This window comes from Podarcis pityusensis, assembly GCF_964106645.2.
Source record: "Podarcis pityusensis genome assembly, chromosome: 7".
NCBI lineage: Eukaryota > Metazoa > Chordata > Lepidosauria > Squamata > Lacertidae > Podarcis > Podarcis pityusensis.
In genome coordinates, this window is record NC_138031.1 from 38,260,785 (window position 1) to 38,549,142 (window position 288,358).

The 288,358-nt window shown below is 41.7% G+C and overlaps 11 protein-coding genes and 2 long non-coding RNA genes across 62 annotated transcripts in view; 7 read left to right on the forward strand and 6 right to left on the reverse strand.

Moving 5' to 3' along the window:
* Window positions 1-5,252: 5,252 nt before the first annotated feature.
* On the reverse strand, window positions 5,253-29,489 carry CHCHD7 (coiled-coil-helix-coiled-coil-helix domain containing 7). 2 transcript variants are annotated; one of them, XM_081013711.1, is made up of 6 exons: window positions 29,313-29,489; window positions 28,708-28,829; window positions 14,897-14,950; window positions 8,087-8,178; window positions 6,683-6,781; window positions 5,253-5,625 (listed from the first exon to the last, which is right to left on the reverse strand). In XM_081013711.1, exons 4-6 carry the CDS (start codon window positions 8,138-8,140, stop codon window positions 5,521-5,523), a joined length of 258 nt encoding a protein of 85 aa, XP_080869837.1. In that variant the 5' UTR covers window positions 8,141-8,178; window positions 14,897-14,950; window positions 28,708-28,829; window positions 29,313-29,489; the 3' UTR covers window positions 5,253-5,520. The 2 variants fall into 2 exon arrangements, with proteins under 2 accessions (XP_080869837.1, XP_080869836.1); XM_081013710.1 differs by lacking the exons at window positions 14,897-14,950; window positions 28,708-28,829; window positions 29,313-29,489 and adding an exon at window positions 12,840-12,993.
* PLAG1 (PLAG1 zinc finger) lies at window positions 13,173-55,812 on the forward strand. 30 transcript variants are annotated; one of them, XM_081013486.1, is made up of 9 exons: window positions 13,181-13,397; window positions 20,955-21,088; window positions 22,247-23,502; window positions 25,682-25,758; window positions 26,420-26,674; window positions 38,776-38,885; window positions 44,001-44,104; window positions 48,476-48,834; window positions 49,365-55,812. In XM_081013486.1, the coding sequence occupies exons 8-9, from the start codon at window positions 48,593-48,595 to the stop codon at window positions 50,626-50,628; spliced, it is 1,506 nt and encodes a 501-aa protein (XP_080869612.1). In that variant the 5' UTR covers window positions 13,181-13,397; window positions 20,955-21,088; window positions 22,247-23,502; window positions 25,682-25,758; window positions 26,420-26,674; window positions 38,776-38,885; window positions 44,001-44,104; window positions 48,476-48,592; the 3' UTR covers window positions 50,629-55,812. The 30 variants fall into 30 exon arrangements, 29 of the variants coding, with proteins under 29 accessions (XP_080869612.1, XP_080869623.1, XP_080869625.1 ...); XM_081013497.1 differs by lacking the exon at window positions 26,420-26,674 and having other exon boundaries at window positions 22,247-22,322; window positions 23,377-23,502; XM_081013499.1 differs by lacking the exon at window positions 26,420-26,674 and having other exon boundaries at window positions 22,247-22,322; window positions 23,380-23,502.
* Window positions 55,813-62,747: 6,935 nt separating this feature from the next.
* MOS (MOS proto-oncogene, serine/threonine kinase) lies at window positions 62,748-64,105 on the forward strand. Its single transcript, XM_081013001.1, has one exon. The coding sequence runs from the start codon at window positions 63,030-63,032 to the stop codon at window positions 64,053-64,055; it is 1,026 nt and encodes a 341-aa protein (XP_080869127.1). The 5' UTR covers window positions 62,748-63,029; the 3' UTR covers window positions 64,056-64,105.
* Window positions 64,106-71,084: 6,979 nt separating this feature from the next.
* Window positions 71,085-75,092, forward strand: RPS20 (ribosomal protein S20). The gene is made up of 4 exons (XM_081013002.1): window positions 71,085-71,244; window positions 72,676-72,775; window positions 73,935-74,008; window positions 74,868-75,092. The coding sequence occupies exons 1-4, from the start codon at window positions 71,242-71,244 to the stop codon at window positions 75,048-75,050; spliced, it is 360 nt and encodes a 119-aa protein (XP_080869128.1). The 5' UTR covers window positions 71,085-71,241; the 3' UTR covers window positions 75,051-75,092.
* Window positions 75,093-79,849: 4,757 nt separating this feature from the next.
* Window positions 79,850-135,860, forward strand: LOC308481237 (kinesin-like protein KIF20A). Of its 8 annotated transcripts, none has more exons than XR_013988532.1 (20): window positions 80,615-80,822; window positions 81,501-81,578; window positions 82,590-82,709; window positions 85,027-85,165; window positions 85,247-85,431; window positions 87,298-87,394; window positions 88,050-88,223; window positions 90,064-90,175; window positions 92,764-92,835; window positions 95,363-95,509; window positions 96,742-96,907; window positions 99,429-99,599; window positions 100,352-100,491; window positions 101,768-101,933; window positions 102,737-102,842; window positions 102,925-102,980; window positions 103,323-103,442; window positions 103,893-104,152; window positions 110,747-110,831; window positions 135,750-135,860. XR_013988532.1 is itself a non-coding variant. In XM_081013355.1 (19 exons), exons 2-19 carry the CDS (start codon window positions 80,712-80,714, stop codon window positions 104,133-104,135), a joined length of 2,403 nt encoding a protein of 800 aa, XP_080869481.1. In that variant the 5' UTR covers window positions 79,850-79,934; window position 80,711; the 3' UTR covers window positions 104,136-104,820. The 8 variants fall into 8 exon arrangements, 4 of the variants coding, with proteins under 4 accessions (XP_080869481.1, XP_080869482.1, XP_080869480.1 ...); XR_013988533.1 differs by lacking the exon at window positions 135,750-135,860 and adding an exon at window positions 125,761-126,066; XR_013988534.1 differs by lacking the exon at window positions 135,750-135,860 and adding an exon at window positions 112,765-113,894.
* On the reverse strand, window positions 104,757-150,144 carry LYN (LYN proto-oncogene, Src family tyrosine kinase). 7 transcript variants are annotated; one of them, XM_081013464.1, is made up of 13 exons: window positions 149,867-150,144; window positions 130,500-130,628; window positions 127,556-127,598; window positions 127,351-127,456; window positions 126,697-126,795; window positions 126,496-126,599; window positions 124,384-124,533; window positions 122,781-122,933; window positions 117,709-117,891; window positions 114,733-114,809; window positions 108,715-108,868; window positions 107,863-107,994; window positions 104,757-106,503 (listed from the first exon to the last, which is right to left on the reverse strand). In XM_081013464.1, exons 2-13 carry the CDS (start codon window positions 130,620-130,622, stop codon window positions 106,301-106,303), a joined length of 1,527 nt encoding a protein of 508 aa, XP_080869590.1. In that variant the 5' UTR covers window positions 130,623-130,628; window positions 149,867-150,144; the 3' UTR covers window positions 104,757-106,300. The 7 variants fall into 7 exon arrangements, with proteins under 7 accessions (XP_080869590.1, XP_080869593.1, XP_080869591.1 ...); XM_081013467.1 differs by having other exon boundaries at window positions 130,563-130,628; window positions 149,867-150,143; XM_081013465.1 differs by having other exon boundaries at window positions 127,351-127,459; window positions 130,563-130,628; window positions 149,867-150,142.
* Window positions 150,145-165,611: 15,467 nt separating this feature from the next.
* On the forward strand, window positions 165,612-199,920 carry LOC308481427. Its single transcript, XR_013988669.1, has 2 exons — window positions 165,612-165,852; window positions 198,408-199,920. It is a non-coding gene; the product is annotated as an uncharacterized lncRNA (long non-coding RNA).
* Window positions 166,920-188,523, reverse strand: TGS1 (trimethylguanosine synthase 1). Of its 2 annotated transcripts, XM_081013345.1 has the most exons (13): window positions 188,320-188,523; window positions 186,399-186,463; window positions 184,675-184,859; window positions 183,364-184,195; window positions 181,674-181,791; window positions 179,861-179,947; window positions 178,320-178,494; window positions 177,152-177,494; window positions 176,046-176,216; window positions 175,676-175,819; window positions 174,855-175,073; window positions 172,087-172,163; window positions 166,920-167,222 (listed from the first exon to the last, which is right to left on the reverse strand). In XM_081013345.1, the coding sequence occupies exons 1-13, from the start codon at window positions 188,436-188,438 to the stop codon at window positions 167,106-167,108; spliced, it is 2,652 nt and encodes an 883-aa protein (XP_080869471.1). In that variant the 5' UTR covers window positions 188,439-188,523; the 3' UTR covers window positions 166,920-167,105. The 2 variants fall into 2 exon arrangements, with proteins under 2 accessions (XP_080869471.1, XP_080869470.1); XM_081013344.1 differs by lacking the exon at window positions 188,320-188,523 and having other exon boundaries at window positions 186,399-186,693.
* LOC308481301 (DGAT1/2-independent enzyme synthesizing storage lipids-like) lies at window positions 193,441-206,984 on the reverse strand. Of its 4 annotated transcripts, none has more exons than XM_081013587.1 (7): window positions 206,143-206,984; window positions 204,938-205,316; window positions 202,634-202,798; window positions 199,991-200,184; window positions 198,094-198,154; window positions 197,387-197,526; window positions 193,441-195,418 (listed from the first exon to the last, which is right to left on the reverse strand). In XM_081013587.1, exons 2-7 carry the CDS (start codon window positions 205,254-205,256, stop codon window positions 195,320-195,322), a joined length of 978 nt encoding a protein of 325 aa, XP_080869713.1. In that variant the 5' UTR covers window positions 205,257-205,316; window positions 206,143-206,984; the 3' UTR covers window positions 193,441-195,319. The 4 variants fall into 4 exon arrangements, with proteins under 4 accessions (XP_080869713.1, XP_080869714.1, XP_080869715.1 ...); XM_081013588.1 differs by lacking the exon at window positions 206,143-206,984 and adding an exon at window positions 205,953-206,117; XM_081013589.1 differs by lacking the exon at window positions 206,143-206,984 and adding an exon at window positions 205,895-205,917.
* A 3,391-nt stretch (window positions 206,985-210,375) lies between these two features.
* LOC308481299 (DGAT1/2-independent enzyme synthesizing storage lipids-like) lies at window positions 210,376-221,719 on the reverse strand. 3 transcript variants are annotated; one of them, XM_081013583.1, is made up of 7 exons: window positions 221,579-221,719; window positions 216,671-216,997; window positions 215,470-215,634; window positions 214,386-214,579; window positions 213,789-213,849; window positions 212,292-212,431; window positions 210,376-211,072 (listed from the first exon to the last, which is right to left on the reverse strand). In XM_081013583.1, coding segments are annotated over exons 1-7 (993 nt in total). In that variant the 5' UTR covers window positions 221,580-221,719; the 3' UTR covers window positions 210,376-210,967. The 3 variants fall into 3 exon arrangements, with proteins under 3 accessions (XP_080869709.1, XP_080869711.1, XP_080869710.1); XM_081013585.1 differs by lacking the exon at window positions 221,579-221,719 and adding an exon at window positions 218,015-218,172; XM_081013584.1 differs by lacking the exon at window positions 221,579-221,719 and adding an exon at window positions 218,000-218,172.
* A 13,986-nt stretch (window positions 221,720-235,705) lies between these two features.
* LOC308481826 (uncharacterized protein) overlaps window positions 235,706-288,358 on the forward strand; it is a 201,673-nt gene continuing 149,020 nt past the window's right edge. The window contains exons 1-7 of the mRNA XM_081014531.1: window positions 235,706-235,853; window positions 237,192-238,917; window positions 240,035-240,199; window positions 240,577-240,767; window positions 241,188-241,248; window positions 241,720-241,859; window positions 285,988-286,387. Of these exons, the coding sequence (XP_080870657.1) occupies window positions 238,548-238,917; window positions 240,035-240,199; window positions 240,577-240,767; window positions 241,188-241,248; window positions 241,720-241,859; window positions 285,988-286,387 (1,327 nt within the window). The 5' untranslated portion in view covers window positions 235,706-235,853; window positions 237,192-238,547. The remainder of the gene's footprint in view (window positions 235,854-237,191; window positions 238,918-240,034; window positions 240,200-240,576; window positions 240,768-241,187; window positions 241,249-241,719; window positions 241,860-285,987; window positions 286,388-288,358) is intronic.
* Window positions 254,399-264,989, forward strand: LOC308481309 (DGAT1/2-independent enzyme synthesizing storage lipids-like). The gene is made up of 7 exons (XM_081013606.1): window positions 254,399-254,561; window positions 256,588-256,937; window positions 258,153-258,317; window positions 260,979-261,169; window positions 261,626-261,686; window positions 262,150-262,289; window positions 264,795-264,989. Exons 2-7 carry the CDS (start codon window positions 256,682-256,684, stop codon window positions 264,897-264,899), a joined length of 918 nt encoding a protein of 305 aa, XP_080869732.1. The 5' UTR covers window positions 254,399-254,561; window positions 256,588-256,681; the 3' UTR covers window positions 264,900-264,989.
* LOC308481425 lies at window positions 274,106-275,098 on the reverse strand. The gene is made up of 2 exons (XR_013988667.1): window positions 274,984-275,098; window positions 274,106-274,823 (listed from the first exon to the last, which is right to left on the reverse strand). It is a non-coding gene; the product is annotated as an uncharacterized lncRNA (long non-coding RNA).

A 288,358-nucleotide genomic window follows, 5' to 3' on the forward strand; every position in this document is an offset into this window, starting at 1 on the left:
ATTATAAGCCATATTAAGGAAATATCTTTATTAAGACCAATTAAAATGTCATGAAACGGTGAACAAGCTTTTGAGTTTTGCAGAATTCCCCCATCAGGCAAGATGTTAAACAAAATACCATTTTGTGACATTTTTGTTTGTCTGATGAGTAGAGAGGCTGTTCTGAACAGCCTTGCACTCCTCTGCAAGAAAAAAGTCTGTGTCATGGGTATATTCCTGGAGCCAATGTTGGCCTTGGTGGCTTTGGAGTGCCTGTTTCCAGCTTCAGACCCTATTACACAGAGATGACTTGGCCACTGCATTCCATGCAACATCCGGATTGCCTTGCGCTCTGTATGGGACTGCCCTTGAAGGCTACTGAAACTTAAACCATTCCAAAATGCATTGTTCAGGTTACTGGCCAGGTTTTATTTAGGGCTCAAATAACCTGTTAACCTACCCAATTAAAGGTCTCCTGTTGGTGTTTAAAGCCATAAACAGGCCACAAACAGCTGGAACCTACATGCTCTTTCAGCTGTTAAGATAAACAGAGAGAGGGCCTTTTGGTAGTTCTGGTATAATCAGAAGTACAGTGGTACCTCGGATCACATACGCTTCAGGTTACATACGCTTCAGGTTACAGACTCCGCTAACCCAGAAATAGTGCTTCAGGTTAAGAACTTTGCTTCAGGATGAGAACAGAAATTGTGCTCCGGCAGTGCGGCAGCAGCAGATGGCCCTATTAGCTAAAGTGGTGCTTCAGGTTAAGAACAGTTTCAGGTTAAGTACGGACCTCCGGAACGAATTAAGTACAGTACTTAACCTGAGGTACCACTGTACAGGGAATGGTGGCCTGGGACATGTCTTTCTCTGTGGAATCCCTTCCCCAGAGAAGTGCATATAGCACGAGTACCCTATATCCCACACTATTCTTCCAATTGTAATTTGTTTTAACTATTTTAATATTGTGATTTTATATTCTATATCACTTCTATATTTTATATAAATTCCCCACTCAGTATTTTTCCCGTTCATGGGCCTATACTTTCTCTCTCCCTCTCTCTCTCGTGTGTGTGTGTGTGTGTGTGTGTTGGAGAATACTAACTTTAATCACACAGGGGAGATCCTGAAACTAGAGGGAAATGGCAGACCACCATGTGAAGAAGCAATATTTGAGGTGAGAGTGTTATATGCCTTCCAGCCATCCGATAATGCTACAGAGTTCGACTCCTATTGAGGTTTTCTATCATGTGTCGCCTAATTAACATGAAGACCACGACTTTGCTCTTTATTGTTTGCTCAGTGCCTCCCAGGCTTCCAGTTTTCTCAGTTTACACTTATATATGAACTTGTTTGTTTCTTGTGTGCTCATGGAAGCAGTTCTGGTTATGTTCCATTTCGCCGCACAAAGCAGCTACTATTGTCCATACCAGTTTACCAAAGTCAAAATATTATTGCATACTTGGAGGAATTAGAAAAGTCAATAAATTTCTCCATAAATATTATTTAGTCTAAATTTCTGCCCAAATGGGAGACAGTGAGTAAAATATTAGCAGCTTGGTGTGCCAATTGCAGTGATACAGAATAGCAAGTTGGTTAGTTGTTACAAGGTAATCAGTTGTAACAATAACCAGGCTACTCAAACATATATTGCTGAATTTACCTATAGATTCACACTTAGTTTGTTTGTACGATAGAGATAGAAATAGATGGAGGGCTCCTGGCTAACCATAGAAAAATTATTGCTAAGGGGCAAGGTTATACGGGAGGCAAGCAAATGGGATCTAGCCAAGGCTAAAGAGAATTGTTCCTGCAGACATGAGCAAGGTCAAGCAGGCTTAAGAAAAAGCAAAGCATGGACCAGCCTACTGAATAATTAAGAAACAGAACCCCTGGATGCTCAGTTATAGGTAAAGGTTTTCTGATGGGTGGTGGCTTTTGGCACCAAGAGTGGCTGCGTTAGGGATAAAGCTGGAGGAAGGCTAATTAAACACTATTTTAAAAAATACAACCAGTCACAGCGGTCAGCAAACAGCCTACACACTGCCAGAGCTGACTAGTCACACCACTGCACTAATGATTCCCAGCAAAGTTAGAAAATGCAGCAGTTCGTCCCAAGAATGAAGGCAAAAAGCCTCAGTGGAAATGTACCACCCACAGTACATACGTTTTTCAGGTTCCTTATTTGAAGGAGACATAGAAGTTGATGACAAGGGAAAGGGTCTTTTCCATTATGGCTCCCATGTGTGAAACGCTCTCTACCTGCTGCATTCACAAATTTCTTTTTGGCATCCGGTAAAAACTTACTCCCCCCCCCCCCCAAAGCTTTGGATGGACTAAGATGTTTTTGATGTTTGTGTGCTCCAAAGCTTCCTGAGACTGTTATGAAGGGTGTTATATATTTTTATGACCTGCACCTGTTTTTGTATGTGATAATATTCATATATTTGTATAAAACGCGCACACACAATGTGCTTTTTTAAACACGTAAGTTGCTTGAAGACCTCTGTGCAACAAATGACTAATAAGTCTCATAAATCTGATTCCTAATGTAATCCTTTGCTTTCTATAAGTTCCACTGCTCACAAGCAACAAATTATTAACTCAGCTGATGTTTTCAGAGGAAATAGTTTATTTTTTCACAAAAACATTGTATGAAAGCTGTGCCCGTTGCTGTAGAGTACATCAATTAACAAGCATTCAAGAAATAAAGGCACTCAAATTAAATCATGCTTAGCAGCTAAAGGAACACTAGAAGGAAACCAGACTATTTATGAGTACGTCACCTATGGAGGAATTTGGAACTCACAACATTCCCTGAAGGGAGGTTTACCACTCTGACATATTAGGTCTAACACACTGGATTCTTCCTTTCCTAATTCCCTTATACATTGGGGAATTCCCTTATGCATTCCTAATTACCCTTATACATTGGACCTCCAGGTTACAATGTTTCCCCATTGTTACAAGGCCTTTCCCCCCTAGCATACGAAGGTGGGGCCCCGATTGACTTCAGCTATTTCAGCTACAAAATCAGAAGCAGCTGAATAGGCCAGAGAACACCTTGCCTGTCTTTCAGTAGAGACCCAACCAGAGCTTCCACAGCCACCACCCACTACTGGCAGCATTTGCAGCATTATATGTTTTTATTTTATTACTAATTTAAATGTGATGTTTTAAATGTGCATTTTATATTTGACTTCCTTTAGTAATGTTCTTTTTGAAATGTTTAAGATATATTTTTTGTTCACTTTGCTGCATTAAATGCGCATTCTGTAGTTGACCTCCTTTGTAATATTTTGAAATCGTTTAAGATAATATCTTAGTTTCCTGTTCATTATGTTGCTTGGAATGTATACTTGATTTTAGTTAGTGACGTTTTATTCTTGATTGTTGTATTTAATATTTTAATGTAGGTTGTAAACCACTTTTGAGATTCCGCCCGCCCCCCCCCCCCTAAAAATATAAAGCAATAGAGAAATGAAATGAAAAATAAAGCTAGCAGCTGAACAGAAACAGAAATAGGATGCAACATGTACGGGTAGGCAAAAGTAGGCACATTAGGGATTGTAAAAGTGTAGAAGTAGCTAGGCCATGTTGTATCAGGTTTTCTTTGAACTTGTTGCAATGTTGCACTCCAAAGATTTTGTGTCAGTTCAGTCTTTGGCAGCTGAAAATATCTTTGTTTTCTTACAATGTGTTGCAGTAACTTCATAACATTCTGGTTTCTGCACTGTTTAGAGTCCGAATGGCTAACCTCCAGCCCTCCAGATATTGTTGAACTACAACTATAATCAACCCTAGCCAATTGTCAGGGTCGATGAGAGTTGCAGTTCCATATTTACAGGGTCACAGTTTAGCCACTATTGTTCAGTTTTGCCAGCTGTGACTAGTACAGTAACTTTGGAATAATATTATGTAATGTCAAATGAAAATATGCCCTGGCTTTAAGCCTGAACTTAGTTGATTAAGCAACATGCTGTATCAGTGCTAAGACTGCAGCTGTTGGTACTGTGTTTATCTTGTGAGGCGCTTCCACATGCCACTTTTTTACAACTAACTACTGACCGGCCAGCTTGACATAAATACCAGAAAAGGTCCTAGAACAGATCTGTGAGCACTTAGATAAGGATGCTGTGGTTTCTCGAAAACAAGCCATGTGAGATAAATCCTTTTTCTTTTTTTGATATGAGTTATAAGCTTGGTAGATCAGGGGAATGCTGTGGACGTAGTGTATCTTGATTTCAGTAAGGCTCCTGACAAAGTCCATGGTTCCTCCTGGAAAAAAAGTGACAAGTGGGGTGCTGCAGGGTTCTGTTATGGGCCAGCTGTTATTCAACATTTTTATAAACAACTAGGGTGAAGGAACTGAGAGGATGCTCATCAAATTTTCAGATGACAGCAAACTGGGCTAATGCTGCAGAAGACAGAATTGAGAATCAAAATGACCTTAACTGCTTAACAAACTGGAGAGCTGGGTCCAAACAAAATGAAATATGAACATAGGGCTTCAAATTACAAGAAATGAGATTCCAATTAGACATTAGGGGAAAACTTTCCGACCGCTAGTGCTGTTTGACAGTGGGCTCCCTCAGAAGAACTCTCCTTTGGAGATTTTTAAGCAGAGGTTGGATGGCCACCTATCATGAATGCTTCAGTTGAGATTCCTGCACTGAAGGAATTGGGGTTCCTTCCAACTCTACAATTCTACGATTCTATGAACTCAATAGGAAACATGCTAAAGATGCATCACAATTTGCAAACTGATGACAGTTTGAGATATGCTGAATCGTACCTCAACTTCTACACAATTCCAGAATTGTGATGTAATAATTGGTGGGAAATAGTGTTGGTTTATAGGAAGTTCTGTGATAGTTTATCAGAAGACTCAGTTGCTATACTACTGAATTATTTGAATCAATCTTTGGTGAAAGGAGATACTGAAGTTGTAACTAGATCTGTTACTGTGGTGAGAATATAGTATTGAAATGAAGAATAGCATAACACCAATTAAGTGTTTCATTTTTCAGGATGTGCAATATTGATAGAATTGCAAAACTGATTTACTATAGACAAATTAGAGAATCCCCCAATTATGTAAAGCAAATCTAACTAAAAGTGGTTCTCCTTCTTTCAGAACAATATTCACTCTTTCTTCTAATATGGTATAACCTAGGCTTTTTCTTTCAAATTAAATTCTTATTTGCCACTGTTTGTAATCTTATGAGATTCAACTTTTTGCTTTTTAATAGCATAAAAAATAAAAACCGTAGTTTCATCATTAAAAAGGCTGATTTATTACTAAATGTTTCTCTTACATGCCATGTAAGTTACTTTCCGATAGTCATCAAGGCTTCAGGTTTCTGCATTCGTTTCAATAAAAACCAGCTTATAGAGGCAATAGCCTAAATTATTATTCAGAAGGGTATTGTACAAAGGTGTTTAAGAAGGTGGCAACAATAGCCACCTAGTCTAAAAGTGTTTTTCAACATTCTTTCCAGAACGCCTTGCTTGCAACAACACCACTGTAACACTGCACAATCAGTATGGTATTCTTCCAATTGATGCCAGGATCTTCTCTCTCTCTTCTGCTGTAGGCATATCTGGTTTGATTCCATCTTTTCTTCTCTGCATCATGATCCCATTCTAGAAATACAGAGAATCAGTGTGGCAGTGAATTAAATTATCTTCATTATTAGCAAAATAAGTATTTTAAATATTTAGATAACTGGAAGTCTAGCTGTCTTCAAAGTTGATATATTGGCAACTTTCCCCTACTTGTTTCACTGGGTTACAAGAATTATGCTGCAATACAAAGGTACAAGGGGACAACCTACCAAAACCAGTTTGCACATAAAATGCAATGTATTTGCTAATTTAAAAGCAGCATTTTCTCTGCTAAAAATATTCCGCTTAATTAGAGTCTAAAGTTGGAGAAGTCATGTTAACTCAAAATAGTCGTGAACTTCCTGCATAGCTATGCCCATTAAGATGGCAAAGACTGATTCAAAGCGAAGCAGGTTAAAGGAGAATGGTATCAGATATCTAAAGTGAAATTCAATCAAGTGAACTGTTAATGATCCACACTAGCAACGATCGAGCAGTTTGGAAATGGAACGTGGTCCTGAAATGATTTCTTGCACAAATCTTAACTGGACTGTTTGCACTTCCTAGAACTGCCTAGAGAGCACTGTGCCTTAACTTTCCCTCTTTAGCCATACATGGGCATTTAGTTTACTACCAAGGAAGAGCTAGAGATGTGCTAGCAGCTTTAGCAAGGATGTCAGCTTGAGGAGCTACTACCTGGGCAAAGATGGAAATAGTGTTGTTGCTGTAATGAATAACAGCATCTGGCTAGCTCTACTTTGTGAGTCCACTGTCTCACATGAAGTCAATGCTATCTAGTTTTGATCTATTTCTCAAGTTGGCTGCAAAAGCATATGCTCCTGCAGGCCTAGGGTAAGGCAACTCTTGTAGTCTTATTGGGACTGGGGTCTGCATCTAAATTCTAGAAACTGGATTATGTGAGTATCACCATCATAATTGTGTTTAAAATATCTTGCCTCGTTAAAATTGCCAGCTTTTCCAGGATCAATGGCTAATTAAAGTGCTAAACCCATTTCCATGATCTTGCAAGTTCAGATATAAAAAATACCACGGATAACCACAAACATTCTGATTACAGTGTGATTAGCCTACTTACCCAAAACTTTTTGCAGCTCTTGTATTTTAAAAAGTACAGGGTGCACGCATCTCTATTGTAGTTATTCTTATCCATACATTTGCTAGAGGCATCTGCTTCCTTGAATATGAAACAAGATACACTTAAAAAGCCAATAGGGGACAAATATTAACTTCCCACATGTTTTAAATGCCACACATACTGGTTGAAATGCTGCTGAACAACAAAGCTGAAATTCTGTATGTACGAACTAAGTGGTACTCATTTTGCTTCCTCAGAAGATTGGTTCAAAACTGCAATCCTAAGCATATTTAGAAGAAAGCAAGTCATGCTACACCGAGTACCTAAGAGAGAAATGCCCATTAGGATTACCCTGAAATTGAGAAGCTTATGAAGAAAGGACTCTCAACTGCTTTGCAGTTTTAAGTTCAAATAGATTGGTGCTCAGCCATCTAGATGAAGGTCATTAACAGCAGTCAGGATGCCTCTAAGTTACTTCCCAAATGGAAAAAACCCCAACAATCTGTGCCAAGAAATACATTTCAACTAATGTGCAAATGCAAGAGTGATGGTTGTTTAAAAAAAACAAAAAACCACCAAAACGTATTAACCCAGGGGATCATCCAATCTGCCTACCAGGCACACAAGAAATCAAATCATTCTGTATTTCAGACCATATAATACTAAGAATGCCTTAAACTGATTATATAATTTAATGGGATCCTATCCCTCACATTAAAGTCTGTAGAAAACAACTGTACAAAACAAAGAAAAAAGTTAGTACAGAATGTGGAGTAGGAGAAAAATGGCTCTGTTTCACTCATTTGCAATGAATGATGAAGGATCACTATGTTCCTTCCTAGGACTAATAGGTGTTTGGGGTGTGGGTTTTTTAAGGACCACAGATGTGATTATCTTTCTTTCTCCCTTTGACTTGTCTCAAAAATGTACAATTAGGACACATGTACTTGTTAAATACAATAAATCCTATCCTCTGGTGAACTATTTAAAGATTCAGTGTTGTCAGATGAAATCAGTACCTCAAACTACAAGACAGAAAAATATCAAGACTGTGTGGCTTGAACAAAAAAAAATCTTGATTCTTTACGTATGCATCCGTTGTTCTCCAGCTGGCTGGTATTTTTGATAACAAATTTTAAATACCTTATTAATGAAAAGGAAAATATTTATAGTGACAAACAATTCTGTACTAGTTTGTACTTAAGAAGGCATCCTGGTGTACATTTGCATTTTTGACAGATGGCAACAAATTGGTTCTATTTATGGAACTTTACAAGAATACAAAAACTATTCCAATGTTTTAAAATGCCTAATAGTGTATAGCCAACTGAAATAACTTGCAAGCTTCAAACTACATAATAATACTAACAAAAATAATCTGTTTACTACAATTCACATTCTTACCACAAGGCAGGGATTTATGTCATGATCTCGAAGTCGTTGCAGTTTTCTAGGCATAAAGATATTGGTTTGTGGTGGTACTTTAAAGATAACACCTAGAAGAAAGGAGGAGGTTTTAAAAAGCAAAACTGGCTTTCTCTTAATTAGGATTTAAGGCATTTTCCAAGGAGCGGTGCATATTATCAGCAGTACTTTTTTGCAGGTGGGGGGAAGCACATAGGTTCTCACCCCAAAATTTAACATTTGAATATTATCTTCATATACCACCACCAAAACTATAGATTTAATCCAGAGATCAAATTTCCAAAAGCCATCCTATGTGTTAATGCAGACCAATGCTAGCAGCTAAATGGGTTGCTAAGGTGAGCAGGAAAATACAAGTTCCAGCCAAGTCACCTCTATGTAGAGTCATGAGGGTACTCTCAAACTGGGGCAAAATCCCATTTTTCCATGGTTTGAAACTGAAAAATTAGAAAGCAGAACTGAATAGCCCATTATTAATTATTTTGTCTTTCAGTAAGTTGAATTAATGTTTTAAATCAATGTTTTAAATTACTGTTTCACAGCCAATTCATACTTCTGCAAATCTCTTATAATTTAACAATAGTAAGGCTAGAAATTAAAGTGCTGCTCCTGGCTCAATGCAGATATGTTATCACAGGTTTTGGCTTGCACTTACAAATGTACAATAGGAAATCCACTATTTTTACTTTATTGTTAGAATTTATAGGATTAAGATTCATAACCATAGTTTAAAGCTGTCAGTCTGCTTTCATTTTCCATCTGCTTAGCATTCATAAATTCATTCCAATCTTCAAGGTCTAACAGCTTTCTGAGATGGAGCAACAACTGTAACTGTGCTAGAACTGTGGTTTGTTAAGTTAACCAGCTTAAAGCCATGGTCTGAACGATATCCTTACTTGGTGGCCCCTTGCAGCTGGTATGTGACCCAACACAAGTTTTTACAAAACATGTCTTTATGAAAATTATGACTGTGATGCTGTACTGAATGAGCAATACTTTTAGGATTTATGTAAGTAAAGTGCTTTCAAATTCTTAAGAAATGTAATCAGGGAGAGTGCAAACCATATCCCTCCCGCAATATGGTGGCAAGATTTTGATATAACAGAAGATTCATTCCTCTTACTTCTCATAGATTTCACATTTCTCTTTACTGCATTCAGTGGAAAACCAGTGAAATTTGAAAATGTAGTGCAGCAACATCAGGTGGGTCATAGGCTCCTCACCCCTGCCCCAAACATATTACTAACGTAAGACCGAACTATTATTTGAAGAGAATGTAGATATTTGTAATTAGAAACATATAGGCTTCAGTTTGACTAGAAATGATTCCTCAAAGTAGAGCTGGAAGAATACTTCAAATAAGAAAAATGTTGGTCTCTCAGGGCGAGAGGCTGGGAGGAAAAAGCAAAGATCCTAGACAACAGCTGGGAGGAGCTTCTGTGAGTGGTAAGAGCTAAGAATTACTTTGAAGAGAGGACTCTGTATTTTATTTGTGCTATTTGTATCTTTTGTAGCTGCTATTTTTTTGTATTATGGAAAATATTTAATAGAAATCATGTTTTAGAAAAAAAGGAAGAATACTTCAGATTCTAGGTGCCAGCAGCATATTTTACAATACATCATCACTTCAGATTTTCCCATCATTATCACAGCATCATCTAAAAATCCATGACTCAGTATGCTTTATGAGAGAACTAAATACACTTTCATAAAACACTCTGAACAGCACTTTTAAAAACCTGCTTACTTTTATAATCTTACCAGAAATAATATTGGCAAGATACTACTAACATCTGCAAGGCATCCAAGAAACAGTACGGTCGCAGAGAGAATTTAGATTTAATTTTTTGGCCAGTATGACTAGACCAAGTCACACATCCAAGGAGGCTTGTATTCTAATGAGTACAGTTCCAAACTTTTGGTTAAAATACATACATTGTTCACCAGCTAATCTGAATATTTGTTAAATTTGTAAACCACTTTCTCATCAATGCTGCTCTCTAACCCTGGTTCACCTTCTAAGCTTTGGTTTCATTTTTTAAAAGCATGCAAGTCTAGATATATGGGAAAAAATCTACCTTCCTACAATTCCTTAAGCATTTTAATTTAAATTCTTAACACAGCCATTCATACTAACGTGCTGACAACATATATTTGTTCTTACATTTGTTCTACACCTCAGGTCTTTTTTGTTTTGAAACACCTAAATAATTTTTGCTTCTCTCACGTGGCAGTCATTAATTATAATTATTAGTAGAGTATTATCAGTAAAGATGAAAGCTTTGGAACCCACAAGGCTTTTTTTTCGTGCAGTCATCACAAAAGATTACACAGCTTCCTCAACTGGATAACCTTGTCTATGGAGGCTAAACACTACATATAGTCCTATCCCTCTTGGCACACTTTAGGAATGAGGAGTGGATCCTCTACTATACCAGCTCCCTAAAGTAGTCATTCAGCAAGTTCCTCTTTTCAGCTAAAACATCTGCCAACCACACCTCTAAATTGAAAACTGCATCCCTCAAAAGGCAGCTCTTAAACTAGCACTTGAAATCCAGTTTCAAATCCCAATAAATTGCAGTTTTCCCACAGAAGGGGCAAGGTACATGACCCTGCCCTTATTTGGATGAAAGGCCTAAATCATAGTTCAGTGCTATGGAAACAGACCTTGATGAGCCTCAGACTTGTATCTCACCCAGTTCAGAAGAATTTGCTTTCATTTTCAATTGTTGTGCATTGTTATATCCATACAAAGAACTGAAGCTAGTTTTAACTGTGTTCTATCCAAATCCAAACAAGCCAGGATTGTAAAGCCTCAAATTGAAGTTAAAATGAATCCCAGTGTATCCCAGTGCACACTGACAAATCTTGGTTAGTTTATGACAGGAAACAAATGCTTTTGATCTCTTCCTTGTGGCTGCAATGGAGAAGAGAACAGATGGGAGTGTGCTTAAGTCCAAAGCTGGCAAAGGCTCATTCCCGGAGTGTGAAACTCTAGTTTATCATTGCATCGAAATGATGCTATCTGTCTAGTTCTCTCTCACAAGGAACTTTTTCAACTGTTGGATAACAGTCCCAAGTTTTTCTAGATTACAATGAAGGTGTCTGTCTCTCATAAGGATGGGGGAAAGCCTAAAAATAATGTGCTAAGTACAAAACCATGTCAATTAAAAAAAACAACTCAATGTGGTTTTGACAGGTTTGTCTTATATAGAAGGTTGGAGAAAAGAACTTGTCACGCTTTAACACCAATAGATTGTTTCCTGAAAGTTAAAGGCCACACACAACCCAAGGTACCGATAGCTTAAGTAGCCTAGATGTTCATCTAGAACAGTGGTTCCCAAATTTTTTGGGACACCACCCTCTTGATTCTTAACCTCATTCACAGTGCCCTCTACCCTACAAAAAAATTGTTCAGAATAGAACTTTTCACAACCCACTAAGAAGAAGAATTAACACAATAAAATCCAAGACACTAACAATTGAAACATTTATTCATAATTTGGGTTGCTGTTGTTGCACTATAATAACCCCTCTGGACAACAATAATACAGTAGCATTGGAGAAACATCACAGAATAAAGCTATCACTAATGCACTATTACCGGGACGCGGGTGGAGCTGTGGGTTAAACCACAGAGCCTAGGGCTTGCCTATCAGAAGGTCCCAGCTCCTGTCAACCTAGCAGTTTGAAAGCACATCAAAGTGCAAGTAGATAAATAGGTACCGCTCTGGTGGGAAGGTACACGGCGTTTGCATGAGCTGCTCTGGTTTCACCAGAAGCGGCTTAGTCATGCTGGCCACAACCCGGAAGCTGTACGCCGGCTCCCTCGGCCAACAAAGTGAGGCCCGCGACTGGACCTAATGGTCAGGGGTCCCTTTACCTTTACCTTAATGCACAGAAGACTGCCAATCTGGAGGATCCCCCCCTCCAGTCTAACATACTGTCCCTTTCCAACCAAGTGATTTCAGGGAGGCCCAGCAAAGCTGCTTTCCCTACCATTTACTGAAACAGTAAAACTCAAGGCTGTCTCTACAGATGCCAGAGTTGGAATAGAAAAGAGTCGATGCAACATAAGAGTGGTGCAAAAAGAAAAATGAATGAATGAATGGGCGGGGCGGGGGAGCCAAACCGCTTTAGATTTGACGTCGAAGCCCCCCACCCTTATCTCTTTAGTTCCTGTCTCACCCGGCGGATGGGCTGGAGGGTGTGGATGCTGCAGCGCCCAACCCACCCCGAGCCCTGGAGCAGCAGCTAGCTATAAGGGATGGGAGCTACAACATGCCGCGTGTCCCTTACACACCCATACCCCGCGCACCCACTTCAGCTGCCATGTCGGGAGCCACCGAGGGCAAAAAGGAGAAGGAAGCGCTTCCTGGCCCAGCCACAGAAAGGGCAGCGATGGGCGGAGCAGCCTCAGGAGGCGCACCTGGGCGCACCCACGGGCGCCTTGCACGGGCCTGCAGCCACCGCCGCCGCCGCCGCCGCGGCCCGCCCTCCACGAGCCTCTAGCCTAGCGACAGCTCTCGGGGGCTGCTCCGCGTGGAGCCGCGGGGCCTGACGCTGCCGCGCTCCCTTCCCAACTCGCCCGCCCGGCAACGAAGCCAGGCGCCGGAGGGAGCGGGCGGGAGTTTGGCGCTGCCCTTTAGAGCGGGCGGGAGGTTGGCGCTGCCACGGCGAGGCCGGACCGGGCGCCCGGCGACCAGGCGGCTCCTCGGGAGGAGACACTCACCTCACCCGCCGTGAGGGAAACCGACTCGCGGGCTCGGGACTCGCTTCCAATTCGAAAGACGTCAGCGGCTTGGGCAGCCACCTTATAAGCGGCGCAGCCTACCCCGTTACTGCCCCGCATCCCTGCCGAAACTGACAGGCCCGGCGCCCAATCGCTCTCGCTGAGACGCTCTGAAAGACAGCTCCGAGCCCGCCGCCGCCGGGCCAATGCGCGCGCGGTTCCTCCTCTCCTTTCCTGGAGCGGCGTCCCGTCCTACCAACGGGGCGAGCCGCGAGCACCGAAGTGGCCGCCTCCAGGGTGCGGCCAAAGGGCTGAGTGACAGGGGGAGGTGTCCAACCCGCGGCGCGTGTGGGCGGCTGGCGGTGTGGGCGCGGCGTGTGCGGCAGGCTGAGCTGCACCGCAGCGCATACACTACAATGGCTGCTGGAAAGAGGGGAAAGCAAACAATTTCCAGGCCCGCCGCGTCCAGCCCGAAATATGGGGAAAAAATTACAGAAAAATCGGAGAACCCTGTAAAAGGCGGGAAGAGGGCGCTGAGGGGATGCTGAGGCTCCCGCGGTGAGTCTGCTGCGGGTTTGGGGGTCAGGAGCCGGGGTTCAGCAGGGAAATATTAGGGTTATTTAAATTCTGAAGGGGGAGGAGGAGGAGAAGGGGGGAGAGCGGAGCGGCAGCGATGAGGGAAAGTTTGTGCGGCTCCATCTCCTTCCCCTGCACTCCTGGGCTGCGTCGCGCTTCTCGCGGGGTCCCCAGGAGCAGCCCCTCGAAAGAAAGCCTCGCTTTCCTCAGCTTTCGGACTTAGAGTTTCTTCTCTCCTCCGCCCCCCCCCCCCCAACTCCTTCAGTGAGGTTTTCACTGAGAGGATCGCACCCCCCCTCCTTCTTCCCCCTCGTTTCTTGTTATACAAACGGGGAGGCGGTTTTGCAGAAACTTTTTTGAGAAGCCCCCAGCCCCCCCACCCCGCTTTCCTCGCTCAGAGTCTCTCTCTTCTCTATCTCTCTCCCCCCCCCCCCAGCTCCGGAGCTTGTGCTTTGAATATAGTGACAGCAGCAGTAGCAGCAGCAGCAGCGAGGAGGGAGCGGAAGACATTAAGAGCCCGCGGTGCCCCAAAAATGAGAGAAAATTAATATAAATTCAGCCGTAGCACCAAAGCGGCCACATTTTGCGCAGAAATGTCGCGGGCGGGTTGCACTCTCGGGACGGGGCGGCGGGGACCCCGCGGCCAAAGCTTTAGGGGGCTCCCGAGTCGCTTTGGGGCGTGCAGCGCCCTTCTCCTCCCGCTTTTTATTGGACGAAAGTTTTTTTCTCTCCTTTCCCCCCCACCCCACCCCATCAAGAGACTAGATTGCCTCCCGCCTGACTTGGACCGGCCGCGGAGGCTTTTCTTTCCCTTCTTGCGTGGGTACGAGAGAGGAGTTTGGGGAAGGCGATTGGAGGGTGGGTTGTATTGGGGAGTGGGGGGGGGGGTTCCTCTAACTGGAAGCAGGAGAGATCTGGAGAGAGAGCAGGGACAGCTTGTTGTCAGTATCATAAACAACCAAAATGGAGGGAGAACCGAGGCATATAACAAAATAAAAAATAGCCCCAAAAAATCCTAAAAAATGCCCCAAATCGTCTCCGTCCCCCGATTTCCCCCCTAAGAGATCAGGTTGAACCCCGCGTCCCCTCACGTCGGGGTTTCAGCTCTCAGAGAGCAAGGAGTTAAAACTGATGCCTATTTTTGTTGTTGATGACTGCTTTGGAAAGGCAAAAGCTCTTTTGCAGCTCGTTCCCGACAATGCGAGAACGTGAAAATCCCCTTTCTGCCTTGAATGGTGGTGGGAGGTGGGAATGCACGAGCTGCACAACTTTGGGGCAACGAGGAGCGATTGCACAGGAGATAAATGCTGCATTTGCCAACTTTGTACCTTCGTTTTCGTGCCCTTTGTTTGTTTGGGGGGGCACATGTGGGGGGAAAGGGGGGAGGTGGCGCGAAATGTAATACCTATGCATTGCTTTTCTCCCGACCCAATTATGATATGTAATGCAAAAAGAGCAAATATTTCCGATTTATGGAGTACCTTTTCGTTGCCTAAGGATCCCGGTGTTTGTGTCCACTGTCTGTGAAGTGCTTTCTGTTAGAGTAGTATGGATTGGAAGCAACGTGCCGTAGAGAAAAAAAAGAAAAATACACATAGTGAGACCACACTTTTGGAGGAGAACCGGGGCTTACTTTAGCATGCTTTTTCACCTATTTTGTATTCCGGGGAAGAATGTATTCTGCAATTTCTCATGTTTGTTAAAAAATGATGCCTCAACTTGCATCACATAGAACTAAACGCGAAAGTGCTGCTGATGTTGGTTTCCACGTGGGATCAGGGACAGAGCATGGTATCTTAAAGAGACAGCTCCTCTTTTCTTCTAGCTGTGCTCACCTATGCAGAAGTTCTGGCTAAAGTTGGCTTGGATTTGTTAAAGTGTAAAGTCATAAATCAAACTCTGAAGGCAAGCCAGTGGCTACTTATCCTGGTGGATTGCTTTAAATCCAAGGGGGCTGTTGAGGTGTAAACAGTGATTGGCTTACCCCTTTTGTAGGAGAAATTGGTGGATATTGTTTGGATATTGCATTTATTATCTGTGATGCAACTCAAGATTTTGGTATGGTGGCTGAATTTTAATTCCATTGTTGTGTCTTGGATTTAGAATGGTGTGTGTAGAGATAGCCTAAATTATAATAATGTTCTGCTAGTTTTCAAGTCGCTGGAAGAACACAAGACATATAGTGGACTTTATGGTATAATTTTAAAGCCATTTTGCAGACATTGACAACTTGTTTGGATATCTTCTGTTTCATTCCATTGATTTAAAATACAAACCTGTTCATATTTCAAACCTGCAAGTAGTGTTCAAAGGATGTGAATTTCAAACCTGCAATGTTCAAGGGGTTAGAATACATGCAGTGTTCTAAATTGCGCTATTACAGATTTGTGTAATGTCTCTAGATTTGGTTTTATTGAAATACATTCTAATTTTAGGTTAAATCTTACATAGTTGTGCTTTTATTATTTGTTGGACAGTAAATTTTTGTTAATTGAAACAGATTCCAAGAAAGCATCTATGATAGATGTTGCTGTATCTTTGACTTATAAATGTGTGACTTCCATGATAAGAAATGTTATCTATAAAGACTTGGCTTAAATGTTTAAAATGCTGCTGGGTAGTAAAATGGTATTTCGGAAATCTGTTGTCTCAGATCTTGTGTTTCTTATGCACAATTACATTTTCATTTCAAGTGATTTGCTCTTTCACTGTCTTGATTTAAATCTAAATTAAACTCTTGCTAGCACGTATTCTGCTCAAAGAGATGGACCAAATCTTGAGAGAAACTCCATCAGTTATACTTTCTTTTGTTCTTTATATACCAAATCAATTTTCTGCTCAATGTGTAACCTGTTTCTATTCACTTTTATATAAGTCTCACTGTGTTGAGGGGCTTGATTCTCCAGTGTACATAAGATTTCATCATTTGTTATCATAGATGTCTTGTACCTTTATTGCATTATGTAGTGGACTATTGTCCTGGATAATCCTGTGGCTTCAGGTGAAAGCACCTTGTTTTCCAGTGACACAGTCCCCAAAATTAAACTGCGTCATTTATTCTTAGAGAATGGATTTATACAAATTGTATAGTAATAATAATGTGTCTGTGGGAGGGGGTTATTGGTTTGTTTTTATTGTATTTTGTGTTCTCATTTTGTATTTTTATGTTGTGAATCACCTGTGATCTTTGGGTGAAGGGCAGTATACAGGTTTAATAAATAATAGTAATAATCAGCTCATAAGGGGAACATTGATCTGTTAACATGGAGTTGTATACACATTTATTTTTTATTGAAAACAACTCTATTTTTGGCATAAACGTTATCATTTAAATCAAAATAGAAAATATCTGAAAGCAAACTTGGCAAATGGCTGATGCATGCCATATGGTTTAAGAATGTCACATGAATTACTAGTGTTTGTAGATCATTTTCATCTACCAGTAAAGATACTAGGTTCATAAGTGCACCTAGCATAATAAGCATAAATTTAGCTTGTAGTCAGTTCTTATCCTAAATACATTTGATACAGCATGCACGTTTTATCACAGGCATTAACCATAACAATAAGTTTGTGGCATGGATTGTTAAGCTCAGAAGTCAGAACACATGAAGTCTGGTGGCTTTTCCTAATCTAAATTTTTAAGCTATTTTGTAGATATACAGAAGTACAAAACTTGCATTTGGATCTTTAGATGTGTATACAGATCTGCTGTACAATTATTAAGTATCATGGTAAAAGCATTGTGGAAGAAATACATTTTTCTGAAAGCACAAATTACAATTTTGCTTTCTTCCTCTGTCATGAAAGTTCTCCATCATATGCAAATTTAATGCCTTTAAGTTTGAATACTCATTCCAGTAATACATTTAACAGTAAGGAGACTGAGAAAAGTAACTGTTAGTAGAAAAATAGCCTGAAATATGCTGATAAAGCTGTATTTATCTTTGAGAACTATTTTGTTAAAACTATGGAGCACTTGCATATAATTTTAGTTGATTGGTTAAAACAATGTTCTATGAAATTAGTTGAATTTCTTATAATTCATATAATGTAGATCCATTATTATATACTATAGATTCTGCAGACAGATTCCAAGGTGTCTTGAGTGAATCTTATTGGCCAAACTACTTTGTGACACTACTTGCCTTAAGCAAAACCTTTGAAGTCTAAAGTAGTTTTTGAGCTTTTCATTGTAAGTTTTAAATGTTGGTGTATATAAATATAATTGTAATTAATTGTCATCTTCTTATTAAGCATTTTTTTTTTGGTCAAAATGGTGACTCACCACCACAATTTTACTCTGTTAATACATATATTTGAAGTTGCTCACTTCATTGCATTCAGCTGATTTATTCATGTTGAGAGTTTGCTATGGAGTTGGAGTACTCTTAGAAAAGCACCTTGTAGTGGTAAAATCCTCTGCCACTAATAGTGACAATTTTATGCACTTAATGATATACCATAAAAGCATACTGAAACATTACTTTGATTATAAGAAACTTATATTTTGGGGTATAGTCTTCAAACCCCTTTTGTGGTTCACTATACTGTAGTGCTAAAAGGAAAATCTGAATATATGTTGATGGTATGCTTCTGAAAGCAAATATCTGCAGATACCATTCATTTGTTTTAGTAGAAAGATTTAATAGCTGTCCAAATAAGCTGTTGACCATCTTTAACCAATTTCTAACTATTTAGAAAGCCTTTCAGAACAATGTAAAATAATTCAAATATGTGAACAACGTAATATTTTGTACTGATCTGACATACAATATGTGTTTGAAATCTAACACATGATGGATGGTTGCTGCATTAAACAAGTAAAAAAATTCAGTAATAGATAATATATTAGGAAGAAAACATACATATAATTGTAGTTCAGTTCTTGATTTGGAAATGTCATGGATTTGTGAATAGAATCAGTAGACTGAATATGTTGCTTCTTTATTGGAAATTTTAGTATTTTTCTTTGCTATTGCAAAGATTTTATTTGCTATTGCATAAGTAGCAATTAGAATATTCTGTGCACTGTCTTACCAGCACTAAGTCAGCCTTTAAAATATTAATGTTTGTTTTTATACATAATTGTTTGATTGGTATCTTATATACTAGCTACCTATCATTTGCATATATATTTTTCAGTATGTCTTAGGACTTGGCAAAAATAACTTTTGGAATCTCATATCTAAGAATTCAGTTTCCAAAAAGTGTTTATATCAGTTGAAAGTGCCATGTTCTTTGATCAGAACAATTGTTAGAATTCATATAATCTATGGATTGTGCTTTAATTTGCTTCAAAATTGTTATCAAAGTTAATGTGAGTGCTGGGATTTTTTATATGTAAGCTGAATTCAAGAAGTAGGAAAGATGATGCAGTCATATTAACATTAGTTAGTTTATAAAAACAGGTTTTTTTACCTATCTCAGTATGTTTAAATATATATTCTCTGAACTTGCTGTATTAAAGAATGTACATAGTAGCAGAATGTTTCATATGTATGCATATCTCTTGCCAGATCTATATCCCATTAAATGCTAAAATGTATGAGTATAGTAATAACTGGTATAATTTCCAAGAAGAAAATGAAGCAGGTTATTTGCAAGACAGCATAATTTCTTAATTCAGCTCTTTTTAAATTGAATGTGTTCTAAGACTAAGCTATAATATTCAAAATGGAATTCATACATCTTGCATTAAATAAATGAAGTATTAAGAACTTAACAAGAAAACAGAAAGAGAATTAAGAAAAATATACTTTTAAAGAAAAATTAGGAAATTCAGCATGGGGAGAAAGTGTCTGGCCATAAGCTGTTATAATCTTATTTGCACTTGTTGAGCCAAAAGTGTTGCTTTGTGGAGAATATCCCTAGAAATCAGATTAGAAAGTGTTTAATGGGAATTAGTTATCAGCTTTTTTATGGACAAATACTACTTTTATAAAAGCTAAGATTTGATTCATATGTTGACAAGGTGAACTGGATTCATTAATTTTTAACATATCTTTAATCTTGAATACTGTGATAATGTCCCTCCCACAATAACATCAAACTCAAAATTACTATGGTTACATTGAATTTCTGCCATTTAAGCAGATTTTAAGCATGGATCTCTGATTTTAATTACAAAAGCAATTACTTATTTGTAGCTACTATGTTAATTTTGCAAAGTGCTGGTCAAGTAACTAATAAAGTACTGTGTTACAAAATGTATTTTTCCGTTTGACAAGTGCAATAGGGATAGTCCAAGCTTATTTAAATATGTTCTTGAATAGTTGTTTCTTTCTTCAGTGTGTTTCCTTAATGAGAGATGGCTGCAATGTTCTGCAATTACATTTTGAGAAGTGAAAGAAACTTCTTTTGTTAGCGTATGAGATATATATTATATGTTATAAAGTTATATGTATTGTATGATAGCATATAACGTATCCTGAATATACTATGCTATTGTTATCATAAGGCTCTTAAAGATATTTAAGTTACGTACTGGTGATCAAGATTTGTTCAGCCAAGAGAACCTCATTCATATGTGTTTGTGTGTGTAGATAGATAGAAAATCATACAAAACATTTTTGTTCTAAAAGAGTAGGAATATTTTTATACTTAATATTAAATGTCAGTTGTTAACTTTACAACTGGTAAATTATGTTCTAAATATTATTTGGAGTGTAAATAATTGTTTAAAATATGCTTTGGGTATTAAATAGTTGTATATATTTTGATACTAAAAGTTTTCTTTAAAATGCTGACATTTTTGATTGAGGTTACACAGCAAATCATTTAGTATTCTTAACTAGCACAAAACTATTATTTGCATGTTCAGAATAGATTAGTCATAGTAATAGTAACATTACTAAGTACAAACAATTTAAAAAACTTTCTGGAACTAAACTTTTCTGTCAAGTCAAACAGATATTGTTAAAGCTGATTGTGCTTGTTGGAAGAGAGTGTAGTTGATGCAGGTTTAATCGCTTTCCTCTAGGGGACTTTTAAGAAACTATGAACCATGGATCTAAAGAGCAGATGCAGCATTGCATGCTTATTGAAAATGCCAGTTCAGTTGGATCGTGTATTTTTTTCAGTGTCAACATTAGAAATATGTATAGACTGAAGTATAAGAACTTTCCCATAAACAGATAGAAAATGCATTTCAATCCATTGAGAGAGGATACTGTTGTTGTTTGAGCAAGCAAGCAAACAAGCAACTTTAATAGTAATTAGATACATATAGCTTGATAGTTGCCTTTTAATGTTATCATTAATAAAAACTGTGATTTTATAGCATGCTCTGATCCTGAGACTTGGAGTGGAGAAGAAATATTTTTAATTCTCAAACCTACAGAAGGCTAAATGATTTCCCACAGTTACTCAAGGAGTCTGTGGCTGGGCTGATTGCTACTAAAGTCCAGATACATTACCAAGTAAAGATTAGTTTGAAACAAGAAAATAAATTACTTTAATACAAAGGTCAACTGTATCCAATATGCTTACTGATTTGTTTCAGTAACCTAATTTTGTTTAAACACCTAACCACCCTAGCTCCTGATAACCGTCATTGCTTTCTTGATTGAGACCATCTGCCAAATAGCAACGCTTGCCAGAGAACTACCAAGCAGAGGTGGCAGTGGTGAATATTGGACCCATGGAGATATAAGCGGCACTTCCATAAAACAGTGAGTTTCAGTGGTGGGGTACTGTAGCAGAGGCAACCCCAAAGGGTATGACACCAAAGCAAGGGTTCTGCTTTAGGATGGTGCAAGGGCACTATTCTTTCGGTTTTAGTGGCTGCATGTGCCCATTTGAAGGATTCCTGAGTTGGAATACAAATCTTCTGAGTGTTGGGATAGGACCTACACCTATGACCAGGTGAAAGCTTGATAATGGAATCCTTCAGCTAGGGTGGAGGATTCAACTGGGATCTGTTTACAGTATGAGTGCTGGGTGGTTTGAGAGTATGTGTGGCGGTTGTGGAAATAGAATGGGATAGGAATAGGTTTGATGCATTGACTGCTAGGTGGTGGTAGTAAGTGATTGATGAAAAGTTGGCTTGTATAGATATTCTTGGGGATTATGGGCTGGTAGTGGTTGGATGAGATTGTGTTGAGTGTTTTTATGTTGGTACGGTAATCCTGTATGTGTTTAACTGGATATTGAGAATTAATATTGTAAGGGTGGATGGAGCAGAGTCATGATAGTTTTCTGGGATGTGCCTGGGGAGGTCAGTAGGCTTTCCTTGATTCCATTGGTTACAGGCAGAAGAAATTATGACACTGGAGAGCAGACATACCATTTGCAGAAAAAGGGACACAGCCATGTACAGATTGTGTCCCTTTCTGATCTTTCCCTTATCTCTTGTCTGCTAGTAGCTTGGTTGTTGGGCCTTCTGCTCCAACAATGAAGATGTTTAACACCAGTTCGGTTCGCAATAACACCATACTCACGAGGGAGCCATTCTGGGATGCGTTTCTGAAACATATGTGGGCTAGATATCAAGAAAGTGTGTTCACCTATGTACTTTCTACAGCACCAGCTGAATCGGATAAACACACATGTGGGAGTTGGAGTTGTTATAGTCCATATAATTCATTTATCTGGCTAATAAACCTCCCTGATCTGGAATGGGCTTTGAGAGCCTACTATTTGGCCATCAAGACAGACTGGGAGTGTTGCTTGTGTACCCCTAACCCTTCTGGACTGAGTTTGCTAAGGTGGTGTTGAAGAACTGTTATTCTGAGGACTAAACATCCATGCTGGCTTTATAACCTCCATGACTGTCTGTCTGTCATTGGCAAACAGAGATGATCACACCCTCAATCTTGTGTTTGATTCAGGGCAGGTGGGAGTGAGAGTCTGGAAATGGAGAAAGGTGTCCTGATAAACCCATTGTTATGGTCAGACCATTTTTTGGTAAGCTTTGATCTTATATTACCAGTTCCCCCTTCAACGATGGGACCCCCATTAAGATCCATGGTGCAACTAGAGGTACCTCAGCCCAATGAGTCCCCAAATGCATGGTTTTTATCCACCATGAACTGTGCATTCAGTATTGTAAAGCCAATTTTGTAGAACTCCCTTCTAGTTGAAATCAAACAGGTGCCCTATTCTTTTTCACAATTACATTGATTGGATGGTCTATAAATATTTGTTACAATCCAGTGAATTCAGTCCCAAATTCCATTGGAATTGGTTTATTTTGGTGCACAATAATTCCGTTTTGCAATATGATCATTTACATTTTATAGGTCATAAAAACCAATTAAATCATTGTGCAGGTGAAATGGTTTCCACAAGTGCAACAGTACTTCTCACTCTCCTCCCCCTACAACACCCTCTAATCTGCTCCAGAGGGCTGAGGGAACCCCACAGAGCAGATCTGGGAGGTATTTGGATGAAAGGGAAAGGAACTGTCATTGCACTAACAGAAGTTGTTTCATTTTTGCAGTGATTTAGTTGGGTTGAAGCCATGAATTGGAATCCAGTTGGTGCCCCTCCCTTTCACTTGATGATGAAAGAGTCCCTGTTTTGCCTGAAAGATTGTCTACAATAGTACACGGTCTTAGGGCAAATAATTTTGATGTGTTCATTATGATCAAAGAAATGTGTATAATTTTGACTGGTATTGTGTAATAAATGAATAAAGTGAGTTTTCCAAGGTTTGAAGTCCTGCAAAGTCATGAAGCTTGTTTAAGTTAACTTAGGCAAGTTTTTCCTCTCAACCTGTGTCAAATGTTTCTGTGAGGATAAATGAATTTGGGGCCCAGCTTCCTGAAATTAAGTGACAAATCTGAATTGGGTTGACATTCCCACTTATCAAGAAGCTCATTACAGAGCATTTTTATTGTTAGATTATTCAGCTATGCCACACTATTCCAAGTGCTTTCTAACTTGTATGCTTTTTAATCAAGGACAGTGATAACATCATGTATGCATACAAAAACCTGAAATCCTAGATGTCTTTCAGCAGGAATGGGACTTGCGTTTAAGAAAATAGTTCAACATTCACCACCAGATTCACTAAATAAACTGAAACCTGCTACTTCAACAGAAACAAATGTTTTTATCCAAGTTTCATCAAACACATGCCTCAGTAAGAATTTAAAGGAATCTGGTACTTATAGCCCTTCTAAAAGTATACATGTGTCTATGCATTTGTAGAAATACACTGTAATTTTGTACCATTCTAAGTGTTAGATAAGAGAGTAATCAAATATCCATGCAACCTTTTCCATGTGGTTACCTGCTCAGATGTTTCCATCTTCAATTACTAGATTTTAATGCCAGAACTAATGTTAGTTGAATAGTGAGCCTATTCACAGAAAAGGTATACATGCTAATTCTGACTAGTGTGAGATATTATTTTTAATGTTTTTATTTTATTAGTATACAGCCCTTCATCTGAAGAACACATGGTGGTTCATAACATAAAAATACAAAATGACAACAATACATAATTTTAAAAACCCAGTAACTCTGCTTTCCACAAACACATTTAATCAGCCAAAGGACTGGTTATAGAGAAACATTTTTGCCCAGTGTCCAAAGAAATGTATTGAAGGTGCCAGATTCTCTGGGAAGAGCATTCCACAAATGGGGAGCCATCATAGAAAAGGCCTGTTCTCGTGTTGCCACTCTCCAGACCTTGCGTGGAGGAGGCTTATGAAGAAGGGCATCAGAGGATGATCTCAGGGTCCATGCCAGTTCATATGGGGAGAGGGTGGTCTTTGAGGTATTGCAGTCCTGATCCATTTAAGGCTTTACAGTGGTACCTCTGGATGCAAATGGGATCCGTTCCGGAGCCCCGTTCACATCCAGAAGCGGACGCAACCCGCGGGTCACGATTTGCCGCTTCTGTGCATGCGCGTGATATCATTTTGACCGTCTGCACGAGCGGCAAAACCCAGAAGTAACACGCTCTGTTACTTCCAGGTCGCCGCAGCGCGCAGCCTGAAAATACTTAGCCCAAAGCTACTTCAGCCCGAGGTAAGACTGTATAGGTAAAAACCAGCACTTTGAAATGGGCTGGGAAATTAACTGGCAGCCAGTGCAGTTGGGCCAGGATTGTTGTAACATGCTCAAACCTTCTTACCCTGGTGAACAACCTAGCCACCAAATTCTGCCCCAGCTGAAATTTCCAATTCACCTACAAAGGCAGCCCATTGTAATCTAACTTAGAGTTTACCAGAGCATAGACAACAGAAGTTTGGCCATTCCTGTCCAAATAGAGGTGCACTGGGCCACTAGCTGAAACTGATGGAAGGCACTCCATGCCACTAAGACCACCTGAGCCTCAAGTGACAGCGGTGTGTCCACTGCTTCCATCTGGTCTAGGGAACCACCCACTAACATTGCCTTGGTCTTATCTAGATTGAGCTTCAGTGAATTGGCTCTCACCCAGTCCCTTATCAAGGCAGTCCAGCACATCCACAGTCGCACCTACAGATGTAAAGGAGAAGTAAAGCTGTGTGTCATCAGCAAATTGCTGACAATGTACTCCAAACTTCTGGATAATCCCACTCAGTGGTTTTCAGTATCTTAAGGGTGGGGACTGAATCCTGAGGAACTCCACATTGAAAGTTTCATGGGGCCGAAGAGCACTCCATAAGCATCATCCAGAGTGCAAATGGTTGCACTGACTGTTCCAAGCCCCTTGTTCACATTCTCGAGCCTTACAGATGAACTCTCCTGAGTTACAGACTTGGTTATAAACTTACAGAATATTTCATAGCTCTGTCTCTGAATTTGCCAAGCACTGTGAATTTGCCAAGTGCTACTGAGACTATATGGTTCAAATAAGATAGTTGATTGGAGTTTTGCAGAGCAGCTGAAGTCCAGCTTAAGTTTCACCATTTGATCACCATCCTGTCTTACACATACAAAATATACAGGAATTTAATTTGTACTTCATAGTTTGTTGATGGACCAATTCAAGTCAGATAATGTTTGCCACTGACCTCTCAATAATGGAATAAACTAGCTCACAGAATGTTCAAATGGTTCTATTAGTTTGCAATCTGATAATATTTAAACATTTTGTGGGCTAGTATCTGACTGGGGTTGGTACTTGATTACAAAAGTCTGTGATTAACATAACCTGCAAAATAGTGTCTGCCAACTAAGCATATGCTCAGGCTTCTAAAACAGCTGCCAAGACAGTTGCCTATTTTGTTGCTTTGATAAGCTTGTACCATTTAAGCAAAATGCACACTTGGAACTTGCTGGTATGAATAGCAAGTGCTAAAAGCACCTCCATGCCCTGTCTTTTACAGATGTGAGTGCTGCAAGGGCATGAGGCTGCACCTTCTCCACAGTGATGCCCACGTAGTGGAACACTTTGCCAGCTAAGGTATACCTGTCCTCATCTCTGTTAGATTTCTCTTGGTGGGCTAAATTTTTATTGAGAGTGTTTACTGATGTCTGAAAACTGCTATGTATCCTTGATTTTGTATGGAATCTTGCCTAGTTCTGTTTATTTTAAAATCTCTCTTTTTTTTTAGATGGCTTTATTTTTATTTATGACTGGGTACCACTTTGCTGTTTTTTTAAAGGCTACAACAAATGTGGGCATGTTAACAAAAGCCAAGTTTTTTCTTATTGCTTACAGTTCACCACTTACCTTGAAAAGTAACAACAATGGGATGGGGGTGGAGAGTGGTGAAATGTAGATTTACTCTTTGACTAGTGATGTTTATAAATCTCTAGGTGGGTGGTGGAAAGATAGTGTGATAGTAGTTTGGGGTATCAAAGGACCTTGCAGACCAGATACCTTGTTTGGCATGTAGGCACCATAACATCTTACAGAAGTATCTACTGTAGATACTGTAGTTAGCTCAATAAACAAATTACAGTCAACTTATTTATGGCAATACTTTGTGCTTTACTTCCCATAATTCGTTCATTGAGGGTGGTGTTGTCAACATCTGATGCTTGCCATGCTTTGTGCCTGGATAGCTGCTGGTTGTCATCCTCCCTAGTGTTGTTCTCTAATATTTATTTCTTATTTAAAGCATCTTTAAAACCAGATATTCAGCCAAAAGAGCTTACAGATCAATAAAAAAATTCAGGCTTACAGTCTTAAAAATGTAGCACAGAAGGGGGATGAGAAAGAGGGTAAAAAAGCAAACTGAAAGACGCCTTCATCTTAAGAGTTCCCCCTCCCCACAAAAAAAACTTAAATTAAAACCCAACCTGGCTGGGATGGAAGCAGTTCCAGAAAAGGAGGAGCTGAAATGATCTGAGGTCTCAGGATTGGTTATGGAATGGTAAGTGGTGTTGCTTCCCATGTGTATTTGTAAGTTTTGAGAAATAGGGGATATAAGAATAAGTCATACTTAAAATAGACCTGTTGAAATCAATGGATTTAAGTTCATCATAACTAAAGTCAGTTGTTTTCAATAGCTCTACTCCGGCTATGACTTAGTCTGATAATACCAATAGTGATTAAATAGAAGAATGTAAGAGACCTGAAGCATATCAGATCCAACATCCTGTTCTTGTAGTGGTCAATGAGATGCCAAGGGAAGCCTGCAAGCATGACCTGAGTGCAGTAGGACTCACCACTTAAGCTCCCTACCAACAGGTATTCAGGGCATGTTTCCTCTGCCTCTGGAGGCAGTATATAGCCATCAGGGCTAGTAGCTGTTGATACTCCATGAATTTGCTTAATATTTAAAAGACATCACTGCATCTTGTGCGCTGTGTGAAGAAGTGCATGCATTGTTTCATCTGTCCTGAATCTTCTAACATTCACCTTCATTGGATGGCCTTAGATACTATGAAAGAGAGGGTATTTCTCCCTGTCTGCTTTCTCCACATCATACATAAATCTGTATACTTCTATTATGTCCCCATTTACTCACCTTTATACCTTTTGTTAGTAGTTCTAGATCCTTGATCATTTTGGTTGCTCCTATCTGTAACCTTTCCAACTCTACAATATCTTTTTTGAGGTGAACTGTATATAGTGTAGTTGTACCATAGACTGTGATATTAGCAGTCCCTTTCCTAATTATCTCCAAGGTGGAATTCACCCTTTTTCATAACTACTGAACACTGGTTTGGCAACTTCATTCCAAAGTCTCATTCCTGATCAGTTGCCACCAATTCAGATGTCATTAGCATATATAAGTTAGGAATTTTGTATCACCTTACACTTAAACTGAATTGCACTTGCCATTTTAATTCCCATTCTTCCAGATTGGAGAGAACATTTTGGAGCTCCTAGCAGTTTCTTGCTTTAATTAAACCATTAAAGGATGCCTCTGCTGAGACACGAGCTGCATTCCACCCAATGTTTTTAAAAGTAGGAACTGTTAGTTAAGTTCAGTCCTAAGTTTGGATGTTATTGGCATGAATTTCTAAACTTTTAAGACTTCTTTGCCACTTCCCTAGCAATAGTATAACTTGTGAGGATTATCTAATTAAAATTACAAGTTGAATGAAATACCACTTTTGACAATTCTCCTGGCACTGTTATTGAGTCTTCTGAAAGAAAAGCACTGCAGTTTTCTGTATTATCTGTGGTACTCCTTTTTAGATTATTAGCACACATGTACATTTTAGGAGTTCTTAAAATCTAACTCCCACAAGCTTCTTTCAATAAACTTATACCACATTATTTTAATGTGGTATTGTGCTTGTGTGAAAAAGTGAGAGCCCGGGGTATATAGGATAGCAGCTGCCATAATTTTAGTTGATTTTCAGCCTCTGGATTAGTTCATTAGGTTACTTTGACCTGCAGATCTAGTCTGCTCACAGATCAAGGGAAAATGTGGATGCATAAATACTGAGCTGTATGTAAGCACAATATGAGACTGTAGGAAAGTGTAGGACTTACGTAGTATGGAATTAAGGTAAAGGATCCCTGAATGGTTAAGTCCAGTCAAAAGCAACTATGGGGTATGGCGCTCATCAGGTGTCATATCTATTTCCACGCTTGAGTGAATGTATAAGCACCATGGCTCTTTCCTGAAACTGAAGGCTATACCATCCTAGCATAACTGATTCTGAACTATGGATGCAAATATTAAGTAAGCATCAGTATATTTTTAAAATGTATTTGAACTTGCATTCTGCAGGGCATGTATAAAACATCAGGGGTAAAATAAAATCACATACCTTTCTGCTAATTGCAAATTATTTGACAGTTGTGACGACACATCCATAGAAAATATGGGCTTGATACCATATTCACTTTTATGTGCACCAGTTTTTAAAATAGAGCTGTACAATTCCCCTGCAAATTAAACGCATTGTGGGTTTTTTGAGAGGAAGCCTATTGAATGGAACAGCTTACCTGCCAAAACTCATCCATCAAAAGGAATTTCACACCAAACCACTATATTTGTCATTTGGTTGGCCAACTAAAAGCACAGCTGGAGATCGCATTATATTGTCCAGTTACTTTATGCTGAAGCTCTGTGGGGACAGTAAGCAGTCAGAAAGATTATTTGGGATCATGAAGATGTAATAGTATCTAATGGTATAAAACTTTTAAGTGTGGTGCTGGTTCAGTCATTTGACTTTATATTCCATCTCATGTAAAAGGATCTTGGTTTTCTGTATAGGAATTGGTCTGAAGTATTGACCCAGGGTATGCCTGATCTGAGTTAGTAATCAACAGAGACTGGTGGCAGTGACAAGTGGAGATTTCTGCTCTGTGCTAAAACAAAGAGACAAGAGTTTGCATTCTAAATCAGAGGAAATTATTTCACACACAGTGGTAAAGCTGGGGAAATTAAGATAGCTATGCCACGAGGGTGAGTGCTCCCTATGACATTTGACACCTTTCCCCATTATTGATTTATAACTAGCCTCTGATGCTATTGACCACCATTCTCTTTTTTCACCCACCCACCTGAGTACTATTTATTTCTGTACTTCTTTTCTGTTATCACTTACCCTTCTGCTTTCCGTTGCGGTCATCCAGGGTTCTGTTTTCAGCAATTTGCCTTCTTTAGGGTCAGTTTTTCAATTCTTTAAGTGGGTTTCCCTCTTCTGATCCAACGATCAGCTTCATGTAGACCGGTTGTAGCAGTGTCCTCTGAGAGTCTCATGAGGTTTGCATGTGCACAGTAGGGCAAAGTGAGCATGTGAGCCCTGGAAGAAAGAAGCAGGGAACATGCAAATACCTGAGATGGCCCAAAGCATGGAGGAGTGTGACACTTTGCAAAGAATATGACTTTGCAAGTAGGAGATGCCCTGCTCTGAAGTCTGTATGAAGAGTTCTCCCATGGAAATTGAATGAACTGTACCACCTCTGCCCATGAACTCCACTCACATTATGACTCAGCATCCTGAGTACTTAAGTGCACTGTACCTACCTTGCCCCAAAAGTGTAACCTGTGGATATGTGCTTACTTGCTGCACACACTCTTCATCAGGTCCCCTTCTATAAGGTCTCCTTGCTAGACCCTGACATGCAAATAACAATGTTGCTTCCTCTATGATTCTCATAACTGGCCCCCTTCTAGCCGGGCTCTTTTAACCATACAGCAACTTGGGGGAGCATCTGGGTGCACAAATTGTTATGTTCACTGCAAAAAGGGCAGGACTCCCTCCACCCACCAGTGGGCAAGCATGTTGCCACTAACAGTTGCAGACCCCAAAGAACCCAGTGTCACAGTAGACCTGCCCAAATTCCTAGCCCCAAGGAAATTTGCCTGCTTCTTCAGTAACCAAACCCATCTAAAACTTAGACACTCCCCCTTTACTCCCAGCACCTTAAGAAAGGAGGTGGCATGGGCATAGCAAGATGTCCAGAACTGGCACGACCAAATACTTATTTAGAATGAGGTATATATAGCATGCTCATTGTTGCAATGTACTAGTTGATGTTAGAATTCTTTTAACCTATGGAATATTATCCCAGCATTACAGGCACTGACTGATACGGGTACTCAGAATTTGTTTTTCTACAGAGATTGACGTTTAAAAGTGGTTAATATTTAACCCATAGGGACACCGATCTGCACACAGATGTCCCACATGTACCAGACCTTTTCCTACAGTTCCTAAGCAGGTTTCTCACATGTTAACTTCCTATATTTCCTAACACTAGATTGTTAAGGTAATTTTTATCTGTGATCAGCTATGCTGAAACTTTATAGCTGACAAGCTAACTAAATAGGCTTTGAAGCACCTAACAGTCATTCTTATCGATCAATCAGTTATATTTCTCAAACCAGTTTATTACTTTTACTTATAAATCTTAATTTACAACATTGCATTACATTAAGTTCAATTACATTTTAAATACAGGCAGTGACCTGTGCAGGGGTTATGTTCCGAGGTACTGCACACTTACGTGAAATTGTGTATAGTCAGAACACCCATTTTAAAAGCCTGCAAACTCCCCATTTTACCCCTTTTTGTGACTTTTGGGTCACTTTGAGTTTGGCGTGATGTGTTCATGCGCAGTCACACACATATTGGACATTCCTAAAATGGTCACTGCCTGTATAGTCAGAACACATCACATTCAATGACAGGTGGCATTGCCAAAGTCTTTTCTGGATATCCACCCCCTTGGTATTTATTCTTTATTTTTTTTGCCAAGTATGGAAAGCTGAATGCACACAAGTTAAAAGTGTGTAAGTTGTGAGCTTTAGTGTACATGTTGTTGCATTTTTGTGGTCAATTACCAGGTCTCCATTAGGTACAAAAAAGATAAAGTGGCAGTGCTATTTGCAAAAGAAAGCAGGGGGCTTTTCAGTGGAAATGTAAAAATTAAAATATAAGATGTCTGCTGAATCTTTATTGGCAGAGCATTCTAGAACTGTGTCAGTGCAATTTCTTATTGCTGTCAGGTGAGCTTTACCAACTTTGGGAGATGACTAACAATGCTCTTGCAGATGAACTCAGTGATTGAGCTGAAATATAAGGTACCCTGGATCTCTCAAGTTGTTCAGGGCTTTGCGAATCAATGAACATGACATAGTAGTAAATGGATAGCTAGTGAAAATGTTTTAACAGTGGTGTCACGGTGTCGGCCATGCACCCTATCTGTATGGGCTTCCAAATCAGGAACTTCCAAAGCCCCATATAGAATGCATTACAGTAATCCAGCCTTTAGGTTGTTGTTGTTTATGTTAGGATATTTCCTGAAGGAAAGCATTGCTTCTGCACATAACTGTGGCATTTCTTTTCAAATAAGAAAAGAAAGGAAGACCATGGTCATCAGAAACTTCTTCGTAAGTACAAGATAAATGGCAAGGTTCTGGAAGGCTTGATTGACACAGGCGCGGACATTTCTGTAATTTCCAGTAGTTGCTGGGACCCCACGTGGCCCCTTGAGTCTGCCTCTGCAGTTTGGGGTGTAGGTGGACCTCAAACCTCTTCCAAAAGCGTACAGTGGCTGCCTGATTCTCTGCCTGATAGCTCTGAAACCATTGCATATATCCAGCCCTGTGTGCTGAAAATCCACCTCAATCTGTGGGGCAGAGACTTACTACAACAATTACAAGCTACCGTTCAATTTAATGAGTAAGCTTGCACTCCCCCTCAACTGGAAATCAACCACCCCGGTATGGGTAGAACAATGGCCCATAACAGGGGAAAAGCTACTTGCTTTAGTGCTCATTTTCAGCGTTTTGTTTTTGCCTCTTTCTGCTTCCGCTCTTAATAGCAGGTAACTACACACCAACAAATGTGTGGGAATCTTTTGCAAAGACCCTCAATATTTCTTCCTTTTGCCTAACCCAACAGGTATCAATAGGTGAAATCCTTGGCTCCTGCCTTATCCCTGTTTGCCATGACCCTTTTGACATACAAAATGATACCTGGTTTTTCTCATCCCTACCCCAAAATGATTCTCTCCGCACCCTTGGTTATTCCAGTTACTATGTCTGGGGTAACCAAGTGCGCCAACGCCCACCTCTGGCCATTGATTTATTGACCCCATACGTGGCTTCTTTTAATGTCACTTGCGCCCGTATGGTAAATTGCACAAAAACCAACTGTGTAAAAATGGGCAAGGATAATTTCCACTGCTCTAATTATGTAAATATTTCTTATGTATATAAATACACAGAACTACCTGCTGGCTGGTTCTGGACGTGTCCTGGCTATACATTTAATTACATTCCAGCAAACATCAGCCATGGCACACCCTGCTGCTTAAGCCGTTTGTCCATCGTATTACCCAAAAAGCATCATTTGACCCACTCTCGATATCGCCGCTCTATTGCATTGACTAACGATTGTGACGATTCAATTTCTCTTCCCAGTAGGTCTGAATATATCTCTTTAGCTGTTTCTCTCCTAGGAGTCCCTGGATTGGCTGTATGCAATAGTAGGAACATTAACTCTTTAGCTTGTTCTGCAGCAAAAGCCCTGAATTTTACTTCTCAAGCGCTTCATCTTCTGAATAAAGAGCAGAGTGAACTCCAGCATGGTCTTCTGCAGAACCGCGCTGCTATTGATTATCTATTGATGCTTCATCATTACAGCTGTGAACAAGTGGACGACATGTGTTGTTTTTATATTACTGATAATTCCAAAGCCATCCAAAAGCAAATCGCTCATTTGCAAAATCTCATACACCACATTAAACAGGACGTTGGACTTTCTGGCCTCTGGGATTCATTCACCCAGTGGCTGACTGGCTGGTTGCCAAACCTGAATTGGCTTCGTAATCTCTTTCAATGTGCCATTATTATAATATGTATATTGATTTTGCTATGTTGCTTCCTCCAATGCATTCCTGGACTCATAAGTCTTTTGTCTCGGCTTCTCTTTCCCCCTCAGCCACCCAATAAAATCATTGCTGCCTACTTTGCGAAATTGCAGCACCAGCAGTAAACATTAGGGGAGATGTGGTGAACTTATTTCGGGCATGCGCTGGCATACCACGTATCCCGAAACATTTTTGTCCCATCAACCCTGGCGAACTTATTTCAGGCATGCGCTGGCAAACCACGTATCCCGAAATATTTTTGTCTTATTCACCCAGAACACCTCGCAAATAAGAAAAGAAAGGAGGAGATGAAGGAAAGCATTGCTTCTGCACATAACTGTGGCATGATGGACTCTGCGGCGTGGGGGCATGATGGACTCTGTCTCCCTGGCAGTATCCCAACAACAGGTTATGGGCCCAGATTCACGGCACTTACAGGAGAGTAAGACTGCAACAGACTGCTGTGAGGTATGTGGAAAAATTGCCGCGGCAGAGTGACTTTGATGTCCGGCTGGCTTAATTGGCCTTACGTCAAGCACATGAGAATCTTTGGTTCTGACATGTGGCTACACACCCCACAGAGCAACAAGCTTGGGAAGCGTGATTTATGAGCTGCCGAGATAAGCAGGCTTTGAAGGAAATAAGACTCACGGCTCAAGTAAAAGCTTGGAATGGAGTTTTTCTAAGCCTCTGAAGGCACTGAGTGCCCAAAGTTAAATCGGCACAATTATGAGACTTGGGCAAGTTGCTGTGAAAGTTTGCTGCGACAGTTTGGAGTGTGGCATACTGTGTGTGAAGCCCCTCCAGTTCCTCTGACAGATAGATGGAGGGCCCAAGATTCAAGGGCCATAGACATAATTGTCTTGTCCGTCTCTCTGGAGGAAATTGCTACGCTAGCTGGCAACACGATTGCACGTCAGATGTGGAATGCTTTGAAGGTAGCCCATCTGCCGGTCATCCCAGCCCAGAGTTTGACTGCATCGGAGGTCCTGGCTGTTTCCCAGAATGAAAATGTTTGCAGGGATGCCGAGGGCCTGGTTGCAAGCTGCAGGGGGAGCTGACTGTGATGTCATCCCAGGCAGCATTCCAGCCTCCAGGGGGAGCCAAGGAGTCGGCAGCTGAGAGCTCTGTTTCTCATGAGAACCAAGGCCGGAAGGCCAGAAGTAAACAGAGACAGATGTCTGCAGATGGCCAGAAGCAGAGGGGGGTGAAAAGCCCAAGCCAGTGGAAAACAAGGCTTTGTTTGCTAGCACTGCTTCTCCAAAAGCCGAAGGCAAGTTTGATGGCCAGGAGCAGGGGGGCAAGCAGCAAAAGCCCACGCCGGTGGAAAACAAGGTTTTGCTTGCTGGAAAAGCTGCTCCAAAGGCCAAGGCCAGATTTGTTATTGATTCGGGATGCACCCGCCATCTGGCAAAAGATAAGCATCTGTTTATCTCCTTCACACCTCAAGACGGAGAGATCCACCAAGCTGATGGAAAGACGTTGCGAATCGCAGGAGAAGGGACTGTAAAACTGGCAAGTCTTCACACAACCATCAAAGATGTACTTTATGTTCCAGGTGCTGCAGACAATTTGCTCAGTGTCCCACAGCTGACTGGGCGTGGCTTTGAGGTTTCCTTCAAGAGGAGCATCTGTGTCATCAGGAAAGGCAAAGAGGACATTCTGCATGCAAAGTTTATGGATGGCTTATTCTGTATAACTTATGATGACAATGCTGTTGCTGTGTCAAATGTTGATTCTTGTTGTGTTGCACAAACTAACAAAGTTCTTCATGCAGGATGCATTCACGAGGCACACAGAAGGTTTACTCACATGTCTTGGCAGGCACTGGCCAAGATGCCTGAGTTGGTTCAGGGTTTGAATATCAAGCCCTGTAAGTTTCACATGAAATGTGTATCTTGTGCAGAGAACAAGGTGAAGGTCGCTCCAAAAGGCAAGGAGTCTAGCAGGCAGGCTTCCAAACCCTACCAGCTAGTCCACGCAGACCTGGTTGGTTCACTTGCGCCCTCTTTGGGTGGAGCAAGGTACTTCACGGTTCTAATTGATTCTTTTTCCAGGTAAATTCATGTGTTTATGCTTGAGCAGAAATTGCAAGCGTTTCCTAGGTTCAAGGCATTCTGTGCTTGGTTGGAGAATGCTCACAGTAAACGTATCAGCTGTTTGTTTACTGATCGAGGCAGGGAGTTCACTTCTCAGCAGTTTGAAGCTTTCCTGACTGAGAAGGGAATCCAGCATGACCTCTCAACGCCTAGATCGCCATGGCAGAATGGACTTGCTGAGCGAGCAAACCAGACATTGCTTCAAGGCCTAAAAACCTTGTTGCATGATGCCAATCTCCCTGAGAAGTTTTGGGGGGAGTCTTTGTCAACGTTCGTTTATTCCTATAACAGGAGACTGTCATCACCTATTGGTTGTACTCCCTATGAGAAGATGTTTGGTAAGAAACCTTACGTCAAGCACATGAGAATCTTTGGTTCTGACATGTGGGTACACACCCCACAGAGCAACAAGCTTGGGAAGCGTGGGGCACATGGTTTATTCATGGGGTACGAAAAAGGTTCATACAGGGTATGGATGACTGATTCTAAGTCCATTAAGTTCACAAAGAGTGTTGAGTACAATCCTAAGTGGGGGGGAAATGTGGGAATTTTCCAGAGTTACCCAGAGGAGGATGAAGGTGATGTGAAAAAAGCAGATAATGTTGAGGTAGAAGAGGAAGCTGAGGATGATGATGATGATCAGAGTTCGGATTCCAGCTCAGTGGGCGGCGCTGCTGCTGATGTCAGCGACAGTGATGACACAGCAGACTACAAGAGCGCAAAGGCCTCAGTCAGACCATCTGATGCGTCTGACAATGAACTGGAAGAACCACTGTTCACCATTGGCCACTTTTCTCCTAAGAAGGAGGAGATGAGTCCAGAAGACTTGCGTCTAGTACGCAGATCTGAAAGGGCAACCAAAAGCAGACCTCCAAAGAGATTTGCTGATGAGTTTGCTAAGACAGCAACTGCTGTTCTTAGTAGCTCAGAGAAGGTGTGGGAACCTTCAAGCTTCAAAGAGGTTCAGGAGTTAACCTCTAAAGATGCTGAGCCTTGGCTTAATGCCATGAAGGCTGAAGTTGATTCCTTGAATAGGAACCAAACTTGGGAGCTGGTACCGGTAGTCCCAGGAATGAGACTGGTTGGCAGCAAATGGGTCTTCAAGGCCAAGACAGACCAGAATGGCAAGGTTGTCAGACACAAAGCCAGACTGGTTGCCAGAGGTTTTTCACAGGTACCAGGACAGGATTACCACGAGACCTACTCACCCACCGTCAAGTATGAGAGCATTCGGCTGATGCTCTCATGTTTCCCATCATGACATTAATACAGCTTTTTAGTATGGGGTTTTGGGGGAGGAGCTGTTTATGCTTCCACCTGATGGAATGCAGATACAGAAGGGAATGGTCTGTAAACTTCGGAAATCCTTATATGGTCTCAAGCAGAGTGCCAGGTGTTGGAACACAAAACTCACTGAGACATTGCTTTCTCTAGGTTTTCACCAGGGCAAAGCTGATCCATGTGTGTTTGTCAAGGAGGAGGGGCAAAACAAACTGTATTGTTTATGTTTTGTTGATGATCTTCTGATGTTTTGGAAGAATCAGGCTTTGTACCAAAGCACCCTCGCTCAGCTGAAGGAGCACTTTGACATGAAGGATCTTGGTGAGGTATCCAACTATCTTTCTCTGCAGGTGGAGAGGGACCAAGCAGGTAATTTTCTGGTACACCAAACACAGAAAATTGCTGATGTATTAACCAGGTTGAATTTGGTTGATGCAAACCCAGCAGACACACCGATGGTGACAGGTTACCAGGTAGATAGTACTGCTGAAGCGTTTTCTGACACTACGCTGTACAGATGCATTCTAGGCAAGCTGAATTTCATTGCTAGATGTTCAAGACCTGACATTGCTGTAAGCACTAACCTGCTTAGCAGACATGCTAACAATCCTACTGTTCAGGATTGGAAAGCTCTGAAGCGCATAGCCGCTATTTGAAAGGGACTTTGCACTACAGGCTGAGGTTCACCAGTCAGAAGACTGGAGGTCTTGAAATCTTTGCAGATGCTAGTTTTGGAAGTGACACCACGGATGGTACAAGCACTTCTGGAGTATGCTACATGTACAACCACTGTCTGTTTGGCTGTGCAGGAAGCAGACGACAGTAAGCCTAAGTTCCTGTGAAGCAGAACTCAATGCTCTGTCATTTTCCCTCATGGATTGTGAATGGTTGATGCAACTGTTTAAGGACATCAGAGTTTCTGTGAATGTCCTATACAAGTGTATCAAGACAATAGATCCTGTTTGGCTTTGCTGAACTCAGAGAGTTGCAAGCAAAGAACCAAGTACTTGCAGATTAAACTACATCGTGCAAGAGAGTGTATTCAGAAAGGACTCATTCAGGTGTCCTACATGGCAGGAAATGAAATTCCTGCTGATCTGTTGTCTAAGGTTGTTAACAGAGAACAACTTAAGGTTTATGTACAGAGGTTGCAATTGGGTTGAACCACAGGTACTACAGGTTACACGGAAAGGGGGAGGATGTTAGGATATTTCTGTTCCACCTTAAAAGGGAGCAGGCTTTGTGAGTCACAGAGTCTGCGTATTTCCTGTTCACAGGAAGTTTATATTTTGTCTATTGCTTTCATTTCTCTCTCTGTGTCTGAGACACTGAAGCAGGCAGTCATGTTTTTTCTTTGTTCTGACCAACGCTGAATAAACTTGTAAATATGCTCTCCTGAGTGCGTCTTTTGCTGTGCGAACTCTGCTGATAAGAGCGTGCACCAGCTCTGGAATGTGGCAAGCTATTTCTGGAAGCTCATGTCGCTAATTGACTGATACTGTATCTACGGGAGATCAATGGATCGTCCGGCATCGGCGTGGGGGCATGATGGACTCTGTCTCCCTGGCAGTATCCCAACAGTTTAGTTGTTTAGTCGTGTCCAACTCTTCGTGACCCCACGGACCAGAGCACTCCAGGCACTCCTGTCTTCCACTGCCTCCCACAGTTTGGTCAAACTCATGTTTGTAGTTTTAGGTTACCAACGCAAATAACGGCAGTGGCTGCCGAGACCACATAACACCGATCCTGAAAGATCTAAATTGGCTCCCAGTACGTTTCTGATCACAATTCAAAGTGTTGGTGCTGACTTTTAAAGCTCTGAATGGCCTCAGCCCGGTATACCTGAAGGAGCATCTCCACCCCCATCATTCAGCCCGGACACTAAGGTCCAGCACCGAGGGCCTTCTGGGTGTTCCCTCACTGCGAAGTTATAGGGAACCAGGCAGAGGGCCTTCTTGGTAGTAGCACTTGCCCTGTGGAATGCCCTCCCACTAGATGTCAAGGAAATAAACAACTATCTGACTTTTAGAAGACATCTGAAGGCAACCCTGTTTAGGGAAGTTTTTAATGTCTGATGTTTTATTGTATTTTTAATATTTTGTTGGAAGCTGCACAGAATAGCTGGGGAAACCCAGCCAGATGGGAGGGGTATAAGTAATAAATTATTATTATTAAGTTATCAGTGTGCAAGAAAAGCTGTAGCTGGTGAACCAGACAGAACTGGTAAAAGGCATTTTTGGGTTCTGATACCTGGAAAGTGTAAAGTTTCCTCAGCCCTCTGCGATGGAATTTTATTTTATTTTTAAAGGGCTAGACACGAGATGTGGATGTACTGCAGATCAAGAGTTGTGAGTTCCCACTTGCCTGTGAGCTGCTACATATCTAGGCAAGTGGTTATTTACATGTCTGGCTTGAAAGGTGGGTGAAGGTTTTTTTTTATTTTTATTTTTTATGTTTTTGCTTTAACAAACTTTTATTACATATGTACTCCGGTATTCCTCAGGATGATTCCTTTTATGCTTAAAAAATCTGGTCAGGTGTGTTTGACCGAAAAATGGGCACAATATTTCATTCTTTAAATGGACTACAGAACTGATTTAGGATTCTGGTCTCCTTCATCCAAGCATGACGCATCATATCATGATGCCTTTTAGGGTCTCATCCACACCTCCATTTGTCCCGCTGCTTTTCCCCAGGGAAACCCACAGTTTACCACTGAATCAGACCAAATTGCAATTGGGTTTTCTGTGGATTGTTGTTTTTTCCGATTCAGCAGTCAAGAGTGTGTTTTCTAGGCAAAAGCTGGGGGGGCAAACACACAGCCATTCAGACCCATGCCTAGAAAGCACGGGACCAGCAGAATAACACTCAGACCGGCCCCATTTTTTTTAGACACAGAACAAGTGGACGAGCTCTTAGTTAGGTTGACTTTTATTCATGTTTATAATTATAGGTGCATTCCCACGTTTACAAGCGGGGATGGCTGATGCCTCCCAGAAGTGGGAATGCTATAAACCCTACCAGTCCTGTCAAACTACCCCTAACCACACCTTTACATAGATCTTTTTTAGAATTCTACCACAGCTCTGTGAATTGAAGGTACCTCTTATCAGCCATAATATCTAAACCCACATGTTCAGAGACAGTATAACTCTCCATACTGGATGCTAGGGACACCTGCAGGTGGGAAATAGAATCATATTCATGTCTTGATTGTAAACAGAAGCATCTGGCTAGTCACCATTGAAAACAAAGCTGCACTAGACTTCATCTGATCTAACAAGTCTGTTAATACTCTTATATGCCCAGTGTTGTGGGTTGTTTTGGAATATTTTGAACAGGAAAACTTTCTGGTTCTGTAAACTTACTGGCATTTGATCCAGTCTGTTAAAAGCAAAACAAAAAAACCCTGCAGAAATATGCCTTAATAAATATGTCCCAAAAAATATAAACTGAAATATATGATTAAGAAGCAACTTCAGTAATATACAGATGTCTCCCAACTTGCGCACAATCAGCATGTGTGCTTCTGCTAACACACGTGCCAAAAATGGCGATAAAAAAGGGCAGGGCAGAATGGGTGAATCCCCACTTGTGTGCGTCCCGGAACGGAACGCCCGTGTAAGTGGGGATTCCCCTGTAGTTTAAAAGTTATATCCAAACAAAGTGCAAGTGTCACTGGGGTGAGGGAAATGATTATTTAGATATAAAATCACAACTTGATATTATACACTTCATTTTACAATGTTATCATTTTGAGAGAGAGAGAAAAGGGCACTGTGTTTTTATCTTGATAACCAAATGTGGGAGGAACCTCACAAAACAGAGTTTTTCTTTTTCCTCTTCTCACTGTAGTTCCTTACTGTAGCTAGTTGGTAGAACAGGAGACTCTTAATCTCAGGGTTGTGGGTTTGAACACCACATTGGTCAAAAGATTCCTGCATTGCAAGGAGTTGGACTAAATGACCTTCACAGTCCCTTCTAACTCTAATTCTATGATTCTCTGAAAAGCCTGTCCAGAGGACTGGGATGTCTCCTGAATAGTAGCTTCAGTGAGATTGCTTTTTGCAGGCTGTGCTGGTGCCAGATAGTAGTACTACACCTGCAAAAATCTTTAAAAAAATCAAGACTTTTATCACAGACACGTGTGTGTTGATGACCTTTTGCCATTATCTCAATGTTGGCTTTGATGCATTGTGGGGAAACCCAACCAGATGGGCGGGGTATAATATTAAAATTGTTATTATTATTATTATTATTATTATTATTATTATTATTACCATCATTATTATTAAGTACACTAAATATGTGCAATGTATTAACAATAATACATTGCTAACGTGAACATATAAATTGTATTTGATGTGTGAAACTTTTTTGTAAATAATTAATAAAAATGTACTGGAATAAGTATTACATTTTGGTCTTCATGTGTTCACCCTAATTAAACAATTTTGATATGAAACCAACTAAAATAGGAACATCTGTCTGAATGGAAGTGTTCACTTTGATAAGTGCTGTTTTCATTCTATTTTAAGTTGTGGGAAGAGAGAATACTCTCTAATATTGTGCATAACTTATTCTTGAGTCAATCATACACAATATCAATGCATAAATATTGAACAGTATCTCTTTTGTATAAAGTAAACAATAGTGAATTCAACAGTAACTATATTTTTGATTTGTTTTCTTGATTGTATTCTATAATTTCCTAGCCCATTCCCAGTGGAAATAAATAAGTTATTTCTTTTAGTACTTCTAACATTTCCCAGACATTGTCTGCTCTGTTTTTTGTTGCTTCCTATTAAAACTGTTTAGATTGCATGTTAATAGTTTTATATTTTGTGATTGTATGTATGGTGGGATGACCATTTTTGGTGAGAGTCTGAGGTGGGGTTGTCAAACAAACCATGGTTAGGTGAGGCTGCAGGATTTAGACATAATGACAAACCATAGTTAAAAACAAATCATGATTCATATGCCAACAACAAACCATGGCTTTGTTAGTCTAACCATAGTTAGTCTGCTGGGCATGCTTCGAATGGCTGAACAAATCACACTTTGCCTATATAACCCATGGCTTAGTGTTATATGTGAATAGGCCTTTGAAACTAATACAGTAATCTTTTCATTTTAAAGCTAATCTTTGTCCAACACATCAAAAGTAACATTGTTTGTCTTGTCAATTTGTTCTCTCTAATGTAAATGGATTGAGAAATTGTTTTGTTTGTATTATTATTGCTACAGTTTATTAGCAGCCCTTCACCCAAAGTCCCAGGGCAGGTTACAACAATTAAAACACAGTATTAAAACAGTTTAACAGTACTTAAAATTAAAGAAATAAGGTGGATCCTTATTTTTTAAAAAAATAATTTGAATTTGATCCATATTGCAATTCATACTTGCAGACGATGGAGCAAGTTATGTATAAGTGCGTGTAATGGCTGCCCATCATCCCTTTTCATAACTGGAAGCCCCACTTCAGGGACATGTATGATTGGTGAAGAGACAGGATGGGGGAAGAGTGCTTAACTATTCTTCTAACTGATACTTCTTCATTCAAATCATATGCATGCATGCACCCACACCTCAAATGGAACTCAAACACTTGTACTCTCATCTTTGTTTTTTGTTTTTTAAATAATATTTATTACTTTTCCAACAATTTAAACACTACAAAAACAGTACAATACAATACAAAAACACTACATAACATTGACACATTAAATACATTAAACTAACAAAACAAAACTAAAACAGTAAAATAAATCAAACAATTTCAATATCCCATCTTTCATTCACTTATTTCCACGACCTCCTCACACCTCCCTTTTTGTATTCCACTTCTGTTAATTGTTTCAGCAATTCCTTTCCATCTTCCTCTGTTTTCTATCCTATAATACATTCTAACCTTATTTTTTCCTTTAATACTCTATTAATCTATTTATACTTAATTCCTAATAACATTTCTATTAAAGCCATATAACTTCATTCCAACATTTTTCTAACATTCATTAATTTTACAGTATTTCTGTAAATAGTCTTTAAACTTTTCCCAATCTTCTTCCACCAACTCTTCTCCCTGGTCTCGGATTCTGCCAGTCATTTCCGCCAATTCCATATAGTCCATCAACTTCATCTGCCATTCTTCCCGGGTGGGTAAATCTTGTGTCTTCCAATACTTTGCGATGAGTATTCTTGCTGCTGTTGTTGCATACATAAAAAAGGTTCTATCCTTCTTTGGCACCAATTGGCCGACCATGCCCAGGAGAAAGGCCTCTGGTTTCTTCAGGAAGGTATATGTAAATACCTTTTTCATTTCATTATAAATCATCTCCCAGTATGTCTTAATCCTTGGGCATGTCCACCAAAGATGAAAGAATGTACCTTCAGTCTCATTACATTTCCAACATTTGTTGTCGGGCAAATGGTAAATTTTTGCAAGCTTGACTGGTGTCATGTACCACCTATAAATCATTTTCATTAAATTTTCTCTTAGGGCATTACATGCCGTGAATTTCATACCTGTGGTCCATAACTGTTCCCAGTCAGCCATCATTATATTATGTCCAACATCTTGTGCCCATTTAATCATAGCTGATTTCACCATTTCATCCTGAGTGTTCCATTTCAACAGCAAGTTATACATTCTTGACAAATTCTTGATTTTTGGATCTAACAGTTCTGTTTCCAATTTTGATTTTTCCACCTGGAAACCAACTTTTTTGTCCAAATTGTATGCCTCCATTATTTGGTAATAATGGAGCCAATCTCGCACTTTATTTTTCAATTTTTCAAAGCTCTGCAATTTTAGTCTGTCTCCATCTTGTTCCAAAATTTCCCACTTGTACTCTCATCTTTGGAGTTATTTGGCTTATGGTATTGCCGTTGCTTATGGAATTACTACCTTTTGAAATTCACCATTATCAGTTACGTGCATTAAATTAAAAAGTAATGGTAAGCTGGTATGCATTGACCATTGTAAAGCATGTTGATTCCATGTGCAAAGGACTGGAAACAAGTGAGTGAATCAAAGGGAAGGAGCAGAACAGGGAATGAGGACGCAAACAAGAAGAGTAGTGAAGATTGATTACATCTGACTTGTCATCCCTCTTGGTGCTCATGTAATGGCAGTGTCTCACAGAACATTCTTCCTCTGGGCACATTCAGTTACTTGGATCCTATGTGCAGAACTGCTCCTGGTGCTGTTAGTCTGCTGAAGACTAGAAGATTGCATGCAGCCAGAAAGAGGAGTGTACTGTTGGGCAACACTGTTGTTTTAGCGCCAAGGGTGGGAGAAGACTATATTAGCTTTCTAGCTTATCTCCTCTTCTGACTTACTGTCTTCTAGTCCTGTCTAGAGACAAGATACGTTGTTCTCTGCCTGCAGAAAATCTGGATCATGATTACTGTTAATTATTGTTATATACCATAAAAAGTATGAGCACAGGCTATTTTTCTTTCCCATTGACATCTAGTTTTCTGAAGTCAGCCTCTTCACTAATGTCTAGCCCCTTCTTCTTTGTTTTTCAGATCAGCAAAAATGGGAAGCACTGGATTCTGGTTTGCTCCTAGACATGTCAGTGGAACTGGTTAAGACCAAAATCTGAAGGTTTTTCTTCGTTATCCATCACCAGGTGTGCACTGAACAGAGGCTACCATAAATCTGTTTTGAGTATGAACACCTTTTAAAATGGTACAAAATATATAAAAGTATTGTTTTTTAACGTAGATTTTAAATGGTTTCTAATAACTGTATCATCCATCCTATAGTTGTGAAAGAACAAATATGAATAAGTAATAATATACTGAAGCTGAAAATAGGCATTGTGATTCAAAAAATTTTCAGCTGGTCTTTGAGAAGTGTAATATTTGAACATTAATGTTAAAATCCTGTCTGCATTGCTCAGCCTGTACATCCACAATTGAATTAGCTTATCTAGATAGCTAGAAATAATAAGCCAGTGAGTGGTTTAATCAGAAATTTACTCCAGGACTAGCATAACCAAATTTAAATGGCTGGGCTCCAGAGGACCATATGCAATGCTCTACGTGTGCACTAGGGCTTTACTGATCCTCCCTTTCTACTGAAACTCCTTGCGTGCATCCCTCTCCTTTCCCTCTCTCTCCTCCCAGCTGCTTCTAACGGTTAGAGCACACTCTGAAGAGAATTCAGTGGGCACAAGGTGGTGCAGTTGTAAGGGAAGATCAACTTCCCCACCCCTGGTACTCTTGGAAGTGCTTTACGTGCATGCACAGGCCTCTTTGGATCCTGCCTGCTGAAACTGCTTTTATATGAGGACATAGCCGCACTTAATTTATTAGCATTTGCATCATCGTAATGAATTCAGTGGTTAGATTCCAGGGCAATAAAGATCTTTCTTATTCAGCACATAGTTTCAACTCCTTAAATGAAATGTTCTTGAGGCCTTAGCTAGATGTAGTAGCAGTAGACTTGAGCATTCAAACATGGGTCTGCAGTGCAACTCTAAAGCACAGTATATTTAAAGTGAAAGAGAGGTGGTGAAAGAGGATTGCTGAACTCATTGTACCTAGCTTTTGAGCCCCACAATCCATTACATGTAGCTGAACTCATAGACCAAAATGAAACGTGGCTAGGGGGACTGGTTTTGGTCGCCAAAAATAAGAACAAAAACCTGTTGCTGGGGCAAGGGCTCAGCATTTCTCGTACTGGTTTTTCTCTTTCAGTCATACCCCTCCTGCTGTACAGCTGGACACACCACTACCTGTGGTCCACAATGCAGGTGATTGTGCTATATGTAGGGTCTTGAGATAGTCTCACCCATTTTTTTTTAAGTATAGCAATTACACACACATGCACAAACATATATGGTTGAGCCTACTCACAACTTTCTGACAGCAAAAGGCAGCAGTTCTAGTTCTTTTCCAAGGTACTTCTAAGGCCTTACAATTCGTTCAATGTCATCATTGTATTGAGACAAATCCTTGAAAATCTTGCCACTAAATCTATGTGGGTAGATAAAATTGCAGTTCACTATAGGTGTAGCTTCTTTTATAGGGCTTGAAGATGCCATAAGGCTACGGAATTACGATGAAGCAGTAATCACCATGAGATGTTATGCTTTCTTTCCGAATTCATTAAGTATTTCCATAAACACTTCTTGTATTTTAGTATTTTTTTGTGCTCACTTAGGTTTTGCAGTTTATTCGCTTAAGACTTTTATAGGGATACACAACTGAATTTTGGGAATGCGTGTTCTGCTTCCCAGTTCCCACTTCATCATATTTTCTTAATTAAGCATTATTGGTACCAATAAGGAAAGGTTAGAAACATGGCAGGCAAATAACTAAATGTGCTTTATTTTTCATTTGTCTTTTGACTTGCACTTGTTTGCTTTTGTTGCTAATTAAGGGACACAACAATTGGTCACTGGAACAGCTTCAGTTCCTTTTCACTTAGGACGTCCTCAGAGTATCAGTATCTGGCACAACAAATAGGGGTATGTTATTCAATTTGTTGTGGAAGATGCATTAAAATGTACCATTTTATCAAAAAATGTAGTCCCCCACCCCCAGATAGTGTGTCAGTTGTGAGTTTCATAGTTGCCCTTTCCTCTCTGCTGTTAAAAAGCTCTTAGAACTATTTGGGCTTTCCCAGTGGCCTAACCATGAGTACATGAGAGATCAGCAGTTCCCAGAGAACTTGAACCCTAAGGTTTGAGCCTTCTCAGGTGGGTCTGGCTCCCACTATCAGTTTTGGGCTAACTATTATTGGTATTGCAACTGCAACAACATATTCAATAGCCACTTTATAAAAAATGGTCTTAACTATGGTTATAAACTGTGGTTGATGCTAAGTGTGGTTAATGAAATTGCTGATGCAGGCATAAAATCAATCTTAGGAAGCCCCTAAATATCAGAGGCTAGGGATGCTCACTCTGGAGGACAGGAGCACACAAATTTGCATTCTGGTCCTGACTATACAGCCATGATGAGGCTGCTGTACAGTAGGGGCATTCAGATGAACACCACCACTTCCATGACTTCCAGAAAGGCTTTTCATGAAGGGCAGGTGGCTGCAAGGGGGTGGAAGGGACAGGAAACTTGCTGTCTGCAAACTTCCTTATGTTAAAGTGTAGTGGTAGCCAAGCCTAAAAATCTAGAATTTAATATCTATATAGGGTTGCTCCCCAAATAACCAGCTGAATCTGTTATGACCAGGTTTTAGCATGTGGATAAAACATCCTGGCAATAATTATTACCACTTTTCCCAAAGGGAGGTATTTTTTTTCTTATATCATTTATCTAGTTCATTTAGAAAGAAATTGGCACAAATTATGAATATCAAAATCTTTTTCTTTTTACAATGTGAAGTGCAGAAATCAATAAAACAATAAAAAACATGCTAGGCTAATCTATACATTTTGCCATTCCCTGTCCCCCAAGAAGTAGGTTTAATTTTTTATCCACTGATGGATGTTTTTAAAACAATGTCAGGTTTTTCAAAAGTTGATATACAGATAAAATATTTGGATGGTAACTAGGTGTTCGTTAGAATACATGGTTTGTTTGAAAGCACCAAATATTTTACGGACAATTGTTCAGTTAGGCGGAACTGGCCTAGTTTGCATATCACTGTAAGCCAAGCTGTAGCTTATTGCAACTGCATGAACATGTTGGCTCCAGAAGAGAGGCTCTTCATGTTGGCTCCTCCCCCAACCTTTTAGCACAGAGCGGTGCAACAGCTGAGTCAAGGTTCAGCTTAGTGTGTCTTCTGAACCTGGGATTTGTCCTTTGGTTACAGATCGTGGTTGAGGAGACATCATGATCTTCAGTTGGGATGCCATTCCATACTGCTAAAAGGCCTGGGGAGGAGCAAAGCAGGTGTGAGCTTCTCTCCAGGAGCCGTCACATTCACTTGGTTTCAGTAAGCCATAGTTTGCTTTACCATGACATGCAAACTACACCTCTGAGTAAATCTTATTACGGTACCTTCTATGCTTATGCTTGTCTTTCCTCATAAACCTTTAGTATCTGTCAGTTGCATATCTAGCCTCCAATCTGTTTCCTTAATAGCTTCTTGGGCCTTGCTATCTCAGCTTAGTTTTAATATTTGAAAAACAGTACTGTTAGGAATAGAGGATTGCAGCGTGCTCATGGTTACTAAAAGCAAGGATTAGATAACTCTTGTAGATGTTGACATACTTGTGCCCATATAATTCCTGAGCACTAAATCACCACAGCTTGGCTGTCAGTCAGATCCTTATGTAGCTAATATTAGGGTCTTCTACACATGCTGAACAATTGCATGGTACAGACCATTCAGGACTATAGCACTCTGGAATGCAGTTTGAGGATTTGCATGATTGAATACATTTATTATCATCATCATCGTATTTTGAAGTCTCTGTGCATAAATAACTATACGGTCAGAAGACACTGAGGTAGATTAGACATTATAGTTATCGGTTCACAGGGACTTTTCCTTGGCATTTTGTATTCCGCAGGCAATAAAAATTTTTATGTAAGGCTATTCATACTTGCATTTCCCCCAAAGTTCTGTAGTAGTATAGTCATGAGAGTGCTGTATCATGCACCATTATTTTTAGTCCAGTTTACAGTGCTGCTTCAGACTAGATTCCTTTTGAATTGTGCTTTTTTTTTCTTCAGTAGATGGCACTCACTTAGCAATATCACTTTGATTTGATACTAGATGAGAAACTGTTTTCTACAGAAATATAGGAACAGTTACTTTTATTTAAGGCTTAGATAAATTCTTGCAGTACTGCTACATTGCCTCTAGAACCTCAGAAGAATGGCAAGATGTAGTTTCAGCACATATGTGGTTCTGTCCATCCTGAGCAGTGAATTATGAGCTGTGATAAATAGCTTAAATGAGCCTACATATATTACATTAGACCAGCTGAACCTAATTTTATATAAGCTTTATTCAAAAACATCACATAGCAAGTAAACTTCAAAATTAAGTGTAGTTACAAATAGTTGTTTCTTATTTTTTTTTCCAGTCCCCTTTTGCTTTCTTTAACGACCACATGAAACTTGAGAAGCCATCTAAAGCTAAATCATTTAGTGGAGTTGGGCAATTCCCAAGTGTCCAACAAGAAGGCCTGGTTTAGGCTGCGATGGCCACTGTCATTCCTGGTGATTTGTCAGAAGTAAGAGATACCCAGAAAGTCCCTTCAGGGAAACGTAAGCGTGGTGAATCCAAACCAAGAAAAAACTTTCCTTGCCAACTGTGTGACAAGGCCTTTAACAGTGTTGAGAAATTAAAGGTTCACTCATACTCTCACACAGGAGAGAGGCCCTACAAGTGCACACAACAAGACTGCACCAAGGCCTTTGTTTCTAAGTACAAATTACTAAGGTATTAAACTCTATTTATTTTTCAGATTATATTATCATTTGTTGGCCATTTTAAGCTTTGTAAACGTATATATCTGTGTACACTTCAGCTGATTTGCAGGGAGGAAATGTTAGTTAATTTAGACATCAGATTGTAGAAGTATAAACTATAGTGCATAGTTTTACAAGCTAATATCTTTCAGTCTTTGTGTGTGTTTTCAAAGAGGAGTTTAAAGCTTTTTTCAGTTGTATAAACATGTTGCCAAGAAGTGTATGAATTGAGCATTTTTGCTATGGGCATAATTGAAATATTCATATATAATGAAATATATTATTAAAATAACTTAAACATCAAACTAAAATGTCAATTGAAATGAAATTGCTTGTAATGTGTGATTTGGTATATTTAAGTATGACATTTAATGTCTATAGTGACATGTCTTTTGCAAAATATTTGTTTGAAAAAAATAGTTTAGTATTTAGCTGCCATTAAATGAACACGTGTACTTTTTGATCAAAATAATTACTTACAGAATATATCTGTGTTTCAAGGCATATGGCTACTCATTCTCCTGAGAAAACCCACAAGTGTAATTATTGTGAGAAAATGTTTCATCGAAAAGATCACCTAAAGAATCACCTACATACACATAATCCCAATAAAGAGGCCTTTAAGTGTGAAGAATGTGGAAAGAACTACAACACGAAGCTTGGGTTTAAGCGTCACCTGGCTTTGCATGCTGCAACAAGTGGTGACCTCACCTGTAAAGTATGTTTGCAGACATTTGAAAGCACAGGGGTGTTGCTGGAGCACCTAAAAACTCATGCAGGCAAATCATCAGGTGGAGTGAAGGAGAAAAAGCACCAGTGTGAACATTGTGATCGTCGGTTTTACACCCGAAAGGATGTCCGAAGACACATGGTAGTGCACACTGGAAGAAAGGACTTCCTCTGTCAGTATTGCGCACAGAGATTTGGCCGGAAGGATCACCTAACACGGCATATGAAGAAAAGTCACAACCAAGAACTTCTGAAGGTCAAAACGGAGCCAATGGATCTACTAGACCCATTTCCTTGCAATGTTTCTGTGCCTATAAAGGACGAGTTACTTCCAGTGATGTCTTTATCTTCCAGTGAACTGACATCCAAGCCATTTACAAACACTTTGCAATTAAATCTCTACAATACTCAGATTCAGTCCATGCAGAGCTCAACATCTGCACACCAAATGGTTGCCACATCATTACCTTTAGGAATGCCTTGTCCAATAGATATGGAATCTGTCCATCCTTCTCACCAGCTCTCTCTAAAATATCCACTCAGTTCTACCTCATATACAGTTTCTATGACTGATAAAGAGCAGCCATTGAAAGGGGAAATTGAAAGTTACTTAATGGAACTGCAAAGTGGTATGCCTTCTTCGTCCCAAGATTCTCAAGCGTCTTCATCTAAATTAGGGTTGGATCCTCAAGTAGGGCCACTAGATGATGGATCTGGGGATGTTTCCCTTTCGAAAAGTTCAGTTTCTATTAGTGAACCTCTAAGCACCCCATCACTGGACTTCTCTCAGTTATTCAATTTTATACCTGTAAATGGACCTCCTTTTAATCCTTCTGTTTCTGTAGGAAATCTCGGAATGAGTTACACGCAAGAGGAAGCACATTCATCTATGACGCAGCTTCCTCAACAGGCACAAGATCCACATGACCCTGGTAATGGTATAGGTCTTGGGTCTTTGCATTCATTATCAGCAGCTTTCACAAGCAGTTTAAACACAACCACAACCTTACCACGTTTTCATCAAGCTTTCCAATAGGGTGAAAAATTGCCTTGTGACAGGTTTATTTGTAGAAATGCCTTAGATTACTTTTATTAATGTAGTGCCTACTATGTCATTTGTAAATCTACTTTTGTACAGTACCAATCTCATTAAGCCAGTATGAAATTCAAATTAACTTTTAAAATATTTTGAATGTGTTCATTCACAGTTGTTTACTCTGTGTGTTTTTTTAAGTCTCTGTATTCTCACTGCCAATAGACCCACACTTAAAAAAGGAAAAGGAAACCATTCCCACTAAAAGTTATGTATCCCTTGTTTAAAATTTCATTAAGATCTGATAATTCACTTTGTCAATGGAATTGTGGCTATTTTGATACTTTCAAGACTAGGAACAAAACATTACTGTTAATACAGATGTCTGTGAAAAATTCAGAATATTTTTGCCTTGTTCATGAACTAAAAATCATGATTTATAAATAAGGAAATGTGTTACTCTTGTATGAGAAAGTTTTTATGTGTAGTCTTCTTCAAAGGTCTGAAGGACCTACCACTTACGCTTAAATAACTTCACAAGAATAGAGAGGAAGAAACCTCTCGCTTAAGTGCAATTACAAAGTATTATAATTTGGTAAGACAGGTATGCCTGATTGGGAAGTTTTAAAAGAGACAAAATGTAAGAGCTGACCTTCAAATAAAAATATTGGGTGGTATTCAACTAAGTTTTTACTCAGAGTAGACTCTTTGAAATTATAGAACATGATTAAGTTAGGTCTATTAATTTCAATAGGACTATTCTGAGTCAAACATGGTTGAATACTGGGTATCCAGTGAGTATCCTAAGTATCCAATGCTTTCTGCTCATTCACTGATGAAAGAAATCCATCAGCAGAATGGAGGAGGGAAGCTGCTGCGGCAATTTCCCTTCTCCCCTTCAGTTTCCCTGAACTCCCCTGCACCCCCCACCATCTGTGCTGGACCAGATTTACAGCAACCATTGTGGGGCAGGGAAGCTGCACTGGAATGAGGAATTGCTAACAAGTGCCTTCTTCCAGTTCTGCTGACTAATTCCTTCAGTAAGTAAGCAGAAAGCATCAAATAAAATCCATTTTCACGTTACCTTTTCCATAATCTTTTTTAGCAGTCTCATCAGAAAGATGGGGTGAAGTCGAGACAGAAAGTTTTTCATATGATGTCAATTTGATGTTTAGTTTACAGTCAAAAAATGAATGTAAACTGGCAAATACATTTTTCCATATTATCATTGGAGCGGATCTCTTGAGTTATATTTCATGGTGTGTAATGTCACCCTAAGTAACAACGCAGATGGTAATCACACTTACCACGCCTGGGTATTTGGCTAGTGATTTTTCACACTGCCAATAATTAATAACAGGACTCTTAGGAGTGAAGTAAAAGCATATTGCTTATGCCACTTTTACCTAATATAAAAGGGTGTTTGGGAAAACTAACAACAAAATGGCTACTCATGCTGTATGTCAAAGTGCTGTTGCTTTTCAAAATGCCCTCTTATATTCCCTACCCCAATAACCAAAAGAGGGAAAAACTGTGATATATAAATGCAAAATGTAGTTTTGCTGTAACTTGGTAACATTCTATTCCTTGGCATAATTATCACCAATCATTTGTGTAAATGAATACAAGGTTTTAAGTGGTTGACCTTAATATACTTCACAGAAACAAAAGTTGCTCCCATTAAGGAGCTTTGGCTCCCAATATTTGTATCATTAGTTTCTACTTTTTTATCGTAGGAACAATATGCAGGTGTGATTTTACTATTTTATACTGATGTATTTAAATTTTATTACTGAATGGTAACTTTTTATAAATGTTTATGTTCCAAAGGCATTAAAAAGGGGTGTATTAATAAGGAAAATACAGTTTCAAAATTCTACAAGCTGCTCCAATATGCTGGGAGAAGACTTTCTCAAAGTAGACTTTAGCTCTGCTGCATGATTGCTTCCTTTAGTTTCTATGAAACAGGTTGCTTGAATACAGCTTTAGTGGAATGACTTGTTCAATATTGCTTTCCAGCCTTTTAGCACCATCATTTTAAGGGAGGGGAGAGGAACACATCAGAAGAAAATTGGAAATATTACAAACTTACTTTATGTCCAAATGACAAAGCAAATAGAAAATTGTTTAATTGTGATTATGATTAGTAGTAGTAGTAGAAAAGACGGAAATACTATCTCTTGAAAGGAGTCATGTCCTATGAGAAAAGTATACCTCCTTCCATGCTGTTTTGGTAGATGTTGAAGGAATTCAACACCTTTCAGAATTGGTACCTGAGGGACTGGCCTTCTCTGTCCCATTTTTTTCACACACTCAGTAGTTTTGTGTGTTACTGGGGAAACACCAGCAGGTGACTATTTGAAAAAGCTGTTCACCCATTTCAGAAGTGAGTTGAACTAGTTTTAACCTTTCATTTTCTAATAGAGGCTTACCACTACATTGCTTATGGTGTTTGACAGGGATGGTATGTACAAAGCATGTCACGACAATATTATCTGTTTTCAGTGTTAGTTGCTGGTTAACTTGGTTTTTTTAAAAAATAAAAAACTAGTTTTTCCAGTACTCCTTAATACATATGAAGGCTCCATGTTGTTACGGCAGTTCCCTCAGGTTGTAAGATGGTTTTAATTAGAGACACAGGTGCACTTCAAATTATAGTAGTAGGGACCTCTGACAAGATATTGAACCTCATTCAGTTAGTACTTCAGCAGATGGCTACACCTTGTGTTTCTGTCACTGAAGTAAGGTGTGGGAGTATATGGAAGCAGAATGACAGCGTAGGCAATATTTACACATTAGTGCTTTATGACTATCATTTAGGCAAAGTCATTATTGGCAACTTAAAACTGTCAATGTTAAAGCCTATTTTGTAGTTACCAGGTTAATTCTTAAGAGTGGAGTGTGGTGTGTGCTGGCTGATCATGCACCACACTTTGTGCAACTTCTAAACTTCTGCTATGGATTTTTAAAAATATTATATATATAATTTGCTTGTGTTTATTAGTAGTGAATTGTGGAATAGAGTGATTTATTCATTTGGCAGTAGAGGTTTTCAAAAACCATATACTGACTAAAAACATGAGCCAGACCTGATTGCTTTATTAAGCTAATAATGAATGTTAAGAGTACATATTTTCAGGATTTTTGCCTAGTGAGCTCTATGTATTGTAGGCTGTTTTTGTTGTTGTTTTTTAACTAAAGCTCGATCAACTTCTGTGTTACACATAATACAAGATATAGCACTTTCAAAAAGAAAACCTAAATCTTATAAAAGAGAATTTCTTACAGGTTATGCTTTCTATTATTAAAAAAAACTTTTATTATAATTTTTCAAGTGCCATTAGATGACATACGTGGGCCTTTTGGTATAATGCTTTGGGTACAGAATGGTAAACATTGTAACTTTTAACAGGTACATCTTAAAAGTGTTTTTGTATCAATTTGCTATATTGCACAAAACCAGTGTGTCTTTTTAAAGGGTTTTACAGTGGATTCCTAGGTTTACATGTTTCTACTGCAGTCTTCTACTGCCATTTCATACCAGTCCAAAAATTGAATAGTCAACAATAGTTAAGTGTATACTCTGAAATCTTAGAGGTTACAGTCATGTGCCCACTAATGCTAAGTAAGTCCCATACATTTCTGTGGGAATTACATGTGTGAAATTAGGCACAGGAGCACAGCCTTATAGCTCAATCCTATGTGTATTTTACTCGGAAGACCCACTGAATTCAATGGAATTTACTTCCAAGTAAGTGTGTGTAGGATTGTAACCATCAGAACATTTAAGATGCAGTATTGGAAAGATATGTCCTACCATAGCTATGCTGCTGCTGGAATTCAACATAGGGTTGATCCTGTGCCTTTTAGTATAAAGAGAAGACTTAAGCTCTTAATTATTTGTCTCATACACTGGTTTAGCAGCTTAAAATAACGTGCCTCTTAGTAATAAAGTCTATACATTGTTTGCTATGAAGTATGCCATGTAGGTTCAGTTGCCTATCTGCATTCTGTCATATTACAATGAAAACAGCCACTTATTTGATACTATAGAGGAAGACAATTTAAAGTGATGTCACAGTAATAAAAAAAAGAGTGTTTATAGTCCCCTAACTCTTAAAGGGGTGGTCATGTGCTGGAAGGCCATGGTTTTTTTTGTAAGTATTTAACCCTAAAATTGACACAGAACTATTGCTAACTGCATGCAAACACTTTTCAGTATAAGCTTCAGTGGTACAGTTGAACCAGAATGAATGTTTATTTTCTCAGAAACACTCATGCAAATATATTATAGTGGATCATGCTGCTAATATAACTTGGGATACAACTCCTCTCATGGTGCTACAGACCTCCCTGTCTCATTCAGACTGATGTATTTTTATCCATAGAGAAAGGCCTATACTAGATTTATAGATGTATGATATATTTTTATACTGTGACTTAATTTGTCATTAATGAATTTTGTACACCACCATGTATTCATATGCACTTGCAAAAGGAGAAACTTGGACATGTAAATTTGTACCCAAATGAACCTATTCTCAAAACTAGAAGATGATAGATGAAATGGGGGGCTTTTGATATGGTGTGGAGTGAAGAACATACTTGTTTTTAAGAGCCCTTTGAATATTAACAAACTGGGGGGAAATATAAAAAGAATGACACCTGAACCTGACTTGGATTGCTGAAACTTATATTTTTAGATAGTGAGAAATGTTTGGACTTGTGTGCTAAAATGTTTAATGATACAGATTTTGAGTCAAAATAGAAAAATGCATTCCAGACTGAATTTGTGTATTTCATTTAAAATTACTATCCTGTGATATGGGAAATTGAGTTGCTTATCATGTATATGTACTTTAAAATGTATTCACAAACTACTGTTGTATTTGTATAAAATATAGACAAAAGATTGCATATATATTTTTGTGTATAAGCTCTGTAAAATAGCTATCACATTATGAAGCTGCAGCAGAAATTCATTTTAGACATTCATATCCAAAGAAACAGACTATTTATTGTCCACATACCCTGATAAAAATATAACTTGCTGCTATTAAACAATAGTGCTGCAGCTTCTTGTGGCCTACAGTGTTATGTTTGCTGTACAAAAATATGTGAACTCCACAAAATATCAATAAAACAGAATGGTTTTAGTTATGTACAAAATATGCCTGGAATTAAGTATGATGGTGTGTGTGTGTGTGTGTGTGATTATGCAAAAGACTGTGAACTTAACATATTCCAACAGCCTTTCTTATTTGCAGATAGTAAATTGACAGCTAATGGAAGATTATGGGTATCCTCAGTTCAAAATTTGGTTATATTACAAGTCTCAAAAATGTCTCTGGCAAAGTAGTGACATCATTCCAAATTTAGTCAGTATCAAGATTTTGTGTCTGGAGCTGACAGGTTTATCTGAACCATTTTCACCATTTTTTAATTCATCATATCATTGGTTAAAATTACTGTTGCTTTAAGTAATTTTTTATAGTATGAGTAACTAAACTGTGGCCCTCTCAGATGTTGTTATACTACAACTTCCATAATCCCTGACCATTGGCCTTGATGACTGAGGTTGATGAGAATTGAGTCCAAAAAATCTGGAGGGTTGCATATTAATCACCCATACTTTACAGCATTAGAATTATGCTACAAAACATTACCCTTTTAAATATAGATTATGAATCATTTTATAGCAATGGAACTATGCTGTGCATAGTAATCTTCAAAGCCATAACAGTAGTGTAGCTCATAGGTTTCCTTGGGTGACAAAGTCACAACTACCTTCCTGAGTGCATTGCCAGAAATGCTTCCTAAACACAGGTTTTCTATATAGTGCTTACAGATACCTACTCTTGCAGTTAGTAAGCATGGGACAACAGTTAACATTTAGGCCTGTCTACCTTATTTTTTGCTAATAGCAACATCCATCTGGTGTGCTGAATGAGGAAACCCAGCAAAGTTCATTACAAAGTTCCTTGTAATGCTTGGTACCATTTCTCAACTTTGCTTTCCTTATCACTGGAATAAATATGCCACTGCCTCCTAGCAGAAACACCAGTAGCCACCATTTGTGGTACTGCATTTCTCCAACTAACTATCACAGATACTGTTCATGTTGGCTTGTAGCATTTTAACTCCCTATAGAAAGCATGGACTTTTTGAATTGAAATCATCTTGACTTTCTCTTTGCAAAGATTATGGTAGAACACCCACTCTGTACATAATGTGGTACTAAGTCAGGTCTGCTGAGGCTTGCTGTGTAACTTACTTTCTACACTCATATAGCCATGCATTATACAGGAAGAGAAGTAGTGGTAGACTACTTCAGCAACTGATCATCTCATTTTAAGAAACAGTTCCCCAGGACACAGCCTGAAAACCATTTGCTCGAATCTGTTAATGTCTGCAAAAGATACATGCAGAAGATACAGGGAAGATCGGAGCTTAGTAGTACAACACATACTCTGTATGCAGAAGGTCCCACATTCAGTCCTGGCATCTTCGGATGGAGTGAAAGAGAGCTGCTTCCAGTGAGTATATAAAATACTGAGCCAGATGGACCAATGATCTGACATGGTATATGGCAATTTATGTTGACAAATGGATATAACAATCCTTAAAAGATCAGTTTCTCAGGTCAGACTGGAAAGGTGAGTGCGGCTGTCCACCTGTTAATCACATGACACCAGATGATTGGCAGGTGGGTACCACTGCCCACCAATCAAAATCCCTTGTAAGGAGTTTCGAAGTGCTCAACAAGCTGCTAGTGGTCAGATGTTTGGGAATCTGCAGCAGTTTCAAAGCCCTTTTGCTGTTTGCAAATGACTTGAAGACATGTTTTAATAGACAGAGTAAACTCTATTGTATTTCACCATAGCAAGTGTTTAATATAGTACTTACAAACTTTGTTCTCTTTTGTTTTTGTTTTGGTAGTTCTCACATCACCTGTTCTACAGAGCAGTCCATTTAACATATTTCTGAATAAAACCTCAAAACTATCCAATGCTTGGATGTAACCATATTGAGATGGGGTGGGGTTGTATTCTATCGTTCCTAGAATACAAATTTATACATGATTTTTTCATGTCTGATGAAAAGAGTACTAAAATACTGGGGAATCGTATAGTTCTTTTAAATTGTTGATTTCATCAATCGGTTTCATCAAAAATTCAAGCTAGACAAAATACAAGGTTGCCCCCTTGTGTAGATACATTGTATCAGTCTTTTTTGTTAACATTACTAAGCAGGCAATAAGAAATCTTACAGTGACTTGCTCAATACCATTTCTTATCTAACAATGCTTTCAGCATGCTACATATTATCTGTATAGGCCACATTTTTTTTCAGTAACTGCAGCTTATTTATAATAAGTCCAAATTAGTTAATGTCACTTTTCGTATAAAGTGTTACTTCCTAACATTTTTATCTGTTCCCATAACAAAAGTCCAAATTCTTTATTAGCCATCTTTGACATCTGAACTCATAGCTACTTTCTAACACATTTTCTGCCACTAATAAGTGAAATTAAATGTAACTATATAATTTCTCCTAGCTAACTTTTGACTACGACAGCAAGATCTCAGAAGACTCAGGAAGCAAATATCCAGTCTCATTATATACATTTATATATTATGAACAACATTTTAATACTACCCATTAAATAAGTTCTCTGGTGCACAGAAAAAGCATATATAAGTATAAAAGCACCAGAAACAAAGAGCACATGCTTGTTTTAACTGGAAAGCCTGGAAAAATAAAACCTGGCACTGAAAGGGTCTGGTGAGTCTTTCTGGGGAGAACATTCCACAACTGAGGTATCCCTTCAAAAGTATCTGCTGCTTACTAGCCACTCATTTCGCCTTATATGGGGGGGGGGGAGTACACAGAGGAGGGCCTCAGCCTCAGAAAATAATCTCACACATTTACATATGTGAGGAGATTGGCTTTTAGGAACCACAAGCCATTTAAAGCTTTAAAGGTTAACACCAGCACTGTGTGTATATTTATATTTCTCCTTTTATCCATAAAAAGTGTCCCTGGCTATAATATATATTTACAAATACATCAAAAATAGCATTTTTTAATAAAGCTATCAATATACATTGGAAGAATTTTTTTTCAGCCTGCCTAAAAAACCACAAGAGACCAACCAAACCTCTTCAGAAAGGGAGTTCTGCAACCTCCATGACTTAACGGTAAAGACCCTCTGCTGCAACCCACCCAGCCAAACTTCTGAAGGTAACAGGATGTGTTGCAAGGCCTCAGATTATGAACGTACTGGAAGGCATGTTCACATGGTAAGAGGCAATCCTCAAATACAGCGCTCAAAAAAAGCATTCAGAGTTTTTAAAGTAATATTGAAAACTTAAGGTGAAGACACACACATTTTTAAAGCAGGTTGTCCCCCAACTTACATATGTGTCATAAATTCTTGATGCTTTAAATGCAGGGCTTTTCTTTCTGTTGAATTTCATCTTGCTGGTTTTGGCACAATGTTCCTACTTGTCAACATATTATTAAATCTTGATTCTGGCTTTTATGGTGTTGGCCACCCCTCCCAGCTTTGTGTTGTCTACATATTTTAAAAGCATCTCCTCAACACCTTTGAAGTATTTTATATGTTTATAAAAAATACTGAATAGCACAGAGCCTAAGAAAGCCCTGTGGAACACCAGACTGCTACAGAATATTGAAAAAATTTAAGGGGCAGTCAGTTTTTCAACCAGCTGCAGATCCACCCAACAGTTGTTGTGTCCAGTCCATATTTTACCAGCTTGTCAATGAGGAAATCATAACTTTATCAACTACTGGCAAATGTTTTTGGAATTTTAGTCCAAGAACTTCTGGAGGGCAACAAATTGGCTAATCCTGGTTTATGGCATTGCCATGATCTGGGCAACTAGTAACTCTCAAAAAATAAAAAGAGGTGAGGTTGGCTTGAGAACTTCTTGATAAACTCGACCATACATGATAGTAGCCAATTTTACTTTATCCAGGGGTACCTTTGAACTGGCAAAAGGATGTCTCAAAGAGAGTACAGTTCTATCCAGTGTACATCTCATCCCAGATTAGCTTTCCTAATGCCTAATAACACCTCTGTATTGCCATATCTAGTCAATCGTTGTACCTAGACATAAACTTTGGAACCTGCACTGCCTTCTTGACATTAGCTGGAAAGGGGAGAGGTGGGTTTCAGCAGCATAGTGGCACCCAAACCCCAGTACTTTCAGTATTAAACCCATTAGCCTTAATTTCATATGCCCATAGAGAAAGATTGGCTGAGAAAGAGAGAAAAATGGGGCAACGCACAGCAAAAGGACCTGATCAGGTGTGTGGTGTCATTCCCAGGTAAGGCAGCCTCCTTTATACAATTCAACAAGGCAGGTTTTGAAGCAGCAAAGTACTAATTTATGTGTACATTTCTAATATTGCATGCATTTTGCTTACCATATGTATATATGGTGGGTGAAGAGATTCAGGTGCATTATCCCACAGCCGGGTTGGATTTTAGTTTACTCCTCTTATTTCAAAGGAACTCACAAGTAAGTGCGCACAGGACTGCAGCATCCTTACAAGAACCCTGTAAGATAGGTCAGCCCTGTTATCCTATAATGACAGGTGTAAGGGAAGAAGGGTGACACTGAGGAAATGTGACTCACCCAAGACCACATATTACAGAAGTGAGAATGACCTAAAGACTTCACAGCACACAGCTCACACGCTTAGCTACTACACAGATCAGCTCTGGTAACAGAACAACTGAATGCTGTGCAACACTCTGGGAGATCTACTGAAATTGCATATTGTCTTTAAAATGCTGCAATTTTTTGACTAATTTTTGCCACACATTTCTCTAGCTCTAATTCTGCTTTGGCCTTAGAGAAGCCTCGTGTGATTAAGAAAAAATAAAGCAAAACAAATTGTTACTTAGCAAAGCTGAAAGCAATTTGAAAAGTACTGTACAAACAATCTCTTGTCATTTCAAAACTAACATCAGAAACTGAAACTTATATTCATCTATAGAGACCAGGCATTGACTTATGCCTGTGTCATATCACACACAAGTTTAACTTGTGCTCATGCTCATCTGAAAGTCCCAAGTAAGCATTTTGAATATACACAGCTTTGTAGCAGCTGATCTAGAAAATCACAAAATGACACCTAAATTGTGTCATTATCCCACAATTATATTTGTTGCTCATGGTGTGGTGAAATCTGCATGGAACATCACTTTGTGAAAGAGCCCAATATGAATGCACTTCCTTGGCAGCAGTGTGATAGCAAGGTAAAATTTCTGATTGATAATGAATTCTGTGTGGCATTCTCTCATTCTGATTACAGATAGGTAGCCGTGTTGGTCTGCCATAGTCAAAATAAAAAAAAATCCTTCCAGTAGCACCTTTAAGACCAACTAAGTTGGTCTGATATAATTCTGATATAATTGCAAGCAATTGCTGAAAAGCAGGGAAATACTTTCAGTGAAGCAGCTTAAGGAAAAGAATTTTTTTAAGACGGGGGGGTTGAAAAATGAGGGCTCCTTGTAGGAATGAATCTTAACAAGTTCATAGTAATACTATGGCAAGTTTAAAAAGCTAATTTAAGAAGCCTCTTTCTAGGGCAAATGACTTAATCTAATCCTAAATACACTTACAAACATAATATCAGCCCTACTGGATCATGCCGAAGTCCCATCTTCATGCTGAAGACCCTAAGCTGACTGCTTATTAAGTCACAGAAGGCTACCTGTCAAGCAGCAGTGAAGGTGACAAAAGAGAATTACTTTGCCGCCTCTGTTGCATCCTCAAAGAGCTGTCTGGCAGAGTTGTTTTGAATAGTCCAAAGGCTGCTCATTACCAGAAGTGGTAGACGGACCTCTGGAGCCCTCAGCAGCATGATGTGATCAGTTTTCACAGCACTTTGAGGATAAAGTAACTCAGCTCCATAGTGCCTTGGGTGTCACCGTCATTGCAGTTCCACCTGAGGTGTCATATATAATGCCTTCCCATGCTCTGCGGGATCAGATTGAATTTGCATGGCCCAATGATTTGGACAAGACTCTTACAAAGATGTGCTTATTGCTCTCATGAACCATGTGCACAACCAGGCTGTGGTGAGTGCATCTTTATGTGATGGAATGATGCCTGCTTCTCTTAAACAAGTGACAGTGTGTTCACTCCTGAAGAAGCCCATTCCGGTTTCTATAATTTATAATTATAGAACCACCCAGTTGCAATCACAGTTGTACCTCAGGTTACAGATGCTTCAGGTTACATACGCTTCAGGTTACAGACTCTGCTAACCCAGAAATAGTGCTTCAGGTTAAGAACTTTGCTTCAGGATGAGAACAGAAATCGTGCTACGACGGCACGGCAGCAGCGGGAGGCCCCATTAGCTAAAGTGGTGCTTCAGGTTAAGAACAGTTTCAGGTTAAGAACGGACCTCCGGAACGAATTAAGTACGTAACCAGAGGGACCACTGTACCCCTTTTGGGGACAAGGTGGTGAAGAAAGTAATGGCTGAGCAGTTGCAGAAGTTCGTGGGGGGTACAGATTATTTAGATCCACCTCAATCTGGTTTCAGGCACAATTTTGGGACTGAATCAACCTTGATTGCTACTGGATACCAGTTGCTGGAAACCACAGGTAAGCAGAGTGCTGTTGCACTCATTTTGACTTGCAGGCATCTGGCTGGCCACTGCGAGAACAGGATGCTAGATTAGATGGGCCATTAGCTGATTCAGCAGGCTCTTAGGTTTTTATGCTCAGAGCCATATAGCTTCACAAGGTTGCAACTTTTCTCTGAGAAAGCCCTACTGTCTTTAATGTGCTGAACAACGGGCAGAAATTTAAGTTATGACTCTTCCTAGCATCAAGAGTACACTGCCTATTGAATTTCTACCTATCATTCAGTTGTTAAACTCCACTAGAAGTCGCTCTATTTAGCTACAGCCTTCAAGTGCAATACACAGAACCAGAACAGCATAAGAACCTAACATAAGATCCAAATTAAATATTTCTAGCAAGTGTACTTAGGAATAAGCCTTTCATGATTTCCATGAATGTAAGTCTTGTCACTAAAATCACTTAGTAGGAATAATTTGTACTGAACTCTGAGACTTACTGCTAAGTAAACGTGTTTAGGATGTTTAGCATTGTGCTGTAAGTATGTTTAGGATTAGGACTGCAATATCAATTCCCTTTACAGGCTAAAGTTACTAGAGTAATTATTAAAATTGGAATCATCTGAAGCGGATTGGAGTTTGTCATGTGAGATTAAATGCAGCTATTTATGAGAAGGAAACATGAACTTGGAGGCAAAAGGAGAACAAAGTCAAGAAACCCTACTTAATCCTTTGTCTTGGAAGAAACTGTGTTGCCTAACCTTCTTTTGAAATAATTATGCCATCCCCTCTTCCACATAGTCGTCTTCTCCATCTGGAATTTTCTCCATCTGTGGAAACACGACCCTGTAGTAGTCCCTTGGTGTTTCCTGCCAAACGTGAAAAACTCTTGTTGGGGGAAGGTCCATTGCCTAGGGCTCGTCGGCTACCCTCTCGTGTAGCTTGGTGTTCTATAGACTGGGATCAGTTGTGCCTGCTGCACCCTCTAGGTTCTGGTGGCTTTGGTTCTGTCTACAAGGCTACGTACCATGGAGCTACAGTGGCTGTAAAACAGGTAAAAAAATGCAGTAAGAACCGTTTGGCATCACGGCAGAGCTTCTGGGCAGAACTAAATGCAGCACGCCTTGATCACAAAAATGTGGTGCGTATAGTGGCTGCTAGCACATGTGCCCCTGGCAATGAGGATAGTTTGGGCACCATAATAATGGAGTATGTAGGAAATCGGACTCTGGACCATGTTATCTATGGGACTGGCTGTATAACAGCTAAAAAGAAAGATGATCAGTTGAGTATAGCTCAGTGTCTGGGCTACTCCTGTGACATTATGGCAGGCTTAGTGTTTCTCCATTCACATTTGATTGTGCATCTGGATTTGAAACCTGCCAACATATTCATCACTGAACACAATGTTTGCAAGATTGGAGACTTTGGATGTTCCCAAAAGCTACAGAATGCTGCATCCGACCCACAACTTTGTCAACAAGGGGGAACATACACCCACCGTGCTCCTGAACTCCTTAAAGGTGAGCGAGTCAACCCCAAGGCAGACATCTACTCTTTTGCCATCACCCTCTGGCAAATGGTTACACAGCAAGAGCCTTATTCGGGTGAGCGCCAGTATGTACTCTACTCTGTTGTAGCTTATAACCTGCGCCCTTCTCTGACTGCAGCTGTGTTTAGAGAATCAACCACTGGCCAAAGGCTTGAAAATATAATTGGAAGCTGTTGGAGAGCTGATGTAGCAGAGCGTCCTAGTGCAGAACTTCTCCTTCACAATCTTCAGTCCCTGTCTCTAATAGTATAAAAGACCTTGTCTTGTCCCCCTTCATTTTTATTGCTGATCATCTCTTGCTAAGTTTGTGTATCTTATTGCTCTGATTCTTCTCTGCATGCAAAAGAAGTTTAAAAATATATATGTTGCTGGTGGTCAATTTTCTATAAATAAAGTTCATTACAGGAAATTAGTAGTAGGTTTGATGGTGTTCAGAGAATGCTATTAGCTGTATTTGATGGTTCTCAGAGACTGCTATTAACTGTATTCAGTTTATTATTTTGTCCTAAGCATCTGCATAGGTTAAATATGGTCAAGATCTGAGACTTGGTTGCTATCCTAGGCACACTTTGGTGGGAATTGGGTCCATTGAAGATAATGGAGCTTCCTAATAGGAATGCATACCAAGAAAAATGTAACAATTGTCATACTCCCAGTGTCATATATCAAACTAGTATTGAACAAAGGGGGGGGGGGTAACAGTGTGATTGTTATTTTATTCTCTTTGAAAATGGTGATATATCTGTATGGCTTGAGCTACAAATAAGTTATATAATTTCTTTCCTTGTTTTAAATATTTGCTAAGCCACAGTGACATGATTTCAATGGTCAAAATAGGCTCACAAACAAGGTATCAGTATGTGTAACATATCCATGCATTTTTGGGGGAACTGATCAGAATGATGAATAATAGATTGGCTCACTATTTTGTCTCCAGTTCAGATAAACCACCCAGCTGTTCATTACCAGGTGGTACAGTTTATGAAGATACTTTCTTAACTATACCTAGATAACAAAAGGGTTGACAAAACAGAGACTGATCCTTGATGGGCAAATACAACTGCAGTTCACAAGCAGTCATTTAAAGGTCATAAATGTAAGAGTATGTTAAGTTTAACTATCTAGTGATTGCTTTTAAAGTGTGTCCAGACACAATAGAGAACAGGACCCTGCACCTTTAATAGTAATGTAGAAGTCGGAATTTCAGCAGGTGTAGCTTGTCCTGAATCTAGCCACCCTAGAATAAATACTCAAGCATTATTCTCCCAGATTAGTATTGTTTGGAAAGGAAAAAGAATGATCTTAAATTGTTTCCATGCTTTGTGCCCCTATGTGAATTACAAGCATTCTGAAAATGATAAAACCTTACTTGCGGTCTTGGGAAACCAAGAACAACACAAAATAGTTAACTTCTAACAATGGTACTGCAAAAAGATTTGGATACATATTCATATCAATGTACTTTTAATATGTGGTGTGTGAGTTATGCTGCAAACCATCTTCTGATCTTTGGGTGAAGCGTGGTATATTAATTAACAACAACAATAATAATAATAATTTATTTATACCCCGCCCATCTGGCTAAGCTTTCCCAGCCACTCTGGGCGGCTTCCAACAAAATATTAAATTCCAGTAATGCATCAAACATTAAAAGCTTCCCTAAACAGGGCTGCTTTCAGATGCCCCACTGATAATGAAGCAGGAGACTGGAGGACTGCGATAGTTTTCTAACTAAATCTAAAGATATGGTGAAATCCTTGCTATTTTATTGCAACACCCTCTCAGATGACCTTTGAATTATGGATAATGATTTGTTTAATTCTACTTCCATGCAAATGTCAATGTTCCCATTTTGGTTGTTGCAAGTCTTCTGCTACCTTGTTCTTAAATGTTTGTGTTTAACATTTAAGCCTTGCTCTCATATCCACATTTTCTTTATAACACACACACACACACACACACACACTTCAATTTTCTTTTATGTTAAGAAGTGCAAGTTGAAGTTTATTATAAAATAATAATAATCAAAGCTACTTCTGAAAACAGTTTCCCTACCATCCCAATACTCTGGTCACAGTTCAGAGAGCTCTCTTAGGTCACATATTTACTATGGACTTTGGCTTATGATGATGGTGGGGACGTCCTCTTCTCCTCCCCTCAAGTATTTCAAACGGCTTCAAACAGTCATTCAAACTTCCAAGAGACTTACCCTGTGCTACAATATGCTGCTGTTTGTGGGGGGTAAATCATATTGATTTCTGTATTGACTATGGCAGTATTTGTTGATATGAATAGACTGTGGCTTAAGTTACATAAGCTTATAGGATAGGTTGTTTTAGGAACACAGCTGGGAGCAAATGCAATTCCCGTTCTCACAATAAGAAAATCTTGTTTCCAGCAGAATCAAGTTTTGCCAAGTTAGTCTGTTTTGATTAAGATATAAGGAAGTTTAAAATAGCACTCTCAATTGTATCTATTTAAACAATAATCCAAAATAAGCAGAGTATTTTTAAAAACACAGAATAGCTGCTGATGCTTCCTGACTTCGTGCCTAGAACTCTCTAGCTTTCTTGTTTGGCTGACAGAACGACACTCTGTTACGACATCTAAAACTATATATATATGGCAAAGTCTGAGGCATCTATAACTTGACAACTGGATATGTGTCATACACTACAAATATACAGAAGTGGTGTTTTTAATATAGTATAACTGAATGCTCACCACTGTGTTCACCACTGTGAAAGTGAACATTATTGGGATCAAACCTGCTTGTATTGTATGGAAGAAATATCATGGGGTCCAGAAATACTCTTACTTGGATATGGCTACAGTTGCAGAAGTAAGAAGTTCTATCTCCCACATTAACATGTTTCCTTCAGGTTCACTCATTACAACCTATGTATGTGCACAAAAACATGGGCCTGAGAATTTCTCTATGCAGTTGTGTTGCCACTGTGAAACTAGTTTCCAAAATTGTAAAACACGGTATCTAGCTACTAGACCCCAGAAACAGCTTTTCCAGAATAGTGTCTATCAATTATAATAAAACAAAAATTCCAGAAGGTATCAAAACACAAGGATTCATAGCTGTTATTAGATGAAATTTCCCTTTCATATGCAGATTGCTGCCTTGAGACTTTAAATGAGCGCTAATTAGGAGATCGAGCTACCTGTCCACACAAACTCACTTTTAAGAGCTAAGACTGCAATAGGGATGCGTGAGAAATTTTATTCTCTCCACATTTTGGGATGAGCCAAATTATTTTACCATGTCCCCTGCAACAATGTGCAAATCAGGACATAGGTATGTGTATTAGTCTCCACAATTTGTGAACCAATATGTGCATCAATACAATACTAATTATTAGTTCATTTATGAACTGCTTTCTGTGAAGTATTTCAAAGCAATTTCACAATACATAACCATTTAGAAGGCTTGTTGAAAGAGGAAATGTTTTTTTGCTGAAAAGACGATATACAGCACCTGTCTAACGGACAGGTGCTGGCACACTAGAGGGCCCATTGCAGTATCATGCAGACAGACTTCCTGGCAATATGATATCTGCAAAATGCTCTATGTTGCATACTGTAATTGTTGGTTAGGCATATAAGGGGGTGATATTATATTTTAGGTATCCTTGTTCTAGCTGAAGCTGGTAAAAGCTAGCTAGCTTAGAGCAGCTAATAACTCCACTGTAGTCATGCAAGTAAAAAAAAAAAAGTTTAATGCAGCTAGGGAACAAAGCATGTGGTCCCTTCATGGAGAATTGTCCAGAGAAAAAGATAGCTGCTTCCATAAGCAGTCCTCAGACCACTTTATAAATACATTACTTTTATTTTAGTAGAACCCCATGGATTTTTAAGAATGTATTCAAATGCATTATTGCACTATGAGAAACCATCATGGAACAGAAATACGCTGGGTAGTCCACACATAACATACTTTAATGTATTATTTACAAAGAAGTAGCTTGTGTGTCAACATAAATGGGTTGCTATCTATCATTTTTTTTAACAATAAGAACTAACCTTCACATTAGATGCTCACATTAATATAAATGTATATATCAAAATCTGTTGTATATTTGCCTTTTGTCAACTCTCCTTCTATTGCATCTTAGACCCCTGGATTTAGTCCTAAACATCTGTGTTGGTGTGCAGTCTCCTATTACAGTTGGAGATGGGCTGATGTAACAGTTGGATGTATCTTAGTTGGATGTATCTTACAGACTTAGTTTTATGTTTCAGTTTTGTTTTGTTTTAAGAATGTAACCGAACTTTGATCTGAATTGAAGTTCACATGTTCAGTTAGTATACTTTATAAGAGATGCTAGAGGAGGGCTATACCTGGTTCCTAACAGAATCAATGTCAATAAAAAGTTATTCCTTTTTGCCATAATGTGAACTCCTTAGCATCTCTCTAGATGGGAAAAGATAGAAAATTCTTATCTACAGTGGAGAAGAAGTGAATAGGTATATATGATAATCCCCTTCTGTTGAGAAAGAAAGGATAAAAAATGAGTGCTGCAGAACTCTAAACGCCAAGAAAATTACTGTGACAAAAGGTTTCACGCATTGAGTGTTATTCAGTAAACAGTAAACAGATGTATGGTTACAGTGTGTAGAATGGAAGAGATACATAACATTTCCATACAATAGTACAATACAATAGAAGCGCAATGATTATTTACAACAGCAGGAATCAATGTTATCATGTTAGCTTTGCTGAGTTGCTTTTTACACCTGTAGTGAGACAGAATGCCCTTTTCTTGTTTAAGACCTAAATCATGTTTGGAGAAATATTCCACCAACAGACTTTTATTTCACTTTTTTTGCCACCACATTACAAAGTTGTATAGGACTCCCATCTCAAATCTGCTTCAAAGTGTTACATCACTGAACTAGAATTTAACTCCAGCAATTTTGATTCTCTTTATTTAGATTTTAAATTTAGGTCAAGGATTTATCTCCCACTGCCAGCATTGTTTTCCTAGGTTTGCTAGGCTAATGTATATTGCCAATGACAACTGTTGACACTGCTGTGCATAAATAATGCTTTATAATTATTATACTAAGATCCTACTAAAAAGGAATTGTTTTCTCAAGCTCAATATGGATGGCATCTTTTCTTCCTCCCTATTCTCCACATCTTACTGAAAAACTACCACCAATGATATTTAATCTCCTTTGTCATCCATCAAAGCTGTTTTGTATCCATATTAGGTTCAGCCACTTACCCAACCTTCTTAACAAAAATGTGAGTGTGGAAATGAAATAGACATCCATTTCAATTTATCTACAACCTTCGTCTTTTAAAATAAGGCAAAACCTTTTATATAAGAGATAAAAACAAATACCTGATAAAAATGGTTACATTGCTGTTTTATCCTACTAGATGGGTAAGAGTAGTAACATGATTACTGAAGCCCTGCTAATGGAAGCAAGGAATTACCGGTAAATCCTATATTGCTGCGATGTAAGATATGCCTATTTTGCATTTGTATTCCTGAAGGCATTCTGACTTTTGTTCAAAATAATGACCAAATTGTTCCAGGGTGAGTTGTCACCTCCCTACACCCCAACATCTCATTCCCATTTACCTGGGAGTAAAGTTAGGATTGCACTGTTGGTTGGATATATCATTGTACAAAGCAGAAGAGAGGGTTTTTACTGTCCAACAGGTACAAAATTGTGGCAAAATGGTCATCTGAATGGTTCTATTGGAGAACAACATGATTAGACAGTCGTATAGTTACCTACTACGGTACTTTTATTTGTTGTTAGAACATGTGTTCATACTAGGATTTTATAGTACCTTATTAAAGGCATTCGGTTCATTATTATGTAAAATATTCCATGAAGCCTGTTCCTTAAAAACAGGCTCACCATGAATGAACTTGGGTGAGGACTAAGGGGTTAATACATGTAAGGGTGAAGTTGTTCCAAATAAAGTATAATTTAATTCCCAAATGTGTCTGATTGTGAGGAAGAATAAAGTTAAAAGTTTGCAGATCTTTAACACAAGGAATACTGCAAAGATAAATTATTCTGCCCTAGTTGCATATGTTCAGAACATTGGTGTTCTTGGTTGTGTCCTGCCTTTGAACCATCCTATTTAAAATGTAAATATTCATATACTGCTGCACTGGTCAATTATAAGACTGAAAAGTGATTCATTCTTTCCAATACTTCATAATAGGTCTCCCTAAGGACTAAACAGGACTAAACGTTGACTACATCACAATCTATCCCATGTTTGTCTTTGTCTAGAAATAGAAGTCACAGTTTGCAGCAAGTGGGGAGTGATCCTATTTCTCCCCCCCCCCCAGCACCATTTTGCCACTGCGGATTGCCTCCCCATGCTTTGCACCCAAATGTGCATAGTTGCTCAGAAATAAGTACCCTTGAGTTCTATGCAGATTACATCTAAGTAAGTGGAAGTCTTAAGACTGCAAGTCTAAGAATGCTGTGGGTTCCATCACTCTAAAACAGATTGGTTGACCCAGAGTATCTCTGAAACAAAGCTTTGGTCTCTGAGCATTTGTGGGAGTAAAACCAGCGCTCAATGGAGTAATCCCACGCATGCTTGTTTGTGCGTTAACCCTCGTCGGCTTCAGTGGGGCTTCCTTCCCCCTAACTCCAGCAACGTGGTTAACACAGGTACCTTCCATCTGTACAATTATATTGATTCTATGGGCGAGCGGCTGATCGGAGTCAATCACTGCTGAAATGGAAGGCAGCCTAGAGCTAGAGATATAGATAAATAGTTTTAAAAGGGGCGAGGGAGGTTCCGGGGCCAAATTCTAACTTGACAGACGAGGCTTGGCATCCTGGATAAACTGCCTCAGAGCAGCAAAGGCTACAGCAGAAGACGCCTTGTGAGTACAGTACACTATATGTTTACCCTTCGATGGAGGGGGGGGGGGGAAGTGTCTTATTCTGGATCAATCGGAAATTCCACATTTCAGAAGGAAGGTTTTAGAGTTTCCTTTCCTCCCTGCCGGAATAAAGGGGGAAATGACAGAAGGGAGATTTCAGGGAGATCCTACGCTTTCCCTCGCGGGGAAAAGGGAAAAGGACTCTGCTACCGGCATAAGCCTAAAACCCATCGCACAGCCATGGCGGCTCCCCTCCCTCCGCCGATCCGCCGCCCTGAGGAACAACTTCCGCCCCTGCCCCGCTTCGCAGGCCCAGCCCTCGCTGTCGCTGCTTCTCCTCCCCATCCACCCACCCGAATCGGTTCCGGGGCGAAGGGGGGGGAGAAAGGGGCGGGGCGTGTGTGCCTCGGCGAGCCTATAAAGCCCGCGCCGCCTCGCCAGCCGCCCTCTTTGCGTCCGTGTCTCGGCGAGGCGCTCGTTTCCTGACTCACCGCTGTTCCCCGGGCCTCGCGCGCTTCGGCCAGGAATAAGTCGGTCAGGAAGGCTCCGCGGCGGCCATGGTGAGGGAGACTGGGCCTCAGGAGGCGCGCGGGAAAGAGCCCTCGCGCCGACGGGTTGCCATGGATGTTGGAGACGTTCGAATTTAACGGTTGCGCCTAAGGCCCCCTCCCCAAGCCAAGCCTCCGTCTCGCGCGTGCGCTCTCACTAGCTGCTCCGAGGTCGTGGCTCTCGGTTCTTCTTTCCTTTCTGCCTCATTAAAAGCCCACCGTGGGTAGAGGCGTGCCCTCTTTCGGGGAGGGGGTTATTGGTTCGTTCTTGTTTTTATTACGTGTTTTTCTGTTCCGGTTTTGTAGTTTTTATGTTGTGAACCGCCCTGCGATCTTACGAAGAAGGGCGGTATACAACTTTAATAAATAATGGTAATAGGCGGGGAGGATACGTTTCCATTCCCGCGTCTCAAGAAAGATGGGGCTTCTGCTGTTAAGAGGCACGCGTAAGATCCCATTTTGATGTTCCCCGGTATGTTCACCAGATCAAGCTTTAATGCCGTTTTAGCTGCAGCTCTCAGGAAGTAAACCCCGTAGAACAAAGTCGGATTTACGAATAAATATGCACAGATAGGATCGGGCTGCGCAAAATACCGATTTGCGGCTGCTTGGTTATACCGAGGTTTATAACCAAGTAGGACGGCTGTGTCCACGTGCTGCAGAGAAAAGGCCTCTTTCTTCGCTGTTAACTCGCGTGGTGGAGAGATGTTTTCGTAGGCCCTTAAGAACTACAAAGATTCTTAACTTTGAACACTTTCGATTTCGTTGTCCACTGGGGCTCTTGTTATATATGTTTTTGCTTCTGTTTTACTTTTATTGTTTCTTACTACATGGAACATTTTGTTAAAAGAGCAGGATATGCATTATGAAAATAAATAGCTCTTCATCTCAGTCACCAAACTTGCAGTTTTGTAGTCAGTGAATAAGATTTGCAAGATCCTAATTTCAAATTCAAGGGACACATGGTGTATTGCCTGGGTCTTTTAACAGAGCCCAAGTGGTCAGTAAAAGCTTTTTGTGCAGTCCTATATTGAGAAGTCGGTCATGGGACATCTTTCATGACAAATACTTGTACGCCTACAAAGTTACTCTTTACTGAGTATCCTGGGGGTTTTGTTCTGTGGCATTGAAAGTGTAAATAATTATACTTATTCCTAGTCACAAAAGGCTAAGATATATCAATTAATGCTTGAGTTTGAGCAAGTTGTTGCTGTTGTAAAGATGATGCAGAAAATGCCTTCCTATGTGTGTTTACTGTTTTATGATGTGCAGAGTGCTAAATGCTTCATTTCTGCTTAGTACTGTAATGGTGGAGGGAAAGAGTCCAATATGTGCGGTAGATCTTATTTATGATTTTAAAGATTGATTTGAATTAGTTTTTGAGGTTGCAAAACTAGCATCAAACGAATGCCAGAACTTATCATTACAACCCATTTCTTTCAGGCATTTAAAGATACTGGGAAAGCACCTGTAGAACAGGAGGTAGCGATTCATCGAATCAGAATCACCTTGACAAGTCGCAATGTGAAGTCACTTGAAAAAGGTAAGTAGCAAAATAGCTGATAGGATCTAACCCTGATAGATCAGTCCAGTGACCCATCTGGTTCAGCATCCTGGTCTCACATGGGAAACCCACAGGCAGGACCTGGGTGCAAATTCAGAGGCATAGTTCAGCCATTGATAGCCTTATCTTCTTTGTCTAATGCGCTGTATGAAGAAATGCTTTCTTCTGCCTGTCCTGAATCTTCCACCATTCAGTTTCATTGAATGCCTGTGGATTCTAGTGGTATCAGAGCATGAAGAAAACCTTTTCTATGCCATGCATGATTTTAAACACTTCTGTCATGTTGCCTCATACTCTCCTTTTTTTGTAAACTAAAAAGCCATAGTTGCTGTAACCTTGCTTAGGGGAAATTTCTCCTCTCGATCATATTGGTTGCCCTTTTCTGCACCTTTTCCTAGTCTCCCATATCGTTTTTAAGGTGAAGTGACCAAATCTGTCTTCAGTATTCCAAATGTGGTCACAGCATAGATTTGTATTTAAATTCTAAACGGCTGGCAGAAGTCTGTGCACTTTCCCACCCAATTTTCTGTTTTGGCAGTTTCATCCTGTACAGTTTGGTGCTTCTAAGCCCATTGATTTCATTGGGCCTTATGACATCATATTGAGCTGTTAATGTAGTTAATGTTTAAAAATGGTGAGGACATGCTTGATTAAATGACGATTTCAGTTGAAATTGGGGGATTAAGGACTCTTCTATAGACTCATTAGTTGTGGTCTGTTGAAGTTAGCTATCTTTCTTATTGAGGTAGATTTGCATGTTTGTACCATCCGGTTTGCTTCCATATTTTAAGTGCAGGGGTGGGGATAAAGTCTAGGTTGATTGAAGTAATTTTTATGTTGCATAAGTTAAAATGTTTGCAGTGGGCATGTTTATGAAATTTGAGAATGTTGCCTATTAAAATATATAGAAAAGAGAGCAATGAAATTAGTTATCCTAAATTGTCGTCACTTCTAGTCAGTTGCTGCATTGGCAATTCACAGGAGGAAACTTTTATCTACATTTGTTGGCTATGAGGACAAAAGTGCACTGAACTACTTTGATTAATTTATACGCTATTCTGAGCCAACACTTATAGTGCTTTTTTATATATACTGATGAACACACAACTTTTTAAAAACTCAATTTTCGTTTTTATAGTCTGTGCAGATCTGATCAGAGGTGCTAAGGAAAAGAACCTAAAAGTGAAAGGACCTGTCCGCATGCCCACCAAGGTATGTAACTGCATGCACATTCTTATCCTGAATGTTTTAAAGTTTAAATTCTTTCTTGACATCACTTCTTCCTTTGCTTCATAGCTTTTACAGATGGAAGATCCTCTTAATAAGGCCTATCATTGCATCATATTTTACTTGCTTTGTAGTGACTATATTGGTTAGGGATGGAGAAGGAGATAGAACTAGTATAGTAATGTGTAGTATAGTATTGAATAGATTTTTAAAAAATAAGTTAGAGATGTATAAACATTAGAAGGTACATACAACATAGTACCTGAACTGGGAACTATCTAGTAAGCACCTATGGTACCTGTCTTTAACCAAAGATGCTAAGGTAGTGTGGTATAAATGAGTCTGTAGTTACTGGTAAGTCAACATAGCAATATGATGCTTGTAAACTCTTCAGTCCTTCATAATGGGGCTATTTGCTGAGGTAACGTTGATCAACTGCTCTGTTATCTCATTGATTTCCCCAGGGATGCAAGTTTCTGCAAAGCTCTATAGACATCTAACATAGCATTAAGCAAGTGTCGCATCATGTTCATTCCTTGAGTTTAAGGAATATTTTGGTGTGACAGCAACTAATCTCTGAAATGCCTTGTCTATTGATATTAGGGAAGGTACTTGGTTGTATTGTTTTTTATGCTTGCAACCCCACCCCATTTTTCTCAAAGGCAGGCCTTTAATATGTATATTTGTTTTTATAACTTGGTTTTATGTATATTTTGATAATTTTATTACACCTAATGTTTTAATGTCTGTTTATTTCTATTTTGAATGAATATTTTATGTAAATACCTCATTTTTTTATTAACCTTGCTAAATATATAAAATAAACATTTTACTCACATTTTAGACTCTGCGAATCACCACAAGGAAAACACCATGTGGTGAAGGTTCCAAGACCTGGGATCGTTTCCAGATGCGCATTCACAAGCGTCTCATTGACTTGCACAGTCCTTCGGAGATTGTCAAGCAGATAACTTCTATCAGTATTGAGCCTGGAGTAGAAGTTGAGGTTACCATTGCTGATGCCTAAATGATTGTCATCTGCTTCAATAAAAGTTAATATCAACTTTTACTTTTTGTTGTGTGCTTTATGGCAGTGTTCCTGCTTTAATTATGAATAGTATCAAAAGCCTCTACTTGTCCACAATTAAAAAGCCTACACAGTATGTAATTATCAGGTAGGTACGAGATCTCTGATTAAACTGATTTTTAGAACTCATTCAACAAATGAAGCGTACCAGTGTGAGTAGACTAGGTGGGGTTAAGGGAGGGGGTTATTGGTTTGTTCTTGTTTTTAGTATGTAATTATGTGCTAGATTCCTCCTGTTGATCATGTATATAGTCAATGTTAACTATATAGCACTTGAACCAAAGTCTTGTTGGTATATCTGGCTAGTTTGGGAGTTGCATTCTTGCCTCCAGGAGCCAAATCTGTTGTTGTTTAGTCGTGTCTGACTCTTCGTGACCCCATGGACCAGAGCACGCCAGGCACTCCTGTCTTCCACTGCCTCCTGCAGTTTGGTCAAACTCATGCTGGTAGCTTCGAGAACACTGTCCCACCATCTCGTCCTCTGTCGTCCCCTTCTCCTTGTGCCCTCCATCTTTCCCAAATCTAGTGTTTGTTTATCAGACTTCATTACATGTGACAAGGAAGTGGAAATCAGTAACATTAACATGAAATTAAACATCCTTCAATACACAGTGTCCACAGGTTGACATAGCACATTTGACGTAAAAAGTCACTGAAGTATTTTTATTCAAAATATACAAGAATGCTAAATGGAATTTTAGGCCCGGACCACTGCTTGTAAGGAGTTATGATAAATCATGGCTATGTAGGAGTCTGAAAAATAGAGGGCTACATTTAACTTAACGTTCGATTGATAATGAGGGAGAAGGCATTTGCTAATGCCCTCTGCTGGAGAACAGCTGCAATTGTAAAAGCACAGTATTTTTGCGTGTATTTGTAAGTATAAGGTGAAACACCAAGGGTGTGCATTCAATTTAGAAGTAGCATTTGTGTTTTTTATCCAACAAGAGAAGTTCTAAAGAAGTTTTTTTTATTTTATACAAGAACACTTGGAATGGCAGCAATCAAAGACTCAAATCCAGGTAAGTCAGCTAGCTACATTTAGGGTGATTTTAACTTCCAGTAATCCACACTGGATACATACCTTGGTTAGCCTGCACTTAAGATGCAAAACATGCACCTAGTGTGTGGATAAAAGTTCAAAAGGATATTTTGCTATCCAGAAGTTATAACTTTATGTAAAGGTGGTGCTTTAGGTTTTCTCTCCATATTGGAATATATATTTTACTCTTGCTTATTTGCAAGCAGTTATGCACCATTGTAATTACACAAAATGTAGCATTAAGCACTTCTGAAAAGTTATCAAGATAGTTTTGTGGTGGAAGCTACTGAAAAGTATCCTTTGTGATTCTTTTAAAACTTGGGCATCTGTGTGCATACATTAAGCATTCTGCTGGATGGTCCTGCAGCTCCTGGACAGGTCAAGAATTGCATGTAGATGGATTAAGTATTATGGATGAGGAATTCAAAGGGTGGGTGGGTTACAGATTGAAGCCCTGAGAGGCAATATTGAAGGCCAGGACAAAAGTTTCCCAGTAGTAAATGGGGATGTGTGCTTCTAATGCCTGTTCAAGGTTGTTGAGGTTCCTGTGTGGATATAATCTGCTTGGCATATGGGAGTTCCCTGCATAACTTTAAATGGGCAAAAAATCTGTGGCCTTCCAGATGTTGCTGGACTGCAACTACCCTTATTGCTTACTATTGGAAAATGCTAGTTGGGGCTTAGCTGATGACAGACCTATAGCATATGAAGGGCACATTGACTGTACCTGATCTTGAGATATTTTGTAAATATAGTAGTAATAAGATTCTAGCAGACACAGCTGATGGGAACTGGAGTCCAATAACATGTAGACCAGAGTGGGTGGCAGCCCCATCACTTGATCAAAAATCCAATAGGCCTAATAAGATTGCCGACTCCTGGCAGGTGTCAGAAAACTGAATACAACCATTATCAAGCTTACTCTCTGGCAGTGAGGAGAAGAAACAGAATTTCACCACTGCATTCTTGAACTGTAGTCTGTAGTCTGGACAGCCTAGGGCATTTTCCTTCCTGAGTCAAAGGTCAAGAAGGTGTCTCCTCCGTTCCACATCCAGCTGAACCTTAATTTATCACTGACATGATGGTGACCACTGGCTAGCTTAGAGGGTGCAGGGTAGCATGTAAACTGCTTTGAGGGTCACCCCCCCCAAGTCAAGTGGTATATCATTTTTTTGAAATTAAATAAATAAAATAATACAGTTCTATTCTTCAATGCCTCACTATCGTCCCCCTGTCTTGAACCCCAGCATCTGCCAACAGAGATTTGAGAAAGGTTGTTTTTATTTTTAATTATTTTTTATTAAAGATTTTCTCACGTTACAAAACAGAGAAAGGTTGTTGAGAGCAAGCATGCTGCCTGCCGCAGACTACACCGGAGTCTTCATGCTTCACATGTGTGTGTCATGCCAAGTCCTGAGTGAATCAGGGAGAGTGTTTCTCTCTTCATGAGAGGCTGGGATAGGTTTGCACAGACAGCTAGAGGTGTTCGGAAATGCCTTTGGAAAGTCAGTAAAGTGGGCATAAGTGGCAATGCTGAACTGGATTCCTTAGATCTGGTGAGGGCAGGAGTGGCGGCAAAGTTGCTTTATTTGCTACTGCTTCACCTCTCAAGCCAATACACCACATTTCCTTTATATTTATTATACAGTCTGCCCTCCCAACACTGTTCATCTGAACAAGGGTGAGCAGCAGACAGCAGAGCTTGTTCAGAGGTTCCTCTATGACAGAAGTAGCTAGTGCTCTCCAGATACTGTTGGAGTACAACTCCCATCATCCCTGACCATTGGCCATGCTGGCTGGGGCTGATGGGGAAACATGTAGGCCACCCCTGCTCTGCGGGTCAGAGCTCATCTTTATTTTATTCTAGTGTTTCTCCGACCCTCCTGCTTTATGAAATCCTGTTAGCTTAAATCTGAGAGCTTCTCTCTGTGTGTGCAAGCTTTAGGGCAGGGACGTGGAACATGCGACCCACAAAACGCTCTTGGACTCCAATTCCCATCAACCCCAGCCAATATGGCTGTAGTCTCTGGGGTGATGGGAGTTGTAGTCCAGTAACATCTGAAGAACCACAGGTTCCCCACCCCTGCCTTAATGGCTTATCTTATGCAGCTGTTTGGTTTCAAGCCAACACAGACTCATTTTTGCTCCTTCCTAAGCATAGGACTTCTCAGGTTTGTGGACTTGTCCCATTCCATGTGTTCCTGATACTGCCATGCTCACATTTGGATTCTCAGAAGTAAGTACTGCTTTGCTCAATGGGAGTTGCTTCCAGTTAAGAGTGAATGATATAGCAGCTGTGCAGCCCAATCCTATTTGTGTTTATTCAGAAGGAAGTGCCTCTGAGTTTAATGGGGCTTTACTCCCAACCAAGTGAGTATCCACAGGATTACAACCCTGTGTTTATTATTGTTTTCAATGGAGAGGTGGGTCACTCTGCCTGCCTCCAATGCAGTTTTGTTCCATTTAAAACCCAAAACCAAAAAAATTCTCTACTCTCAGGTGTGCTACAGATTGCTGGTATGTCCACCTGTTGCTCTTGAGTCATTTGGAAAATGGAATTATGAGTTAATTGAGGGGCCTGTGTAGCAGTTTGTTTGTCTCTTCCTCATTGGTCAACAACCTCTCTATAAAACTTGGGGGAAGGGCATAGTAGGTCTGACTGAAGCAGTAGTAGAAAGCACAATTTGTCTGTGTTAACAAAGACATAAGAAGCTAGCGGTGTTTGTAGGAGTATTAGAACAGGTATGTATGATGAAAATGTAAAGTTCATGATAGAAAAAAGTTAATTTGGTAAAGAAAAACAAGTATGTGCATAAAGACTAAGAATAAGGAAAAGTCTGAATGCAGGTATAGGAAGGGTCTAACAGCCCAATTCCATGCATGCCCTTCTTTTAGAAGTAAGTTTGTTTTGTTCAATGGAGCTTTCTCCCAAGTAAGTGTGCAGAGGATTGCAGCAATTTAGCTTGACCCTGTTCAATGTTAGGTAAGCCTGAGAACATTGGAATCAGTGGGCCTAAGCTCTCCTTTCAGGATCAAGCTGCAAGTAAAACTAGGTATATGAGTGAAAAGAGGAGGCAATAATGGAACAAAGGCATTTTCTTTTTGAAGTAATGTATTGATAGGTGTAAAGTGTTGTGCATATGCAAGTTTAGTTAGTAATTAAGTAAGTTTTTAGAACCAGGAGCTAATTCTTTTTATCTCACATTCTGGGAATTTGTGTTTTTTATGGGAGGCAATTGAAATACAGTTTTTTGCCAGCTCAGAAGTGCTGTTTACCATGCCTTTATCTTCCTGCTTGAGAAAAGAATAGGTTTGTTAGTACAGGTGCCATTAACTCTGTGCATGCACTCTTCTACATGCTGAATAGACATTGATGGTGGGTCCAGATTCATTTTCTGACGTCATGTACTCATTTTGTAGGCTTCGATGATATGTCTTTAGTCATTCTGGATCTGTAAAATTAAGAGATTCTTGCTCAACATCAGAGGCTGGGGAAAAGACTGTAGCTCAGGAGCAGAGCATCTGTATTGCGTGCAGAATGTCTTAGGTTCAATTTCTGACAACTCCTGGGAAGACTGGGAATTGTTCTCTTTTTGAGACCAATTGGAGAGCTGATGTCAGTCAGTGTAGACAATGCTGAGCTAGGTGGACCAATGATCTGACCCACTAAAAGGCCCTCCCTTATGTTCCAGTGCTGCCTGGCTTAAGAGTGGACCTGTTGAGACTTGGTTGCTGCTGCTGTGCTTCGTGAACATGGCTACTTATAGCCTGTTCATGTTCTGGTGAGCAAAAACAAAACAACAAGAAAACCCTTAATTTCTTGGAACGATAGCAAAGTGCGGAAGGTGGAACCAGGAACCTGGACTTGAATTCCAGATCTGCCATATACCTGTACTCATTTTTTAAACCTTGACAAATGAGTGGGGAAGGAGCAGTCGTTGCTAATACAGTGGTACCTTGGGTTACAGACGCTTCAGGTTACAGACTCTGCTAACCCAAAAATAGTACCTTGGATTAAGAACTTTACCTCAGGATGAGAACAGAAATCATGTGGCAGCAGCGGGAGGCCCCATTAGCTAAAGTGGTACCTCAGGTTAAGCACAGTTTCAGGTTAAGAACGGATCTCCAGAATGAATTAAGTTCTTAACCCGAGGTACCACTATAGGGATCTTCCTTTGGTGCCTTGTCCTGGCTATGGTTTTTTCTTGTTTGGAAAGGCTCCGAGAACTAAATTCCCTGTCACCTACTATTACTTTTTGGTTAAAATCCATGTGGGTGGATTTCCTTCACATAGCAAACATCAAGAATTGTAATATTGAGTTGGATCCAGAGTGAATTAGTCATTTATATCAATGGGACATCCGTTAGTTACACCTAACTTCTCGTGCTGATTTCAGTGCAGCCGAAGTAGAACTTAGTTGTTGTAGATACAACCCATTGACTTCACCAGGAAGTGATCTGTTGTCCATAAAATATGTATATATACACTTGTGTCTTGTTTAAAAGTTGGATAGTGTACAGACCTGCTATTTCTTTTCCCCATCTTATACGGTAAAAGAATGAATTGTCAGGAACGACAAAGAATAACATCCACTGCTGAGGGTATGGCAGAATTGATGTCTATGGACTCGTCAGAAGTATCCAATACCAGAGATGAGCAGGAAGAGGAGGTGGGCTGCTTGCTATTAATTTCATAAACATTTGTGTGGTTTTCTATTGGTTGTGCATAGCAAATACTTAGTATGAAAACTCTGTTCCTTTAGACATATATTTCAAAGACTAAAAACCAATCTGCAATAGACTTCGGCATAGCCATTGACTTATCAATACCAACATGGACAAGCTGACTAGGGCAAACGGGGGCAGTTGTATTTAAAATGTACTATATTAAATGCTAGAAATTTATCAAATGAAGACGCAGCTATTAAGACTTTACAGCTTTTGAAATATAAAACTTCCACTCAGTTTTAACTTTGCAGTGAACTAAGTAGGGGAAGCAGTCGGGTGTTGGATATGTGCATTTTATTGGCGTTTTCACTGAGTTCAAATAGGATTTGCAAGACATATAATACCCTCACTGTGCCACTCTTGGTTAAAAATGCAGTTCTATAATTGTATTCTCAGGGGCGGGAGGGGTGGAGACTATCTAAGTGTTAAAGAGAAGGAAAGTTTTAAGGTGGAGAAGTAATCTTTTTGAGCAGAAGTCAAAGCTTAGGCAAAGCATGAAGACAAACGACAGGATGTTGACGACTGATAATACTGAAGTATAAAGTAGTGATGTAGAACTTTAAGAACCATCTTTCATATTTTCACAATTTCAGCCTTAATTTATTATTCTTTTTTTTAAGGTGATGTATCAGCCACTGAAAGTATACTTGAGAGTGCGGCCGTTTTCTAAGGCAGAGCTTGAAAACAATGAAAACCAGGTTAGTTGTGAAATATGGCATCATTTTTTAAAATCTTTTGTGGGGAATTGGATTCAAAAACAGTTTGGGAAATAGAAATCTTTTACCTATTTTTTGTCTGTAATATGCTGTTTGGTGGTCCTTACCTACCCTTCTCCAAACTCCAATGTTACAATGAGGTTACATTGCCTTAGTATGCATATAGTTAGTTTGCTTATACTTGCTGTGAGTCACCCTTCACAAGATTTGGACACTAAAACAGCTGGATAAGCATGACATATATAGCAGTCTAGGTTTTTAGATGATGATGCTTAGATAACTGTACCACTGAAATGCTCCAATGAGATTGTTAGAAAACTGGCTCTCTTGCACCAGAGCGTGGGTAGGCAATGTGGTAACCTTCAGAGTTTGTTGGTAGTCCCACTCCCATCAGCCCCAGCCAGCATAGTCAGTGATGATAGGAGCTATAGTCCAATGCCATCTAGGGAACACCATACCCCTGATCTACAGTAATGTTTGAAACTTTGCATTTAACTACACTACGTCAAAGTGCAGCTTGCACACTGACGCATGCATACCACACATTTAAAGCACATGACTGCCCCTAAATAATCCTGGGAACTATAGTTTAAGGGTGCTGAGCAGGGCCGGCCCACTCAGGAGGCAAGGTGTAGCGGCAGCTTCAGGCTGCATGGGGTAACAGATCACCTTGTTCTTGGTGTAGATTTTCCCTCGCCCCTTCTAATCTGGTGAGGAGGGGGACGCCATTTTAGTGCCAAGTTTTTTTGCTGGTCCTGGTGCTGAGAATTGTAGCTCTGTGAGTGGTGAACTACAGGTCCCAGGATTCTTTGGGAAAAGTCACCTGCTTTAAATGCACTTGAAAGTGCAGTGTTTACACAGCAGCAGAATCGCATGCACCGAAAGCTCACAAATGAAACCACATCAGTAAGTGTAAAACAGGTTTGTAGCATGCAATTTAGTAAGCAAAGAATGTTTTAGGAAACTGGTTTAAATAACTTGTGTGCTCTTAAGGACTGTTTGATTATTGAAAATCAAGAAACAGTGACTCTTCACGCACCTAAATACTCTACTGCTATGAAGAACAGTGAAAAGGGAATTGGACAATCGGCACATCAGTTCACCTTTACACAGGTGAGTTCTCCTCCAGGGCCAATTTCGGTGAAAATAAATAAATAAATAAAAGTGCATAAAGCAGACTGCATTAGAACACTTGGTGTAGGCTGCTCCTGTTTCGTAAGTAGTGAGAACTCAGAGCAAAATATAGCTAGCTCTCAAACAGATGCACAGGACTTCAGCCTTAAAGTGCACCATTACATTAATTGCATGCCGCTTTCCTGTACTGTATAGTAAAGTTCTTAAAGGTGTTTATTCTTTTGAACTTTATACCAGTTGTATGGAAAGTGACAGTGGAACAGGGAAAATGGATTCTACGTACGCAAATGGTGGCTAAGAGGCCAATACTGTTGAACTGGAAGAATAGAAATATGATTCCCCTTAGTCAGTGGCTTGACAAACATGACATTAGCAACATATGAGCAGACTGTCTATGGACACAGACTTTCTTTGGATAAATATAATGATATTTGTAACAACTTTATACAGAATATATGAGGTTGTTGTTAAAGAAATTTGTGTTAGGATAATAAGACTATACACATTTGTATATTTGTGGAAATGTAATGGAATGTTTTTCTTTAATTTGAATTTCATTCACTTTTTTCTTTTTCTCCCTTCTCACCACTTTTCAATAAATGAAATTCTTCTAATAAAACATCAATAATACTTTTAAGGGGGGCCACCAGGTGGCGCATTGGAAGATGGCTGACAATAACATCTCTCTGACCCATACAAGGTAATTAAGAGGCTGCTATGGGAAGTATGCAGTCTTCCTACCCCCCCAAGGAGGTGGGGGGGGGGGGCTGCCTTGCCAGCGGTGTCCACAATGCACCCCCGGATCCGTGAGATGGGGGTGCCGGTCACTTGGCATGAGCCCTCGATGAGGTCAGCTCTTCCTGATGCCGATTCCAATCAGCGCGTGCTGGTTAGCTTCAGCTCGGAATTATAATTGGAAACATACGATTGGAATGAAGCTGAAGCACATACATCAAGCAACGCTCGAGAGATAAGACTGCTGATTAATGGATCTCTGTGACCGGGAGTGACGGACGGATAAGTAAATCTTCTGATGAATCACCATTAAGAGACTGTATGTTTGGAATGAAGGGGGGGTGGAGGAAAAAATCTTTTTTTTCTTTGCATTATGTGATATTAATAACCCTCCACCCCAGAAAGAGGTAAGATCGTTGCGTTTTACTAATCACAAGCAGGAATTCAAGAGCTGTGTGGAATGGATTATAGCTAAAGAGATGAATGGTAAACAATGAGAACAGAGGAAAATTTTATGACGCAGTGTAAAATGGCGACTCGCTAAGACAGGCTTGCCTGAGAAAGAAAGACAGGGGGAGGAGAATCAGGATCATTGGAATGAGAAGGAATGTGATTTTAACCTGACAGAGCCTCCTGAAATATTTGGCAAGCCTGAGAAAAATAAAGGACATACCGAAGATTAATTTTTTATGGAAGTGTGGAATGGCGGATGTCCCTGAGTGATATGATCTTTGGAGAACACAAAACCCACACAGAGGATGCCTGTTTTTAATCTGCTTGTGAAGATTATCAGAGATCGCAAAGAAAGGAATATACGATAACAACAAGAAGATGAAGAAAGTAATAAAGGACTATCTGGATTGAACTGGATAGAATTGTTTAATTAAAGCAGCAATATAAGTGATTTTTGGACTCGTTCGGAGCTTGATGTATGGGTACCCCCAGCAAAATTTAAAATTTGGCTGTATAATTTGGAATTAATGTGATTTGGATAATGTAATGTGATTGGCCTGTTAATAAAAATTATTTCAAAATAAAATAAAATAATACTTTTAAGAGGATTCAGTGGTGCATTGCTCTGAGGATCAAATTGGCTGTGGCATGGTATGACTTGTCATAAGCAAAGCAATTAAACTGCTTTTCTGTGCCAAACTGGATGCAACATGAATCTATAAATAACATATTTTATGGGGGTTTTTAAAAACATTATCACTAGCTGCTGAAAGTTCTAATTTGGATCAGAATAATTACACTTGGATTTGGGGGTTAACCCTTCCCCTCCAAGTCGTTCCCCATTCTAATCACCCTTTCCCCAAAGTTGCTATTTGCCTCATGGGGAAAACCATATAGGTATCATTTCACTTCATGAGGCAAATGGCAACTCTGTAGGAGAGGGAAGGACTGGTGGTGAGAAAACATTAAGCTCCATGGTCCCAGCTTGAAGTAGGCCCCTATGGATGCTGCTATTAACACTTCAGTTAGTCGGAGATCCCACTCACACCTCATGTGTACAGTTTGCTCCTCACTGTCCCTGTAAAACTTTTTCCTATTCTCTACTTAGGTGTTTGGACCAGAGACTTCGCAAAGTGAATTTTTTGAAGGCACAATGAATGACATAGTAAAAACTTGTATCAACGGAGTGAATGGACTTGTGTTTACCTATGGTGTGACTAACGCAGGCAAAAGTTTCACTGTTCAAGGTATCCAATTATTCTTCATGGGGTCAAATACAAACGATCTAACAATGGCATGTATTGAAAAGAGGCTCATTGTTTCTGCAGGCTGCTCAAAAGACGGTGGTATCCTTCCCCGCTCTCTTGATCTCATATTTAACCATGTAAGGGGAAGACAGTATCCAAAGATGAACATAAAACCATGCTTCAGCAATCTTACCAAGAGGCTAAATGATATGCAGGTTAAGCAAGAAGAATCCATCAAAGCTGCCCTTCTTGCTTCTCTGAAAGAGGTTAGTGGCAAGCACCCTTCCAGATCCTGCGTTAAAATCCACACCATGTAGAACTACACATTCCTTGGAAACCCCAACAACAAATTCATACAGCCTCTCAAGGGGCCTGGTTTAAGGGGGTTCTGGACTATAGCACTGCTGTAGTTCTTTGGGTTAGATTATGTGGGGTGGAAACACCGCAGAAAACAGTGGCAAGGATGGGCACTGGTTTACAGCCATCTTAATTTCCCCAGAATTCCTCTGGATCCTGAGATAGCCACCTAACCTTGCACTTCTCTTTGAAACACTGGGACATCTTTGAAAAATGTGGGTGAGATTAAAATGTTTTGGAAAGGAGGTTGGCACCACTGGTTATGGGGTTTTATGGGAGCTGTTGGCTCCACCATTGCCACATTATGCTGATGGAGAGCAGGTTCTCAAGTTTCCGAATGCAAATGACATGGTGGCCTTGCTTCTCATAACTGTAAGAAAGGCGCTGGGGCGTAATTTGATTAGTAGAATGTCTGTCATCTGGTGGGAGGGCCTTAAATGTTGTGCTCTGGAATTGGCCCCTCCCTTTGGGTGTTCAGTTCAGTTCAGTTAGATGGAGGGCCAAGTTTGGCCATCACTGAGGTAGAGAAACCAACTATCAGGGTGTTGTTTTAATTTCTCTCAGACAGTATGTTATTGTGTTACAATTTTCTTTATTATTAAAACTTTGTTTGACGTATACGTGAGCCGCTTACTATACTGAAAGAAAAGAAACTCTGGTGAAGAATGGTGGAATATCCTGTACTGTGTGAGTGAGGAGATATTCCCAGTTTGATAGGAGGATTGGTGTTTTTTAATTACCCCCTCCATCCACAACAAAAAACATCCACAGAGAAGGCTTGCGTGCTTGTTTTAAAGTGATTGTTCTGTAAGATGCTTCTGAAAGGTTGGAATGAAAGTAATTTATAAATAAATACTCTGATTTTTCTTTTCTTCATTTGAGACCACTTCCAAAAGCAGGAAACATGCATGACTGGTGTTTTTAGCTTCTTGTGCATTTATGCACTCATGCCACTGCTGTGCATGTTGTGTGCAACAAGTTGGCTTTATTCTCCTAGTCTTATGCATTTCTAAGGTGTGGTAGTTCTGAGTGCTGAATCATGCTGTTCACTTCAGGAGGAATCTTTAGCTATTATGATAATGCAGCAGAGCATCCAAGGGGACTTCTCAAAGCATTTTCCTGCTTGGCATGGAGGTCTATGGAAGGAAGGAAGAAATAAGATAAATACCACTATGGATTTTTTCTCAATCCCTTAGATCAGGGGTGGGGAATCTGTGGCCCTCCAGATGTTCCGGGACTCCTGTACCCATCAGCCAAGTCAGCATAGTCAGGAATGATGGAAGTTGTAGTTCAAGCAACATCTGGAGGGCCACAACATACTTTCCCTTTCTTACGTATCTTTTTCAGTCTCAACCAAAGTCTGACTTTCATCTTGAATTCTTCTTGGGGATGAAAGTGTTTCTCTTCAACCAGGCATTTGGCTGTTTAACATTCTATAGTTTTAAAAATGTGTTTGTGGGAGGGAGGTTATTGATTTGTTTTTGTTTTATTATATATTTTGTATTCTCATTTTGTATTTTCCTGTTGTGAACCTCTCTGGGATATTTGGGTAAAGGGTGGTATACAGATTTAATTATTAATAATAATAATAATCTCAAAAAATGCACTTACCTTGAATTATTGGGAATATCCCATTCAAAATTGATTTAATTAGAAACTATACCAGTTGCTTTGTTTTTAAAAAACTTAATTGGTGGATAGCTTGCCTCCTGTAGAAATTAAAAGATGTGAATACAGTCAGCAACATAACCTTGACATTTTTGTATTTCATCAAGGATACTGAAAATACTTCAAAGTCTATCACATCTTCAAGTGCATCAGGCTCAACTTCTAGTAGCTGTAGCTCACCAAGTTTTGTTTTGAATGAATCAGGTAATGGGTGAATATTTGTGGTTAAAAATGCATATAGAATTGTGTGAAATGGTCGCTATAGCATTGCTTACTAATCGTATAAAAACAGGATTAATTTTTGTAGGATATTGGGGAAAGAATATCCCTATGTTTATTTATTAAAATATTTGTATATTGACTTTCATATGTAATATCACAAAATAAAATGATTAAATTCAGAGCAGGCATTTAAAAGAATCCAGCTGGTACTGATGTTTAGCAAAGGCCTCCAGGAATAAATGTGTTTCCAGCATGTGCCAAAGTTGTCAGAGGGGGAGGTGCTTCCACAGGAAGGGCATTGCTGTTGAAAAGACCCCCCTCCTGGTTACCACTAAGTGAATCACAATGCAACCAGGAGACCTCATCCAATGATTTTAGTGCAATAATGTGTAGTAATGCAAAAGTATGTGCCTTGCACCAAATGCTTAAACAAGAATGGTGCAATAGCTGTCCTGGGAGGAAGTATCCATAAATGAGAACAAAAATAGTGCATACCTTCTGCTACTGTAAGTTGTTTTAAACTGTTTCTGATACTGTGTTTTAATGTTGGAACGCGACCTTAGGGCAAAGGGCAGTTAAATAAATTTAACCTTACAATAAACAACACTCCCTTTATTCACCATCCTTGAATGTTTAGATTCTGAGGTTTATAGCAAGTGCCCCAGGACCCTAGCATCTGTTTGGGTTTCTTTCTTTGAAATCTACAATGAGTACATCTATGACCTACTGGATGTAGTGCCTGCATCGAAAAATCAGAAGCGCAAAGTTTTAAGGATATGCGAAGATCAGGGAGGAAACTCTTACATAAAAGGTAATGCTGCAACTTTGGTGGTACTGCTTCAAAGGAATAATTGCTCTTTTGGGTCTCAAGAATCCATCTAGCCCAGATGTTTTCAACCTTTTTGAGTCCACGGCTCCCTTGACCAACTACATTTCTTTCTGCGCCACCCCTGTGGGGTTCACGAGCCCAGTTATGTCACCCCTTGCCTCCAGAGCTGGCAGCCTCTCACCCTTGTCAAGCACCCTCCCTTGTGGAGTGTTCCCTCAGCCTCCTCTCCCCTCTCCTTGGGACTCCTATGGGCAGCAGCTGCTGCCATCCCTGGTCTCTGAGCTGCTTCCCCCCCCCATCGCCCCAAATAGAGGTGTCTCTCAGAGGCACCATTTGCCTGCAGAGCTTACAGCCAGGGCTGATGCAATAAACAGCTGTGCAAGCCTTTGGGAGGCAGAGATGCAAGAGGGTGTCAGAAGAGGAGGGAAGGAAAGAGGGACAGAGGCCAGTGTTGCCTGTGGCACCCCTGACTATCATTCATGGCACGCTGGTTGAAAACCACTGATCTAGCCAAATACAGTGGTACCTCGGGTTAAGTACTTAATTCGTTCTGGAGGTCCGTTCTTAACCTGAAACTGTTCTTAACCTGAAGCACCACTTTAGCTAATGGGGCCTCCTGCTGCTGCTGCTGCACCACCGGAGCACGATTTCTGTTCACATCCTGAAGCAAAGTTCTTAACCCGAGGTACTATTTCTGGGTTAGCAGAGTCTGTAACCTGAAGCGTATGTAACCTGAAGCGTATGTAACCCGAGGTACCACTGTACTATTTCTTGGACAGTGGACAGCTTCAGCTGCATGAGGAAGCTCTTGACACCAGGGGGCGCAGCTTTCCCACTCTCAGCCAAATTTAGCAAGTAGTTGCAAGACCAAATAAATGTACAGAATGCACTTGTAAGCCTTGATTTCCATTGTAAATAATCTAAGGTGTAATGAAGTTCGCCCATGTTTTTGTTATGTTCTATCTTGAAAAGGTTCCACGGATGGATTGCTTTGAGCTGTTCGGTTATAGTCACTGAATACAGATGGCCAGTTATGGCTCCATGTGCTTGAGAATGGTTAACCTTCCCCCACCATTTTTATATCATGGCTATTTGTGCTGTTAAGGAGAACCTAGGGGCATCTGTAGTGCTGGTGAAGGAGTTTCTGAATTCAAAGCCAACACACATCCGTTTTCTTCCCTCCCCTGTTCCCTGCCAGCTGCTTTTAAAGCAAATTAAGAGGTGCGAGATCAGTTATTGATCACCAAAATCTTGTTCATCTTGCATCTAAAAATAATAGTTCTATGCTGCCCCAACTCGTGAAGACAGACATGTATTTAAAAATATGCCATTTTGTTTATGTATTACTGTTTTTATTCAAAAATCCAAAAATCCATACTTTATATCTGTGGTCCTTCAAATTCTGGTTTGATTCCAGATTAGTATAATTTTAAAAACAATAATATTTATTGCTTTTTTACATTAGGTATTGCTATCCTGTGACCTTCCATATGTTGTTGGACTACATTTCCCATCATCCCTGGCTGGGCCTGATGGAAGTTGGAGTCCAAGAACATCTGGAAGGTCACACAGGTTAGCCACCCTTGCTTTAGGCTGCCGCTGTTTCAAATCTATCTTGATCTCCATTATGTTCTCACACTTAGGTTGTAACCTTACACCCATTTATGTATATAAGTAAAACTTTTTGAACTCAGTGGGTCTGGTTTCTTGTGTAAGCAAGTAGAGAAATGCTGTATGCTGTAAACGTGCCAAAATGTTTACATACTGCTGTTTTTCTGATGGTTATGCATACTTAATTGTATAAAATACCTTATTTCCCCAGACCTAAAGTGGATCAGTATAAAGAGTACAGATGAGGCATGCAAAATTCTTAAAGTAGGAAATAAGAACAGAAGTTTGGCATGCACCAGGATGAACCAACAATCAAGCAGAAGGTTTGCAGTCTCATTTTAGATGTTCTTGTTCCTTAAGGAGGTGGTGGTGGTTATTGGGTTGTTGTTGTTTTGGTTTTGATTGTGTATTTTTTGGTTTTATATTTTGATTTTATTCTGTGAACTGCCCTGAGACCTCCTAGTATAGGCCGCTCTATAAATTCAATAAATAATAATAAAAAATTTAGGCTAATGGCATTACTAAGACCACATTTAACTATGTAGGGTTTTAAACCAGGGGTGGATAGCTCTGTTGGTGAGAGCATAGTGCTGATAACGCCAAGGTTGCAGGTTTGATCTCCGTATGGGGCAGCTGCATATTCCTGCACTGTGGGGGGTTGGACTAGATGATCCTCAGGGTCCCTTCCAACTCTGATTCTATTATTTATGGGCTCACAAGCCAGTTTGGGCCCATAAGGCCATTTCCCCGACAGCATGCACACCTGTCCACCAGCTGATGCTACTGGGTGATGACAGCATTCTTCAAATAGCAGCTCTCTGTGCCCATGGCAAGTTGCACACCTGGATGTTCCTGTTTTTTATACAGCACTAGGGGCTGCTGTTTAGATCAAAATCTTAAAACCTGCTTGATGTGTGCAAGTCACTGGCAGAACCCAAATGAGGATGAATTGGTTCATATCCTGCAACAGCAATGCCCCTTTCTTGTTACGAGAAGGATATGCTATCTTGGACTTCCTGGCTAGAAGGATCTCTGCTTGTGGAAAAATCAATGATTAATGTTGAGAACTATCTGTTCGTTAATGATCACTCGGCTGCAACTAGCTTGTGTTGCGGTGTTTCCTAGGAGACTTGGAGAAGGAGACTTAGCCCTTCTTAATTGCAGAAGGGGCCTGTCTAGCCCTGATAGATAAACAAGACTAGAGCATGGCCATTCACACCCAGAGTCCAGCCATTTTTGGTTTTGGAGAGAGAGTGTGGATATCCTAAACACTGTATTCTTGACTATTGCCCTTTATCCTTTCTACTGGCACTAGATTTATTCTGGAATTTAGCTGCCAATTTTCAAGGTTACTTTGTATTTGGTGTGTTGGTTTTTATTTTTATTTTTACATAATCTAATTTAAAGAAAAAGTAATATATTGCCTTAACCGTAGCCCCTTAACCTCTCTATAATTAGCTTAAAAAATAAGCATATGGGATATACCCACATGCCAAGTTAATTTCCAAATATTTCCTCCAACCCAGGGAAAGTTTGGAAAATATGGGACTTTTCCCATCTTAGGGGAAATGATGGGACTTCTGAATTTGTCCCATTGATCTGCATGGACCTTAGACATAGCTAACTTTTTTCTGATGAATGCTTTTGCATGTTAAAAACTGTGCACATTGAAGAACAGCACGTTAAGAGTATTATGAAGCTTTGGCATCTGAATATAATTCTAGGCAGAGGTGTATCATCAATTATAGAATGGTATGGTAAAATTTGGGACTCTGCTTTAATGGCTAAATTGACCTCCTTTATCAGACTCAAAGGACAAAATTAAAGTTGGGATATTTTCAGGCAAAAATGTTTTATTGATCATTATAGGAGATATGTTATCCGGTGCACATTATGGAGTCTTGATGTTTTGATAGAAAGAAATATATTTTTCTATGGGTGGCTTGCTGTATTATTAAACAGTAAGCCCACAACTTTCATGGGGCTTATGTTCTGGGGATCACGCCCAAAGCCAAAATTGGGTATAGTCAAAACACATTGGGTTCAATGGTGGGTGAGATTGCCAAAGTTTCCACCTCTGGATGCCCACCCCTTTTCTGACCCTTTTCAAATTTTGTATAACACATTGTGGCCAAGCCTGTAAAGTTAAATGTTCGTAAGTTGCTTGTGTGCTGTATGCCAAAATTTCAGTTAAGTAAAGTTTATATGCATTATCTCAATATGACTAATTGTAAGATACCTTCTCTTCTCTTCTCTCTTTTTTAAAACACCCCACCCCATCCCATTTTGAGATACCGTCTCTTTATATCTTCTACTTTTTTAAAGCTATGTACTTTGTAATATAAAAGGAATAAAAAACTCTAAATAATATTAATACTTCCAGACAGATGTCAAACAAATATATATGTGAATTGATTATTCAAGCACTACATCAGTTAAGCCCCACAGGAGAAAGTAAAGAAGCACAATATAGAGCATAAAGTAAAGGTAAAGGTACCCCTGCCCGTACGGGCCAGTTGTGTCCGACTCTAGGGTTGCGCGCCCATCTTGCTCAAGAGGCCGGGAGCCAGCGCTGTCCGGAGACACTTCCGGGTCACGTGGCCAGCGTGACTAAGCGGCATCTGGCGAGCCAGCACCAGCGCAGCACACGGAAACGCCGTTTACCTTCCTGCTATAAAGCGGTACCTATTTATCTACTTGCACTTAGGGGTGCTTTCGAACTGCTAGGTGGGCAGGAGCTGGGACCGAACGACCGGAGCTCACCCCGCCGTGGGGATTCGAACCGCCGACCTTGCAATCAGCAAGTCCTAGGTTTTACCCACAGCGCCACCCGCGTCCCTATAGAGCATAATACAAAGTAATTAAATAATGACATGATTAAAAAATTGAACTTGTGTCTCTTTTCCTCCAGTCACAGTATATTTTCTATTCGACTGCTCAGCTTGAGTGATGAGAGTGTGCCACGAGTTCTTGGAGTCTCTGAGTAAGTGGTTTTTTTTGCTTCTGCTAAATATGTACTACAGTGAATCTTCCTTTGTGTGGAGTTATAGCAAAGTTGTTGAGGACAAACTAGTGTTCTCAGTTTTAAACTATGCTAAAGTGCAAGCATTTTTTTACTGGCCTATGGTTGGAGCTCCTGTCTTTGGCACTGGAACAATGTTGAGACTTTGCTTTGTAGGTCTCACTGCTTTCCTGGTGCAGAGAAAGTTGAGTGAAGACAAAATCTTCTTCTTTGTAAATGTGCTTGTACAAATGCCACAGTGTGTTTTGATTTTGCAGTATATAGATCTTTTTGTCCTTGTGTTTGTGTAGCTTCATCTATCAAGGTGAACAGGGTAACTCTGTACACAAACTGATTGTATGGGAATGTCATGTTAAGCCAAGGTTTATAGCAGGTAGAGAACCTTCAGCCTGCAGGCCAGGCCAGGCCTGCCATTAGTTCATATTTGGCCTACAAGGCTGTTTTTCACCAAACCACCTGTGTTCTCCAAACCATCATATGTGGTGTCAGGTGTGAGGCAGGTAGAGAACACACCTACTAGTGCCACAAGCTTTGGCAAGAGAAAGCAAACTTCAAGCCTGCTGATCTGGCTGCACTAGCGAGTTCCAATGTTTGCAGAAAGCAGGCTTTGTGTCAGGCTTCGGAGAAATGGCTCCCCCCCCCCCCTTTAGCCGTGCATCAGCAGAACAAAGCAATTACCTTGCCAGTTTAAAAGTGCTTAATGATCACAGCAAAAGAACAACACAGCCATTCTGGGAGTAAAGGTGCTCCCAATTAAGTTTTCCTCCTACTTCCCCCCAAGTCATCTCCGTCACTTCCCCCTTCTTGCAACCTGATCTCGCAACCACTGGAGCCTTCTGTGTAGCAACCTTATCAGCTCTCCTTGCCCTTGGAGAGAGCGGCTGGACACTTTCCAGCGAAGAAGAGTCGGTTATCTCTCTCTCTCTTCCTGTTCTGCTTCTCCTAGCTGTTCCCCATTCAGCTCTGCCCAACTGTTGTTTTCCAAACTATGTCCCTCTGCAAACCAATTCTCTAAATCTATACTGCTCCACTGTTCCTGGGTAGCTTCAGGATCCTGGTTAGGAGCAGGAAGAGGGGGAGGTTCCCACAATTCCTCATCAAAGCTATAATCCTCAGTCTGGTCTCTGACACTTTGGCTTCACCGTTCATCAACAGATGGGTGGAATAGTCAAAGCCTTGGGCATTTAAAGCATCACATGGGGTTTTTTTTGCAAGAGCTGTGTAGTACTTTGAAGTCCTGATTTTGGAACCCAACCACCCGACATCATTATGATATCAGCTGATTGACAGGTGGGCAGCCTCCTGCATCAAGTTTTGTCTACAAGCCTAGAATTTTATAAGGGTCTGGCCCACAGAGCCGAAAAGGTTCCCCATCTTGGTTTCTAGTGCCAGGAACAAGCTGAAGTGAGCTAAGTCCCTGAGCATACCTTCTTTCCCATGCAGCTGGGAAATCAGAAGCATTCACTTCAAATTCTAGTTAGCTACAATTTGCTGTTTTCTCTGTTTGTGGAATTGCAGTCAACATTAACTGTTCAGTTAAGTAACAGATTAACAGTGCTACAAAAGGGAAACTGTCTAAAGGTGTCAAGGGATATTAATATACAGTAAACCCACAACTTACATGCAATTAACTTGTGTGTATTCAACTTTATGTGCATGGCAAAATAATATTTTTATTATTATTTTTATTTTTTATTATTATTATTATTATTATTATTATTATTATTATTCTTTGAAACGGGACAGGATTTGGAGGGAAATGAGCTTGGCAATCCCACCCACCATTGAACCCAATGTATTTTGACCATACACAATTTTGGCTTTAGGGACGATCCCCAGAACGTAACCCCTGCATAAGTTGCAGGCTTACTGTAAATATTGCATCAATCTGCATTGCATGTTTACTTGTTCTGTTTTCGTAATTGATATACATATGCATTTTATTGAGATTTTAATTTTTTAAAAAACCAAGCCAATTTGATCACCTGTAGTTTGAAGTTGATTTGCTTCAAAGTCTTGATCACAGTCTATCGTTCCAGGACAAAATGACAGTAAAAGCTTAGAAACTCCTCCTCCCGACAGGATGGGGCAGTTCAGTGCAGCTTCTTACTCTCACAGTAATCCATAACTTTGTGACATGCTTGTCAACAGCTGAAGATGGCCATTGGAACACACTTACCCCAAAACACAGTAAAAATACAGGGTCAATAATGAAAGTTATTACTTGACAGTGTGTATTTTACTTGTTAAAAATACTATGAGTCTGTGTTGTACCAGGCTACCTAAAATTCAAATATTGATTGATGGATTGAAAGATTGATAGGAAGTCCTTAGATGTTTTGTGTTGTGTCTTTGGTTTGTTGTGATTTTGTTTTCATTTTCTCCATTTATTCTTTACTTAATCTTTTTGAACTGTATGTAAAAACGCGAATAAAAATTAATTCCAAAAGAAAGAATGATACTAAAATCAGCTGCATTCTTTGTACAGACTCTCTCTCTGTGACTTGGCTGGATCAGAACGATGCCATAAAGCACAAACCTTTGGAGACAGACTGAAAGAAGCAGGCAATATTAATAATTCTCTTCTTATTCTTGGAAAATGCATTGCAGCTCTAAAGCAAAATCAAAACCCTAAGTAAGTGACAAAAGTAAATCTTCACACCAGTTTCACATAAAACTGTTTAGTCTAACCTATTGTTATACGTTTATATTCCCCAAGAAGCAAGGTGTCTGTTTCATTGGTTAAGAGTGCTGAAAACATATTTTAACATTATTTTCGTTTTTTTTGTATGCACGCTTTTTATGAGGCAGCCACATTATGCTGTCCTCCAGTCATTAACAGCCTGCATTTTTTCTGTGCTGCTTATGCCATTTCTCTGTTTTCAAAAAACCTCTCTGTGTTTTTTCAGAAGAAAGGAAAAGTAACACAGCCTTCATAGATACAGACAGTGCTTTTTTTCTTAAAAAAATGTTTAGGGGTACTCTCACTTTTCTACTCATATTGAAATACTGCCCCTCAATGAGGCCAAATTTAGATTTACAAAATGTTTAGGGGCATGTGTACTCCTGCGTCCCCCCCCCCAGAAAAAAAACACTAGATATAGATGCCGTTAGCACACCTTTTCTGTCTTTTGGGGTTTTTGACATGGTCAAAACATATTAAGAAAATCAGCCTAGTACTTCTCAGCAGGCATTCACTATGACCCTTGCTATTTTATGACTCAATTTTGTTTTGTTTTAATCTTTATTTTAGTTATTGCTAAATGATTTCATGGCTATAATTACTGTATATTTTAAATGAAAGAGGTATAGTGCTGTAACACCATAATGCTATAACATTATAGTACTACAGTCATACCTTGGAAGTTGAACAGAATCCGTTCCAGAAGTCTGTTCGACTTTTAAAATGTTTGAAAACCAAATCGCGGGCTTCTGATTGGCTACAGGAAGCTCCTGCAGCCAGCCAGAAGTCGCAGAAGCCCCATCGGACTTTCGGCTTACAAATATAGTTTGCAAACTGGAACAGTCGCTTCCAGGTTTGCAACGTTCAGGAGCCCAAACATTTGGGAAATAAGCTGTTCAAAAACCAAGGTACAACTGTTTAGCATTTTTGCAATATAGTGTTATAGCACTATTCTTCTCTTTAGTTTTAAAAAAATAAGTAGATGGAATAGTCTGTTGGCAATAATTAAAATGAATGAATGAATGAATATGGGACCAATCTGTTGAACGTGAAAACAGCTATGTCCTAATAAGTATTTGATGTGCAGATAAAGGGCAGATAGCAATCACACATGTCTGAATCCATGCTTGCTTTTACAAATCATGCACATGTTGAAATTAATGTTAATAAAACTTTCCCTTAAGATTAAGGCCAGCATACATTCCCTTCAGAGAGAGTAAGCTGACCCGCCTCTTCCAGCCATTCTTCTGTGGTAAAGGCAAAGCTTGCATGATTGTCAATATTAACCAGTGTGCTTCTACCTATGATGAGACATTGCATGTAATGAAGTTTTCTGCTGTAGCAAAGCAAGTAAGTAAAAGGCTGTGCCCTTCACAACATACCCCAAGCACCATTACCTTGTTTTTTCCTGGGTGAATACTCCTACTACTAATAATTTATAATAATAATTTATTATTTATACCCAGCCCATCTGGTTGGGTTTCCCCAACTACTCTGGATGGCTCCCAACAGAATATTAAAAATACGATAAAAAAATCAAACTGTCGGAGCCAGCCGTTACAAATGGCGCAGTTTAGCATAAAATAAAGACACCGAGAGCCAGCAATATTTTCAGGATGGTATGAGCAGCTCCTTTCGAACTTCCCTCTCCTGCTGCAGCTTTTTTTGCCAATGTCTCACGTTACCTCATCCGGTCAAGGCTTTTACCCACCCACAAACCATATAAGGTCATCACTGCCCAGAGGAAACACAACTCCCTTTAAGGTCAACACATTCCAATACATTGTAAAGCTCAGAGTGCTGGTCAGCCGAGGTCAGGGGGCACCCTGCAATATTACAAGCCTTTACCGTGGCTTTATGACTCCCACATCAAACATTAAAAACTTCCCTAAACAGGGCTGCTTTCAGATGTCTTCTAAAAGTCTGATAGATGTTTATTTCCTTGACATCTGAAGGGTGTTCCACAGGGTGGGCACCACTACTGAGAAGGCCCTCTGCCTGGTTCCCTGTAACCTCACTTCTCATAGTGGGGGAACTACCAGAAGGCCCTTGGAGCTGGACCTCAGTGTCCAGGCTGAACGATGGGGGTGGAGACAACCGTTTGGAAATTATCTTCTTTATGAGCCAATGCTTCCTGGCTGAGGTGTCTTCATGCCAAGTAGCCTGTAGGATCCTGACCTCTTTACTAGGAACACTTACTTGCTTGGGCCATCTAACTGTAATGCACGACAACATAAAAAAATGTAGCAGCTAGTCTTACAACCTCAAATATAACATGCCGGATATATATCCAGACTCTCATGTCTTCTGTCGATGTTCTGAGTCTTCAGCTCACAGCAGCAAATATGTGTGTGTGGTGTTTTTGTAGTTTTAAGGCAGCCCTGTTTAGGGAAGTTTTTAATGTGTGACATTTTAATGTCTTTTTAATCTTGGAAGCCGCCCAGAGTGGCTGGGGAAACCCAGCCTGATGGATGGGGTACAAATAAATTATTATTATTATTATTATTATTATTGGCATACCACCCACTAATATAAAATACCAGGGTTGTATACAACAGCGTATACAAATGCAATAAAATATAATATACCATAAAACAGCACAAAATAATTGTAAGTGTAATTAGCTCATCTTGGAAAAAATGTTGAAACAATTGAATGGGCCTGTTTGGCTTCAAGAGGAGTCTGAAAGTTAGCAGGGAGGCTGCTTGCCAAATGGCTGCTGCTGGTGTGTTCCACGTCATGGGGCCAACAACACTAAATGCCTGGCTTATAGTTGGAGCTGGCCAGGCTTTTAAAACACAGGCAGCAACTACAGTGGTGCCCCGCAAGACGAATGCCTCGCAAGACGGAAAACCCGCTAGACGAAAGGGTTTTCCGTTTTGGAGGTGCTTCGCAAAACGAATTTCCTATGTGCTTGCTTCGCAAGACGAAAATGTCTTGCGAGTTCCTGCGGGGTTTTTTTCCTCCCCCCCCCCCTTTTTCCCAAGCCGCTAAACCGCTTAACAGCTGATCGCTAAGCCGCTTATCAGCTGATCGTTAAGCCGCTTATCAGCTGATCGTTAAGCTGCTTAACAGCTGATCGCTAAGCCACTTATCAGCTGATCCGCTAAGCCGCTAATACTGTAGCGCTAATCTGCTAAACTGCTAATGGGCTTGCTTCGCAAGACGAAAAAACCAGCAAGACGAAGAGACTCGCGGAACGGATTCTTTCCGTCTTGCGAGGCACCACTGTACAGGACTCCACTGGATGATCCCAGAGACTGAGTTGGGATAAAATGGCTCAAGGTATCCTGAACCCGAGTTGTACAGGGCTTGACATATTAATATAGGGACACAGAACCTGGCCCAGTAACCTATGAGCAGCCAGTGTAGACATTTTAGCAGGGATGCTTTATGTTGTTGGCTGCCTGCACACATCAGCCACCTACCTGCTGCATTTGCACTTGTTGGAGCTTTCAGACTCCGAAAGGAGGATAGAGGGGTGGAGAGTCCAAATTTAAGAAACAAAAGAGCATACCTTACTGCTCTCTGTCTCTTAAATCTTAACCTTACCTCCTCTTTGTGTAAATGGAGAAGACATGCATGTTAGAAGGCTTCAGCAAAAGCACGCACATGCTTGAGTTCTATGTGTGTATATGAGCTGCAGTGTAAACTGTGAACAGATATGCCATGACAAATGCATTTAAAGCTTGGTTCCTTAGACAACTGAACTTTTCAACTTGCTTCTCAATTATAATCATTGCAGTGTACTTCCCAAAGTTCTAAAAATTCCCTTTGTGGCCTTCCAGGGCAGATAACGCAAAACTACAATTTATTGTGAAATTGTGCTCTTATTTGTAATTTAAACCACTGACACAGTATTCTTTTTCAGGTTATTCAAACATTCCAACACAAAATATTTGATTATTTTCCCAAAAAATATATTGGAAGGGATGATAGGCCTACAGTGCACTTTAATGACATATCTGCAGAGCAGCTTCCAGAGGATTCTTGTATCTCCTCTGAAGAAGAGGAAATAGATATAACTATTATGAACCATGAGGTAATGTTTAAAACTGTTTTCAGACGATCTGGTGCATGCTTACTCAGTAGGAGATAAATCATCTTAATAGTGTTAAAAATTAATGGAGTGATTCTTAAATCAATATAATACTTTGTTTGGACTGTTTTGAGTAGTGTTACCTAGCCTAAATCCTTAACAGACTATAGCGGTTAGGGACGGGGAAGAATTTTAATTCAGTTTGCATTTAAAGCTGAATTTATCAAATCCACACTTTCTGAAACAAAATGAGAACTAAAACACAGTCCTTCAGTTTTTCCACTTATCTCAATTTTTTGATGCGGTTCTCCAAACAAACAAGGTTTTACAAATTTCTGCAGAAATATGGAGAACTAAATTTAAGATTGGAAAAATGAGAAACTGAGAGAACCATAACTGGCAGTTCCTTCCATCCCTAGCAGCAGATAGAAAACACTAAGTATTTTCCCAGTTGTGTAATGGGTTTCTTAGCCCTACCAACCAGCATGTGACCCTTGGCTGATTACCCCTTAGGGCAATGTTCTCCAACCTTGTGCCCTCCAGATGCTTGGACTACAAGTCTGTGCTGGCTGGGGCTGATTGGAGGCATAGTCCAAAACATCTGGAGAGCACAAGGTTGGGGAAGGGAGGCCCTTGACAGGAGGGGGGGAATGGTCTCCCAGTCCTACTCTAATGAATGGCAAATGTTAGCTCAGGCACCTCATGCTGTCTTCTGCTCTTGATTCCATGTTCTTAATTTGACTTCATTCCTGCAGGATCTCTTGAAAATGACAGAGATCTTGAAGAGCAAGCTGATTGCAGAGAGGCAAGGCAAGCTGCTCCTTGAGGTGCAAATACGCAAGGAGATGGCGGAAGCAATGTTTCAGCAACTGATGGAAACAGAAGAAGCCTGGAGGTGAGCCTTAAGACTTTGTAGCTGTGAGGAACTGAAAGGCCCCAGGCACCCACCACTCCAAGCATGGCTTAGCACATCATCAGTTCTAGAATAAGGCATCATATTTACGGATGCCTTATTCTAGGACAGACCACTGATGTACCATGATCTTTTGTTTTGTGTTGCATGCTGAACTATTTCAAAGCAGTTGGTTTGAAAATGCCTTGCTTTTCCAAATATTTGTGCAATAGCTTTCTAGCAATCATTTAAATATATTCTGTGATAACATCCAAGTGTTAGAGACATCTGCTACTGTCTCAAGTCCTGTTAGCTAAAATGATTTTGTACTACTATACTTGTATGGAACCAAGAACCATGTGTCTTGCACAATACAGTGGATGGCCAATATAAGAAATTCTATTAGCCACCCTTCAGCTTAATTCAATGTTTATATCAGGCCAACAGCAATGGGACTATACTACTAGAGTGATAGGATATAATAACAATAATTAATAATAAATAGTGGGTTTAATTCTGTTGAAAATGGTGGGCATTCACATTTCTAGTTTCTTTCTGAATGGAAATCTGAGTTTCACTGTTCGATCCAGTGCACGTTTACTAGGAAGTAAGGTATATTGTAGTAAATTGATTTTACTTCTTACTATGTAATAAAATTATAAGCCTGTCTTCATGCTGCAGTTCACGTGGCCACAGCAACTCCAGCATGATGGCAGACCAGCAGGCTGATGACCAGGGAAGCTGTTTATAGGAGATCCGGAGGAACTTCAGAGAGTAATTTTGCAAACTGCTCTCTGAAGTGTTCTTACCCTCCTTTAAAGTAGGAGGGGCTGAGCTATAAGGAAAGGGAGGTGAGGGAAGGCTTGGGCAGCCTGTGAGGGCATAGGCAAAGGAGGGAGGGGTAAAGGGAGGAGGGGTTGGCCAGATGTCAGTTACTATGAGGTTAGACCTTATTTGTACAGGAAACCTCCAGGAAACATGCATGGGACATAATTTGTGATTTCTAGCTATGGGTTGGAACTGGAGTTCTTCCCATTAAATGAAACGAGGGCTTCTATATAATAGAAATGAGATAAGAGACATATTTTGACAATTCCTCTGTGCTACTGCTCAGAGGGAAGATCTTCTGACCTCAGGTGCAGGATAGGGAAAGGGTGCTGGGATTGGAGACCGATGCATTTTGTACCCACCCCTATGTAGGCTTGTTAATTGAATCATTAGTATAGATAATTAGTAATTAAAAGTATTTTGTCTGTCTCTCATTGCTAATACTATCCAGTAAACGCTTAGAAGATCTGAAAGAAAGGTATGAAGAAAAAATGGAGAGTAAATTTGAAATGTACAAGGAGGCCATAAAGAAGCATGCATACATGTGTGCAATGGATCAAATTGAAAACCACTATGTGCCAGTAGAGGAGTTCATTGCTGAACAAGCAAAGGTCGAGGTACTTATTCTCTAAAACTTGTTACCTTTGTCCATTGTACACGCTGGCATTCTTTCCAAGGTATCTGCAGGAATTCTGTTAAAAGGTTAAGTTGTTAAATGAAAGCTCTGAAAAGGTAGGGGTTATATTGGGCTGTGGTTTTTTGTGGTAGAGAGTGATGTTAGTTAATCCTCGTGACTTTGGATGTGCCTATGTATTTTGAAATGTTGTGTGCTCCCAAAATATTTTGACAGGTGTCAGCCAAAAGTACATTGTCTGGTGGTATACCAATAAAGTTTTAGACATGAAAGGGTTCCTGTTATGTACTGAAGTTCTCACCCTGGGCCATCAGGGGGATACTGTAGATAGTTTTCACTCAGGTCCACATCAGTTATTTTAGGCGGGAAACCCTGGGTTGTTGTTGCTACAATGTTGACAGCCGGCTGCCTATAAAAGCAGGCTGGCTGAGCTGTTTGCTGTTGAGTTCTGTTCCAGCTTACAAAATAAAGAGCTGCTTTGGAGAAATCGCTGTGTCGTCTGCCATGTCTACCCACTATTCAACAGTTCCTAAATATATTTAATGCAGAAAATATTAGACCAAAGTGGGATGTGACACAAATATGTTTGTTTTCCAAAGCTCATCATATTGGATAAGGAAATAGGTGCTAAAAGTTATCTTAATTGTTGCTTAAAGTGATGGTGGGGCAGGGGAGAAGAACAGCTAAGCTTTTTTTTTTTAAAGCACATGCTGTTACTACAATAAAATGTACCATTTGAGTAAATTATTATGATTCAAAATTATTATAATTCATCTTGTTGCTCAGGACAGAGAAATGAAAATACTAGAGTTGAAAGCAAAACTTGGTAAACTCAATACCTTGCCTTCAGAAAGTCCTAATTTAGACTCTGCAGAAGGGAATATTGATCCAGGTAAGCAACCTGCATTCTTGAGCTTAAGGTTTTTTTTCCTGAAAAGTGGTCCAAATATTCTTAGCCTTGTTTTGCTTCACAGATCTTAAATGCAATGCTTCAGATGCTTCGCAGGGACAATGTGATGAGAGAGAAAAGGTAACTTCCCGATTCCTTCCGTGGTCCCTCCCAATTCTCTGCTTCATTATCAAAATATTTCTTAGAGCTCTTTGATCAAGGGCTGGTAAAATAAGTAAGGTGGGGATGGGGAACCTGTGGTAGTTCGGTTGTTGCTGGACCATAACCCCCACAATTCCTGACCACTGGATGGGACTGATGGGAGTTGGGAGTCCAACAGTATCAGGGTTGGGGGCTAGCGGATTCCTAAACCTTGACCCTACAATAGAGCAAAATCATGGTCAGTAAAAGGTTGCAGCAGAGAGTTACACCAACATGACTCTCCCTTTAAACACTAATCGTAACAATAAGATTCTTTTGCAGCAAATAAGATCCTTGAACTTAAAAATAGAGAAATTAAATGAAATGTTGCAAGATGCCAATGAACTCTACAGACAAGCAATGGAAGAAAATAATAGACTTAAGCAAGTGATGATGCATAAGGTTTGTCACATGGCTACTAAAGCTGCATTTGACTGTTCTCTCTCTCAGCTATTTCTCCTGCTTATGACTGCTATACCTGTTAGTCTTACCTCCTGCATGACTTGAAACTCTCTATATTTCAAATTTATCAGGATAAGAAGATTAACTTGAAAATGCAATTTTCTGCTCTCTTCCTATTCAAGCTTTTGGTGAGCAAATAATAGAAAATATGAGGTCTTACAATGCATTTCATTATATTTGAAGTAGACTGCTGTACATACCAGCTAAGCAACAGAGGTATCGTCTTGACTGAGAACTGGCGATTTCAAGATGGCCTCTAACCTATTAGAAAATGTTTAACTATGTATTCGTTTTGGCTGCTCACCTTCAGAGGATGCCAGTGAGATATATTAAAATCAGTAAATGCCAGGACTCATTCTACCTCTAATGCATCCTTCCATGGCTTAACAGGAAGAAGAAGTCAAGGGTCTTCAAAACCGGGCTAAGCGTGGCAATGAGCTTGAAGCCACAGTGTCTCTTCTACAAGAGGAGCTACGTGGAAGCAAAAAACTCCTAAGCACAGATTCGAAGCATCAGAAATCCAAGAAGGGCTTCTTTGCAAATCTGAAACATACCCTAGCAGATGTTCCTAAAACACTCGGTGACAAAGACTCAGAAAAACCTGAGGCATCTTCTACAGGCTCTCACAAGTGACCTCAGCAACACACAAAGTAAGAGAGTAATTAGGATCCTTCTTGGGGAGGGTTTAATGCAGCTACTGAATTAGTACAGGTATTGAATTGATGGTTAATCAGAGAAGGCAAAAGCACTGGAGGCAATTTCTACTTTGAAAATAAAATGCTTTGCTGAACATAAGTTAAGCATGGCTTAAATGTGGCCTCAGATTATCTTGTTGCTGTATAGTGCTACTATCTGCATCAAGAATGCCAGAACACATTAAACACACCATTGATTATGTTCTTCTTGTACTAGGATAAATTTTGGAAGTTCCCTTGTTTTAAGAAATATACTTAATGTTCAGATCACAATATCCATTATCTCAGCTTCAGGACCATTGTAAAAATGTGTAGAATGAAGCTACATGAATTCTGTGATTGGATTGAATTGCTTTCCTTGTATGAAGAAATTGGATGGAAATGTGTAAAGCAGCCATTTTATGCTAATAAAAATGTTTACCAATACTTGACAAGCAGCAGCGAATGAACTAAACACAATTGTCTAGGAAGCATAGACTTAATATAGTTGCTGCCATTTACTGTGGTTGTCTCCTTATCAGGGGGATAACAACTTAGAAAATACTCAAAATCTGCCAGGTTTGAAATTTCAAGAATGCTTATTTATTAAAATCACAATAAAATGAAAACAGTATTTACAGGTTGACAGCCTGGTTGCCAGTTTGTCAACTGGATTCCTTCATTTAAAAAGTGTAAATATCACGTGTACTACAAAAATATTGGTTTGTGCAACTGAACATAGTTAGAATCACAATGTTCCTATAGTAACCAAGTTGTGAATAAGTATTTTGGAAAAGTCTCAGCATGATAGAGAGAAAAAACCAACCCTTTTGGAGAAAGCTGAGGCACAGTGAGATCGCATCCTATTCATAACTTCAGTCCAATCTGACTTTATACAACTAGTGCCTTTAAACCTGATTTTCAAGTGTCTCCCCGCCCCCACTCCCGCATCCTACTTACGTAATATGTGCAACAAATTGTATAGACTTGGTTATAATAGTAGCTGGCTGTACTTTCTAATGGGAATGTTGTGTTAGTTGTGCTTTTTAAATTTAAACATTAAGTGCTGCCTTTAAAAAGGGCAGCTTTATGAGCCACACTGGTAGAAAGGTTTCTGCCATGACTCTAGGGTTACACTTCATTTAATCCCTATCAGATTCCTACTTGAAAACAAACTATACCTTTAGATCATCTGGTATAAATGTACTGCATTTCAGATTCTACAGGTAGGTCCTTTGAAGGGAGGTAATGTGAGCCAGAAAGACTGTTTCTTGCTTAAAATCATGGTTAGCTCCTGGGGATTGGGAGAACCACTCTATTCTAATGTCTCATTCACTTCATTGCAAACTGTGCCAGTTCCACCTTACTCTTTACATAAGTATAGAAACTACAGCAGCTTTTACTGTTTAAGCCCCTTCATCCAATCCACTTTTACAAGGCAAAACACATTAAAAATGAGCTCCTCAGTGGTGACCAGGGAAGAGATAAGTGGGCAGATTGGTTAAACATTTCCTCTGCCACTGTTAATTCAGTGAAAGCTGTCTCTCTAAGCTAGCTTCCAATTTAAGAAAGATGCCATTCCTGTGTTTTCTACGCTGCAGGTGGGCAAGCCATTCCAAAAGTTGCAATTCTGAGCAAATAAATGATGGCTCTACAGTCCTCCCTCCTCCCCTCCCACAGCCTCAAAAGCTTTTCAGTTAAAATAAACGGGTGGCGAGAGCTCATGCATCACTATAGCATATAGATGGGCCCTAAAACAGACCTTTTTTTTTTGGAGATGCATGTTATGACTGGAACATGTGGGGCTAAGTTCTGGTTGCTGTCATGAACTGTTGTTGTTGCTGTTTCTCTTCATTACATTTGCAGCTGTCTCCAGTTTGATTTTGATCTTCTGGTGGGTCAAAAGAAGCTGGGTACTTAAGAAAAATAGAAAGAAAGTGCCAGCAATAGAGGACATTAAAGCCTTAAGCTGGATAGTGGTCACCTGCAACATTTTCTTGAGCTTCAGTTTCAGGATCCACAAGCAGTTAGGATATCCTAATGCACAAAAGTAACTGGCGCAACCACAATGTCCCATTAAGAGGTCTACACCAATTTGGAGGCAGGAGCTCCTCCTTTTTCCTGTTAGGGCTGCTGCTGATATTGTCCTTCTGTAGCAGTGTAGAAGTCATCAAGGACACTCTGTAAATATTCAAAAGTTGGTCTCTCTTCTGCTTTATCTTTCCAACATGTTTTCATAATATCATAGAGCTCAGCTGGACAGGCCTCCATGCGTGGCATGCGATACCCACGTTGAAGAGCTATCATGACATCAGAATTACTCATCCCTGAAATGATAAAAAAACATATTTCTTCCACTAGTAAATTTGGCTATGTCAGTCTAAAAAAGCAACCCAAACAATCCTAAACCTTCCTCCACCCCTGCATTTCTAATACATATATCAAATTCATTCACTGAATAGTCAAGCTTTTGTTACTGGAGAAAGTCAATTGTAGGAAATTAAGATAATTTATGGAGTCAGCTCCAATGAAGTGCTGCAGTGGGACTTGCTTCTGAGTAAACATTTCATTGCACTGTAAACTGAATGTCAGCTGATCCAAGGCCTCCCTACACTACACCCCTGGTAGGATACATCAAAACCCCCTCTCTGATGTTAGAGAGGAAGACCTTAGGTTGGATCTCCATACCTGCTGCCACAAAACCTCAAGATGCCCTTGCCCTCCAATGCCAGAGCTCCACTGTTGGCTGGGTTAAAAAGTGGGTGGTATCAAAGAGGGTGCTGGGCAGCTAGGACCCAAAGATTACCTAGCAGAAAGCCAAACTGGTCACCTGTGTTCTCACAGACTGTATGTTTGCATTTTGGCCTTTCAGTGACCTTCCCTAGAGAAGTAATCATCTGCCAAGGCCATTGCATCAGCAGCAGGCAATCTTATCTGAGATCTGCTCAATTTCCCCCCAAAGGTACTAAGGATCTGTAGTCCATCCCCAGAGTTTCATCACCTGTAACATTCAGCTCTGACCCCAGGGCCTGCTTTCAGCTTTCCACTCCAGTTATGATACAGTGGTACCTCGGTTTAAGAACGATTCGGTTTACAATGATTTGGAAATAGTGTCCCGGTTTGAGAACTTTACTGCGGGAGGCAGTGGAAGACAGGAGTGCCTGGCGTGCTCTGATCCATGGGGTCACAAAGAGTCAGACACGACTAAATGACTAAACAACAACAAAGAACAGAATCCGAGCAGTGGAAGGACACCGGCGGTGGGAGGCCTCATTAGTGAAAGCATGCCTTGGTTTAATAACATTTTCGGTTTAAGAATGGACTTCCGGAACGGATTAAGTTCATAAACCAAGTTATACCACTGTACAGCAAACACACAGCAAAGACTATCATCGCACAACGTGCTGCTGTTGCTGCAGAATATGTTTCTTACATTGAATGAAGCCAAGGCATTCATTCATTAATTCATTTTTTTTTTAAATGCTGCAGGGAGGCCAAAGACTCGCATGGTTTCAACCCACATTCCACCTGTAACGGAGTACTTTGAAGACACTTTCTTAAGTACAGCAACCAATACACATTTTCTAATTATCAAAATGTCTCTTGTTACATGTTTGCACCTTTCCTATTAACTCTGGTACCTGTATAAACTGAGGGCAAATAAGCAGTAAATAAAAAGTACATACCTGGATAAGGAATTTTCCCATAAGTAATTATTTCATACAGAAGCACTCCAAAGGACCACACGTCAGACTTAATAGTAAATGAGCCAAAATTAATGGCTTCTGGTGCTGTCCATTTGATAGGGAATTTTGCACCTACAGAGAGGAAAACCACAGCAGTGTTTTAAATCTAGTTTCATTCATGTAACCATTAGAAACTATTCATAAGGTGATTCAGATGGTGATTCATAAGGGAAAAGTGACTGAAAAATTGGAAGTGACAATGAAGATTCTTCAATAGTATGGAAAATAAACTCTGACAACATGTTGAAGGAACTGGTGTTCAGCCTGGGAAGGAAGACGGGGGGGGGGGGGATGACAAATTTGCACTCTTCAAATACCTGAAGAGTTGTTCTCCACTGCCCCAGAGGGTGTAAGTTACTGAAGTGTAGATTGAGTAGATTTTGGTTTAATGTTAGGAGAACCTTCTTGGTTTCAAGATCAATGGAACTAATTGCTTAGAAGGCTGCCCCTCATTGGACATCTGCAACAGACACTGTTCTGGAGGTCTTAAAGCCATCTTCTGGAGATGTTCTAGCTCTGGATTTCCTGCATCATGCAAAGGGTTAGCTCCTATGGCCTACAAGGCTTCCTCCAATTCTATGATTTTATGACAGGAGCCCATGAGAAAAATGTGGAGGTCTGCTATGTCTCTCTGTAGGAATGCAAGTGCAAACCAAGTAGCAAAGTAGGAAATCCCAGGGGCAGAGAGCAGAGATAGAACAGAGTGTGCTGACATTTAGATATTTCTAGTGAAACAAGTGGCTATTAACAGAATTATTCTTATAGGGCTTAAAATTATAATGTGATACAAACCTTCCCTGGCTGTATATTCATTATCTTCAATTACTCTAGCAAGTCCAAAATCAGCAATTTTGCACATTAGAGACTCTGAAACGAGAACATTAGCTGCTCTCAGATCACGATGGATGTAGTTTTTTCTTTCTATATATGCCATCCCTTCTGCAATCTGCAACAACAAATAAAATATCTTTAACTTTTGTACTGTTCTTTTTTGTAAGCACTTTTATACACACACAAATAATATTTGTAAACAGTCAGGGAAACTCCTTTTTTAACATATCATTTTTACACATTAGCCATGATATGCACAGCCTCCAGTATTTAAAAAATGAAAATATGGATACACTTTAGTACTGATAACACCCCTTTGCTTACATTAAATATCATTCATTGCTCAATGGTAGATTGTATCTATAAATGGAGGGGAGAGGAGGGAAATGGGGAGTGGGTTGGTCAACATTCATAGGTTTTCCTCATTTTCAGTTTACAGAAGTGCCATAAAGTACCTTTACATACAGCCAAGGACAGCATTTGGTATAGGCTTGCCTTATGGTTTGTTAACTATTTAGGCTTTTTCTTGTGCAATGGAACATTCCCCTTGTGGGTTCCTTAAATCTGTTCTGAGGTGCACACAGTGGGGGGAAAGGGGGCAATTTCTATTGTGTTACTCCTTGTGCTAGCACAAATATTTAGTTTTCTATGAATCAGCTCCCATCGATAAATATGCTTTGCTTGAAATAATAATAATTATTATTAATAATATTTCCAGCTCCTTTCCCCTCCCCTCCTTGCAGCTCACTCACACCCCATGTTGATGGCAGGTTGCCTCCTTTCTTTCTCTGTTGCACCTCAACTGGTAGGGGCAAAAGACTGTGTAGGGCAGGGGTTGCCAAGCTTTTAAGGCCAGTAAGAACATTTGGAATTTTGAGAAATGGCCCTGAGTGCCAATCACAAAATGGCTACCATGGTGCATGTCATATAACACAAAATGGTGGCCACAGCCAAAAGAGAAGAGGCAGGAACACAAAATGGTTCAGGCATGCCTCCCCCTAATTGCATTGTGGATTTCTGAGGTGATGTTTACTGAAACCTATCCTGGGCACCATCAAAGGCACCGGTGGGCATGGAGGCACCCAGTTGACAACTCTTGGTGTAATGTAATGTCTCTGCCTGGCAAGGTAAAGATGTCAGAAGACAGACAACACAGCTCAGATCATAGTTGCCCTGCTTCTGTTCCTCAACTTCTAGTACTTCTATCAGGGTGCAGCCAATTCTGTCCCTTTGTAACACAGTTCCAGAACATACCACCTGTCTCTTTGTTATGATACAAACATAGGGGTCCCTAATCCAGAGAGACCAGGACAGATGCAGACTGGAAAAGCTACTAATCATTGTTTTCAGGGCTGCATTAGCTAAAAGTTTTCAGTTCAGTTCCCAGCTATATATTTATTTTATATTTTCTAAAACAACGCAACATGTAAAAGGTATCAGTTCCTAGTTTTGTTGAGCAAGTTTGTCAACACGCAGCCCAACCAAGCCTGATGAGCAACACACTTTTGTCTTAAGTTTTCACACGCAAACCAGATTTCATTCTTTTTAAAGTCAGTTGGACTTATTTGGCTTAAATAGTTTTGGCTGTTCAAGGGACTGCAGAACTATTAATAGATACCATAAATGTCTGCATACTCTTTAAAATGTCTCGGGTACCAGTCCTGTTGCAATACGCAGATCAGCATCTATTTAAAAAAAGGAACTGCACACTCGCTTTGTTCCTCTTTTTGTGGGCCAGGCAATGGAAAAATACCCATGGTGGTATTTCCCACCACACTGTCACAAGTGCTGAACACAGTTTTTGTGAAGAGAAATATTGCACAAAAGCTAAGCCCTTGAAGAGGACCAGCAGTTTCTCTCTGGTGCAGAAGACTCAGAAAGTAGGGCTTCTTGTAACCAGAGGATGTAGCTACTCCCTTAGTGGCAAATATTTCCCGTCCCCAGGATCTGTTGTTGTTTCCTCTTATTTATATATTTATAATTTTTCTACTAGGAGGGCTAAGGCTAAGATATCTGTTGAAGTGTGATAAGAAGCCTGTTGACTGAAGGGATTTATAAAGACAAGAATCCTACAACAGGTCAGTTTTTTAAAAAAATATTGAGATGAAATGGGGGCACAAAAGGCTGGATAGGACAAACAAACCCATTACAGATTGGAACAGCAATAAATAACAATAAAGCTGGTACAAATAATGCCAGGAGGAGAAAAATGAAGGATCATGCTTCCTGACACCAAGCATAGATTGGCCCTAGTGCAAAGGATTTGTACCTTGCAGATATTTCTCCCCCTGCAAGGAAACAATTATTGTATTGTATCCTGGAGAGAGAGAAAATGAACAAGTAGATGAGCTGACTGCAGCAAATTTAGACCAAATTTCAGTCCTTGGGTGGGTCTAGAGAAGAGGAAGCAGGAGTGGGAACTTCCAAGGTATGTGCAAAGACTTCTTGTTATTTTAAAAGGCCTCTCTAGGTCCCTTCCCAGCAATCAACCAACCAAAATCCCAGTTAGAGCATGAGTCTTTAACATTGGCAACAGAGTGCAGCACACAGGTGCAAACCCCAAGCAGATAAATTTGGAACTTAAACTCAAGGGAAGCATGTGGTCTGCTACCCGTGAGGAAGGATTAGAGAAGGTGTGTCATCAGCACCTGCTCCAGTCCATTTTAGGAAGCCGCCCACCCCTGGCCACAAAATCACATTTTAACTTGCTCCTTCACAATGGAAGAGTTTGCTTGAATGGCTGGATTGGTTTCAGGCAAACGGGGCCAATTCCAAGGTTGTGTGGGGTGCCTGAGCAAAGCAGTCTTGGGTAAGTCCCCTCCTTTTGCTGGTGGCAGTGCTATAAACACAGCCAGATGGCTAGATCAGCCACCATTTTAATTTCCCACAATGCCCCCAGAGTGTTGTGACATCGAAAGCACTGTGGAAATTAAAATGGCAGGTAGACCCAGCCATCTGGCACAGCTCAGAGTAGCAGGCCGGAAAAAAGTTAAGGGGGGGTTGAAGCAGGCATCATTGGTGAGCTCAGTCCAGGTGCCAGGTTCCTAACAGTTGCTTAAGGGTGCCAGATGCTGATGCCAGCTCCACAGGCAAGCACCCGTGGCCAGAGAGACAAGCCATTTCTTTTGCCTGGGGCTGATGGGAGTTGTAGTCCAAACCATTTGATTCAGTGAAGGCTGGCCTATTGGGAGAGTATATTGGGCATATTGGGAGAGCATATTGAGCATATTGGGAGAGCATATTGCACGTACACTGGAAGGGAGATATGAACATATGAAACTGCCAAGTATGACCTATTTAGTATTGTCTACCTTGACTGGCAAGACCTTCCCAGGGTTTCTTTCTCAGTCCTATCTGGAGATGCTGGGATTGAACCTAGGGTCTTCTGCACCCAAAGCATGCCCTCTACCTCTGAGTTCTGGTCTTCTTTCCAATTGACTCATGGTCACATACTTTATCTACTCCACATGTCCAAGAAGTTCAGGTACATAGTTTACAATTTAGTGCAGGAAAAAAATTATTTAAGATTCCCCTTCCATGCCAGATATGACCCTCCACCCCCCAGACGTTTAATGGCTAGCAATGCATTCCAGATGTTCCCCAAGAATGAACTTCTAAACACAACTTGCAATCCTAACAAATGGTTCTATCACTACTCCTGAACCAATGATGTTCAGTGCTGTAAGATTAGGGTAACTGCATATGGTAACTTGCATCAGAGAAAATAAAAATACTTCTGTTGGAAATGCTCCTGGTGCCCTATAGAGTGATGTAATATAGCATATTTATTTTTCTTATATTTAGTAATCAGAGCTTAAAAAAATTAAAACTACCAGGCATGTTCAATATTTATTCACAGTCTGCATCTATTCCGTGAAATGAAAATTTCCATGAGGAAAAATACTATTTTAAACCATGTCTGGGTCGTGTTTGAAGCTAAAACTCTCAAGTTCTATATTACACTGTTTCAAAACTGTTTTATTGTGAAGCCACTTGTGTGTTTTAAAACAGAAATGTGGACTATACAAGTGCTAGTAAAGAAATCACCACGAAAAAGAAAGCAACTGTAACACAGTCTGAAGATAGATATTAATCGTTGCTAGTATGGCATGTGACATAGATAAAGATGTTGATATGAGGCGTCTGTTACTATTACAACCATTTTCAGCCAGACTGAGGCCAACTTTTGCAACAGGAAATTAAGGTCATGTTCAAAGGATATTTGGTACAGGACATGTTGCTCTGTAGTGTTGTGCCCTCTGGTAAATATTGTTTTAACAGGATTTAAATGTTTTTGTTTAAAATCTACCCAAGCACTGTGGGCCCTTCTCCACATAGACTTTTTCTTTTCATTGCCATTGTTTTGAAGGTGAGCAATGAATAGAGCATAGTATATTCCAACCAGCTGCTATTTGTTCTAAAGAGAATGAAAGCCATTTGCAAAAATAAGGAAGACGAAACCAAGAGCAAGCTATTGTGCAACCTTCACCAGAATGCAACGTGCTTGCTCTGACTCTCATCTGACTTGCCTTCCCTGCTTCTGTCTCTGGCCACATCCACACCAGCCATTTAAAGCACCATTCTACTACTTTAGACAAATGGTAGTTTGTTAAGGATGCTGGGAGTTGTTAGGAGACCCCTATTCCTTTCATGGTGCTACAACTCCCAGAGTGCTTAAACAATCAGTTCCTCTTTCTGAGAATTGTAGGTCTGTAAAGGGAATAGGGGGTCCCTAACAATCCTCAGATCCCTTCGCAAACTACAGTTTTCAGGATTTTGTGGTGGAAGCCATGACTATTTAAAGTGGTATAATAGTGCTTTAATTGCATGGTGCAGATGAAGCCACTCCGTAGTCATGGGGTCTGTTTCTACAGGGACTTTTGTAGCTCCTTTTACTGCTTTGGGGAAAATAAGGGTGCAAGTTACTTGGAAGCACTCTCTAAACTGACGGAAGGGACTACAAACACCATTCTGCATGGGTTCCTGCTCTGTGATATGTCTTCCAAGGTTTGTGGAATTTTGGAGCCTGTTACAGTTTCACACAGCTCCAAGCACCAGCAAGGCGATCCAGGATGCATTGAGCCAGTGGATGCCCATCCCTCGCAACGTGTCACTTCTGAATAAGGAGCAATACTTCTGAATTTGCTGCACACTCTTTGGGGCTACCCATTATTGACAGGAAGTAGTATCTGTCACTGGAAATTTCATTCACTCCCATTTCTTCCTGGTTAGGAGCAATCCTTATCAGAGGTTGTACATCAGCCTCTTAGACATCCCTGCCACCGTACTAAGCCAGTGCTACACCTTGGCCTGGGCAACATTCATTGTATTCTCCTTGGCAGTAGCAAGCAGCAATTTATTTTACTAAACACAATGACAGCCTTCTTCCAGACAGCACAAGAATAATCTCTTTCTTCTCTTGCCAATTCCCCCTGCTAATTAGAATATTTGTGAATATTCCATGACATCACAGCAACTCAGGCAGCATTTGGAGAGACAAACAGGCAGCAGCCCTCTAAATACAATTAATTACACTTTCGTAACTAAGCAAAGTTTACACAGTAAAGGTAGCATTGTACATAAACTGCAGTTAGGGCTACCTTTACACACCTAGGGTCAGGATGAGGCCAGTTACATCTCCCCATGCTGTGCACTGGGGGGTAGCTATATTTATATAGTTCAACCCAGGCATATCATTCTATTATTCCACCTATAGTTGACCTGCCACTTCCTCCTCAAAACGGACCCAGATGTGACTTGACTAAGCCACAAATGGTAGGGGATAACACAATGTGCCTGGGGCCCCAGCAATCCAGAGAGCAATTTTCTCTTGCCACATCTGCAGGAGAAATCCACTTTAAACCAAACTTTCAGCATCCAAAACCTGTCTCAGTAAACCTGGTTTCCAGACAACGGTGAAAATGAAGCATAGCCAGTGCCAAGCCAGCCAAGTACCAAAAATAAAAATAAATTATTTACCTGAGCTGAGAAGTCAATGAGCTTTGGAAGTAGTAATTTCCCACCATCTTGACTCTTCAGGAAATCCAGCAAGCTCCCTGTGTGGTAAAGGAAGGGCAAGACAAGGTGGTAAGAAACAAGTCAAACTCAGATGTGAGTGAATGCCATAAAAATATTTCTGGGGGTCTTGTGAGTGAATAAGATTTTTGAAAGCAATCATCTCTATTTAAATGGATGGGGAAACTTACCTTTTAACAACACTAATACATTTCAGCTTTCTGCAAAACCATGCCAAGGGTGATTGATTTTATGAGATTAGTTTAAAAGCTGCTTTAAGAAATTGGCAAGAGATTCATAGTGTGTACATATCAGGCTTATGTGCAGTGGAAAAGATCTCAGTAGCACATGACAAATCTGCACTCACTTTGCACCCATTATTATTATTTTAAATGAAGCAGCCAAACAAGTAGGCCATGAGAGCTCTACCAATGCAAATAGCTGAGGACTTGCCATATCCTCCTAGGAACTCACAAAACACAGCAGCTTTTCAAAGGTTACAGAAATATATTGGTCCTTCAGTTTGACATAGGGCTTAATGTGCATGGTGTGGGGGGGGGGTCCAGGAAAAATTCATCAGATGCATGTGCAGCAAGTGTCTGGGAAAGTGGTGCCTTTAGAATTTTGTGCCTGGCTGTTCACTACAAGTTGCTGTGCTGAGGGAGCACAGTGCAGTTTGTTGCATGAGGCAGAAATTATTAGGTGTGTATTAAGTGTTGGAAAAGTTGTGACCGCTAAATTATTTGCTGGACACATTATCCACCCTCTACTGTATATCCACTGCTAAACTGAAAGAGTGTGGGTTCAGGGAGCCTAACTTAAAAGTGAGAGGAATATGCAAGACTATAATGTCTTTAGCTGCTTAATCTAGGCATTCCCAAACTTTGTACTCAAAGGGCCCTCTTGAGATGGCTGGAAATTATTGAGACCCTCCAGTCACAAAATGGTGACTTATCAAAGCAGTGTCCAGCATGAGCAGCTGACACTGACATTGTTTTCTTTTGATTTATGATCACTCTTTGGAAATTGCTTTTAGTCTTTACCACACTGTTCTCTTTCTAGCAAGCAGATCCACAGTTCAGTTTCCTTGAGTTAAATACATACATTAGGTATGGGGGCATTCTGACTCAGCTTTCCACTTTAGGAAGAAGATGGTGATCCAAAGACTCTAAGCAGAGAGGGCTTCCTATTTTATATTTTCATCTCCCCGCACCAAGCTTCTCAGAACTGTTTTTACTCATTGTAATTTCTCCTCCCCCTCTTCCATACCTAACTTATCCACTTCTCATAAACTGCCACTTTTTCTCATACCTCCTTCACTTTAATTTGTTGTTACTTTTAAATAACTGTTTCTCTCTCTTCCTAATTTTCTTCAACACCTGTTCTAGCCCTTTCCAGTCAGCGGAGGGGCAACCTCTTATCGGCTTCCCCTGGCATCATTCCAACAAAAGGCTATATAGAGGCCCGAATTCCCTCTCAAGTGATTACTAGGCAGCTGTGGCTTATACTCAGCACATGTATGAATTTTCAAATTTTCTCCGTAGGCTGAAATGGTTGGGGAACTGCATTTTCAGTAAAAACTACAGACACTTCTGCTTCTGCCAAAGTAACAGTACATACCAATGTTTCCTTTGACCTAATGCAACATGCAGAACAGAGAAATATTCTCCTATGCTTCAGCCCAAGAAAATCTTAGAAAGATGGGGAAAATCTGCAGCACCTGTCAAAATGCCAGCCATTCAAATATTTACCCTGCATGTGCCCACTCAGTTGCTTCAATGGGCGGAATTGGTACAGTGGTACCTCGGGTTACAGACGCTTCGGGTTACAAACTCCACTAACCAGGAAGTGGTTGCTCCAGGTTAAGAACTTTGCCCCAGGATAAGAACGGAAATTGCGCGCCAGTGGCACAGCGGCAGCAGGAGGCCCCATTAGCGAAAGCGTGCCTCAGGTTAAGAACCATTTCAGGTTAAGAATGAACCTCTAGAATGAATTAAGTTCTTAACCCAAGGTACCACTGTACTGCTATAGGTGTCACATGCCAGTTCTGTATTTGTAAGAACTCAATCATTTAGCATGGCAGGGCCTATACTTTGGAATTCATTGCCTGTTGATATCAAGCAGGTACCTTCACTATATTCTTTTCAGTGCCTGCTTAAAAACATCCTTGTCTATACAAGCCTACCCAGGTAATTAGAAGGTTAAGCTAATTTTAATCTGTTTTAGCATTTTAAAGTATGCATTTTTTTTCTTGTTTTCTCTTTTGTAAACCACTTTGAGGGTGGTGGTTGTTTTTACAATCAAGTGGTGTATAAATTTTATGAAAAACAAACAAACAAACAAATGTTAATTGGTTCAAAATAAGCCACTTATCTATTCTATCCCAAATTTGGCATGAACCGCCCTCAAGCTTTCATCTCCTACCCACTGCAAAGTTCAAATGTAACCTGCTGCATGATTTTCTAATTATAATCCATAGAACAGGTTCACCCAGCCAATTCCTCATGATGACGGCAGAAGGCAATTCAGCAGACCGTGGCCCCTTAGAGCTCTAGTGCAAAGAAAGGATGTTTCTGGATGACAACCCTCATCATTCCTGGCCATGCTGGATGGAGATGCTGGGAGTTGAAATCCAACAACATCTGGAGGGCACAACTTTGGCTATTTGCAGAACAGACGAAACTTTGACCAAATTGTTTCTATAAGTGTATTCGTCTTGACCTATTTATTTCTTTAAGTCTATTCCTCTTATGATACTTAATTTAATGTGTAATATTTTTTGTCCAGGGTACGAGACACTACTAACCAATACTCAAGTTACTACAGTCCCATAACGAATGGCTATCGAGTTGACGGTTACAAGTGCCTGTTGCAATTGTACCATACACCATTTCCTACATGCAAATGGTACTTCTGGTTAATGAATTCAGTAATACCTACCTTTTGCCATGAATTCAGTTATGATATAAATTGGTTCTTCTTTGGTAACTACAGCGTAGAGTCTGACCAGCCTGTCATGCTGAAGTGATTTCATAAGGTTGGCTTCTTCCATGAATGCCTGCGCAGACATGGTGCCTGGCTTCAGAGTTTTCACTGCTACTTTGGTATTGTTATTGTAGTAACCTAGAACAAAAGGGATAGTTATAGGAGAAGAGACATCCAGAGCGCTGAATGTGGTGGTCAAATGTCTTCAGTGGCGTAGCGTGGGGGGTGCAGGGGGGGCCGGCCGCACCGGGCGCAACATCTGGGGGTTAGGGTTAGGGGGCGCAAATCCACTGGTTATGGGGCGCAAATCCATGGGTTAGGGGGCGCAAATTACTTGCCTTGCCCCGGGTGCTGACAACCCACGCTACGCCGCTGAATGTCTTGCCATGAGAGATCTTTAACAATAAATTTATAAATGATGTATTTACAAGCAGGCACCAACAAATGTTACTACAGTCGTGCCTTGAAAGACCTACATTGGCTGCCAGTACGTTTCCAAGCACAATTCAAAGTGTTGGTGCTGACCTTTAAAGCCCTAAATGGCCTCGGCGCAGTATACCTGAAGGAGTGTCTCCACCCCCATTGTTCTGCCGAGACACTGAGGTCCAGCACTGAGGGCCTTCTCGCAGTTCCCTCACTGCAAGAAGTCAGGTTACAGGGAACCAGGCAGAGGGCCTTCTCGGTAGTGGCACCTGCCCTGTGGAACGCCCTTCCACCAGATGTCAAAGAGAAAAACAACTACCAGACTTTTAGAAGACATCAAGCAGCCCTGTTTAGGGAAGCTTTTAATGTTTATTTTATTTTATTTTAATATTTTGTTGGAAACTGCCCAGAGTGGCTGGGGAAATTCAGCCAGATGGGCGGGGTATAAATAAATTATTATTATTATACCTTAGTTGTTGAATGGAATCTGTTCTGGAAGTCCATTCAACTTCCAAAAATGGTTGATAACCAAGGTGTGGCTTCTGATTGGCTGCAGGAGCTTCCTGCACTCAAGCAGAAGCCGTGTCGGACATTCAGCCTCCAAAGAACGTTCACAAACCGGAACACTCACTTACAGGTTTGCGACATTTGGGAGCCAAAATGTTCGACTCAGAAGCCATTCTGGATCCAAGGTACGACTGTATTGGCCTAGAAAACTGTACTTCAGTCTTTGCCAACCTGGTGCCTTCCAGATGTTTTGGACTCCGAGTCCCACCAGCCACTGAGCACCAGGTTGAAGAAGGCTGAATACTGTATGTACAGAACAGCCTGACACACATGACCTCATTTTCCATTTCCCCCACCGCACATTTACTTCAATAATATTTTGTAAAAAAATAAATACACAAATACATTTTGATGGGAAGAATTAAACTTTGAGATTTAATCCTGTCAATGAAGAATGCAGACCATGGCAGAAGTGGGAGAAATATTTTCACAGTCGTTAACCAATATAAACTAGATGGTTGCCAACTTCCTGCAAGCTTAATATTCTGTGATGATTGACACTGCAGAAGAATAAGCTGCTACAAAGAAGAGGACTTCAAATCCCAATGTTTTCATGGTGGACATAATATGGGTTGACATGTGTCAGGAGGCCTCAGTTGGCTGTTTCCCCAATGAGTGCCCACCGTGTACCTGCAAAAACATGTATCTCCTTTTCAAGTGGGATTCTTTCCCAAGGGAGCCTTACCTATCACTTAATCTGATGTCATCTGTGCACCAAAGACCTTTTTATTCTCCTGGGCATTTTCATTTTTAGAGAAGCACGGCCATGTCATCGCCCCTGCTGAGAGATCAGCTGCTTCAACTGTCACCTGGCAGGAGCCATTCCATCAGGCTTCCTTCTCAGCTGGTCATTCTAAAACTGTAACTTTAGGAACTGGTGCATGAACTTGTTTTTTCCCCCTTTCCCTCCACATCCCTTTCTCATTGTGTATAAATGATGTCTTTCAGACTGTAAGCCCCAAAGCATATACTGGCCTGTGACCGATCCTGTAAGCTGCTCTGGGAACTTTTTAAGCCAAAGAGCAGGATAAAAGTTCCCTGTCCACATGGTAAGATGCAGAGGACACATGACAAAATTAGCATTATCTGGCTGATCAGATAGGTTTAGACAGTGCCTTTCTCTAGAGCATATTACTTAGCTTACTTGACCCTTGTAGAACTCTTTGCGGACCTTTCAATCCCCTGCTCCTTTGGGCACACTATGAGAGATGGTGAATAGACCCACATTGCACAACTGGTTGGTCTAAAACAGTGCTTTCCAAACTTAGGTCTCCAGCTGTTTTTGGACTACAATTTCCATCATCCCTAGCTAAGCAAGACCAGTGGTCAGGGATGATGAGAATTGTAGTCCAAAAACAGCTACTAGAGACCCAAGTTTGGGAAACATTAGGCTAGAATTATGGCAACAAATGACCAGAAACAAATCTTGCCATATTAGGGACTGAAGGTAGACAGCAAGAACTATGCCAAGCTAATGGTGTATATTACACTGGAAAAAGTGTAGGTCTATGAACTATTATACTGTGGATGATATAATTTGGATCTGAAATATTGCCTATGCTGTTAAAAGGACGGAAGACACAGACTGGGGCAGGGCGAGGTGTTGATTCCAGTTGATCAACTGAAATCATCTCTCCAATTTCATTGTTAATCTCCTCTTGCAAACAGTTCCATCCCTGTCATTTCCTGTGTCTGTCAAAGTAGGCTCTTGCCCATGGAAGCTCATAACATGATAGAGTTATTAGCCACCATGAAAATATCTGCATCCTGAAACTCAGGATACAAATAAAATAAAGCATAATAAAGTGCCCCACAACACTGCTGGTTTAGTACTATGTACAACCACAACCACTATTCTAAAATGTTTTCCTAAAACAAAACAAAACACAAAAACAAACATAAACCTTCTCTTATCACACTCCCACTTTCTGTGCACTCACTGTGCTTCCAGAGCTGAATTTTTAATCCATGTTCACACAATGTGATCCAAAATGCATATGCATCCAGTAGTTTATTATAAAATACTACTGTCCAGTGTGTTGTTTCTCAAACCAGCTCACATCACTGGAGTTGTTAAGCCATTTCTAGTCCGTCTCCTGCCAAGGTGTGCCCACTGGTCCATACACAAGCAGAAATAAACAGAACGCTAATGAAGCTATGCCAATGTGAACAGCTAAGGGGAAAGAGCTGGAAAATCCACTGCGTGGAAAACAGTAACTTCACTGCAATATAATGTGAGAACAGCTAGTTTTTACAATTATATTTCTTCTCATTCCTTTGCCATCCTGAAATCATTCTGAAACAAGCAGTACTAAGTAAACGCAATCCTTGGGAGCTGATGGAACTCTTGGGCCCTCCAGGGAGAAAGGCAACTGGAACTCTACCAAAGCATGCAGTTTAGTTCCAATCAAAAAAGGTCTGCCATCATGCAAATCAGCTTTTCATAGTTGTAGCAGGGAAAGGAAGAATGTAGTCAGGCTTCACAGTGCAGTAATTTTACCCATAACGTAAAAGTAACCCACAGAGGACCAAGCCAAATTTAGACGTCAAAGAGGCTCACATAAACAAGAGGAAACATCTTGAACCAGAAACACTCCCCCTCTACCCTTTGTGAGCACATACGCAGGAACATAACTTCCTGAAATTAGTTCTTTCTTCTGCAGCTGACAGTGCTTCAATAACCCCTGCATATTAGCTCAGTAGGCAAACTGTTTTCATATGGGCTTATTAAACAGCAAATGCCCTGATGATGTCATCCCCAGAAAATGAAGGCACGTTTTCTATTACACTAACAAAGTGGCCAACCAATATGGTGGGTAGAGAAGAGAGGAACTCATGAAGATGGGGTCACCAAAGCATACCAAGGTGCATTACTTAAGGAAGCACAGGCAGTGCAGCTCAAGCGAAATGCTAGTGGGCACCAAGACTCCTTGAGCCAGAGAACAGATTTTGCCCCTGTCCCAACAGTATCCACCAAGTATAACATGGACCCCAGCTTCATGCTGTCAAATGGGAATCAAGCTAGGGATGCGGTTACTATTCGGGCACTCCCTGGTGCAACTCTATCTGTCCCCACATCATTGGATACATGCCAAGGGAACAACAGATGAAAAGGCTACTTTTCTGCTTCCAGCTTCTGTCCATTGAGCACTCCCATCACTATGGTGGACAGGAGCCTGGAGAAAGAGCAACAGCAGATGCCATTGTTCATGCAAATAATTATTTGCAAGCCCTCTTCAAATGGTCAGTTCACATTTTGGTTTACAGCAAAATCGAAAGCATGTTCAACCATTTGGATATTATCCCTACCCCCCAGTTTATCTGATGATATCCCACTTTTTCTGTCCCACAGCATGGGATTCACAAAACATTTAACAACAATAATTCAATGCACAACATTTTAAACCAGAGATGGCTAAATATGGCACAACAAATGTTGTTGGACTCCAACTCCCATCACTCAAGTCTGCATGGTCAACAGTCAGGGATGATGAAAGTTGCAATGAGTTAGCATGACATTGGAATTGAGCTTCAAACTAAGGCACAGTGTGGATCACCTTCTGTAGCATTTGTAGGCTCCAACACAGCCAGCTAAAGCTAAAACTGAAAAATCGATGCTGATTGCAACACTATATATACATTAAATAGTATTACTCTTGCCTCTGACAAATACGCTAACTTCAGGGTCTGGTCCTTGATTACATCATTCTGTCAGGAAAAGCATTTCTGCTTGCCAGAAGGAATTATTTCCCTTTCCCTTGTGTGCTGTTCTGGAGTTCTACTGATACCTCCCAGAGCCAATCTGTGGGGGCACAGAGTGGGGAAGGGCAATAAATCTTTACGTGCATGCACACATATGGTGCTTCCCCATTCTAGGAGTTCAAACAAAATGGGGCATTTTTACAAATGAATGAACCTAGTTCATTTCTTATGTTACATCACTGAACATGAACATAGTTAACAACCTAGCATGTCAGTACTGTGGTGTCACACATGTTGCTAGATATGTGAATTATCCACATGAACAAATATCTTACCCATCCAGACTTCTCCAAATTGACCAGCTCCAAGCTTTTTTACTAATTTGATTGAGTCCCGCGGAATCTCCCAGGCATCTTTATCCCATGGCTTCTGCGGTTTGGGACTGAGGCATGCCTTCTCCAACTTTCTGCATAATCCATCTGGCTGCTCTGTTTAAGAGACAAACATCCTTACATTTGTACCTTAAGCAACACCAAAGTTCATAACAAAGGATAACATACATGCAGAGATTTAATTTTTCTTTTAAAACCTCCTTGTAAGAATTTTTTGAAAACCCGACAGGAACAAAACTATATTCTTCGTTGCTGGTAAACAACACAACATGTGCCATAGGTTCTGCTGCACTGGATTTCTCCCTCTGACCTTGACACAACATGGTGTAGTAGTACAGATACATGCTACTGGGACAAAATATTCTCTCACTTTGGTCTGTTGCAGCCTTCCCCAAACTGGTGTCCTCCAGATGTTTTGGACTAGAATTCCAATCAACCACAGAAAGCATGTCTAGTGGTCTGAGTTGCAGTCTGGGGGGCACCACGTTGAGGAAGGCTGGTATATGGCAACAGGTACTGGTGGGAGGCATACCCTTCATGATTCTCAGTTTTAAATGCATATTTGCCTCTTTTGCCATGAACAGAAGGATAACTTTAACTACACCGGTAGATGCCGCAGTTTGCATCTTACATGGATTGCTGACAATTATCAACAGTTGATAGATTTTAGTCAGATATGTGTCCTATGAAAACCTATTTTGGTCACTGGGGTAAGTAAATATTGTTTAGGCTTCTGAATATAGAGCATGCCAAGATCCCAGGAATTCATAAATTAAGTGTCATTCTTTTTGTTTTAATGAGTTTGTTTTATATATGTGTTGTTGTAACCCACCCAGAACTCTTAGGACAAATGGTGGGATCTAAATTAAAAGGAATTTCTTAAGTATAGCTGTCACCTGTTTTAACCTCAGAAAATACACTCATATGAAGTTAAGGCTCATAGTTTTCAACCAAGGATCATTATTTTGCCAAATGCCATATATTAAAAGTCATGCCCTGAAGTATTTAAGATCTGCAATCAGGTTGAGTATGGTTTTCCCAGCTGATGAAAACAGCTTCATGGGTTGTTGTTTTTCAGCAAACTTCTGTATAATGCATTACTATGCATGAGCTACATGTTCTTTTTAAATGTCACTGGTGGTTTTACTTTCCCACATCAAATATGTTCACAAGATTGCCACCGTGTTGGCACACAATAATTACAATGCCGATAACTTCTCAGCTTATCACTATGTTCATACTAGTGTTTAAATATTGCTTATTCTCAGGAAGCAAAGTGTTCCCATTTACACTGAGCTGATATTTCGCATACAATCAACTCGGTTTCAAGCTGATGTAAAATCCTGTGATCAAACTGACATACTTTTAGTTCCCACCCTTGAGAGAGTTGTGTAGAACTTTCATCAATGTCCACCTTTATACAATCTGCACTATAAGTTAGAATGCATTTGACTTGAGTGATCTGAAATACAGCAGTAGTTTTTTTATATAATTATTTGATAACAACTTGCATTTTAATAATAGTCCAGTAAAGGTACTGGCTTACTTTGGTAATGTTTGATCATGTCACTGATACAGGGAAAAGTAATTCTTGGAGAGATGTAATATCCTCCATTGTCTAGACTTCTGATTTTGTAGTGCTTGACGACATCACCATGTTGTCTGTCATAGTCCCTCATGGACAGAGAGTAGCTACCTGTGTACAAAAAAAGAAAAATAATAATCACAACCACAGGTTAAATCGGAGTTAGAACTAGCCGCATCAAATCTGAGTTTTGCTTTCATGTTGCTGTATTATCAGAATCCAACAAAATGTGGTTAATCATAACTATGATTTGTATGAAACAAGCCCGATTCAAACTGGTTGAAGTGAAGTTGCAAGTGAAATATTCTGACTTTCTCCTTGCGGATGTCCTGGAGGAGAGGGGAAAGGGGAAGCACAGGGGTGGATAGCCTCATTCCCATCATGATAAACAACTGGTTATGACAAACCATTGTTTACCATGGCATCTGGATGCAGCCACTGTGTCAGTGCCAGATTGCTCCATATTGCAATACTGCAGGTACTGGTCAAATTAACATTGTAATATATCTGGCTGTATGATTATCGAATTGGGCACTCCATAAATGATGCAACAAGGTTTTGATGTGAAAAAGAGGTCTAGATAAGACCAGAACAAGTCTCTTTGACCGTTTTTGTACTTTTTATACTATGCGATAAAGTCTAAATTTCCCCCTGTGCAAACACATAGATCCATGTTAGTATATAATCCCTTCACCAGTGCCCAATGTCTCACCAATATTTGTACAAGAGTTTCTCCCACAGCTATTCTCTATTTACAAAGGCTACACAGGCATAATTTCCCAGTTTCTGCATATATTTAAGAATAACACAAAGAAGATAAAAACAAAAATGGATTTGGATATACAAAATCAAGATTTGAATTGGAGTTATTAAATAAGAAAGTTAAAATATAATTTAAAATGTATAAATTACTATTGGAATGGCATTTGAAAGATGAGGAAATTAAATAGGTTATGATTCATTGGGCCAAAGATATTGGTTATAACATACAAATAGAGGATTGGGAAAAATTATGGAAAGAGGAAATAAAATTTACTGCTTGCAGTGCATTGAAAGAAAACATTATGAAAATGATGTACAGGTAACACCAGTGAAGTTAGCTAAAATGTACAAAACAGATAACAAATGTTGGAAATGTAAAGAAAAGGAGGGTACTTTTTACCCTATGAGGTGGGAATGTAAGAAAGTGAAGGACTTCTGGGAAATGATTTATAATGAATTGGGGGGGAAATGTTGAAATATACATTTGTTAAAAAACCAAAAGCCTTCTACTGTGTATTGTGGGTACAGAAATGCATATGAATGATAAAAAAATGTTTTTATATGCGATAACTGCAGCAAGGATATTGTTAGCCCAAAGATGGAAGCAAGAAGAAATGCCAGCTAAAGAAGAGTGGCAAGAGAAATTGATGAACTATGCTGAGATGGCAAGATTAATTGGGAAAATTTGGAACCAGGAGGACCAGACTTTCCTAAAGGAATGGAAGAAGATTTCAATGTATTTGGAAAGCAACTGTAACCAATTGACATCACTTGTAGGGTTAAAAGAACTTTTGTAAGGAGTAATATATAAATTATTGTGAAAAGAATTAAGAATAGGTATTAAGATTTGAATTTATAGCAGTAAAATTAGTAATGCATAATTAGAAAGGATTTTAGGAAACCATCAGTTGAGGTTGAAGGAAGTCTTAGGCTGTGATAGCCAAAGATTTTGAAAGATGTTTAAAAGGATGATATGCTGGAAAATACGTGTAAAAACCAATAAAAATTATATATATAAAAATAATAACATGGCTTAAGGCAAATACTTGGTCTACAGTTATCTTCCCTCTTTGTCTGCCCGTTCCTCTATAATAATTTGGTGCTATTAGCCACATTTATCAGGCTAATAGATTTTTTTAGTAATGGGGGCGAAGCTAAATGTAAATTGAAAATGCTATCATTCTTTGATGACAGATAATTAGTAAATTCACTCATACATAAACAGAAAAGAGAACTTACTGGAAAAATCTGAGCTCATCAAGGCAGAAGGCTGAGTTTCCTTTTAATTCAAATGAAATACAGAAAGCTCACCTTTCAATGTTTCACTCTCTCTGATAAGGAATGACCCAGGAACATTCCCAGGTGCTAGAAGTTGCCTTTCTGCATCTTTCCTGGTTATGTCTTTAAAGAACCATCTGTAAAGTATTATGGGGAAAAAGTTACACCTTCTTTGTCTTTCTCAAGTGCACAGTGCAAAGTAGAAAATCAAGTATTTACAATATATGAACCTACTCTTCTGTTTCTAAGGTGTTGACTTTTGCGACATAGTTGCTTGGGATAAAGCCTTCTCTCTTGGTCAAAAGGGACTTGGCTCTCCACCATTCTCCATGTCTAAGAAAAAGTAAAGAATCTTTTGTAAAGATGTATTGATCACCTTTAGTGCCATCCAAAAAGGCTTAGACTTCACCGGAGGGAGAAATATGTTGCTTTCCACCAGACATTTCTGGAATCGACTCCTCCAAGAACATGCCCATATTGCTGAAGGCTGTAAGTTGAATTCTAGATCATGCAATTATAAAAATAAATTTCCGATGATTCAGAGCAGAGAAATACAAGGAGGTTCAGCCCATTCTGCTGTGCATCAACTTGTCCGCATTTTGATTAGTATTTTCTGGAGAGGCAGTTATATTAGTCTGTTGGAGCAAAAACTAACACAAGTCTTAAGATAGGGTGCCACAAAACTCTCCGCTGCTAGTCAGACTAACCCCAATAAGTAGTTTTTATCAAGGCAGGCTTTTGGGGGCTTGGGACAAGCAGGAACTTCAAAATAGAAAGCTTGTGTGCATATGCATAAGAAACTAGCATAATGCTAGTTATTAGGTGGCAACACACACATAAACGTGATCTAGGAGCAACAAACAGAGCAGTGACTATTTTGATACTTACTCCTCCAGAATTTTCATTTTTTCTCCTTTTTTGAAGGACAGATCATCTTCATGAATGCCATCATAAGGATACAAGGCTACCACAAGGTCCTGATGTTCCTTTTCCTCTGCTAATACAGAAATTCAAGCAAGATATTCTTACTCATTTTTCAAGTCTATCAAAACAGCAACTTGTAGTAGTAACCAGCAGGCTTTTAGAAACATACCTTCTATAAACCTCTGACCTGGCAGAAGGATATCATCAGTTGCCTTGAAAAACAACAAGAAGAGTTAAAAAAATTGTTTTATAACACTATCATATTTATATAAATGCACACTTATAAAATTAGAACATGTTTAAAACATAACTATACTATTTTTTTTAATGATGACTCTGTTATCTCTGGCAGCTTTTGATATAATTTATAGCATTTACACTGAGATTCTTAGAAGACAAAGTGTAACGCTTTACACGCCTACGGCAGTCAAAACCTTTGCAGCTTACAGGAGAAGCAGCACATGTCCTGAAATACAGCTAATTGGGAAACTGCTCTATGTTTATCAAGGGACAAGTGCTTTATTAATATGCCTAATCCAGAGTTGCTTCTTGAAAGGGGTGATTTGCAGCCTGATCCTATTTGTGCTTAAAATCAAGTTCCACTGTGCTGAATGGGACTCCCTTGCAGACAGCTGCTCACAGGATTCTAGATTGTCTGAAACCAGCCTTTGGGCAACCTAGCAGCAGTTAGACCATTAACTGTTGAAAAAGACTTGTTGCAAGCATGGAACAAAAACTGAATACAGTGGTACCTCTAGTTACGAACTTAATTCGTTCCGGAGGTCCATTCATTAGCTTTCGCTAATGGGGCCACTTGCTGCTGTGCCGCCGGCACACACTTTCCGTTCTCATCCTGGGGCAAAGTTCTCAACTCGAGGTAACTCTTCCAGGTTAGCGGAGTTTGTAATCTGAGGCATTTGTAACTCAAGGTACCACTGAATTTTGAAAGTATGCTGATGCTTAATAAATGCTTGAGAGGGTTTTTTAAAAAAACAAAAAAACAAAACAGCTGCACGAAAGGACACAAAACTGCTTTTACTTTTAAAACAACCCTCTTCATAAATTTAAGATAGAAAATTGCTAGTTAATTTTCCAATGGTCTACAAAAAGTGGTGGAGAAACCTCTGATGGGCCTTCTGCTAGGTCAGTGATGCTGTGGGCTTACCTAGCAGAGGGCTGCAGTAGTGCTCCAATAAGAACCTGGCACTTGGGTCAGGAGGAACCACTGTTTAAATTTCCTAAAATGACCCTGATGTACCATCATTCTGGAGAACAGTGGGAAATTTAAAGGGACAAGGTCCTCAGATAAGGTGCCCAGTGTTCACTGGAGAGCACTAACATTTTTATTTAAATAAATTAGTTGGTCTATATGGTGCTACTAGACAATTTTTTATTTTTCTATTTTCATTTCGACTGCATCAGACCAACACAGCTACCTACTTTTATTTAATTATTTTTTTAAGGAAGAGACCAGGGCAGGTGTCAACAGTGAGTCCAGCCATGGAAGTGGGGCTCCAATAGCTGCCTAAAGATACCATGCACTGACTCCAGGCCTGTCAGGAAGAAAAATCCTCTGTTAATGTCAGTGGATCTATGGTTGCAACTCCATCACTCAGATTCAGTTTACCGTGAAGCAAGATGCATATAGATCCAGTCACACAGAGTCCTGTGCTTCTGGCAACTGGAAAAAAAAATGTTCCTGCTATTTCAGAAAAATGTACCAGGCACTCATACTTGTATGTTTTAGTATTTCTCCATGTGATTATGGGTGTGCACAAAATCTTCTTAACAGACACAGAGCCTCTTTTATAGACACAAGTTCCCTGGGCTCATAAAGTACAATGCGCCTTTGAAATAGTGATGCCTTGGAAGCATTTAAGATACGTTGTTCAATCACTTTTGTGACTTTCTTTAAAAAGGAGTAGGCAGCATAGCACTCAAGTGATGCTACTGGGTTACAGCTCCCATCATCCCTGGGGAGAGGGTCTCAAAGCAGTTTTGGGTGTTAGTTTCTGTGCTGCAGCCATCTCTGCTATTCTTCTTTATTAAAACTTGTTTGTTTGTTTGTTTAAAGAACAACCCCTCAGTGCATCTACATCTCTGCTTTGTTCACACCTATGCCATTGTTTAAAACAGATATTTTTCCTTTCAGTGTTACGCCCTTCTCACTGTACTCGATGTCTCTCTCTTCCATTCCTCATCTGAGAGAGATAAAGGGTGATGAACCCTCAAATACTCATAGTACACAATGTATAATACTTCTGGTACTCTGTGTTGCCTTAAGTTTCAGATTCAACTGCAGTAATTTAGAATATGTATCTTATTAACAAGCAAACATCTATATATTTAAAACATCCATCAACTGAACTGAACTTATCTTACAGATCTTACAGATACAGTAACATCATGGAGTGTGTGCACAAAGGGGGCTGTAGAATAGGAGAGAGGATGAAGTGTGGAAAGGTGGTTTGTGTGCAAGGGACGGTTGAAAAAAGAGAGGGAGGAGGAGGAGGCAAGGAAAAGGGGAGTGTAGGTGAGAATGGTGTTTGTGTGCAAAGTTGGCTGAACAATATGCTAGAAAGGAGAAAATGTGGAGATAGGGGCATGGTTTGTGTACAAGGGAGAGTTAAGAAAAGGAAGGGGAGAGGAAAAAAGGCAGTTGCAAAAAAGGGCATATGAGGCATGGGGATGGGGTTATAGATGAAAGCAGAGGCATGAAAGGGTTTGCAGAAAGGTGGTTTCATAAGTGGGCAGATGGTGCAATATGTAGATGTAATATGTAGGAGGAGGAAGACATAGGAGGTTCCATGGGGGTGCTTTGTGTGCAACAGGAGATGCCTAAAAGAAGTGGAGAGGCATTGACATGAGCATAAAGGTGAAAATAGGGGGCTGCAGAATGGAAGTGGCTTCAGAAATGAGGTTGCGAAGGTGGAAAGCAAGCTTGCATAGGGTGGGAAGGGAAGCTCTGTGGGGTTAATGTGGGGAAAACGGCAGGAGGCTGGCGAATGGTGCGAGCAGGGAGGCAGCCCCTAGTTTTAAATAAAAATTTTAATTATGCCAGTCGTGCTGTGATCTCACTCTTGGGAATTCTTCCCTGAAACTAATCTACTTACTGGCCTTTGCTGTTTATTGGACGTTGGATCCCTCACATAAATAGTTCGTTCAGATTTACGTACTGGTTCAGTCTTCACATCTCCCTGCAGATTGTCTTTTCGTTTGGATTTTATACATCCCATATTTTCCTGTTGGAATAAATAAGAATTAAGCAAAAATCAATGTTGTCTAGGTTATGTAGCAAAAATCTTCCAAGGCCTTTCTCTCAATCTCTCTTCTATTAGGGCTGCAGCGATTATCTAGAAAGGATGGGGATTTCCTCTGTTCCTTGGTTCCAGAATCTGCTCCCCAAACAAGTTCACTATGTTGTAGTGGCGGGCAAGGAACGCTTTCATTTGCTGGACCATTTAAACTGATCTGGTATGAACAAATCTTACATTTGTTTAATGAGTTTATCTGCCACTTTGTTTCTTTGTTTAAAAGCATTTCTTAAACCAGCAGTGTTTAAAAACCTTGATGCAGTATATTATGCCATTTTGTTTTTCGCTGTATTGGTCTTATGTTCTATGTCGTCTTCATCATATCAGATTTGAGGGCAGCACAAGATAGAATGAATACATAAAATTGTTCCCACACTAAGATGTATTGCACAACTTCTAGAAATTGGGCGTACATATCTTCAGATTGTTGATTTTGACCAACTGGATTTAAAGAGGAGGATAAAGGACTGAGCTTAAACAATTCTTACCATGAGCCAAGTTTCTCTCTCTGTATGTATGTATGTATATAGATAAGTGCATATTTACCTAAGATAGGATTGTATTCCTTCACAAGAAAAAGAAAAGCAATATATTTTAATGTTGTTTTTAAAGCAAAGAAATGATTTTAGAAAGAAAGACTTCTGCAAGGATTTCGCTTTAATTTTTTTAAAAAAAAAAGGCTAAAATGCTGACTCATCTTGGACAGTTCAGACATAAATACAAACTGAGCTATTAATGGCCTTATCTCTAACACAATAAGTGTTTCCTATTTCCTCTGACATGCTGGTTTATCTACAAATTACAGGGGGGGAACCTTCCTATGCACTGGCTGACAATTTTTCTAGGCCGTTTTGCAGCAAAGTCTATTAAAATTCTCAAATGAGGACATGATACAGCTAGGGTTATTTCTGCTGTGTAACATTTATTTCTGCCAGGTACAAAGTTTGCCAGAGAAATTATGTTCCAATGCTGATCTGGAATGAACCAAGTTGGCAAAACTTGGTGGTAAGCAACAGTACACCAGTTTCTTTTTTAAAAAACCCATATTTTTCATTAAAGATTTATTGGTCTACAAAAGTATGTGCAATGTCTCTTTTTTCAAGTTACATTTTCTACAGATCAGTTTCATTTGTTGAGACATTAGTGTTACCTTAGGAAGAAAAGGGCGAAAGAGGTGGAGGGGGGCATGGTGAGTGGGGGTGGGGTCGGATGGCGATGTTTCTATTCTACTTAATGTATGTGTGGGGTTTTGTGTCAGCATCGCTTGTGCGGGCTCTCTTTATTATTCACTTGTGTTCCTTTGGGGGTGAGAGAGGTTGGGGTTGGCCTAGGGTGTGGTTGTTTGTTTGTGATTGGCTGTGGTGACAGTGCACCAGTTTCCAGCACAGAGTTTATTTGCTCACAAAATCTGCTTATTCTTACATAAATGAGCATAAAGTGAATGGAATGCCCCACCAATGAAATTCAAGGAGGAAATACCGTATTTTCCGCTCTATAAGACGCACCAGACCACAAGACGCACCTAGTTTTTGGAAGAGGAAAACAATAAAAAAAATATGCAGTGAAAGCAGCCATCCCTCTTGCTGTTCTGGCTTCTGGGATAGCTGCGCAGCCTGTATTCACTCCATAAGACGCACACACATTTCCCCTTACTTTTTAGGAGGGAAAATGTGAGTCTTATAGAGCAAAAAATACGGTACTTCAAATCTGAAGCAGCTGTAGGAGAAAGCTGAAGACTTGGAAGTTGTAAACAGGAGGCTACACATGGAGTAACCAAAATTAATTATCCACCCCAAATTAAGCTCAAAGGTGTATTTCCATCTTCACTCACCCCTCAAGACTTTTACAACTGGAAGACTTTGAGGCATCTACATCATGGAGTGCTTTGTCTCCCTTTTCATATGAAGAAGAGTTCTATAAACTAAAAAGCTCACACACTAATTTGTGAAATTTTAGTTGGTTGCACTAAAAAGTATTCCCCTTTTGTCAATGGGTAGGGGCCAATGTGTCAGAACCAAGACTACAGATGTCTGAGAGAACGATGCTTTCAATGGCATTCCCATGTTGAATTATCCCCCTTTTTCTTGCAATGTACAGGGTCACTTACCCTGGGCAGTGACATTTTTATTTAATAATGAGAATATATTTGTATTACTTTTGGGGCTTACAATACATTTTTTTTTTACTGCTCACCTAAAAACCAGTAGGGATGGGGCTAATGAAATCAGTAACCAGGGACTGCTGCAGAGAAGGCCCTGCCTCATGTTCCCACCAACCAAACATATTTAGCTAAAAAGCAGGTCTCTGAATATTAATGTAGCCTACAAGCAACCCATAAAGGGAGTAAGTAGTCTTTCAGATATCCTGTCAAAATCACAAGAATCCCACTGAATCTTTCACTGATCTGTATGCAGCTGTAAAAATGACCACTTCCTAATCCTCAGTTTCAGAGACAAGTGTGAATTTGTAACATCAATAATTTCTGTTCCTCTTCTCTTGTAGTTTCTTAGGGGATGGAAGCCATTAAATACAACTTAATGAAGTGTGGAGGATGGAAAAATACTCAGTATATAAGTGTGATGATTTCACATTGGAGTTTGCACTAATAAGGAAGGGTCGTCATTTACTGTTCATTTTTAACAGATCATTGGACTGAACAATTCTGTGAAAAGGGGAATCTGTTGGGGGTATTTTTAAGTGAAACAGAAAGTGGAATAGGAAAAATATTTCAACCATGATCCAGAAATAGATGTTTCAGGAGTCTGTCACGTCTATATGCGTAATTAAATGATATAATTCCTGTGCTAAGCCACAAAGTGGTAGGTCAACACGGCAAGTGTTCTCTCATCAGATACTGAACAGGCTTATGCTGTAGGTTATGTTATCACCAAAGTTGATCATGCATTTCATAAGAAGACAAGAAGCTGCCTTATAGCAAGTCAAGCTGTAGGACCAGGTACTGAGACCACTGGTGACTAGCCACGGTTCTCCAGGATTTCAGACAGGAGTCCTTTACCAGCCCATTAATACAGTACTACTGTAGTTTGAGTTTCACAACTTGAAAAGGCATCTGACTTTTTTTGTCTGGGTGGAAGATGGTGGGGGAATAGGCTCTAAAGGCCTGAGGCTCCTAAAAGCTGTGTACTTCCCTATTTCAAGAACATTTTTTGTGTCATTTCCCTTTATGACTGACTCCCTTCCCTAAAGGCATAGTTAGCGAGCACTAATTATCCTGTTGCAATAGCAAAGATTGCAACAAATGCATGGTGTACTTGCATGCACCACTTAACTGCCCGCGTAACCAATTGACCCTCTCAGTAATACTCTTCAGCTTATCTGATCTCCTAGCCCAGGGCAAGGGGAGTAATTTGCCCCTGTTTCTTAAAGCCAACAGATCTGTCATCACTCTGCTTCTTTTTTCCAGTAGAAGAATACACTACGGTGTACTCTGTGTTCAAGTGGGGGTGGGGTATGAAGCCATCTTTGCACATATGGGCCCCTCCAGCCTGGTGGTTTTTTTCTGAGTGTATTCTGTAATATGGTCATTGAAGTAATAATACAGTAGTGCACTAGGGGTGAATTTATACCAGATGCTCCACACATAATTCTGCTTTATTAAGTGTTCTAAGGTGCTTTCTCAATATTACATTACTGCTGTCTGGAGGGGCACCTTAGTGCTATACCACAACAAAATATGGATAAAAAACCCCAAAACATTTGTGGTATAGAAAAGCAACTGGATTTCAGCAGGAAGCTATAAGGCATGCACTGTTTGGAGATGAAGAAGTGTAACTTCTCAAAGTGGTTGCAGGGTCCAGTGTTCGAAACTCCCATTGTTCTAGGTGCATTTTTATTAGCACTGCGCCAAAGATTTCTGATTAAAACTGCAGAGTGGAAGGAAAGGAGGACCTTATTCTGCCCCCACTTCCATCTGCTCTCTGAAGACTGAAGAAGAGACCTTCTTAAGAATATCAGCGGGGGGGGGGGGGAGGACTAGACCATGTGAAAAATGAACATAATATTTTAACTGCAGTTCATACACTTTCAGCTTTGTATTCTTGTTATAAAAAAGCACGCCTAGACATTCCATTGTTGCACCCATAACCTAGCTTTAAGGTGCCATTTAGCTCCTAGCTTTCATACCTTAGTTTCTAACACTGGCAGGGGCAAACAGTATTGAAAGCAGGAACATCTATAATCACCACATTATGATCATAAGCACAAAGCATCATGAATGCACAATAAAGAAGACAACTGAATGGGCCCTATCCTAGCAGAACAGTAAGCAAAGCTCAACAAATAGGTGCTATACAATGTAGTTCAGGGAAGGGAAATAAAATAAGGCTTAAGAAGAAAACTATTGGTGGACAAGAAACTGACACCTTCTGTCTGAAGGGTTCAGGCTAAGGCAGGCCTGATGAAAGAACCCACTCTCATTCAGGTTATTTATTTTGCCAGGAAGTTAGTGTGTGAAACAAACTATGCATCTGAGTAATATGCTAATAATAATAATAAGGCAACTTGTTTTTCTTCTTAGTGTTTTCCTATTTAAAACCATCACTTGGAGGGGAAGGGCTTGCAAGTGTTGCATGTGTGACAGTTGAGTAAAAGTGATAAACTTGGTCAACCAGGGCCGGTCCACACATCAGGTGAGGCAAGCACCTCAGGTGGCAGAATCCATAGGGGCCACAGATCACAATGCAGTCTGTCCTTGTTCCTGATGGAGATCTTTACTCACCCCTTATTCCTTGGTGGGGAGAGGGGACACCATTTTGTGGTTTGCCTCAGGTACCAAAATGTTTTGGGCCAGCCCTGTGGTCAACTGTGAGAAGTGCCACTCTCTGGTGCTTCTTGTTTAGTTCTTCTTAGGTAGCCTTATAGGTGGGAAGCCTGGGTTAAAAGAGGTGCCTGCTTACTTAGTTGTTCATGTTTTTGTAGATGCTTTCCCACTCTTCCCAGAAATATTTCTTGTGAGCTGCTTACTGCAGACAAAGAAAGGGGGAGGCCTTTGAATATCATAGTCTGCTTTCTGTTCTTGTACTTGTGCAGGAGTGAAGTGAAAGTTGCTAAAGAGTGGAATCTGCAAATGCAGCAAAAGACACAGATGAAACAACTGCATGTGCTGGGTGTGTGCATGGGAGAAACAGGAAGGAAAAAAAGAGGCAGCAGGCAATGGGGCAAGAGGCTGCTCATGAGACTGTTCATTATTCATTAAATGGAAGTCACAACTAGACATGATGGAGTCTGTCATTCACATGTCTGTCCCACCTATTACATCCCAGCAGTTGGTTGTTCCCCACACTTCTCTTCCGTCCTGCCTTCAACACTGGACCAGAGTCAGATGTAGATAAAAGTGCATTAATCAAATGACGGAGGGGGCCAGGCGCCGATTCAGCTTGTTACTCCCTCTTTTTCTTTAACCTGCTTGGCTGAGGAGCATGTGGCTGCCTCACACAGTGGTATACAAATATTTTAATAAATATTGTTCATTCAGTTTCTACTGTTTTATAAACCCTTTGCTCACTAGCATCACACATCAAGCCAGATGAGAGCCAAAGAGGTTTATGTGTTGCTAAGTTCAACTATAGGCAACCAATGTACATTGGAGGTACGAAAGAAAGTAGCATCATAGGAGATTCACATGTCTGTCTGGGGCAGTACCAGATACGCCTGTGGAAACTGTTAGCTACTTCCTGTCTATGTATAGTTGGATGACTTTTGAGCGTTGCAATAAACTGTCAATGTCCATGGGGACAACTTCCTGGGACATTCAACAATGAAATAGAGCAGGGGTCAGCAAACTTTTTCAGCAGGGGGCTAGTCCACTGTTCCTCAGACCTTGTGGGGGGGGCGGACTATATTTTGGGGAAGAAAAAAAAATGAATTCCTATGCATCACAAATAACCCAGAGATGCATTTTAAATAAAAGGACACTCATGTAAAAACATGCTGATTCCCGGATCATCCGCAGGCCGGATTTAGAAGGCGATTGGGCTGGATCTGGCCCCCAGGCCTTAGTTTGCCTACCCATGAAATAGAGTAATGTAAGGGTGACTTCATGTTCTCTATTACTTAAAGCCTGCATACTTTTTAAACCAATTTAAATTGGTCACAACTGCAGTTACTGCTTTACCAATTCTGCATCCATTAGCTTGGCTGAGCTCCAAATATAGATTTCTTCACTTCCTCCTTCCCGTTCATGGCAAGAACTTTCACTCCTCATCTGAATCTCCAGCATCTTTCAACCTATGCTTCCCACCTTCATTTTGCAAATAAATCATTTAAACAGAAAGTCTGAGGTGGAAGAGACTTGGCAAAAAGGCATCTCTTGTAACCTGCAGTTATCAGAGATGGCTGGAGATTCCAAAGAAAATGTATTCTTCTAGCCCCAATATTTTGCTAAACTCTATTCAATGGCAACAATTTATTGTTGCATTTCTCTAAAACAAATGTTTTAGCAAAATGCAACAACATAACATCGTTATGGGAAACATGACATGACACCCGCATGTCTGCACTCAGTAATAAATCTCAGCGACTAAGAGAAGGCAGGAAGAAAACAATACAATCTTGTCAAGGGCTGATACAGATTGAACAAGAAACTTCTCAAAGGCAGACTGAGCTTCATTGGGGGGCGGGGAGGCTAATTCCATGTTAGGAACCATTATGAAAAGGATGAAAAACAAAACTGCCCAAGGCCTTTCCTTAAACCTGTAGTGTGACTACACATGGAATACAAATGACAACTCTGGATAATGCAGAACTAGAAAACACATTCATCCTCAATGTTTTGGGCTTTTTATTTGGGGGGGGCAGAGTAAAAAGGGACGTGGTACAGGTGAATATAATTATGGATGGTATGGATAAAATATGGTAAGTCTCTATGAGGCACAGGATGATGGAACAGATGGGCTTTGGGTGTGATCCTGCAGAGCTCTTCTTAAATTCTTATGGGATTAATAGTCACACAGGAGGAACTATAGCTCAGCACTAGAAGCGTTTAAGTTCAGTTGCCAATATCTCAATTTAAAAATACATATATTGGGTACCAAGCCTGGGGGAAAATAGAATAACATAATAGAGGTACAGTAAGCCCAAGGCAGAGAAGACTTGTGTTCAACTGAAGCTCCTGCCCAGTATAAGATTCTTATGTGCTAAGAAAACATTGATGTGCTACCTTCTGTATATCTACAAAGCTATAGGTTCATAAGTATGAGAAGCTGCATGCCCAAAAGTTACATGTGAACGTAGATTCCATTCAGAAGATCCAATCAATGCACACCTTCCATATGTTTTATTGTACACAGACTAGAAGTCTACACACCTCTTATTTAACTCAGAGGGCTTTCCAAGATCAAAGTTTACTCTCTTTTAAAATGTTGTCTAAGTTGCATAGAACCAGAGGGACTTAGGTGTAGTGGTAGTCTGGGAGAGATTTTCTGAATCCAGACTCTGCAGGCAAAACCAGAATGCTTAACAAACTTCAGTTCCCATGTGGAAGCCACAGATTCCCCATCCCTGAAACAGGTAGTGGAGTCAGGTGGTTTGGAGTCACGCTTTGAGCCCTAACATTGGAGGTGGGGGAAGCCGAGATATTTGCCTGGTAGCAGATGATTCACCAGAGAATTCTGAATGGGATATCTGCTTAAGAGCAGGATTGAGGGATGTGAAGTGCATACAATAAACAGCCTAAAACATAAAGGTTATTTTAAGGGGGGCAGGCTTTCTGTTTTTTGGGGGGCAGAACCAAGTTATCTGTAATTCAATTAGTCAGTTAAGTATTTTTATTTATTTACTTGATGGGGGGAAGCTGCCCCTCTGCCTGCACCCCCTGGCTACAGCCATGAAGTAGGATTTTTAACTACTGTCACAGATTTGACATTTACAAAAACATAACATATTAATACATTAAATCTTCAGATCACCAGAGATGTACGCTATCAAAGCTTTACTAGAGTAACAGAGCTACTGTGTGAACACACACACACACACACACACACACACACACACACACACACACCTTAGCACCCTATGTATCATAGTATCTTTCACTTTTCTTTTAGAATATTCTAAAGGGGTGGGAAACCTCCAGTCTGCAGACCAAATTTAGCCCAGCATGGGTCCCAGTTTGGACATGGGTGACTCAGCTGCACAAATGAGTTCCCCACAGTTGATCCCTGCAGAAAGCAGGCTTGAGTCACTGGCTATGAGCTAGTGCTGGATCAGCTGCACAACTGAATCCCTCTTGGATAATTTCGTCAAGCAGCCAATCCCTGAAAGAAACAGGATTGAAGTCACCTCCCTTGAGTTGATATGTGGTAGCTTACAAGCCCTGCCCCACCCGCACCTCAAATTTGAGCCACAATGGCTAGGGGCAGGGCTTTTTTCAGCCAGAACTCCGTTCCAGCATCTCTCAGGTGGGTGCCATTGACATTATAAGAGAACAAGGTGAGTCCTGGCACCCTTTTTCTAGAAAAATAGCACTGGGAAAATAAGAATTTGGTAATACCTGATTCCCCAACCCTATTTTAGACTCTAAAACTTGAGAGCAGTCTTTTTCAATGACTATTAGCTATATCAGGTATGTTCTACCTCCACTGTCAGATGCTTCTGAATACCAGCTTCTGGAGACCACAGAAATAGAGAGTGTTCTTGTGCCCAGGTCTCCTACTTGCAAGTCCCCACAGGCATCTGGTTGGCCGCTGAGAACAGGTTGCTGGACTAGATGGGCCATTGGCCTGATCCAGCAGGCACTTCCTATGTTCAACCTGGTGCCCTCCAAATGTTTTGAACTACAACTGGAGGATGGAATCCAGCATGGCCGCAGGCTGTTTTAAAGAATAAACTGGTAATAGCTAGCATACATTGACAAAGCTGAAGTTGTTCAGAACACCATTCACAGAATCATAGAGTTGGAAGGGACCCCAAGAGTCATCAAGTTCAATCCCCTGCAATGAAAGAATTTCAACTAAAGCATCCATGGCAGATGACCAACCAACTTCTGCTTTAAGATTTCCAATGGAGGAGAGCCCACCATCTTTCGAGAAAGTCCATTCCATTGCTCTACATCAGCCTTCCCTACCTAATCTGGTGTCCCACTGGATGTTTGGACTCCAATTCCATAAGCCCCAGACACAAAAGCCAATGGTCAGGAATGTTGCAAGTGATAATCCAGGAACATCAGGAGGACCACAGGTCCCCCACCCTTGCATTTAATTGTTGGCAAAGAAACACAGGTCAGGCAGTAGCACACAGCATCTTTAGGAAGCTACTGGGGTCCCCAGTATGATGATGCCTGCCTTCCCTCTTCCCACTTTCCATGAATATTGCACACTGGCAGTTGACGGCCACCAATTTGCTTTTTCCAGTGTGCAAGCTATCATATCAATACATGACGTGGGGGTGGTGGGGATTGGGGAAGAGTGTTGTACAAACTTAGAGCAGCAGAACAAACAACTCAAAACCTGTGGAAACAAAAACTAACAACACCCCCGCAAGACAGCAGCTTGTTAAAAACGTTGCATGCTGAGGACGTCTGCACATTAGCTATGCATGCATGCCACCAGTCAACAGCACATGGTGATAACAGAAGCACCATAGCAGCACACCCATCTCACACACAGTGCACAACTATGCTCCCAGAAATAAAGGTGAGCGTGTGTCCTTCTTTACAAGTGACAACCCTTTATCTGAAGGGCTGGCAAAAAAACATAGCCCTCTATGTGAAGGACCAAGTTTAAAGGTAAAGAACATTAAGAAGGGAAAGCAGAATCCTAAATAATAATATTTTTTTTATTAAAGATTTTCTTGGTTTACAAAAGCACATGCCTTGTCTCATTTTTCAGGTTGTACAGTTCAGGTTTTCTATAGATCAGTTACATTTGTTATGAGACGTTAGTGTAGAGTACAGTATAAGGTCAAGTATAAGGTCAAGAAGAATAGTGGGGGAGAAGTGGTGGTGAAATTTATATTTCTTTACAGTGTACGTGTAGGGTTTTGTGTCGGCGTCAACTGGATAGGTTCTCTTTCTCAGAATCCTCAAAGTTGACCTCCAACAGCACCTGGACTGAGCAGGCACAAAGGTCACCTGGTTATAGCCGTCTCCGCTGTGTTGAGATCTATTTCTGTTAGCTAGTATTTCTAAGTTGCCACCCAACCAGGAACAGAAAACTCGGCTTCCTCCACCAGAGGCCCCAGCAGGCAGAAGGCAAACACAGGTAGAACCCAGAAGCTTCTCAGGAAAAGGGTTCAATTCCTGTTTCGGTGCCAGTGATTCCACACAGTAAACACTAACAATACTAAATAGAACATGCTGGGTGCCTGTGTGAGGAGAACTAGCTTTTTGCAAAGTAAAGGGAAGGAAGCCATTTGTACAAGAATGAAGTCTTCAGCAACATTGTTGCTGGAGGCAGGAGAGAAAGGTAAGCAATGGGTTATAAGAGGTTTGGGCTCAATTTGTACCCTATGGAGATAAAATTGGGGCCTCCACAATGCAAAACCTACCTTTTGGGGAACCTACTGGAAACAAGCTTGGAGTTGAAACCAGGCCTCCCACACTAGAGAACAATACCATAATCACAGTCACAGGAGCAGACCAGAGAAGGAACTCTCATAGAGCCTCTCTGGGGGGCCAGGCCTACAACATAGCATCTTCCCTCCCACTTTATCCACTAGTAGTCAAATATAAGGATTCTAGTCACATCGGCCCCCTTCATGGATCACTGCCTTGCCGTGGCGAAGGGGCTTGAAGAACTCAGAGAAGCTATGAACTATGCCGAGCAGGGCACCCAAGATGAACAGGTCATAGTGGAGAGTTTTGACCAAACGTGATCCACCTGGAGTAGGAACCGGCAAGCCACTCCAGTATCCCTGCCAAGAAAACTCCATGGACAAAGACAACAGGCATATAAAAGTTATGACGCTGGAAGATGAGCCCCTCAGGTCGGAAGGCGTCCAACATGCTACTGAGGAAGAGCGGAGGACAAGTACAAGTAGATCCAGAGCTGATGAAGCGGCTGGGCCAAAGCCGAAAGGATGCTCAGTTGTGGATATGCATGGAAGCGAAAGGAAAGTCCAATGCTGTAAAGAAAAATATTGCATAGGAACCTGGAATGTAAGAACCATGAACCTGGGTAAGTTGGATGTGGTCAAAAATGAGATGGCAAGAATAAATATTGACATCCTGGGCATCAGTGAGCTAAAATGGACGGGAATGGGCGAATTCAGTTCGGATGACTATCATATCTACTACTGTGGGCAAGAAACCCGTAAAAGAAATGGAGTGGCCATCATAGTCAACAAAAGAGTGGCGAAAGCTGTACTGGGATGCAGTCTCAAAAATGATAGAATGATCTCGATACGAATCCAAGGCAGACCTTTTAACATCACAGTAATCCAAGTTTATGCACCAACTACTGGTGCTGAAGAAACAGAAATTGACCAATTCTATGAAGACTTACAAGACCTTATAGAAGTGACACCAAAGAAGGATGTTCTTCTCATTATAGGGGATTGGAATGCTAAAGTAGGGAATCAAGAGATAAAAGGAACAACTGGCAAGTTTGGCCTTGGAGATCAAAACGAAGCAGGGCAAAGGCTAATAGAGTTCTGTCAAGAGAACAGGCTGGTCATCACAAACACGCTTTTCCAACAACACAAGAGACGACTCTACACATGGACATCACCAGATGGGCAACATCGAAATCAGATTGATTATATTCTCTGCAGCCAAAGATGGAGAAGCTCTATACAGTCAGCAAAAACAAGACCTGGAGCTGACTGTGGCTCAGATCATCAGCTTCTTATAGCAAAATTCAAGCTTAAACTGAAGAAAGTAGGAAAAACCACTGGACAGGTAAGATACAATCTAAACCAAATCCCTTATGAATACACAGTGGAAGTGAGGAACAGGTTTAAGGATTTAGATTTGCTGGACAGAGTGCCTGAAGAACTATGGGTGGAGGCTCGCAACATTATACAGGAGGCAGCAACTAAAACCATCCCAATGAAAAAGAAATGCAAGAAAGCAAAGTGGCTGTCCAATGAGGCCTTACAAATAGCGGGGGAGAGAAGGCAAGCAAAATGCGAGGGAGATAGTGAAAGATACAGGAAATTGAATGCAGATTTCCAAAGAATAGCAAGAAGAGACAAGAAGGCCTTCTTAAACAAGCAATGCAAAGAAATAGAGGAAAACAACAGAATGGGAAGAACCAGAGATCTGTTCAAGAAAATCGGAAATATGAAAGGAACATTTCGTACAAAGATTACCATAATAAAGGACAAAAGTGGTAAAGACCTAACTGAAGCAGAAGACATCAAGAAGAGGTGGCAAGAATACACAGAAGAATTATACCAGAAAGATATGGATGTCTCGTACACCCCAGGTAGTGTGGTTGCTGACCTTGAGCCAGACATCCTGGAGAGTGAAGTCAAATGGGCCTTAGAAAGCACTGCAAATAACAAGGCCAGTGGAAGTGATGGTATTCCAGCTGAACTGTTTAAAATTTTAAAAGATGATGCTGTTAAGGTGCTACACTCAATATGCCAGCAAGTTTGGAAAACTCAGCAGTGGCCAGAGGATTGGAGAAGATCAGTCTACATCCCAATCCCAAAGAAAGGCAGTGCCAAAGAATGCTCCAACTACCGCACAATTTCACTCATTTCACATGCTAGCAAGGTTATGCTTAAAATTCTACAAGGAAGGCTCAAGCAGTATGTGGACCGAGAACTCACAGAAGTGCAAGCTGGATTTAGAAGAGGCAGAGGAACCAGAGACCAAATTGCAAACATGTGCTGGATTATGGAGAAAGCTAGAGAGTTCCAGAAAGACATCTACTTCTGCTTCATTGACTATGCAAAAGCCTTTGACTATGTCGACCACAGCAAACTTTGGCAAGTTCTTCAAGAAATGGGAGTGCCTGATCACCTCATCTGTCTCCTGAGAAATCTCTATGTGGGACAAGAAGCTACAGTTAGAACTGGATATGGAACAACTGATTGGTTCAAAATTGGGAAAGGAGTACGGCAAGGCTGTATATTGTCTCCCTGCTTATTTAACTTATATGCAGAATTCATCATGCGAAAGGCTGGGCTGGATGAATCCCAAGCCGGAATTAAGATTGCCGGAAGAAATATCAACAACCTCAGATATGCAGATGACACAACCTTGATGGCAGAAAGTGAAGAGGAATTAAAGAACCTTTTAATGAGGGTGAAAGAGGAGAGTGCAAAATATGGTCTGAAGCTCAACATCAAAAAAACAAAGATCATGGCCACTGGGCCCATCACCTCCTGGCAAATAGAAGGGGAAGAAATGCAGGCAGTGAGAGATTTTACTTTCTTGGGCTCCATGATCACTGCAGATGGTGACAGCAGTCACGAAATTAAAAGACGCCTGCTGCTTGGGAGAAAGGCGATGGCAAACCTAGACAACATCTTAAAAAGCAGACACATCACCTTGCCAACAAAGGTCCGTATAGTAAAAGCCATGGTTTTCCCAGTAGTGATGTATGGAAGTGAGAGCTGGACCATAAAGAAGGCTGATTGCCGAAGAATTGATGCTTTTGAATTATGGTGCTGGAGGAGACTCTTGAGAGTCCCATGGACTGCAAGAAGATCAAACCTCTCCATTCTGAAGGAAATCAGCCCTGAGTGCTCACTGGAAGGACAGATCCTGAAGCTGAGGCTCCAATACTTTGGCCACCTCATGAGAAGAGAAGACTCCCTGGAAAAGACCCTGATGTTGGGAAAGATGGAGGGCACAAGGAGAAGGGGACGACGGAGAATGAGATGGTTGGATGGTGTTCTTGAAGCTACCAGCATGAGTTTGATCAAACTGCGGGAGGCAGTGGAGGACAGAGGTGCCTGGCGTGCTCTGGTCCATGGGGTCACGAAGAGTCGGACACGACTAAACGACTAAACAACAACAACAACAGTCACATCGGCCAGCATGGGGTGGTACCACTACCACTATGTGAAGTGGTAGCTTAACAGAAAATGTTTAGCTGACATGAAATCCTAGGGGAATGGGGGACGGAGAGATATAAAAGGTGATGTGCAGGGAAGCTTTCATTTTGGCATCTCCATTGACTCCAGTGGGAAGGTTTAAGCTACAACATCTCTTGCTTGCTAGCTTTTAGGCACCAAGCAAAGCTCATTCTGTTCCCTTGTACATTTAATAGATTTATATGGATCAGAGATCCTTTTAATCACCTTTAGTGCTGTCTCTATTAGGGCTTTTAATTGCTGACTACATTTTATGTATATTTATGTGCTGTTTCATGTGTGTTGTTTATTGTATTTTAGTGCTTTGCAATGTAAGCTGTTTTGAGACTATCTGGAGAAAGGCAGAACAGACATCCTGTGAATGAAAATAGAAGTGCATGTATAGTATCATGTTATCATCAGAGTTGGGATCAGCTCGTAAGCATGCATGCAGCTCTAGCTAGTTTCCATTCCCAAACTGAAACAATCACCACTGAAAAGTGAAGAAAGGGAGTGAGGAGAGGAAGAGGAGTCATTATAGTGCTGCAGTCACCAACACAGCGACTGTATGCAGAACGGTTCCCTAGAGGACATCCCCTGGTGCATTATCATGAAAAGCACATTTCTTAGGTGTTTTGTCATCATCCTATGTAAAATAAAAATGAAGACCCATGACAACTGATGCCTTGCATCAACATTCCTGCAGTTCTGGCAAGAACCGATCTGTGATTTCATATTTACTGGTATATATATTTAAAAAAACACCTGTGCAGTTTGCCAATGTAAGCTTTAATTAAATGGCATTTATGGTATTTTTGGAACTGTGTGTTGCAAATTCAATATATTTCATTATTAATTCTACTGATTCTGATCTAGACTCTCCCAACCTCACCCCTGCCTTGGAAAAACAGAGCAGTGTTTCTGTTTTCTCTTTGCATTTGTCTTTTTTTGGGGAAACGATCCCCTGCAGAGGGGGAAGAGAAACCACTGGAGAACAGGGAGCTCATAGCACTCCCTCAAAATTATTCAGCCTTCTAATGCCAATGTAGATGAAAGAAATTCTTTTAAAAAAACAGACTTCCTGCATGAAATAATGAAACCTCAACAAAAGGAACTGTGGCACCATCTTTAGCAACCGGGTAGCGGAACAGTCCCTTCAACAGAACATGCACTCTACCAGATGATGATACAACTGACCAGATGTTTGAAGCAGTAGAATAAAATAATAATAATAATTTAATAATAATACTTTATTTATACCCCACACAACTGGCTGGGTTGCCTCAGCCACTCTGTGGAATGGGATTAGAAGTGTCATCTGCTACATGTCTATTCAGAAGTAAGACACATTGAGTTCAATGGGGTTTACTTCCACTTCAGTAGGTGTAAGATTGCAGTCTCAAAGTACTAGAGCATGGAAAGTACACAAATGGTAAACAGCTGCCTGGGTAAACAGATAGAAAGGAAGATAGGCAAGATGTATAGAAGTTGTCACTTTGGCAGGTACCTCAATATATAGAATTATACAGTGCTTTTGTTCTGAAAAAATGTTTAGGGGTACTCTCATTTTCCTGCTCATATTGAAATACTGCCCCTCAATGAGGCCAAACTTAGATTCAGAAAATGTTTAGGGGTATGCATATCCCTGGGTACCCCCAGAAAAAAGCACTGGAATTATATATTACCCATTGTGTCAGATATAGCCTCCATGTGATATTGGACTCCAATTCCCATCAGCTCCAGCCAGCATGGCCAGTGGCTAGGGATGATGGGAGTTGGAGTCCAATAAATGGAGGTCACCATGTTGGCTATACCTGTGTTATCTATAAATATTATTAAAAGCTGCTACACAGCTATTAAAAGCATGGAAACGTCTTTTGTATCAAGTCCCAAGAGCCAACGGTAGCCCCCATGTATGATAGCTTAAGGTTCTTTTGACAAAACAAGTTGACTCAACAGTGCAGCCATGCATTAAATAGTAGATAGTCAGATGTTGTTAAGACTCCAACTGTTATAAGTCCCAGCCAGCATGGCAAATCCATCAGGTCCCGAGGACCACAGGTTCTCAATTCCTGGTTTAAAGTATTGTAAGATGCCTTGTCTTGTCTTGGGGTCTCTTTCCAAGCATGATGATATCACCTTAGCTGTGACTGTACAAACCACGGCTGCACGGAAACCGCTCAAGTGTCAATCATTTGAAATTTGGAAACGAAAAATGTCCACAGAAATACAAAAAAAGGGAAGTCACTGCAGTACAGCTGAGTAATTAAAGCCAGTTCGAAGCCAAAAGTTCACTGGCAGAAGCCCCTGAGGAATTATTTCACTTGCAAAGGTAACTAGAACCCATGTTCATTCCTCTAGTTCTACATGCAACCCTTTAAACAAGCATCCGACTTTTATTTTGAGGAAGCACACTCACTTTCTATTTAGAAGTCCATTATGCATAACCTCTTAACTCTTTGCTGGCTGAAAGAATCGCTCTTCTAAAGTACAGTGTGCTGCTAGTCATGATTTATCTCACAAAAACTGCCATGGAAAAAAGAAAGTAATTAATTTTGACCTAGGTGAAAAATAATCAGATCTATATATTTTGATACACTTCTGCGATGCCACAAAAGAGTATGTCATTTTAAGTACGTTGTCCCTTCTGGGGCGGAAAACCTTTTGACAATGTCTGTTCTTCTGGTGAAGTGTGTGGTCACTACCAGCTATGAATATGCAAAGCCTTTCTTTATTAAAATGTGAATAAAACTAACTTTCCACTCTGTGTCCAACAAAAGCAACATAGGTTTGCCATCCCTTACTTAAATTAACTCTGCATGATTCAAAACTTTATCAAAAGCAGCAATCTATTTCTTCTTCAGTACTTTACTTCAAACCAGAATACTACAACAGCCACTGTAGCATGGAGGGTACCCCGTGGGGAGCTACAGCACAAGATGCTGCTTGGGCTTTTGGCACAATCTTTGTGTCCACTTTATCATTCTGTCTTCTATGGAGTGTGTGTACAGAGTCCCCATCTTGTCATGACTATCCTTCAACCAGTAGTGGCTTGATGCCTCCTGCAACTGGTGAGGCAGGAGAATGGTAGGCAGAGGCAACTCATTCTAGTTTTCTCACCATCCTGCTTCCTTCCCTGCTGAGTTTTATAGGAGGAAAACTGAGACTACGGAGGAAGAAGCTGATTATAACTAAGAAAGTAGGTAGGTAAGGCCTGGCTGAGGCTGGTCAGTAAGACAGAGTCCCATTTACCCTAATAGACCACTGCCTTCAACGTTTATTTCAGATCATTCTGCAAATACATTTACTAGATGTGACTCCCAAATGGTACAATAGTCATTGCATTTATATAGACAAGGACTAAACTACTTACTATTCAGAGAACAGTTTGTGGATACCTGTGATGTAGCATTGTTGCAGCTAAGTATGTGTAGACCTGATCGCTGATTGACTTTAATATCACAATGCTCTCTACTCTGGGGTAAACAAACAAAGCAAACACTTTAGTTTCCTGCCTTTGCTTCCCAAGGCACCAGTGCTTAATACATATATATATTTGGTTGGTTCCCTTTTGCGTGGCTAAGAAGACAGGAAGCCATTTTTGCAGCTGTTCCGGTTTTGGAGAAAATACCAACTTTGTGAAATACCAATTGGGGAAGCTTAGAATAAAACAAATGAAAACTTTAATTTATTCAGCATTATATCTGTTTGCTTTAGGATTCCTTTTTATGTAATTGTTAACTTTAGTTCCGCCCAGATTTCTAAATCCGACAAATTAATCATGAATGGTAACAAAACAAAACACTAGCACTTGCCGTAATTCATTGCAAGCTTTACTTTTACTAAACCTTTTGATTACTTAACAGAGCTTAACAAAAAAGAAAAGTCATCAGAGTGCCTGTGGGGAACAATAGATTATAATGCATCAATATCAGATGAGTTCCCAAAATTTTTTTCCTTAAGCAAACAAACTCCGATCGTAACAAGAAGGCAGGAAAATGTGAGCGGTACTTACAAAGGACTAAAACAACCAGTCAGATGACCTTAAGAATTCATCAGCACCACATGAGAGAATAGGCCGGATAAACGCCCCTTCCCGCAGGCTAAAGGAAAAGCGAGCCACTGCGAAAATAACGCTACTTCCTTTTAACTAAACTACTGTAACATGTTTTAATCTGGGGTCCAGATAGAAGCTCCTCTAGGGGTCAGGCACGCGCACTGTCCGATTAGTACCACACTTCCTCTTTTTTAAAAATGTGCTCCGCGTATGGTTCACAATACAGCACTTTAATAATTTTCATTTTAATAAAAGAGAGCGCACAGAGAGAAGGAGCATTTATCAGATTTCAGGGCTTATTGGTGAAAAATAAAAGCTCCCTTGGTGTATTACCGCAGCTGAATTATGCAAGGTGGTTATCTAAAAATGATACAAAAGCCCGAAAGGCTGCAGCTGAGAGAAAGGGATTTATCAAAGCCCTCCTCCCAGGAAACTTCACGGTTGATAGGAATCCCAATCTCCAGCAATGCTCTCTACTCACTGATCTCCACCCCCCGCGCCACTGCACAATAGAGAAATACTCCTGTAATCGATCTAAAAATCTATGGCCACGCCTTCTTTCCCCTTGTTCGGGACTTACCTCGCGCAGCCTTTCTCCCCCCTCGGAAGAAAAGACCGTGCTCTTTGCATGTGCGAAAGTTATGTTTGGCTGGCAAAATGCAAGGCGAAGAGCTGCACCACTGTTCGCACAGGTTTGGCCAAGCACGAGCCCAGGTCTCCTGCCCTGGGCGACATCAGTGTCGCAGCAACCCTATGCAGGCTTACCTGCGAGTAAGTTCCACTGAACTCAATGGGGCTTACTCTTGAGTAGGCACTAAAGCAACCCACAGATTTTTAGACAGGGGGCATCTACCTCATGGAGGAAATTATGAGGAACCAACCAGCGAAGATTCAGCTTTCTCTCTGCAGAGCAACAGGACTTTGCTACGTGGCTAAAAGCAGCAGCAGCAGCAACACCGACGCTATTAGCCCGAAGCGCGGCGGGGAAGCGGCATAGATGCTTCGGAAGCGGCGGGAGAAGTTCAAATGGCCAGGCTTCGTCCTTCGGAAGCCAAGCCACCTTCCAGCCGCTCCTTCCCGCCACCCAGCCGGGGCTTTGCCGAGAGGGCGAGGGGAGCCCACTTACTTTCCCCGGGGTCCCGAGCTTGGGAAGTCCACGCTCGCTGCTTCAGCCCAATGGCCCGGATAGAGCCCGAGCCCGGCAGGAGCGCCTCGCCGGCAGCCGCGCCGTTTTCTCGGCCACAGGGGAACTGAGAGCGCGCCCGAGGGGAACCAGCCAGCCGCCGCCGCCGCCTCCTGCCAAGCGCCCGTCCTGCTCCCTCGCAGAGAGGAACTTGGGCGGCTTTCGCAGCCTGTCGGGGGCTGAGGCTTCGCCGCTCACTTCCTGGTCCCGGGAAATTTGCATAGCAGGTCGGGAAGGTGGCCGGCCGGCGGGGGGGGGGGGAGCCGGGATGGCGGGCGGGCGGGCGGGAATCTTTCTTAGAAACCGAAAGGCGGGTCCCGGCAGGACGGCGACGAGGCGCTCCAAGGGCAGTGGCAGTGCGGACACACCCGCTCCGAGAGCGGGAGAACTCGCTCTTTCTCGCTCTCGCAGCCGGGGCTCTTGAGGGCAGCCGGCCCCACGGCGCGGAGGGGGCGGAGGGGAGGGGACTCGGGCCGCGGCCCCGAGCTCGGTCATCCCAAGGAAAGCAGCTGCGCGCCTTCCTTGTGGGTGGGGAGTAATTATTGCGACCGAAGCAACCCGGTGCGTGAGGGGATAAAAATAGATAAGGCAAGTGGACTCTGGTTGTAGCTCTGCGCCGTCGCCAGCCTCCGAAAGGAGCCTCCAGCGGGGCCTAGTCTCCCCCCCAGAAGCCTGCCCAAGTCTGGCTCGCGTGGTCCTGGGCAAAGCAGGGCCTTCCGGCCTTTAGCCCCCTCTAGTGAAATGGGGGAAAGAAACCTTGAGTGCATAAGGAAGGCCTCCGAAGATCAATACTCTAGCCACATGCTCCAGTGCTCCGTTACACCACCCCAGTCTCTGAGCCAGGAGAAATGCAAGGGGTTCTGGTGCTTCCCCAGGGTTCCGCTTCCGTAGGGCCAGTGGATATGATGGTGCCTTTCGGAGATACAGTTTTATTTACGCACATATACAACCTGAGTATATGAAAAATGGGGAGGCTGGCAGCATTGACACCCCAACAGATCTTGCTTCTCCTTTAGGTTTCCAAGGGAGCCCCCAAAGCCCAGCACATGTTATGCTAGCAGCTTCTAGCATTCTGGACCCAGTTGACTGACACACACACACTAGCCTATTGTTCTACATAGCAGCTAGGTGAGGCAGTGGGGGTAAGGCCCTTCTGTCCCTTCTGTGGCACAGAGCAACTTTGGTTATGCTAAATTGTGGTATTTAAGCCATTGCCTTGACAAAGGAACTAGTTTGGCAAGCTTGCTCTTAAACATTCTACCCCCACAGATACAGGATCCAGAGAACTGGAAAGGGACCTAGGGTAGAATCATAGAATCATAGAGTTGGAAGAGACCACAAGGGCCATCGATTCCAACCCACTGCCAAGCAGGAAACACCATCAGAGCACTCCTGACATATGGTTGTCAAGCCTCTGCTTAAAGACCTCCAAAGAAGGAGACTCCACCACACTCCTTGGCAGCAAATTCCACTGTCGAACAGCTCTTACTGTCAGGAAGTTCTTCCTAATGTTTCGGTGGAATCTTCTTTCTTGTAGTTTGGATCCATTGCTCCGTGTCCGCTTCTCTGGAGCAGCAGAAAACAACCTTTCTCCCTCCTCTATGTGACATCCTTTTATATATTTGAACATGGCTATCATATCACCCCTTAACCTCCTCTTCTCCAGGCTAAACATGCCCAGCTCCCTTAGCCGTTCCTCATAAGGCATCGTTTCCAGGCCTTTGACCATTTTGGTTGCCCTCCTCTGGACACGTTCCATCCAGAACTGGATGGGTACCATCCAGACTGACGCCTTCCAAACTTACTGACGCCTTTCAAGTTACTACACAGGATCAACTCTGTGGCTGTATACACATCACCATTTATTTTGCATCCAGTGCACTCCCATTGCTAGTTTTTGAAGCCACATACACATGAGGTTAACCCAGAGCCGGCCCTGCCCTTAGGCATACTGAGGCAGGTACCTCAGGCAGCAGAAGCCCCCCAAGGCAGCAGCCCTATGGGTGCCTTTCCCCCGCCACAGAAGCAGAGCCAATATCAGCAAGATAGAATGTGTATGATTTCAGCAAGATCTTACTCAAGATTAAAGCCAGCAGCAGAGGTGACAAGGTGGGCAGAGAAGTGGCAACAGCAGGGCAAGGCAGCGCTTCCCATTTTGCCTCAAGTGGCGAAACGAGATGTGCCACCCCAGTTTAGCCACAATCTATATCGGTTCTGTAGGTTCTTGAGAAGTGCTGTCTATTGCATTTTTCATCAAAGCAGCTTTGCTTCAGCCGGAAAACAAGCCACATTCACTTTGCAGGGGTCAGCCAGTTGTGTACATTTGAGGCATCTGTTGCACATGTGCAAATGTCAGCTTTGTGGAGAGGTGTTCGGTGGGGGAGGGTGCATGGGGGGAAACCAAACAGGATAATACGCATTGGGTAAAGACACCCTTTTGCCCGTCTCTGATGTGTACAGCAAGGAGCAAATGTGGCTTGAACCACAGCAGGAGGGGAAATACCTTCACTACATTTTAATGCGTACATAGCCTGATTCAGTTGTGCGCACTGCACGGCCTTGGACAGCTCTCAGCATTTCAGCTTGTAATCCCTCTATCTATAAAATGAGGGAAACCAAGGCTTACCTTACAAGAAAGGCAAGCACAATAAGATTGTGAAGTTAAGAGCTGTTAAACCTCTGGCGGGGGAGCCTTGCTGTGGATGAATCGGCATGACTTCTGCTAATGGAAGTCTTGCTAATCTGAAGGCATTAACCATTGTATGGATACAGCTGAGTGGCCGTCATTTCAAGATAGACAAACTGTTTCATGCAACGTGTAGCTCATGTATGGCAAAAATGGTCACTAGGTGGGATGGCGCTTCAAATGGATTAGACAAGAAGCAGAGTCTACTGAAAACCTTTAGTTATGATAAAAATGGAGCCTCCATGTCCAGGAACAGTGTACCCCTGATAATCACTTGTCAGGAACAAGCTCTCTCAGTTTTGCTGCTGCTTGTGAGCATCACAGGAGCACCTGTTTCCCAAGTATTGGAGGCTGTATATGTGAAGCAGAACTTTGGCCTGCTCTTCTGATCCTGCAAGAGCTGTTCATGTTCTTCTTTCCTTTCCATATTAAACATGCCATGCAAATACCTTTATGGAAACAAGTGTCAGCTTGCCATGCATCCAGCACCAGCAGGAATATTTTCCCTGCTGGTATCCCATTTGTTCCCAATTTTTTGTTGTATGAAAAGCCAGGAATTATTAACAAGGGTTTTGGATTGTCATTCTATTTGATTGTGTGTGTGTGTGTGTGTGTGTGTGTGTTTTCATTTTGAACTACCAAGAGGACACTGTTGACTGGGAGGGATAAATAAGCCATAAATAAATAAATAAACAGCACAATAATATATAGTTACAGGTAAGTAGCAGTGTTGGTCTGCCGTAGTCAAAACAAACAAAATTCCTTCCAGTAGCACCTTAGAGACCAACTAAGTTTGTTATTGGTATGAGCTTTTGTGTGCATGCAGGTGCTACTGGAAGGAATTATTATTATTATTATTATTATTATTATTTTGTTTCAACAATAATATATACTTACAGTGATGCTGATGCTGCTAATAAATAACAATTACTTAACAGCAGGAAAAGTAGAGGCAGGAGGCCACCCAGGTTTTCCCCAGAACACACTTAAGTTGTGTCTAATGTAGAAAGTTCTGGGGCTCAGTCGTTACACTGGAAACAGGTTTAATGTAAAATAAAATTAATACATTCTCCATGTGTGTCTGTGTTTTTAATGACTGGGTAAATTGTTGCTGTATATGCTTGGAGACAGGGGTGGGAACTTGAACAAAATATTGGGGGAGGGCAGGTCCCCGCCCCATACAATTGATCACAAGATGTGGCACACACACACCATTTGAACGGCAATGCCCATCAACTTTTGGGAGGTCGATCCCCTCAAATATTTTATGGGGGGCGGCTGAAGGAACCTTGGCCCCCAGGAGTTGGCTCCTATGCTTGGAGAGGTGTAGAGTGCTGAAATCTTCTGATATGACTTCAATAGGAAACAGCTAAACAAGAGAGTTTTCATTTACACCTATTTACAGTGGAATTCTATGCCTATTTGGAAGTATGGTAAGTTCTGCTGACCTGTGGGGTTTTCTCTCTGATAAGTGGTTATAGATTGTAAGCCTTACAGGGCACTCCCATGCATATTTACTCTGACATAATTCACATTGTGTCCCATGGTGCTTGTTCTTAAGTAATGTTGCATAATATTGCAGTCTTAAAAGGCAAACCTGTGCACATTACTTGAGAGTAAGTCCCAATGAATTCAAATAAAAATAAATTCCACTGAATTCAATGGAACTTACTTATTTATATTAGATTCTATTTATGAATCTCATCCCATAAGATACCTCAAATTGATTTCACTGTAAAAACATCAGCAATACAAAGAAAAAATAATTTCATATAGAGAAACAACTTGCTTCTGAGTATGCATGCTTAGGGTTGTGCTGTGTACAGTAAGTCACATATAGGTCAACTTAATGGTTAGGCTTTCAGATGAAAAGGTGAATATGTTTCTCAGCTGTCCAAAACCCCTTTGAGTTATAGGAGCTTGCTTCTTGTTGATGTTTAGTCGTTTAGTCGTGTCCGACTCTTCGTGACCCCATGGACCAGAGCACACCAGGCACTTCTGTCTTCCACTGCCTCCCGCAGTTTGGTCAAACTCATGCTGGTAGCTTCGAGAACACTATCCAACCATCTCGTCCTCTGTCGTCCCCTTCTCCTTGTGCCCTCCATCTTTCCCAACATCAGGGTCTTTTCCAGGGAGTCTTCTCTTCTCATGAGGTGGCCAAAGTATTGGAGTCTCAGCTTCAGAAGACATCTACTTCTGCTTCATTGACTATGCAAAAGCCTTTGACTGTGTCGACCACAGGAAACTATGGCAAGTTCTTAAAGAAATGGGAGTGCCTGATCACCTCATCTGTCTCCTGAGAAATCTCTATGTGGGACAAGAAGCTACAGTTAGAACTGGATATGGAACAACTGATTGGTTCAAAATCAGGAAAGGAGTACGGCAAGGCTGTATATTGTCTCCCTGCTTATTTAACTTATATGCAGAATTCATCATGCGAAAGCCTGGGCTGGATGAATCCCTAGCCAGAATTAAGAATGCCAGAAGAAATATCAACAACCTCAGATATGCAGATGACACAACCTTGATGGCAGAAAGTGAGGAGGAATTAAATAACCTTTTATTGAGGGTGAAAGAGGAGAGTGCAAAATATGGTTTGAAGCTCAACATCAGAAAAACAAAGTTCATGGCCACTGGTCCCATCACCTCCTGGCAAATAGACCGGGAAGAAATGGAGGCAGTATTTGCCTTGCTAGCCATTGTGTGTTTGAACGGTTGTCATCTGCTGAGCTAATTGCACCAGTAATTTATTTCACACATTATTATTTTTCTGCTTGACTTGAAAATGCAAATATCCTCCAGCTATTCATGTATATATCACTCACACTAACAATATGTATAATAACTGAGCCAGCAATGATTTATGAGTACATCTTACTGAATATGTTTGTCAATGCACTTGTGTTTCATTAATACCCAGCATCAGGGGTTCCCACTACAGGGGACTGGGGAGGGGGATAAAAAGAGTAGCAACAGGAAAAAAGAAATGAACAACAACATTTTTTAAATATTGCAAAATATGGCACTTCCGTTAGTATAACATTTGACTCCTTGACTAATACAGCCTACTATAGACATCAGCTGTAAGAATTTGGTGGGAAATACAAATAAAGCTTTGCATAAAGCTGTCCTGTGAAATGTTTATATTCAAATACATAATTTAGGTATGATTTCTGATAAGAATGCCCTTCAATGACAGAGTTAAAATGTTTGCTGTGGGCCAACCTTGTAAAGAAAAATAATAAAAACATGTCATAGAATTACTGTGCTAAGAGCTAAATGCATGGAACAGAGTACCGGTAGATGTTCAAATTCTTTAAGGCTGGGTGTCACTGACAATTGCCCAGGGTGATCAATGGGCAAAGCATTCATTTGAGGAACAATGAAAACAAATGCACAGTAAACTGAAGTCTGGAAATAATGTGATTATAACTAACCATCTCCCAAACCCTTTCCCACTCGGCTAATCCCCTCTTGCTCCCCACCCTGTTCCCTCTCCCTCTAACTATCAACTGACAGAATCTCCACACTGCCCAGGCTGTCATTTCCTCCCTCCTTCCTCCTGCCTTCCAAACACAAACTCCAAACATTTGTTCAAAACAGTTCTGTACTGCTTGTGAAGGATGCCATGGCAAACATCTAATTACATAGCCAACTCTCTAACTGACAAACAAAATAGCTATTCAGCTTTGGAATGCCTCAGATCAGGCTTTGATTACACATGGATTACTATAGTATTATTATTATTATTATTATTATTATTACACCTTTTCCCTCTTATATGACTGGTGAACAGAAGGAGTCACTTCTGCCTGTAAGGTTGGGGTGCCCCTTCTGGCTGTTGGACCAGATAGCTGGATCAGAAACTACAAAGTCACTGTGCTTTGTAGTGTTGCCCATCAGATCCAGCGAATGATTGGGCAGGAAACCTGCTGCTCTTAGGCACTGAGCCTGACAAACTCCTAGGATGGAGCAGCCCATTGACTATCACCGAGCTCTTATTTGTGAAGCTGAATAGCAGATGGATGCACTGCTTAGAGTTCAGGTGAATCCAAAGAGAGTCTCCTTCTGTTATGGCTCTCCATTGTTCAGTCATGTTGGTGGAATGTATGTCGTAATCCATGCTACTGTTGAATTGGGCATGAAGCTGCCTAAGACCAGGGCAGTGCATACGTCATTTTAGCTTGATAATGTCTTCTCTTCTCGGCAACAGTTCTCCAAGGAATTCGTACAAGGAACTTTCCCAGCCTGTGAGATATCAGGAACTGAACCTCGGACCCTCAGCTGCTTTACCATCAAGCTACAGGCTCACTCCAATAGTAATTCTGAATTCATTAATGCAGAATAAAGGAGCATAATCCAGGATAATGCGGCAGACAGCAATCTTTCAACAGTGAAACTCTGTAAAGTACCCCTGTCCATAAAGGTAGAGGCAACAAATGCAGGTTTAACCAGTTGCAGGTATTTGCACAGCCAAAGATGCATGAATCTGGGTGCTTTAGTGATGTAGTTGTTGCTGAAAAAAATGCTTTCCATATAGCCATATAGTCCATAGGAACTGGAGGCCCCTCGACTGTCCTCGGGCCCAGTATAGGACCACTTTGACTGGATATCCCCAGCCGATGTGGACAGACTCCTCCGAGCTGGAAAGCCCACCACCTGTCCTCTTGACCCGTGCCCATCTTGGCTGATTAGAGCGTGTCCAGACGAGGTGCGGGCCCCCCTAAGGGATATCATCAATTTGTCCCTTGGCACCGGGACATTTCCAGAGGAACTGAAGGAGGCAGTGGTGCACCTGCTCTTAAAGAAAACATCATTAGATCCCTTTGATCTGTCCAATTACTGCCCGGTTTCGAATCTTCCATTCCTGGGTAAGGTGATTGAGAGAGCGGTTGCTGAACAGCTTGGTGGGTTTCTGGATGAAACATCGGCTCTGGATCCAGTCCAGTCCAGCTTCCGCGCTGGTCACGGGACCGAGACGGCTCTGGTCGCCCTAACAGATGATCTCCGCAGGCAGCTGGATCGAGGCGGGTCGGGGCTGCTGATTTTTCTAGACCTGTCAGCAGCCTTCAACATGGTCAATCACGAACTCCTGGAGCACCGCCTGCTAGTCCTTCATTTCTATAAGGAGGCCCTATTTCTGCCAGCTTTAGTTCCATCTGCAGCCTACACCCCATTCCATATTCAAAACATTCAGAGGCCCCTGGAGCAGATTTTCAGGGGAATGCAATTGGAAGGGAGAGGTGAGAAAGCCCCATTCTGTGAATATGTTTTGTTCAGGGAAGGAAAGATAGGATCCAAAGTAATGTATGCAAGCAACAAATTGTGGGCTGGAGCATCAGTTCATTCTTTTCCCCCTCACCATCCTAGAACAAGAAGGGTAAAAGGCAGCCTTGAAATATTCCAATTGTATACACAGATGTCCTCTCTTTGACCTAGAAAACCATGCTCTGTCCTGCAGGCATTATATCCTGCAGATTGGATTGCAGACTGGAATGTATGACCTCACTTTGTACATGTAGTATGTAATGCAAATTTACATAGGAGCTTTCCTAAATGTTCAGAAGGCTTCACATGTATTATCTCAGTAATACAGCCAGGTAAGGCAGGCAGGTTGTAGAGACTAGACTAGTGTAATCCCCATATTATAGAAGGTCAGAAGGGTAAAGCTAGGAGACTATAGACCTGAACTTACAGTGAGTGCATAGCTGACCTGAGATTTAAACAAAGCACTTCCAGCTTCTTAAACTACAACATTCTAAACACATTTTTTTCTGAAAGAGAGAGATAATATGATGGTTACTGTTTTAAAGCATTTAAAAAATCAGGTTATAGAATCAAACTATACTACATGAAGTCAACCTTAAATACTTTTCTCCTACGGAAGAAGGAAGTGCACTTTGTTTTTGTGAGCTGCGTTGCTATCAAGAGTCTTTTGTTCATAATCACACATTCCTGAACTGGTTACTTGAGGTGAATTCTATTATAAGGAAAGAAGCAAAGGACTGTTACAGTTAAGTAGACAACGGTAAGTGATGAAAGCATAATAGAAGATTACTATCACAGGAAGCAAAAGCAAATATTTGAAGCCAACTCACTAAGTAACCAAACAGCTTTTTAAAGCCTCTAATAAAAACCCCCATAACCAGCTCATATTGATTACAGTATTTTGAAGGAGTAGTAGTGTTGTTCAGAATCCTTTGCAAAACTAACGTGGTTAAGGAATGACTCAGACAAAGTTAAGTATTTGTGAGTCCCAGCACTTTTACTGTAATAGGAAAATTCTGTGCTTAACCACCTTGCACCCAAAATAAGTGAGGGTGTGAAAAAAAGAAAGAAATACAAATAAATTGGACTTCATTGTGCTTAATTTTGGAGGAATCGTAACCTTACGCTAGTATTTTGTATTTTAAAACATGTTCATAAGGGAACTTCCTCTTTGATTCATTGAACCCATTATCACTGCTTACCGTTCATATTTTTCCTGCTTCAAATGTCACCACAACTCTTCTGGTAAGGTTGCATGCACAGTATAATAATAATAATAATAATAATAATAATAATAATAATAATAATATTAATTTATTATTTATACCCCGCCCATCTGGCTGAGTTTCCCCAGCCACTCTGGGTGGCTTCCAATCAAGTGTTAAAAACAATACAGCATTAAATATTAAAAACTTCCCTAAACAGGGCTCCTTCAGCTGTCTTTTAGAAAGAAGATAGCTGCTTATTTCCTTCACATCTGAAGGGAGGGCGTTCCATGGGGCGGGCGCCACTATCGAGAAGGCCCTCTGTCTGGTTCCCTGTAACCTCACTTCTCGCAATGAGGGAACTGCCAGAAGGCCCTCGGTGCTGGATCTCCAACACCCGCCCGCCCCCTGTCCCCCCAAAACAGTACTTCAGTCTTGTCAGGATTCAACCTCAATCTGTTAGCCGCCATCCATCCTCCAACCTCCTCCAGGCACTCACACAGGACCTTCACTGTCTTCACTGGTTCTGATTTAAAAGAGAGGTAGAGCTGGGTATCATCTGCATACTGATGTATATACACAAAGTATCAAATGTGGTCACAGTAATAATAATACAACAAAACACCACCACCACCACAAACTGACTTATAAGTATAAAACCAAATTTACTAGAATAATAGCTAGAATAGAGATAGACTTGTAACCATTCAAACAACAAACATACTAAGGTGCCATGTGCAAGACAAAGCCTGGAGATAATGTAAACATGGAGTGGATAAATGTACAACGGTATCTTAACAAGTTATATGTGCAGAAAACGTTATACAGACTGGATAAATGAATCGTTCAACAAGTAGCGTAAGTCCAATCACAGAACGACAACCCCGTGCCACCACAACGGCAAGGGTAGCACACTGGAGAATGAGAAAAAGTTTTTCAAAGCTGTTTTTCAAAGATTGGGCTGGATGAGATGTTCTTCAATTGGTCTTGAGTTGGAACCACAAAGCCGTATGATGGATCAATCATGGGAAGGCAAATCAAAGCCACCACCCTGGTGAGAATAACGCAAGTGGGCAAATGGAGACCTGTTCTCCAAATATATTACAGGTTTCGCTACACGCTTCATCAGGCTGAAAAGCTGCATGATACAAAATAGCACTCCAATTACAATGTGTGGTACAATGTGTGGGCAATCTCCCAAGAAGCTCTCCTAGCCCGTAAGTGGTACCTCAGGTTAAGAACTTAATTAGTTCTGGAGGTCCATTCTTAACCTGAAACTGTTCTTAACCTGAGGTACCACTTTAGCTAATGGGGCCTCCCGCTGCCGCCAAACTGCCAGAGCGCAATTTCTGTTCTCATCCTGAAGCAAAGTTCTTAACCCGAGGTACTATTTCTCGGTTAGTGGAGTCTGTAACCTGAAGCGTCTGTAACCCGAGGTACCACTGTAGTTATAATGCACTCTTCCATAAACTACCCCCTCTAGCGGGAAGAGTTGCTTCCACATAGCAAAAGCAGCCGGAAAACCACTTAGGTTTTCCTTTCAGCCCCACCCCCACCCCCGCCATAGGACAAAAGGATAAACAGGTCTCAAAGATACCACAAATGATGGCGTGTTTGATTGTTAAATATGACCAATGTGTTTCAGCATAGAAAAGCTGAAAAAAAAACCCTTTGTGTGTGTGTTTCCCCTAACAAATAAAATTATAAAGATACCACCCTTCAAAACCTACGTGCCCTCTCCCTCCTCCTACTCCCCATCTGATCATCTTGAGTTTTTCTTTGATAAACTGAACGTTAAAGATGAAATTGTATAATAGTTGTGATGCTGAAAATTTGCTAGATATCATTTCATCTGTACTTCTAATTTGATGGTGCAAAGTAATCTTGCAAATGACCCCACAGCTTTTGGTGTGAAATAGTTGTTTTCGACCACATCCTGGCCATTAACAGAAAAGGAATGAGCCAGATCCTGTGAGCCTAGTACCACAGGATGGAGCTCAAAGGCTCCCAACAGTATGGGACGCTAAAGCAGAACCATCAGCAAAGCACTGCCCTTTCACATACCCGTCTTGTACAAAAATATAGAACTTCTGGACACAATTCACACAGCATGTACAGAAAAATGAGAAGGGCCAGGGAGGAAAATGCACTTTAATAGGTTGAGTTCTCACAGTAAGAGAGATGTATGTGGAAGAAGAAGAGTTTGGATTTGATATCCCGCTTTATCACTACCCGAAGGAGTCTCAAAGCGGCTAACATTCTCCTTTCCCTTCCTCCCCCACAACAAACACTCTGTGAGGTGAGTGAGGCTGAGAGACTTCAAAGAAGTTTGACTAACCCAAGGTCACCCAGCAGCTGCATGTGGAGGAGCGGGGAAGCAAACCCAGTTCACCAGATTACGAGTCTACCGCTCTTAGCCACTACACCACACTGCAGCTCAGTGGGAGAGTCCACATTTTGCATACAAAAAGTCCCAGGTTCAATCCATGATCTCTCCAGGTAGGGCTGGGGAAAGACACAGTCAGTGTTGACAATACTGCGCTCAGTGGATCTATTCTCTGACTCAGTATAAGGCATATGATGCTTTCACACTAATGAAACCCCCTCCCCGCCTATATTCAAAATATTTAAATGCAATACCATAAAACTCAGAATCAAGCAAACAAATTAGACCACATACTCTTGTCATGACTTAGCAAGGCTGGCGTTTGGGCTAAGTTCAGTTTGTGGAGCCTCCCAATGTATAGGACTCGTACACACAGAGCATACACATGAAGTCTCCTTTGATGGAGACCCAGATGTCACGCCCAGTCCTATTTGCTTTCCCTTCTGAATCTGGGAGAGTGGGCATATCATGACAAATTGTACAATCATCTTTGACAATACTAAGCACTTTGCTTGGGAGATAGAAGATTAAAGTGCAATATTCTGGACCGGCTCCTTTTTAAAACTATATTAAAACGTTTTGTTGGGGGGGGGGGAAGCTGTCCAAATGCAGGCATGAATGTGAACATTTTATGATGTTTTTGAAACATATTCTCCTTTCTTCCAGGGATGTGCTGAGAGTCTGAAGTATGAAAGGTTCTCTCCTTCCTTCCCCCGCTTGTTTTCCATCCATGCTCATCAGATGGGAGAGCAAAGAAGTGAAAGGAAAAACTGGGCAGCAATATCAGGATATCCTGCTCTGTTTATCTAGCAAAGTCAGATACATGACTCATCAAACTGTTTAATAACCAGACCCTACTGGGCAGCTTTCTGCTCATTTAAAATTCCTCTCTCTCTCTCTCTCTCTCTCTCTCTCTCTCTCTCTCTCTCTCTCTCTGTGTGTGTGTGTTTAATACAATCTTCTGGAACAGAAGCAAGTCATGGGGGAGGAGCCAGACGGGGCATCTCTTCCAGCTGCAGCCAAGTGGAATGGCTGCTGCCACATGACAATTGAGGGAGGAAAGGATGAAGCTGATGGCCTGGAGCTGGTCTTCTAGCAGAGCAGATAGAGGCTCTGCTTCCCATCTCAAATATATCTCATAGTTATCTTTATTTCTTGCGGTGCTAGATAACCATAAGAAGCTGTCAGAAGTGCTACAGATTCTACTGCATTTAGGTAAGCTTTCCAGTACAGCGGTACCTCGGGTTACATACACTTCAGGTTACAGACTCCACTAACCCAGAAATAGTACTTTGGGTTAAGAACTTTGCTTCAGGATGAGAACAGAAATCGTGCTCCGGCGGCGCGGCAGCAGCTGGAGGCCCCATTAGCTAAAGTGGTGCTTCAGGTTAAGAACAGTTTAAGGTTAAGAAAGGACCTCCAGAACGAATTAAGTACTTAACCCAAGGTACCGCTGTAATCCTGGAGAATTCACAACAGATTGCGATGATCACTTGTGCCTTGGCTGCTTTAGTTGCTAGTTTCCTTAAGCGAGTTTTTCTAGGGTCACTTGTGTGAGCACATAGCAGCATGAGAAGAGCCTGCTGGCTCAGGCCTATGGCCCATCTGGTCCAGCATCCCATTTCTCACAGCGGCCAACCTATGGAAAGCCTAAAAGCAGGATCTGGGCACAGCAGCACCCTCCCCACCTGTGATTCCCAGCATACTGGAGGTAGAACATATGACACTGTGTCTAGGAGCCATTAATAGTCTTACGCGTTCAGCTGCTCTACAAATAAGATGCCAGCCTAGCCTAGTTTTATTGCTGCTAATCATGACAAATGATTGAATGTTTTCAATAGAGCAATAAAAAGCAGCTGGATGCCTGACTCAATGCATTCTATGGTTCTAAGTTCAACTGCAAATCATAATCATCTAATGCAGCTCAGTAATTTAGCACTCGGCTGGTTACTTGTAACAATTCTCTTTTCACTGCCACAGAGAGAAGAGCGGCAGGAGCAGCTACCATAAGTACTGTCTTACACAGGGCTGTGTGAGGAGAGCAGCTCTGTTTCTAAGTGCTACTGGTTCTTAGACTACAAGAGAGCATGAGACATGTTGGCAGCTTTCATAGATCCACCCTGAATTAAATGATGGCGGAATATGACAATGCTCATTCTGTTCAGTTCAAAACTCTGTAACTAGGACTGCAACAAAATTTTGCAGAATGTCCTCCCTCCTAAAAGTTTAGGAATCTGGTCAGTCATTGCCTCCAATAAGAGTTCTACTCTTCTTTCTTTCCCTCCCCCTACTGGATTTTCCCTTTCCCAGCTACTTTCCCAGGCTACTGAGCATGCAGTTTTCATAGTTTCGGAGTTTGTCTTGCTCTTTTAGTAGCAGGTCACGTGATCCCCATGAACATGTGGATACCTACCTCTCTCATTTCTCAGTGGCCCTGTTTTGGCTACAATCCTAGCAGCACTTGCCACCAGAGATCTCTATTAGGGACCAACAATTTTGTTGATTTATTAACAAACAACACTCCCAGAATCTTTCCATGTTAAAGATGGCTCAGTTTCAATTTGCCCCCTGTCAGTTTTCACTAATTCTCTGGAAAGAGAGCATCTAGTACTGATCAGCTTGGTCACTCCTTTGCCCCAGTGCAGCAATCCAAAGGAATTTGGCAGCAATTAGAAAGTTATTGTTGCTAGTATGATGTTTAACAGGAAAGGACAATTCCAAAGGATGTTGCTCCTTTGAGGTTGTTACTTTTGAGTGTGGAATAAGGCTGGGGGTCCCTCATTTCATCCCTTGTTCTCTCTCTCTTTTTTTTTTTTTTTTGCTGTAATATTGCTGGTAATATATAAAGAAGGCTGATCGCCGAAGAATTGATGCTTTTGAATTATGGTGCTGGAGGAGACTCTTGAGAGTCCCATGGACTGCAAGAAGATCAAACCTCTCCATTCTTAAAGAAATCAGCCCTGAGTGCTCACTGGAAGGACAGATCCTGAAGCTGAGGCTCCAATACTTTGGCCACCTCATGAGAAGACTCCCTGGAAAGGACCCTGATGTTGGGAAAGATGGAGGGCACAAGGAGAAGGGGACAACAGAGGACGAGATGATTGGACAGTGTTCTTGAAGCTACAAACATGAGTTTGACCAAACTGCGGGAGGCAGTGGAAGACAGGAGTGCCTGGCATGTTCTGGTCCATGGGGTCATGAAGAGTCGGACACGACTGAACAACAACAATATTCTTGTATGGGATTAGGAAATTGGAGAAATGTACAGTATGTGGGTTGTTTGACCATCCATAGGATTAAGTGTGATCCTTGGGATACCCAGTGTGGAAAACAGTTGTGATTTACGAGTTAGCACCCAGTGGGCATGAGCTAGGAGATGATGCATGTTTGCAATACTACAGGTTAGAGTACAATACCTGTGAACAGGATTTATATTATGGGTGCTATAAATTATTATGCTATGTCCTTTTAATGTGAACTGGCTGTAGTGCATCTGTGGTTGGGTTGTCATCTGTGGGTAGTGTATGTAGCTGTCTGTGACTATTTTTGAGGTGGATTTTAGGAGGAATGTGCCTGCAGGGAGTAAATCTTAGGGTAGTCTCTCAGTGTCAGGCCTGTCCCAGAGAAGGAAGGCACATGCCTGATAATTAACTGTTTATTGGCAAGAGAAACACAGCAGCTTCCAAGGTGCTCCGGATACCACACATTTCTAGCCTCTAAGCAGCTGTCCACAGGTTTGGAGCCTATGGAGCACTTGCAGCAACAGTGGGGGCCCTCCTCTCCTCCAGCTTACATTGCAACCCTGATGGGTTGCGTGCCTGCAACCTGAGGCTTCTCCTGCACAGAAGGTGCCGCTGCTCTTCCCACTTCAAGCCCCCCCCTGGTTCTAGGAGGAAGTGGGGTGGGGAAAAGTGGAGGTCTACTGTCAGCTGAACCACCTCCATATCTGGCACACCTTCCTCTGCCCTGACTTTCCCTCCTCCCCAGCTCCTGCCTTGCAGGCAGCATCACCCCACCTCGCATAAATCACTGGTCCCCTCTTCTGGGTCACTCCCCTTGTCCCCTACCTCCACCACACTCTTCAGAGCCCTTCCAGTCCCTGACACTCAGTGTTCAGGGGGAGGGGCAAGCATGGCCAGGGTGAGGAGATTTCACCCCTCCCATATCCAAGAATCTGCTGATGTTCTCTGCTGATTCTCCAGAGAGGAGGGGGCGGTTTCTGCTCTCTACTTCTTCCGCTCCAGCCTCACATCAAAGAGAGAGAGAGACTGAGTGTTAGACAGAGATCGTGTGTATAGATAAGGTTGCTGCTAAGAGCAGCTGCAAACACTCAGTGCAGTTCAGCATTTTCGTTTAGACCTCATTTAGCTCTGTACATAGTTGTGTATTATAGTTGTAGATAGAATAAAAGAAGATATTCTACAGAGCTGCTCTCCGAGTTGTTTATGCTCTGCTATACTCTGCTGTGCGATGACTGTCTTCTTGTTGGAGTTAATCCGGTGCTCACAACTCTAAGCTGTGAGTCCACAGCACTTTGACCTGTTCCTGTGCAGAAGGTGGTCTCTGGAAGTGCGACCCAGCTCGCCTAGCCCAGTCGGGGCTGAAGTGGATGAGTCAGTTGGTGGCACTGGCTCAAGGGCGATGCTGACACAGGGTAGGGTGCACCAGAGGAGGGATTACAGGTGCTTGCATGGTGGGTCCCTTATTGAGTTCCTCTCTATTCTTGGTATCTCTGGATGCTCCACCACTGTGACCAACAGTCTGGGGGTGGTGCTGTTAAAAGACTGGGTCTGTTTGCCATAGGATCCTGTGGACCCCTTAATTGTGGATGAGCAGACCTTTTATCAAGACCTGGGTGGGCCAGATGCAGCTCTGCCTGCTAAGCTACTCAGATTTGGCAGGGGGAGTTGCTGTAGACCACCAGAGTTCATTTTCCATCACCAGGAAACCCTTTGGAGAAGGAGTAGAAGGCCTGTATCTGGTGTTGGGTCAGACAGGTTAGGGACTCTGCTTCCCAACAGCTTCCCAAACTGAGGTGGTCTCCAGCATAGTGCTGGAAGATTTTGGCATCCATACCAAAATCCATGCTCTGGGCCCAGTTTAGGATTTCATCATGTGCTGTTTCAAGTGGTTATCTGCCTGACACATGGAAGAGTGGGATACACCCTTTATTTGGCCTTTGCTCCAAATAGGGAGGTGTGGTGGTCTAGAAATGTGGGCAGACATTGCCCCTCTGTTATAGTCTGACTACTTCCTGGTGAAGTTTGTATTTGCAGCAACTATTCCCATCTGCAAGAGGGCAGGAAGTTCAGATGGTCTATCTATCCTTGGAGGCTAATCTAGCTAATATGTTTGGGAAATGGCCTCACTGCTCTGTGTATGTAAATGGAAGTCTAATTATTAATCCACTTCACACTTTACTTTGATAATCACTTAGAAAATCCTTCAGACTTATTGTAAAATATTTTATTGACAACTGCAACAGGCATTCTAAACCATTTTTTCATTAATTAACAAAATGACAATATTTTAGAGGAGCCACTGATTGTAAAATATATAACAGGCAAAGGGAGTAATCTTCAAAGCTTTGGGATAATACATTTTGCCTTGACAAGCAGGTTCACTCACATAAATAAGTCAAGGTGCATGTTTTTTTATTAGATCACCAAAGTATGCAGTTATGGTTTTCAATTTGTTGTTCAGAAAGTTTTGTTCTATTTCAACTTTTCCTCCTGGCCCAGCTAAGGAAGCTACCTAAAAAGTAAAAAGAAAGAAAAACAAGAACTGTTAAATAACTCAAAATGTGACACCGAGATGGCAATAGATTCAGGACCTTAAAAGCCCTAAACATCCTCAGCCCTGTATACCTGAAGGGGTGTCTCTATCCCCATCATTTATCCTGGACACTGAGGTCCAGCTCTGAGAGTCTTCTGACAGTTCCCTCACTGCGAGGTTACAGGGAACTGGTCAGAGGGCCTTCTCAGTAGTCGTCCCCGCCCTCCCATCAGATGTCAAGGAGATAAACATCTGACTTTTAGAAGACATCCCTGTTCAGGGAAGTTTTTAATGCTTGATGTCTTACTGTGTTTGATGTCTGAATTTGCTGGAAGCTGTCCAGAGTGGCTGGGGGAACCCAGTCAGATGGGTGGCATATAAAGAATAAGTTATTATTGTTATTATTATTATTATTATTATTAGTAGTAGTAGTAGTAGTATAAGCAGGAGGGCTCATCTAGCCCAACCTGTTTCAGAAAACCCACTACCACAAGAACTTTGATAGGCGACTATAAGCCTCTGCTGGGGAAATAATCAAGTCCATAAGAAGTTGAAATAAATGCTACCTGTTCCATACACAGGGACAGCTAGGAAGGCATAGCTAAGGAGCTCTATTCATTGATAAGGCCATGGTGTGTGGGGAAACAGGTTTCTTTTTGTTCAAAAGTGGGGGACATTTTGGGGCAAGCAAGGCCCGTACAAAGAGGATATGTTCCATTTGAACTGGAATGGAACCAGACTGTTGACACTTAGAAATACAGGAAGCTCAGTCTTATACAGTGTCAGACTATAGATCCATCTAGCTCAGCATTGTCTACACTGACTGGCAGCAGCTCTTCAGGGTTTCAGAGAGCGTTCTCTCCCAGCCCTGCCTGGAGATGCTGTGGATGGGGCCTGGGAGCTTCTGAATGCAAAGCAGATGCTTTACCAGTGACCTATGGCCCCCTTTAATAGCAAAAAGAGGGTGATAAGTCCTTTAAACTGGCATCTTTAAACTGACTATCTGTATTATGTGGCACCTGTATTAATGCCAATTCCATCACCAATTGGCCACATTCACATGTCACTATGAAGCACAAACCATAGCTTACCATGCACACAAAAATCACGCCTACTACCCTGCTATGGTTAGGTGAAAGCAAATCACATTCTTCGCCTAGTGCTACATCCAAATCGGGGACTGTGGTTTGTCTCAGCCCTAACAAACCACAATCTGTAGCCAGATCATTTGGGAGTGAAACAAACCTACAAACCCTGGTTCAAATGAAACACAAACCAGAATGATGGTTTGTTTTCTCCCAACACTCAGAGGGAGAAGGAAAGCAGCTGTGACTCATTTGTGCATTGCAAACCATGTGACATGTGAATGTGGCTAATGCCTCCTCCCATGGCTGTATTTGGATAGAATATCAATTCATGACATGCCAGCATAAGCACTTAAGTAGTAAAAGAGTAAACTGGAAGGAAGCATATCTGATTGAATATAAACCCTCCCAGTGACAAACCTACGTTTACTAAAACCCTCCCATTTCCCAGTGCTACTTCCTGACCTCCTTGCTAGATAAGGGAAAATCTTGTCTGTGGTGCAGTGATTCATTAAGGAATTACTAACTTATCTTGACTCCCCAAAATATCTCAGCAGTTTCCATTTTTGCTTTTGTACAAATGACTGGAGTAATGATCTACTTGTGTGGACTGGTTATATTACCGCAAGTGGATTTCTCTAAAGTTCATTGAACCCTGAGAGTTAAGGGGAAAAACTGGATTACACAAGACCCTCAATACAATCTAACTGCTTCTGGAAACTGCATTTACTCAGTTCCTGTCCTATGCGCACTTGTTTTGTTAAAACACACGTGCATGTAGGCAGCACAGCAGGCTTTTAGGGAAAAACAGATTGGATTATATTTAAGAGATGCAACTCTCAAAAATAAACATTCTTAGAGAAAATGAATTTCTGTTCACCCTATCAATTGAAAGAAGGAGGGATCGTCATTCAAATATACGTCACTTCCAGTTACCAGCTGCTTATGGCAAGGTGCTACATGGAAATTTCAAAATGGTCTGGAGGACACCCTCATCTCAAAGACTCAGATGGACAATGTGTGTCCTGTAAAGCTCAATGGGACCTTCTCACAAATTTGAGCATCTGGATGTGAAATGCCCATATTTGCTGGGCTGAGCCTAATGGAATAAATTTCACAACTCTTTCTGTTCTCAGTGTACATGTTCTCTATCTGCAGGACATGGAGATGTACAGTTCCAGAGTGCCTGCCTATAGATTACTGAACCCAGTCAGACTTGTTCATGATCATCTCCAATGGTTTAAATTTGAGTTAACATATCTGAAAAAAGAAAAAAACACACACAAATCTTCCTGCTTCCTAGGATAGAATTGGATGTGGAAGCTGTGTTGATATTTGAAAGGGATATCCATTACGCTTGTGCAAATAATGCTATCAGTGATGAGATCTGTCTAGTCTGTGCAGCAAAGATTACTTAGGAAAAACATATCTGAGCATCCCAAACTTGACAGGTCCCTCACCACAAAGATGCCATCCTATGCACATTTACCTGTGATTACATCCCGCTAACTTGACACACCTGCCCATCTGGGACCATTTTCCTATTGGATTGTACAAGCTATCACTGACATTTTTAAGTTATGCTTTTTCATGTGCTACCACTTTTTATCTCTGTTAACATTAGCAGGATCTGACATTTTGGGAAACTTTTGGAATTTTGGAATCTGCAATATCTCAGCAGACTTTTATGTAAACTTGGGAAAAGGCTCATGATCCTGAGGGGATAAGTATCTGCTTTTCTCTACGTACTTTGTTATTGCAACAAACCTAGAACTGCAACTGAAGAACAGACAATGGCTTAGACTATAAGCCCAAACGTTCAGCTTCTAGAAAGATCAGCCCCAGAAATGACAGCACACTGGGAATAGTGGTCTGGATGTGTGTGTGCAAACATACATACAACGAAATTTTAATAAAAGTCTGTCCTATTCCAGGGTAGGTGTGTACATCCATATAAATTGCCTTTGAAGTAGTACTTTTTACTGCAAGTTGCTGTTAAGTCCCCATCATGAGCAAACATAATTATATCTAATAACAAACACTACAAAAACAACATTTGTTGACCTAGTTTACCTTCACTTTGCTTTTGTGGTTCTGAGCTTTTTAAACAAAAATACTTTCATGCCAAGTATCCCACAACCTGAAAATTCTGTCCTGAAAAGTGTATAAAGAAAGCCAGCAGCAAACACCAAACAGTTCATTCTTTGCTTAGTTTAAAAGCACAGCATGCATAATTTACTTATGCTATCTGTATCTTTTTGGTATGACTGCTCCCTCTAGAGGAAGTAGAAAGAAACTGACAATAATTCAAGTTTGATCACCTTTGCCCCTTCAGGCAGTGTTTATATATCTTCAACATTTTAAGGTTGGATTTGGTTATTAACTGCTTATATTAAACTTTGTGGGGTTTTGTATATTGCTACATCTACAACAATGTAAATGTTGTAAGAAAACTGAAAATGCAAAGTAACGGTGCCCAAACTTTTGAAGTGTAATGTCAGACCCCAGTACAAGGTAGTGTAACAGGTATAGTTCAGGATCTCTGATGTGCAGCCTGCAAGCCTTTCATTGCTAGCCATGCTTGAAGACATTCCTAAAACAAGGTTTTAATGCTAAACGACCAGGGCTTGGGAACACCCTTAACCATCATTAGAATGCTTAAATCCTTAAGTCAAAAATCCTTAAGTCAAAAATCCTTAAGTAAAAAGAGGAGAGATCTGTGTGCAAAGGGAGAAAGCTAATAACCCAATTACCAACTTTTAAATAATTACTAGCATTGGAAAAGTTGCAGCTGCACCAGCCCAGTACAGCAAAACATTTAGTGATGGTCTTTGCCAAAAAATTACACCTGGTCCAGTTCTCTTGAGTTCTTTGCTCCGCATCAACTAGTATCTAGGGTTACATTGCCTCAGAACAAAGAGAATCCATTTATATAGTAGTCATTAACAGACCTAGCCCCTATGGATTGGCCCTTAAAAAATGCTATCTAAGCTAGTGGTCCTTGCTAACTTTTCGTGTACTCACTGATATAAATTATGTTTTTCTTTCTGTCTGCTCCGCCACTCAATCTCACAGAGCGACCTCAGTTTCTAGCACAGAATGATAAACACTATCCATACTGTCTATGCTGTTCAACCTCTATCATGTTTCCCTTCTGCCCAAACTTCTAAGGTTATTGAATGTCAAAGAGCCTACTTTTTTTTACAACAAAAATACATATTTAGCATTCTAGGACCCGTAGCCCTCCAGGTGTTGGACTCCAACTCCCATCAGCTCCACTCTGTAATGGGCAAGGTTGGGAATGATTGGAGATGTAGAGGCCACCTGATTCCCCATCCTTGTTCTACAGGGAGAAAGCTCGATAACAATAATATTCAATCTTACACATTCTACATAGGCTCTCAGTACTCCTTACAGCAAACGTGTAAGGTAGGTCAGTGTTATCGCCATATTGTAGATGGAGGTGGGAAGAAATGGAAGGTGAAAGACAGACTTAAGCCCATTGGGCAGAGGTGAAATGTCTGTTCGCAGCTCAGGGGCAGAAGTCAGTCAGCAGAAGCCTTGCATAAGGACTTTCACTTGTGCAACAGGGCTTTCCCCACCTCTGCCCCCCAAAATGGCTTGAGTAGGTGTGGGGAGAGTCCCCAGAACAGTGTGGGGGGAATCATTCCTTTTGGCATGCTGCAAATGCGCAACACTGAATTCTACCCTACGTCTCTAGATTAGCACTACTCCTGAATCTGCAAATTAAAACTTACCTGATCTATGTTAGCATTACGAGGAAGAAAGTACACAATCTTGCTGGTAATCTTTTGCGACAGCTTGAAAATTTCAAATGTACAGATGTGTTAAGGAAGAAAAAGCAAATACTCTTTCAATGGGGATGGCTCTTTTAGTAAGACAGTCCCCTAAGGTAACACACATTCTTCCACAGGTATATACAGAATACCATGAGTGATATTCTGATCAGGGCCCTAGTCTACACAAGCAGCAGGATGAGGTAGCAGAGTGGATTGTACCACTTCAGAATGCAAGATAGGTACAGTGGTACCTCGGATTAAGTACCATAGATTCCGGCGTATTAGGTGACTGAGTGTATTAGATGACCTCCCAAATTGGCAGCTGCAATTTGGGGGTTCGTCTTATAAGTCCAGTCATCTAATACGCTGGGCAGCTCCGCGCTGGGAGAAAGCCGCCCGGTGCGGAGCGGGCTCCTCCCCGCCCATACCCGGCGTATAAGACGACCCCCGACTTTTTAACCTCTTTTCCGGGGTTAAAAAGTTGTCTTATACACCGGAATCTATGGTACTTAATTCGTTCCGGAGGTCCGTTCTTAACCTGAAACTGTTCTTAACCTGAAGCAACACTATAGCTAATGGAGCGTCCTGCTGCTGCCGTGCCACCGGAGCACGATTTTTGTTCTCATCCTGAAGCAAAGTTCTTAACCTGAAGTACTATTTCTGGGTTAGCAGAGTCCGTAACCTGAAGTATCTGTAACCTGAAGCATATGTAACCCGAGGTACCACTGTTAGTTTTTAAATATTCTAGTAAAAAGCAAAACACAACTATTTGCAAGTATAAAAATGAAAACAAAGCATTAACAAATCAGCAAGAAGTATTGTTCAGATTAGCCTTCTTGCTATGCTAATTTTCAATTTAGAGGTGTTAATCACTTTCAAAAACATGTCTCCCCCTACCCCTTGCAGTTTAAGTGGTATATTCCATGCAACCACTTTAGGTCTCTCCAACCTAATTTCCAGCTTCTCTGCTGCATGTACTGACCATACCCAAACTACTTGTCAAATGTTGTTCGGATGCCTGATGATCGTCTTCCAAAGCAACTACTCTATTCCCAACTTAAGAATGATAAGCATAATGCTGGTGGACAGCAAAAGAGGTTTAAAGATTATCTCAAGGTAAATCCTTTAAAATGTAGTATAAACACCAACCACTGGTGACAAAGAGCCCGTCAGTTGGAGAATAGCCTCTACCAAAGGCAGCATGGACTTTGAAGAAGCATGAACTCAGGCCGAAAGGGAGAAACGTTTGGCAAATCCTCACAGTGATCTACCGTATTTTTCGCTCCATAGGGCGCACCTAGTTTTTAGATGGGGAAATCAATACAAAAAATCTTTCCCCCCCAGCCCCAAAGAGCAACGTACAGGCTGCGCACAACCTCTCCCTGCCGGAGGGGTTGCGTGCGGCTATGGCACAAGCCAAGGCAGCGAGCGGGATGGATCCCGCTCGCTGCTTTAGCTTCCTCTTTAGCCCCGCGCAATCTCTCCCTGCCAGGAGAGGCTGCGTGGAGCTAAAGAAGCCATAGCCCCGTGCAGCCTCTCCCTGGCACAAGCCTGCATTTGCTCCATAGGACGCACACACATTTCCCCTCAATTTTTGGAGGGGAAAAACTGCGTCCAATAGAGCGACCTGTGTCCTCACTGTGGAAGGATGTGCAAATCCAGAATCAATCTCCACAGTCACTTACAGACAAACTGCTAAGACCATTTTCATGGAAGACAATCTTACTCGGCTACGAGTGATTGCCAAGGAAAAAGAAGGTATTTCTCCAGAGACAGAACTGTTTCTAACCCTCACTCATACCATATGGACAACAGATCTGAAAGGATGATCACGATGAATTTGAGAACCTGAAACTGCCCTTTACACTAGGTCCTCAATGTGGGAATTAGTTACTGAATCATCTAGGACACATGTAAAGTCATCCTATAAGAACTCAGAAATGTTAACCTGGAAGGAATTATTAGATTTAGTAGGTGATCTCGCCACAGGACCAAGAGCGAGATTTGATAAGTATCTGATTCTTTTCAGCCCTAGGAGTCTATGAACCAATTTAACATCTTTTGTCTAACAGACAGTCAAAACTAAGAACAAGAAACTGCCAAAATGTAGTGGTGTTTTTTTTTAAAGCAACTACAGAAATTTCCCAGATTACACAAGACTTTATACCAACTCAAACAAAACCTCTTCAACAACAGAAATCTGGTTGTCAGCATTATAAAGGCAACATCCTAAATAGGACCAATTCTGAAAAGAAAGTCATTTTAAAAAATAAAATCTCTTGTTAGTCAGAGTACCCAAATCTCTCCTGAGAGAAACAGCAATGAACATTTGATTTACAAGAATCAGTTTGCAACACTGTCATCAGCTGCTTTGAAGAAGGTCATCACCAATCATTCAACAGTACAAAAATCTTAACTCATGACCCTGGAATTCCTATCCAAGGTGTGTCATGAAAAAAAAACCCACATTAGAACTTAAGCTTAATATAAGCAACTTGAAACTAAGACTACACTTTTCAGATCATCTGAGCCCTTTGCAACTACAAAGTCAGGGGGAAGGACCCTGTTCTCTGGAAATAATTCTTTGGGAGGAAGGGTGGGGTATTAATTTAACGTATAAGATGAAATGATATATGGCAGAAAGCATAATATGTGATATGCGGTCACCCTGTAAAAAAAACCAGCATTTGTTTTACTTTTGTGGAAGAAGTGACTTGAAAAAGGATATCCATCGGGAGAAATCATAGTTTGAACATCAAAGATTTCTGCAGCAGCATATTCAGGCCCACCCCACGGAGGGCTCAGAAACACAACATCTGCTTTTAAACTGGATGCTAGCTTCATGAAGTCTCCACAGATGAACTCTATTTTATCTGCTACTCCATAGACTTCTGCATTGTTGAGAGCAAGACTGATCTTCACAGGGTCGATATCGATTGCGATTACTAAAAAGAATGAACAAGGTCTTTTTCAAAATGCAGGTTTTTAAAAAAAAAAAAAAATTCAATCAGTCATGTATGTTGAAAAGAAAGAAAACAGTGGGAATTAGTACTTGTGCCACATAAACAACCAATCACCTAAGCTGAAATAACACCACTATATTTTCTCTGCATTTGTATAATTTTTTTGGCCGGTGTATATTGTGTAACTCTAAACTAAGCTGATAATGGTTTAATTTTTCTAAGCAAGCAAAGCGTAAGGCTGAACTCAGATCGTCATGGAAAAAAAGACTCCATCTCTTGGAGGATCTCACTAGTGAAAGCAGGAAAGGCACTTCTGCAGATTCCTCCCTCCTCTTACATCCACACAGTGGAGGGTGGAGGCAGTATCCAACCCTTCCAAGACAACGTGGAAAGTGACACTGGGAACTGGAGGGAGGAATTTAGCCAATTGCAAAGACTAGATTTGTCCCCTAGTAAGAATCTTTAGCTTTAACTAGAACACACACATACACAATCTCTCTCTCTATATATATATCTACCACAACGCTAGCATTATTAATGCGCACACAGTGGATAAGAGAAAAGAAGCAAACAGAAATGTTTACCTTTTTTCCCTGCCAAGGCAAACTGAATAGCATTTCCTCCTACGCCACAGAATGCATCTGCTATTAAGTCAGAGTTGAAGGACTGGCTTACACGACCCGCAATATGCTCTGCAATCTTCTCAGGCGTAACAGAAAACCATCCCTCTAATGGAAGAAAGCACTAGTTATATTTCTGTACTTAAAAAGGACAAGCTTGAACATAAAAATCAGTGAAGTATATAGCTCACACATGCACAATCATCATTTAGCAACTGAAGTATCAAGTGATGATCTACATGTGTAGAATGGTCTATTACAGAACTTGCCAAGCACTTCAAAACAAAGTAGCTTCCAATCAATATATTCAGCTCTATCATTACTATGAATTTACCTCTGTCTAACTGAATTCCTTCATCAAATCGAGAGAACAGTCTATACCGCTGTGCCCAGTATTTAGCCAACTCAGGATCAGCAACTATTTCAGGAGGCAGGGGCTGCCCACACCTGTTTGTCTTCTTCGGTATTATCTTGATTTTCCTCTTGTTTGTAGTTTTTACTTCACCTAAACCAAAGAAAACCATTGTTGTTGTTCTTTAGTCGTTTAGTCATGTCCGACTCTTCGTGACCCCATGGACCCCATGGACCATGCAATTAGCTCATTTCTCTTAAATGGATTTAGGAACACGAAGAAAAATCTAAACTACTTTTATTACTCATTTCAGTTCAATTTATGCATTGCTTCAGAGAGCCAGGAGGAGTCCCAAAGTGATTACAGGGACAACAGCATGCAAAATATAGCATACAATAAAAGCCATTAAACTGAAATAAATATTAGTGTAATTCACTTCAGCTGCTGATATTGCAACAGGGAAACAAAAAAGCCACAGCTTTATTGCTACATCTACTGTAGTAATCAAATGTGAAATTCACTACAAATTTATTCACTGGGAATAAGAAATAAAAAAAATAAAGTAGCAAAAGAAGCATCTGAAAACATACACAGACATTTCAACAAAAATTAGTACAATGAAAACCAAAACATTCTTTTCTCCCACAGAGATTTCAGAAATTTAAGAGAACACAGAAATTCTCTTAAACCAACCGACAAAACCTTTTACGCAAAACTCCCCCTAACACCTATGTTGCTTATCCTATAACATTTCTTGAGAAAGAAACTGTTCATTGGACCAAGGAGATCTCTACTATAGGTTGGAACTGCTCTCTTGTAAAGCAAACTCACAGAAGCAGGCAGAGTTCCATGCTCCCCCACCAGCCTGCTACATTTATTTACAGCAGAAGTTGTTGCTAGCTGGATTTTTATTCAAAGGCGTAGCTGGTGAAGTAGCACTCTGTTCAATGCCAAACAATTCCTCTTGCAAATAAAAAGGGGATTAATTTTGGGTTTTTTAGGCTTTGGGGGCTTATCAACAGTTTCTCATTCATACACACAGACACACACACACTTTTTCAAAGCTTTTACTCAGAATTATCACATACCTTCTGCTTCCACCTGCAGGTAGTCCGGAATATCCACAGGAACTAACTCTCTTCCTGAAGGATGTGCATCTTCTCTTCCTGCCTCTTCCTTAGGCTCCTGGAACTTCCAGTCACTTGTTGCTACTACCAGATTTTCTTTGCCTTTTTCCTCAGTGCTGTTTCCTCCACGCTTACCAGAATCTGAACTGGAGAATGGCAGGTCACTTTTAGGAGAATCCAAATTATTTTGTGAGCCAGCAATGTTTTCCTGTTCCTCTGAATCACTACTGAAAGAAGGAGGGTGAACTCTGTCTTGAGACATCTCTTCCGCAGGCTCATTCACTTGTTTCAAGAAGCTTTCTACCTAGGAAGACCATGTATTACAGAACCACATTTCAAACAGTTGCAGAAATGTGACTTGCTACTGAAGGGAGATTATCACTACTTCAGCAGTCTAAGTAAAAGGAGAAAGAAGTCAACAGAACCCTAAATAGGAACACTACGTTTTGACATTCGGGAGCATTTCACCTCACAGGCTTGTAGACTCCCCCCACCCCCAGGAAGGGCTCTTCCTCCACTCCACCACTGCTTACTGTGATATCCAAGTTGCTGAAAAATTATGGCTCGGCCTTAATCCTGATAGTTTCATGTTATGTCTACAATGAACCTTGATGTAAGCGGACAATGCCATTGCAAAGAGAAACAAGCTGTTTTATCTGCGTAAACTGGTCCTTGGGTACATTGTGTTGCAGTTTCTTTTACTGTACATATGCAAACCAACGAAAACATTAGGATGGACATGCAGTACAGTCATCACATGACGCACCACCACATCAGATGACCTTGGCAGCTGCAGGGTATCTATATGTAGGGAGCTTTTGACATGGTAAAATCTCAGGTCCTGTATATGCCTGGGAACAATCCCAGATGGTATAATGGGGCTGCGTCCTTCCTAAACATTGAAGTCTCTTCTTAAGATACAGTCCTTACTAGACTAATACGAATTTAATTACTTACATAATCTAGTATACACTAAGAAACATAAAATTGTACCTACTTTCTTTCTCTCACTAGCAACTAAGAGCATTCTAAATTATGAACACAATCTTGCACTATTTTTAAGAGCCAACAGACACACAGGTTTTAACATCAGAACCCCAAGTTCATATATACCATATACAATACCGACCTTAATCAAAATGCTGCTCTTTTTAACTGCCCCTGTCTCAGGTTCTTCTGTAAAAAATATATGTTTCCTTTTGGTCTTGACTGTTCTGTGCATGTCCAAGAATTTTGATTTAAACTTCATATTTTTATTGAGATGACTCATTCTTCTTTCACTGAAGTCAGGAATGTCTCTGTATCTGGAGAAAACAGAATAAAAGTTAAAAACAACCTTTTCAGTGAGGGGGGGGAGAAGTTTTGCTCAGCTTCACAGTATGTTTATTAGCTGTGCCTTCTTCAACTGAAGGCCCCCTTTATAAGCATGCCAACATTGCCACATAAACAGGCCTAAAAAATTAATGGAGTCACAGCAGTAAACTTTGCTTTTATACATACTGTAATACATTTATAGCTTACCAAAAGGCTTTAATGCATTTTGTACGAATATATCTTGTGTTGAATCACTCAAGTATTTAAATAAGGTCTGGGGAACCTTCAAGCCTCCTAGCTAATTAGGCCCATCAAGTCTCCCCATTTGGTCTGCAATGACATTTCAGCCAAGCCATGCTTACATGCCCTATACATGATGTCATATATAATGTTGGGGGTGGGACAGGTAAAAATCCGGCTCAGCTGAAAGGTGATTTACAGGCACAACCAATCAGTTTATGCAAAGTACTGCAAGTATAAGTGCTTTGAAAGGAGCTTAGAAGTCCTTTTCAAATCACTCCAGAAGACCTTGATCAGATGATTGAAAGGGACTTAGCAACAGTGAAAAAAGTGCTATCTTGTGCAGTACTTTGAAAAGGGTTTCTCCAGAGGATACCGAGTAGCACTTTGCAAAGCACTCTGCAAGACATATGGAGGGCATAAATGCCACCCAACATCAATGTGAAGCCAAGTGATTGACAAGTAAGCTACCAAACATTGCCTGCCCAGGGCGAGGGAGATCATGATCTGGCCCACTGGCCAGATCCAGTTCTCTACCTTTGATCTAAATGGATCGCGTAGGAACTGTTAGTGGAAAAAGAAAACTATTTACTATAAACAAGCAACATTCTTCCGCATGGTCTTAGTTTTTTTTTGTAATTAAGATCAAGGCTAAGCATCCGTCATTTGTGACAACTTTAGTGTATCAAGAAGATGCAGGAAGTGAACACCCATAGTATTTCAACAGCAACCTAGGAAAAGGACATATTCTACACATAAAACCAGCAACCATCAGCAGCATCACTTTTAGGAAGGGATGGGGAACCTTAGGCCTGATGGCCAAATGTGTACCTCCAGGATTCTCAATCTGATCTGCAGGATAGTTTCCAAGTCACACCTCTCACTGACCCTGTTCTGCCTGCTCCTGAAGTGCTTTTGTATCTTACTTGCTTGAATGGACAGAGGTGTGTAGGAACCTCTAGATTTTGCATGGGTTGAATGTAGCCTACTGTACAAAGCACTTTTTGCCAACCACTGGCATGCAGCCCCTGGCAGGTTGCCTAAGAGGCAAGGTGGTCCTCAGGCTGAAATGGTTCCTCACCCCTGCTTTAAGGAAACCATTAGAACACTTATTACTTTTGTCCTCTGCCATATTTGAGTCCCAAAAGACAGCAAATCTTTTCTGAATCAGCCAGGGAATGTTCTTCAGCATCCAATTCATGGCTAGAAAGGAACAAAAATATTTGTCACTACAGTTCACAGCAAGTTGAGACAAAACAGCTGCCTATTTTGACTTCAAATGAAGGGTAAGTCGATTTCTAAATGATTATAAAGCAGCTAAGCAAAAGAAACAAGTGTCCACTGAATTCAAATAATGACTTTTATCACTTGTTTACAAGGTCGGAAATTTGCACAGCCAGGTTCCCCAATGATGCCTAATAAATGCCTTCTCAGCATTACCCGAAGTTTTGTGCACAATATTGTTTCAAATTGAGACTTAGGGTCTTCAGTGAAACTGTCATAAAGACCTTTTGCTTGAAAGGTAAAAAGTAACTGTACAAAACCATTAGTCTGGCTATCTCTACCAGAAAGGGAGGGGACAACCTTGGACTCATAGAACTCATAGAATCTTAGAGTTGGAAGGGACCTAAGGGCCACCTAGTCCAACCCCCTGCAATGCAGGAATCTCAGCTAAAGCATCCATGACAGATGGCCATCTAACCTCTGCTTAAAAACCTTCAAGGAAGGAGAGTCCACCACCTCGCGTGAGAGTCTGTTCCACTGTCGAACAGCTCTTACTGTCAGAAAGTTTTTCTGAATGTTTAGTCGGAATCTCCTTTCTTGTAACTTGAAGCCATTGGTTTGAGTCCAACTCTCTAGTGCAGGAGAAAACAAGCATGCTCCCTCTTCCACGTGACAACCCTTAAGATATCTGAAAATGGCTATCATATCTCCTCTCGGTCTCCTCTTTTCCAGGCTAAACAAGCCCAGGTCCTTCAAGTGCTCCTCATAAGGCTTTGTTTCCAGACCCTTGATCATCTTGGTTGCCCTCCTCTATACACGTTCCAGCTTCTCAACACCATTCTTAAATTGTGGTGCGCAGAACTGGACACAAGTATTCCAGGTGTGGTCTGACCAAGGCAGAATAGAGTGGTACTATTACTTCCCTGGATCTGGACACTATACTTCTGTGGATGCAGCCTAGAATAGTGCTAGCTTTTTTTGCTGCTCCACAGGCCACTGTCTGTGGCCTTTGGCCCATTTTCAAAAGTACAAGTAATCTGTTCTGTAATCTGTTCAAACCCCTGGCCAGAGCAACCGTGTCTGTCTATCAGCAGCCTGCTGAGTAGCAAGGAAGGGTAGGGAAAAGACAGAGAAGTGAGAGCAGAAAGGGAGAAGAGAAGGAAATGCCTGGCTATGCTGGCTTTGGCACCTTCCAACACTGACACGTGATCCCCGACAGAAAAAGGCTGCAGACCCCTGATCTAAACTATAGAGAGTCATTCTTCAATAGAAATAGACCCAAGAGAACAGCCTTACATTTCACAGAATATTCAAATCACTAGTAATAACATGAAAGCAGCAACATTTTAAAAAAGGCAATATGGCAGCAGCCAGTAAGGGTTAATAAGTACAGTCATACCTCGGTTTTCAAACAGCTTAGTTCTCGAACGTTTTGGTTCCCGAATGCCACAAACCCAGAAGTGACTGTTACGGTTTGCAAACTATTTTTGGAAGCTGAATGTCCGAAGGGGCTTCTGCGGCTTCCGATTGGCTGCAGGATCTTCCTGCAGCCAATCAGAAGCTGCACTTTGGTTTCTAAATGTTTTGGAAGCTGAACGGACTTCCGGAACAGATTCCGTTCAACTTCCAAGGTACGACTGTACACTAAATCATATAGGCACCCAAATGTGAATGGGAGAAGTGAAAGATATGATAGATAACCTGCCTCCTCTTTAATCTGACTTGTTTGCGTTCAGGCGGCTCATCATCATCACCATCATCGTTACTGTGCGACCCCCTACCTCCTGTGGCATCTGAACAAGATCTAGATGACCCCTGTGAAACTAAGAAGGAAAAGGGGGGGGGGGAGAGAAAGCATTGCTTTGATACACTGGTGGGGAATTTGTTTGCCGCTAGGTTTTTAAGACTCCATCAGCTCCATCGTTCATGGACAATAGTCAAGGATGATGGGAGTTGAAATCCAACAACATCTGGAAGGCCGCAAGTTCCTCATCCCTGCGTTAATGAATTTTATTTGTTTGTTTGCTTAATTTGTATCCCACCAATGGTGCTCAAGATGGCCAACAATAATACAAAACACAGCAAAATATAATAAAATACGATAAAACAGCAATCTTCAAGCAGTCGTTCATTTCCTGTATGAGGAAAGCAACTTCAATCAAAAATTTTACATTTTCACCAAATTCACAGTGGAAATACTATTTTCCAGTTGCTTTTCATTAGGAACCCAACTGCACTCATCAATCTATCTGGCGTTGAGACAAAACTGTTGACTGTGCATTTGGCGAAACAAATCAATCTACCATCAATCTGAAAGCCTCTGCTTCATTGAATATCTGATCTAGGCATTTAAAATTCAAAAATATCAGAAAGCCATTCTTTCAGAGCCTCTTTCCAAACAACAGTATAACAAAGTCCAGGTAGTCAGGTCTGAATTGAAAACATCAGCATCTCAGGAATGTTCGGATTTCTGAAATACTGACAGGACTGGGAGGTACCTGGGCACTGCAGTATGTTCTGATAGCACCTCAAACTGGTAGAAATGCCTAGTAAGAAAACCAAACATTTCTGTGGAAAGATCAGAGGAATTGTGGGTAGGATATTAGGGGTGTTTCAGAGAAGCAAGGTTGGGCTTTGTCTTAAGTGGATTGAACAATAGTTTCCCTTCAGAATGACAAATGCATGTGGATGTGAGGCTTACTTTGTAAACAATATTCTAAAGACCATTCACATTTTGCAAGTGACTCTTCTGAGTACAAAACATATCCCTTTTGAGAAGAAATGCCTAATCCCTACCTGCCCTGGAAATGATAGGTAGATTTCCAGGCTGCAGAAGTAGCTGCTTATGCACACTTATTTATTCTCTACTGGATTCAGTGCAGGAATGTAGTAGACAGGCAATACCTCTGAGTTGGCACTGGAAGCGAGTTGAGAATGTAAGCTGGAGCGTAGCACTTCTACACAAACACTGTCTACACCAATGTTCTGCATTTCTGCTGGCTGCTTGGTTTCCAGCTCCCCTGCACTATTTTCCAGGTCACTATTATGTGTGGTGTCAACTGAGAGCACAGGGTCTTTTTATACCTGTGTTCCAAAGCAGTCTAGGATGCTTGAAAGACAAAGTGTTCAGCTCTAGACACAAAGTCTTCGATGTGTCATCTACACTTCTTCAGCTGAGAATGTGAGTTGCAGGATTGGGGAAAAGGGGAGGGAAAGGGAAACAGGATTGCAAAGAATGTGGAATAAAACATCCAAAATAATACAGCTTTTATATGTGCCACTCAATGGAGAAATGCACAGTACAGAATATGGGATGGTTGCAAGGGAATTTCTTTCCTAGCTTTTGCAAACACAGGGTCTTATGCCTTCTGGGAAAGGGAACCTAGTATACCAACCTGGCTTGTCTGAACATCCATTTTCAGAAGACGCATTACTTTCTCTTGTTCCCTCATCACATTTCACAGTCTGAGAAGTATCACAAGGACAACACCTTTCAATGCTTGTTACGCTCAGTCCTCTCTGACCATTACAATCATCCGCATTTTCCAATTTGAACCGTTCTGTTTCTTCAGAGTTTAGATTTATTTTACTAATTTCAGGAAGAATGTCACTATTACAGTGATTATCATTTGGAGGATTTTCCTTGCAGCTGGCACTGGAAGCGAGTTGAGAATGTAAGCTGGAGCGTAGCACTTCTACACAAACACTGTCTACACCAATGTTCTGCATTTCTGCTGGCTGCTTGGTTTCCAGCTCCCCTGCACTATTTTCCAGGTCACTATTATGTGTGGTGTCAACAGTCCAACCTTGACTTGCCCAGTAGTGAAACTGTTGCCAGTAATACCAGTATAGTTCATTATAGTGCTGCTCCCACTTTTCCTTTACTTCAGGATTATTCCAAGGCTCAGTAATAGACAAAAGTTCAAAATTTTTCTCTTGCCAACTTTGCCACAGAAGTCCTTCTCCATACTTGCTCCAATACTTTTCCCATTTTTCTTTCATATGAAACTCATCAAGTAAAAGGTCTCCATTTTCACGGCTCTTGTCATTCTCAGATCCCTTTTTAATTGAAGAGTGATCATCGGAAAGAGACAGGTCATCTTCATCAAGATCTTGTTTCAATGATTCCTGCATTACTGTTAAAATATCTTGTTGCAGCATTTTCTTTTTCTTCATCTTCTTCTTCTTCTTCACTTTCTTACTTTTCTTACTAATATTCTCAAGTGCCTGAAATTCAGCATGAAAAAGCATAAATGCAATTTTATGTACTTTGTTCAACAGATTCTAATTCAATATGGTTACCTAGTTAATTCATTTCACAAATTTTCATGGTATAGCTTGGTTGTAACCCAGCCAGAAAATCACAAATGACACATCTACCCAGCTCTACAATTTTATGATTCTACGCCATAATCTTCAACTGCTATTTTATTTAGTGTGCTCTTAGATTAACAGCCAATAATGCATTTGCTTTCCAATTTGTTATTTTCAACTCAACTTTTCTTTTGTCACACTTCTTAAAAGCCCATTTTTCCTATTCCTTCTCTCATTTAACTTTGGTTTTTAATTCTAGAGCCAGGAGGAAAAAGAAATGTATTCCTGAAAATTCTTTTGTGGGGTTTGTTAATGCAATGTACTAAATTTACTTTACATTCCAATAACTTTAAATAGTACAAAGGAACAGAAAATACATTAGGTTTTACTACCAATGTCTTATGGGCTGCTGCATTGCCAAATTGAACAGGTAAGCCCATGCGTTTCATGAGTTCAGCCTCTGAATCAAGTTCAATGTCTTCCACTCCAGAAGCATGGCTGTTAGATAAATCAGCAGTCCCAAAGGAATTATGTTTCTTGTCTTTTTCTTCATCCTCGGTGGTTACTTGATCTTCCCCTGTAAACCACAACACCAAGTTACAAAGTTGTATTTTCATTTTTACTTTTGTCAGTCATAGATTTCTGATGCAGAAGAATTACAATACCAAATTATTTTTCCCAACAAGCATCCTGTGGCAGTCATTTCAAAAGAGTACACCAAATTCCTTAGGAAAAATGATTAATTTCCCTTAAAGCGAATTGCGTGAGATGTTTATTGAAGTTTGAGAAGATGCTCTCTTGAAAATACCAAATGTAAGTGAATAATCGATTCAAATGTATATTCAGTGATTGATTCCATGCTTAGATTAACTCTGTTAGTCCAAAGCTAAAGTTCCCAAAATGCTTGAATTTAAATAAAATATTAAAAGCACGATTTCCTACTGCAGACACTTTTTCTTCCTACAGACACAAATACAAGGGGGGAAAGCACCAGAGGATCTCACAGTCATGAAGACTAGATAGCAAAGGCATACAACTGTCTATATGAGAATCCAGCTGCAAAACACTAAGTCCAAGCCTGAAATTCTATTTAATGCAAAACTATGTAACAAAGCATGCAGCAAGCAGCCATACCATGTTTCCCTAGACCATGTACCTGTTCTAGTTTGTGAAATGTTATCTCCATGTGAGGTTCACAGGTACCTATTCTCATGTCCTCCTTATTCTCCCATGCCTTTTAAAAATATCAGCTAAATTATTTTTAGCCTGTTCTTGTTGCTGCTATGTTCTCTTCTGCTGCTTTGCTCTTGCCACCAACTTGCTGTTTTTATCATTGAACTTTTGTAGAGACTGAATACTATCAGGGCAGCACTACAATCGCTACAAAAATTCATTGATGGGTGGGGTATGAATTGTACAGTAAGCTAACTAAAATAAATAATTACTAAACAGAATTCACATGCAGCAGTTTGTGCAGCAGTTTCTTGGGGTAGTGGGGAAAGCAGGAAAGGGGTTGTTGGTCAGTCTCCTACTGTTTTATGGCTGAGGGCTTTTAGATGTGAGTCCTGAGATTTAATTGTTTTCAGGTACTGATGTAACCATCTAATAAGAATCACTAGAATCAGGCTATGAGATATTGGATAGCCTTGGGTAAAAGTGCTTAGCAGTGATTTGAATCCATGTTTATTCACATACATGTGTAACACTGAGTGGAATTTTGTGCACGTTCACTCAGAAGTAAGTTAATCTAGGCTCACTCCCAGGTTGATGTATATGTAGTTCATAAGCAATACTACATTGGTTCACATACCTAAAGACACCCTATCTTGCCGATTTTCATGCAGATTTCATATGTGGTTTGGAACAATATCTTTACTCAAAAACAACTACTGTTGTAGCATTTTCCATATGTAAGTTCTCTTCACTTTTCCAAAAGTCTTCACCTACATTTTCTTATATGGACTTTGAAAAATCTGTATCTGAGCATTGGGTTGATAAATTAATAGCAGGGATACAACTATAATTTGTTAATTCAAGTTTCTCTACCTTACAGGTGTGCAAACAACTTATTTTGCAATGCACACAATGTTAATTCAACATTTTGAGCATATCTTACCTATACTGTCACCTTCATCTTTGACATAAAATCCCTTCAAGCCTAGTTTGTAAAGTTTTCGATCCCTAGGGAATAAAATAAAAATACATGTCACTGTTAAGGCCATCAATGCAATATGGAAGTAAAATAGCAGATGACAAAGAAAGCATGCAAAAAAGGCCTTCTTTACACAACATGCTATAATTTTAGTTTTACTGAAACTAGTCATCATGTACAACAAAGAGTCTTGAGGCACCTTAAAGACTAACGAATTTATTTCTTGGGCTACATTCCATTTCATCAAATGTATGAAATGTTGTCCCAAGGTGTAGACAGCCCAACTCTCTTTGGCATATTCTTCTTTCTGTTGCTCTCATATGCCTTCAGCTTGACTGAAAACGGTGTGTATTTCCATTCAAGAAGTGGCAGGGGGCTGTTCAACCTGGCACGTCTCCATGCCAAGACAAAAAATGCAACGGGTTCTTATCCACAAGATGTGGTTCGTAGATAACGCAACCTTGAGAGCGCAAAGAAACTCTGCAGAGACTCATCAACCCCCAGCCTACTCATCAAGCCCAAGCCTACATGGAGTTTGGCCTCACCATCAGCCTGACAAAGACAAACATCCTGGTTTATGGAAGTGAGTCATGGGTAGCTTACACCCGCCAGGAGTGATTTCTCAATGCCTTCCATATGTGCTGTGTCAGGAAGGTTTTGGGCACCACGTGGCAGGGCAGAGTCTTAAACAAAGATGTTTTCTCCCAAGCTCACATTCCCAACATGTTTGCACTTCTGTCTCTGTGGCATCTATGCTGGCTTGCTCATGTACACAGAATGGAAGATGGCAGAATCCCCAAGGATGTGCTCTATGGAGAGCTGCCTTCAGGCAACAGGCCTGTTGACAGACCAACTCTAAATTACAAAGATGCCTGCAAACGTGACATGAAGGCTGGCAACATTAACCCCGTCGTATGGGAATCCTTTCCAGACAATCACGGTGCCTGGAGATGGACAGTCAGGTGCATCCACACCAGTGACCAATGGAGAAATGTCCACTGGGAGGAGCAGAGAGAAGAAACACCATGGTGCACTTGCAGCAGCAAAACCAGACAGCCTAATCTGCAACAAAACATGCCTGTTCCATATCAGTCTCTACAGCCACAGCAGGTGCTGCAACTCTCCAAAAGTTTGACTTTACCCCCAAAGACACATACTTCCATTGTATCCTGAGACAGACAAATGCCAACAACATGAGAAGTCTAACACATAGCAGCTTTACCTTACTTTACTCGGGGGGGGGGGCACCCCTTGCATTTCACCCCACTGTTAGCTAGCAAAAGTGTGGCAGAACCTCATAATTACTAAAATCCAGGCTAAATTAGCTGAACTTGGAACCCCACTAAAGTACATGAGACTTAGTTGTGACTAACATGTCCCATCTATTTCAGTGGTACTTGAAGTTCAACTAAAACAGGAACAGGATTTCCCAAAGTGTGGTACGCATACCCCTGGGGGTATCAATGGGTGCATGACTCCCCCTCTCCACTTCAATGTGATTTTTTGGGGTGCTGCAGAAAACAATTCAAAGATAGAAAAGTATTATTAACCCTTGCCCCCCTATATATCTCCAATTGTGAAGATCTTTACACCAGTAAAGGTTGCGCTCTCCAAAGCGGCATGTTATTGTTCTAAGTTTGGTGGGAAACAGTGAACTGGTGGATCTAACCCATTGTCATCCTCATCACCACCAGGCTGCTACTACTCAGAAGCCGCGGGAATTCAAAAGGACACTCCTCGGCGCCACTTCTCCCGCAATTAAGCCGCCTCGAATCCCTGTCAGGGAACAAGGCGGGAAATAAACGAGCAAGCAAAAAAAGCGAGTGAGACCTTCAGGCTGGCCGCTCACACCGGCTCCCCCCCCCTCGCCCCCTCCCCGACTCACTCCACGAAGGCTCGCGTGCACAGGCAGAGGATGTCGCTTCCTGCCTCCGCCTCTCCTTCGCCCCGCAGCGTGAGCAGCAGCTCGGCCACCACCAGGGTCTGCGGCACCTCGCGCAACATGCCGCCGCTTCTGCCCCTCGAAAGGACTCGAGGCAAGCAAGGCTCAGAACCCCGTGGGAGAAAGAGCGTGGCGGACCCACACGGGGACGGGTATTTCCGGCGGAAGTGCGTCTCCGCGAGTGTTGCACCCCATAAGAGTCCGGCGGGGGGGGGAAGGCGATGGCGCGCGGGGCCGCTTTGAGGAGCAGAGAGAATTTGCTTGGCGAGGCTGGAAGGAGGTGGGGAACACCTCCCTGTTCTGCGGACATTTGAACTACAATTACAATAAAAGATTTTGTCCTGTTTCAGCCGTGCAGTTGTTTTGTGCTGTTGCCAGGTGTTCTCGAGGCCGGTTTACCTCTCCCTCTCCGCCTCCGGCACAGGAAGGCAGAGGCAAAAAAAGGGCTGTGTCATAAGAAATGCAACTTTATCCCGCTGGATGGCGCAACATCAATCCTTAACGACAGCCCGTCACCCATTTTCTAATGTGGTCCATGTTACAAGGAACTCTCTTCCCCGCCCCCCCCCCTCTCTCTCTGTCTGTGTGTGTGTGTAAATCCACGCCCTCCATTTCTAAAAGCCACAATGCTCTATTTTTAAAATGTGAGCTGCCACACAGGCTACTAGTTTTCCTAGAAACCACATCCTCGGTTACGGAAGCGCTTCGCCATGATGCAAAGTAGGCGTTTGTGGAGATTGTACTCGTGCTCAAAAGCGCTGCTATTACTGTATTTCACATGTCCCAAAGCTAATCTGTAGAAAAGATCAAATTAGCCCCTGTGCAGTAAAACTTGTTTCATGTCGTGGTGTCTTCTGGATTTTGTTGTTGTTGTTCCTAAGAGCATTATCAGAAATTATTTTCCCCTTACAAATACCCAATAACTCTTTACCATACCAGACACACGTTGGCTCTCATTTGGTCTCTCTAAAACCAAGACAGAACCACAGTTGCCCCATGTCTCTTTACTTGGGCATCCTTGTCATCATGTCTAATAAAAATAATGCATGAGCAAAGACACATGGTTACCCTTCTCCACACTGTGTCACATTAATCAGTCAAGAAAGAAGAATGTGCAATGCACAGTTGTTACCCATTGTTCTTTTTAGACCAGGGATGGGGAACATGAGGGTCCAAATTTCATGGAGCCCATGGCTCAAATTCATATGGATTGGAGGAGCCCAGTGAAACAGAAAGTGGGCAGGAGGGGGGAACTGGGGGAGGAAATAGGAAGCCTAAACAGTTCAGATCTCTGGAAGAACAATCTGTCCAATCTTGTCTATCCGCTAGCAGCCCAGAGAGAATGTGGGGAGGGTGAGGAATTGAGTGAGGGAACCGGGGTGGCAGAAAGACAAAATGTACCGGTAGCTATGTCTACCACTGACTTCAGTCCCACACATGTACATCCACCCGATTACACCAAGGGAATGTGGCCTTTACAAAGAAGCAGAGTGATAGTGGCCTTTGTTTCCTATCATCCTTATACAATACTGAAGGTGTGATCCTTATACAATACTGAAATTGTCCCTTGCTCTAATAACACTGTTAATATTTCCCATTCTTAGAACATGTATCTGAAAAATTTAAGTTTGCACCTATAGAGAGTCTGCTCAGGAGGATATTTCGAGAGATGTGCTGAGCCCTGCTCTCAGCTTTGAATGGCATTCACAGAAGGCATGGAAAACAGGAATGGGGTTGTGCCAAGTGATCTCATCACTGACCTCCACAAGTTCAAGTGAAAGACGTATACAGCTGTATGAATATAATGCCCTGCTCACACCTTCTGTTGAACACACTGAAATTGAGTGGGACCAATCAGTTCAATCCCTCCCCCTCTGTTTAATGAATGTGAGAATAGGGCTCATACACATGGATGTTAACAACCTCCTGGTGATACAGCAATAAAACTGCTAGCACATGTACAAAGCTAACAGGATATGGTATGCTTTCAAGTTGGATGGGGGACTGAATGTTGAGATTGCTGGCATTGCAGGGGGTTGGGCTAGATGACCTTCAGGATACCTTTCAACTCTATGATTCTATGATAGACACACCGAAAGCAGAATCTCAGAATTGTAAAGACACTCATGACATATGAGAACCTGTACCCGCCCATGGTCTCCCGGACCATCAGAGTGTTGCTTACCTCCTGCAGAGTCCATTACTCTGAAAAGTTGGGTACTCTTTTCAATACTGTGTTTGATAGGCTCTTTTTATAATTCTGTTGCACACAACTCCAATATCTGAGAGGTGTGTGATTCCAGGAGTTCCGGGTGCTTATCCAGGGTATGTGTTTCCTTCAGAATGAGGGACAGTCGAGACTGTGGTGTCTTTATGATACATGGTTTATTTACACACCCAAACTTATGATGGAGGGGTTGACATCATTAAGACCCGAAGCAGGTCTTGCATCTCCTTGTTATTTAGTCGTTTAGTTGTGTCTGACTGTTTGTGACCCCATGGACCAGAGCACTTCTGCTTCTCCTATTCTGTTGGATTTCAACAGGCTCTTTTTATAGCTCTGTCTCCCAGCTGCCCAACCTACAGCCTGCCAGCTTCTACCTTTAAGCTCACATAACTGCGCAACTTTGGCCTTTGTCACCATCCCATTTTTCTTACAGCACAGAGCCACTTCCTTTGTTACCTTAATGGCCCATACTTAGAGTGCCATTACTTCATCAGGAAGCTAGCCAGGCTGTTCCAGGAATTGAATCTATGCTGATCCCAGTAATTAGAAGGCGGTTCAGACATACAGCCTACTTCCCCAACACATAACAATATAGTGGCCTCTTTCCTCTTCTGCACCTCTCCTAGCTCACCACTGGAACTGCAAGCCCCAGATCCTTCCCTTCCCTTCAGATCCCTAGCTTCTTTATGCTATACATACTTTCCTTATCTGGTCAGCATTTTAAAACAACTTGCCAGTCCCAGACTGAATTGCAGAGCTGAACACAGCTATAAATTGTATTGCATCCTTCTCCAAATTCTACAGTGAAGTTTTGGATCAAAATGAATATACTGTATGTACCGTATTTTCAAAATAAATAAATAAATAAATAAATAAATAAAGCACTTAAAAGCATACAAAAATGGGCATGCATATAAAATGCATACACCTTACATACAAAATCTGAACTGCAGAACTTTAACTTCACTTGACTAATTTCTCTAGTTTTTTTCATTTTTCATAATTTTCTAATATTCATACTTTCTTCTTTTTGAGCTTCTTTGTACATGACCCAATTATTTTAGCTTGAAAAGAAGCCACCTATTGCATATAAGCCATGTACACATTATACACTTAACCGTCCAAAATCTAATTGCACAAAACCCAATTATTATAAATACATATATAATAAAGCACTTGGCACATGATTGAAACTCATAATTAAAATTTGTGCAATAAGTAAGTCATGTGAAATTAACTTTTATGTGGCATTCACTTATTATGTAAAATTCAATTACGCAAGGCCTATTTTACAGCAAAAGCCATTAGTTGCACAACTAATCTACTATATAACTAGACAGGTTTCTATTTATTCAGCCTGGGCTGCCAGCAAATAATGTCCAATTCCTTTGAACAGTGTTGAAAGTAAATGAATCACGATGGTTATCTAGTACATTTCATCCCATGCAAGGGGCTCCCTACTGCCAGAGAAACTGCACAGCTGTTTGTAGACCACATTTTTAAGCTGCACAGGCTACCGCAGCAGATTGTCTCTGGCACAGGAACCCACTTCACTGCTCAGTTCTGCAAGTCATTCAATGCAGTGGCTGGAGCTGGAGCTGAGCATCTCTTCTGCCCACCATCCAGCTACAAATGGCAATGCAGAGGAAACGAAATCAACTATGCAGCAATATTTATACTGCTATGTCAATTACCAGCAGGACAATTGGATGGCATTCCTCTAGCTAGCAAAGTTGACATACAATAACTCATTGCATGCCCCCACCAAGCAAACTCCCTTGTGAACAATGGATATCATCCTCACACCTGCCAGACACCGGCTCCCCTCTTGTCAGGGCTGGCTGCAGCAGAGGTTGTGGAAGAAGAAGAAAAAGAAGAAGGAGGAGGAGGAGGAGGGTTTGGATTTGATATCCCGCTTTATCACTACCTGAAGGAGTCTCAAAGCAGCTAACATTCTCCTTTCCCTTCCTACCCCACAACAAACACTGTGAGGTGAGTGGGGCTGAGAGACTTCAGAGAAGTGTGACTAGCCCAAGGTCACTCAGCAGTTGCATGTGGAGGAGCGGAGATGCGAACCCGGTTCCCCAGATTACGAGTCTACCGCTCTTAACCACTACACCACACTGGAAGAGCTGGAAGCAGTTCAACAACTTGCTATGAGCGCAACTTGACCGCCCCAAAGTGACATACCAGAGGACAGCTGATGTGCACAGGCAACCAGGAACTCTGATCCAAGTGGGGGGTTGTGTCTGGCTCTCGACACAGGATCTGCCTTGGAAAGCCCTGTGTAAGACGTTGAACCCAAAGCATATCAGTGCCTTCGAGGTGATTGCAGATCAACCCGGTAGTGTTCTACCGGCATCTGACCTCTGTGAAGATGCACCCTGTGTCTCCACAAGGAGGCATATAAGATGCTATCCAGCTAACTTGGGGACTCCAATCTGGATTTGTTTTGTCCATTCAAGTCTGCTGGAGCCCGTCTTTGCATGCAATGGAAGTCCCTAACTCACCAAAGATTTCATACTCATTGGCTACCCTCACCTGGTTTAGCCGGCCAGTTGAAGCTGATGACAGATGTCTGATTATGGGCCAATCTGCCATTAAACAGCAGCAGCCCAAACGCTTTAATAAATGCTTTAATAAATTATCTAATTACATCACCAAATTATATACTGTGGTTGGAATTACCGACAGATGTACTTGGAATCTCATAGAACAATATATCCAACAAGTTTTCATGTGTCTATCAGGGAGTGATAGTCCAGTAGGTCCAATGTCTTAATGGGTGTATGTAGGATTGCAGTTTTGGATGGATTTGAGCTGCAATATAATCATACACCAACCTTATTTGGGCAGCTGAATTTATTTACTTTTTTAATACATACAATGTATAATCTTATAATCAAAACGCTCAGGATGACAAATAGGGATTAAAACCAATAAAATAACAACAACAAAAAAAAAATCAACAACACACCATTATATATATACATATATATTAAAAAAAGTAAAGTTGGTTTAGAATGGGGCAGAGAGACTTAGTAGCAATAATTCATTATGAAACTCAGGGCAGAGGAATAAAATCCAGTAGTAGAACCAATGTAGAACATAATTTAAATGGCCTGAGAAAATAAAAAGATATCTGTCTTGCTCCAGAAAGATATGAAAGCAATTGTACGGTGTGCATCTCTGATGATGGCGTTCCATCGCCAAAGGATCAATTCTGAACAGGCTTTCTCACACAGTTTTGAGATCACTATCACTTTGATAGAGCCTTGCATAGATTAGAAGGCTGAAAGTCCAGCCTGCGTCACCACAACCAAAATCAACTTACAAGTGGCAAACAGATATGGGCACAGTTCCTGCTGATTTTTATCTTCATATTGCTAGCCTAGGAAGGGACAGGATCTTCCTTATGTTGGTTTCCATTAGTGCATAACATTACTTGAATCCAGCTCAATGACTTTGATAAGACAGGGAAATTGGGGTTTGGGCTTTCATTTTAATCATTAATTCACCCACTTCCATCTCAGTCATCAAAACAATTCTTTTTGCTCTAGCCTTTTGAATGACAGCAATATCTCATTTCTTTGCACCAAATATTCCTGTGAACCTTTCCTCCCCCTCCTTCTTCGGGTGACCTGCTCTCTTTGCTTTGCTGTCCTTTCTTTCATTCTTGACTTTCTTGCTCCAGTATCTCATACTCTCCTTCCTATGCTTTCCTCACACTATTACTCTTTTGCAAAACCAGAAGTTTATTTCACTCCTAGCCTACCCTCTAGAATCGCCCCCAGTCTCTGGCCTGCTTTCTTTTGACTGTTGCCCTAAAAGCTTCCCCAATGTCCCACAAAATCACTAAGCTCTCTTCTTCCTCTGGGAACCTCACCTTCTCTTTCTAGTCAACACGTTTCCTTCTGAAACATCCTACTGATGATTATTTTTGATCCTGGCAGATATATGTGGAATGCGGGCCAGCCTTCAGATACCAAGGCTTCAGAGCACAAAGGGTTTAAATTAGCATGTAGGGGAATTTGGGGCTGTGTCCAGGCCCTGCTTTCAATTTCCCATATGCCTCTGGTTGGCCACCACAATAAAAAGATGCTAGACTAGATGAGCTATTTTCTTGTGTTAAAGGTATAAAGGGATCCAGTGAAGATGACTAGTCCCAGTTGGTATTTTGTATTGACTAAAGTTTCTGGCCAGTTTTCAAAGGCTGCCTCATATAAAATGCATCACAGTGATGCGAACAGGAGGTAACCAGCACATGGAACACTGAATCCAGACTCTCTGTCCAGGTAGGACTTTACCTGGTATGCCAAGATGGTATGAGCAGAAGAGCAATGCTAACCAGGAGTAACTTGGAAAGAGGGATACAATGGTTCATGGTATGAAAAGGTGCCCTGAGGTCCAGGAGAATCAACAGTTGCACTCTTCCTGACTCTCTCCCAGCAAAAGATCCCCATCAGGGTGACCCAGGCAGTTTCAATGCCAAAACCAGGCTTAAACTCCAATTGAATTCGATAAATAAAAAAGCCCCCCCCTCAAAACAGCTGGCAAAAACTCAACTCAAGCACTTTTCTTAGAGTGAAAGATGCAGTTTCTGTGATACAAAACATTAGCCATGTTTTTTTCAACAAAAGAGATGCTTGTATAAATAAAAAAATACTGCAAGACTGTTAGGAAGGAAATATATACATTTTCAAAAGAATTTTCCTATTAACTTGGAATCTTATAAAATCGTTCCAACAGTGCTCTTTGTATGCTACCTGGCATTTTTTGGTGTTTATCTCTGAGATCTTCTATTGCTGTCTTTGTCTGAAAAAAAAATCCAGAAAATATTATGTTTATTTTTATATAACCCCAGAATATATAAATGCAAGTGTAAGTTTAAAGTATTTAACCCTTCTACACAACAGAGTGGCTGTGGACTCTAGTAGGTCCAATTTTTAAGTAGAGCTCTGTCACTTAATATTCCATGCAATTCTCAGAGGTCATGTGTCCTGTTGTGTTCCATCTTTTCTCCCCTCCCTTTAATTTTTTTTTAAAAAATGCAAATTACATTTAATTTATGAGCAGAGCAATCCTAAATCCAAATCTACCGGGTGGAGAATGGCATAGAAGTGCCCCTTGTCCTTAGATCTAATGATCTACCAGTGGAGAACCCATGTTCACCATAGAATTATTCTTGTTATTGTTATTCATTTATTTATACCCTGCCTTTTCCCCTGACAGGGACTCAAGATGACTTACAGATATCAGAAAGAAGCAATTAAACATTGATAGAATTAAAACTCTCTGTCTCTCAAATCTATTTAAAACAATAAATCCAGCATTGCACCAGCCCTTTCTTTCATTAAAAGCAATCAATTTCAAGAGGCCTGTTGCAATGAAAAAGTCTTCATCTGCCAGCAGAAGTATAACATGGAGGGAGCCAGTTTAACTTTCCCAGGGAGGTAGTTCCAGAGTCCGGGAGTAGCCATCAAGAAGACCCTCACCTGAGTCCCTACCAAGCAGGCCTGTCAGGGTGGCAGGACCAGGAGAAGGGTTCCCCCTGAAGATCTCAAAACCCAAGTTGGTTTGTATAGGAGAAATAGAGTCAGCTTGGAACTAAGCTACTTAGGGCTTTATAGGTCATAACCAGCACTTTGAATTGCGCCCAGAAACAGACCGACAGGCCAGTGAAGCTGTTGTAGCAAGGGAGTTGTATGTTCCTGCTATACCCATGGAAAACTATTTGCATAGATGTACGACCAGTGATCTTCCAGTGGTAGCTGTCATTAGGACTGGAAACAGAATGTTCCAGGGAAGAACCTCAAGCTGGTACAACTAATTATCTTCTCACTAAAACCAAAGGAAGCAGTGAGGAAGACACAAGTGGGGTGGAAGGAGGTAAGTTCAGCACTGCCCCACTTTCCAGCCTGGTTGCTCCAAGCCAGCAGGCCTTTAAAGGTGGAATGCCTCTCTCCACCCCTTTCCACGTAGGAATTCACACCAGGAGACCTAATTACTCCTACTGAAATTAATGGGAAAGTGAAACTAACCCCACAACCTTTCAAAATAAACTTGAGGAAATATTTCCCCCTGTATAATCTAATCTATTTTTAATGTCTTTATACCACTATAAAGCACACTGGAGGACACCCTCCCGAGTTTTGTAATCTTCCCCTTTCCTCAAATTCCCGGTGTGCACAAAAGAACGCATCAGAAAATGACAGGAGAGGCTCACTGAAACCCAGGAGACAATTTTACCGTAGGTTAATTCTGCTACACTTTCTCTGTCTTCAGGCAAGTGCTGATACTTTCACTGTGTGAACCTGCAACACTGGTTTCTTATCTGTAATGCTCTTTTGAAAACCAAAAACCATATTAGGCAATTGGGGTACGCTGGGTCCCTTCCATTATTTTCTATAAGGCCAGTATTTTACCTCAGCATTTTTTGGCCATTGTCATTTTCTCTTCCGTTAAGTCCAATATTTCAGCAATGCATCTCTTCTGTTTTCTTCCCCAGGACTTCCTGATACTCCAGTGAGGAGTTTAAGTGAACACCTATACATGTCTACTCAGAAGTAAGTCCAGCTGAATCGATCTCAGGTAAATGGGTGTAAGATTGCATCCTAACCATGTAAACTTATGCATGCCTACTGAAAAGCAAGAAACACTGAACTCAGCAAGATGTACACCCAGAAAAGTGTGCATAGGATTGCACTCCCAGAGTACTACATTACGCATATGCCTTGTACTTTAGAACATAGGTATTAATAAAACCTAATACACCAAACTTACCTTTTCAACTAGTTCTTCAACTGTTATATTCGGATCATAAGGAATGGGATCTCCTACATAGGAGCAAAATTTGACTGGAAACCCTCCATATACAGGAACAATTGGCCATCGGGTACGTTCATACAGCCACTTAAATGGCCCTGTGTGTAAATTTTTCAAAAATTCTCATTTTTAATATATGGTAATATGATATAGTCTTAGGAATGAGAAGAAGCCTTAATAATAGATGAGCAAAGGCCATGCAGTTGGTGCTAACTGTGCAAAAAGTATGTCTAAATTGTCATGCACAATAAGCAGCCTCAACCCATTGTATAATTATACATATTTTAAACCTCATTGATTTCAATGTGCTAATGTGTGCACAAATACATACTAGACTACAGTACAAGTAAATCCGCATTACCCGGCCATGGACCAGGCACAACTGGACACCTAAACAAATTCAAAGAAACTGAAGAGGAAGAACCACACAAACAGAGATGGAGCAGGTAAAGGAAAAAGAGCTAGGATAAGACAGTGTGATGCAACGCAGAGAAGGATGTATGACAGCATAAAGTTCAAGATGACAACAAAAATATTCCAGGAGAAAAATTCTAAACACAATTATACAGAAGTCCAACTGAAGCCAGTGGAATTTACTTATGTGTAATGTGTTTAGCCCTAGGGCATAAGCTGATATGGGAAGATGCAAGGGGAATCAATCTTACATATTTTTCCAAGTGCTCTGTATCCTTCCCGAAGATTTTTTGTAAATATAGGGATGATAGGCTGAGAAAGGTGGGAGAAAAGTAGCCACAATTAGGGCAGTAGTTCAGCCTCCACTACTTAAATATCTTGTATTGATATCATAGTTATCCTCCATGCACAAAAAGGAAATCATCTCATGGATGTTATCTCCATGTATAAAAAAGGTGTTGTATGGTAAGATGCCACAATTCTGAAACCAGTTTTCCAATGAAACTTATCACTTCACCTATGTCTCTCAAAATTTCAGCATCAGTATTTTAAGCTCATTAAAAAGGTAAAGGTACCCCTGCCCGTACGGGCCAGTCTTGCCAGACTCTAGGGTTGTGCACTCATCTCACTCTATAGGCCGGGAGCCAGCGCTGTCCGCAGACACTTCCGGGTCACGTGGCCAGCATGACAAGCTGCATCTGGCGAGCCAGCGCAGCACACGGAATGCCGTTTACCTTCCCGCTGGTAAGTGGTCCCTATTTATCTACTTGCACCCGGGGGTGCTTTCGAACTGCTAGGTTGGCAGGCGCTGGGACCGAACGACGGGAGCGCACCCCGCCGCGGGGATTCGAACCGCCGACCATGCGATCGGCAAGTCCTAGGCGCTGAGGTTTTACCCACAGTGCCACCCGCGTCCCACTATTTTAAGCTCATTACATAAACTGAAATCGACACATCTCAATGTAATGATAAACTATGGTTTAGTCCTTACATTAATAAGCTTTGGCTTTTTGCGTTATAATAATTTTAATAATAATTTATTATTTATACCCTGCTCATCTGGCTGGGGAAACCCAGCTACTCTGGTGCATCTGTGAGAGCATCAGAAACTTTCACTTCATTGTCAAGTAAACTCCGAACTATGTTTTATTGAAACAATGTTTGAAGTTTAACTAAACAGCTTACCAATTTCAGGCATAATGCTACATTGAAGTTTGTTAAAAATGAAAGCGAAAGCTTCCAGTTCCCCCTCCTAGTTGGGGAAGGGGAGGGAAGGGGAAGGACAAGAGTTTGAGACTCATTCACATACTGTAGTGATAAAAGTAATGTCACTGCCAATGAAAATTAGAGCAAGTTACTCAGCAATTTAATACTAAGAAAATGAGTGGGTGAGAATATTCATGCATCTGTTTGCCGTTTTGAAAAAAGGAGGGGATTCCTTTTCATTAATCATCCCAGGGTGCGGTCTGGAGCCACATGAGACCACCACCTGGCTGAAGCTGAACTGATGTGTGCCTGGCCACCACCCGGGAATCACATGGGCGCCACCCAGGGTTACATGGTGGAAGAAAGGTGGTATAAAAATGAAAGGAAATAAATAAATTATATTTCTTCAGCTGTCGTGGGGCATGAGCCCAAAGATAAAAACTTTTAAATCTCACTGATTTCCAGTGGGAAAGAGTTAACTCTCATGTCTTTAACTCTCTTATGCCCCACCTAACAAGTTTTTTGAAGTTAGAAAATATCAAGTGCGTAAGACAAAAGGAAAAACCTTTGCTTTAAGGATCCAACCCCCTCCCCTTTGGATCATGTTAATGTATTTTACCCTCCACAAGTAAGTTTAACTTCCCTCTAAAGTTAAATGCATCTGGTGCACAGGCACTGCTGGTAATTGTCCTATTGAAAGGTTGTAGCCTTTATCCTGTTACTAGTGTATCAGGTGGAGTTGTCCAGCAGATGAGATTTCTCATCCCATGACACGTCCAGACAACCTGCCAGTATTTTCTCACCACACATGGATAAAACGGTTGTAGCATCACTGATCTTTCGAAAGGTTCTCTCACGGCTTTGCTGCAAATGCGTTTTCTTTTCAGGGACACAACAAAACCAGAAACACACACTTCAAATCTACAGCACCTGGCCACTCACCACTTTTGCATCTCTGGCCACGTGAGCAAAGCCTTTGCGGCTACCCCACAAGAGACTGTAGTTTTCGTCACTAAAAAGTGCTTCTCGGGCTCCACCTGGTAAGACTCCAAGCAAGTATCCCTTTCTCAGAATTTCAACACATTCCTCTCTTCCATCATGTGTAAGGCCATGTACTTTATAAAACAGTTTGATACCTGCAGGAGAAATACTTTGTTAAAGGGAAAACACACTATATAAAACAAGTACATCCTGCACATTTTAGACATAAAAAGTGAAAGGTTTGCCATCTTTTATGAAAGATAGGTTCAAATGCAACAGCACAATTTTATACACTTCCACTCAGAAGCCAGAACCAGAGTTCAGTGAGGCTCACTGCCAGGTAAGTAAGTGTAGGACTGTAGCCTAAAAGTTGGCATCTGTCTTGTATGTAATAAAATTAAATTATGTTTATCAGCTGTGGACAGAAAAGGCGTGAGACTGCAGGGCTAACAGAAAGCATCCATTTGTGTTTCTGAGCATTACATTAATTCATCCATGCAAACATGCAGCTTGTTGCACATCCTTTTTTGGAACACCAAAATCTTTATATACACATTAAGAAACCAAAGCTTGATATATTATTCTGCTCCCAACATCTAACATTTAATTTGAAAGCAAATCTACATGCCATTCATGCAGCCTGCTCCTATGTAAATAACTCCTGCTGAGTCCAATAAATTAATGGCAAGATCCAACATAGCATGAGCAGCATTCAGTAACATGAAGAGGCTTCACCTTCCTCAGCTGTAAAGCCTCCCATATACCCCCATAATTTGCTCTGGAGGATCAGAGGATCCTCTGAAACAGAATTTATGGGCATTTCGTGGGCTAGGGAGGTAGACAAGAAACCCAAAATCCATTGCGCACCATTGGATGTTGTCCTAAGTTTCCAAGGTTTTCAGCCTTAGATATTGCAAATGGATTACCAAGGCTTAATTATGCATACTGTATAACAGTGTTCTGAAATGTGTTTTTATAAATGCATTAGATTCCAATGTTTCTCTTCCTCTTTCATCCAAGGCAAATGTATCAAACACAGAAACCCACAGTTAATTTAACAGAGCACAGCTGCCTCCCCTCTCTAACACATGATCAGTTGTACCTACTCTGAGAGTGCTCCTTAGCTACTTGACAGAGAGAAAGTGGGTCTACAGCCATAGTATCCTAAACACGACCAATCTTGTCTGATCTAGGAAGCTAAGCAGGATCAGGCTTGGTTAGTACTTATATGGGAGACAGAAAGGGAGGGGGGCACAAGCACACTGACTCCTGCAGTACTAATAGTTACCTTGTTGTTCTGGAGGGCATCATCCCATGCATAGACACAAATACACAAATCTCTTACTAAACTGAGATTTTCTTTAATAATTGATACTTAATAACTGAGTGCTGAGAACCTGAAACAAATCACTAAAAATAAAATGTGTTCATTCAACACTTATATAAACTAGTCATATCTAAAAGCTTTCAAGGTCAAAACTTATTTTCTGAAAGAGACAAACAAAAATATTGCTCTTTAAAATAACAATTTGGGCTTCATGGATGTGGGCTTAAAACACTCACACACAGAACAACAACAACAAAAACCCCAAAGGAAACAAGACTTGAATCAGCAGGCGGCATTCAGGTAGTTGGAATACACAGCGGTACAAGACAAGACATTATAGTTAGGCTTTGAAATTTAGAAAACATAGGAAGCAGATTGTTTAGAAAAGAGGGGAGAAGGAAAGGCACTGGATAAGGAGAGCTGAGAGCTGGCAAAACAGCAATGGCTCCAGGGAGCATAGAAAGTGAAATACAGTGGTACCTTGGTTCTCAAACGGCTTAGTTGTCGAACAAATTGGCTCCTTAACACTGCAAACCCAGAAGTGTTCCAGTTTGTGAACATTTTTGGAAGCCAAACATCCGACATGGCTTCCCCTTGAGTGCAGGAAGCTCCTGCAGCCAATCAGAAGCTGTGCCTTGGCTTTCGAATGGTTTCGGGAGCCGAACAGACTCCCAGAACGGATTAAGTTTGAGAACCAAGGTACCACTGTATCCCTTTGGAGGAGTCCATCATTCGTGTTCTTTTTCTATGTGCATCTTTCTAGACTTTTCTTGTAGTTTTATCAGCAGGTTAGCACATCTTCTAAGGCATCTTCTGGGCAGTATACGCAGTTAGTTATTCTTGGTTTGTTGAGGCAAGTAATTGAATCCTTCAAATAACTTTCCAGGAGATACTACATAAAGTGCTAATCTTGGCCTATTTTGTATTTTCAGAGGGGTACTAGACACTGAAAGAGCCATCCCGAGGTTACAGAGAAACACTAGTCCTTGGGCACATCTGTATAAACCTATATAAATGAAGAAGCAAACTAAAGCCAATGTAAACACAACAAGTAGAAAGGTCAATTATGACATACCTAGGGACTTGACTGGGGGTTTCTAAAATTGCCCCCGAGACTGGCCATTTCTAACACTGGTCCAGGCAAGATGCATATTATTTCCTATCAGCAGTGCAACAGTACCCAGATATGCCTGTGTTTCAGGACTAGCATTTTAAAATTATGGTGTACATTTTAAAGTTTTGCAACACAATGCACATGCACACCCACTACATTTTACCTGGTATTTTGGAAAAATGGTAATCAACCACTGATTGGCAGAGTCTGCCTGTCTGCAAATAGAGTCTAGATACAAAGTAGAAATAGTCTAGAGGAAAGGCTCCATGGTAAAATACAACAAGCCCTGGTCCTTCTGGTACTTTATCCATCCCGTGCACCTCATAACCTGTTCAAAGCACAGAATACAAGAGTTTTAGCATTGCTTCAATCAAGCCCCTAAGATTAGCAGAAAGCAACAGAAGAAATTGCAAGGAATGTCAAATGTTAGTAGAGTTATTGCAGTCAGAAATGGACTCCAAATTAATTTTTTAGTCTAACAGTGTTGAGTAGCCTGTATTCCCCTATTTCACTACAATGACAGCCGAACCAGATGATACTGTAATTGCACAGTGAGCACCTACATCCATGCTTAAAAGAATAATAATAATAATAAGAAGAAGAATAAGGTAAGATTTCCATTGTGGTCCTTCCTTTCCCAGCAATGATTTTGACAAAAATCAGCCTCCTAGATAGGGCAGAAACTTCCACCAGTAGCTCTCCACCTCACTGCTGGTATTTTTTAGATTGAGAGGCAAATGTTTATTGGCATTGTGGCTGTTAAGGGAAGGATTTAACCTCCTTCCTACATGCTTTGGTCCCAATTATCATCAGTTCCTGTGCCTGTGATTAATTTCTTTAAAATTCAGACACAGTTGCACTTACCCATTTCTGCAGCTCATGAAAGCTGAGCCTGGAGCTCTAAAGGAGCTGTTGGTTCAGAAATAAAAAACTTCACCCAAGGCTTATAAAGGACCTACAGGGCTGGATGCAACTAACCTGACACTCTAGTGGAAGCCACCACAGGGGCTTCTCTAGTGCAATGGGGCTTTCCTTGTTCTACTTCCACCAATCTACTCTGGAGGGTCAAGAGAAACCCTGGAGCATCATGTGTGGGGAGGAGAGGAGGGATCATTCAATCTGGCAGGCAGAAATACTTGTGCTGACAGAGCAACTGTAAAAGCCCAACAGTGAATTCCTCTCAGACACTTCACCCCTTCTTGGTTCTCAGCCCAGCCCTGATCAAGGCTGAAGCTTACACACCTCTCAAATAGCCAAAAGTACAGCCAACTGGGCAATCTGATGACAGGTATGAAACTCCTGTTTGGCCATCTCCCCTGTTCCTATGGTACTGGGTTGTTTGCATGTGAGGGGTGCTCTGAGAGCCAGCCTAAAACCAAAGAAACTGAAATTTGGGGCTTCTAGTCTGGGAATGGTGATGCCTCACGGTCACAGGTGGTGCACAGACCTACTGTTGGGTATCTCCACTGTTCCACCCTGGGAAGTGAAACCCACTGCATTTGCTGAGACCCTACATTCATGTAGCACAGGGACTCTAGATGTATCTGGTACGCATCTTGTGGTGGTTTGAATAATGATGCTTTCACTTCCAGGGATGTCAGTACTTTTACTAAATTACCATTCCATCATGTAAAAAATAAAAAAGATTTTAATGATGTATGGAATCTTCATACAATAATGATAACCCAAGTCCCTGTTCATGTAGTCAAGTACCAAAGTGCCATAAAGCAGAGCAGAGGGAGAGAAGAGAAACAGGGCTATTCTGTCACCTCTTTGGCCCTTCCTCAAGTGTCACTCGTTGGCAGCCACTCTTATCAAGCTACCTTTCATCCCAGCCGGTTACTGCAAGAAATGTAACTGTGAGAACTGCCTTTTAACTATTCCCTCCTCATGCCTTTTTCCTTGTCTGTTTTTGTCATTTGAAGTTGTGTGTCTGAGGAAAAGGACGGCTTTGCTGGTGACTTTTGTAAGCCACTCTGGGAACATAAATAAATGGATGTCTACTCACATTTTCAGCTAAAGTGCAGGGTATAAATAAATAAATAGTAGCTAGATAGAGGTCTACTCCTAACACCCATTGAGTTCAATATGGCTAACTCTCAGGTCAGTATGAATAGAATTGTAGCCTAGTGATACAATCCCATACTCATTAGTAAGCACCACTGAGGTCAGTAGGACTTCTTCCAGGTAAACATATAAAAGACTGCTGCCTACACAGTTTTAGGTAAGTCGATAATGCTACCAGTTCAGCTTACAGGGCTGTTGTTAAGCTTACTGAGATAAAAGTATGAAAAGTGCTTTAAGCACTTGAACTGCATGATACAAGTGAATATTATTAAAATTGATTTCTGCAGTATTTCTAACAAAAACTTTAATAAATAATACTTTTTAAATTCATGATTAATAAATAATCCTATTACCCAAGTTGTCCCTGTGCAATTTGAAAGGGGGAGAAAATGGTGCTTACCATGCCACACTGTGCCATACATGTCCCAAAGATAAAGCACTGCCCTCCTTCCAGTGTCCCATGACTTACTGAGATAATCATCTCCTTTTACCTTAATCTTTATCTTGTAAATATTCAGAAGAAAATTAGAAAGGTAAATACATCCAAGAATGACTAAGACAGGTGACAGCAGAATTATGAATGGTGTTAATATCACCAAGAGGTACACTGTATAGTCTGTGAAAATCCCTAGATAATTATTTGGATACATCCAATTTTTCAGGAGGTCCATGAGCCACGTCACTTCTTCTTGTTCAACATAAGAAAATGAACTGATCATCTTCCGTCTAAAAAATTTAAAAAGCAACTTGACCGAAAAAGAAGTTTCTTAATGTTGGCCCTAGATATAGAAAAGAAACTTGTGGTTAATGCAGTGCAATTATCACAGCAGGTGTCATGTTGACCAGAAAATCAAAGCCATTTTAGGACTGCCAGGCCAGGAGCATCCCAGACCCTGACACTTCAGTGCCCAGCCCCTGGTGATGTCACAGGGCAGCTTTGCAGATAGAGGCTAATTGGGAGAGGGGGGTAGAGAAGGGCAGATCGCCTCTATTTGCACCCAGCTGAAATTTGTAAACTGCACACACAGTTTTCTTAATGTTTTGCTATTGTTCTTGTTAATTATTATTGTTGTTAATAATAATAAACCCAGCTGGAGATTCAGACCTTACACCTGCCACCTGGAAGAGGCCAGGCAGGCCAACTCGGAGGCTTCATGATAATCATAAAACAATTAAAACTAGTAATAGTAATATTAAACCCAGCTGGAGATTCAGGCCTTACACCTGCCACCTGCAAGAGGCCAAGCAGGCCAACTTGGAAGCATCATGTCTGACGTGGTTTGTTATCCCTTTTCGATGGTGTCCAATTTCAACAGCCCCAGCCAGGGAACGGATGACCGTGCAATGCTACATGTGCCTACTCGTAAGTTACTCCCACTGAGTTCCGTGGGAATCACTCCCAGGTTGCTCTCAACCTGGTTCCTGAGCAGCCGCCTTGCGGAAACGGCTTCCAGCCCGCGCCGCGTCCCTCAGCTCCCTGTCTCTTTCGTTCCGCCTCGGCATCCCTCTCCCTCCGAGCTGGGCTCCTCCCCGCCTCCCTCGCGCCAGAGGCCGGCCAAGCTCCCCCTGGGCTCCGCGAGTGTCGCGCCGTCGCCGCTGACTCACCTTCGCGCGGCTTCGGATCGCGGCGCTCCATCAAAGGTTCCGCCCCACCATTCCTGGCGCGCGGCGGAGACGCCGAGGCGCGCGCAGGGGCCTCGCCAAGTGGTTTCGCGCGCTTGGGCCCAGCGCGGGTTTCTTTATGGCGGGGCGGGGGGCAGGTAGGGAATTTGCGGGCCGCTAGTGTGTGTGGGGGGGGGGGAGCCGCAATGCAGTGCGACGTTACGCGCCGTCGTCCGGTTGCAGAAGGGGAAGGAGGCGTTCTGAGGAAACCTCTCCTCACAACCAGGGGCAGCTGCGCCTCTCGGCCGCTTCCAGGCTTTCCTGTTGCGTCACGCGCCACTGATACGGTGGAGAAAGGCTTTGTGTGAAACATAATATGAACCCCCCCCCCCCGCGCTGGGCTGTACCACTTCAGAAGGCAGGTGGAGATTGGCATCTTTCAGTGCCCCTTGCAGGAAAAAAAAAATCATAACATAAGAGGCGGATTCAGCCAGCCTGGTCCCCATCCCACTTAATTGGCATGTAGCTGCTCTGTAGCATTGAAACATACCTGCAGCCTGAAGTGGTCCTGCCCACGCAATGCATTGCCACAGGAGCGGCCGGGCTAATAAAACAACAACTGAGAATAGAGAAGGAAACGAGAGGGAAGTGATTCTAAGAAGAAGTGAATCAGCCCTGTATGGGACAACTTGTATCCTCCCCCCCCCCGCCCCCAGTCCATTTTTATTGGTTTCTTTAGACATACATTGATCATACCACATTGTAACAACTTGATTTTCCTGTAATTCAACAATATATATTTAAAACATAATAAAAGGAAACACACACACACACACAAATGCATACTTATTTATTTGATTCATTTGTAATCCATTAGCATTTGACTTGACTTCCCTCCCCTTCTTACTTGGGGCTTCAGTTGTACTTAGTTAACTGCCCCTCCTAACACAGTTTTTTCCCAGTAATCTAGTCCCATGGACTGCAAGAAGATCAAACCTATCCATTCTTAAGGAAATCAGCCCTGAGTGCTCACTGGAAGGACAGATCCTGAAGCTGAGACTCCAAAACTTTGGCCACCTCATGAGAAGAGAAGACTCCCTGGAAAAGACCCTGATGTTGGGAAAGATGGAGGGCACGAGGAGACTAAATTGTGATTAGTTAAACCAAATAAATCAAGCTTTCACTTTTAAATGCATGCATAGAAATACATAGGAAATTTAAAGGTAAAGGTAAAGGGACCCCTGACAGTTAAATCCAATCGCAGACGACTTTGGGGTTGCGGCGCTCATCTCGCTTTACTGGCCGAGGAAGCCAGCGTTTCTCCGCAGTCAGCTTCCGGGTCATGTGGCCAACATGACTAAGCCGCTTCTGGCGAACCAGAGCAGTGCACGGAAGCGCCATTTGCCTTTCTGCCGGAGTGATACCTATTTATCTACTTGCACGTTGACGTGCTTTCGAACTGCTAGGTTGGCAGGAGCAGGGACTGAGCAACGGGAGCTCACCCTGTCGTGGGGATTTGAACCGCCAGCCTTCTGATTGGCGAGCCCTAGGCTCTGTGGTTTAAAATCAGGGCACTTCCTCATTGTCATTATTTCCACAATGCAGAGTATTAACCACTACATGATCACGACCAGATTGTCATTATTTTCAGGTGTATCATGGGGCTGACAGGAAGATCAGGTCAGAGAGAAAGACGCAAAGCTAACTTGTAGTTAGTTTCTTTATTAAGGAAATGAAACAGTACAAGGAGCACATCAAGGCAAGCTCCCCCCCCCCCCCCGCAAAGGAGTCTATTAATTTTATTAAGTATTTGCTTCACCTGGATTTTGGTCGTGATGGTGTAGGCTGCCCTGTGCATTGGCGTATCCGGGGGGGCAGGGGGGGTAGCTGCCCCCCCAATCCACTAAAATCAATACAAGTCAATACAAATATGAGGTTCCGCCCCCCCCTAACAAAAGCCTGCCCCCCCCAACAAAAATCCTGGCTGTGCCTTTCCTCCTGTGTCTCTCAATGACTGGATTTCCAGCCTTCTATTCCATGCATAGGTTACATCAAAATTATGGTAAAGTGATCTCATAACAATGTAAGAAAGCCTGTCCTTTGGCTGTGGAATGCCATTGTCAGAGAGGCACACCATGCAATTGCTGTAATATCTTTCTTGAGCAAGACAAATAGCTTTTTATTTTCTTAGACCTTTTAAGCTATGTTTTACACTGGTTCTACTACCCTGTAGATTTTATTCCTCTGACCTCAGTTTTATAATGAATTATTGCTACTAAGTTCCCCACCTTTTAAATGGAGTTTCTTGTTTTATAATAATTTGTGATTTTATAATGGTGTTGTATTGATTGTTTTTTGTGTTATTTTATTGCAGTCTTGCTTGTTTTAATCCCTGTAAACCAGGGGTCAGCAAACTTTTTCAGCAGGGGGCTGGTCCACTGTCCCTCAGACCTTGTGGGGGGCTGGACTATAAGGTTCATGTATGATTATATTGCAGCTCAAATCCAAGGCTGCAATCCTACACACACCTATGAAGACATTGGCTCTACTGCACAACCACTCCTTTAAAAATTGGTGGATGTTACTTCCAAGCACACCTTAATTCCAACTGCATCATATAATTTGGTGATGTAATTGTATGGATAGCTGTTTTGTTTGCTTCTTTGCAAAGTACAGCCTGATACTGATAACAGATTATAATGACTGCCTACCCAAGAAAATTTTACACCTCATATCTAAACTAGATAGAGTTCAGGGAATCACATGGCATGAGTGCTCTGTTGCATAATTTATAATAGCCTTAAGCTGGGGAGAAGTACACATTTTAATAGTTTCAAAACGTACAGTGGTTGCATAATGATAGGTTTTAAAAGAATGAAATATTAATTTATAAGATAAAGCAGGTTGTTGCATCTAATGCTAGTACTACTAAGAGTAGAAATTAATGGATATGACAACGTTCTATAAATTTCAGTGGGATACAACCCAATGCATTGACTCCCATGAGAGGTGGTGGACTCTCCTTGGAGATTTTAAAACAGAAATTGGATGACCATTTGACATGTCTGATTTAGCTGAGCTTCCTGCATTGCAGGGGTTGGACTAGATGACACTTGAGGTTCCTTCCAACTATACAATTCTAATGATGATGATGATATTTTATCTATACCCCACCTTTTCCCCTGATAGCACTTAAGGTGGTTTAGAAATTAAAATAAGAACCACCAAAACACACAAAAGGCCCATAATTAAAACAACAACAACAACAATTAAACATTGATTATTAAAAAAACTATTAAATCCATAACAATAATTGCAATAAAAACAACATGGTGCCAGCCCTTTCATTAAAAGCTGTCAGTTCCCCAAAGCCTATTGGAATGAGAAAGTCTTCACTTGCTGACAGAAGGACAACATGGAGGGAATTAGTCTGGCTTCTCTAGGAAGGGAGTTCAAAGTGTGGCGGCTGACACTGAGAAGGCACTCTCCACCACCCCTGCCAACCGTCCCCCTAATGGTGCGGGGACCAAGATAAGGGCATCTCCTGAAAAATCTCAAAATCCAGGCAGGTTCATATGAGGGAATATAGTCTTTCAGATAACTTGGACCTAAAGCTGTACAGTCATACCTCAGGTTACAGACGCTTCAGGTTGCATTTTTTTGGGTTACGGACCGCCGAAACCCGGAAGTACCGGAACGGGTTACTTCTGGGTTTTGGCGGTTGCGCAAGCTCAGAAGCGCCAAATCGCAACCAGCGCGTGCGCAGATGCACCGCTGCAAGTTGCGAATGCTGCGGGTTGTGAATGTGCATCCCGCACAGATCATGTTCGCAACCCGAGCGTCCACTGTATAGGGCTTTAAAGTTCATATCCAGCACTTTGAGTTGCACCTGGAAACATAGTGGCAGCCAGTGATCTGTTCTAGCAAGGGAATTGTCTCTTCCCCATAACCAGCCCTGGTCAACAATTTCACTGCAGTTTTTTTTAGCTAGCTGAAGTTTCTGAACACTATTCAAAGGCAGCCCCAGGTAGAGCATGTTGCAGTAATTCAAAAGGGATGTAACTAAGGCATGTTGTCACTGTGGCCAAATCAGACGTCTCAAGGAACGGGTGCAGCTGGTATAGTAGCTTTATCAGTGCAAATGCACTCCTGGGCATCCATGTTCAGGGCTGAGTCCAGGAGCATGCCCAAACTGCAAACCTGTGTCTTCAGGGGAAGTGTTACCTCATCCAGCAAAGGCTGAATTGCCATTCCCTGTTCTGCCTTCTGACGGACCAAGAGCACCTGTGTCTTATCTGGATTAAATTTCAATCTGTTCACCCTCATCCAGTCCATTATTGATGCCAGATACTGGTTTAGAACTGAGACAGTTTCTTTAGGTGGAAAGGAGAACCAGGGAATTGTAGAGTTGGAAGGGACTCCCAAGGGTCATATAGTCCAAGTCCCTGCAATGCAAGAATCTCAACTACAGCATCCATGACAGAGGGTGGGTGTCATCAACTTAACCCTGAAACTCTGGACAACCTCCTCCAGAGGTTTCATGTACATGTTAAATAGGATGGGGGACAGAATAGAACTTTGAGGGACCCCACAGGCCAACAGCTAAGGCATCAAATAGGAGTTCTCCAGCACCACCTTCTGGGTTTGCCCCTACAGGAAGAAACAGAGTCACTGTAAAACAGTGCCTCCAAGTCCCATATCAGCAAGTCTGCCCAGAAGCATACCACCAAGGAAACCCACCAAGAGGTCCAGCAGAACCAACAGGGACAAACACACCATGTCTCATTCCTGGCATAAGTCATCCACCAGAACATTCAAAGCGGACAGACTAATTCTCTTTGTGATATTTATCAAATCGTTCTAAGAGGGCTCTTAATATATTTCCTGGTCTCTTTTGGTGTCTGTTTCGAATATTTTCAAGAGCAATCTTTGTCTGTTAAAAGAAAAGACATGAAATTATATTCAATATTTGGAAGAACGGTATTTACAGGTAGCAATATCATTACAGTCGTACTTTGGCTCCCAAATGCAGCAAACCTGGAAATGAGTGTTCCGGTTTGCGAATATTCTTTGGAACCCGAACGTCCAATGGGGCTTCCACGGCTTCCGCTGGAGTGCAGGAAGCTCCTGCAGCCAATCGAAAGCTGTACCTTGGTTGTCGAACGTTTTCAGAAGTCGAACGGACTTCCGGAACGGATTCCGTTCAACAACCAAGGTATGACTGTAATGGAAAAGGAAGAATTTTTCTGCATAAGAACAAAAAATAAAATCACCTTCGGCTGCAGAAGCATCAGTGGTATCCAGTGAAGTTGGAGCAGACCCAATAAAATTGATGGACTCTGAGTATTACTTAAATGTAATTGACCTCTGTAGTAATGAAGTATGTTTGTTCAGTGAGCACTATGCTGTGCAAACACACAAGTGTATATGCAACCCAATACAGTGGTTAAGAACTTAATTCATTCTGGAGTTCTGTTCTTAACCTGAAACTGTTCTTAACCTGAGGTACCAATTTAGCTAATGGGGCCTCCTGCTGCTGCTGCACCGCCGCCGCGCAATTTCTGTTCTCATCCTGAAGCAAAGTTCTTAACCCGAGGTACTATTTCTGGGTTAGCAGAGTCTGTAATCTGAAGCATCTGTAACCTGAGGTACCACTGTATATATGTGTGCATTTGCCATACTTTGTAGTGCAATGTCATTTTTCTTCTACAGGAGTGGGGATCCTCTAGCCTGCAGGCCAATCTTGGCCATGAGGGGGTCCGGTTTGCCCATGGGTGATGTCAGCTGACTGGCAAGGGTTCAATCCTGCTGGATGCCATTTCACCAACATGCTTTCTCCAGGGAATGAGCTGATGAAGCAGGCCCCTCCTTTTCACCCTGCAGGTCAACTTTGGCAGGTGGGCAAGACTGTTCACCTATCAGTCACCTGCTGTCATCATCATGTAACCCTACCCACCTGTGAAAGTTGTCCCAATGGGTGGGGAAAGATAATGATCTGGTTGACAAACATGCATAAAATACGTAAAATGAATACCAGCTTTGGTCTTATATAAGCAGTAACTTCATATGCAGAAAATGATTCAAAACTGAATTGTGGTTTGCACAAGAAACCAATATATGTAGACAGTTTTTTGAGTGTAGAGGTAACTTACTTTTTCAGCCAGCTCCGTAGCAGTGATATCCGGATCATATGGGATGGGTTCTCCAATATATGTGCGGAATTTGACTGGAAACCCTCCATAAATGGGAAGGATAAATATCCGAGTCTTCTCATACAGCCACTTCAGTAGTGCTGCATTTGAAAGAGAAAAACATTTTGAGAGAGAAAATGAGTTCCCACAGATGTGGAAATCTTTATGTATATAAGCTATTTTGCCAAACCACACCTTAGCCCAAACATGCAGGCTTCTCACCGCAGCTTTGATCTTTTAACTCAGTGTGTGGCATCAGCTAAACCGAGGTTTGGCTTAGCGAGCAGTCTGAGTCGGGGGTTGAGGATATGCCTTCTCCTTAACCAATATTAGTTATTGGCTACAGATTGTGATTAAGAAGGAGTTTGCTTAACCACAGTCCTAGGTTCAGCGGCACCCTAAGCCACACAGTGTCTTAGGGGCCACATCACACAGAACTAAGCAAATTCAACCTCTAAGCTCAGCTCTACCATTAGGCTGAGTAATGCAGTTGCCTCAGGTGGCAGACATGGTGGGGATGCATTTGCTGTCCCAGATATTCTGTTTGAGCACTTCCACCATTCTCATCCTCCTGAACCAGTGCCCTAACAATGGCAACGCAAGTGGTTGGGCTGACCTGGCTGACTGACCTGGCTGGCTGGCTGGCTGGCTATCTTGCCTAGTTGCTTCCTTCCAATGTGCCACTGGCAGTGCTATTGGAAATGGCTCCTGACTAAGCAAGCAAGCAAGCAAGCAAGCAAGCAAGCAAGCACACATGCAGCCAGCTCAGGCCATACACTCCAGCAAACACTCTGCATGTATCAGCTTGCTCATGAAACACCTGCAGATGTCACAGTGCAGCACTGTGAGTGGGCAGAATTCAGGCACCATGCAGAGCTGCAGATGAGCGTTGACAAGGGGTGGAGGATGCAGCTGTGTACACCTGCAGCCAGCCCAGGAACCTCTAAACTAAGTCACTTTGGGTTGCCCCGAGCAAGATAAAACTACCAACAAATTAAATAAATAATAAGAAGCTAGTCTGATGTCCTCAGGTGCAGTGGAGGACACGCCAAGTAAGATTCGACTGACAGTCCAGTAGGATTCTGTACAAGACCAAAGGGATGGAATCATAATCTTGCCCCTCGCTTCAGCTAGCAAAGTGCCTTGTGTCAGCCCTGGCAATCTCCACTGACCAAAAGCGATCCTGAACGCTTTTCATCGGTTGCTGTGTGTCAGCTGCTAGCTACTTCAGCTTACCACTGATTCATGATGGACAGCAAGCATTGTCCTAGGTGGTCTTTAGAGTGAACCTATTCAAACTCTACTTCCTAATGAAACTCAGAAGCAGCATACATCAGATATACATATATTTCATGAATGGGATATGTTGCCAATTCATGAGGACGATAACGTACATTGCAGAAGTTACATTAAGGGTGACAATGATATATAGAAAGGAACATAAAAAGTGAAGCTCACATATTTTCCCATATGTTCTGTATCCTTCTCGAAGATTTTGTGTAAACATAGGAATGATGGGCTTTCAAAAAAGGAAAGGAAAGATAAAAACAAAACATTTTAACTGGCTCCTAGACTTTTTAAATTTTAAAATTATAAGACCCTCCCCAGCCCTGCTGGCCCAGAAAAAGTAGTCTCAACATATTTTTGACTGCAAGAAGCCCAGTTTTAGGCTTTGGCTTAGTAAGCAGTGATAAATCCATGAAAATAAGTGCTCAGAAACTGAAGAGTTGGCAAAAAGAACCACATATTGTATATCTTAAAAAAACCCAAAAACTGTCAACAAAATATTCAGTTTTTAAAAAACCAGTACAACTTAATTGAACACTTTATCATGGCAATAATGTGTTAAAGCCCAGCTGTAAAAACACTTTTTGCTAATATTTAGAAATGAATGGTGAACTCACTGCTCACTGGAAGCCAACCATATATTTCAGTCTCCATGTCTGTAAAATTTGTGCCATATTTCTTCAGTACAAGTGTGTTTTAATACCAACTGACTGCACACAATCAACAATACTGTGGGCAATGTATAATTACTACAAATAGGCTACTTACCACTTTGGCCTGTAAAGCCACTTGTGCAAAACCTGTACGTTTACCCCACACCAGGTTGTAGTTCTCATCACTAAAGTTTCCTTCTCTAAGTCCACCAGGTGCAATCCCCAATAAATGACCCTTCTTCAGAATTTTCACACATTCATCTTTATTGCCTTTTAGGCAAACAGATAAATCAAGAACTGATCTGACACCTGAAAAATACACCCAGAACAAATCACATTTTTATCAGTATTATTTATAGTATAGATAGATATTATACAGTTTCCAGTGATGTGGCCCCATTAAGACTGCTTGGCAGTCTTTCAAAGTAAGATAATTAGGATGTGTAGACTTTGTAGACATTTCTTCCATTCTCTCACGTATTCTAGCAATAGACTTTTTTCTGAAAAATCGAAACAGGGAAGGTATAGCCCTATGGTAGGCAATCTTTCTGACGTATATTGTTTAACTGAAATATACGTATGAGAGAGTAACACTCTGGTACATGCTACAATGCAAATGTATCCACCAAATTCTTATAGTGTAATCCTATACAACTATACTCAGCACATGTAATGGCACATGTATCAGCAAGGTTATAAATTGCTGCCCTACCAAGTCAAAATGCTACCAGCCACCACTGGGTCTAACATACTACAGTGGAACCTTGATTTTCGAGCATCTTGGAAGCCGAATGATTTGGAACCTGAACGCCAAAAACCCGGAAGTGAATGCTTCCATTTTTGAACGTGCCTCGGAAGTCAAACGGCTTCCGAGGTAAGTTTCTCCATTTTCTCAATGGAATTTGCCGACCGCCCATTGCACCTTGGTTGTCGAACGTTTCGGAAGTTGAATGGTCTTCCGGAATGTGTTACATTCGACAACCGAGGTACCACTGTATTTGCGAATTAGAGTTGACCATTGTCTGCCCTAACAAGACTTTATTGTATCCTTTCAGTGGAAGCTCATACTTTGCATTTGGAAGTCTTCTAGGGCGGAAATGATATTACAGAGCCAGCAGATAGATATTCTTTATGACGCATCACAGTATTAGAGTAATTTTCAATATTCTAATTCTAAATATAAAGTAAAAGTATTTTACCTGGTAGTAGATACAACCCATTATCAGCTACACTGTAGATGTGTCTTCCAGTCAGTGTATATAATCTAGCTACAAAGAAGATATAATCCACAACAAAAGCTCCATGATAATAAACAATTACCCCTGGTCCTTCTGGTATATGCTCTATGCCAATAACTTCATAACCTGAAAAGAGCACAAAATGCAACAGATTACTATTGCTGTCATACGTGTTACATAATGATTGGAGGAAAACAATTAGCAACTTGTCCCAGGGGATTTGTGGAGGAAAAATAGAGGCCACTAGCCACCTAGAGAAATGCTTCTGCCATCACACTTCTTCCCTGCCTTTTGCTTCGATCCCTGCCACATCTCCAAAATGTCCACCAATTTTGCCACATGTGAATGATATTGCAAAATGGAGTTAAGTGGGGGTTTTGGTGCAGCTTTAAGAAGAACTGAGTTTTAGGATCAGATTATATGGCTCATCTTTTCATATGCTATGTTGTCCTGCAGCTCTTTCTATGTGATGGCCCCAGGTTTGTTACCTACAGCACCTTTACTGAAAATCAGATTCCCTTCTTTCATGATATTCCCCGAAATGTTTAGGGCTGAGCGGCCTTGCAGCAGTCTGCCTGTGTGCTGAGGTATTTGTCAAGGAAACCTCCTTCCACCAGAAGAAGCTGGAGCAAATGGAAACTTCAGAGAGTACCTTTACTTGTGGAATACCCTTATCAGGAAGGTTCATCTGGCCCCCCCGTTTATTGTAATTTAATCACAGGTATGGACTTATTCATTTTGTCAGGCTTATAAAAAACATTTCAAGCTGAGGTTACTTTTTCTGCTGATGATATTGACCCCAGAGTTCCTGGTTGTACAGTGACAATATTCATGCTCTTGCTTCAGAGCTTAATCCTGAAGCTCAGTTTTCTGAAGTGAAGTGGTTTATAGCATTCAGTGGTTACTGGTGCCTGTTTGAACTGCTAAGGCAGAAGGCAGAGAGGTCAAGAGTGCCCCTATGCTCCATGGTAACGCTGGGGCTAAGAAAGAGGAAGCTGGCAGCTTGTGCCACCCTCTGGACTAGATATAAGAAAGAAGGCAGGGAAATGTGGGCTGGCTGATGGCATACTAAGGCTGCTGGGACAGAGCCTCATTTGGTGTAAAGGACAAGCCTGCACTGATAACATTGTCACTATTGTTATTTAAGGAAATACTTGCTTACCATGCCATATCTTTCCAATTATATCCAAAGCACTTGCAAGCCACCTTCTTGGTGTGACCCATGCGTCACTAGAAGTGTCTTGAACTCTGTTATTCATTTTCTTGTAAATATAGAGAAGAAAGCTAAAAATGTACATCATGCAAAACATGGAGATATATATTGCCTGTGACAGCATTAAAAGCATTAATAGCAGTCCGAAAATGTAACCCACGTAGCTTGCATTTTCTCCCAGGTATCCAAAACCAATCCAGTTTTTCAGCACGTGAGTAAACCAAGCCACATTTTCTTGCCCTGAAACATCTGATGTGATAGCAATAATTTCATCCACTGTAATGAAATAAATAAAAACAAATGATTATTTTTACTCCAAAGTGATGTTGCTTCTTCACTTTTCTACTAGAAAAAAACAGAAGACAATTTATCACTTTGAACTGTCATCCCACAGGCTGCATTAATTTTTACACAGAATTCTATGCTATTTAACCCTGTTTCCCTTCCGCAAAAAAAACAAAACAAAAACACCTTTCTAAAACAATTCCATACAAAGTTGTTTATAGACAATAATATAAGTTAGCTGATTTTAATTGTGGGCTAGAATGTACCTGAAATACTTTCTGCTGCTCCAGAACCTGCTCAATTATAGCTGATCTTTACAGTCAAAACTGCAATGTTTTTGCTGGGGGGGGGAGACACCCCCCCTCCATGATAGCACCAGAATACAATGGCTCTTTCTGAAATTTAACAATCCAATTGGCTTAAGCTGCAATCCTAAGCAGACATACTGGGCTATTAAGTTTCACTCTGTTCTGGAGTGATTTAACAACTTGCGAGATGCTGCGTCGTTAAACTTCAAAGGATAAACTTGGGCAACAGCCTGGATTGGAAGATTGGAATGAAGCCAGGACAAGCTGCGCTGGTAAATAGACAGTTGAAAAAATATATATTTATAAATAAAGCTGTATTCGGTGGATGAAAGGACATACGATTTTTTGACATGATTGGGAATCGCATAGCCAGGGATGGAGAACTTTAAAGCGTTAAGACCAGAAGGCGGAAAATATGAAAACAACGAGAAGAGGCACGACTGAAGATTTGGAGATATGCTTCAGAGGTCCAGACTATGGGGAGCCTGGAAAAATTAATAATTACAATTTGGTCCTTTTAAAATTTCAGTTTCTTGTTTTTAATTGGATTATGATGTGGATATGTTGACTGGCTGTTTTTATTGGAAAATCAATAAAAATGATTAAAAAAAAAAGTTTCACTCTGTCCCATGAGCCTTATTTGCAAATAAGGACAGTTTGGCTTATACTTTTAATGGTAAAATACCTTGTGAGATCTCACCAGTAATCGGCACCAATGCGGGTGGTAGTAGGAACAGTGGAGATGGGTAATGCAGTGGCCGTGCTGGCAGTGGAGGCAGCAGGATAGGTAGTGCAGAAGAGCAGGGTGGCGTTTCCCACTGTGTCCTCAAGCAGCAAAAAAGGCTGCACCACCCTGCCCATTGTGGTCTTGTAGTAAGGTTAAATCTTACTGGGAAATGATATCTAATGCTTCTATAGTACTATTACTATTATTAAATTAATTATCCACCCTAAAGCAGCAGTTTAAATGCCTCTTGGATTTGAGCCGAGTGAGAGCATTTACTTTTTGCTGTTGGAACCTGAAAGGTGTTTTGCAAAGGCGAGCTGCAATTTGAACAGCAGACAACCTTACAATGCTGTCATTATGCACTCTTTCCTGGGAGCTCACTTCCAAGAAAACTTGAAGAGGCTTGCACTCTCGTTGTGTCTGATTGTGTCATACAGTTCTCCAACCAATGTATACAAAAATGAATATATCAGGGGGAAATGTGGATAAAAATGAATATGTTAGTGAAAATAACACAAAAATTGCTTGCAAAAATGTGAACATTAGTCAAAACTACATACAAAAAATGTACTGCTGCAGAAATGTGAAGAACTGAATTTAGGATTGGAAAAATGAGAACCTGATAGAACTAAAATGGGCAGGTCCTTCCATCTGTAATTATGGGTTCATTTTATGTAGGCCTGAAGTAGTTTAGGAGAATTAGGCATAGATTTAATTGTGCCTAGGTTACTGGAGGCCAGTTCAGACCCATGACATTTTGATGCAACTCAGAGTATCCTTCTTAATGGATACTGAATAGCCTACCACTTCCATGAATCCTTTGATTATCTTAGTCCCGTAAACCTCAGCGTGAAGAGAAATGAAGCTTAATGTGTTTAACTTCATTTGTCCACTTCAGTTCTCTTTCCCTCCCTCTACCCTTTCTTATTTCCAGAACTATTTCCAACAGTTATATCTTCCAGCTTACGTGATCACATAAAGTGCCAGGGACATCGATTGTGCCATGGAAATAATATCAATCCAGCTCAAGTTTAGTCATAGTATGCATTTTAGTCTGCTTTTTGACAAAAGTCCTCAAAGTGGCTACTTGCTTTTACTGGAATAAGGATGCCAGAATGTGGCGTTTGCCCACTCATTATGGAGATGTCGGACTTGGGGGGAGAGAAAGGGTTAATAGGCTGACCAATAAGATAGCTCAGGGGTGGAGCCTAACTGTGTTTAAGGCTCAACACAGGGGTTTTGGCAGTTAGTTCGGTTGGTTCTTGTTGGTGGGAGGCATAGGAGTCAGAGTGAGTTAGAGACAGAGGGGAGACAAAGAGAGTGAATTGGATTACAGTGTTTCAAAGTATTTAAAATTTGTTTGCGTTCACAATAAACTGGAATCTTTGTTAATAAGTTACAACCTGACTGAGTCTGAAACCTGGTTGGTGACAGTGGAAGAGATAAGCTGTAGTGGTGCAGGGTCAATAGTCCATGGAACGACCAGGGGTCCTGTGCAAAAGCCACACAGAATAATGAAATCTGCAGACATATCCACAGGAAATATCCACTGATCAAGATCCCGTCATGGGAAAATCAATCACACTTGTTGCAATTTTCAAGTGGGATTCATTCACATACCAACAAATTCAGGTTGCACAATTAAACCTGATTTGACCCTGGAACATAATGAATCTTTCTCTATTAGGCAGAGTTGACTATAAAAATAAATGCATTACCTAGAATGTTATTTTTGTTTCAATCAGTTCTGGTCATCAGCAAGACGGATTGTTTCAACACATGGCAAAAAGATATTTTTAAATATATTTGGCAAGGGGAAAAATGAGAATAAAATATTGATAGATGCAAAAGAGAGGAGGGTTCTCCCTGCCAGATATTAGATTATATTATGAAGCATCTTTGTTCGTTGATGACATTGGAGAATTCACATATTAAATAAAGGGAGAGGAGGAGGAAGCAGTAGGGGGGCGACAGCTGACGGACACACTGTCTTTAGGAAACATTCCAGACCCCCCTCTCTCAGAACCCAGCGAGCCTTGAAAGTAGGAGAGCAAAGAGCTCAAAGACAGAGGGCACGAAGCAGCACATGTAGAAATGATGAATGAGGAAGTGGGAGAGATGGAGGGGTGTGTGGAGATTCACTCAGGACAATGCCATTATCAAGAGGCTGGGTTCTATAGCCTCTCTCCGTAAATAATGAATAAAAAGAGGATGATAAGAAACATTCCCTTGTCTTTGGACATTCCTGGGCAACAAGCCAGGAGTTGATGATTGCTTCCTGATAAATGGATACAATATCATCATTTCAATGAAGTATTTAAGAAAGATAGGATAGGATGCAACTGGTCTGGGAATATTACTGAGCAGACGCTTAGACTTGATTTCATCAGAAGTGAGTGAAGATGGCGGCTGCCAGCAGTGAAAAGACCTTTGGATTGATTTGGCAGAAACACCAGCGTGTGAGGAGATGCTGCGAACTTTTAGAGGGGAATCCTAGACATAAAATCCACACAGAAACACATCATTGCTTGTTTTAACTCACTTGTGGGAACAACTCAGAGGCTGTGAAAGAAGGAAGGTTAACAACAGAAAGCATTAGAGGAACCATTGGAAGTGACTATGAAAAGCAGTAGAAGTATGAGATAGAACCTTCCGAACTTGAAGCATGGGAAGTCCTATTAAAATTTTATAATTTGGCAGAATATTCAGATTATTTGATATGTATAATTTGGAATATTTAATGTGATTTGATTGGATGGTTAAAGTGGAAAATTGAATAAAAATTATTATTATTTTTTTAAAAAAGCTTACTGGGAAATGATATATAATGAATTAAATAAGAGGTAACATTTGTAAGAAAACCAGAAGTTTTCCTTTTGGGAATTATAGGGACAAAACTACCCAAACTGTATAGAAATTTATTCAGGTATGCGACTACAGCCACAATAATGCTACTTGCCTAAAAATGGAAAGAAGTTCCAATGAAAGAAAAATGGGTACAAAAATTTATGGAATAATCAGAAATGGCGAAACTTAATGGAAAAATAAGAAATCAAGGTAAGAAACTTTTTATAAAGGAATGGAAATAGTTTATTGAATATTTACAAATAAACGGTAAACAGATTAGAACATTGGCAGGATTATTGCGATAACCTGCAGTTTTATAAGGGTATATATTTAAAATAGATGAAGATATGAATGAGTTAAGTTAATTTGGAATATGCAGAGAATATACAAAATAAATTTAAGGAGCCACAGAAAGAGGGGGAAGGAAGTCGAGTTTCGAAATGTTAAAATGATTGTAAAATGATTGAAATATATAAAATTGAAAATCACAAAAAACTGATTTGACCCTCTTAAACAACAAACCCTCTTCCTCCACAAATTAGATTTTTTTTTGCGATAAAGAAAGTGACAGGGAAGTGCACTGGACGTGTGGGAAAGCAATTGCTTGACATAACATAATATAACCTCCCTGCAAACAAATCAGGTTGAAGGCCCAATGAACAGGTCATCTGTAAATGCCCTCATACTTACTTGAAAATCTGACTGTCACTTGCCTACGTCTCACTCGGAACGCAGCACCAATTCCTTCTGAACTTCTCACCTAACTGCTGCCCACATAGTGAGACTTCCTGCATGCAAGGGTGGAAATCACCTTGGTGGGGTGTGTCACCCCATTTCAAAACCACACCAGCTTAGTTTTTTTTTTTTTTTTAAATAATCTTTATTAAAGTTTCAAAAGGTTACAAAAAAACAAAGCAAAAACACACACAAAAATAACACAAAACACGACATAAAAAAAAAAAAAAATTCCACCTTTTAGGTCTCATTTTCAATAACTTCTTTTCATGACTTCCCCACGCCTCCCCTTATTGTATTCCAACTCCGATTGTTTATTCAAGCAAGTTTTTATCCTTAATGTCCTAATCATAATTTATTAATTTACTTAACCATAAATTATTAATGTGATTCTTTACAATAATTTTAAACCTTAATTCATTATTATCCATTAATTTAGATTATTTAGCAATTTTTAGAATATATACCTTAATCATACATAAAAAAGATAAAAAAAAAAGAGATATAAAAACAAATAATAAAATACCTTCCCTAAGATTGTCCTTAATTCCCATCCACAGATTCCCCATTCTTATAATAATAAAGAGCATATAGTTTTACACTGCAAAATAAAAATCAGGCCCCCTTTGGACTTCTAAACCCCACCCTTCTCTTCCCGGTTTCAATCCCAAACCAAAGTCCAATTAGTCCATCTTTTTAGCCTGGTGACCTTACGTCCGAGGCTCTCGGATCTCTCTCAGTCCCTTTCCGCCGGCTTCTTTGAAAATCTTTCATATTGAACGCCCCAGGTCGGGAAAGTACCTTCTCCATGTTAACCATATTTCTTCCAGCAAGGCCTACTTGTTTAGAGGTGGAGCTCCAACTCTGTTTCTTAAGTCTATATGTCCCAAATAATCCAGTTTTCATCTTAGTCGAATTGGAATTCTTCTTGGCAGGTCTCCGGCTCTCTTTTATCTTCTGTAACTTTTCAGCCACCCCTTCTTTCTGCTCCTCCTGTTCAGCTGATGTCTTAGTCTTTGGTTTCTTTTCTTGTCCAGCTGCCTGTGTTTTGAGCATCAAGTCCCTTTCCAACTCAGTAGGTATATTTTCTGTTGACTTCGGTTTCTTAGGACTTGTAGACAAAACATGGCCTTGCTCTATCCTCTCTTGCAGCTTTCCCATGAGAAAAATAAGCTCTTGCAAGTCAGCTCGTATTTCCCGACCTAGTTCCATTCTTGTAATATCCAAGAGTCCCCTCTAGAGGGATTCTAGTTACTTAGTATTTCTTTTCCCTTCCGATCCAAAAATCAAGTTAATTTGTATCAGTCTTTCTTTACTTTCAATATTTTGTAGCAGTATAGCCGGTTAGAATTTAAGCTTTGATTTTTCCGGCTTTGACAGCTAATTTGACAGCTGTCAAAAGTTTTCTATAAATCCTCTGCAGGCTCTTTTCACGGGTTACTCCCGGCCTTGAGAAAGGTGGTACTTAGTCCAAATAATTAAACTTTTGTCCTCCGGCACATTAGCTTAGTCCTTTAAATCTGTAGAATTTATATCTTTTATCGAATTACCCCAATTCTTCACGCAACCTTAGTTGACAGCTCCTTGCTTCAAACTGTTTACAATAAGGGGGGGGCGGACTTCCCTTTTTTTCACCTCCCCCGCTCGTGCCAAATTCATAATCAAATTATTTGTAATCCAATTTCCCAATTACTCACGGGTTGTTGTTCTTGATTTTAAGTCCAAATTTTAATAGGAAGAAGTCAGCGCTCTCCGACAAATGGCATGCGGCTTCGCTCGGCAGGGGAAGCAGAAGACTCACAGCACCACGCCGCTCCCCGGCACCCGTTCCGTAGCCTTTAAAAAGGCTCCTTCGCGAGTCGGGAGGGCGCTTAACGATGCCCGCCGAGTCACCATGTCCACGGGCTCCTATGCCCGTGGTTTTTGAGGGTCCCCGTGTCGCCGGCACGGCAAGACCCAGCCCCTGTCAAGCCGATTCCCTCCGGAGCTCGGAGGGAATCCGCCATTAGCCGATCGCGCTAACCCGGAAGTCTCCAAAACCACACCAGCTTAGTTGGAGGTGTGGATGTACCTATTCTTTAAGCTAGCACAGCAACTTCAGGACACATTTTCTTACATGTCACTGCATTGTGCAATGATGGGTTACAGCAGTGTTTCTCATTCATCCCTGAAACACGGCTCATATCCAGACTTCCTTTTGCACTGCACTTTACAAGCATAGGTCTGTGCTTTCTGGGTCTGGGTCTGAATGATTCCCCACCCCACCCACAGATTGTTGTTTGTCCCTCCCCCCAGTGACTGCTGAAGCAGCTGCTTCAATAGATTGCTTCCTAAAGTTGTTTCAACATCTCTCCTCACCATGATTCTTAATTGGCGTGTGTGTATTACATTTTTATTTTCAATTTGCACAATTTTATTTTAGTGAAATGAAGCAGATGAGAGCTTTTTAAAAATGTAGACTCAGTGCAATTTTGCAATAACACCCCCACCCCAATGTAACAACTATGCTACTAAAATTCCAAAGAATGGTCTGAAGGCACAAGGCCACTATTTGGTGGGACCAAGATCCATCAAAGCATCACTGCGCACCTTAGGACACCACCACTTCAAAAGGGAAAGAAGTGGGCCAACCTCAGGGCTGCTAGGGGCGCCTTGGAAGATGGCCGACAATACCATCTGTCCGGCTCACATGAGGTAATTTAGGGGCTGATTATGGGAGTACATCAGCCTCCCGGATTATTCCCAGGGGATGGGAAGATGCAGCCTCGTCCGCGGTTGCCCATATATCACCCCCGAGTTTGAAAGAAGGAGGGCGTGGGGGCACTGGACAGAAAGCCCTCGAGTGAGCTTTGGATCTCCCTGACACTGCTTCTAAGAGCGACGCTAGTTGAATTACTTAAGATTAACAATTGGATTTAAAAAGTAAATGCACATGTTTCGAGCTAAGGATACGGTATTTTAGCTGCTAATTAAGCCAGCCACTGAGAAGTCAAGAGTGATGGGAATGGACTGAACAGAAGATTACCTCTAAGAATCACAGCTATGTCGGTATGTTGAAACGGAACGGAAAGTGGGGGGGAAAAGCTTCTTCTTTTATTTACGATACTGCCTAACAACCCCTCTCCTAGGAGAACCATCACACGACTGACAGCAAGTGAGAATGGAAAATAACTGTGTGGAATAAACTGTGTGTAAATAAAAATATTAATTAAAGGCTTTGCTTTTTGGAAGATACGGAAAGAAAATGAAAGGCTATCCGGTGACGCAGTCCTTAATCGGGATCCGCCATTATGAGACAGACTAAGTTGCAAGATTGATAGTCAGAGGGGGAGGTGAGCCATTGCTTTGTTACTATGTTTGGATTGTGTGTTTGAATTGGCAAACCCTCCACTGGAAAGACTGATTTATGGTGCAACTGGTCTGGGAAAATTAATGAGCAGAAGCTTAGACTTTATTACATTGGAACAGACTAAAATGGCGCCTGCCGCTCGAGCAGGACTGTTGGATCAGCGTGTTGTGATTTAAGGAGAGCCTTACAAAGTTCACACAGAAAAATAACAATGTTTGGTTTAGCTCGCCTGTGGAAACAACTCAGAGGTTATTAAGAAGAAAAATGATAACAACAAGAAGACTGGAAGATGGGATTTCTGAACATCAAAAGCAGCAGAAATATGAGATGATTGGACCCTTACTGAGCTCGAAACATGGGAATCCCCAACAAAATTTAAAATTTGGCAAAATATTTGGACTACATAATATGTATTGGTATAATTTGGAATAATTAATGTGATATGATTGGATTGTTAAATGGAAAACTTAATAAAAATTATTATTAAAAAAAGAAAGAAGTGGGCCAACCTGACTGGAAGAATCCGCGACCAGAAAGAGGAGGAGTATCAAGAAGATTGGAAGAAATGCAAAGAATACTTAGCCAAATATTGTAACATAAGATAATTAGAAGATACTTTGAAGTATCAGATAGGTTTAGGATTAGAATAAGAATGAATTGTAAAGCATTAAGGATTAGAATACCAAGAAAAGAGAAGAGGATAGTAAATTGAAGGAGTTAATTTTATTAGAAATATGATTTTGGAGAACTGTTACAAGGTGATACAATGAAATTCAGTTAGGAGGGATTTGAGGAAGTCAGTTAACAATGAAAGTTAATTTAGGTTTTAGAAGCAATAAGGGTTTTTATTTTTTCTCTCTTTTTAGTATTGTAATGTTTTCTCTTTTGTGTGTTTTGTATGTTATTTCTGTTATAAATGTGGAAAATTAATTTTAAAAATTGAAAATAAGAATCAAAAGGGAAAGAAGTGTGCAGGGCATCGAAATGGTGCAAAGACTGAAGTATCCTGCTCTCTGCGATCATCATCTGAGGACTTTCTTTGTGTGCCTCCTCCATGAGAGGTCCAGAGGGTAGCAACAGGAGAACGGGCCTTTTTAGCAGCAGCTCCCTGTTTGTGGAATGCTCACTCCAGGGAGGTTTATCTGGCACGTTCATTATGCATCTTTAGGTGTCATGCAAAAATGTTCCTCTTCAACCAGTCCTTTGGCTGATTAATATTATATGGCCTTTTAAATGTGTTTGTGGGTAATTGTTTCATTTTGACTATTTATTTTGTGCTTTAATTTTGTATCTTAACCTTGAGAACTATTGCCCCGAGTTCTTCGGATGAAGGGCTGTGTGACAGACAGCAGAGCCAGACCAGAATCTGGTTGTGCAATGCCTCAGAATTCCACTAGTGGGGTGGAGCCTCTCTCTGATTGGCTACCAAGACAGCAAGCCAAAAGTGGAGCAGCACTTTGGGAGAGAGAATAAAAGGATCAGTTTCTGAGAGAGAGTTCACATAGAGATAGGGTTTAGTTTGAGAGGCAGAGCGGGTGATGGCTTAAGGGAGAGAGTTGGAAAGAGAGACAGTTGGTTCTGGGTAGAAACATCCACTCTGAGGAAAATATCTAAAGCTAGAGAAAGGAGTTTCTGAGCTTAATGAGAAGGACAGTGTGTAGCGTCCTGTGAGAGTATTAAGCCAAAAGTCCAGGAGGCTGAGGCAGTGCCAGGAGATCACAATCTATTTGAGTTTCATCTCAGTCAGGAGGGGCGAGATCTTCTAGAAAGAGAAGACTCCCAAACCAGTTCAGAGTGGTGTTGTGTTCCCCTGGGTTTTAGGATAACAGATTGTAAAAAGGCTAAAGTTTTCATACAACTGGTTTGCACACGTGCGTGCGTGCGTGCGTGCGCGCGCACACACACACACACACTTGACCCCTATTCACGGACGGACAAATAACACAACTGCTAGCACATTTGCAAAGCTTAGCAGGGTCTGGTATGGTTTCCAGTTTGATGGGGGTCTGTGTACTGAGATTCCTTGGGGTTCCTTCCAACGCTACAAGTCTATGAAACACAAACTTTTTACTTACATTCCTGATAAGCCTAAATTGCCTTTACATCAGTTACTTCTCCGTGGGACCAGCAGAAGTCCTGTCTGGTGCACTTTTTAATCAGCTAATTTTCAGCCCTCTTGTGATGCATTCCTTTATGTAATATTTAAAGAGATTCTGATGTGCCATCTCTATGAAGATTCTGGAAGAGATATATACAGCCTTTAACTAGATAGATACAGCCTGTCATTTGCAATAAAACATGAAGTGGGGTGACATGTATAACAAGCATTGCAGAGTAGCATAATGGATCAGATAAAGTCAGTTTTTGCCGAAGTATCAAAGGAAGTAATTGTGAGAAGTATGTTATATCCCTTTGCTGATAGCTCCCTTCTACCTTTAACTAAATGTACAAGTCAAGGAACAAGCTACTTACACCATCCACCTTCAAGAAAGGTACAATACGTTCTTGAGATAGGATCTTCTTGCTTGATATTGCTTCTGTGGACTTGTGTACAATCAGCTTGCCCTGTGTAGTCACCCCTTTGTAGACCTTAAGGAAAGAAGCCTTCACAGTGCATGATGTTTGGGCCAGGGCCTCCAAGGCACATGCGTATGAATAGGGTGAGAGGGATGGTGAGGAGAACGGTGAGCAGAAGGCTGGAAGTATCCTGGGGTGCACTACAAAGTGCCTCTTTCTGGGGATGTCATGTGGGATAACAAGTCTGCTGCCAGGTATGAGGAAATGCTGTTTGCCTCCACCTCCAGGAACCAAAACCAGATAGTACTGGCCCTAGAAATCCTTTCCATTTTGGTAACCGGGGACCATGCCACAAGACTACTGCATTTTTATCTCCTGAAAAGTCTCTGGAACTAGTGTTATTTTTCTAGGAAAAGAGGTGCCGAAACTCACCATGAACACTTCCCTCTTTCTCTTAGAATAACAATGGCACCCACCTGAGAGGTGCCGGAACTGAGTTCCAGTGATTTCCCCTGCAGGGAAAAAAGCCCTGCAGAAGACCCATTAGCTTTATATAGTTGGAGAGAGAGAGAGAGAGAGAGAGAGAGAGAGAGAGAGAGAGACTGTGCAGAGGGTGAACGGAGCCCTGGAGGCACATGGCTTGGCTCTGCTGCTGGTGGTGGCAGTGACCACACACTCTTTTGGCTCGGTGTCTCAGCTGCCTCTCGGCCTCTGACTGCCTCAGTTGTCTTTGGCTGTTCCTTGCAGTGGAGGCTGGAGAGGACTGCTAGCACCACCTTGCACAGATGCAGCAAGTTTGGGGCTTGGGGAGCAGTGGCCCCTCCCCCAGGCACTTTCCTTCCTTGCCCTCCCTCCCTCTCAGCCAGGCAGTGCACAGGTGGCAGTGGCAATGTCGAGGGGTGCGGGGCATGCTGACGGGCACCCATGCTGGGAGAGCTCAGGGCTGCCCTCGTGTGCCCTGCCATGGCCAGCCAGCCATGGCCCCCTGCCACTGTTGCTGTGGAGTGTGGAGTATGGCCAAGGCACATGGCACCAGGGTGCACACTGGGGAAGAGAGAGCAGCTGGCTTGGAGTGGAGGCAGGTGATTGCAATACCCATAATGTAGTTTTTTGTTTTTCTTTCAACAGACCAAGACTGCAATTGAAAATCTTCAGGATAGACACCAGAAACAGCCTGGAAATATATCAGGAGCTCTTTTAGAACGATTTGATAAGCGTTACAAAGCTAACTAGTCTGTATAAAACAATTGTAATGTTTATGATCATGTGTCTGTAATAGAAAACTTTAATAATTATGTAATTAAAGCTAAGTTAACATGCACAGAATTGTGCTGGATTGTATCTGAAATATTTTGAAGGGTGGCTAGCTCAGTAGCTCAACACTTGCTGTGCATGCAGAAGGTCCTAGGTTTGGAAGAGGTACAAGTACAGTGGTGCCTCGCAAGACGAAAAGAATCCGTTCCGCGAGTCTCTTCGTCTTGCGGGTTTTTTCGTCTTGCGAAGCAAGCCCATTAGCGATTTAGCAGATTAGCGCTACAGTATTAGCGGCTTAGCGGGCTTAGCAGATCAGCTGTTAAGCGGCTTAAAGATCAGCTGATAAGCGGCTTAACGATCAGCTGATAAGCGGCTTAGCCACCAGCTGTTAAGCGGCTTAGCCATCAGCTGATAAGCGGTTTAGCGGCTTGGGGAAAAGGGGGGGAAAGGAAAAAAACCCCGCAGGAACTCGCAAGACATTTTCGTCTTGCGAAGCAAGCACATAGGAAATTCGTTTTGCGAAGCACCTCCAAAACGGAAAACCCTTTCGTCTAGCGGGTTTTCCGTCTTGCGAGGCATTCGTCTTGCGGGGCACCACTGTACTGTCTTTCCCTATCCTGCAGGGCTCCCAGAATGCCCCTTTTGGGGAACTTACACTAGTAGAGCCAGAATCACAGAGTGGAAGGTGAGTGTTTAATTGAAACATGAAATAATGTTACATCTGAAAGGGTAATGCCTAAAAATCCGGTGTATTAAAACAATGACATTTCCTTTATGTTTATAATAGATTGCTCCAATATCTGAACCCCATAAAGCGGGTCTTTATAAACAAATAGAAAGAAAAGTAACAAAAACAAAAATTTGGCAACAAAGCATCTCAACTACTGTCAAAAACTGTAGAACTAGAAATCTATTTACTGTGATCTGCAACCCTGAAGGGGTGATATGTAATGACACAATGGAGATCAGCAATATATTCAGAGGATATTATGCTTCTCTGTACTGATCTGACAACCCACCCCAAAAATTAATAGATGATTACCTTTCAGATGTAGATTTTCAGCTACTGACAGATGAGCACAGACAGCACCTACACCAATCCATCTCTCAGGAAGAAGTCCTAGAGGCAATTAAGAATTTAAAATCTGGAAAGTCTCTGGGATTGGATGACTTTACAGGAGAATTTTATTAAGCTTTTGCAGTGAGCTTGCCCCATGTCTAATTGAAGTGTACAATTCAATCCTAGAACAGGGGGATATACCACAAATGTGGCGTTCTTAAAAACTGATATAACTTTTGAAACCAGGGAAAGACCCTACGAGAGTAGAGTCATATACAGTAGGCCAATCACTCTCATCAATGCAGATGCAAAGTTGTTCACAGCAATAATGGTAAGGCGGCAAACATGTTTATAACTCAATACATAAATCCAGATCAAATGGGGTTCCTGCCAGCGAGAAGCATCTCAGGTGTTCTCAAGAAGAGCATTAAAAGTTATACGTGAGCTGAATAGAAAGAGAAGCGCTGGCATATTACTCTCTCTTGATGCCTATAAGGCTTTGGATAGAATTGATTCATTGTTTTTGACATGCCTGCTAAACAAATTGAAATTTGGATCTAAGTTCTTGCACCTCATTAAGTAACTAAACTACAAATCAAAGGCAATCATTTCATTTTTTTAAAAAATAATTTTTATTAACAGGCCAATCACATCACATTATCCAAATCACATTAGTTCCAAATTATACAGCCAAATTTTAAATTTTGTTGGGGGTACCCATACATCAAGCTCCGCACGAGTCCAAAACTCCGAATGAGTCCAAACATCACTTATATTACTGCTTTAATTAGACAGTTCTATCCAGTTCAATCTAGATAGTCCTTTATTACTTTCTTTCTCTTCTTGTTGTTATCGTATATTCCTTTCTTTGCGATCTCTGATAATTTTCACAAGCAGATTGAAAACAGGCATCCTCTGTGTGGGTTTTGTACTCTTCAAAGATCATATCACTCAGGGATAGCCTCTGTTCAACGCTTCCATAAAAAATTAATCTTCGGTCTGTCCTTTACTTTTCTCAGGCTTGCCAAATAAATCAAATGAATCAGGAGGCTCTGTCAGGTCAAGCTTGCGTTCCAACATTCCTTCTCTTTCGAACAATCCTGATTCTCCTCCCCCTGTCCTTCTTTCTCCGGCAAGCCTGTCTTGGCGAGACGCCATTTTTTAACTGCGTCATAAAAAATTTCCTCTTTCTCACCGTTCACCAATCCTCTCTCCTGTTATAATCCATCCCACACAGTTCTTGAATTCCTGCTTGTGATTAATAAAAATGCAACGATCTTATTTCTATCTGGGGTGAAGGGTTATTAATATCACATCGTGCAAAGAAAAAAAAAGTTTTTTCCTCCACCCCCCCTTCATTCCAAACATACAGTCTCCTAGTAGTGATTCATCAGAAGATTTACTTATCCATCCGTCACTCCCGGTCACAGAGATCCATAAATCAGCAGTCTTATCCTCGAACATTACTTGATGTATGTGCTTCAGCTTCATTCCAATCATATGTTTCCAATTATAATTCCGAGCTGAAGCTAACCAGCACGCGCTGATTGGAATCGGAGTCAGGAAGATCTGACTTCACCGAGGGCTTGTGCCAAGTGTTCGGCACCCCTATCTCTCGGATCAGGGGGTGCATTGTGAACACCGCTGGCAAGGCAGCGCCCCCGTCTCCTGGGGGGGGGGAGGAAGACTGCATACTTCCCATAGCAGCCCCTTAATTACCTCGTATGGGTCAGAGAGATGTTATTGTCGGCCATCTTCCAATGTGCCACCTGGTGGCCCCCCCCAAAGGCAATCATTTCAATCAATGGCTTTGATGCTCAGGCTATAGATCTCTCAAGCGGCACTGACACGGCTGCTCTCTGTCACCATTGTTGTTTGCATTGGTCATAGAGGTACTAGCCATCCAACTACAGAAAGACACTTCTATAGAGGGGGTCACCCTGTGGGATGAGGTACACAAAGTGAATATGTTTGCAGATGACACCCTCTTATTTCTGCAAAATCCAATAACAGCCCTTGAGCCACTTAAGCAACAGTTAGAAAGGTATCACAGGGTAGCAGGATTGCAAATTGACTATTCTAAATTTGCCCTCCTTCCTATCAATTTAGACGACACTATGAGAGCCTATGAGAGATGTTTACTAAGGTAAACGGCGTTCTGTGTGCTGAGCTGGCTCGCCAGAAGCAGCTTGTCACGCTGGCCACGTGACCCGGAAGTGTCTGCGGACAGCGCTGGCTCCCGGCCTATAGAGTGAGATGAGTGCACAACCCTAGAGTCTGTCAAGACTGGCCCGTACGGGCAGGGGTACCTTTACCTTTTTATGAGAGACTAGTTACTAGTTAACTCTCCATTTGTCATAATGCATGGAGAATTTAAGTACTTAGATATTAGCCTTACTGCAGATACAAGACAACTGGGATGTAGAAATATAGGGGACTGAATAAATTCAACAAGAACTTAGGAAATGGATACATCTCAGCCTTAGCTGGCTTGGGCAAATACCCGTGGTTAAAATTTCAGTGTTACCTAAATTCCTTTTTCTTCTTCAAGTTTTGCCTATTCCCATCTATCCACTTCAGCTAAAGAGATGGTAAAAGAAACTCAATGTGTTTGTGTCGGGATTCTTGCCTTTAGATTCTTGCACACCTTTTGCATCTCAGAAAGCACACAAAAATTTGCATGACCCAGTTTTCTATGCAGTTCATGTACACACCCCTTATGAACTGACAAATTCTCCTGAACCATCTGGGCTGCGTTAAGAGACTTGTCCTGCATTACATACAGCCCATTTCCATCTTTTCATGGCCACATACCTGAGTTCCATTCTTTATCAGACAACCATCCTGCATGAACTTAACACTATACCTTGCATTAATCAAACAGCTTACAGACAGTAAACAATAGTCCAAACTGCTGACAAACAGAGTCTCTGGTAGAGTGGTGTTCAAACACTGCAGGAAACATATTCCCTGGCCATCAATCTTGCTTCTACGACCATCAGCAAGATAAGTTGAGTCTTTTCCGTCGGCTGGCTTCCCCAGGGTCTTAAAGTCCTCCCAACTGTTGCAGATAATCCTGCTGCTGCCAGAATCCAGCAACCATGTTCCTGGAGGTATCTTCCTCTCCTCTTGAGAAAATGCAGACACAAGTTGAGCAGAATGCATGTTCTTCTTCCCTGAAGAGAACCCCTTCTGCTTACGTTTCTGCGTCGATTGCTGTCTCTGCTCCATGCCGTCTCCTGGAGGTTTTGCCCTGCATTGACATTGGAGATGCCCGGGTTGGCTGCGTCTATAGCACCTCCTCACTGCCATGGCCAAGTCCAAACCTTGGTGTGCTACATTGGCAGATTCTGGCGCTGGCCCCCTCAGGTGCAACTTCTCCGCCCTTGGAGTTCAGCCTGTCTATCTGACCTTCTTTCAGCTTCTTTGGTCAATCTTCCGACAACATACTCAAGGGTCAGACCTCGGGGACGCATACTCTCCTTGCTGTTAATCGCGGGCAATCAGTTTCAGGCAAACTTGAAAGGATAATGTATGTTTGGTCAGTCTCATCATAACGCTTACCTCTCTGCTGTAGTTGAAGAAACAGAGATTTCAGCGTTTGAAGATGAGTTGCCAAACTCTCACCTTCTTTCATAACAGTCCTGAACGGCCTTCTGGTCAGAGAAATTATAGTTCCAGCAGTTTCTCTGACATGCATTGTACTTTTAATTCTAGCACTCAAACACTGTGCTGGCATTTGCTACATGCAATAACAGAGTTGCTCAAACACAGCACAATTTGGGCATGAGCCCTTTCATTCAGCCGTCTTTTCTCAGCAGAGTCCCGGCTCGAAACCTCAGTTTCAACACAGTCCCACAAACCATCTCTTAGCAACTGCTGCATTTTTATCAACCAACTCAGCCAGTTGCTTTCTCAGAGAAGTTCAAAAGGAATGCCTCCCCCAAGATTTATGACTTGGGAAGACTGGAAATCTGCCATCTCTGCTGGTGCTTGCTGAGTCCCTTCTGTGGGGCCTCCAGCAATCTCTCCTGACTCTCTCTTTAGAGTCTGACTGGACGGTCCTGGGTGGCACTCACCGGCTTCTAGCTGCTGCCTCTGTCGACCCTCGGGTCCTGCCTGCCTCTGCAACTGGTGTAGCTGCTCTGTGAGTTGCCTACTGTGGTCCTCTAGCAGTTCAAACTGTTCCAGTAGCCGACACTGAGTGCTTTCCTGATCCTCAGATCCTAGCCCCTCCAGCGTCGCTGCAGACAGTTACAGCTTGCCACCAACTCCTCCAACACACAGCCACTGGCTCCATACACCACCAGAACTCACCAGCTCCCTGCTCAGATGCTGTCAGTTGTTTTGCACTCTGCACACACTCAGAAACACTGGGCCCATAACCTGTCAGTGTTTGAAAAAGAAAAGGTTCTGACCTCCTTTTTACTCCTTTGCCTAGTCCTCAGACCTTAGTTGGCACAAAAGAGTCTTTGAGAAAGAGTATTCTTGCAGAGTATTGCTGCTTTTATTCTTAAAAAGTCTTCTCCAACCACGACTGACAGCTTTTACACACACCAAACGCAACCAGCTACCAACCAACCAACCAACCCACACCCAACACTAACACTGACCACTCTATATACACAGGTACAATTCGCTGAAAGGTTGCATGAGTCATTGTAGGCCGCTGACTCATGCTGACTTAGTTCTTTTAGCATTAAAGAAACAGCAGCCAATTTTTAGCCGTGACAAGCAATGGAAGAAATTCCCCTGAACATATGGGAAAATAATATCTGAGATACAGTGATGTCTTAACATCTCACCAGACAGGAGGGCAATTAAAGGCATAACAAATAGAGATACTTTCCAAGAAATGTGGAGCTCTTTCTTTAACTCTGTTAATGACAAAAATCAAGGCCTGATTATACCAGCTGCTCAGTCTTCTCAGAGGAGAGGTTTGAACACTGAATGTGTGAGCTTATGTCTAAAGTCAATGGAAAGAACAAACATTATTAGATGTACTGCTGGATAAGGGTTTAATGGTAATTGTTAATGTATTCGTATTTGTTTAAAAACCAGCAAAAATTGTTTGTGTTTTTTTTTTTTTAAATTACACAAATTGAGGCGGATGAAGAAATAATTGGTTGGGTCATATTCAACTTATCTTCCCCTCCCTTTCCAAATATCCTGACTGAAATACACTATGGTTGAATGCCCAGCAAGGGAGACTGGAAGACGATGATACAAGGATAACATTGCTAAAACGTCTCTTTTTCCTACATGTTTCATTTGAGGATTCTGGGATAACTCATTTTCAGTGTGCAAAGCAAGAAGCATTGCCTGTTTACCTTGAGGCTGGGTCATCTGGAAAAGGTATATGCTGCAAACAGAGTAGGGATGGTTGAATCTGTCAATTTTTGGTTTCTCTCAGTTTCTGACCCCACATCCCTGGACTGCTGTGAGCCATGCTGTAAGATCTAGACTTCCTCCATGCAGGCTGAATTTGTAAATAGGTGAATAAACCAAATTTATTAAAGTACGACAATCTCCGCTGTCTATTCTCCAAAGGGACACAGACCCTGTGTGCGGGCCTGGGAATCCATGGGCTCTTGCCAGTCCTCAGCAGAGAGAGGGGCAGACACCCGACTTTTGTATCAATGTTGTATTTTTCTTGACGGTGGATGGTGTAAGTAGCTTGTTCCTTGACTTGTTCATTCTGTTCAAGGTAGAAAGGAGCTATAAGCAAAGGGAGACAACATAGTTGTCAGAATTCCTACCTTTTATCCTTTGCCAAGAACAGGCTTTATGTGATTCACCATGCTACTATGCAATGCTTGCTATTACCTCGCGCAGCATGTTTAACTGCATATGGGAATAAAACCTAGTTGTATCGTTTCCAAAAAGCTTGTTTTCTTCATAGGGTGTCACACCCATCAGAGTCTCTTTAAAAATCACAAAGGGATGCATCACATTAGGAGTGAAACAGCCTATGAAAAAACCACGAGAGAACTTCTGCTGGTCCCATGGAGAGGTAACTGATGTAAAGGGAATTTAGGCTTATCAGGAATGTAAGTAAAAAGTTTGTGTTTCATAGACTTGTAGCGTTGGAAGGAACCCCAAGGAATCTCAGTACATGGACCCCCATCAAACTGGAAACCATACCAGACCCTGCTAAGCATTGCAAATGTGCTAGCAGTTGTGTTATTTGTCTGTCCGTGAACAGGGGTCAGCAGAATGTATGTGTGTGTGTGTGTGTGTGTGTGTGTGTGTGTGTGTGTAAAAACCAGTTGTATGAAAACTATAGCCTGTTTACAAACTGTCAACTTAAAACACAGCTAGGGTGTTCTTTTTTTAATCAGGGTTTATCTGAAATTGGTTTAGGGGAAAACTAACCAATATTCAGTATTTCATAAGAAATAACATGACATTAGCCACATATAGATGGTGGCTAATGTCATGAGTAAACAGATCTCCAAACCAGCAATAGGAGAGCACTGGATGCTGAGCAAACCCAGACTTAAATATATGCAATATAAAACACTTTGTTTTAGTCACAACTGGAATTTATCATTCTTCTAATACCAGTAGAATCATAGAAGGTAAATGGCCCCTGGATGGTTAAGTCCAGTCAAATGTGGCTATGGGGTGCGGCACTCATCTTGCTTCAGGCCGAGGGAGCCGGTGTTTGTTCATAGACAGCTTTCTGGATCATATGGCCAAGCATGACTAAACTGTTTCTGGTGCAATGGAATACTGTGAAGGAAGTCAGAGAACATGGAAACGCTGTTTACCTTCCTGCCATAGTGGTAACTATTTATCTCTTTGCACTGGTATGCTTTTGAACTGCTACTGTAGGTTGGCAGAAGCTGGGACGGAGCAACAGGAGCTCACCCCGTTGCGCGGATTCAAACTGCTGACCTTCCGATCAGCAAACCCAAGAGGCTCAGTGGTTTAGACCACAGCACCACCCATGTCTCTTAGAATCAGAGTTGGAAGGGACCCTGAGGATCATCTGGTATAACCCCCTGCAAGCTTCTTTCCTTAAGGTACACAAATGGGGGGGCACTACATAGGGGAAGCTGTTTGTACACATATCTGCAGAAGAAATATACAACTCTGCAGTAATATAATGCCACATATTTTTACTCAACTAGCTATTTAGACATAGGGTAATCTGGTCATCAATATATTTGAACCTTAATTGGGCATTCCATTTGAACAGCAAGACTCTAGTGTGAAGGGAGCTGCTTTACTAATGTGCAGGGTTTCCAACACAGAGATGGGAATCCTCATAAATTCAGTGGTGCTCACTTCTGAGTAGACGGGGTTTGTTTTGCAGCCATTAACTTTATCTCTAAGGTGTCACAACACTAATTTTTTTTATTTTTGCTGCCAAAATCTAACAGGGCTACCTCCAGACATCTGTGATCACACATAGAAGGCAATTGGTTTTAAATCTTATAATGATGACAAAAAGAGGACAATACATATGTATAAAGCCTCCATAGAAAATAGCAGGACAGAGAGCAATGTACCGGGGGGAAATGGCACAGCAGTTGAATGAAACCAGCTTGCTTTGTGACTAGTGCTCTTTCCCAAAAAAGAACCCAACCATGAAGTTGTTACAGTAAGTCACTGGGCGACTCAGGGCAACCCTGAACAGATGCCAGTTCTCCATGGTTCTTGTTAAGTTGTGGGCGAACATATCAGACGACACAGCGATTCTTCAAACAGCTCTTGTTTATTCAAAGGCCAGAACAGAACTGAACTGAAGAGCTCAGTCAGCCTGCTTATATAGAGCTCCAGAACAACGTAACTGTTGCAACTTTCTAAAACTATCCAATCACTGAACATCACTTTCGATCCTTCATTTGCATACAAACTATCCAATCACTGAACGTCACTTTCGATCCTTCATTTGCATAACTATCTACAGTATCCCACTGCTGGCCCAGGGTGAGAACTTCAGTACATAACAGTTCTGGTGCGCCCCCACCTCCCCTCGTTTTCTTAGATTCAGGCGGATGACGAGAGCAGCTCAGAAGGGCCTTGCATAAACGCACATGAGTGCAATGGTAGAGGCTTCACTGGAATGCTTAAAGCCCACCACCAGTACACGGGAAAAGGATATACGAATTGGCCCCTCCATGTAGCTTAACAAATTGTGGCTAGGAACGGCTAGGAGTGGAGTCATAGATCTAAAAAAGGGGTAGACTTGCACACGCTGGCCAGCTTCTGTTTTGACTCAAATTGTTTGTTTGGGGCTTCTCAGAAGTACATAAAGACAAGAAGCAGGTGGAAGGAGCATCAGCTCACAATGGCGCCCACCTGAGAGGTGCCAGAACTACATTCTGACTGAAATGTGATGAATCATACATTACTAATACAGTGGTACCTCTGGTTGCAGATGGGATCTGTTCCGGAGCTCCAGTTAGATCCCAAGGTTTCTGCAACCGGAGATGCGTGTTCTATGCATGTGTGTGGTGCGACAGAGCACTTCTGCGCATGCATGTGTGGCGAGACCCAGAAATACACTTCTGGGTTTGCTGGGTGCATATCCTGAAGGATACGTAACAAGAGGGGCACGTAAGTAGAGGTACCACTGTATTGTACATCCCAGCAATGAATGTTGAAAAAACAATATGTCTACTTGGCAAGTTATAATGGGAAAACTAGAAAAATAGTAAATAGCATGAGATTTCATGAATGTCTCTGGGGTGGCAATTCAAACTAATGTACTGCATTTTCTGTTTTCCAGGTAAATGGTGTGGGGGGGAAACCATTACGATTGTGGAAAATTCCACTTGATTTCTTTGTTTCATTGGCATACACTTGATGCTTCAGATCAGGAAACAATGAGCTGCTTTACTCAAATGCTGGAAAACTGGATTAGTTTTCCTTATTTAGAAGACTACCTGACCTCGGTGGCTCACCCTCTGTGGCTTTTTGTGCTTCCGATGTTGTTTTATTCAGAAATATTGGTTTTCTGGTTTTTTTCCTCTTGTGCCTCACTATTGTTATATATTTACAAGATGACTAACCACCAAGAAAATGATTTTTATAGCAAATTTTGGGACAAGCCAAGGCAAGTTATGGCTAAAGTTGTAGATACATATGGAAAGATATGGCATGGTGAGTAAAGGTTTCTTTCATACCAATTATTCCATCTTATGAGCCACTATACTTTCATAGTACTGAGCATCAGAATTTCAGGCTTCAAGCACTGGAACAATAGTTGCCACAGTGCATCAGGAGTGTAGCTCTGAACCCACCTTGGGGTCACAACAGCTACAAGTTTGGTTTGGCTTCATAAGGATCAAAACAAAGCCATCAATATTTATTTATGTAATAAGCAATCATAAAGAAATACAAAACTTTTTATGAGGTATGAAATTAAGACATATCACAGAAGAAAGGGTCAATTGGTGACTGCATAAACACCATACATTTAATCACCTTTGAAGCATGCCTCATCTCCAAAAGAAACTTGGGGGAATGTTGCTTACACCCAGTGCTTTTTTCCTGTCGGTATACATCATCGGTACATTGTACTGCCACCTCTTTTTCCCGTGCCACCATCTTGCTGCCACTTGCCCATCCCCCATTCACTCCCCCTGCACCTTTGCTGCTTTCTCCTCCAAAATCTCTACTGCTTCCCTCGCCTGCAGTCATGCCAGAGCCGAGGCACTTTGGCCATTGTAAGAGTCATGCCAAAGCACCTCCAGGAGGATTCCCCTGCAGCCACGGGAAGCAGCAGTAATGGAGGAGGAGGAAGAAGCAGCAAAATAGTACCTCGGGTTAAGAACTTTGCTTCAGGATGAGAACAGAAATCACGCGGTGGCGGCGGCGGCAGCAGGAGGCCCCATTAGCTAAAGTGGTACCTCAGGTTAAGAATGGTTTCAGTTAAGAACAGACCTCCAGAACGAATTAAGTTCTTAACCTGAGGTACCACTGTAGCTGTCTCAAAGGCTGGGCAAAAAATGTTTCCACCTATGCCCAAATGTAAGCAAGGAAAGAACATTTCAGGAGAGTAGGTGTCCCCCTTATTTAATTCTGCGACCACCACAGAGTAAGCTCTATTTCCTGTGGATGACAACCTAGCACCCACAATGCTTGAGCATATAGCAGAGCTTTTTACCTGACCTTTAGTTTTTCTGAACCACATTGTTTTCCTCCACTAAAAGATGATGATATCGTATTTAGTTTCATCAAAGCAATATTTATTTGTTAAACTTTGTATTATTTTCAGGTTATGAAGTTATGGACATGGAACGTCTCCCTAAAGGTCCAGGGATTATTATTCTCTACCATCCACCTTTTCCTATCAACTATATATTATTTCTGACTAAACTTTATAAAAAGACAGGGTTATACTGCCATTCAGTAATTGATCACATGTTGTATTGGACGCCAGGTAAATGATTTAAATTCAAATCATGCCTTTTTAGATAAAAATGTATAAAATATGACATAAAACAAAGGGATTAAATATAAAACAGTGCATCAGGCAAGCAGGTAAAAAGCAACAGAAAATAAAATACCACCAATAGGTGAAATTGCACTCAGTCTCACTCTATTGCTTACCAGAAAAAGATTACTCCAAGAACATGTGAGCAAAAGAGGAACTAGCATAAAGGTCACCTTTCATGAAATCATGAAGAAGATTTGCAGAGAGCTGTACTTGTGATCCATAATAGTGCAATATCATTTGAATAACGACACTTATTCACACTATTTCCTAAATAAGAGTTATATAAAGTTCATTTTTCTGTTTGGGGTTTATTTTTTTAGGGATGAAGATAATGTGTGATGTTGTCTTATTGAGAGATTTCACGAATGCTGAATGTGTGGAAATTCTGAAGAAAGGCTATTTATTGGGCATTATACCTGGTGGAGCTAGAGAAGCAAACTTTAGTAATGATTACAGCTTAATGTGGGGTAACCGCACAGGTTTTGCTCGGATAGCTTTGGAGGCGAAAGTGGTGAGTGACCTTTGGGCAATTTGCATTGACCTCAAGATTATCCTGGAAATGACGTATGACATAATGTGTTAAAATCCTTGATCTAGCATCCTAAATAGCCAAGAATGGCAAACATCCTGTTTTGGTGTCAAATGATTATCTGGAGAGCCACAAATCAGTGGCATTTGGAAAGAAAAACAGCTTTTCTTTCTTTTTTTCTCTTCAATTCCTGAAAATCTGGGGGATAGCTTGTGAAATTTCTTCATCTGAGATATTTGAATTGAAGCCAATTAAATAATTTATGAGTTGCCTGTCATTATAATACCAAATGTGAAGCATTCTTCCTATTCTTTAACAAAAATAAAGGCAGGACGGTTGGGGGGAAGTAGTTATCCAGTTCTCGCCTTTCTTTTCATTTTTATTCCATCTTTTATCTTTTAGCCCATCATCCCTATATTTACCCAAAACATGTGTGAAGCATACAGGACCATTGGAAAGACAAGTGAGCTAAATATCCTATGTTCCTTGGTTGACCAAGAGCTCTGATATCAGGCAATAAATATTTTAGTATTTTTTTTAAAAAAGAATATCTATTTATTACCTACTAGTAGAGTTTATTCCATGTACACTTATCTGCAAAAAAGCTGTGCTGCCTGCCTCAGAACTGAGTGAACATGTCCTTGCCTAGTTTCCCATTAAATTTAAAACAAAGCTACCACAGATAAATGTGGTAGCAACCCTAACATGGAGGGGAACTGAGCAGAAAACATACCATATTCTGCAGTCTATTGCACAACCTATGACCCTGATTGCAAAGCATGAGAAGAGCTGACTGAATATCTTGCATCTCTTTCCCAAAGCACTTATATTATTTAACTCTTCCACGCTGCGATGTATGGATTGTAACTGCCAAACACTCAGAATGCCAACTAATTTGAAATGCTTTCCTAATCTTCTTCCATTTCATACACAGGGCTGACAAAATGGCTGTATGAGAAAACTCGATGTACATTCCTTCCCGCTTATGGAGGGTTCCCAGTGAAATTGAGGACATATGTTGGAGAACCCATCCCATATGATCCAAATATAACTGCCACAGAGCTGGCTGAAAAAGTAAGTGAACCCTACACTTGGAAGTAAAGAAGCAGAATATTTTTTCCCTGTTGGTTTCTCTCTCTTTCAGTTCTAAATTGTATTCTGCGTACAGTGGTACCTCGGGTTACAGACGCTTTAGGTTACGCGTTTTCGGGTTGTGTACCACGCCGAACCTGGAAGTTCGCGCTGTGCACATGCGCAGAAATGCCGAATCGCGACCTGTGCGTGCACAGATGCGGCGCTGCAGGTTGCAAATGTTGTGGGTTGCGAATGTGCCTCCCACACGGATCACGTTCGCAACCTGAGGTTCCACTGTACTCACTTCCTCATTCTATATGACCAGAGATAGGGTTCATTATATACACTTTTGTGCATCATTTTCCTCGCTCAGTTTCCCTCTTCTTAACTTGTTCAGACTAATTAAATGGGAGAAACTATGCATTTTATCTAGTGCAGCACAAAGAGAGATCTGCTCACACAATGGAAGTTTTTCTCCCCCACTATAGAAGGTCCCTCTAAGTCACCCCAGTGCCAATTTTTGAGGGTGGTGAGAGGGCTGAAGAGGAAAACAATTCATTGTACATGTGGTTGTGTGTTGCATGAGCCGAACTGCACTGTTGGATACCGCTCTCTTTAACAGCCATGATTCCAATCCAATGAGCTACCAACCCTGAATCTCCAACACATTTTTCGTTAGCTATTGCTTGTGCATCATCAATCTCCTAAATGGGATGCTGTTTCACAGAAGACAATTTTAAACACAGGTGCCATCTTTATGGTAAACTCTGGTATTACATTATAGTGTGACAATAAATCATTCTTAAAGAGTGCTGTTGGTTAGGACTGTTTAAAAGAAGCTCAACAATTTTGGGGCCTTCCTAAACGAGAAAACCAGGGTAAACATGAATAAAATGGGCTGGATTCACAGAGAGATGAGCGGTTGTGAAGGGTTAATCTTAATATTATCTGCACATAGTGAGTCTTTGCACTAAGCTTACTTCTGCATTTGTGGTTAAGCCAGCTAGCAGAAAGTGCTGCTGTTAACTAAAAACCAACCAGACAGGCTGAGGGGTCGTTTCCTGCCTTGCGCTTCCTGCTTCAGTAATGCAAGATAAGAAAAGACACGTACAAGGGAGTAAGGGAGTGCTTAGCTAGCAAAAAGACACGTGTACGAAGGAGAGGGGAGGGAGTGCTTAGCCAGCAGAAAGGCACACGTACAGGGGTAAGAGGAGGGGGTGCTTAGCCAGCAGTGCTTAGCCAGCAATATAGATATGCCCTAAAAAGGAATAAATTGAAAACTTGCCAGCTGATTGGGGAAGTTTGGGGGAAGTTTGGGAGGTGGGTGAATGCTCTCAAGTATAAGAATGCTTGCTGGACATAGTAAAGTTGCAGCCAGATTTCAGAAGCTATTCTGCTGGTTGTCTCTGCGCACAGATTAAACTCTTTTCTCCAAAGAAGAAACTTTCCTGGTGTTATTTTACTCTTTCTTCGGTCCTGGGGACGCGGGCAAACGATTCCCTGGTGCAATAAGGCTTCAGTTGTATTGTAGAGTTTGCTGGCCCCGGCTCCTCTTGCTCAACCCTCCATGCCTAAAAAGCTGCTCTTGAGTGTTGATACACAAGGCCTCTCACGAAACACATCTCTGAATACAAATGACTGGATTTACATTTGCAGCACCGTCCCTCAAAATAAATTCACTTGCTTACATTTTTGCTGGAAAGAAGGAGATTCTGGATGCCACAGATTCTGATGTCTTTTGCTTTTTCCTCACTGATATTAATAATTGTGAATATCTATTTTGTTTTTCTTTCAACAGGCAAAGACTGCACTTGAAAATCTTCGGGATAGGCACCAAAAAAGGCCAGGAAATATATTAAGAGCTCTTTTAGAACGATTTGATAAGCATGACAAAGCCAACTAGTCCATATAAAACAAACCATATGTTTGTAATAGGAAAAATTAATAATTATGTAATTAAAGCTAAGTCAACATGCATAGAATTGTGCTGGATTGTATATGAATTATTTGGAAGGGTCCCCAGCTCAGTAGCTCAGCACCTGCTGTGTGTGCAGAAGGTCCTAGGTTTGGAAGAGGTACAAGTGCTTTTCTGCCCTATCCTGCAATACTCCCAGAATCCCCTTTTTGGGGGAACTTGCATTAGTAGAGGCAGAATCAAAGAGTATAATGGGAAGGCGAGTGTTTAACTGAAACATGAAATAATATTACATGTGAAAGAGTAATGTCTATAAATCACCTGTATTAAAACAGTGGCACTTCTTTCATGTTTATAAAAGGGTGCTCCATGATCTGAGCCCTATAAAGCAAGTCTTCATAAACACATAGCAAGAAAAGTAGAGAACATAAAAATATAGCCAGGCTTGGTGAAAAAAGTGACTGATCTAACAAAAACAGCCAACTCAGCTTTGAATCTGAGTCTCAGCAATCCACGTGCAGTTAATCAGCTAAAGAAAACTGTCCCAGGCTTACATCTTAAACCTGAGGATTACTGAAATTGGGATCAGAATCTGAGATGGAGTGGGGTGCTAGAGAAAGAGCAGGGGGCAGACATGGCTGAACAGTTTGTATGTGGGGTAGGTAGGGTTGTGCAATATATCAATAAATTTTTAGAAACCAGTTTGAAGAGCATATCCCGATGACCATCTTGAGCTTGTGACATATCACCAGAAGGAGCCTGACCTATCACAGCTGCTTGAGTTGAAGGGGGATTCACACTATCCATGCTTAAGGCCTGGAAACAAGAAGTAGGCACATTGCCACCAACCCCATCCCCACTAATCCCCTTGTCTCATTATCCATTATCAGTCATGCAGCCCAAACCTTTCACATAGAAAATGGCAAACCAAGGACCTATACTGTCTTGCAGACTTCTACAAAAACAATAAACCCATATCAACACAGGAATTACAGGATAAAGTAGGAGGCATTCAAGTATCCTGGCTAACGCACCATCAACTGCACCCCCCCTAAATAACAACAAAGCCTTCTTTTGTCAGCAGAGGGACATGGTAGGGGGGTAGTATCTGCAATATACAAAATACTACAGTGGTACCTCAGGTTAAGTACTTAATTCGTTCCAGAGGTCCGTTCTTAACCTGAAACTGTTCTTAAACTGAAGCACCACTTTAGCTAATGGGGCCTCCTGCTGCCGCCGCGCTGCCGGAGCACGATTTCTGTTCTCATCCTGAAGCAAAGTTCTTAACCTGAAGCACTATTTCAGGATTAGCGGAGGCTGTAACCTGAAGCGTATGTAACCTGAGGTACCACTGTACTTTACAACGCCGCAATCGCACTTGACACAATTAAAAAAACAATGGGAACATGACATAGGTTACAAAATAAGCTCTACCCAATGGACTACAATTTGGTCCAAACCTCCCTTTAAATCCACCTCAGCCAAAAGAAGAGAACTCACTTTGAAACTTATCTATAGATGGCATCTGACCCTGAGGAAATTGGTGTTAATACATCCAGGAACCTTATCAAAATGCTGAAGAGGCTGTACCTCTACAGGCACATACCTTCACATGTGGTGGGAATGTTCCCAAATCCAACCCTTTTGGACAGCAGTCCTACAAAAAATATGTAACATAACTAAGGAGGTCTTGGAACCCACTCCAGAATTGGCCCTATTTTCCAAAACAATAATGTTCACTTACACCACAAAGAGCTTATAACCCACCTACTCTCAGCAGCCAGAAACGTCATAGTTAGACACTGGAGAGACTTGTCTGCAGTAAGCATGGACCACTGGTACCAAATTGAAAAGACCTTATTAGAAAAATTAACCGACAAACTAAAACTGACATGAAGACCAAAAAAAGAGGACACCTTCACTCTGGTATGGCTCCCTTTTGTTACACACACAGCTCAAGCTGGCAACAGTGATAGCAGGGATATACCAACAGCATTCAGATCAATATGGCTAACTTGACCTAATATTTCACACACAGCCTTCTGCAACTTCAAACAAATCTCACTGTAGTTCATCAGAGGCAATAAAAGGCAAATAAACACGGCCTGCCCCCAATCTTCTCTCATCGTCAATGTAAACCAATAAATATACAGAAAGAGAACCTACTCAACTGACACTGGCATAAAACTCCATAGCTACCATCTACGGACCAGCAGCTTTTACAGCCTCAGAGGTTCCAGAATTATTAAAACAGCTGATCAACTCACATGTAACAAAAAACAAACAAACCACTATAACCTTATACAAATGTTTATTATAAGCATATCAGTTTGATAGGCAAATATTAAGAGAGGAGCGGAATAATGAATTAGGGATGTCAATCTTGGCCAAGCAATGAGAACCTGTGCTAAATTCTACAACATGGGGGTCTCTGGACCTTAGACCAAGAGTCATACAACAAAAAATATTATTTAGAATTTACTGTACTCGACTACGTTTGTTTAGGAAAGGGCTGTCTATGACATCTAGCTGCTGCAGATTTAATAGGGACAATGCTTCAAATTTCTTGACGAGCTGTCTGTAGTAAAATCAGCACAGCATAATTTAATCCCAACTATCAAACGGATGGTATTGGAGATCTCAGATAATGCCTGGAGCACAAGTCCATTCACCCCTTTTGGTGTGGCGGCATTGCAGGACGGTAGAGGATCCACTGGGGCCCCAACGAGGGAACCATGCATTTGGTGCCCTTCCTGATAGGTGGTAGGGGCTTATCAGAAGCCGGATCCTGGCATGCACCCTGCTTTGGTGAATGTGGATGCAGGCTGGGACTTGTGCTGTGTCAGGGGGCAGTGCCGATGGAGCATGAAGGCTTCCTTCAGGTCCACCCCCTGGCCATTTAAGCAGCCCACACCTGCCAGAATTTATGCTCTTAGTCATGGCAAGAATTGAGTCCTAGGGGCTCCTGGATGCTTTGCTCATTCATTTGGGGGGAAACAATTTGGGCCAACACAAGGATATTGATCTAACATGGGTTATAATCGAGGACTTGCAGACATTGCACAACCTGTACCCCTCCATAAGCCTAGGCTGGTACGAGATGCTGGAGAGACAATGGCAGAACCCAGACTCAACCGGGCATGGCAAAAGGTTAATTGCGCAGTGAGGCGCTGCATACTACAGTGGGGTCGTTGAGTGATTTACCACCCCAAGATCACATTCTCAGACGAGATCCTGTTCAGGCTGGATGGCGTGCATCTTTCCTTATCAGGAAACAATATTTGGTTGCCAGATATTGTTATGTACTGAAGTTCTCACCCTGGGCCAGCAGGGGGATACTGTAGATAGTTATGCAAATGAAGGATCGAAAGTGACGTTCAGTGATTGGATAGTTTTAGAAAGTTGTTACAGTAACGTTGTTCTGGAGCTCTATATAAGCAGGCTGACTGAACCCTTCAGTTCAGTTCTGTTCTGCCCTCTGAATAAACAAGAGCTGTTTGAAGAATTGCTGTGTCGTCTGATATGTTCACCCACAACTTAACACTGGCGACGAGGATGGGATCAATGGACATCAGAGCACAGCCAGATGTGGCCACCCTCGGAACTGAGCCGTATCACTGAGCTGAATCACTGAGCGAAATCACTGAACAGAACCAATTCAGAGCTGACTGTTCTGGCTAGAGCACTGTGTTCCATCCATCGCCCTCAATGCCGGCATCAGAATCATGGCTTCACTTGTGCCTCTGGCTGTTTGCGCCAGCCTCTGAATCATGGGACTCCTACCTCGCTCGGTTCGACTGCTACCTCCAAGCCAACGAGCTGACAGAAGTATCACAGGAGCGGAAGCGGGGCCTATTCCTCAGCCTCTGTGGGCCTGAGGTGTTTGAGACGGCCCGAGCATTGCTTTCACCTGAAGCAGTCCAGGCAGCACCGTGGGACACGATCCAAGAGAAGCTCCGCAACCACTACGCACCAAAGCCGTCCAAGATTGCTGCCCGCCATGCGTTCTACCACCGGAACCAGGCAGAGGGGGAGTCAATTAACAACTACACCGCTGCCCTCCGACAGGCTGCAATGCACTGCGAGTTCCAAGACTTAGATGATGTCCTGATGGACCAAATCGTCTGCGGGGTCCAGGACATCCATCTGCAACGGTGTCTCCTCGCCAAGCAAGACCTCACACTGCAGAAAGCCATTGAGGAGGCCGTGGCCTTGGAAGCTGCCCAGGAGATCCGCAAGGCCAGCAGCCCGCGTCTTGCTAGGAAGCCAGTTCCAGTGCATCATGAAGAGCCCAGCAGTGATGAGGCATCCTCCAGTGAAGACGATGACGTGCACCAGACAAAGCGGGAGTGCAGAAAGTTCCAAGAGAAGTCCAAGGGCCAATCGGAATGTGCCGGCTGCGGAGGCAACCATTCCCATGCCAAGTGTCGATTCAGAGACGCCATCTGTCGCAAGTGTTCCAGAAGGGGCCACATTGCTAAGGTCTGCCGATCGGCTCCGTCTGGCACCCCCTTCACCGACTCGCAAGTCCAAATCTTCACTCCAGTCCAAGGAAAGCTGTTTCGCTCTCACCAACTGCCACTGCCCATCTGGAACCACGATTGGCCAAACCGACTTGCCTACGCGACACAAGCTGAACGTCACGGTGCTCATTGAAGGAGCTCCATGTGACATGGAGATCGACACCGGGTCTGCCCTGTCCATCGTGTCTTGGAGCACCATCAAAAGACTGGTACCCAGAGTGTCCAAAAGGCAACTCGACTCTCACTGCGTACACCTGAGAGACTACCAGGGAAACGACATTCCCGTGGTAGGCGTTGGCCGGTTCTGGATCGCCTTCAAGGATTTTTCGGGCCTGCTCCGAATGGTGGTGGTCAAAGGGCAGCGGCCAAGCCTCCTAGGGCTAGACTGGTTTGATGCCCTCAGTCTGGCAGTCACTGGCATCAACTGCATCTCTAACGCAGAGACTGAGGGTCTGGTCAAAGACTTTGCCGAGGTTTTTGATGGCACTTTGGGTCAATATACAGGTACGCCCATCTCCTTTAGCCTTGATCCATCAAGCTAAAGCCACACTGGGTTCCCTTTGCTCTCAAGGCTATGGTGGACGAACAACTGGACAAGCTGATTGCCCAAGGAGTTTTGGAGCCGGTTGACCACGCCAAGCCAGACGGGTCGGTGAGAATCTGCGCTGACTACAAGTGCACGATCAACAAGGCACTTCAGCAGCACGCTTATCCGGTTCCTGTTGTCCAACACCTGCTGCATTCCCTGGGTGAGGGTAAGGTCTTCGCTAAGCTGGACCTTGCCCAAGCCTATCAACAACTGCCCGTCGATGATGCCACTGCTGAAGCCCAGACGATTGTCACCCACCGGGGGCATTCCATTGCCGCCGTTTGCAGTTCCGGGTGAGTGTGGCTCCTGGCATCTTCCAAAGCCTTATGGAGCGTCTCCTGCAAGGGCTTGCGGGCGTGGTACCATATTTTGATGACGTCTTGGTGTCTGCAGACTCACACCAGCAGCTGTTCGAGCGCCTCCGCACCGTGCTGACCAGGTTCCAGGAGGCCGGGCTCAAGGTAAAGCGGGGGGAAGTGCCAGATCGCTGTTCCACAGGTGGAGTTCCTGGGCTATCTTATCGACACCTCCGGCCTTTACCCGACCACATCCAAGATCCGCGCTATCCAGCAGGCCCCCGTCCCAAAGAACAAGACGGCGTTGCAGGCGTTCCTGGGACTGCTGAACTTTTATAACATGTTCCTACTCCACAAAGCCACGGTGGCTGAGCCTCTTCACTGACTCCTCAGCACAAAGACACCTTGGTCCTGGGGTCATCGGGAGACAGCAGCCTTCAAAGCGGCCAAGGCTCTCCTTTCATCGGACAGTGTGCTGGTACAGTACAGTGAAGCCAGGCCGCTGGTCCTTGCCTGCGACGCCTCACCTTCTGGCATCGGCGCTGTCCTTAGTCACCGTTTTCCAGACAGAAGAGAAGCACCGCTCACCTACTCAGGACCGCTATCTCTGACTGAACGGAATTACAGCCAGCTTGACAAGGAGGCACTGGCACTTGTGGCTGGAGTGAAGAGGTTCCATGAATACGGCAGGATTTTTGACCTCATCTCCGACCACAAGCTGCTCCTGGGCGTCCTCGCCGGTGATTGACCAACTCCACCGGTCCTCTCGCCGCGCATGCTGCAATGGACTGTTTTCCTGGCTGCCTACCACTACCAGCTCGTCCATCGCCCAGGGAAATCGATAAGCCATGGCGACACTCTCAGCCATTGCTCTCTTCCAGCGTTTGTGGAAGACCTGGCTCCTGCTTCATTGCTCCTCCTGATTGAGGATCTTCCGGCAGAGCCTGTATCGGCAGCCACTGTGGCATCCGCATCTGCCCAGGATTGCAGCATCAGCCGTGTGCTCAACTGGGTGTGGAGGGGGTGGCCACAAGGGCCTTTTGCCTCGGAGTTCCAGCTGTTTGCAACCAGACAACATGAACTCTCGGCTCATCGCGGCTGTCTGCTGTGGGGAGACCACGTTGTGATTCCCCAAAGACTCCGTCAAGTGTCCTTGAGGCTCTGCACGTTGGCCACCTGGGAATCATCAAAATGAAGGCGTTGGCTCGGTGTTACATCTGGTGGCCTAACATGGACGATGCCATCACTGCCTCGGTTTCCGCCTGTCAAGCGTGCCAAGAATCGAGGCCTGCGCTACCAGCAGCTAAGGGACACACCTGGGAGATGCCCAAGACACCCTGGTCGAGGGTGCACATTGATCTGGCAGGCCCCTTTTGTGGCCGGACCTTTATGGTAGTGGTGGACGCCTATTCCAAATGGCTGGACGTGGCCCTGATGCCCTCCACCACTACCAAGGCCATCATCCGGGTGCTGCGAGGCCTCTTTGCAACGCATGGGTGTTCTGATGTCCTTGTCACAGTTCATGTCAGGCACTTTTGAGCGGTACCTTTTGGGACTGGGCCTCCGCCATGCCCTAACAGCACCATTTCACCCATCCAGCAACGGGCAAGCAGAGAGAATGGTGCGCTCGACAAAAGAGGCACTGGCACACCTGGACCGGGGAGACTGGCACGAGCAGGTCGCCGAATACTTCTTCGTACAACACATCACCCCTCATGCGGCCACAGGGCAGAGTCCTGCCGAACTGCTTATGGGCCGCCGCCTCAGGTCCCTGCTTGACCAGCTGCGCCCAGACTTTGCTGTGGCCGAACCCCCAGGCTGTGCCAATGCGCCATGGTCATTTGTTCCAGGAAACCAGGTCTTTGCCTGGAACTTTGTGGGGGACATTCCTTGGGTGCCAGCCACAGTAGTGGGAGTCACTGGACCACGCTCGTACCAGGTGGCACTCGAAGACGGACCCTTGTGGCGCCGGCACACAGACCAGCTTAGGCGCAGGGTTGGGGACCTGGACACTACCGTGGTGCCCTCAACTGCACTCGTGGCTCCAGAACAGACACTTACAGATGGTGATGCTCCACGTACACCTCTCTCGCAAACTGCGGGCGTGGAGCCAAACCAAGCCACTTCAGAGGGTCTGCTGGAGTTCCCACAGACTCAGACCACTGCCGTACCTGACATTCCATCAACTCCACTTGTGGAGGTTCCAACCACAGCAGCGGATCCAGGGGACTTGGTTTCAACACCACCTAGGGTCACACCACAGCCTCAGCAAGAATTGGGCGGTCCCCCAGACTTGGCTACCAGTCCCTGGCGGTCTGGCAGAGTTTCCAAGCACCCAACTTATTTAAAGGACTATGTTGTTGGACATGTATCACTGTTGGTCTAAGTATGTGAAATGTAACCGATATGCTTTTGTGCCTAATTGAACCATTACGTGTAGTGCTGTATATAAGGAAACCATTACAATTGTAACTAACGCCTTATCTCAGTGGGGAGGGGTGTTATGTACTGAAGTTCTCACCCTGGGCCAGCAGGGGGATACTGTAGATAGTTATGCAAATGAAGGATCGAAAGTGACGTTCAGTGACTGGATAGTTTGTATGCAAATGAAGGATCGAAAGTGACGTTCAGTGATTGGATAGTTTTAGAAAGTTGCTACAGTTACGTTGTTCTGGAGCTCTATATAAGCAGGCTGACTGAGCTCTTCAGTTCAGTTCTGTTCTGGCCTCTGAATAAATAAGAGCTGTTTGAAGAATTGCTGTGTCGTCTGGTATGTTCGCCCACAACTTAACACTTTTGATTTTTTCACAGGTCCACTAAACATGTATATGTCCCCTCTGTTTTACCACACCTCCAGCACAGATTTGTTTTTGTCTTATACATTTTAGCTATTTTGGTAGGTGTTAAGTACCATCTATAAAGCATCTTGATTAGGTTTCCCCTCAATACTTCACAGGCTGTAAATTTCCAGTTCTTTCTCCATAGTTCTTCCCATGCTGTTAAGTTAATGGTTTTCCCAATATCTAAAGCGCACTTGATCATTACCTCCTTGACCTCTTCGTCTTTGACCTCCAACTTGAATAATGTATCATACATTTTTGATATTACCTTGGTTTTGTTTTATAATAACACTTTTTCTAATAATGAAGGTTTGTTTGAAAAACCATTTTTCTTATCTGTCCTGAACACTTCATGGAATTGATGGTATTGGATCCAACCCGTAAGGTATTGTTTAATTTCCTCATAATCTTTAATTACCAATTTATTGTCTTTTTCTTAATCAGATTTTTATATGTGGCCCATTCTTATCTTTCTTTTTAATTGTAATTGCTTCTACCTTTAATCCTTAGTCAATAACTGGTGTTATGTTACACAATATGTTATTCTGAAATATGAATCCTAATACAGGTGTGACTCCATACATTATGTCACTAAGCACTCTGTCTTTTTCACAATGCTTGGTTTCTTCATGCAGATGAAGAAACCATAAAACCTGTAGGTCATGCGTCAGCTCAGACCTCATGGCCTCTGTGGCAACCATGAGACCATCTCAGTAAATTAAAGGCCCAATATGAGATAGAACATACCCTAGTTCAGGTCTCTCCAAGGGAGTGGGAAGATAGAAATTCATTGGTAAGGAGGTTTGTGCTGAGCCCATTGTCTGAGATGGATAATTTGAAAGTTGAAGTGATGATGCAGTGCCCCTCTATAAGGCTGGGGGATCCATTAAGGTGGTCTGTTCCCAGAGACTTATGGTATCTGGTGGATTCCTGAATACTCTCAGGAATTTTCAAGTTGGCACGCTCACCACTTCTGTCGAAGTCTCGCTATAGAATCGTGAAATAAGGTAGACACTAGACAGCTTGGCTCTCAAGTGTCATCCTCAACACTCTCAAGTCCCTTCCTCAACACTGAAGCAAACAGGGCTCCCTCATATTCTCAGGAGTGTCAGGCGATGAAGTAGAACAGGGCCTGAAAGGGACTCAACAGCTTGCAAGGCAACATTTCTCTCTGGAAAGCCTGTGGTTTTTATCTGCCTTTTAGTAGGTTTTAAGCGATTTTAATGAGTTTTAATTGGTTTTAACTCTTCTTCAAGTGATTCATGAAGTGACTAGGGAAGATTGTTCCAGTTCTATTTGCCTTTTACATCCCATGGATATTTGTTTTTAATGTGTTTGTGACTGAATCGCAGACAAAGTACTGCATGACACAGCATTTTTGCGGATAAGGAAGGTGAGATGCTTTATTAATGCTCATAAATCTTGAAAAGCTGGTGATAAAGGATTGTAAGGGGGGAGTGAATAATAATAATAATCATTAGAAGATTGCAAAAGAGAAAGTTAGAATAAACTAATCATGTCAAACAAATTAAACAAGGCAAGCTATCACATTATTTCTCCCCTGTTGACAAATCCCGCTTAATGCAGGAAAATACTACTTCTCTGTTACAAGGAATACCTCTCCTCTCGAAAAGAGAGTAAAACAGACCATCATATGTGTATGCAAACATTGCTCTGACAACTGACAAATGCATGCTGGACTTCCTTCGCCTCCACCTGACAATACTGAACATGTACCTAATACCAGAGACCCTTTGATGTCAAAGCATGTAAACCTGGAACGTTTTTGCTCCAGATCAAGCAATGCACACTGCAGGGGCAACTCCTGAAGAAGCTTTTCAACCAGCTGCCTGCAGTAAAATCAGCATGGCAGGATTTAATTTCAGTGATCAAACAGATGGTATTGGAGATCTCAGAAAATGCCTGGAGCACAAGTGACTGGTCAAGTTTATTGGAGTAGAACTGATTACTGAGGATGATTACTTGAGATTCAGTATTCAAACCCAGTAGTGTCAATGAAATCCTCATTTGCTGTAGAATTAAAGAGTCAAGTGCCAATGAAAGAGCTTTTACTTATGCACTAGGATTCAATATTGCAACAGAACATGTTGTTAAGGTTGTGTCTTACACAACATACATGTTGTACCTGACTGGAAGGGAGAGACTGCCATGAAAGGGAGAGAACGCACTTGCCACAATTCCTTCCTTTACTCTGTGACCCAAAATGTTATTGTGCCATAGGAATGCTATTGTAGGTGTGACTCCCTATTTCATGTTTGATTACAAATGGCCACAACCTCCAAGCAGCCAGCTCCCTAAGCCTTCCCTCATTTTCACAATGCTTCATACAAATGGCACCACCCATCACAGTCTCTTCATACAAATGGCACCACCCATCACAGTCTCTTCAAGCCACTACAGAAACAGACGTGCCTCATTACGCCTGGAAATTAGCTTATGAAAAAGTGCACCTGGCAGGACTTCTGGTGCTTCTACAGAATGGTGACTGAAGCCAAGGCAATTTAGACTTACCAGGAATGTAAGTAAAAAAAAAAAAAAAGTTCATAGATTGATAGAAATGTAGAGTTGGAAGGGGCTCCAAGAATAATCTAGTCAATGCCCTGCAATGCAGGAATCTCAACCAACCAGTCTCTTCTTATCTTAGCAAATGTGCTATTAGTTGTGTTAATTCTCAGTTCCTGTAAGGTGAAATTTGGTTTTTCATAGCTGCGCCAAGAGAGGAGCTTGAGCTCTTATGGTTTTTGAATTTTATAACACTGAGAAGCAGAAATTTACGTAATAATGCAGAGTCTTCTTCAGTAAAAGAATAAAAGCTTTACTGAGTTAAAATAAACTTATTTGCAAATAACAGCATAATGAACAGAAGATTAAACTAGCTTCAGAGCATACACAGAGTTTCCATTGAGCACAGGCTTGGCAGAGCACAGGATCCACCACACACACTGAGACTCTCTCTCTCTCTCTCTCTCTCTCTCTCTCTCTCTCTCTCTCTCTCACACACACACACACACACACACACAGACACTGAGTCTGCCTGCAAGCAGATACAATATTTATACAGAGAATGAGTCATCCTAAAGATAAGTCACAGTGATTCAGCATGCTAAATGATTCTGCAGCTTTTCAGCATTTCACAACATTTCTAGACTCCTTATCTTCTTCCTTTATGGCTTCTACTCTCAAATACCTTTGTCACATGAAACAGCCTCCTCCCTTTGCCAATTTTATCATACTATTTAGTTGTAAGATGTAGTGAAAATAGAGGGGAATCAGAAATATGCAATTCAGCTACAGTGGTACCTCTGGATGCGAACGGGATCCGTTCCGGAGCCCCGTTCGCATCCTGAGCAGAACGCAACCCGTGTCTCCGCAGGCTGTGATTTGCCGCTTCTGCGTGTGCATGTGACGTCATTTTGAGCGTCTGCGCATGCGCGAGCGGCGAAACCCGGAAGTAACCCATTCCATTACTTCCAGGTCACCGCGGAACACAACCTGAAAACGCTCAACTTGAAGCGACTTTAACACAAGTTATGACTGTATGTGACGCTAACAGGTTTTCAGGTGATTTAGTAATTTGTAGATAAAAACATGGTGAATGAGTATTATGGCATGGTCCCCCATTACCCATGTGGAAAGAAGTTCTAGAGGCAGTGATATTAGGTAGGGTTTGGTTTCCAGAGGTAGAATCCAACAGCATTGGCTCCTGGCAATCCCACATCTGGCAATCCCACATCACATTCCCGGAAAGAGGCACTTTGTAGTGTATCCCAAAATGCTTCCAAACTTCAGCTCCCCATTCTCCCCACCCTCCTTGTTGAGTGTTGTGTTAGGTTCAATGTAGGAAACGGTTAGGTTCAATGTAGGAAACAACTGTGTAGCAGAGAGAGCTCTTACTTCGGGGGCAAAAACACACACACTATATATACACACATTCTTTGCAGTTGTTACAAGAAGTCTTCACTCTCTGAAGACAAGAGAGCGTTTCAGCTTATAAAGTACAGTGGTACCTCAGGTTAAGAACTTAATTCGTTCTGGAGGTCCGTTCTTAACCTGAAACTGTTCTTAACCTGAAGCAGCACTTTAGCTAATGGGGCCTCCTGCTGCCGCTGCGCCGCCGTGGTGCGATTTCTGTTCTCATCCTGAAGCAAAGTTCTTAACCCGAGGTACTATTTCTGGTTTAGCGGAGTCTGTAACCTGAAGCGTCTGTAACCCGAAGTACCACTGTACTTGCTGAGGCAAACTCCACACAGCAAGAGCAAAGTCCAGTGGCTAACAAAGTCCTGCAAGTGCCAGAGCTCTCAGTCTAGAAGACCTTAACACTTCAGCTGTGAAATGAAACCAGCCTGCTTTACAAACAAATAAATGATGATCATACATTACTAATGTTGTACATCCCCACGATGAATGTTGGAAAAACAATATGTCTACTTGGCTAGTTACTGTGGGAAAAACTAAGAAAATATTAAATAGCATGTGATTTCATGTAACTATGAATGCTCTGGGGTGACAGTTCAAACTGATGTACTGCATTTTATGTTTTCCAGGTAAACAGTGGGGGGGAAGCATCAAAACTGAGGAAAAACTCACTTGATTCATTTGTTTCATTGGCATAAGCTTCGTGCTTCAGATCAGGAAACCATGAGCTGGATTAGTTTTACTTATTTGGAAGGATACCTGAGCTTTGTGGTTCACCCTCTGTGGTTATTCCTGCTTCCGATTTTGATTTATTCATATTGGTTATATTTTTATTTTGTTGGCTGTGTTATCTCATTTTCCTTCAATGCTTACAAGAAGATGAATAACCACCAAGGAAATGATTTTTATAGCAAATTTTGGCACAAGCCAAGGCATGCTTTGGCTCGATTTGTAGAGCTAGTTGGAAAGATATGGCATGGTGAGTACATGTTCCTTTCATACCAATAATTCCAGTTTATGAGCCAGTATAATTTCATATGACTGAGCATCAGAATTTCAGGTTTGAAGCACTGGAACAATAGTTGCCATAAGGATCAAAACACAGGCATGGGTATTTATATATGTAATAAACAATGATAAAGGAAAAAAACTTTTTATGAGGTATGAAATCAAGAAGGGTCAGTTGGTGGCTGCATAAACACCATACATTTAATCACATTTAAAGCATGCCTCCTCTCCAAAAGAAACCTGGAAAATGTTGTTTACACCTCACAGAGACACAATTAGCAAAGCCTTTTAAAAATAGTTTCATGGATTGTGGAAAGGGAGAGGGATTGTATTAAGTGTGCAGTGGGTACACAGCCAATGTGATTAATATAACATTGTATAGTGGGACTTTATGGGTGCGATTTTCCTGAGCATGATAAACCACAAGGTAGCTCTGAAACATAAACGTTGGAATTTGCCAGCACAGGATGTGGTGATGGCTACTCTTTAGAGGGACACTGTGGGAAACAGGATGGTGGACTATAGAGGCCTTTGGCCTGATCAGCAGGACTCTTCCTATATTCTGAATGCTTCTTAGAGGACTTTTATTTCTTTAGAAATTGATGTACAAATCCAAAATACACTACTAAAACCAAGTCTGGGCCATAAGCATGAGACCCTGTAATTACTTGTGACATGATTAGGGGTGCATCTGTCATGGAAGCAGCTTGGTAAGTGATTCAGAAAATGGTCTGAAGATGCCTGAGGTTGGAACTCTTAGGGAGAGGGGATAAATGTACTCCAGGCCTTGGATAGCTCTTTCCCAAAGCAATCCTGTGCAGAAGGGTAATAATGCCCTTAAAATAAAATTTAAAAATCTCCAAAACATTTATCATAATAATGCATAAAGCTAAAAGTAGATTAAAACAGAAAATAGCTCAATCAAAGACTGCGCCTGGAAGAAAGCATGGAAAGAACATTCCATGAGAGGAGAAATTCCCCTTCCCGCCATTAATTCTGGGAGGACCACAGAGAAAGTCCTGTTACGTGTGGATGACAGCCTAGTATCTAGAAAGCTGAAGGATATAGCAGAGCTTTTTACCTAAATTTCAGTTTTTTGAACCACATTGATTTTCTCCAGTAATTTTTTTTGATATTTTATTTACCTTTCAACAAAGTAATATTATTTGTTACATTTTATTTTCAGGTTATGAAATTTATGGCATGGAACATCTCCCTAAAGGACCAGGGATTGTTATTTTTCATCACTCAATTGTTCTTGTCGGCTATACCTTATTTGTGACAAAAGTTTTTACAGAGAAAGGAAAACTGTGCCATTCAGTAATTGATCATGCCCTGTATGGGATCCCAGGTAATTTATTTATATTTAAATTATGTATTTTTACATTAAACACGTGTTAAATCTGACATAAAACAATGCTCTAATATATAAAACAGTGTATCAGGCAAGCAGGAAAAAACCACAGATAAATAAAATAGCAGCAGCAGGTGAAAAAGGAAGTTAGTGGAGGGGAAGGTTATTTCTCACCAAGCCCCTGAAATTAAACCGATTGAACGAAGGATGAATAGTTATTTCCAATTCATTTCTTTCTTCAGGGCATTTTTTAACAGAAAACACACCATAAGGAAGACTCAGGGCACAGTATTATGAAGAAAATGTCGTATTTATTAAGTATAACGGTCTAAAGGATCTTTAAATCAAATTAAACTAGCCAAATCAAAATACAGTTAGGCAGGAGAAAACAGATCACTCCACTTTCCTGGCCATGTTTACAGGCAACATTGCCTCAGAGTAAAGGACTGGAAGGAATATGTCCTCCTTTTTCCTAGAATCGTGGGCACGTGATTGACGAGCACAAACCAATGTGAATGTCAAGCCAAATGACCTAATGCAAGGCCGAGCATGGCTCTGTCAATATTACATTGGCCTCTAAACTTCATACTCCAAAGGTCTACATCAGGCATAGGCAAGCTCGGCCCTCCAGATGTTTTAGGACTACAACTCCCATCATCCCTAGCTAACAGGACCAGTGGTCAGGGATGATGGGAACTGTAGTCTCAAAACTTCTGGAGGGCCGAGTTTGCCTATGCTTGGTCTACATCATCCAAATGAATTTACAATGGGGGTTGAATAATTTCAGTTGCAACACATTCCCAGTACATTTCAGTAGCAGCACATTACCAGTACAAAATCATTCCTTGGGGCTAGTATCACCCCCCACCACAATTCTACATTATTATTCCATATTATCTTCGTCAGTACTTTAAGGAGTTGCTTTGATGTTATGAGGAAATGGAATCTAAAATTTTGTGAGGTTTTTGAATAAATCTTATCAGGTTATACAGTGGTACCTTGGGTTACATACGCTTCAGGTTACAGACTCCGCTAACCCGGAAATAGTACCTCGGGTTAAGAACTTTGCTTCAGGATTAGAACAGAAATCTTTATTAATATCCCACATATACATATATACATAGATAACAATCATACAAAGCAAAAGCAATACAAATAAAGAAAAGGGGAAACAAAAGGAAAAAGAAAGAAACGAAAAATACAATGTATTACAATTAAATAACAAATTAAAGGCTGCCTTTTTATCACCTTTAGTTTCTAGATATTCCAAAGTATCGACAATGTTTCTGGTATTTCCCGAACTTTGTCTTCCTGGGAGAAACCGTCTGGTGTGGATGAATTATTTCTCTGATGGCTTCTTTAAGCCTGCTTGCCAATATATTGGCAAATAGTTTGTAATCACAGTTTAATAGTGATATTGGCCTAAACTGTGATTGCAGGTGAACATTAACTGACCTCAAAACGTCTACAAGAATGCCATTTTTTACCCCAGTAATCTCAAGGCTTCCATAAAGAAATTTCATGCTTTCTTATACAATTGTCTACATTCTTCCTCAGGGATCAAAAAATGGGGGGAATCTGGATATGTGTCATTGGATTTCTCCACTACGTCTACAGGTTCTCATATAATAATTGCTGCTGCCTTTAATGCCAGAATAGAACAAGGTGTAAAAAAAACCTGGGTCCCCAACTTGATGATCCCCTCAATCAATCACTAATAAAGATGGATATGTCTTACTGGGAAGAACAATGCAAAGAATGGAATCCTGTTTGGGAGCCTGTTCACTAGTAAACACCACTTGGGATGGGGTGGGAGCTACAGCTAAGGAAAAGAGCAGAAGCCCACATACATGTCCAGGGCTTTCATAGCAACCCCAACCCATTAAACAATTGTCAATTAAGCTCTCCCATGCACAGCTTTTATGCCCCCATGTGACACTGCAAGCAAACACATGTGGCATCCTTGCTGCACAGTGTTCATGGTCTTCCACTGCCCCCCCCCCCATCATCAAACAGCAGCCACCCAAGGAAACATACGTCAATTTTAAAAATAAAGCAAAAGAAGTGAGGTCAGAGCCCAAACAGGCCCAGTAGCACAGAGAGCTCTCTTGGGGGGCATTCCACTGGGTAAATTAATGGAGCATCTAACCCCCTGTCTGGGTGAAAAGATGGGCTTCTGCTGGTGGAGGCAGGTTTCCACCAGCAGGTTCCTCTCTCTTCTCTCTCTCTCTCTCTCTCTCTCTCTCTCTCTCTCTCTCTCTCTCTGTATCTGTGTGAATGTCCACTGTATCCAAACCCCATGCAGCCTATAGGGATTGAAGACTTGTATTATCCAGCAAGGCACTATGGGCTGTATTTTTATCATGATGCAAACTAGAATATCAATCTGTTGTACTACAGACTTAACTTGAGGAACACTTGCCCAAAATGTGCTCACCTCAGCACACAATCTCACTCTGTGTGCTTTCCCAAAAAAAGGCTATTGCCAGAACATGTGAGCAAAAGGGGAACTAGCATAAAGTCCCCCTTCCATGAAATCCTAGCTGATCCGTAATAGAGCAATATCTTTGGAATAATGACACTTGTATATTATCCACACTATTTCCTCAATAAGAGTTATGTAAAATGCATTTTTCTGTTTGGGGCTTACTTTTTTAGGGCTGAAGACGTTTCATGATGTTGTCTTATTGAGAGATTTCACAAATGCTGAATGTGTGGAAATTCTGAAGAAAGGCCATTTACTGGGCATTGCACCTGGTGGAGCTAGAGAAGCAAACTTTAGTACTGACTACAGCTTAATGTGGGGTAACCGCACAGGTTTCGCTCGGATAGCTTTGGAGGCGAAAGTGGTGAGTGATGTTTGGGCAATTTGCATTGTCCTCACAATTATCCTGGATATGACGTAATGTGTTGACATCCTTGATCTAGCATCCTAAGTAGTTGAGGACGGCAAATATCCTGTTTGGGGGTCAAATGATATCTGGAGTTCCAAGTATTTCCCACCCCTGCTTTTTAAAAAAGCTACTGAAATCAATAACGTATAATAAGAAAAATGGCCTTTGCCCCCTTTTTTCCTCTTCAGTTCCTGAATATCTGGGCAACAACTTGTGAAGTTTCTTCAACTGAGATATTTGAATAGATATTTTGAAGCCTGTTGCATAATTTATGACTTGCTTCTCATAATAATCCCAGATGTGAAGCATTCTTCTTTGTCCTTAACAAAAATAAAGGTGGGGTGGTCAGGACGAAGTAATTATCCAGTTCTCGCCTTTCTTTCATTTTTGTTTCATCTTTCATTCTTCTAGCCCATCATCCCAATATTTACACAAAACAGTTGTGAAACATACAGGAGCTTGGGAAAGACAAGTGAGTTAAATATCTTACGTTTCTTGGTTGAGCAAGAGATCCAGTTTCAGGCAATATACGTTTTAATAATAGACTATGCTTTTTAAAAAAACCAATTATCTGTTTCCTACTTACTAGCAGAGTTTATTCCATGGACACTTATCTGTGCTGCCTGCCTCAGTATTGAGTAAATATGCCTTTGTTTAGTTTTCTATTAGATTTAAAACAAAGCTATAATCTATAAGAGCGGTAGGAAGCCCAACATAGACAGGAACAGATCAGGAAACAAACCATATTTTGCAGTCTATTGTACAACTTATGATCCCAATTGCCAAGAGATGAGAAGAGCTGATTGAATATGTTGCATATCTTTCCCCAAGTACTCATATTATTTAACTCTTCCTCCTTGGGATGGATTGATTGCAATTGCTTAACAGAATGCTAACTAAGGTCCGATTTGATATGCGGTCACTTTCTTTTACAGGGCTGACAAAATGGCTGTATGAGAAAACTCGACGTGTACTCCTTCCCACTTACGGAGGACTTCCAGTGAAACTGAGGACATATGTTGGAGAACCCATCCCATATGATCCAAATATAACTGCCACAGAGCTGGCTGAAAAAGTAAGTGAACTCTGTACTTGGAAATACAAAAACATAAGAAATTTTTCCTAATGTTTTTCTCCTCTTACAGTTCTAAATTGTATCCTGCACACTGACTTCCTCAATCTATAAAGCCAGAGCTAGGCTTCATTATATATATTTTTGTGCATTATGTTCACCACTCAGCATTCCCTTTCCTTAACTTATTGATTCTTAAACTTGTTGAGGCCGAGTTTCAATATGTGTGCAACCATGCATTGCACCAAACCCAGAAATGACCCCAAATGTCACATTTTTGGAGTGGGTGCGGAAGGGGGAGTGTGGCAATCGTACAGAGCCCCCGGTCGTTTCACGGACTATTGACCTGTACACCACTGCTTTATTCTTCTGCTGCCACCAACCAGGTATCTTCTGGTGAAATACTGAGTCTCAGTCAGGTTGTAAAGTCAACAACAAAGATTAAAGTTTATTGAAAAACAAACAAGTTTTAAATATATTCAGAACTGTTTCTCAAATGCGCACCCTTAACTAGATGTGGCACCATCTCACACTGTCACACTCTTCTCTCTCACTTCTATCCGTGTCTTTCACTCCGTCCAACCACTGTGTTCTACTTTTTCTGACTCTGTCTGACCCTCACTCCTTTATCTCCCCATGGTAAACCCCTGGCCTGAGCCTCAAAACCTGGTAGGCTCCGCCTCTGAGCTTTCACATTAGTTAGTTTATATTAGCCATTTCCATCCCTCCTGTACAAACATAATCACAAGGAATGGGCAAATGCCACAGGGAGTTTGCAGGCTCTTTTAGTGGTGTTTCGATTATACAGTGGTACCTCTACCTATGTGCCCCTCTTATTACGTATCCTTCGGGATACACACATGGCAAACACGGAAGGATATTTCCTGGTTTTCGCACCGTGCGCATGCACAGAAGCGCTCTATCATGTGTGCGCAGAACAGGCACCTCCAGTTGTGGAAACCCAACCAGAGCCCCGGAACGGATCCCATCTGCAGACGGAGGTACCACTGTACATGATTTCACTTAAATGCATGGTTCCTCAGAATGTAACCCCCATGTAAATGGGGAGTAGCCTGCACTATATCTCTCCTTTTTAAATGTTTGTTAATCTGCTCTAAGAAAGCATCATCCAAGTCTTCAGTCTGTCTTGGTCGCCTATAGCAGACACCCACAGTAAGGGTTACTGTAGTTCTGTCTCCTACAATTTTTACCCATATACTCTCAATCTGCTTTCCATGCTACAGATCATGAATTTTTGCACAAGTTTACACATCCATTCAATATAAGCCCTTCCTGTTTAGTTCATTCCTTTTGAATAGGTTATACCCCTAAATTCCTACATTCCAGTCATGAGACTCATCACACAAGGCTTCATTAATGCCTACCAGGTCATATTTGCCATCTTGTAGTAAAAGCTCCAATTCATCTTGCTTGTTTCCCATACTCTGTGCATTTGTGTAGAGATAATTGAAGCCATGAATCATTCCTTCCTGGTGCTTCCTTCTTATAGTTTATTGCCCTTTAGTGGGTTTCTGGAGCACTACCTCCTGTGCATCTATATAGTTATGGCTTGTGCACCATCAACCTCTTAAATGAGATGCAGTTTTACAGAAGACATTTCAAACACAGATGCCATTTCTAGGGTTCTCTAGGGTATTGTATTGTGTGACAATATCTTAGGTGTTCCTGCAGGGGGTGTCGCACTTCCCCCCTTTCTCAAGGAAGTCTTGGGAAGTGGACTTCCAAAGAAGGGGGTTAAGGGTAGGAGCATGTGGGGGTCTGATGGCTAAAGGGAAGGAGTTTTGGAACATGGTTTTTTATGGCTGGTTCTCCCCAAGCGCTTTATGCTTTCATTCTTGCTGAACCCCCTCCCTCCCCACATCTAGTTTCAGCTTTTGGTTGCCTGTTTGAAGGAGCAGTAGTTTACTTGGGTGGGTGTGCAGGGGTTGATCCTTTGGTTATCCTGTGGTTCCCTTCTTTATTTCACATTGTTAAGATGCATTACATTGTCATTGGACAGTGGTGTGGTTTGTTTGCTCCTACCACATTGAGTCTGTACAGGTGAGAAAGTTGTGGAGAGAAAGATTAGCTTTACTGAGGCATTATTGTGTTAAGGGTGCCCTTTAGGGATGCCTGGTAGGACTTGCATAGGTCCTCTTAGGCCTGGTACATGCATTTTGGCTGAACACTGCAGGGCAGGGTCTGGGTGAGCATTCTGGGTTTCATACTCAAGGTTCAATATGCAAGGAGACAGTATTTTCCTCCCTATCCTTTGCTGGGGAGCCAGTTGCATATGCCTTAGGATCTGGAGAGATGGTTTCCTACCACAATTAGCTAAAAATCCTTATCTGCCCTTACTTCTGATCCCAGAAAGAAATTACATATTGTGCTTCTGTAGCTGGAAAAAATGGGATTTTTTTTTAATGCTACTGGTTCTGACTCCTTTAGCTTTTTCCTGTTCCTTTAGCTATAACACAATGTATTCCTTTGTTTTTGTTTTTTCAACAGACCAAGACTGCACTTGAAAATCTTCGGGATAGACACCAAAAAATTCCAGGAAATATGTTAAGAGCTCTTTCAGAACGATTTGATAAGCATGACAAAGCTAACTAGTCCATATAAAACAGTTGTAGCATTTTGACTATGTGTCCACAATAGAAAACTAATAATTATGCAATTAAAGCTAAGGTAATGTACATACAATTGTGCTGGATTGTGTATGAATTATTCGGAAGGGTGGCTAGTTCAGCACCTGCTTTGCATGCAGAAGGTCCTAGGTTTGAAAGACATACAAGTGCTGTCTTGACCTATTCTGCAAGACTCCCAGAATGCCCCTTTTTGGGAATTACACTGGTAAAGCCAGAATCAAAGAGTATAATGGGAGGATGGGTGTTTAATTGAAACCCAAAATAATGTTACACCTGAAAGAGTAATGCCTAAAAATCTGCTGTATTAAAACAGTGACATTTATTTTATGTTTGCAAAAGGCATGTTCTGCTTCTTATCTGTTCTTATTTCCAAACATGACTTTATACTAGGTTATTTAGTCCCATGGGGGAGTGAATCCAGCAATGGAGTCTGGATTTCTGTCACCCTATAATTTCCCTGTGGCTGGGTGCAGTTCTCATGTTTCTCCATGGGAGAGGCACTTCTCAAAAGGGGAGGTTAATGTTTGAACTTCCAGTTTTGATTACCATTAATGTTTGTTTGGACCACATTGTTTACTACCTTTCTAGTGTCTGAAGTGACTGGGCCTGATGTCTTCTAGTCTTCATCCTCAAGCCCTTCCACCTCCACAAATAAGTCCCAACTGTTTTCTTTTTAGTAGTTAAAAAAAGGTAAAGGTAAAGGACCCCTAACAGTCCAGTCACGAACGACTCTGGGGTTGCGGTGTTCATCTTACTTTACTGGCCGAGGGAGCTGACGTTTGTCCACAAACAGTTTTTCCGGGTCTTGTGGCCAGCATTATTAAGCCGCTTCTGGTGTAACCAGAGCAGCACACGGAAACACCGTTTACCTTTCTGCCAGAGCGGTACCTATTTATCTACTTGCACTTTGACGTGCTTTCGCTCTGCTAGGTTGGCAGGAGCTGGGACCGAGCAACAGGAGCTCACCCGATTGCAGGGATTCGAACCACGGACCTTCTGATTGGCAATTCCTAGGCTCAGTGGTTTAGACCACAGTGCCACCCGCGTCCCTTTTAGAAGCTACAGAATTGCAGGGGGGGGGGGCTATATAGTTAAGTGAAAGACATCCTCTGTTACAACCATATATTTCATTCTCTATGTAACTGAGAAGAATTGTCAAATCAGTTAGAAACTGGTAAGTGAAAGAATCTTGGGGGAAATGTACAGAAAAATCAGATTAAAATACATAGGATTCACCTCTACCACTGCTGCTCTTGAGTGGTAAAACATAATCCAGCCTGATCTGTCTGGATATTTCCAACAATCCAAGTGTGCCACTAAGACGGGCTTTTTGGTTTGTTTTTAAACCTATTGTATACTGTTGGCTGTGTCCTCCTTGAGTTTTTCATTGGAGAAGAGAGATTAACGGACATCATACATGCTCAAATGGTGGCTGCCACCACAGCAATTCAGTGGACAAGATCAGAAATGTAGATATAAATGCTCAGATCAGAGTCAAATGGCACCTTAAACCTATGTTATGGTCGCCACAATGATATGTTTGGCACATTTTAAAAAACCCTAAGATTGTAAAGCAAATGAAGCCAAGATGGGAGATCTAGCTGAAGATGGAATGAATGCTGTCTACAAACGACAAATTATTTTAAAACACAGACGGAATCAAGTGGAAAAGCAGTCTGGAAGAGATATGACTGCAGTTTCATTCTAGCAAAAGTAAAAACTAAAACTCTTTTACTTAGAGGGGGTAGTTTGTCAATACCTGTATCTTTATAAAATGTGTGAACAACTTAGCGTAGAGAATTTATTTGGCTCCTTTTGCAATTTGTGGTATTTTGAGGGTTGTAAAAAAGAAAAGAAGGTAATGATCCCTGGGCAGTTAAGTCCAGTCAAAGGCGACTATGGGGTTGTGGCTCTCATCTCGCTTTTCAGGCCAAGGGAGCTGGCATTTGTCCACAGAGCTTTCCAGGTCATGTGGCCAGCAAGATTAAACCAGTTTTGGCGCAATGGAACACCGTGACAGAAACCAGAGTGCATGGAAATGCCATTTACCTTCCCACCACAGTGGTATCTATTTACTTGCGCTGGTATGCTTTCAAAGTGCTAGGTTGGCAGAAGCTGGGACAGAACATCTGGAGTTCACTCCGTTGCGCAGAATCAAACTGCTGTCCTTCCAATCAGCAAGCCCAAGTGGCTCAGTGGTTTAGACCTGACACCCGCATCCCTACAATGGCAGGCATAGCAAAGCAGGTCATACAGGGAGCACAGTGGGACTTAAGTTTAGGCATGCATAGGACAGTAACACCCAGTGAACTTCATGGCTGAGTGGGGGTTTGAACCTTGGTCTCCCACTAGTGCTGGGAGATAACTGGTTTTCAATATCGCAATATATCACCAGCTAAACATGGCAATATATTGATATATCACGATATCTGAAATAAGGAAGGAACTACGCAGAGGGCTACTTCTTAAGGGTCTAAAACTGATAAATGATGATATCATCAATCACCTCAAGGTCACTTTCAGCAGTAGGCAAGCCAAAATGCATCAAAATGAGACTTTTGGATTGGGGCGTGGCTATCAAATGGCGGTATTCAGGACAGTCCAATGTTCCACAGGGGGGGATGTATTGGAATACCTGATCTCAGTGATCATTGGGAGGAGGAGGAGTTATGCTAAGACCAGACCATATCATTACGGAGGAGGCAGGCTTAGTTGTTGTTTGAGGACAATCCCTGCCTCCAGGTCTGGTCCTGACCGGAAGGATACTGGAATCAGCAAGGGAAACCCACATGACCTGAAACTGTTGCTGTGCAATGCCAGGTCAATGATGAATAAAACCACTGCCATCTACGACCTGATTGTAGATGGAGGATTTGACCTGGTTGGATGAAGCAGATGGGCCTGTCCTTGCCACTGCTTGCCCACCAGGTTTCTCTTACACACAGCAACCCAGGTCATGTGGGCAGGGAGGGGAGGTTGCAGTGATTTTTAGGAAGTCATTAGTTTGTGTTGCGTTTGCAAAGTAAAGGAAGGATTGGAACCTGATTAAAAATCAAGACACAAGGCTTTGACCAGCAAGGCTCTCGGAGAAAAGTGCGTAAACCACACCCCTCACCAGGCCATTTTATTAGCAAAAGAATCTTTTACACAGTGCTCGTAAGAACCAATCATATTTGCTCTGAGCATTTCATCAAACCCCACATGGGGAAAAAGTTACACTACAACACTAATTAGCATGCATATATTTTGGGGTAAATATGTTGAGAACTACAAAGGGGTAGTAAATAAGTTGAGAACTACAAAGGGGTGGTAAATAAGTTGAGAACTACAAAGGGGTGGTAAATAAGTTGAGAACTACAAAGGGGTGCATCTGGCAACCCCAGAGGTGAGAAATAAACATGATAGGAAGGATGGCCAGAAAGACCAGATCACGACCACCTTCATGTGAGATCTGTTTCCTGGCTCCAAGATTAACATCTTAAGATTATATATAAGAAAACTATATCAAAGTAACTTGCCTACTATCTTTATGGCCCAGGAAGCCTGCCTGGCGAAGCAACTGCTGTGTACGCTGTGTACGTGACGTGAGGAGAGAGAAATGGGCAGTAGGGTCAAAAGGGCCAGAGATGCAGAGGTGTAGATTGATGAAAAATCATATCAAAATAGTTTAAACCCAGTCAACGCAATGCTTTCATTGCTGACACAGATGGCTTACTCTATATTTGTTATAATTCCTCATAGCAATCCCACCTGATCACTACATCTCTGGATATTTGCACTCCTACATCTCACCGTTTTTTATTTTTTATTTGTGTACAGGAAGACTTAAGAGAGGAGAGGCATTGCGTCCTCATAATCTTCCTGCATGTGTTTCTGTATCACATAAAGATCTCTAGCAGACATTCCTGGAGGAGGGCGTGGAAAAAATGTAGTGCAGAGAGAGAATAAGGAGGGGATACATTGTAAAAAACAACAAGTTCCAATTAAGGCAACAATGACTAGCAAACCATACATGAGCCAGGTTCGAAACCACCCAAACTGTGGTAACTAAGACCACAGAGCGTCCCACCAGGAGGGAAGAACAGCCTGTGTGATGTTGTGTGCTAGTGCTTGCAATTGATCAATTTGAGTATGCACATGGTAACTATTATCAGTCAAATTAAAACAGCAACGATTAGACACAACTTGACATCCTAGATGCTGGCGTAGCAAGAGGTAAGTCTACAGAAGCTTTCAGTGTAATAACAGCTTCTCTTAAAATCTGTTCTTGATTTAAAAGAGCTAAAGCACGTGAGGTATGATTTATAGATTTTGTCAGAGAACAGGCCAGGTGAGCACCCATGCGAGCATTGTATATAGCCAAAGCAGGGACTCCCACTAAGGAAGCCGCCAAAGAAGTATACTCTGCTTTGGAAAAAAGCTGTAGATTGGAGTCACACATGTCTTAATCTTTCAGCATAACGTTGAGGGCGCTTTGAGTGCTGCTGCCTGTTTTGTTCTAAAAGTGAGCGACTAGGCATAACTAATGTCATTCGGCTAAGGCAACATTGAACATCAGATAAATTGGTGGGAATGTAGTTATAACTTCTTTGATTACACATGAAAAACCAATCATCTGGTAAACACACATGAGCATAATTAAAAGTAATCTGCTGAACACATGAACAATTCCAAGTCGGCCTTCCTGTGTCCAGACAGCGAGTTGCTTTCTTACTGCAGTTCACAATCTGAGCACAAGAGGTGTCTGGCGGTGCTGCAACTCTAGGCGTGTATAATGAGATTGCATCCAGGGGTAATTTTTGTGTCACTGTTTCCCAATCATGGAGATTGGTATAACCAATGATACCTTCAAGAATCCATTTAGAAAACCACTTTCCCATGTGTGTGGCATGTGCCATGTGAAAAGCTGTGTACAAACTGGGATTATACAATTTCCTAAGACAGTGTGCATATCATATGTTTCACTCAAACAAAAATGAGAGACAGTAGAAACTTTAGCTAAACGCATCCACATATTATAGCTATGACTAGAAGTGTCAGGAGAAGGATATATACATTGAGTACTAGATATCAAGAAAACAAATAATATACGTTAAAATTAACATAGAGTTCATATGTAGCTGAGTAATCAAGGCAACTAAAAAGTCTCTGGTGCTTCTGGAACATCGTGATGCTAAAATCGTGTCCTGGCATCAGAGGTCAAGGTCTTCAGCATTCCCCATGTCATCTTCGGGCATCCCTCAGCCTTTCGAGGATGAGGATGGACATGATGGACTTTTGCACGGGGCTGCTGAGCCTGTAGATGCGGAGTCAGGGTCATGGTCCTTGCAAAGTCTGGAAGGGGATTCTGCAGGCCTTGGTGTCAGCACAAGTCTTGACCCATAGGGATGGATACAGCAACCTAGAATCCACAAAGGACCTGAGGAAGTAAGAACAGTAGGGCATCCTGCCCCTAGGTAATTAAAGGAACAGGTCCCTCTCACTGTGGGTTGGGGAGCTGCTGGTACGTCACTAGATGGCATTCTAGAGAGACCTCTTTCCTACAATGGCATTTCATAGGAGAAAATTTATTAGGAAAGGAAACAGTTAATTGATTTAAGGTAAAGTTAACAGAAGTTAAAGCGCAGGAAGGACATCCATCAACAACATCCTTAGCTTGTGTCAGGGAATGGAAAAATTGTTTTAAAATCAGCTGCTTAGATTCCTGGTGAAAAAATGCATGGCTGTCAATTGCATTAGAAAATAACGGACAGAAAGATTTCAAAGCAGAATCAGCATGTTGATTTCCTTCTGAAATTATAATCTTGAATCCTGTATGGGAGCAAAATGTGAGCAAACATGAGCAGCATAGAAAGGCATAGTTCTAGGCGTTAAAAGATATTTCAGCGTCAAGAACAAAGAGTAGATTAAAATCTAGCATAGGAGAAAGATAGAAATTAGCCAAATGTGATAAAAAAATATCCCACTTCACACAAAAATCACAAAATGCAGTGAAAGTGTGGGCTGGTCTCTGTCAGTTTTCTGATTAGCTGCAAAAAAAATATGCCAATTATTTTCAGAATCCTTATACATTAAAACATTCTAGAGGTGTTGAATAGGAACCTGTTTTTGGACAGAAACCAATTTTCAGGGTACCTGTTGAATTAAAACTAGGCATGAATCTTTAGGAGGGTTAAAATAAATTATCCCAAGTTAATCAGTAAATGCAAACAGACAGGAAAGAGAAGAACTCGTGCTCCTGTTTTAGAAAAAAGCAAATAACAAGCAGCAATATCAAATCCAGTGTTAGGCAAATCAGAATGAAGCCACTCTAAAATCACTATTCTGTCAGCAGCTTCTGGGGAAAAAAGTAGTCCTGTAGGTGAAAACATTGTATCAAGGAAAATCACGTATATGAAGTGACTCCAAAACTCTGCAACTCCTGTAAAGTAAATTCATTAGGAATTTTAAGTTCAGGGAGGAAAGGAGAAAAAACAGTCTGCAAATAAGTGATGAAGAATAAGTCTCACTGTCTGAGGTAGAATCAGACCTGTATGCTATGTCTTAATTTTATAAACCACCATAGGGCACTGGAACTGAAAAGTAGCAAGTTCTGCTGTCAGTAGATTCAAACCAGCACTGCCCTTAGCGGCATGGTGCAGATTTGTCACAGGAGACTGTGTGTTAAAAGCAACTGTGTTAGAAGAGATAGCTATTGCTTCTAATTTAGCTTCAGTAAAATCCTGACAATCAGCTGGCACAACAGTCTTTATTCTCCCATTTAGACTCAGGCTGGAAGGCCACCTGTCCTGGCATTGCTTGTCTTTAGCAGGATGCACTGAAGGAGACAAAGCTGCTGCTAAGAGGGCAGATTTGTGAATCTCAGTGTCAATATTCTGGCAAGGCTTACTCATTTGAGCAATCTCTATTTCTGGCTTCTGGTATATCGCTTTAAGAGCAGTCTTGCAATCAGCATTTTCATAAGCCAATTGTTTCATTGAAACTTCAGAGGCTTCAAGGTTTGGAATTAAAGTACTGGCTGCTCTTAGCCCATCAAGAATACCATGCAAGCCATTTTCTGTCACACTTCGCTTCAATTGTTTAAAAATTGCGAAGGGCAATGATTCATGGGCTCTCTGTTCCTGTGCATTCTGAACAACAGGACAGACTGCTACTAATGGTAAGGTGTCAGCTGTTTTTTCTTCACTGCTTCCTTCTGCCATATTTAGAATAGTCAATTTTTGCACTGTGGTCTGAGCCCCTTGCGGGCTTTGGTCCACCGAGGGTGGCATATAATTTACATTCGATCCAGGCAAATCTTTGGCAAAGGAAGGCGCCAATGGAATTACTTTTGGCATTACCTCAGAGTCCTCAGAGAGAGACTGGAAATCTAAAGGCTGAGATGGAGGAAACAATATTATGGTATCTTTAAAATCAGCTAGGGGTTGCAACAGTATGGGAACATTCATAGAGACAGCTGGTGGTTGGAGCAAAGGGTTAGAAAGCTTTCCAACTGCGTCTCTACACAAATGCCAGGTGTGCAAAACTTGAAGAGATGCCTCAGGATGTCTATGGAGTGCATCTCCCAGCTCATTCCATTTCTTAATGTCATAAGTACCCCCCTCTGGAAACCAGGGGCACAGTCTAGCAATCCCTAACAACAATTTTTCTACTAAGGGCTCTAAATGCTTATCATGCCCTGCCTGAGCTAGCAAAAATAACAAATTATTCCTATGCTTTTCCTGCACTTGTGAAAGCTTGCTTCCCATGATCTCACCTGAAGGGTAATAGACGCGCGTCTTTGGGGCTCGTTCCAAGCGAATGAGATCTTAAGTTCGGGAATCGTTTTGCAGGAGATGATCCACCGCGACCGAGGGATAGCAGGTTGCTAGCTCTGAGGGGAGTTCAATCCTGGGGGTTTCCTTTTGCTGAGGTTTCCTTTTGCTTTGCCTCAAACGCTGAGGTTTTTTACAAGCCTCAAACAGTTCTTTTTAGCTTAGCCTCACACGGGGCACCACTATGTTGCGTTTGCAAAGTAAAGGAAGGATTGGACCCTGATTAAAAATCAAGACACGAGGCTTTGACCAGCAAGGCTCTCGGAGAAAAGTGCGTAAACCACACCCCTCACCAGGCCATTTTATTAGCAAAAGAATCTTTTACACAGTGCTCGTAAGAACCAATCATATTTCCTCTGAGCATTTCATCAAACCCCACGTGGGGAAAAAGTTACACTACAACACTAATTAGCATGCATATATTTTGGGGTAGAATCACCAACAGCGGGGGGTGGGGGGAGTGGACAGAAGCAACAGCAGCCTGGAAGCAGTGGCAAAATAATGAGCAGCCTGCTAAGCCTTGCCATGGCAGTGGGCAACGGCAGCAGAAGAGGGGGCAGCCTGTGCGGCTGCCTGTGGTGGTAGTAGTGGTGGCCTGCAAGGCTTTGTGGCAGTAGCAAAATTGGCGTGGCAGTAGCAGCAGCCTGCCATTACTGCCACCACTTTCTATGGCCGCCATGACGCCTTGCAGGCTGCCACTACTACTGCTGCCACCTCCTCATGTCACCAAAAGGCCTCACAGGCTGCCGCCGCTACTGCCACCACCTTCCATCACTGCTGTGAGTCCTCGTAGGACACCATCACTTAATAATCTTATTCCTTTAGTTGTACATTGCTGCCTGATCGCTGCAAGTGGCCACCAATCACGCTCCCTCTTGCTGTGACAAGGGCAGCTGTCTTTTGGCTGCCGCAGCAGAATCAGAAAGGCTAATGATGGCAATCGGGCGGCTGCGATGCAAAAGGTTGCGTGCTGTGCTCACCCACCAGAACGCAGCACACAACCACTTGCGTTGCTTACAGTTGCCGCTTCCAATCTCGGGCTCGTGCTGCGTTCTGGGGGGTGAGCGATTTTCGGAAATATGTTATTCTGAAATATGAATCCTAATACAGGTGTGATTCCATACATTATGTCACTGAGCCCTCTGTCTTCCTCACAATGCTTGGTTTCTTCATACAGATGAAGAAACCATAAAACCTGTATGTCCTGGGTCAGCTCAGACTTCATGGCCTCTGTGGTAACCATGAGACTGTCTCAGTAAATTAAAGGCCCAACACAAGAGCCAGAACATACCTTGTTCAGGTCTCTCCAAGGGAGTGGGAAGGCATAAATCCATTAGGGAAGATCAGAAACATGTGGGGTTTTTTGGTTCTGTTTGCTTTTTCCCATGGATATTTGTTTTTAATGTGTCCATGACTGCATCACATTATTTCTCCCCTGTTGACAAATCCCGCTTAATGCAGGAAAATACTACTTCTCTGTTACAAGGAATATCTCTCCTCTCGAAAAGAGAGTAAAACAGACCATCATATGTGTATGCAAACATTGCTCTGACAACTGACAAATGCATGCTGGACTTCCTTCGCCTCCACCTGACAATACTGAACATGTACTGAATACCAGAGACCCTTTGATGTCAAAGCATGTCAACCTGGAACGTTTTTGCTCCTGATCAAGCAATGCATACTGCAGGGGCAACTCCTGAAGAAGCTTTTCAACCAGCTGCCTGCAGTAAAATCAGCATGGCAGGATTTAATTTCAGTGATCAAACAGATGGTATTGGAGATCTCAGAAAATGCCTGGAGCACAAGTGAGTGGCCAAGTTTATTGGAGTAGAACTGATTACTGAGGATGATTACTTGAGATTCAGTATTCAAACCCAGTAGCATTAATGAAATCCTCATTTGCTGTAGAATTAAAGAGTCAAGTGCCAATGAAAGAGCTTTCACTTATGCACTAGGATTCAGTATTGCAACAGAACATGTTGTTCAGGTTATGTATTACACAACATACATATTGTACCTGACTGGAAGGGAGAGACTACCATGAAAGAGAGAGAACACACTTGCCACAATTCCTTCCTTTACTCTGTGACCCAAAATGTCATTGTGCCATAGGAATGCTATTGTAGGTGTGACTCCATATTTCATGTTTGATTACAAATGGGCACAACTTCCAAGCAGCCGGCGCCCTAAGCCTTTTTCACAATGCTTAGTTTCTTCATACAGATAGCACACATTTCACAGTTTCTTGACACCACTACATAAAGAGACGTGTTTCAATACGGCTGGAAATTAGACATCGAAAAAGTGCAGCAGACAGGATTCCAGGTGCTTCTCCAGAGAGGTGACTGAATTACCGTATTTTTCGCTCTATAGGACGCACTTTTTCCCCTCCAAAAATGAAGGGGAAATGTGTGTGCGTCCTATGGAGCGAATGCAGGCTTTCCCGGGCTTCCTGCAGCTCCGCGCCACCCTCCGGATGCCGGCGCGAAGCCGCGCGGGGCTCCGGAGGGTAGCGCGGAGCTGCCTGAGCTCCAGGGCTTCTTGCAGCTCCACGCCACCCTCCAGACCCCCGCGCGGGGCTCCGGAGGGTGGCGCGGAACTGCCTGCGCCCCAGGGCTTCCTGCAGCTCCGCGCCACCCTCCCGATCCCGGCGCGAAGCTGCGCGGGGCTCCGGAGGGTGGCGCGGAGCTGCCTGCGCTCCAGGGCTTCTTGCAGCTCCACGCCACCCTCCAGACCCCCGCGCGGGGCTCCGGAGGGTGGCGCGGAACTGCCTGCGCCCCAGGGCTTCCTGCAGCTCCGCGCCACCCTCCCGATCCCGGCGCGAAGCTGCGCGGGGCTCCGGAGGGTGGCGCGGAGCTGCCTGCGCTCCAGGGCTTCTTGCAGCTCCGCGCCACCCTCCAGACCCCCGCGCGAAGCCGCGCGGGGCTCCGGAGGGTGGCGCGGAGCTGCCTGCGCCCCAGGGCTTCCTGCAGCTCCGCGCCACCCTCCCGGTCCCGGCGCGAAGCTGCGCGGGGCTCCGGAGGGTGGCGCGGAGCTGCCTGCGCTCCAGGGCTTCTTGCAGCTCCGCGCCACCCTCCAGACCCCCGCGCGAAGCCGCGCGGGGCTCCGGAGGGTGGCGCGGAGCTGCCTGCGCCCCAGGGCTTCCTGCAGCTCCGCGCCACCCTCCCGGTCCCGGCGCGAAGCCGCGTGGGGCTCCGGAGGGTGGCGCGGAGCTGCCTGCGCCCCAGGGCTTCCTGCAGCTCCGCGCCACCCTCCCGGTCCCGGCGCGAAGCCGCGCGGGGCTCCGGAGGGTGGCGCGGAGCTGTCTGCGCCCCAGGGCTTCCTGCAGCTCCGCGCCACCCTCCCGGTCCCGGCGCGAAGCCGCGCGGGGCTCCGGAGGGTGGCGCGGAGCTGCCTGCGCCCCAGGGCTTCTTGCAGCTCCGCGCCACCCTCCCGGTCCCGGCGCAAAGTTGCGCGGGGCTCCGGAGGGTGGCGCGGAGCTGCCTGCGCCCCAGGGCTTCTTGCAGCTCCGCGCCACCCTCCCGGTCCCGGCGCGAAGCCTGTTGGAATTCTGCCTGGGTCAGAGGAATGTGCCACAAGCGTAGGCACCGGCAGATATTCCTGTCGACCTCCCCGCGTCTCCCAACCTCTGCTGATAAGCAGGCGAGGTCCGGCGATTCTTCTCAGATGTATGAGAGGAACACACCGTTCTTCCTCTCTCCCCTTTGGTGTCCCCAGGGAGGGGAAAGAAGCAGACAGAAAACTATTTACATCATTTATTTCTGCCTCTTACATCAGTACAGAGAATCATGTCTGCACTCAACAACAGCAAGAAGAAACTCCTCCCATGTACATCCAGTACGGGTCATATGACACACACACACTGAGCTAACATCCGGTGCTCAGTACAGAATGGACTGCCCCTTTGTTCCCATGGCAACAGTCACAAACATCCTGTCTGGCTTTCCAGCCACAAGCAGCTGGCTGAGCTGCTAGAGCCTTTGCTTGCTGCAGCATTGGTGCTTTATGGTAACATACTCCCCCTAAAGTATCAATGTGTGCCGCGAGCAAAGCGTCATCCAGAGAAGAAAACAAACAGTTGTTATATTTATAACATTCCCCTGTTGTTTCAGTTCCACCCTTGGAACTACCCGCCACTGGTTTAACCAATGTACCTCTCTGGTTGTGTGACTTCGCATTACCTTGGTTAACAACTCTCTGTTGTGCCTTTGTCTCTGACTCAGACACAGCTTCAATCTGTCCTTGGTCGTTTACAATAGCAACATATGCAAGGTTAGCAAACTCCTTTGAATACCTCTTGGGTGGTACACCCTTCGTTGCTCTCTCAGACCTACGTATGAGGTTCTGATCCTCTGTGCTCATTGGTTCAACCTTTGAACTCTCTGGAGAACCAGTACTAAGCTTAATCAATGGTTCATCCTCCTCTTCTGAGGGTCTAGTCATTATGTGAGATTTCCTCTCAATGACTGTGACAACTGAGCTGTCTGAGCTATCGCTGTCATCATCAGTACTACTGAACTCAATAAGATCAAACTCATCATCATCATCATCATCAGAATCGTTTCCTGTGGGAAATGTCTGTACTACCCGCTCTTGCTTTGGAGCACTCTCTAGGAACTTTGTGAGAATCACCTGACCAGATTCAGACAAAATTACTCTGTAGAGACCCTTTTCATATCCCACAAAAATGCCTCTGGCATTCTTTACACCACCTGGAGCTTCTGTTCTCACATGAGACCCGAAAACCTTAAAGTAGGCAACAGAAGGTTTTCTATTGAACAGCTTCTCAAAAGGAGAACATCCCAACTCTGTTGAGACCTTTCTCAACCACACATGAAGATAGGACGCTAGCGATTCGGCCCAATATTCATGTGGCAAATGTGAACTCAGCAATTGTGCATTCATTCCCTTTTGCAATTCTTTGTTCACTTTTACACAGACCCCCCTGTTCCACGCTTCTTGCGAAACTGCCACTTTGTGGTCTATCCCTTTTCCATCCAGGAACTTCTGAAACTTCTGTAACAGAAAAACTTGTTTGTCATCTGTGAAAAGACAATCAATGTTAGCATCATGCATACTTTTAACCTTGTCACAAAACTCCTGAAACTTTTCTAAAGTTTCTTGCGGTTTCTCCATCATATAAACCCAAGAATAATTAGTGAAACAATCCACACACAAAAGGTAAAATCGTGCACCGCCTCTAGATGGTTCTAGAGGACCAATCACATCAGCATACACCCGCTGAAATGCTCTGTCGACCTTCTTCGTCACCTTCCTGGTGCTCACACTGGTCTTGGTCACCCCTGCAAGAGAGATTTCGTTAGAAACAGAAGAATTACATTTCATGTAATCACTTTGATCAAAAGTCAACAAATACAGTCCATCTTTCTCTTTGGCAGTAAGAAACAGTTCTCCATCTTTGTAGATCTTGCAGCTTTTAGCATCATAGGACAGTTTCAGCCCTTTCTTTGCAATCTGCGACACGCTCAGCAGATTAAATCTCAGTTCTGGAACCAGGAAAACATCACTTATAGTCAAGTTCAGACTCTCAAGATACACAGTCCCAATTCCAGTTGCTTCCAACTCCTGACCGTTGGCCTGTTTCACAGTGAAGCTTTGCTTCTTCAACGTCGAAAACAGTCCTTTGTGCGGGCACATATGAACCGTGGCGCCCGTGTCAATTATGAACGAGTTCCCAACATCTGGCGTGGTTCCTTTCGCCATCATAGCCTTTGCAGGTTTCACCTGGCACTTGGTACGGCTTTTGCCTGACGCCTGAGGCTTCGTAGAGCTGCTCTTTGCTCCTCTTGACTGGCGCGGCTTCTTACAGTTTCGCTGTAGATGCCCAGTCTGTCCACAATTGTAGCATCGGACAGCACTCAATGCTACACCATGCTCTCCAGTAGCATCAGCAGTGGGGGAATTAGAACTCTGTTCTTCCCTCCCCCTGTCTTTTTCTTCCAGTGCAGCAAGTCTGTCGTGTTCATTCAGGACCACAGCACAAACTCTCTCCGCGGTCAGCTGCGCGGCCGGTAGGGAACCAAGCTGACTGGCAACAACCTTGTAGGTGCGGCTAAGGCTGTTTATCACCATGAAGCAAAACACTTCCTCCTGAAGACGGAAATTGCGTTCCACCATCTGTTGACGCAGAAACTTCATTTCTGTCAGGTGCGCTTGAACATCTCCATCAGGCGCAAGTCTCAGATTGGTCAATTTCTCAAAATACAGCAACGCTGAAGAACCAGCATCTCTCTGATGCGTTGTACGCAGCGTGTCCCATACCTCTTTCGCATTTTCTAAATGCTGAACATGCAGCAACTGATCATCTGAGACACACAGAATTATAGCAGTCCTGGCCCTTACATTCTGTGACTCCCAACCTCTGGTTGGTGCTGCAGGGATGGGGTTTTCAATTACATCAAAAAGCCTCTGATTCTGCAGCAGGGCCTTCATCTTTACAGACCAAGATGAATAATTGTCATTGGTTAAGGGAGGTGGGCAAGGCAAACCTTTCTTGGCATCCATCTTGAAGCCAAGCCTCCAGCTCACAATGTCAAACAAACTGTGAAATCCAACAGTTGTTTTTTTTCTTTCTCACGCAGCAAACTGCAAATTGTTTACGCTCTTTGCACCTGGCAGCTAAACTCAGGCTGCTATTGAAAAGTCCCTTCCAAGAGCTCGTAAACCTTGTAGCCAAAACATTCTCTGGTTTTGTTTCGCTTTCCCAGGCTTACACTCAGAGTCCAGCCCCTTTGCCAGTAACTTTCCAACTTTCCGTTACCTAGCAACAATGCATTTCAATAGGACTTCTTATCTACCACAAAAATTTGTGGAATGCAGGCTTCAGCCTCCAAGCTGCAGGCCTCTTCCTCCGGAGCTTTTGTTTTCTTTGAAACGCAGCTCCGTGAACCAGGGAATTAATCTTCCTGCGTTCACACTTTTAACCCGAAATGCAGCATACCTTGAACTTTGTTGCTCTGGAAAACACCTCTTCTTTCCATCAGCTGTCTGTGGAGCCTCTGGCATCTTTCAGACGCTTCTCTTCCTCCTTGGAGCAGAGGAGGACAATCCACCAGCCTCTCATGCAGATGTCCGATGAATCGCAACCATCCTCTGCTACCACTGTTGGAATTCTGCCTGGGTCAGAGGAATGTGCCACAAGCGTAGGCACCGGCAGATATTCCTGTCGACCTCCCCGCGTCTCCCAACCTCTGCTGATAAGCAGGCGAGGTCCGGCGATTCTTCTCAGATGTATGAGAGGAACACACCGTTCTTCCTCTCTCCCCTTTGGTGTCCCCAGGGAGGGGAAAGAAGCAGACAGAAAACTATTTACATCATTTATTTCTGCCTCTTACATCAGTACAGAGAATCATGTCTGCACTCAACAACAGCAAGAAGAAACTCCTCCCATGTACATCCAGTACGGGTCATATGACACACACACACTGAGCTAACATCCGGTGCTCAGTACAGAATGGACTGCCCCTTTGTTCCCATGGCAACAGTCACAAACATCCTGTCTGGCTTTCCAGCCACAAGCAGCTGGCTGAGCTGCTAGAGCCTTTGCTTGCTGCAGCATTGGTGCTTTATGGTAACAAAGCCGCGCGGGGCTCCGGAGGGTGGCGCGGAGCTGCCTGCGCCCCAGGGCTTCTTGCAGCTCCGCGCCACCCTCCCGATCCCGGCGCGAAGCTGCGCGGGGCTCCGGAGGGTGGCGCGGAGCTGCCTGCGCTCCAGGGCTTCTTGCAGCTCCGCGCCACCCTCCAGACCCCCGCGCGAAGCCGCGCGGGGCTCGGGAGGGTGGCACGGAGCTGCCTGCATTCCGAAGCCTGGTGCACACTGAAGAGCGCGCCCGGGCTTCGCGCACCTCTCCACAAGCCTGGGGAGACCGGCTCGGGTCCCTAGGCTTGCGGATAGCAGGCTGTTCTGGGGGCTAGGGTCGGGGGAAGCTCGGGCTTCCCCCGCGCCTGCCCCGTGCCTGGGGAGGGAATTTCTTTTTCTTTATTTCCCCCCCCCAAAAAAATTAGGTACCTTGAACGCACCTTGTTTTAGAGGGAGAGAACAAGAAAAAAATTTTTTTCCCTGTTCTCCCCCTCCTATGATCTGGTGCGTCCTATGGTCCGGTGCGTCCAATGGTGCGAAAAATACGGTAAAGGCAATTTAGGCTTACCAGGAATGTAAGTAAAAACTTTTGTTTTTAGAATCCTAAAGTGTAGAGTTCGGAGGGGACCAGGGGTCGTCTAGTTAACCCTAGTTAACCCCTGGAATAGAATAAAGCTATCCTGGTCGGGGAGAATGGCGGCAATAAAAATGAGTCTATTACCGAAACTGCTATTCTTATTTCAGAATATACCAATAATCAGGGGAACATCAATATTCAAGGGCTGGCAGAAAATACTTTCTAAATTCATCTGGCAAGGAAAAAGGCCGAGAATTAGATTCAAATTACTCACAGACCAAAGAGATAGAGGAGGATTCGCAGTCCCAAATTTAAAGTTATATTATGAAGCCTCATGCCTCTGTTGGGTCAAGGATTGGATTATTATAAAAAATAAAGATCTGCTAGATTTAGAAGGATTTGATTTAAGATTCGGTTGGCACGCTTACCTATGGCGTAATAAGGGAAAGATCCATAAAGGATTTTCTAACCATATCTTCAGAGGGCCATTACTGGAGGTGTGGGAAAGAAATAAAAAATTATTGGAACAGAATACCCCTTGGTGGCTTTCGCCAATCGATATCCTGACAATAAAAAAAACAAATATCGAAGGAGAAAGATGGACCTGCGAAGATTTATTAGTAAAAACAGAGACCGGTTGGAGGATTAGGCCATATGAAGAAATAAAGAACAAATTGACAGGTTGGATCCAATTTCATCAAATCAACTCTATCTGGACCGAGGATAAAAAAAATGGGATAAGTGAGAAAAAATCTAGATTCCAGATTGAAATATTAGAAAGTAAAACAAATCTCCTATCGAAAATGTATAGCCTCTTGCTCGAATGGGACACCAAAGATGAAGAAGTAAAGGAGGTAATGGTGAGATGGGCAATGGACTTTGGGTATAACATAGAGTTTGATAAATGGCAGGCACTATGGAATAAAGGTATGAGATTCTCGGCATGCACAACACTCAGGGAAAATATGTACAAAATGATGTACAGGTGGTACGTAACGCCCGTAAAACTGGAAAAAATATATAAAACTGGTGATAAATTATGCTGGAAGTGCAAGATTAAGGAGGGCGATTTTTATCATATGTGGTGGTTGTGCGAGCCTATTAGAAAATTTTGGGAATCTATTTACAATGAACTAAAAAAAATATTTAAATATACCTTTATAAAAAGACCTGAAGCCTTTTTGCTGGGGATAATTGGAGAGGAAATCAAAAAGGAAGATCAAACACTCTTTCAGTACGCGACAGTGGCCGCCAGAACTCTAATAGCGCAGAATTGGAAGACACCAAAAATCCCAACCATAAATGAATGGCAATCGAAACTACTCGACTATCTAGAATTGGCAAAAATGACACAGAAAATAAGAAATCAAAAAGATACAAAGTTTAATAAAGATTGGAATAAATTCATGGCATACATGGAAACAGAGGTAAAAAAAACTAAAAAACACAGTAGGTGCGATATAACACTTGTGATGTAAAGAATTTTTTTTTGAGGAAAAGAAACTGCAGATAGAAAAATTTTATAACACATTCCGAAACCGAGATGAAGGGAAGTCAGTCAGTGTTGTGTGTTATGTAGTTAATGTAGTTAATTTGTTGTTGTCTTATGTCAGGAGTATATATATATATTTATATATATATATTTCTTTATTTAGTTTTTTTTGGTGTGAATGTGTTGTGTTTGTCTTTTTTGTTTGTATGGTGTTATAAAATAAAATTTATATTAAAAAAAAAAATAGTTAACCCCTTGCAATGCAGGAATCTCAACAAACGATCCCTGCTTACTTTTGCAAATGTGCTAGTACTCGTGTTATTTGTAAGTTTCTGTGATAGCATCTCTCCCTTTGTGCGTGTTTGTGCATTCATGCATAAAAACCATGTATGATCTTTTTTTAAAAAAAATAATAATTGCATTTTCAAAAACAGGAACAGAGAGCATGTTTAACCCCCTCCCCTCCCCCTGTTACAACTTTGTACCAAATACAGCCTGTATATGTATACCATATGACTTCCCTTCCACACTTTTCCTGGTTCGTTTGCTTTTCTACTACTCCATGTAACCTACATCTTTTTAAGCATGCAATTTGTTATCAATTAAATACTCTATTTCAACTCGGCTGGATTTACTCGGGACCTGCTAAAATCCTTAGCCACTCACTTTTGTAAATATCTGGGAATAAGGTTTACCGTCTCCCCTTCCTCATATCAATAATAATAATAATAATAATAATAATAATAATAATAATTTATTTATACCCCGCCCATCTGGCTGGGTCCCCCCAGCCACTCTGGGCGGCTTCCAACAAAACACTAAAATACAATAACGTATTAAACATTAAAAGCTTCCCTAAACAGGGCTGTCTTTAGATGTCTTCTAAAAGTTTGGTAGTTATTTTTCTCTTTGACATCTGGTGGGAGGGCGTTCCACAGGGCGGGCGCCACTACCGAGAAGGCCCTCTGCCTGGTTCCCTGTAACTTGGCTTCTCACAGTGAGGGAGCTGCTAGAAGGCCTTTGGCGCTGGACCTCAGTGTCTGGGCAGAACGATGGAGGTGGAGATGCTCCTTCAGGTATACAGGACCGAGGCTGTTTAGGGCTTTAAAGGTCAGCATCAACACTTTGAATTGTGCTCGGAAACGTACTGGGAGCCAGTGTAGGTCTTTCAAGTGTTATATGATCTCGGCGGCCGCTCCCAGTCACCAGTCTAGCTGCCACATTCTGGATTAATTGTAGGCTCCCAGGTCACCTTCAAAGGTAGACCCACATAGAGCACATTGCAGTAGTCCAAGCTAGAGATAACCAGAGCATGCACCACTCTGGCGAGATAGTCCACGGGGGGGGGCACTAGGGGGCGCATTGGAAGATGGCTGACAATAACATCTCTCCGACCCACACGAGGTAATTTGGAGGCTATGATGGGGGTAATTAGCCCCCTTAACCCCCCCCCAGGATTGTGGGGGGGACGGCCCTTGCCTGCTGTGCCCTGTACCACCCCCGAATTTGTGGGGGTGGGGGCACTAGGCACAAAGCCCTCCTGTGGGATTTCGGCGCTCCTGCACGCCGTCCCTGATCCGCGCCACTAGATGCAAGAACTTCAAAAGAAACAATTTGGATGAAAGGAATGCACATATTTCAAGAAAGAAGGGGGAGTAAAGACTGCTAACAGAAGAGATCTCTGACAAAACAAGATAAGAATAAAACATGAGAAGATACGCCAAGACAAGGTACGGCAAATGACTGATGGGGGAGGGGGAAAAAACTCTCCCTTCTTTTCCTATGTGATTAAACAAGAATCCTCTCCCCTCACGAGTCAGAAATGTCGTTTTAAGGACTTAAGCTGTGGATTTAAGGCTGTGTGGAGATAAACTTTCGAACCAAAGCACGTTTTAAGAAGAGTGTGGAATGTGTAAGAGCTTTGGAATGACGCAGTTAAAAATGCCGTCGCCATATTGGGAAGTTCTGTCGGAGGTCTTGAGTCTGGGAGGAGAAAGAGAGAAATAGAGCTGTTTATATATTGTGGGTTAAACTCCTCAGTGGGACTTAAGAGCGACAGTTTTACGAGACTATGATGGAAAGAGTGATGTTATCTATGAAGGAGATGATATATGGAAACCATCTCGATTTGAGGATTGGAAGAATGGAAAATTCACACAGGACTATTATTACTATTGGTGTTTATCAGCTTAAGGAGACTATCAGAAGAGATCATGAAGAAAAAAGAGAAAATATATGAACAAGATGCGATGTGGAAACAGTAAGATAAGATGGGATAGAATTATGAACTCTGTTTGGACTGTTTTGGACTGATTGGGACATTAACGCAGCAGTAAGAAGATGATCAGAATTCCCCTTCGGATCTTGAAATATGGGTCCCCCCAACAAAATTTAAAATTCGGCTTTGTAATTCGGAATTTATGTGATATGATTTAATTTGATGTGATTGGCCAGTTAATAAAAATTATTTTAAAAAAGGAAAGAGATAGTCCGCGGGCAGGTAGGGTTTGCAGTTCAATTTTTCTCCCCAGATTTTACCAGATCCGGAGTGGACTCCCTTTTTTCACTCCCAGACTCTTTTCCAAAGATTCCCCACTAATTCTTTGAATTCTATCTTCTTATTTGGATTTAATTTGGGAAGTTTTGTCACTCCGGTGAGAGTCTTAGAGGCTGTGTGGCAATGAGCTGATCTCTCCCTCTAGGGCCATGGCCCATTATCCAAATTGTGACAGCCCAAACTCTTCAGAGCTCACACTGCCCCAAAGTGGAGCTTGTCTAAGGCACCGCTGGAGATTCAACAAGCTTTTCCCTTTTCTTGCGAGGAATCCTATTCGGAATAAGGGAATTTTCCTTTAAAAAAGGGAAACCTTGACAGCTATGGCTGGGTGTTGTGGCATGGTTCCCAATAACCGAAGTGGAAAGAATGTCTAGAGGCAGTGATAACAGGGTTTGGCCTTCAGCATCTGCTATTACCTGGCAGCAGAGCTGCAATCCCACTTTGCAGTGTATCCCAAAATGCTTCCAAACTTCAGCTCACCATTCTCCCCACCCTCCTCGTTGGGTGTTGTGTTCGTGCTGCAGAAGTTCAGTCAAGCGGTTAGGTTCAATGTAGAAAACAACCGTGTAGCAGAGAGAGCTTTTACTTCAGGGGCAAAAACACACACACTATATATACACATTCTTTGCAATTGTTAGAAGAAGTCTTCACTCTCTGAAGACAAGAGGGCGTTTCAGATTATAAAGTAAGTGCTGACACAAACTCCACACAGCAAGTGCAAAGTCTAGTGGCTAACAAAGTCCTGCAACTGCCATTTCTGCTGACTCATGGAAAAGTAACTCCTTTTCCACTTTCCTTAACACTTCAGCCATGAAATGAAACCAGCTTGCTTTACAACAAAGAACATGATGATCGTACATTACTAATTTTGTAGATCTCAGCGATGAATGCTGGGGGGAAAAATATGACTGCTTGGCTAGTTACAGTGGGGAAAACTAGATTTCATGTAATCATGAATGCTCTGGGTTGACAGTTCAAACTGATGTACTGCATTTTCTGTTTTACAGGTAAACAGTGGGGGGAAAGATACCATCACAACTGAGGCGAATTTCACTTGATATATTTATTTCATTGGCATACACTTCAGCTCTTCTCATCTCTTGGCATACACTTGCTTCAGATCAGGAAACAATGAGCTGGTTTACTCAAATGCTGGAAAACTGGATTAGTGTTACTTATTTGGAAGAATGCCTGAACTCTGTGGTTCACCCTCTGTGGTTATTTATGATTCCCATTTTGCTTTATTCTTTATGGTTATTTTTATATATATTTTGCTGTGCTGTCTCATTTCTGTTATATATCTACAAGAAGATGAATAACCAGCAAGAAAATGATTTTTATAGCAAATTTTGGGACAAGACAAGGCATGTTATAGCTAAAGTATTAGATACATATGGAAAGATATGGCATGGTGAGTAAAGGTTTCTTTCATACCAATAATTCAGTCTTATCAGCTCCTATACTTTCATAGGACTGAGCATCAGAATTTCAGACTTGAAACACTGGAACAATAGTTGCCACAGTGCATCAGGAGTGTAGCTCTGAACCCACCTCAGTGTCATAAGAGCTACAAGTTTTGGTTGGCTTTGTAAGGATCAAAACAAAGGCATGGATATTTATATATGTAATAAGCCATCCTAAGGAAAAACAAAATATTTTATGAGGTACGTACAAAATCAAGACGTATTACAGAAGAAAGGGTGAGTTGGTGGCTGCATAAACACCATACATTTTAATCATATTTAACCCCCCCCCCCCGAAACCTGGAGAATGTTGCTAACACTTCACAGAGCTACAATTAGCAAAGCCCTTTAAAAATAGCTTCATGGATTGTCGCAAGAGAAATGTGTTGTGGGTACACAGCCAATGTGATTAATATAACATTGTATAGGGAGACCTTGAGCGTGCAATTTTCCTGAGCATGATAAACCACAAGGCAGCTCTGAAACATAAACTATGGTATTTGCCAGCACAGGTTGTGTTAATGGCTACTACTTTAGATGGACACTGCGGGAAACAGGACAGTGGGCTTTAGAGGCCTTTGGCTTCATCAACAGGATTCTTCTTATATCCTCCCAGAAGACTGCTAAAAACCCTCCAAGTACAGTGGTGCCCCGCAAGACGAATGCCTCGCAAGACGGAAAACTCGCTAGACGAAAGGGTTTTCCATTTTTTGAGCTGCTTCGCAAGACGAATTTCCCTATGGGCTTGCTTCGCAAGACGAAAACGTCTTGCAAGTTTGTTTCCTTTTTCGTAAAACCGTTAATACCCAGGGTGCATTGCTTGAAGAGGTGCAGTTGCGACTTGACTTCGAGGAGCAACACATTGCACGCGGTGTGGTAGCCTTTTCTGAGGTTTTTGAGGCCTTTGCTGATTTTTGAAGCTTTTCCAAAACTTCTTTTGCAGCTGTTTGGTAAGTTAAACTTTTAAAACTTTTTTGGGGGTTTTTTGGATTTTGGGTTGGGGTGTTTGGAATTCAAGGACTTGGTGTTGGGGAGAGGTTTGCAAGAATCTGGGAGCTTGTGTGGTTTTTTTCTGCATTTTTATGATTTTTTGTGACCATTGGGGCACTCTGCTGTTTTTTTTAAAAAAAATTCTGGGTTTGAATTTCTGTGTGGTGGCTGGCTGGGGGAACAGTTGAGGAGGGGGTTGCAAGAATCTGGGAGCTTGTGTGGTTTTTTTTGAATTTTTATGATTTTCTGTGACCATTGGGGCACTCTGCTGTTTTTTTTTTTAAATCTGGGTTTGAATTTCTGTGTGGTGGGTGGCTGAGGGAACAGTTGAGGAGGGGTTTGCAAGAATCTGGGAGCTTGTGTGGGTTTTTTTGATTTTTTTTTATTTTCTGTGACCATTGGGCCATGTTGTTTTTTTTTCAAAAAAAAATTCTGAGTTTGAATTTCTGTGTGGTGGGTGGCTGGGGGGACAGTTGAGGAGGGGTTTGCAAGAATCTGGGAACTTGTGTGGGTTTTTTTGAATTTTTTTGATTTTCTGTGACCATTGGGCCATGTTGTTTTTTTTCAAAAAAAATTTCTGGGTTTGAATTTCTGTGTGGTGGGCGGCTGGGGGAGCAGTTGGGGAGGGGTTTGCAACAGTTGGGGAGGGGTTTGCAATTTCTGTGTGGTGGGTGGGTGGGTGGCTGGGGGAACAGTTGAGGTTTTTGAAGACTTTGGTGATTTTTAAAGCTTTTCCAAAACTTCTTTTGCAGCCATTTGAGGATTTTGAAGACTTTGGTGATTTGCAGCCATTTCGTAAGTTAAGTTAAACTTTTAAAACTTTTTTTGGGGTTTTTGGATTTTGGGTTGGGTGTTTGGAATTCAAGGACTTGGTTCTGGGTTTGAATTCCTGTGTGGTGGGTGGCTGGGTGCTTTTGAATTTTTTGGGT

Bases quoted from the DNA above. Each gene is read 5' to 3' on its own strand.
- LOC308481309 (XM_081013606.1), top strand. From the start codon at position 256,682: ATGAGCTGGATTAGTTTTACTTATTTGGAAGGATACCTGAGCTTTGTG. The intron at 258,318-260,978 runs GTAATTTATTTA...TTACTTTTTTAG, and splicing joins TGCCCTGTATGGGATCCCAG to GGCTGAAGACGTTTCATGAT. The intron at 261,687-262,149 runs GTGAGTTAAATA...TTTCTTTTACAG, and splicing joins CAGGAGCTTGGGAAAGACAA to GGCTGACAAAATGGCTGTAT.
- LOC308481237 (XM_081013355.1), top strand. From the start codon at position 80,712: ATGAATTGTCAGGAACGACAAAGAATAACATCCACTGCTGAGGGTATG. The intron at 102,843-102,924 runs GTAAGCAACCTG...TTTGCTTCACAG, and splicing joins AGAAGGGAATATTGATCCAG to ATCTTAAATGCAATGCTTCA. The intron at 103,443-103,892 runs GTTTGTCACATG...ATGGCTTAACAG, and splicing joins AGCAAGTGATGATGCATAAG to GAAGAAGAAGTCAAGGGTCT.
- CHCHD7 (XM_081013711.1), bottom strand. From the start codon at position 8,140: ATGCCTAGAAAACTGCAACGACTTCGAGATCATGACATAAATCCCTGC. The intron at 6,782-8,086 runs GTAAGAATGTGA...TTCATATTCAAG, and splicing joins ACATAAATCCCTGCCTTGTG to GAAGCAGATGCCTCTAGCAA. The intron at 5,626-6,682 runs GTAAGTAGGCTA...CTGTATTTCTAG, and splicing joins AGAGCTGCAAAAAGTTTTGG to AATGGGATCATGATGCAGAG.
- TGS1 (XM_081013344.1), bottom strand. From the start codon at position 186,678: ATGAAATGGAATGTAGCCCAAGAAATAAATTCGTTAGTCTTTAAGGTG. The intron at 181,792-183,363 runs GTTGGTATACTA...TTTCCTTCTTAG, and splicing joins TGGATGTTCAGACAAGCCAG to TTTCACAGGGGTCATCTAGA. The intron at 177,495-178,319 runs GTCGGTATTGTA...TGGTCTTCCTAG, and splicing joins AGAGCAGCATTTTGATTAAG to GTAGAAAGCTTCTTGAAACA.
- LOC308481301 (XM_081013587.1), bottom strand. From the start codon at position 205,256: ATGATCAGTTCATTTTCTTATGTTGAACAAGAAGAAGTGACGTGGCTC. The intron at 202,799-204,937 runs GTAAGCACCATT...TGCTTTGAACAG, and splicing joins GTATGGCACAGTGTGGCATG to GTTATGAGGTGCACGGGATG. The intron at 198,155-199,990 runs GTGAGTGGCCAG...CACCTTTCTCAG, and splicing joins TGGCCAGAGATGCAAAAGTG to CCTATCATCCCTATATTTAC.
- RPS20 (XM_081013002.1), top strand. The intron at 72,776-73,934 runs GTAAGTAGCAAA...TCGTTTTTATAG, and splicing joins TGTGAAGTCACTTGAAAAAG to TCTGTGCAGATCTGATCAGA. The intron at 74,009-74,867 runs GTATGTAACTGC...CTCACATTTTAG, and splicing joins CTGTCCGCATGCCCACCAAG to ACTCTGCGAATCACCACAAG.
- LOC308481299 (XM_081013583.1), bottom strand. The intron at 212,432-213,788 runs GTGAGCTTCACT...TTTCAAATGCAG, and splicing joins CAGAACATATGGGAAAATAT to CACTACTGAAGTGGCTGTAT. The intron at 211,073-212,291 runs GTAAGTTACCTC...TTCTTTTAACAG, and splicing joins CTACGGAGCTGGCTGAAAAA to ACAAAGATTGCTCTTGAAAA.
- MOS (XM_081013001.1), top strand. From the start codon at position 63,030: ATGCCATCCCCTCTTCCACATAGTCGTCTTCTCCATCTGGAATTTTCT.
- LYN (XM_081013462.1), bottom strand. From the start codon at position 130,622: ATGGGATGTATAAAATCCAAACGAAAAGACAATCTGCAGGGAGATGTG. The intron at 124,534-126,495 runs GTGAGCTTTCTG...TTTTGTACACAG, and splicing joins AGAGAGTGAAACATTGAAAG to GTAGCTACTCTCTGTCCATG. The intron at 122,934-124,383 runs GTAAGCCAGTAC...TCTCTTAAACAG, and splicing joins CATGATCAAACATTACCAAA to AGCAGCCAGATGGATTATGC.
- PLAG1 (XM_081013486.1), top strand. From the start codon at position 48,593: ATGGCCACTGTCATTCCTGGTGATTTGTCAGAAGTAAGAGATACCCAG. The intron at 48,835-49,364 runs GTATTAAACTCT...CTGTGTTTCAAG, and splicing joins TCTAAGTACAAATTACTAAG to GCATATGGCTACTCATTCTC.